Source organism: Schistocerca serialis, chromosome 2 (assembly GCF_023864345.2).
Source record: "Schistocerca serialis cubense isolate TAMUIC-IGC-003099 chromosome 2, iqSchSeri2.2, whole genome shotgun sequence".
Classification (NCBI taxonomy): domain Eukaryota; kingdom Metazoa; phylum Arthropoda; class Insecta; order Orthoptera; family Acrididae; genus Schistocerca; species Schistocerca serialis.
The window spans coordinates 1,078,753,699-1,079,042,056 of NC_064639.1; the positions used below are offsets into that span (position 1 = coordinate 1,078,753,699).

The 288,358-nt window shown below is 42.9% G+C and overlaps 1 protein-coding gene and 1 non-coding gene across 2 annotated transcripts; one reads left to right on the plus strand and one right to left on the minus strand.

Moving 5' to 3' along the window:
- Positions 1 to 16,026: 16,026 nt before the first annotated feature.
- On the minus strand, positions 16,027 to 214,267 carry LOC126456633 (secretin receptor-like). The gene is made up of 11 exons (XM_050092377.1): positions 214,264 to 214,267; positions 212,020 to 212,222; positions 176,797 to 176,928; positions 157,900 to 157,994; positions 141,858 to 142,026; positions 141,432 to 141,588; positions 137,360 to 137,490; positions 104,752 to 104,843; positions 96,509 to 96,647; positions 82,107 to 82,244; positions 16,027 to 16,107 (listed from the first exon to the last, which is right to left on the minus strand). Exons 1-11 carry the CDS (start codon positions 214,265 to 214,267, stop codon positions 16,027 to 16,029), a joined length of 1,341 nt encoding a protein of 446 aa, XP_049948334.1.
- Positions 214,268 to 239,838: 25,571 nt separating this feature from the next.
- Trnat-ugu (transfer RNA threonine (anticodon UGU)) lies at positions 239,839 to 239,913 on the plus strand. The gene has a single exon. It is a non-coding gene; the product is annotated as a tRNA-Thr (tRNA).
- The last annotated feature ends 48,445 nt before the right edge of the window (positions 239,914 to 288,358 follow it).

A 288,358-nucleotide genomic window follows, 5' to 3' on the forward strand; every position in this document is an offset into this window, starting at 1 on the left:
GAGAAGATGATGACTCAAAAGAAAAAATGGGTAACAAAATTTCTTCCTGTTTGAAGAACATAATGCTTTTCAGTTATCACACATCACAAGTAAACAAACCAAAAAAGTCGAAGGGGAAGCTTCGTTTAGTGCATCTTGGGCGTATGTGGAAGCCATCGCCAGTCTGCTGATGACTAGCTAATGCCCAGCAAGTGTTGCAAGAGCTCTTTCAGTTGTTTTGTAATTTATTGGAAGTAGGTACATATGAATGAAGCAGAAACATCATTGCGTCGTATGTGAATAAGTATACTGAAGTGCTTTGGGGTGTACAATATTTTTGGTCCTCCCGTCTTGTGCAAACACAAATAAACTTTTCGGCTTTTCCTATCATGAGAATGCAACATATAGCTGCCAATGTGAAAAGCATGAATTTCCCATATTTAATTTACACATTTTCTAACATTCTGCGTGGTGTTGTTTGTTCTATATCGTGTCTCCCTACCACTTTCGTGCAACGACGCTCTGAGCGTGTTTTTAGGGAATTGACTAGTTTGAACCTGGGACCTGTTGCTGATAAGGAGACGCCAGACCACACATGACATGTAGAGTTCAGAGGAGTTCAGTGAGACTAGCGATGATATAACCAAATACTTAATGATTTCAGTGTCAGCTCCACTGCACTCCCTGTAAAAGAATCTTAATTCTAACTAAATTTAGTGGAAGGGGTTCAAGGCTTTCCCATTTTTAGGTAGCTGGTAAAATAACGTCGAAAAAGCAGTTAAGTTTACCATTGGAAATTTTATTCTACTCACAAAACATTGTTTATAAATTGCACTATTGATAAAAGGAAATGTTTTAATACAGGATGGTAAAAACCAAACGCGTTCAACAAAAATGTGAACGAATATTCCCTGAATGGGTTTCCAAGTTCTACAATGGATCGAAGGATGACCTATGCCATATCACACCTATAATCTAGGTTTAAATTAAGTTTCACAAAAGAGAAAACTATCAAAATGGTCTACAGTGACCCTCAATTATCTTTAATTACTTATGTAACTTGCCATAAATTACAGTGGCTGATGTGGCTTCTCAATAACTATATAACAGAAAAATCATCGCGTTTCAGATTTTTACTTCAAGTGGCAAATGTGAACACCATGAGCTTTAATTGACGATCGACACTAGTATTACGCAAAAAGGGGGTGTAACAGATGAGACTTCTGCAGTTCTGAGTTAAGCTTTATGCGCTGTTATGCGGCATCGCATGCATTCATTACCTTGTCGGTGTTCGTCAGGGGGCGACGGGCAGCACAACTCCGCTCACCTCGCCGTCTCGGAAGCAACTCTCTCCTAACTTCTCCTTACTACAATTTACCGAAGTTGGTTTAAAAAAACTATCTGGCTGTGTTTTCATCTGACCAATCAGGGTCTCAATGTTAACCTTAAGCTCTGCCTACAAAAATTCTGTCTATCCAATGTGAAACGTTATACTTTTCGTGGTGGGGCAATGTTTTTTAAAATTTGCAACGTAACAGAGACGCGAAAAAGTCTCACGCTAAAACTTGCGGCTGGGGTGGCCCTTTTAGTGTTATCGTAAGATCTATACTGTTCTTCTGGAGGGCTCTAGGTTTTAACATGGGGTGGGGGGTGGTCCTAGTGGTTATCTGGCGACGTGGGTGTCCGTCCCTTATCGTAGGGCCTTCTAGCTTAACACGGTTCTGCTCTCGGCTTCTGTTTCTCCCCTCGGAACTGCGTCTGTCTCACGGTGGGAAGGTATGACATGCAATGCATTTAGGCATTCTTGTGTTAGTCTGTGGTATTCCATTTGCTCACTCGTTACTCGTATTACTTTGGTTAATTTAATGTCACGATTTATTCGGAGCTATGTGACATACTATTGGATTTGCTTATCATGTCAGGGTTTTCATGGAAGGTGTTGGATTTGCCTGACACCTTACAATTTGATGCGTCGGACGTTGTGCTCCGTTGATGTCATTGGGAATTCTAGGCGAAGGGGAACTGTGGTTGGTCGAAATGAAGTGGCATGTTGGTGGGAGTGAGGTATAAGTGGAGTGAGCACATCTTCACCGTTTCACTTGCATTCCGAAATGTCCCCTCAGTGATGTTCAGCATACCTTTATTGAAGTTGATCCTGGGTCCACAACACAGTCGAGGTGGATTAATGTTGCGCAAAAAATAAAAAATAAATGGTGCCCCGATTTTGAGTGACAGTGTATGGAAGATCGAACGAATTAAAAAACTCAATTCGATAGTTTAAAATAACGTTGGCATTCACAAAGCCCTCAATCGATTTATAGGAGACAGGCTCTAGGGAAATTTAGTCATGGATGTCGTAGATGATAGCATTTCCGTTGGTAATTTTTGCTGCTAAAATAACCACATTTACAGAGGCATCGATCATTTCGCTAATTTGAGGCAATTTCTAGGAAACTTTCGAAATAAACTCTTCGATCGGCGAAACAAAGTAAATGAAATATATTTTGAGATGGCATCAACTGTTACCAGTGTCCAATAACTGTTTTGAAATTATGGCTATCTGTATACGAGTAATGGTCTCTAGTGTGAGTTCATACACGTGTCGCCAAATGTGTGACGCTTGGAGGCAAGCGTGGAGTTCGACAGCCGGTGTTGGTTTTGGTATAACTAGTACAGTTAGCTAATGAAATGAGATTCGCTAAATGGTTGTGCAGTTATCTCGTAAATCGCGAAGAGTTAGATCAAGCGCCTCAGCGATTTCTTAAGTGCAAATGGTTCAAATGGCTCTGAGCACTATGGGACTTAACTTCTGAGGTCATCAGTCTCCTAGAACTTAGAACTACTTAAACCTAACTAACCTATGGACATCACACACATCCATGCCCGAGGCAGGATTCTAACCTGCGACCGTAGCGGTCGCGCGGATCCAGACTGTAGTGCCTAGAACCGCTCGGCCACCCCGGACGGCTAACAGAAGAACAAAGAAATTCGAATTTGAGAGCCAGCTGATCAGGAACTTTTTTCCGTGCCGCTGGGCACATTGAAAAAAGGGATACGTTTTTTAGATGTTTGTGTGCGAACGCCCGAAAAAAGTGTCTGATATTTGCCGTAGTTCAGTGATATTAGTTATTTATTGTGTTACATACCTTTACATAAGGCTTCATGAGGTAGTTTCAACGAAATAGCATATCGATAGGGTTTTCACCTGGCCAGCAATAAGTTGTATGTCTTGCTTTGAAAGCACCTGAACTGAGAGTTTACTTTAACCGTATGCGACCAATTTTCTCTGTTTTATGTATAACTGCGGCACTATACACAGCCCGATATTTGTAACGAGTGGCTCCCGGCCACGTAATGTAAGTTGTCATGTTGAAATTTATCCGTTTTCCACAGTTTTGAAGAAATTCGCGTTGGTTGAGTGAAACATGGAAAATAAAGTCACATGCCATTTATGTCGTCTCTACAGTTTTAAGAATTGTTCGTTTGTTACGACAAATGCACGCTACGTCATCTCCACTAAACTGTTGTGCTGTCAATGAAACAAGAGCATTGTGCGCGTGCGCAGAAAATTATGATGCAATCACACCAAGTTGAATATGTGCTTGCTGGTGGTTAAGCATATGTCTCCAGTTTCTATGAGAGATAATATATAATATAATGGTGTTAACCGCGCGACCGCTACGGTCGCAGGTTCGAATCCTGCCTCGGGCATGGATGTGTGTGATGTCCTTAGGTTAGTTAGGTTTAACTAGTTCTAAGTTCTAGGGGACTGATGACCTCAGAAGTTAAGTTCCATAGTGCTCAGAGCCATTTGAACCATTTTTGAATGGTGTTATCGTTCCTAACGGAACGAATACAGTGCAAAATATCTTCGTTCAAATCCTCTCTGTATTTTTCCCACAGATCGTTTGGTTTTGATGGCGAACATGTGGTCATAATGATAGCGAACAATGCTCTTATTTATCGCGGATAGCAGCTGACAGAGGCGTCCCAATGCAGTCTCCGGTACAGGAATATGCACAGTGACTGTACGGGTGCAGGATGTAGGTGCATGCTCGACAACATACAGAAGTTTGGGCCTTGCGGTGAGCCGTGCTCGGGTAGCCGAAAGGCAAAGCGACAGCTCGCGATAACCGGGACATCCAGGTTCGAGTCCCAGTCGGGCACAAATTCTCACTGTCGTTATTCCACTATACATCTAATGATTGTCCATATTCGCAAACTGCGAATACGTTTCATCTATTTCAGAACGGCTGTAAGTCGCTGTAGTACCCGTTCCTTCGGAGGAGCATGCATATCCGACGGAACGTTGTATCGTATTTCTGAATAGCAAGGCACTGCAATTTCACATATATACTTGTCCATTCAGATCAGAAATCGCCTTGGCACGTGTTTACAACTCTGCCTCAACATACCACTAATTTTCACGATTTTGCCTGATGCACTGGCCCAGCGGTTCTAGGCGCTACAGTCTGGAACCGCGCGACCGCTACGGTCGCAGGTTCGAATCCTGCCTCAGGCATGGATATGTGTGGTGTCCTTAGGTTAGTTAGGTTTAAGTAGTTCGGATTTCTAGGGGACTGATGACCTCAGCAGTTAAGTCCCATAGTGCTCAGAGCCATTTGAACCATTTTTTCACGATTTTTGTATTGTATAAATAATTACGAGCCATCTCTGTAACAATAAAGTAATTAAATCTTAAACAGAAAATTTGGCTTCACATCTTAAGAATACAGTTTAACACACACAATGTATTCTTATCGCCTTGTAACCACCACTAGACGTCGAGAGTGGATAGTTTTTATTTTGCTATTGTACTACATAAAATGTAGCAGAATACTTTTACGTCAGTGACAATAAACGGACTTCCTGCACAGCGACCTGGCTTTTGATTCATTATTTTATTACATTAAATGCGTTTTACATGTGACACTTCATACTAATATAGAAGTGTTATAATTTGTCATTTGAGAATGTCATTTTAGGCTGTCGAAACCGGATAGCTGTGATGATAACTGTGCTTGTGTCGTACAATAGTAAAACGTCTTTTTAAGGTGCCTTTGTTCCCTATGTAAACACAGCTCGATATGTAATAGTTCCTGGCAAATCCCGTCACAATAATAGTATGCGATTCCGAAGAATAACTTGATTTCTGTATAATTTAATTAGGTTAGAAGACACTGCTGTTTTTCTCTCGCTTGCTCAATGTAGTAGCAAACTTGCTCTCTACCATATCATCGTCGCGTGCCACAACTGGCTACCATAAAAGTAGTCAGACGTTAACAGGTACAGAGAATCGGCTACTGTGAGCCAGAACACTAACAAGAAACTTGTCTTGTATTATAACACAGACGAGAAAACTTTGAAACAAAATTATCGTCCGTTGAATGAGCGAGGGTCCTCAGGGAAAGAATTTCTCCAATTACTCTCCTCGTACAGAGAGAATGTCGAGGGGAAGCAACAGTTTTTCTTTTTTTTTATATCCTTATTCTTCTTCTTCCCCTTTGGGGCACCCCGGTGTCTGGGATGCAGTAATTACAAAAGTTTGATTCAAGAGGAGAGCACACAGGACACCAGGATCAGAAACCTCTTAGTTTGCTGCGCGCTAACATAGAATATTCATGCAAAGCCTGCCCATCTCTTGGCAACACTCTCTTATAACATTCAATACGTTCGAGAACTTTTGTATAGATTTTACAAATACTAATTACCGAAGATGTCACGTGGCAGAGTTTGCAAGCCCACGGATTGGCCTCAGCACATTTTATATATATCTCAATCTCAATTTTAGAAGTTGCCTTGAAGCTTGAGTAGCATGGATATATATATACGCTACAAAATAATTGCATCCTACATTGCTAAAGCTAGAAAATTAACAAACAAAAACCAACGCTATTGTGTTTGAGGTGAGATAAACCAAATTTACAAAGTAGTTTAGCTTTCTTTCTCTTTAATGCAAGTTACGAAGAAACAAAATAACTTTTGATATCTTCGAAAGGCGAAATTATGCGCCATTATGTCAAAAAATAATTTTGGTCATTACTTGTACTCTGTTCTTGTAGGGAAACGGAGTCGTAAAATGATCTGAGGCGATTAATAATTTTAGCCTCTGTAATTTCAACATTTTCCTCTCATATCAACTTGTGTTCTCCAAAGTTCATAATTTTTCCCTTTTGAAAATTATTTATCTGTTCTTTTGAACTGTCCTACACGAAATAAAAATGTCTTTTCATTAGCTGTTGAAGCTACGAGAAACGTTGCAGCATATTATTACACACCTGTTGGTGGGAAAAAAAATTGGTCCAGTAACGCGTGTTGTTGTAATTTTACATTACAGTCAACCTTTAGCATCATGTAGAGACAGGTGATGTTACTGTTGGGGACTTTCAGAACTCCAGCATGGACTATTATGCCATGTTACGTGTCCGATAAACGTAGCCATGTCTCACCAGAAAAAAGAACAGTTGCAGATCGACCTCACTATCATGTACAGATTGCTGTCCTGCGCCGACAAACGTTATCTCTTTTGATCAGTCGACGTACTGCTTTTACTTCGTAAGATTCTAGTGTGTGTACATCTCAGTGAACAGAATCTGCTGATATAACAGTCTGGTGGGCTACATGTCGCTTCGATTTCCTTCTGAAGATCCCCATGAGGCCCCTATCACACCTCCCTCGTAGCTGTCTGTACGACACTGAATGCTCGGCCGTGGTATCAGAAGTCCAGACGACACATGACAGCCGTGGGGCTTACAGATATTCCCAGAGCAGTTGGCAGCTGCCATTCCGCTAGCTCAGTGGCATGTAACGCAATGGGGGCTCGGTAAACATTGGCGCTCTCAAATCCTTCAGGCTGGGCACGGTAGTGCCTGGCAGTCTTCGAAGCAACAACAGCGAGAACATCAGTTCGTTAGCTCTAACGTTAATTGCCTTCCTCTTTTTTCTGTAGTTCTGCACGTTGTCTGAGAAGCAGTCCATAACCGTGGAGACTTCAGTGTTGATTTTCTACAGGAATCTCATAGGGAATATGTTCTGGAAACCTTATTTCTATCCTAAAATTTGATCTCCGTAATTAACTTTCCAATAGGGGTGGATAAAGACAGTAGGACCATAAGTGATAATGTTTCCTTTGGTGGAGCTCAAAGCAAAAAAATTTCTGTACATCCAATAACAAATACCCTCTTTCATCATGATCCATAATTACTTAGGATAAATACGATAATGCCTTATGATATCGTTACTCCTCAGCTGAAATCAATGATTATCTAGATACTCTATAACAAACGTTTTTAAGAATAGTTTACAAGACATGACCTGGGCTGAAATTTATAATAAACCACCTGCTGAAATAAAATTTAATTTGATCCATGATAAATTCTTACAATTAACTGAAAACAGCTTTCTGCATAGTCTAATCAAAAAGGACATTAAACAGCCACGTGAAAACGAAAGCTCACTAGAGGGATTAAAGTATCTTCTTGAAGGGAAAGGGAAATGTATCTGTCAGGCAACAACAAATGGAGATCCTACAGTAGATTCACATTACAAAAACTACTTGATATTAGTAAGAAAATTTACAAAAAAAAGAATAATTAAGGAAAATGGACGTTATGTCAAAAATCTATGATTCAGACAACAAGCTTGACTTTATCGGGAATGCAATGACATGGGAGACAGAACAACCATCCATAGAACAGGGAAACACCACTATTGAACTGAAAGGAGGGGCTATAAATGATGAGTCACAGGTAATAAAATATTTAATAATCATTTACTGAATGCAGTAGGAAGTACAGGGACAAAAAGTTCAAGAAGAAAATCGGAGTATCATGTGGAAAAACCAGCCCTTATAAAATTCAGTCATATGAATATTTCACCAACTTTTCCTTCTGAAATTAAGAAAAATAGAGATTCTCTCAAAAATAAAAGATTACCTGGATTAGATGATGTTGCCGAAAGAGAACTGAGGATTTATTCCCATATAATACGTCCTTTCTTATTTGAAATAAGCAATACATTACCAACGCAAAGTGTTTTTCCAGAGAGACTCACATCTGTTTTTGTTAAACCTCTCTTTAAGAAAGGTGATAGGGAAGATGTAAATAGCTACCAATCTGTTTCACTCCTGAGATCATTATCCAAAATTTTTGAGAAGGTAATGTATTCTAGGATAGTATCTCCCCTGAGCAACAATAATATCGTCAGTAAATCACAGTTTGGATTTCAGAAGAGGTACTCTATTGAGAATGCCGTTTACATGTTTACTCACGTAATTCTACGAACGTTAAATAACAAGATAGCAGCGGTTGGTATTTTCTGCGACCTATCAAAAGCGGCCGACTGTGAATTCTCATAGGTCACCTGAGGGTTTACAGAATTGATGGTACAGCCAAACAATGAATAATGTCACCACGAACCAAAACAATACAGAAAACTGTACTTAGTAACTCAACCCCTCTAGCTTGGCGACATTATTCTGACTAGGGAGAAATCACATAGGGGGTTCTCCAAGGTTCAATCATAGGTCTGCTATTGTTCCTCATATACTGCTTGTAAACGATGTTGTGTCTAATACAGATTAATCAGAATTAGTTGTTTCTGTGAGTGACACTAGTATTGTAATCAATCCAAGAATACACACAGCAACAGATAAATGATAAACAATGTTCTTAAAAGTATCGTTGACTGATTTTCTGCGAATAGTGTTTCTGCACCGAGAGTCACCCTTACTTTTTTAAGAGACGGCATGTTCATTTCCGCACATATATGGGTACTTCAACAATGATAAATGTTACACATGCTGAGTAAATAATAAAGAATGTGGAAATTTCAAAATTCTTAGGTGACCATACTGATGAGAGCTTAAACTGAAAAAAGCACGTTTTGTAACTCCTAAAACAAATTAGTTCAGCCACATTTGAATCATTTCAAATCTCGGAGAGAGGTAAATCAATAAGTTGACGTATTTTGCATTTTTTCATTCAATAACGTGATATGGAACGTTGTTCTGGGGTAACTAATCTTCAGAAAAGAAGTGTTCATTGCTCAGAAACGTCCTGTAAGAATAATATGTGATAATCGTCCACGACCATTTTGTAGACGCCTGTTTAACGAGATAGGCAGTTTGACTACTGCTTCACAGTACATCTGAAGTTCGTTATATTTAATTACAATATCAGAAGAAAAAATGAAGTTCCTTACTCCTTATTAAGATTGTCTTTAGTACAAGATGGTGTGCCAGGTGCAGCAGCCAAGCTTTTGTTGACTTATCCAGTGGTATAAAATATCGGAGACACAAAATAAAATTTTAAATTAAGGGTGTAGGACGTCAAATGGGCCGACTTGAAACAGGACAGACACCACAGGACATTTTAATTAACATTGTCTATACTTTTGCAAACAAATGCACTAAACTTTGTCAGAATGACTATGGATTATCACGCTGTGCGCTGGGGCAGTGCGATGGAATGCTATTTATTTAACGAACGCTCTGGAGAACGGTACCTGCTATCAGATGTAGGAGGTTTTGTTACGGTATGGCTGTGTTTTTCATGGATATAGTACGGATGCCTTATTGTACTAAAGAAAACGCTAAATGCGGACGACTGTGGACTGCGTACAGAAGCAGAAGGCTGGCGATGACTGCACCCTATAATAAATGTTGGCAATTGTTTCTTGACAGCAACGTTCCTGAAATGGACAGGCCTGCCCCGAGCCCCGACGTGAACCTCATGAAACACCTTTGGGTTAAGTCAGAAAGTCTATTTCGCTGCAGACCTCAACGTCTAACATCCCTATATTCTCAGGTTTTGGCTCTTGAGGAACAGCAGGTTGCCTTTCATCCACAGTCATTCAGGCACCTCACTGACAGTTTTACCAGAAGCGTTGCAGCCTTCTTGAAGGCGAAGAGTATACACACCCACACTGATGTCCACTAACGCAAGTCGTTTACGAGGTATCTTATTTTGACAACTTCCTACACCGCTACTTGTACAATACTTGCGGTAGAACACACTAAAGAACTTCACAAGTCCATTCAGTCGTTACGTGGATTCTGTTAGTAACGAGACAATTGGCCATCACATGTTGTGTTCTAAATGACCACCGAAAGCGGCAATACACTCTCCGAATCTTTTTCGGAACGACTGCTGCAAACGTGCTAGCATTTTAGCGGAGATATCCGAGCAGCTTACAATGATTACTCTTTCAGCATTTTGTTATATTTCGAGAAAAATTGTACATTGCTCATCTTGTTTGTTTTCCTTGAGTAGATGCTTTGAAATGGGATCACCTTTAATGTTAGAGACTCTTTAAGTTATTTGCCATACATAAAACAAATCTTTGATGTTACATGAATTCACATTCACTGCCACCGTATCGAGTCCCGCCATCACCTACAGTGAAAATGTACTTAATTCATTAAATAACAAGTTACAAGCAGCAGGTGATTTGTCAAAGGCATTCGATTGTGTGAACCACGACATACTTTTAAATAAATTAGAATTCTATGGTGTCACAGGCAGTGCTGCAAAATGGTTCAAGTCACACCTCGCTAACAGGAAACAAAGGGTGTCAATGCAAGGGACTAGTGAATTAAGTCATCATTCATCATCAGAATGGGAAGAAATTACATGTGGTATCCCACAAGGATCCATCTTAGCGCCATTGCATTTTCTTGTGTACATTAATGATCTCTCATCAGTTGCACTACCAGAAGCAGAGTTCGTTTTGTTTGCAGACGCCACAAGTATTGCAATAAATAGTATGTCGAGGGAAGTTCTAGAAAGATCTGCTAATGATATTTTCATGGATATTAATAAATGGTATAAAGCCAACTCACGGACATCAAACTTTGAATAGACTCACTATATGCAATTCAGAACCTGTAAGAGGTTTCTACCCAGCATATGCATAAAGTATGAAGAAGAGCAGATAGAAGAGGATGACAGTCTCAAATTCCTGGGATTACAACTTGATAATAAATTCAGTTGGGAGGAGCACACCACAGAACTGCAGAAACGCCTTAACAAATCTGTATTTGCCATTCGAGTTTTAGCAGACATAGGCGACATAAAAATGAAAAAGCTTGCATACTTTGCCTACTTTCATTCCATAACGTCATATGGTATAATATTTTGGGGTAAATCTTCAAGTCAAACAAAAGTTTTCAGAGTCCAAAAGCGTGTAATACGTATTATTTGTGGAGTAAATTCACGGACGTCCTGTAGAAACCTCTTCAAAGAACTGGGTATACTAACTACTGCCTCTCAGTATATTTACTCCTTAATGAAATTTGTCCTAAATAATGTATCTCTTTTTCCAACAAACAGCTCAGTTCATACATAGAATAGTGGGAACGAAAATGATCTGCACAAGGACTTAAAAGCACTTACTTTAGTTCAAAAAGGGGTCCACTACTCAGGAAGACTCATCTTCAATAATTTTCCAGAAAACATAAAAAAATTTAGTTACAAATAAAGATCAGTTTAAAAGGAGCCTGGAAGACTAGTGGCCAACTACTTCTACTCCATTGACGAATTTTGTAATAGTAACAAATGATGTATTGTATATATTTATACTATTAGTATTGTCATTTCGGCTAAAAAAATTGACATGTTCCACATCCACGAGGATCTCATCAGCACGGATCTATGGAACGAAAAACTAATCTAATCTAATCATGTTAGAGTATAGCCGAAATGTATCAGTGAAACACAAAACTTCATTAAGTGCAAACTGTTGAGGAAATACCATTTGTGCATGTTTACATTTATTATGGAGGTAAAATTTTATTTTTGACTGACATCTTAGGGCTATATTTTAACATACCTCTGCGATAACATGTAATTCAGTCGTCTACATTTCATTCAGAAGAAGTTTTGATGTTCGTTGAAACCGGGTAAAGGGGTTTTAATAAAACTACAAATCTACAATTGATTGGCTGTTTATCATTTCTACAAGGAGGTTTGACTTACTCTTGCCACTGAGCTATTACGCGGTTATTAACTATGCCTGAGTAAATGAGTTGTGCTATTTGGGCAGCAAATTGATTGATGACGACCAGTAGAAACTGTATGAAACGTAGACTTGTAAGGGCAAGAAACGTGTTTCAGGATAACAAAAATCTGTTAACATCGAGTGCAGATTAAAGTGTCAGGAGGTCTTTTCTGAAAGTAGATGTTTGGAGTGTAGCCATGTATGGAAGTGAAACATGAACGTTACACAGTTTAAACGAGAAGGGAATAGAAGCTTTTAAATGTAGCATTATAGAAGAATTCTGAAGATTGTATGGGTAAATCACATGAATAATTAAGAGATACTGAGTAGAACTGCAGAGATCAGAAACTTGTGACTTGACTGGAAGAAGGAATCAATTGACAGGACACATCCTGAGACATTAAGGTATCACCAGATTAGTATTGGAGGGAAGTGATGAGGGTAAAAATCGTAAAGGGAGGCCAAGAGAAGAGTACAGTAAGCAGATTCAGAAGGATGTAGATTACGGTAGTTTAATATACTGAATAGCCAAAGAACCTTGTACACCTGCCTATTGCAATTTTGTCATACGATGACATGATGGAGACCGTGGCTGTTATTTGAAGACAAATGTTGATGGTGTTAGGACAGCAACCAGCCACAAATTTACTTTCAGTTTCTTTATTCAAAGGGTACCGTTACCGGTTTCGAATCGTTGTGATTCGTCCTCAGTCGGTTTACACGCTTTCCTTATGACATGTGGTGTGTTTTTTACAGATTAATTGTCCTAAAATATAAAAAATATATAATTATAAGAACGCCATACACAGATGGTTGTGTTACAGATTTTCGTTGCATGTGACTTACGTGAAATGTCGGTTTGAAGTGTTTGTTTTCATAACATTCGTCCAACATACGTGAATACAGTCCCAATGCGCTCCTTTCGTTGCACACGTAAAGTTTTCTCACTGAACACTTTAGATTTAACACCGAGAAGATTTCTACCACGCACCACATGTTTTGATACATACAAAGAGCTTACAAACACATGAGTATCAAAGATGCTATGATATATCGTAACATTTGAAGATGTCCTATGTTTGGAAAGGATCATATATTCACTTACTCTACTGAAATGCCTTTTACACTAGTACAGAGATACTGATTTCTTGAGTTGATACTGTTACATTAATTATATTTTTTTTTAGTACTGTATAGGTAAAATAGTACATTATTTAATTACATTTAGCGTCATGAAAATTATAGTATCATATAAATTTGCTACCTGATCTGCAGATAGGCGTACTAATATTACTTGTTTTGGAGGTTGGAAAATAATTTTTGGAAATTTTTCAGGAAAGGGGTGTTAGCTAACTCTGTTTGTTCATTAAGGATATAGTCTGGGGTGCTGTTTTTGTGTGTGTGTTTTTCTATTTCTTCTCATGTATTCATAGTGGCTCCTTTTTCTGCTAGATGTAAAATTTTTAAGTTGTCTCGTAGGGCCCCCGCGAGCACGCAGAAGTGCCGCAACACGACGGGGCACGGACTCGATCAATGTCTGAAGTAGTGCTGGAGGGAACTGACACCATGAACCCTGCAGGGCTGTCCATAAATCGGTAAGAGTAGGAGGGGGTGGACATCTCTTCTGAACAGCACGTCGCAAAACAATGATTATATTAGTAACATAATCGCGAAGCTAAGCACCAAAATTAAAAGAAAAAGGGAAACCGAAAACACAGAACTACAGACACGAACACAACAGAACCAAACACAATCATAAGTACTCAGTACCCTAACAACCACATAGAAGAGAAAACACAAGACGTTACACAATGACATATCAAGACAAACTCACACATAAAAGTAAAAATATCTTCAAAAGTCAGGGCGTAAAAGTAGCATATACCTCAGAGAGCTCTATCCAAACATACACCGTAAAACTAAAAAAGACGTAGGCAGGTACCAGACAGAAAGTATCAATCCAATACAGTGTAACACTTGTGATGGCAGATACGCAGGACAAACAAGAAGGCTATTTAATGTGAGATACAAAGAAGACATGAAAGCTTGGAAGTATAGGAAAAACCCCTCCACATTTGCAGAACACCTAAAAGAACATAATCAAAAACCAACATCTAGAGAAAAAGACGTAAAAATAATTATAATCAACAGAAAATCACCTCCAAACCCTGCAAGAAAATTACCGCATACAAAACATCAAAGTAGAAGAAAAACATGTTCGATGAACAAGCACACATGACAACAATTCACTGTTTACATTGACAGATAAAATAATAGAATAAACTTCAGCAGAGGATTATTATCGTAGCAATACCAACTAACCCGTTTCTAACCACTCGCCCATGTAACCCTACACAAAACCCTGAAACCAAAACTGAAAACAGCTGAACGCCAAAATTTTCAACCACTCTCTGAGAGCTGTTACATTCATATTCACCTTTCTACAACCCGCCGCAATAACCATCGAAACACACGAAAAAATATACATGTTCACTCTTTCTTTCCCTCATTCTCTTACACACACACACACACACACACACACACACACACACATGTATAAAGAGAACAGAAATAACAGACATTAGTTCTGAGCGTGTGATTCGTTTGGTTGGAAACATGTATATAAAAGATCCAAACAAGAAAGACATAAAATGAACGCACGGTAGTCACAATTTTTGGTACATTATCTACAGCTGAAGATAGAAGACAAATAATGCTCCACAGAAATTAGGGCAAAGAACACGAAAATTGTGAAGAAAAAAGATCGTTATATGAAAATATGTTTATATTTCATAAATGAAGTTATACTGCGACCTCCAGCACGTGAAGAGACGAGAGGAAACGCTGATGCCAGACAAAAGCGAGAACAGCTGTAACTAATTATGACCTTAATTGTTTTATAATCTACAAATATTGCATATACAAAAAAATTATATCATTGTAGACTCCACTGGAGATGCTTTAAGGTAAAAGGTGAAATGCATGTGGAAAAAATTAAATACATTGCAGCAAGAGAAAGGTGGTTTTTATCTACAAAACAAGTGTTTCAGTAGTCATTCGGATATGAAGAGGATTGCACAGGATAGAGTAATACGGACAGCTGCATCAAACCACTCTTCAGACTGAAGACCACAAAAACAACAACAACATCAACTGTGCCTGCAGATACTAATAGTCCCATGTAGACAAAACACCATAATTTTGTACGCTCTCTCTTATTCTTGTGGTTACTTTTACCATGTATCTGATGGCTAATTACTTTTGTATCAGTAACTTCTCATATTAGCTTTCCATTAAGAATTTTTTGGTGATATTAGCCGTGTGTCAACTTTTTCGGCCGTGATCTATAGATTGTGCCTGTATTGTGGCTGGTATTGTAACAAGTGATTGGAAAAGTTATAAATGTGCACGTACACTTCTCACACAATGATACAACAAAATTGCTCGTAAAGACACCTCTCTCATTCTAAATCTGTCTATTTACTGCCATGCTTTGTGGTTACATAATGTCAGTCACACCAGTTTACCTTGTAATTAAGTGTTTGTAATAACAGTGCATTACGATAAATTTGTATTTTACCATGTACTACTAATGTTGCGAAAACCACGTCATGTTTTTAAATTCAGCTTCGCCGCCAGGCGACAGTTCCTGCGAGCTTCTTTCTGTGAAACTCTTTGCTGAACACTGTATTCTGTACACACTGTTCCATATAATCTTCTTTTATCATATATCTAGTTTTATAGTTCAATTTTTCTTTATTATTTTTATTTTCAAAGTAATGTTGTTCATTATAATAATAAAGCGCCACTGTTCTTATGCAGGGTAACCCAAAAGAAGGTTAACGTTTAAAAATTAAGTACTTCCCAGAATAAAGTAGCTTGTGAGTTAAACATTGACACAGATGCTTGAAATGACATTGGGTGTTACTCAAACAAAGAAAAGTGTACAAAATAAGCAACTAATTATGCTTCATATGATAAAAACAATAATTAGTATTCAGATATTTGGCGAGCGGTGCCTGGACAGCAGGTGCTCGTTTCGGCCGGCACTCAGCGTTCGTCCTCAGAGCCGGACAGCGTCCGCAGCCGGGATATGACGGTGAGAGCCGAGCCGCGCCGCGAGCCGAAGATCTGCAGACAGAGAGCCCTCCATCACAGGCTGTTTTCTTTATGAATGTACAAATGAAAGTAGGAAACAAGCACAGAAAAAAATCAGCAACAGTTTAACAAGTGAGACCGTTCAAAACAGTCAAGGTATGTCAATTGTCATAACCAGTTCTTTATTATTATGAACTAATGAGCGCTATCGACAACTGATTCCATATTTCTAATTTCGAGAAGGACTTTGCTACTTTTCCTCACAAGTCTCTTCTAACGAAACTGCGTGTCTCAGTTGAACGGCTGGACTCGTGATTTCCTGTCAGAAAGGTCACAACTCGTAGGAACCGACGGAGAGTTTTCGAAAAAACCAGAAGCGCCTGGTTTTAACCAAGGAAGTTCTATAAGTTCTCATATGTTAATAATCTATGTAAATGAATTAAGAGACAATTTGAGTACCCATCGTCGATTTTTGCATATGATGCTGTCCTTTACCGTCTAGTAAAGTCATCATAAAATCAAAATCAATTACAATGTGGTTTATATAGAATACCTGTATGGTGCGAAAAGAGGCAATTGACACTATATAATGAAAAGCGTGAGGTCATCCCCATGAGTACTTAAGGGAATCTGTTAAATCTTGATTACGTGATAAACCATAGTAATCAACGACTGTCAGTTCAACTAAATATCTGAGGATAACAAATACGAACATTTTAAATTCGAACGAGAATGTGGATTGTGTTGCGGAGAAAGCGAACCAAAGACTGTGCTTTATTCGCAGTACACTTAGAACGTGCAACAAATCCACTAAAGAGACTCCCTTTACTATGCTTGACCTTCTTCCAGAAGATTACTGCTGCGCCGTATGGGATCCTTATCAGACAGGACTGGCGGAGAACATAGAAAAAGTTCACAGAGGGCAGCACGTTTTTTATTATCGTGAAAAAACAGGGGACAGCGTCGCAGGTACGATACATGAGATGGGCTGACAGTCATAACAACATGGACGTTTTTCGTTGTGATGAGGTCTTTTCACAAAATCTCAATCACCAACTTTATCTTCTGAATGCAAAAATATTTTGCTGGCGCAAACCTATATAGAGAGAAATGAACATCGTAATAAAACAAGAGAAATAAGAGTTCCGCGGAAATATTTAAGTGTTCGTGTTTCCCGCACTGAGTTCGAGAGTGGAACGGAAGAGAAATAATATGAAAGTGGTTCGACGAAGCCTCTTGCAGGCCCTTAAGTGTAAAATGGACAGAGGTCATGTACAAGTGGCATATTACAAACTTGCACTGCGTAACCGGGATATGTTTAAAGTCCGCTTATGACTCTGCGGTTTCCTGAGATCCCTACGTACAATCACTCATTGCAGGGTAGGGGGAGCGTGCACCCTGCAAAGACACGCATGTCTTTGGTTGTGCTGAGGGATCACCGCGCGCTTGAGAAAGGATCTCGCCAACGCTGACAGGTTCAACAACAGTAGGCCTGGCCTCAGTTCTGTTCCTTTGAAGACTTTAATTACCGCGTCTCACGGTTAAAAGATTCAATTTGTTAGCACCCATTCAAAGTTGCCTTTGAATTAGCACTTCGTCCGAGTGGTGTACCGAGAAATAAATATTCAAAATGTTCAAATCTGTGTGAAATCTTAAGGGACTTAACTGCTAAGGTCATCAGTCCCTAACCTTACACACTACTTAACCTAAATTATCCTAAGGACAAACACACACACCCATGCCCGAGGGAGGACTCGAACCTCCGTCAGGACCAGCCTTACAGTCCATCACTGCAGCGGCTGGAAATAAATGTAATTTGAGTAGTTTTACCACGTATTTCCTTCTTTGAGGCTGGTCAGTTCCGCGAATTGTAGAGACGGAGCGAAATGGAATGACTGTCTACATTTCCTAGCAAAGAATAACAACATGCAAATAATAAAGGCAAATCTGAACAATGTAGTTCTCGTTCATACTCCCGGCGTCTACGCGTAGAAAAACAGGAGCGATTCTGGGGCCTTAGATGAGCTGCAGCCGACCTGGTCCCAGCAAGAGGGGCTTTGATTCGTGTATATTTTGCTTCATCGAGAACCAGTTTCAGAGCACTGAAACAGTGCTTATTGTGAGGATATAAGTTTTTATAAAGGACTTAACAGTGGTCAAAAAGGATAGATAAATATTGTTGTTAGTGGCGTGTTTATTGCTACAAAAAGTAGTTTACCTTGTAGTGAAATTGAAGTAGATAGTTCCTGGGAGCTACCATGGGTAGAGGCTATGCTTGATAACCGGAAGAAGTTTGTAACTGGTTCCTTTCACCGAACCCCGACTCAGATGTTACACCTATTGCACAGTTCAAATAAAATGTTAGTCTCATTTTAAATAGAAACTGCTCTCATACTGTTATAGTTGGTGGTGACTTCAATCTACCCTTGTTGGTGGCGAAAATACATCTTTGAATTCGGTGGTATGCATAAAACGTCGTCCGAAATAGGTACCGGATGCTTTCTCGGAAAATTATTTTGAACAGTTAGTTCAGGAGCTCACTCGAAGTGTAAACGGTTTAGAAAACATGCTTGACCTCTAAGCAACAAGTAATCCTGAGCAAATCGTGAGCACAATAACAGATACAGGGATTCGTGTCCACAGTTTTTCCATAGATAGACTGAAAACCATAACATTCAAACCCACCAAGTATAAACGCCAGTTACATCTATTTCAAAATGCGGATAAAAATCCGTTTGAGGCCTTTGTAAGAGAGTCTCCGCTCCTTCCAATCTGAATACAAGTGGAGACCAGATGCGGTTTGAATTCCAAGAAATAGCATCGACAGCAGTTGAGAATTGTATAAAAAAGACATTATTAACAGATGGTACTGATCCCATTCCCTTGGTACCCAAAACAGGTCAGAATAATGTTGCTGCAGCAACGTAAAAAGCTTGTCAAATGTAAAAGAATGCAAAACGGACAAGATTTGCGAAGTTTTACAGGTGACCGAAATTTATCGGTAACTTCAATGCCAGCTGCTTTTAATACTTTCCACAAAGAAATTCTGCCTTTAAATACGGAAGAAAACCGAACTATGTATTGGTTGTATGTAAAGTACACCAGAGGCAAGGCGCAATCTATACCTTCACGATGCTGATATTATTGATGACAGTTTCACTAAAGCAAAGTTGTTAAATATGGCTTTCAAAATTTTTCACCAAAGACGACTAAGTAAAATTCCAGTATTCGAACCAGGGGTTTAGGTGTTGTTTAGGACAGCTGTTCTGCTGCTTCCGGCATTTTAAGTTAAGCCAACTTTTGCCCAGGGCGGCCTGACGTCACTGCCCGTTTGGTAAACATTCATCGTGTTTCATGCATATTTAAAAAATATATAGGTTTTTTATACTTGGGAATTAATTGTATTAAATATGTAAATTGTTGTGCTGCTAGTGTTATTTGGGTTCTTAACGCACTGTTGTGCGTTTCATAAATCACTTTCATACTGTAAATTATTGCTCTTTAAATAAATTATATGTGCGACATTTCTTTAAATCACTTTCTGATTGTCATTTATTGTTCCTTTAAGCATTGAAATCTCTGTGGCTCATCTCTTTACGTCTGTTTTCGTAAATCTCTGTGGCTCATCTCTTTAAGTCAGTTTTCGTAATAGTAATTTTCTGCCTTGCTTTAGAAGCAAGCTATCTGTGCTCTTTTGGTATTGACTTAAAGATGGGCAAGTGTTGATTGTCTCTTAGCTGTTTTATAAATATTGTCTTTGAATAAATTGTTAATTTATTGATTTGGTAGTTGTGTTTAAGGAGTGACATTATAGGGGCTTTGACCTTCCATGTTACGTGTACCCTTCATCCCGAAGTCCTCAGTCACAAACTGGTAAACCCTACGTTTGTACTCGCGAGGGAACAGAGCCCCTTTGTGGACTGCTTGATTCCGGAAGTTCGGTGTCCTTGATTGACCATAATGGTATTTGGAGTATCGTCGATTGAATAGGTCATCTGCTGTGAGGCCTACCTGGCAGAATTGTCGCGCTGCGAATGGGGAAGTATTGCCCGTGGTGGGGGAAGTGCAGGGTAGCCTATCAATTGTGAGTTTACATGTCCAATTACCTTGTTGCTAGATAAGGGTTTAGCCGTAACCTGGCTCCTGGGCTGCGGTTTTATTCAGCACACCGGATTGGTATTAGAGTACGCTAGTCGCACTTTAAGCTTTAAGTTCAGACCGCAGGAAAAGATAGAGCTGTGTGCCTGTGATCGTTCTAACTTGGTCAGAATGGTAATCAATAAAGCCAACAGGTTTTAGGTTAGTCACCTTCCTGACGATCGCGCAGCTCGGTTAATAGAATTGTTAGATGAGTTTCCTGACGTGCTTTCTGAGAAACTTGGTGTAACTAGCCTTATTGAATATCACATTCATTTGTATGATGACCTACCGGTTCGGCAGTCGCCTTATAAACTTTCCCCTCCCATAATGAGAATCCTAAAGCAAAAACTGGACACTAAGTTGCAGAATGGCGATATCAGACCGTCAACCTCGTTTTACGCTTCACCAATATTTCTTGTTCATATAGCCGGCGGTAAGGATCATAGACCTGTAGTTGATTACTGGTTATTGAATAAGAAGGTTATGTTGGCGTCCGTTCCCTTATCCAATATTCATAATCGTTTTACGTGCTTTTCGGGGGTAAGATGGTTCACTGTTCTTGGTCTTAATGAAGCTTATCATCAGATTCCCCTTAGTGAGGAAACAAAACCTGTTACCGCATTCTGCACAGACTAGAAACTCTTCAAATGCAACAGAGTTCCGTTGGGTTTGGCTACCGGGGTCTCAGTATTATCGCGCTTGTTGGACAGTGTTTTGGGAGGTTTGAAACTTAAGTGTGTGTACAACTATCTGGATGATGTTGTGGTGTATAGCCGAAACTTCGTTGAACACCTTTCCCATATTGAGCAGGTGTTGCGTAGATTTCGTTCTGCTGGATTGACCGTTGAGTCGGCCAAGAGTAGTCTTGCTAGACACCAAGTTTCCCTTTTAGGCCATCTTGTCTCAGGGAAGGGAGTTAGAATTGATCAAGAGCGGACAAGTGGGATTAAGAAATTTCCGCCCCCAAGGACAAAGAAGCAGGTGGCTCTTTTTATTGGCATGGAGAATTATTTTCCCAGTTTCGTCCCTAATTTCACACAGTTCGCTGCCCCTCTCAATGACTTGAGATATAAAGGCCAAGAGTTTACGTGGGGAGACAGCCAACAAAGTGCTTTCGAGGCGTTTAAGACCGCCATTACGAACCCTCCCGTTTTGGCAGTTCCCGATTTCCAGACACGTTTTGTATTCCAAACCGTTGCTTCCAATGCCGGGATAGCAGCCGTGCTTCGTCAAGAAGCCTTGTCTTTGCTTCAAGGAATCTCACCGCCACTTATTCTCTTTATGAGTGCGACGCTCTTGCGGTGCTCTTCGCCTTGCAGAGATTTCGATTTTATTTAGAACATAGGGTTCAAAATGGCTCTGAGCACTATGGGACTTAACATTTTTGGTCATCAGTCTCCTAGAACTTAGAACTACTTAAACCTAACTAACCTAATGACATCACACACATCCATGCCCGAGGCAGGATACGAACCTGCGACCATTGCGGTCCCGCGGTTCCAGACTGAAGCGCCTAGAACCGCACGGCCACACTGGCCGGCTAGAACATAGGGAGTTCGACCTCGAAACTGACAATCAAGCATGTCTTTGGTCCTAGCTCGACCTCGAAAGACCGGAAGGATTGCCAGGTGGGCGGTTCGTATTTCCGCTTTTCCTTTTAAGGTGCGTCACATTAAAGGCTACTACAATCAAGTAGCTGACGCCCTTAGTAGGAAGTTTAGAGAAGGCCTTGAATTTCAGCCAAGGGTAGAGCATGTAGTCAAGTGGTGAATAGAGTCCTCACAGATATTCCCCAATTATTCATTGACTTTAAAGCCAAGCAGAATGAGGTTCAGTATTTGGGTCCGATCAAGAGGAAGGTCACTCCTGGCGAAGGCGTGCCCGGATACTCCATAAGGGATGGGGTACTCTGAAGAGAGGTTGATAAGCTCAGAGATGTTAAGGTTAGCTTACGACTTGATTTAGTTTCACCTCTCTTTCAGTATTTCCATAATTCTGTACTGGGAAGGCACCTCGGTCTCTATAAAACGTTGGCCAAGGTGCGGGCACAAGTGACGTGGCCTTCTCTGTACCACGATGTGCGGCGGTCCGTCAGTCAGTGCGACGACTGTAGAAGGAGCAAGGCCAGTTCTCACGCCCCTTTGGGTCTACTTCAATAACAAAGAGAGCAGCGACCGATGGATATGTTTATCGACTTTGTAGGAATTATGCCTACGACTAAGGGGGCTACCGTTATAACTTCGTCGCTGTGGATGACTTTTCGTGTTTTGTGTGGTTCCTGCCCAGTACCGTGGTCATTGCGAGTATAACCACATGTCATCTCACCCGTGTTTTTTCAAAGTTTGGGCCCCCGACACAACTCGTTAGCGATAATGCGCCTGCCTCTGTATCAAGAGAGTTTGAACAGTTTTGCTTCCATAGTGGAAACAGGCATATTACGACTACCCCTTACTATCCGCAAGCATCAGTGGCAGAAAGGGTTAACCGTAACCTAAAGGCAGCGCTTATAATTTACCACGCCAAGTCCCCCAGTAGGTGGGCTACTACACTCCTGTGGTTAAATTTCGCATTCAACACCGCCCAGCATGAAACGCCTAGGGCAATTCGGGCTGAGTTAATGTTGGCGTATCCGGTCAATTCGCCTCTCTCCAATCTTTGGCAGATCAATGACTTGTTGCCGTTTCCCATTACTCCGGATACCCTTACGGAAAATTGACAGCGTGCTCGTAACAACATGGAGTTAGCCCATCGTCGGCAAGCCGAACGTTATAACCGAGGCAGAAGCGTTTTTCAGGCTAAGGCTGGAGATAAGGTGTTTATTAAGAACATCGCTGGTCGGAATGCTCGCGGTATGGGAACTCGTAAGTTTGTACAGCGTTACTTGGAACCACTTGTTGTAACCAGTGTCTTAGGTCCTGTTAATATGTTAGTTAAGGAGCTTGCAATGGGCATGGTGTTCAGAGTGCACCTTAGTCAAATGAAGCCTACTAGTTAAGTCTCTCTCCCTTCTTTCAGTGGTGGTAAGACGAAAGAGGGCGCTGGTCAGGTTTGAGTGGGGGAGGTTGAGGCGTGGTGCGTCTTTTCTGGCACCCCAGCTCTTTGGTGCGACACTGTCGATTACCTAGCTGTACTAGGATCTTTGCCGCTGTTGTGATCTCGCAGGTGTTTGGCGTTCGGGGCAGATGGTGTTGGACTCGCTACGAGGCGCAAGGACGTGCTTGCGTGGACGAAAACACCCGTGCTCGGCCAGCAGCGGCACGGCGGGTCTACATCATAAGGCAGTCGCGATTTTGTGGTGGGCCTGCCTGATTTCAAATCCGGGCGCTGTTCGTCGCATTGCTTTGGTGCCTGTTTTCTCGGAGAGACTCATCCCTGGAGACCATCTGGAACAACGCTCTCCATCGAAGGTGTAAGCGATTTTGGTGTCTTCATTTCGTTGAACGATCTGCGTGGCAGCGAGTGTACTCGTTGCTTAGTTGCCGTAATGTACGTGTTGTTGAACTAAGTGCAGCCGGCAGAGTAAGTAACTGCATGGAGACTAGCAGTTACTATTTCTTTTTAAAAAGCCGCTGGTTTGATTACCATTAGGGTGTTGATTAGCCGGCCGCTGTGGACGAGCGGTTCTAGGCGCTTCACTCTTGAATCGGGCGACCATTGCGGTCACAGTTTCTAATCCCGCCTCGGGCATGGATGTGTGTGATGTCCTTAGGTTAGTTAGGTTTAAGTAGTTCTAAGTTCTAGGGCACTGATGACCTCATATGTTAAGTCCCATAGTGCTCAGAGCCATTTGAACCATTTTTTTTATTCTGAAGAAGGCAATCATTTGTACATAAAATTTTATACGCGTGCATTTATTTGAATGCACTCACGCAGTATTAATAAAAGATCAATTGCTTCTTCGTTTATTTTGTTGTTTATTGATCTCTTAATTTATATTAATTGATGTTTGCTTGGTGTTTGCCGTGTCTTCTGCGGTCTGTTTGTGTTCCAGTTTTCTGCGAGTTGTGGTGTGTGCGAGCGGCACCACGTTCCGCTTCGGTGCACAGTAGCTTTGACGCGCCGTCTAATGGGAAGTAACTCCCGTTTGGGCCCCGGTGTTTAGGTGTAGTTTTGGACGGCTGGTCTGCTGCTTCCGGCATTTTAAGTTAAGCCACCTTTTGCCCATGGCAGCCTGGCGTCACTGCCCGTTTGGTAAGCATTTAACGTGTTTCACGTACATTTAAAAAAAATATAGGTTTTTTTATTTGCTTTGGAATGAATTGTATTAAATTGTAACTTGTTGTGCTACTAGTTTTATTTGGGTTCTTAACGAACTGGTGTGCGTTTCATAAACCACCTTCATATTGCAAATTATTGCTCTTTAAATAAATTATCTGTGCCACATTTCTTTAAATCACTTTCTGACTGTAATTTATTGTTCCTTTAAGTACTGAAATCTCTATGGCTCATCTCTTTGTCAGTTTTCGTAATTGTAATTTGCTGCCTTGCTTGAGAAGCAAGCTATCTGTGATGTTTTGGTATTGACTTGAAGACGGCCACGTGTTGATTGTCTCTTAGCTGTTTTATAAATATTGTCTTTGAATAAATTGTTAATTTATTGATTTGGTAGTTGTTGTGTTTAAGGAGTTACATTATAGGGGCCTTGACCTTCCATGCTAAGTGTACCCCTCATCCCGACTTCCTCAGTCACAACAATTACGAATAATTTAAATTGGAGCAATCACGTAGATAATGTTCTGGGAAAAACAAACAAAAGACTGCGGTCTATTGGCAGAACACTTAGAAAACGCTGCAGGTCTAGTAAAGAGAGCTTTGGATACAGCAGATCTAAAGAAGAGACGTCTACTACGCTTGCCGATCTTCTCCGGAGTATTGCTGTGTGCTGTGGGATCCACATCATACGGGGGGGGGGGGGGAGGAGGAGGGGGGGGGGGAAAGGGGACATTGAAAAGGAAGGGCAGCTTGCATACTATTATCGCGAAATAGGGGAGAGACTGCCACCAATGTGATACACGAATTAAGTTGGCAGTCCTTAAAACCGGCGTTTTTCATTGCGGTAGGATCTCCCCATTAAATTTCAGTCCTCTACTTTATTCTCAGAATATGAAAATATTTTGTTGGCGCCCACCTATATAGGGAGAAATGATAATCATAAAAAAGTAAGGGGACGATTTAAGTGTTCGTTTTTCCCGCGCACTGTACGAGAGTGGAACTATAGAAAAATAGCATGGAAGTGGTTCGAAGAACCCTCTGCTAGGCAGTTAGCTGTGAACTGCAAAGTAATCATGTACCCTATAGATGCAGATGTTGATAATTGAAATAGCTGCTTCCACTGTGGCAGGGGTAGTGCATATTTTTGCCGTCCAAGGCACCCAAAAAATACGGCAAGTTCCATCTCACAACATATCGCGCGACATTCAACCGCTCTTCTCTAGAGTTTGGGGGATGCCCGCAAACAAAAAAATCGCTTCATTTTCACGTACTGTCGACAAACAGAACTTTTACGTGGAAAATGCGTAAGTCACAGATCGGGAATTCTCAGGGTCAACAGCCTCGTCACAATTTGTGGCAACACTTTCACCCCGTTAACGCTATAGCGCAACATATTATTATGCAAGCAAGGCGTACTAATGACAACACTTGAAATTAATATCAGTTTATCATTATACACGGTAGCATGGGATATCGACAGCGATCGCGAAATATACAGTAGTAGAAACCAGTGTAAAGGCAGCATTCTTATAAAGGTAGCTGTACAAAGGCTGAAACATACATGTACCTAATTTATTACGAAAGCAGTAGCTATACATAAGACATAAACAATCATAACGTAATTACATTGTTTATTTCTGAACACGAGTAACAGAATAAGGCGTTTGCATCTCCTGGATGGAAATTGGTATAAAGGGAGTCACTATCCTGTTGTGTTGTTGCACGGTTATTGCTTGTCTAGCCTCCCTTCCCTTTAAGCACTTAAAAAAATTATTCGGTGCTGATTTTGTTAGGATATGTACATATTGCAGTGAAAATGGCGGCACTCTTGTCTTGAGTTCACATATGGCCTCAAATTTCCTTTCATTGCGCTAAACTCAACTTGCAAGGATTCCTCGAATGTTTTCCACGTGGTTCATATCCGGGCTACCTGTAGGCCAGGGCAAGACGACGATATCTTTACCCGCAAACTACTTTTTGGTTGCAGCAGAAACATGCGCGAACTTATTATCTAGTTCAAACACTAGACTCTCGTCCCCTCTGTCGTCGTCCATTCAAATCGATTCTGTCTCTACCATCACGGGGTAAATGTTAGAGTTCAATCTAGCGTTCAACCAAGCAATGTGTGATTCACTTTTAGCGCAGAAGGCTGCACAAATCACAACACCTCCACTATCAAAATTTCTGCTCATTCTTACTTGCTGCTCGGTTCTCAGATCATGCCAACAATACTGAAATCCATCAAGCCCATCTAAATTAAACTTCTTCTCATCACTGAAGTTCACTTTATCCCACTTTGAAGTCCATGACATATTTTTCAGCAAACTCCAATCTAGGCTGTTTATGTTGGATGTTGGAGCAGTTTTCTGCAGTCGTTTCTTGAATGCAAGGTGTTTGTCATGTGATTTGTCGTACACGTTGGCATTTACTGGCAGCTATAAATCAACAACAAATTTGAAGCATAACGATTGGTGGCCCTTGCTCTGCGTAAAAGTGATCGTTTCGATGCCTCACAAAATTTTCTACTTTTCCCGTATTTTCCATTCGGTCCGTATCGTGCACCGAACCTAAAGAATTACCAGTACTGTACCTGAGCGGTTCAACGTCTTGGCGATTTGATAATTAGAGAATCCCATTTTCTTGTAATCACCAAATATTATTTGTTCATCAAATGATAAGTTTTCGGCGTGGCATTGTCATCATTTTGGTTCATGTACACAGCACTCACTGTAACTAATGGTGTCTTCTTCCAATCTGCAGTGAAGGGAAGTGTGTGTACACACACAAACACACACGCACACACACACACACACACACACACACACACACACACACACACACACGCACGCAACACTACAACACCAATGCCGCACAGAGACGACTGACTGCCTTTATACCGAGTTCCACCCTCTAACACCTGAATCGTTGATGTCTTGACATACACAGTGCTACTAACATCAAATACAGTACCATTTGAGTGCATTTGTCGGTGTACGGGAACACATACTACTGCATATACACCGTGCACAACTATTCCAGCCGACAATGTAAACTTTCCTAAAAATACGCATGCCTTTATAATGATTTCCACTACTGTATAGTGATTTGATCGGCAGTGCTAGAGGCGGTCCGGAGGACGTAGTAGCGTCACTGTACTGGTGGCTCAGAGTCAAACGGCCTGGTTGTCATTCGTTAAACCAGTATCCGTATCCGACATCTGGCCAATATTTTTTTATGACTCCGTCGTGGTAGGTGCCAACGGCCTTTCTGTGGTAGCTTCTCTTGTTTCATGAGTATTTCAAAGGTGAATATTACTTTTAGTCTTTAAGAGTCCTGTTGAAGTACGATCTAAAAAAAATTGTACCCCAAAACCTTTAAAATTCTAAGAAAAATTTTTCCAAATTCTTTTAAGGGCATTCGTTTCATAGGAGTGAGAGAATATTATCACGTCAAGGATTGCTATGTTGATTTAGTTCAATCTGACTTCCAGCAACATTTTATGTTTTATGAAGCTCGTCTTACAAATGCACGACAGAGTAACTAATGCCCGCATCTCGTGGTCGTGCGGTAGCGTTCTCGCTTCCCACGCCCAGGTTCCCGGGTTCGATTCCCAGCGGGGTCAGGGATTTTCTCTGCCTCGTCGTGATGACTGGGTGTTGTGTGCTGTCCTCAGGTTAGTTAGGTTTAAGTAGTTCTAAGTTCTAGGGGACTGCCATTTGAAGCTAACTGCTGAACAATTCTATTGCATATACATTTCGCGTAAGGACCAGGAAGATAAGATACGAAAAATTAGGGCTCTTGCGGAGGCTTATAGACGATCGTTTTTCTATCACTGAGTTTGCGTGTGGAACAGGGAAGGAAATGACTAGTGCTGGTGGTGGGTACCCTCCTCCACGCACCGTACTTTGGCTTGCAGAGTATGTATGTAGATGCACATGTAGATTACCGTTACATGGGAAGAGTCACGTTTTCCAGAGGCCGTTTATAGCTTCTTCACTGTTACTGGTTTCAAGCAGGACTTCCTCTTTGGCGGCTTAACTGCGACCTGATTGTTTTTGGAACTGATAGTGATACTGAATTTTAACGTTACAAGGATTGTTGTTTAGCATGGTGCTTAAATTTGGGTATGTAATCTTATAAAACGAATAACATGGCCAGTTTCTTTCGTGCCGAAGTATTGAATAATTATAGATAGATGTTGAGTCCCATAGTGCTCAGAGCCATTTTTAAATAATTCAATAATTATTCAATACTTCGGCACGAAAGAAACTGGCCATGTTATTCGTTTTATAAGATTACATACCCAAATTTAAGCACCATGCTAAACAACAATCCTTGTAACGTTAAAATTCAGTATCACTCTCAGTTCCAAAAACAATCAGGTCGCAGTTAAGCCGCCAAAGAGGAAGTCCTGCTTGAAACCAGTAACAGTGAAGAAGCTATAAACGGCCTCTGGAAAACGTGACTCTTCCCATGTAACGGTAATCTACATGTGCATCTACATACATACTCCGCAAGCCAAAGTACGGTGCGTGGAGGAGGGTACCCACCACCAGCACTAGTCATTTCCTTCCCTGTTCCACACGCAAACTCAGTGATAGAAAAACGATCGTCTATAAGCCTCCGCAAGAGCCCTAGTTTTTCGTATCTTATCTTCCTGGTCCTTACGCAATTCTATGCAATAGAATTGTTCAGCAATTAGCTTCAAATGGCAGTTCTCTAACTTTCGTCAGTACTGTTCCTCGAAAAGAACTTCGCCTTTCCTCCAAGGGCTCCCATTTAAGTTCCCGATGAACGCTGAAGAGCCAAAGAAACTGGCACGCCTGCCAAATATCGAGTAGGGCCCCCGCGAGCACGCGTAAGTGCCGCAACACGACGTGGCATGAACTCGACTAATGTCTGAAATAGTGTTGGAGGGAATTGACACCATGACTCCTGCAGGGCTGTACATGAATCCGTAAGAGTACCAGGGGCTGGAGATCTCTTCTGAACAGCACGTTGCAGGCCCAATAATGTTCATGTCTGGGGAGTTTCGTGGCCATCGGAAGTTTTTAAACTCAGGAGAGTGTTCCTGGGGCCACTCTGTAGAAATTCTGGTCGTGTGTCCTGCTGGAATTGCCCAAGTCCGCCGAAAAGCATAAAGGACATGAATGGATGCAGATGATCAGTGAGGATGCTTACATACGTGTCACCTGTCACAGTCGTATCTAGACGTATCAGGGATCTCATATCACTCCAGCTGCATACGCCCCACACTATTACAGAGCCTCCAAAAGCTTGAACAGTCCCCTACAGACATGCAGGGTCCATGGGTTCATGAGGTTGTCTCCATGTCCGTACATGTTCATCCGCTCGATAGAACTTGAAAAGAGACTCGTCCGACCAGGCATCATGCTTCCAGTCATCAACAGTCCAATGTCGGTGTTGACGGCCCAGGCGAGGCGTAAAGCTTCGCCTCGTGCAGTCATCAAGGGCACACTAGTGGGCCTTCGCTGTTGATCCTCGTTGGCGACCCAGCATTGAAACCTGCAGCAATTTCCGGAAGGCTTGCACTTATATCAAACGATTCTCTTCAGTCGTCGTTGTTCCCGTTCTTGCAGGATCTTTTTCAGGCAGCAACGATGTCGGAGATTTGAATTTTACCTTACTGGAATGCAATGATTTGTTTCACTGAGGCATACAATATGTCATCTTCATGTGAGTTCGTAGATCTTTTTTTTTTCTGCAACTCTTTGTATCTCGCTTTACAGCAGTCTAATCTCTTGGTAGGCAGCACGTTTTCATTAGTGACCATGTTTCCGGTTCCTTGTTATCTTATACGCTACTTTTATACTTAGGACAATCAAGTGCTTTACTGCTTCCGTATGGTGAGAATTGGTTTTTCCTATTGTCAGCTACCACCTTTTAGCCAGTTGCATTTCTGCACCCAAATAACACATTCACTAGTTCACTCGTGTCAATTCGGTTCGTCTTGACCGGATCTTATTAGTATGATTAGGACCCGGATAGGTTATCAGCATGTCAGCGCTGTCCTCATTTTTCCATACAGTTTAGGGGGATGTTATGATGTTCTTAATGGAGATTCGTTTTGGTGTTCATGGAGTTTGATGATGTTACTCACTTTGTGGGCTTCAACTGAAGATACAGTGGTCTTCGCTCACTTATTTACCCTTTAAATTGTCTCCATACCAACGCTACCTATCGCGACACAATTTGCTATATCTTATTCTTCAGATCGGTTCGTCATCTATAGATAGGTCTTTAGGGTATTGCTTTATACTCCCAGGGAAAAAATGTTACGTTGTCGGTTTAGAACTTGGAAGACTCCCCTTGCTTAAGTTGGATTTGAGATCCTTGTTGGTTTTTCACTGTGGTAATGCCGACCTATTAAGTGATATAAAGGAAACCAAATCATATCTTTTTATTTTGATATGCTGTATAACCTAGGCCCACAAGGCATTTGTGAATATTCTTAGCGTGCTATTTGCATGCCGTTTTCCTATTAACATGTTCACTGCCGTTGGATTTTGCGTCAAGTTGTTTTTTGATGCTGTGACAACTAATTATATCACCACTTATGATAGTACCTAGGCCATAAATATGCATACTATTGAACTTCATAGATTACTGTGGGACGTTTTACTTTAAATGAAGATAGGTCCTCATATATACTGGGGGAATTTTGTAGGATTTTATATTAAAAAAGACAAGCTATGTTTCAACGGAGCTACTGATTGTATGCTCTCCAGTTCTGTATGCTGTCCAGTTCTGATCTTTTTAATGATTTTGCATGTTCCCTTGTAAATCTATGATGTTAAATAGGCTTATGACTAACAAATATGTACATATTCTTAAGTCTATTGTGTTGGATGTACATAGAAATTTGGTTTAACGCCACTAACTAATAAGTGCACATGCTTCAGTTCATTGTGCTGGATGTACACAGAGATTTGTTCTTAGGCCACTACTTTCATTTTTAAGCTTTAAGCGCTCTTTTGATTACGCGTCACTTTCTGTAAGCTTGCTTCTTACACCCTGATATACACTATACGTATACTCTTTTATTATGCCGGGACCTGAAGATGGCATAATGAAATACTGAAACCGGTAGCCTTCAAAATAAAATAACATCTTAAGTTCCACGGCTATTGGTGAATTTCATTGACACTGACAAAATCGCAGTCTATAGTCGGAAAGTTAAAGCCGTCCGTAACTGGTATTGCACGATCTGGGTATTTAATGGTACTGACCGTACACTGTTTTTGAGTAACTCTAGAACTTTCACCAAGGAATCGGATGGCCGGTAACAACATCCAACAATAAATTTGGTTTCAGCTAGACCTGTTATACGCGATGACATAACTTCACTGTCACACTTTACTACGACCTCAATAGAGACAATATTTTTGTCAACGGCAATGAAAACTCCCCCTGATATAGCGTCTAAGCTATCTTTCCTACATTCGTTCCATGATTCGCTAAATGTGACTTTCCACTTCAGGTTTTAATCATCTCTATTTCTCAATAATAATTTGATTGCGAGTACTTTATTGGAGGACAGTAAATTCAGGAATTTTGTTACGAATACGTACTGATAAAATTTTGACAGTCGAAGTGTCTGTACTCTGAACGCAGTCTGACATCCCTTTCTTTTTATCGACTGGCTAGTGTTCGACAGAGGATATCAAACGACCGTAGCCTGAAAATCCTCATGAATACCCGAGTAGGTACTTCCTTTGTGCAGTGTACCACTGACCTATCAGTGGGTGTCCTACAAATCGCCATTCGATAACGCAGGTCTAGAAATCGGCAGCCAAGACTGTCACAGAGTCGACGAAGCATTTTTTTGAGATTTTCCACTCAGCTCCAAAGCAAAGGAACTTTGGGAGCAATGCTGCAAATTGCGAGCTCTGATCCACCCCGCACACGAAGACAGCAGCCTTCACCATCTCCGCCAGCCGCCTGTATGAACTGAGGATGGCCTCAGAACCCATGCGATAGGTGTCGTTGGTATTACGTGCGCCGCAAGGTGCATACGACTTCACATGCAACTTCAATGCTGTTTTCGTAAGGATCTCTATAGCGCGCCTAACATTGGAGCTCACAATAGCCAGCAAACCTCTACCATGTGTGCTTGCTCGGACCCCGCTGGAGGAGCGGCCACCTGTTGGCTCTTCGAGCGAATAGGCGACGCCAGACAGACAGCCTTCACATCGGCCCTTCGTCTCTAGCGATGTGAACGCTTAACCACCTCCACTCCCCTTGTGCGGGTAGATCCACCGCTTTCGGTATACTACGAGATACCTGGACAGCAGAGCCCTTGGGTCAAACAAGCGGCACCTTAGGTGTTCCATGCAACGCGCCAGATTCGTCGCCATCACTACAATCGGAGGTATTAGCATGAAGGCGGCTTACCGTTGCCAAAAGCGCATTCACCTCTTAGCGAACTGCGACCAGCTCCTCCTGCGGCCACACACAGCATGCACACATCCTAGCCATGCTAGCAGGACTGTCTCATATTAGGATATCACTTACATTTCTATTCAAATTGCATTGGTTGTGCATTATGCAAATTTACATCTATGAAGTGTTAACACAATGCAGTAAAGGAAATTTAAAGTACAATGAATACGTTTCTCCACTCCATTCTCGGCCTGGCTCAGCAACAACAATCCAATTTTCAAATAAACATACAATCTATGTTCCAGGCATTTATTTTGAAATTGGCGTAAATCGCGAAGGCGCAGCTCCAGAATTTCTTTAAATTAACAGTAACGTGTATATTACATAGTATTCTGACCACGAGCCTATCCAATCCATGCTTAGTCACTATTGACTTAAGTAACTTATAAAAGAACTTGCCTTAAACAGCGTGAACCGCACTAGCCAAAAAGAAAACACTGAATAGAATAGAGTCGCGATTGTCAAATATAAAACCAGAAACCTGGAAAGGGAAATACATTTTATAAAAATTCCTTCTAAAACAGACAACTACAAGGACTTTTCCATTAAAAACAAGGAAACCCTTATGGCCGATCTTCAAGTTAGAACATTCCCACTATCAACCACCGTAGGTTCTCTAGATGAAAAAACTCTATACGAATAAATCAGTGGAGTAAGCTATTAAAATTACTGTCGATAACTTAGCTAAGAAAAGTTATCTTATACAAGATGAAATTCGTGAGCTAATAACTCTCCTTAGGATCCCAACGTACTGTTACAAATTTTCCTCTAACAAATGCGTATACATCTATTTCAAAAAGACGGGTTAGCCATGGGGAATTATTTAGCGATGTACCTAGAGAAAGTATTCGTCAGCAGTCTCTAATGCAATTATTTTAAGAGGAATTCCCCTCTTGCACAAAAATATTGTACTATTGTAGATATGTCGATGATATTTTTATCATTTTAACGGTTCGAATGAAGATGTAATTACATTTTATGGCGTGCATCCTATACTCTTTTGCGCACTAACTAATAATGCCAAGTCAACCATTTAATTATTTGGATTTAAGCCTTCAGTTCGTACAAGGGCGCATAAGTGTGATTTTTATCGCAAACCCACAAGTGATGCTGTCAACCTTGCATCCTCGTGTCACCCTGTAGCTCATAAACACAGTTTCTCCTTGTCTATGAATGGCCGAGCGACTAAGCACTCCACTAAGTTACGAACCTTTAACACTTGACATGGGTAATTTGAAATATATCCAGTACTCTAATGGCCGTAAACCCCGTCTCAGAGATCGGATGCACCGCTCGAAATTCACCAATATGAATAATATCGTCCACAGTTGTCATGACACGTCTGAGTGTATTTAGGTCATTTTACCATTTCTGAGTAACATTACCATACAGCTTGTAGGTCTGCTTAAGGAGGATGGTGTTAGGGTCTCTTATTCGTATCGGAATCGGATGCAGTACCAGCTTATCCACAACGAACTACGTAATAGAGATCACCTTGCCATTTCTGAGGTCTACAAAGAAACAGGCGTCCAGTGACTTATTCCGTCGAGCGGACAGAGGGGACGTGAAGTTAGAACATGTTTTCGTGAGCACTTGCTTGTTGGAAGTGGACTGTTGAAAGGAATTCTTCGTTTGCGGAGCATCTAAAGATCAGCGGGCACGCTGAACCACCGATAGCTTCTTTACAAATCCTTCCCGTGGGAAATAAGGAAGTGAACTGTACTAGAACAATTAGAATTAACAATAGTTTTTAAGTGGTCGGAAGATCTGAGTCTCAATGACCAACTTTTTGCTAAGAACATTCTTTTTTGACATTGTAATGATAACTATACAAAAATTTCACTAGCCGAATCGTCTATGGCTAAGTAATCACCAGCAGGATTGCCATTTGTCACCCACCACATGGGCACGTGTTTAGTCTTTTGATTTTCAACTGTTTACTTCTGGCACTTTCTCCTACCATTGTTTGTAATTAGCTTTCATTACGTAAATGTGGCCACATACCAGGCACAACTTGCGGCATTACCAGGCGCTTGCAAGCAGCTGTTCATTCGCATTAGACCAGTAAGCGGCTCGCTCTAGCAGCCAATACAATGCATACCGCAGTTATTGTTTACTATTGTGCGATATGTCTGTTCACCTCAAGCCTATACACACACCGGTTTTCTCCATGATTTGGTGAGTGTGACCGTCTAATAACCCTCGGTTAAATTCGTCGTCCCCATAATGCGGAAAGTCCGTTCTAATAATTATCTGTTTTAGAAGGAATTTTTATACTTCTTACCTATTTAGGATTACGATACCACACTTCACAGGTGCGATTACGGTTCAAACAGTGATTACTTTTTGGCTAGTGCGGTTTACGCTAAGTTAAATTCTTTTGTGAGTTAATCCGGTCAACAGTTACTTAGCAGGGGTTGGATTGGTCCTTAGTCACGAATTTATGTAATACATACGTTATTGTTAATTTACAGAAGTTCTCAAGATGCACCATGAGCGGGAAACGCGTCAGTTTCAAAATAAATACCTGCAACAGGGTCTGCCTTTTTAAATGAAAATTAAAGTACAATGATTTCACCCATATTTCCAGTTAACAAACATGTAACAGCATGAGAGGTTGCAATATAAAATGGAAGTAATGTATGAGGAGGAAGGCTCGTAAGCGGTGCGCCTATCACTGGCACTTATTACCTGCCACATTAGACAAGGCATGGAGGCGGTTAACGTCTGAAAACACGCCTCATCGTCCTCGAAACTCTCCTTTGTATTCAACACTAGGACACACAGTCTACAGCTGACTGAACAGACATGGTTTATTCGCCCGGAGATGTGCAAGGTGCATTCCACTGATCCCTGGTCACAGGAGAGCCGGTAAAGCCTGGTGTCAAGAAGACAGTGTATGGTCAGTCGAACAGTGGTCCCAGGTTATGTTAAAGGACGAGTCCAGGTATAGTCTGAACAGTAATTCCCGCTGGGTTTTCATTTGGCGTGAACCAGGAACCAGATTCCAACCCCTTTACGTCCTATATGGAGGTCGTGGTTTGATGGTGTGGGGTGGGATTACGATTGGTCCACGTACACCCCTACGTGTCTTTGACAGAGTAACTGTAACAGGTCAGGTGTATCGGAACATCATTTTGCACCAGTATGTCCTCCTTTTCAGGGGTGCAGTGGGTCCCACCTTCCTCCTGATGGATGATAACGCACGGCCCCACCAAGCTGCCATCGTGGAGGGGCACCTTGAAGCAGAAGATATTAGGCGAATGGAGTGGCCTGCCTGTTATCTAAACCTAAACACCATCGAGCACGTCTGGGATGCTCTCGGTCGACGTATCGCTGCACGTCTTCAAACCCCTAGGACACTTCGGGAGCTCCGACAGGCACTGGTGCAAGAATGGGAGGCTATACCCCAGCTGCTCGAACACCTGATCCAGAGTATGCTAACCCGTTGTGCGGCCTGTGTACGTGTGCATGGTGATCATATCCCATATTGATGTCGGGGTACATGCGCAGGAAACACTGGAGTTTTGTAGCACATGTGTTTCGGGACGGTTTTCACAACTTCTCGCCAATACCGTGGACAGATCTGTGTCCTGTGTGTTCCCTATGCGCTCATGCTATTAGCGCCAGTTTTGTGTAGGGCCACATTGTGTGGCACCACATTCTGCAATTATTGTTAATTTATGAGCATGAGTGTAGATCACTTTAGTGGGATACGTCACTGAAACCGTCATACTGGGCGAGTGTCAGCACACTATATCCCGTGGCCCGCGAGGTATCCTAACAGTAAATGACTGTTTCTGATACGTTCGCCTGTAGCCTAGTGCGTTATCATATACGGTATCCCTTGGCTATGCTAGTGTTACGCTTGCATCACACAAACAAACAACACAACGGAAAAAAATTGTAGTATCGAGAGGATAACAACCTTCCTTCCGTGGGTAGGCTACCATGTAAGCCGGCCGGAGTCGCCGAGCGGTTAAAGGCGCTACAGTCTGGAACCGCACGACCGCTACGGTCGCAGGTTCGAATCCTGCCTCGGGCATGGGTGTGCGTGATGTCCTTAGGTTAGTTAGGTTTAAGTAGTTCTAAGTTCTAGGGGACTTACGACCATAGCAGTTGAGTCCCATAGTGCTCAGAGCCATTTGAACCATTTTTAGGCTACCACGTAACTATTACAGATCTGCTCTTATTTGAACGAGAATCCTCAACACAGAGGTATCTCGAAGTATCGAAAAGATAAATCCTGTATACACAAAACAATATGGAGTAATTATAACCTCTCATATAAAATTAAAAATGTCTATAAGCTCTGCAGGTAAATAAGGAGGGAACATAGACATTGCTAAAAGTGTGTTACATATGTCACTGACACCGTTGTTGTAGTATGTTGCATTCCCACGTGTGTGTTAAACACAACCGGAGGTATCCGGGCTTATTAATAGACGTGAACAGTTTTGTTTTGTCGACTGTACCAGAACAATACTGCATGTTCAGAATTAAACACATATTCGCATTCGTGTTAATGGCCACCATGAAATAAGTTCAAATGGCTCTGAGCACTATGCGACTTAATTTCTGAGGTCATCAGTCGCCTAGAACTTAGAACTAATTAAATCTAACTAACTTAAGGACATCACACACATCCATGCCCGAGGCAGGATTCGAACCTGCGACCGTAGCGGTCGCTCGGCTCCAGACTGTAGCGCCTAGAACCGCACGGCCACTCCGACCGGGATGAAATAAGTATTTCGTTTTCCACAGAGAGAAAGATTATGTTATTTTCAACCTAGCTCGTTGTAGTATTTCAGGTATTTTACCATACCCTTTGAAATTTCTGGGATGAAGTTAAATATCGATGCAGCAGATACCTTTAAGCTTCAAACTGAAATAATCTACTCGATAGAAATCTTAGGAGCTAACCTGTCGCTACTGTAAGGAGCAGTCATATGAAAACGATACAAATAGAAAAAAGTAAGTGAACTGCTTATTACCTCAAAAGTAATCGCCATAACTATTAATACGTTTATCCATTGTGAGAGAAGACAGTGAACGCCTTCAAGGAAAAATGTTTCCGGTTGCCTACGGTAACATGATTGTACCCACACGAACACCTCTTCGCCCGACGTAAGTCGACGACCACGAATGTCTATCTTTAGGACTCCAAACGCGGAAATCGCATAAAGAGAGATCGGGACTGTATAAAGGATGTGTAAGGGCTCTCCAGTGAAACTTTTGCAGCGTAGTCGAAATAATCTTGGTAACATGTAGTACAACATGGTCCCGTAGGTAACCGCAAACATACTTCCAGTCTTGTTTCATGTTAGAGTAAATGTATTAACAGTTATGACGATTACTTTTGAAATAGTAAACAGTTTGCTTACTTTGATACAAGTTGGTATACTTTTACGTCTAGTGTTATTTTGAATAAAATGGCTTCCAAGCACGCTCTGGCTTAAACCTGTGGGTGGAGTGCTTTTGGGCCCTTACATATTGATGGACAAGCTGAATGCACTCCTGTATCGTAGGTTTCTTTGAGACACTTTGCCTGGCGCATCAGAAAACGTTACACTTGGTGTTCGGTGGCAGCTATCGTTTCACCTTCACACTTTGTCCTCAGCTCAGAGTCTAGTGGCTAGCATTGCTGCCTCTGGATCACGGGGTCCCGGGTTCGATTCCCGGCCGGGTTGGGGATTTTCTCTGCCAGGGGACTGGGTGTTTGTGTTGCCCTCATCATTTCATCATTATTCGTGACAGTGACTAGATTGGGCTTTGTAAAAAATTGGACTGAGTAAAAATTTGGAATTTGTACGGACGCTGACGACCGCGCAGTTGTGCGCCCAAAAAAGCAAACATCATCATCATGACCTTTAGACTTTGGGAAGAAACGCTTACAGAGATGTGGTATGGTCATGAAGGTTCTATGTTCTGGCCTCCACATTTTATTTGTTGGGAAGCTTAAAGAAACAAGCTTATAGTACTTCACCCATGGATGTACACGACCTAACAGCTCGTGTGCATGCTGTTCGGCAATGGTAGACACAGGTGTGTTGCGTAGGGTCCAGCGAAGTATGATCCAGTGAGTGGCGAAGTGTTTGCAAATGCAAGATGTTCGCTCTGATCATCTCTAAGGTGAACGTTGCTCGTCGTGTACGTACTGGCGCTGTGAATATAAGCCTGGGCATCAAACGTACAGAACGGAATTATTATGCACAGCACAATATGTAATCTAGAGGAGCCTACCCATTTTATTTTATGTACCTCATGGGATACGATGTTACTATATATACTATTATTTTCTCTAGGATTTGTTTGTGTCATGCACGAAACAAAGAGGTCGTTTATGCCTGTAAGAGGTTCTCATTGTGTTTTAATGTTTAACTAAAAGTAACAAAAAGAAATATGTAAATTATTGCATTGTGGAGATATAAAATGGATACAATTTGATACTTTAACTGAAAGAAAAAAACATCTTTGGCACACCAAAGATGTTTTCGTACATGTACGAGTCTGGACATCTATTTCCGACAGCATTGCCTCGTCTCGCTGAGCTAATGGCACAGCTCCAGCACAGTGCAGAGTTCATGCTCCCTGTTCTTGGCCGTGCTGCACACTGTTACAGTGTTGGTATAGACTCGTTTTGTTAAACTGTGATTCTAATAAACCAACTGGCGGAACCACGTTTCGCCAGAGATTCTTTTGTTTGAGCTGAGGTGAGAAATCGCATGCCAACTGTCAAGTGCAGCATTATTTCTTTATCCTTTATGCATAAAGTATGTGTATGTGTGTGTGGCTGGTTTCTCCTCCCAAACCCCTCGATCGATTTGACCAAATGTGTCACAGAAACAGCAGGCCTGACGAACAATGGTACTGTGCGATTTATAATCTCCGAGCTGTAATAGGGGTATAGATTTGGGAAGAAACGTGTTTTTTTCCCAACTCCTGGCATGTAGGCTGCTCTGTACGACAGGCGTCTTGCATGGAAGCTACACATGCCACTGAGGATGGCTGAAGACAAACTGAGATGGATAGAGGATGGACAGAGCGAGATGGAGGAGAAAGTGGAGAGAGAGTGGGGGGGGGGGGGGGCAAATGAATGGGGGAAGTAAACGTGTAGAGGGGTAGTGGGCAGGTGAAAAAGGAAGAGGGAGGGAAAAAGGAGGGATGTGGTCAGAGGGAGGGGAGGAAGATATGGTCTGAAAGAGGGTGTGAAGGAAATAGGCAGAGAGGAGGAGGAGGAGGACATGAAGAGAGAGAGAGTGGGAGGAGGAACTAGATAGAGATGGGAGAACGAGGTAGACAGACAGAGGGAGAAAGATGTGGACAGAGAGAGGGGCAGGTGGGTTCGATATATGTACTGAAAGCATACACAGGCGAGGCTACAACTAGTATCACAAAAAATGTTCAATAACAGCACCGCTAACTTCTATTGAGCTTCGGTATCTACGTAGCAGAGTGACATGAGTTCGATGGAAAGTGTGTCACTTGCTCTGTATGTGTTAGGACACTGCAAGGTTTATTGCAACTAATTTCTCCTCTGAGTCCACAGAGGTTCAACATACTTCAGCTTTCATGTAACCTGTAGAAAGAAGTCTAGTGGGGTGAGATCCTGGGGTTTTGTTGACCAATATTCATCGGTTACCGAAAGTAAGGGCTACCCATAATAGTTGTACGAAGTGCGCTGGGAACACATGATCCTTGAAGAACAGCATCCCTCTAACATAGATTCAGTAGGCAAGAACAGTCTGTACATTGATTAAGTCATGGAGGCAACATGAATGGTCCAAGTTAGTAGTTGCCCACGATACCGGCACACTAGTTTACCGCAAAGTGTGTCTGATGATCTGACATATCTGTTCCACTAGTTTTCATCCACCCATACTTGCAAGCTATGACAATCGCACGCGGTTCGGAGCATGCTTAGCGCTCTCAATAGGCATTTCCGAGAGCTCGCTGCTTGCAATAATTAATTTCTTGTTGACTCCGTTATAATATCTGTCATTCTGGACAGTGAATTTTTCAACATCCTATACATACCAACTGAATGGAGGTAAAAAAAATCGGTGTAACGCTGACAGAACTTGAAGTACAGAATAAAAATAGTCGGTTACAAGGAAGCCTCTCAACGTGGATTTGAAAATGTAGGACACATTTCTCACACATTTTAGTCCTTCTGAATGTCACAGAAGTACACATTTTTCTTCGGAATGATTAAGAAAGTGTTATCACGAGCAACCCGTTATTGTGTCTCATTCTACAGGGGGGAGAGATTTTCAATTCCAAGACACTTGGTCGATGGATAAATGAGTGGGAATTTTCACAGCAGGTCGTTCTGACTGCCTTTTTGTTGGTTAGAAAAACCCTTTGTGTTTGGCGGTTTGTGGGAAATGTGTCACCGCACAGCATTGCAAAGTGATCAAATCAACAATATGTATGAGGCCATTACTAACACAAATCATGGAGTTTGTACTGATTTCGGCAATCTTTGACTACAGCACCAGATCCTGAATGCGATACTTCCAGGAAAATCTTTCACACAGCATCAGTGCCAAAAATTCAGTATTCGGCGTAACTGATTATTTGATCACCTTACGATAAAGCCACTTTAAAGAGAGTCATCTGTCATACTATGCTCATAAGCCCATAAGCCATGTACACTATTTTGTACAGTTGTGAGAAAATACACTCGCAGTTGGCATTGTATTTATGCTAACCAGTACACTGTTTCTAATACTGTGAACATGTAACTTTTCACTTTTACCAATGATTCTCACATCACATTCTAAAAACCATTTAATTATTAGCAAATTATTAATGTTGTGGTTGTTACTGCGGCCTTCAGACTGGTTTCGCGCAGCTCATAACGTTAAGAAGCTCTTTCTTTGTATGACTGCTATAAGTTACATTTAGCTTCTCCTTCTGATTGTAGTCAAAACCTTCTTCGCCTTCTTCAGTATGTGTCTTCCACACGTCCACCAAATTCACTATTCCTTGACACCTCAGGACTTGTCCCATCCACATAACGTTGTGCCATAAATATCTTTTCCAGCCTATTCGATATAGCCTCTTTATTATTCTATTTACCAATCTAATTTTGAGCATTCTTTTGTAGCACACGGCAACGGCCGTGCCGCAGTGGATACACCGGTTCCCGTGAGATCACCGAAGTTAAGCGTTGTCAGGCGTGGTCGGCACTTGGATGGGTGACCATCCAGCCGCCATGCGCTGTTGCAATTTTTCGGGGTGCACTCAGCCTCGTGATGCCATGCCAATTGAGGAGCTACTCGACCGGGAGAGCGGTGTGCTGACCACACGCCCCTCCTATCCGCATCCTCATCTGAGGATGGTACGGCGGTCGGATGGTCCCGGTGGGCCACTTGTGGCCTGAAGACGGAGTGCTTTTTTGTAGCACCCAACTAAAAAAGATTCTGCTCTTTCCTTTTTTATGGTTTCTCGTCCACGTTACACTTCTGCACAAGGCTCCACTTCAAACACAGTGAGAAAAAGGATTAAAGGGATCTCCATCGCAGACATACCAAGAGAAGGGATGAGATGTGGCTAAGAGAGGGTGCCACGGTACAGCGTGTGGGAGGTCCATGGTGGCGATGGACAAAGTTGTGACGAAATTTCGTGCCAATGTGACATGATTAACCCATATTACGCCTTACATGAACTTATGAACTTCGTCCTGTTTTCTGAATGTGTCGACACTCTAACCACCCTACCACAACAAAGGTCAAAATTTAATAATGATTGTGGTGTTGCTCACACTGCTAAATACAGCATTTTCGGGCAACAACAAAGTTATTATGTGGCAGGTGTCATTGGAGCACAGTTAATAAAGTCATTTCATGTAATAATGAATAAACTAGGCACTCATCTTTTCCTGTTTCCCATGCTGGTCTCGTAAAATCATGGCTCAATCTTCGAAAATCTAGATGGTGATGATTCTAAGCTCGGATGCAAAGAGGCCTAGGTTTTATTCTGCGATATTCAAAAGTTTTATAGATGTGTTTCACAAACCATTCTTGAAGATTAAACCTTTGAAAGTTAGCACAATGGTGATGTAAAAAAATAATCAGCACTCCAAATTTAAGTTACACTTCTTTTTATTACTTCTGTTGCAGTATCACGTAACACACAAAACATCACTTCACAGTACAAAACATACTTGAAAACATCTTCCTCACTCTTAAAGTTCACATTTTATAAGCTGACTACAATATGCGTCTTTCCAACATGACGTCCAAGACTTGACCTTACAGTCTCTAACTCTCTAACTAACTAACTGCTTACGCGCCCAAAAATCAAGAAGTTACAAGTACGTCAAAGATCATAGTGACAAAAGAAAGAATATACATAAGAATAATATCATTGCAATACAAACATATCGATGTATCAAACTACCTCTACATTAACGAAATCAAATCTGAATGTTGTCTCAGAAATATGTCAACTACTTTACAGAAACACAGTAGAATATTGCTGGTATCGAGAGGTTGAGTTGAGGTGAGGTAATGGTTACGTAATTCAAGTACCATTACAACACCTTGCTGTTTGAAACGTCGCCGAACCCGAGGTGACGTCGCAGGGCACCGCATTTTCTCACCATTACAGATGTAGGTTGTAGGCAGTTTTGAGTCAAATTTCGTTGTTCTAAATTTCATTCGTCTACGTCAAAATTGAGTTTTGGAAAATGACCTTTTAATTCATTTGCACAGTGTTTTTTGGAAAAGGAGCCCGTAAAACTTAAATTTACAGTACATGTTACCAATTTATATTTCAGGAACATGTTTCTGAATTTTACCGCAATGCATTTTAAATTCTCCCCACTTCGATAATTGTCAGTTATTTTACTGTACAAGTAGTAAATCTCATCTATTATATTAAGTGTCTCATTTCCTAATCTAATAGTCTCAGCACCACCTGATTTTATTCGAATTCACATCATTACTTTTTATTGCTGTTGGCATCCACCTGACAAGTCTTTTTCAAGACAATATCCACTGCGTTCAACCGATTTTCCAAATGCTTTGAGGGTCTCTGACAGAATTACGTTGTTGCTGGTAATTCTCAGAGTTTTCTATTTCTTCTTGCTGAAATGTTATTGCTTTCAAGATTTCTCCTAAATTTTATTTTCTTCTTCCGCAAGGCACAGAGTGGTGGATAGGTTACAACTCCTTCTCACTTCCTTCTCAACTGTTGCTTCTCATACATGTCCTTCGACTCTTATAACTGCAGTATAGTTTATGTTCGAGTTGTAGATAGGTAATATTCCAAACTGTCACCATGTTCCTTCTTTGAAGTTTGATTATTACATTTTCCTGGACGTCTGAGGGTATTTCGGCTTTCATAACATGGAATAATTTCGTCATAGTTGACTATACTATCTCAATTAACCTGAGGTTATGTTGTCTACTACAGATACCTTGCTTTGACTCAGTCCTTCCAGTACTCTGTCAAAATTCTTCTCCCAGTTTCATTCTGACCATCACACTGTAATCTAGTTTTCCTTTCCTTTCCGCATTATTGTCTTGTTTCCTTTCATACAGCCAGCCCTCGAAATATAGCTAAGCATTCCAGCTAGCCACATCTCATCCATGTTGGCAGTGATGGAACGGATTAATACATTGATCACAAACGCGCCAGTTGCTCTTGGAATTTTAAGAAGGGATAAGGCGGTGAGTGATTTCAGTGACAGTACTAACTCTCTGTACTCTTACATTCTGCAGTTGCGAGATAAATGACAATGAATAGGCGTACGTAAAGTGTGATATCCACTGACGTGAGAACCTTGCCAATTATTAGTTACCGTTACTAGCCTGAATATCTATGTACTACATGATGCGCAGCTATTTATAATGGATATTTGTTCCCACGATACGAAAAATGTCGAATAAATTGTAACTGTATGTACGGACTGTTTTCATTTTCGTAGTTAATGAAATCCCTGTCCATAAGGAGGAGTCATAGAAAGTTAATTGGGACCCCCTCAGGATACATCGCTCAAGGTGCCATAACTGATCAGGTTTTATCAAATTTCGTTGTGAAACTTAATTATTGAATACTTGCTGCTAAAAAAAAATCGCGGCTTTTCGCACCCCTCCAGACGTATCTTCCATATTTCAGTCTCTCTTTCTTTGCTTATTAATGGTTTGTAACCGAGCTCTTAATTTTCTCTTCCCCACAGTTAGTTTCCTTTTTGTGTTACCGAGCGAGGTGGCGCAGTGGTTAGCACACTCAACAGGAGGACGAAGGTTCAAACGCGCGTCCGGCCATTCTAATTAGGTTTTCCGTGATTTCCCTAAATCACTTCAGGCAATTTCCGGGATGCTTTCTTTGAAAGGGCACTGCCGACTTCCTTTCCATCTTTCCCGAATTCGATGGGTTCGATGGCTTTGCTGTTTAATTGCCTCCCCCGAATCAACCAACTAACCCTTTTCTATACGCAATTTATCGCTTTCCCACAGTTACAAACATCCGATTTGGATTTCCGAGAAGAAATGAATGTGTTACAATACTTTTATTCACTACCGGATTCGCTCATGGACCACTTCACAGTGGAGATATATGTATCGTAACAACTTCACATGGCATACGTGCTACTTAACCAGGGAAGTCTACGGCTCCAAGCTCTATGGGACTTAATATCTGAAGTCATCAGTCCCTTAGTCTTAGAACTACTTAAACCTAACTAACCCAAGGACATCACAAGCATCCATGCCCGAGGCAGGATTCCAAACTGCGACCGTTGCAGCAGCACGGTTCGAGACTGAAACGCCTCGAACCGCTAAGCCACAGCGACCGGCTGAAACTACATCTACATCTACATCCATACTCCGCAAGCCACCTGACTGTGTGTGGCGGAGGGTACCTTGAGTACCTCTATCGGTTCTCCCTTCTATTCCAGTCTCATATTGTTCGTGGAAAGAAAGATTGTCGGTATTCCTCTGTGTGGGCTCTAATCTCTCTGATTTTATCCTCATGGTCTCTTCGCGAGATATACGTTGGAGGGAGCAATATATTGCTTGACTCCTCGGTGAAGGTATGTTCTCGAAACTTCAACAAGAGCCCGTACCGAGCTACTGAGCGTCTCTCCTGCAGTCTTCCACTGGAGTTTATCTATCATCTCCGTAACGCTTTCGCGATTACTAAATGATCCTGTAACGAAGCGCGCTGCTCTCCGTTGGATGTTCTCTATCTCTTCTATCAACCCTATCTGGTACGGAACCCACAATGTTGAGCAATACTCAAGCAGTGGGGGAACAGGTGTACTGTAACCTGCTTCCTTTGTATTCTGTTGCATTTCCTTAGGATTCTTCCAATGAATCTCAGTCTGGCATCTGCTTTACCGACGATCAACTTTATATGGTCATTCCATTTTAAATCACTCCTAATGCGCATTCCCAGAAAATTTATTGAATTTGCTTCCAGTTGCCGACCTATACGCATTGCTGACTTGAAGACTAAAATAGTTGATACTTAACGCCTTCATACAGGCTTAACCAAGAAGAAAACAATGCCGAAAACATGGAAAGCTGTTGGCACAGCTCGTTTTCATGTTTTCAACGGTTGTTTTTTCTGCTTTATTAAGCCGGTATGATGGCGTAGTTATCTATCAATCTCCTAAAGTTTTTAAGACGACAAAGGCGTATACTTTCCCGCTGAAGTAGCTAGTATGCCATGTGAATGTATTACAACAGACATTTTTTCACTTTGAATATGGTCCATGATCGAAACCGATAGTGAATAAATCTCTTGTGAGACAGTACAGTGTGTATCTTCAATTTCTCCAAGTATATTGATGTTGTTAACAGTTGTCTCAAAAAGTTTTCGATCTGTATTGGTGACCGACCGTCTTCATTTATCCTGCCGCATAATATTATTATTGCCTTAGGGACGTCGGTTCAGATCCTGTTATTGGATACCACCCCCTTTTTAAGATAAAGAAATGTTAGGAAACGAATTGAAGTCCGATTGCTTTTTTTTTTTTTTCATCAGTCTACTGACTGGTTTGATGCGGCCCGCCACGAATTCCTTTCCTGTGCTAACCTCTTCATCTCAGAGTAGCACTTGCAACCTATGTCCTCAATTATTTGCTTAACGTATTACAATCTCTGTCTTCCTCTATCAGTTTTTGCCCTCTACAGCTCCGTCTAGCACCATGGAAGTCATTCCCTCATGTCTTAGCAGATGTCCTGTCATCCTGTCCCTTCTCCTTATCAGTGTTTTCCACATATTCCTTTCCTCTCCGATTCTGCATAGAACATCCTCATTCCTTACCTTATCAGTCCACCTAATTTTCAACATTCGTCTATAGCACTACATCTCAAATGCTTCGATTCTCTTCTGTTCCGGTATTCCCACAGTCCATCACAGTCCATGTTTCACTACCATACAATGCTGTACTCCAGACGTACATCCTCAGAAATTTCTTCCTCAAATTAAGGCCGGTATTTGATATTAGTAGACTTCTCTTGGCCAGAAATGCCTTTTTTGCCATAGCGAGTCTGCTTTTGATGTCCTCCTTGCTCCGTCCGTCATTGGTTATTTTACTGCCTAGGTAGCAGAATTCCTTAACTTCATTGACTTCGTGACCGTCAATCCTGATGTAAAGTTTCTCGCTGTTCTCATTTCTACTACTTCTCATCACCTTCGTCTTTCTCCGATTTACTCTCAAACCATACTGTGTACTCATTAGACTGTTCATTCCGTTCAGCAGATCATTTAATGCTTCTTCACTTTCACTCAGGATAGCAATGTCATCAGCGAATCGTATCATTGATATCCTTTCACCTTGTATTTTAATTCCACTCCTGAACCTTTCTTTTATTTCCATCATTACTTCCTCGATGTACAGATTGAAGAGTAGGGGCGACAGGCTACAGCCTTGTCTTACACCCTTCTTAATACGAGCACTTCGTCCTTGATCGTCCACTCTTATTATTCCCTCTTGGTTGTTGTACATATTGTATATGACCCGTCTCTCCCTATAGCTTACCCCTACTTTTTTCAGAATCTCGAACAGCTTGCACCATTTTATATTGTCGAACGCTTTTTCCAGGTCGACAAATCCTATGAAAGTGTCTTGATTTTTCTTTAGCCTTGCTTCCATTATTATCCGTAACGTCAGAATTGCCTCTCTCGTCCCTTTACTTTTCCTAAAGCCAAACTGATCGTCACCTAGCGCATTCTCAATTTTCTTTTCCATTCTTCTGTATATTATTCTTGTAAGCAGCTTCGATGCATGAGCTGTTAAGCTGATTGTGCGATAATTCTCGCACTTGTCAGCTCTTGCCGTTTTCGGAATTGTGTGGATGATGCTTTTCCGAAAGTCAGATGGTATATCGCCAGACTCATATATTCTACACACCAACGTGAATAGTCGTTTTGTTGCCACTTCCCCCAATGATTTTAGAAAGTCTGGTGGAATGTTATCTATCCCTTCTGCCTTATTTGACCGTAAGTCCTCCAAAGCACTTTTAAATTCCGATTCTAATACTGGATCCCCTATCTCTTCTAAATCGACTCCTGTTTCTTCTTCTATCACATCAGACAAATCTTCACCCTCATAGAGGCTTTCAATGTATTCTTTCCACCTATCTGCTCTCTCCTCTGCATTTAACAGTGGAATTCCCGTTGCACTCTTAATGTTAACACCGTTGCTTTTAATGTCACCAAAGGGTGTTTTGACTTTCCTGTATGCTGAGTCTGTCCTTCCGACAATCATATCTTTTTCGATGTCTTCAAATTTTTCCTGCAGCCATTTCGTCTTAGCTTCCCTTATCCTTCCTATTTATTTCATTCCTCAGCGACTTGTATTTCTGTATTCCTGATTTTCCCGGAACATGTTTGTATTTCCTCCTTTCATCAATCAACTAAAGTATTTCTTCTGTTACCCATGTTTTCTTCGCAGCTACCTTCTTTGTACCTATGTTTTCCTTCCCAACTTCTGTGATGGCCCTTTTTAGAGATGTCCATTCCTCTTCAACTGTACTGCCTACTGCGCTATTCCTTATTGCTGTATCTATAGCGTTACAGAACTTCAAACGTATTTCGCCATTCCTTAGTACTTCCGTATCCCACTTCTTTGCGTATTGATTCCTCCTGACTAATGTCTTGAACTTCAGCCTACTCTCCATCACTACTATATTGTGATCTGAGTCTATATCTGCTCCTGGGTACGCCTTACAATCCAGTATCTGATTTCGGAATCTCTGTCGGACCATGATGTAATCTAATTGAAATCTTCCCGTATCTCCCAGCCTTTTCCAAGTATACCTCCTCCTCTTGTGATTCTTGAACGGGGTATTCGCTATTACTAGCTGAAACTTGTTACAGAACTCAATTAGTCTTTCTCCTCTTTCATTCCTTGTCCCAAGCCCATATTCTCCTGTAACCTTTTCTTCTACTCCTTCCCCTACAACTGTATTCCAGTCGCCCATGACTATTAGATTTTCGTCCCCCTTTACATACTGCATTACCCTTTCAATAGCCTCATACACTTTCTCTATCTGTTCATCTTCAGCTTGCGACGTCGGCATGTATACCTGAACTATCGTTGTCGGTGCTGGTCTGCTGTCGATTCTGATTGCTTAACGGGCATTAAATAATCCTGTAAAAATTGGAAATTTGTGGTAAGTTCTATAGGACCAGACTGCTAAGGTCTTTGGTCCCTAGGTTTACACACTACATAGTCTAACTTAAACTAAACTACGCTAACAACACATGCCCGAGAGAAGAATAGAACCTCCGACGGGACGTGTGGGATGGGGGTGGGGGGGTTAACGGGTTGGGGGGGGGGGCGCCGCGCGAACCGTGGCAGGGCGCAAGAGACCGCGTGGCTACCCGACGCGGTAATCCTGTAAAAGGGATAGCAGTTAGCTTACAGTAACTTAATCCACTGCGTTATGCATACCTTTACCGCGACGAAAACTGATAAAGTATGTTACAGGGAGTATTACAATTCCTATTTGTTGATATGCTGATAAAGCTGTACTCACTGATCAGTCTTCTTTTCTTCTTGCTTTTCACCTCTATTCAGTTATTTCCACTATATCTAACCGTGACCTACTAATTTTTCTTTTAAGGTTATCCAAACTACCGATTCCATTAAGTGTTCTGACGTATCACATTCCAGCTTCTAGAACGTGAGATTAAATTTTTTCCGATCTCTTTCTTCTCTTGAGTAGACCCCGCTCTGAGATATAAATGGAGTATGTTGTATCTCCGGAAATTTTACCATCCGTCCTGCTGCCTTCAGCCGTTCACAGCTTCAGTATATGAGGCCAGACATGTTGCCCACACTGCTGCTACTGCAGCAACTGTCAAGGTTACTTCTCCTTCTAAGAAATCGTACACTTATCTGGCTTCGCCACGTATAAGACTCGATGTAATTGCGTCTACAGTGGGTCACTCTGTATCGATGAGAAAATCAACGCATCTCTCCGTGGCTAGGTCCACGATTGGTGGGGGAGGAGTTTTCTGGAACAGCACACTCCAGTTTGCACAGTTCTAGAAAGATTAATCGGAAGTTCATAGTGAATAGGCAGCTGTAATACGTTTTAAGAGCTCCAATGATACAGTGTTGTCAACGGATGTCCGTGTTCGTGTTACATTTCAATACATATTTCTATTTCGCTAGCAAGAAACGCGATGAGAATAGTATATCATTTGCACAGCGCTGTCACAGCATTCCCTGTTCGAGCAGAATACTCGGTTCAAATATTCGCTGCGATCTTCATGGTGGATAACAAATTACGAGCGTGGGGGCTGGTACTGTAATGAACTGAGTCAACACGAACGTTGAAGATAGGCCTCACCACGGTGCCCTGCAAACCGCTACCCCCGAAGGCAGCACGTAAAAAGTTAATTGCTTCTTGAAAGTAGGCAGGCTTTTCACTATGACAGATTGCTTCCACAATTACCCTACTGTGCATTATCGTGCACGAAATAATTGTGAATCCAGATTACGGAAAAGCTCGCGCTCATAACAATGCAAGCGTGTTCGTAGAATAAAAGAACAAATTTTCAAAGTTTTAATTCTACGCATTAACATTTTCAGACACACAGAAATGAAGAAGATAACATTTTAATTATCTTATGGAAAGCCTCTCTAGAACAACGTATCGAACACAAGATTTTAAATGTGAAGAGCCGGCCGTTGTGGCCGTGGGGTTCTAGGCGCTTCAGTCTGGAACCGCGTGACCGCTACGGTCGCAGGTTCGAATCCTGCCTCGGGCATGGATGTGTGTGATGTCCTTAGATTGGTTAGGTTTAAGTAGTTCTAAGTTCTAGGGGACTGATGGCCTCAGATGATAGTGCTCAGAGCCATTTGAACCATTTTGTTGGTAGCATTGACACAACAGTGGGTGTGGATTTTCGTCATCTCATACGTGACTACACCTAGTGTTGAACATGCCCTCGCTTGCAAAAGTGGCCTCGCCTGTAAAAAAAACGAAAGCACAAAAATTTTCTGTTCATTGCTGTAAGAATCAATGTGCATTCACCACTTTAGATGATAAGTCCGCACATTCTGTGTTTGGCACGATTGCAGTTGTCATTGATTGAAGAATCTCTAAACAGTTGACTAGGCCCTTCACATACCCTCAGAAGAGTAAATCCACCAGCGTCATTTCTGTTGACCGAACTGACCATAGAACCGCGACGAATTCATTGTCGTCCTAACTATGCTAAAAAAAAAAAAAAATCGTTCAAGTGGCTCTGAGCACTATGGGACTTAACAGCTGAGGTCACCAGTCCCCTAGAACTTAGAACTACTTAAACCTAACTAACCTAAGGACATCACATACATCCATATCCGAGGCAAGATTAGAACCTGCGACCGTAGCAGTCGCGCGGTTCCGCACTGAAGCGCCTAGAACCGCTCGGCCACCGCGGCCGGCAAAACTACGCTCCAAAGGCTTCCAAACATCGAGTGCTGCGTGCCAGCGGTCCGTCATATTGAAACTACTTTAGCTGGCGAATTCTCAGAGCCACACCTTCTAGGAACTGTGGGAGGCAAACGTCTGTTGATTGGATCGACACACCATTGCGTGTGGAATTTTTCCATGCCATACATGCCTATTCCTACTGTTCAACATGCCCCCTGATGTAAACGTTTGTAGTAGAACGAAAGGAGGAAAATTAAAAGTCCGATGGCTGCAACAACTGCACTTTCTGTGGATAGTACGGATGCAATTCTTGTTAACTGAAGACTCTTGAAACAGACTGGCTTGTGTTCAGTGGTCCAGCAACGCGCCGACTCCCATAGGCAGGATTGTCGCAAAAGCGTGTGTTACAAATTGTCTTCAGTATCCGGTGACATACCTCGCATAGCCAGTATCTTCCATTCTAATACGGAAGGATCAATTCTCTCGAAGGCGCTAACGTACAGACAGACATGTGAACAGCTCAACATCTCAGCTTACAAGCGTTGGGCGCTCTTCCATTGCAGTCAGTGAACCCATGAGCGAGGTGCACATCGGCCAGCTCTTCAACACTAAACCTGTCCACAGTATTGCTGTGTATCTCTGTTAACGCACAACACTGTGGTAAAACTAAACCACAGACAGAGCCGAACAATACTAGATGCAAACAAGAGGAAAATGAGTAAGGAGAGCATTGCGGTTGTCAACACCAAGTACCTACATCGAATTGAAACAAGACACACCGCGCATACCATCCACATTTGCAGTCAAGTGCACTGTTATCAGTGCAATACAGATACAGACCTAACTGGGACAAGAAACCAAACTAAATAGATAATTATTTAACGAACCGCCGGAATCCATGGGTCTCTGATAAGAAAATTCTCAGACAGTTTCCCTGAACAACATCTGAAAGTTTGTCGGTGGTGTTTCGGTTCAGCCTCTATAACGATATATTAAGATACGTCAAGAAGTAGCTTCCTGTCAGATGGGCATGGATTAAGACATGAAGTAGTAGCAGATTTGTGAACGGAGATAACAGGTCGAGAAAAAAACTTTCTGGAGACGATAAAGCTTGGTAGGTTCGAAAGTATAAAGTGTAATGCAATTGGCGCAACATTTAAAGATGAGGTCAGTAGTGCCACGTCGATCGATACATTGAATATTTCGAAACTGTTATCAAACAAGTGATGAATTCTGTATGACGCTGTCAGAGTAAACCATTAAAAGAAAATGACGAAAAAAACAGTGTCCCAAAATAATTTATGCATTCTTTGAAACTGAATATCTCTTTAATTAAAGGAGATAGAAATATAAGTTTTATGGGTAATAATGCAAAAGGTGATCGAAAATATAACAACTCTTTCTTTTGTTTCAGGGTGATAAGCAAAGATGGCGTTTGGTTGGATCAACAGAAATGGATGCTCAAAATGTTACTGGAAAACGATGAATGTGAGTGCGACCACATTGGAGAGTTGAATATGGAACACCACCACCAACAAGTGTAACAATAACAAAAATCGAAGGTAAGTCTGGAGTCAGAGGAACGATGCATGACATGAAGAAAAGAAGGGACGTTGAGGAAGAAAGAGATGTTCAATAGACAATGAAAGTTTCGATGGCATAACAGAGGAAAGGCATGTTAATCTACCAGGAGCATCAGTCTGGTGTGGTCTGTCCTCCAGAGAGTTCATAGGGCCGTATTTGTTTGAAAAAACTGTCACAGGAGACTCTTATTTGAATATGCTGTATGTGATAACTCCTGGTCTTAACGAAATTTTTTGAAAATGAAGATTATTACTTTCAACAGAATGAGACGCCGCCTCACTTACACGTTGATGTGAGGGCATTTCTGAATCGTACATTTACTGCCAGATGGATAAGATGAAGAGGCATTGTGGAGTTTCTTGCTCGGTCTCCTGATATAACTTCTCTGAATTTCTGTTTGTGGGGTACTGTCGAGAACACAGTTTATACTGCAAGACCAGAAACAACGCAGGATCTTAAAGAGCGAATTGAGCAAGCCTGTGACGCTGTTTCACTAGGATCAATAAAGATGGCATGTCCCTCTGTTGTATGTCGTTGTCGCCGGTGCACTGCGGCGGAAGGAGGCGATTTTGAACATTTACCAGCTTTAACTGAACGTAAAAGTACTCCACAAACATTGTACTGTATTTCTGACTCCTTTAATAAAAGAGGTACGCAGTTTCAAACAGTATATACATTATTTTGGGACACCCAGTGTATGAACGGACTGCATCTTTTGATTCGAAAACTGTTGTACTTCGGTCGTGATGCTCAAATTTAGAGGGAAATTGGTTATCGTGTCAAAACACTTAACAATCTCAATAAGTTTCCTAGAGGCAGCTCCTTCGCCCTGTAGACGCAATTTAGAAATCTGGATGGGTAATTATGAGGCACGACGCCTCGTTATAATCTGAACACACAAAGAAAAGTGTGGAATGGCGTTATACTGCAATGAAGTATTTGGAGTTGGGGAGGGCTGAAGGAGAGCCCGAAAAATGACTTACTGACAAGATAGTCAGCAGAGTAATCACAAAAGGCATTTTAAATGTATCACTTTTAACTTTAGTAAAAGGTATTGGGAATCAACGGTCTCACCTATTTGATCTTCCTCTTCAAGAAATATCAAGAGACTGAACACCTGAAAGTCGAAAGAGGTGTCAGACACGTCGTGTAGTGTGTACATTAATTGCCTGTTCAGAAGCACACTGTAATGACAGTGCAGATTTGATCCAACTGAAATAAGCCTTTGAGTTTTCTTAGCTCCTTCTGAAGCACAAATGAGTCATTCCAGTACAGACAGAATGAATGTCGCCAGGCAGGATAACAGAATCAGATTTTTTTCTGAAATCACATAGAGAACGAAACAGAATAATTCTAAATTAATGTGGATGGTGTTGTACTGTAATTAAGTATTTGGGGTGGGAGAGGGCTGAGGGAGACCCCGAAAAATGACCTACTGGCGAGATAGTCAGCAGACTGTAAGCGTAGGCTTCCGCGGCCGTTGTCTTCTTCAATAAAATTCTTCAGGGTATCAGACCGCATCGTCATAATTTTAAATTGCGCCAACGTTTCGGCCAGCGTTGCAGCTAGCCTTCATCAGGGCCTTACGTTAACTGCTAAATGAACACACTTGGATTCCTTAAATAGCTGCACGAGAAAACCGTGTCGTAACTTGATTGGCTGTACTAGGAGGAGGAGGAGGGGTGAAAGGTATGCTTTATTGGTGTTTCCTTTATTATCTGTTATTGGCTGAAATAGCTGTTTTCTATAGGTCTTTATATTAATCCACCCCATTGGAGGAGACGGACGAATAGCGAACAGGTGATGGCTGTGACGTCACACTGTTTCCATGCTGCCCAGAAGCCGGCTGCGGCGTGCCATTGCTTTGTGTGCTCGCGACCACTACTGTGGCTCTCCGCGTGTCCGCATGGGCCGCCACGGCACTGCCGCCGCTCCGTAGCCCTGCTATTGCAGGCAGCCAAGACCTCGGAAGCTTGTACCCGTCCTCTCTATTCATGTTGGCGGGTCTTTTGGCTATTTCTATCGCCTCTCTAATCTTTCTTTTGAAAGTGAGAGGCTGTTTCGCCAGGACGCGGGCTTCTTGAAAAAATATTGGTTTCCCGCACTCGTCCCGGTGTTCCGCCACTGCTGACTTAGTGTGTTGTTTCAGGCGGATATATCTTTCATGTTCCGAGAGCCTAGTGCTGATCGGACGTCCCGTCTCACCTATGTAAACTAATCCACACGCACAACCAATTTCATACACGCCAGCTGTGTGTAGTTTGTCAACTGCATCCTTGGTAGAACCGAGCATGTCTGATATTTTGTTTCTGCTTCGGAAAATTGGTTTGATGTCGGCTTTTCGTAGAATTTTGCCAATACGTTCGGTGACCCCTTGTACATATGGTAACACAGCAATGCTCTGTGCCTCCTTCTCCTCTTCCCTATTAGTCTTCTCCCTTGTCGACATGGTGCTGTCTATCATCTGCTTCCCATAGCCATTAGTTCCGAAGATGGACCTGAGGTGTTCAAGTTCTGTCTTCAGATGTTCTTCGTCGCTTATCCTGTACGCTCTCTTCGTTAGCGTGTGCAGGGCGGACTTCTTCTGCGTGGGGTGATGGTGGGAGGAGGCGTGAAGGTACCTGTCCGTATTGGTTGGTTTCCTGTACACTTTGTGGCCAAGTTTACCATCAGGTTTTAGATAAACTTCCACGTCGAGAAAAGGCAGCACCCCATTCTTCTCTGTTTCCATTGTAAACTGGATCTTTCTATGCTGTTGGTTAAGGTGCTTGTGGAAGTTCTGTAACTCCTCTTCTCCGTGGGGCCAGATGACGAAAGTATCATCGACATAGCGAAGCCAACAATTTGGACGTAATGGTGCGGACTGGAGGGCTGTTTCCTCAAATGCCTCCATGAAAATTTCTGCTGCGATAGGCGATAGGGGTGAGCCCATAGCTACACCGTCAGTTTGTTCATAAAATTGACCTCTCCACCTGAAATAGGTGGTCGTCAGACAGTGGCGCACAAGCTCACATACATCAGGTGCCACGCGTTCTTCTAGGATGTTCACAGTATCTGACACTGGGACATTCGTGAATAGGGATTTGACGTCGAAGCTAACCATCAGATCTTGGTCCGTAACACGCATTTCCTTTAGGAGAGACACCATTACGTCCAAATTGTTGGCTTCGCTATGTCGATGATACTTTCGTCATCTGGCCCCACGGAGAAGAGGAGTTACAGAACTTCCACAAGCACCTTAACCAACAGCATAGAAAGATCCAGTTTACAATGGAAACAGAGAAGAATGGGGTGCTGCCTTTTCTCGACGTGGAAGTTTATCTAAAACCTGATGGTAAACTTGGCCACAAAGTGTACAGGAAACCAACCAATACGGACAGGTACCTTCACGCCTCCTCCCACCATCACCCCACGCAGAAGAAGTCCGCCCTGCACACGCTAACGAAGAGAGCGTACAGGATAAGCGACGAAGAACATCTGAAGACAGAACTTGAACACCTCAGGTCCATCTTCGGAACTAATGGCTATGGGAAGCAGATGATAGACAGCACCATGTCGACAAGGGAGAAGACTAATAGGGAAGAGGAGAAGGAGGCACAGAGCATTGCTGTGTTACCATATGTACAAGGGGTCACCGAACGTATTGGCAAAATTCTACGAAAAGCCGACATCAAACCAATTTTCCGAAGCAGAAACAAAATATCAGACATGCTCGGTTCTACCAAGGATGCAGTTGACAAACTACACACAGCTGGCGTGTATGAAATTGGTTGTGCGTGTGGATTAGTTTACATAGGTGAGACGGGACGTCCGATCAGCACTAGGCTCTCGGAACATGAAAGATATATCCGCCTGAAACAACACACTAAGTCAGCAGTGGCGGAACACCGGGACGAGTGCGGGAAACCAATATTTTTTCAAGAAGCCCGCGTCCTGGCGAAACAGCCTCTCACTTTCAAAAGAAAGATTAGAGAGGCGATAGAAATAGCCAAAAGACCCGCCAACATGAATAGAGAGGACGGGTACAAGCTTCCGAGGTCTTGGCTGCCTGCAATAGCAGGGCTACGGAGCGGCGGCAGTGCCGTGGCGGCCCATGCGGACACGCGGAGAGCCACAGTAGTGGTCGCGAGCACACAAAGCAATGGCACGCCGCAGCCGGCTTCTGGGCAGCATGGAAACAGTGTGACGTCACAGCCATCACCTGTTCGCTATTCGTCCGTCTCCTCCAATGGGGTGGATTAATATAAAGACCTATAGAAAACAGCTATTTCAGCCAATAACAGATAATAAAGGAAACACCAATAAAGCATACCTTTCACCCCTCCTCCTCCTCCTAGTACAGCCAATCAAGTTACGACACGGTTTTCTCGTGCAGCTATTTAAGGAATCCAAGTGTGTTCATTTAGCAGTTAACGTAAGGCCCTGATGAAGGCTAGCTGCAACGCTGGCCGAAACGTTGGCGCAATTTAAAATTATGACGATGCGGTCTGATACCCTGAAGAATTTTATTGAAGAAGTCAGCAGACTATTCATCATTATTGTGTTTGTGCCAATAGAACATTGTATATTCAAAAAGCTTACCTCTCTTTGTGAAAAACTGAAATAAAATGATCGTGTGCCATTGTTCGCCGGGATATCCAGTCTGGAGTTATTCGATTTTCTGGTACAAGTCTTTTTATTTGACGCTACTTCGGCAGCTTGTGTGTCAAAGATGATGAAATGATGATAAGGACAACACAACACCCAGTCCACGAGCGGTGAAAACATTAATGCCGTGACAGAAACGTTACCGTTTGTTTTGAAGAGGCTGTTGTAAACAGAGACATAAAGTTCGGTGTTTGGACTATCCTACTCAAATAACTAGAAGTTGGCAGTCTCGCTGCAACCAATGACAATCATTTGTGTCGAAGCTGTACATTATATCCCCTTCAAGAGATGTGGATCTGATATCAGTCAATCTGTGGTGACATCCGTTGTCGCCCAGTACAGTTCTTTCTCTTCAATAAATGTTCGCGAACACACACACACACAAATGCTCGCGCGCATGTACACAAGCAGTACCGTTGCATTATTTTAGTTTATAACCAAATGGAATCGTTTTAACAAAATTTTGAACCAGTTCACAAAAACCGACCCCATTCTACATATCAGACAACACATCTACATCGTTCATTCATGAACGAAACATGGAGAGATGCGCAAAACTTAAGGACGAAGGTAGTTTTAGTATGACGTGTCGCTAACTAGTAACGTAGTACCATGAAACTTGGGGCGTACACAGAAATAATTGTTGCAGTACAGCTCCGCAAGCCACCTGACGGTGTGTGGCGGAGGGTACCCTGAGTACCTCTATCGGTCCAACCTTCTATTCCAGTCTCGTATTGTTCGTGGAAATAAAGATTGTCATTATGCCTCTGTGTGGGCTCTGATCTCTCTGATTTTATACTCATGGTCTTTTCGCGAGATGCACGTAGGAGGGTGCAATATACTGCTTGATTCCTCGGTGAAGGTATGTTCTCGAAACTTCAACAAAAGCCCGTACCGAGCTATTGAGCGTCTCTCTTGCAGTCTTCCGCTGGAGTTTATCTATCATCTCCGTAACGCTTTCGCGATTACTAAATGATCCTGTAACGAAGCGCGCTGCTCTCCGTTGGATCTTCTCTATCTCTTCTATCAACCCTATCTGGTAAGGATGCCACACTGATGAGCAGTATTCAAGCAGTGGCTGAATAAGTGTACTGTAACCTACTTCCTTTGTTTCCGGATTGCATTTCCTTAGGATTCTTCAGTCTGACATCTGCTTTACCGGCGATTAATTTTATATGGTCATTCTATTTTAAATCACTCCTAGTGCCTACTCCCAGATAATTTATGGAAGTAACTGATTCCTGTTGCTGACCTGCTATTTTGTAGTTAAATGATAAAGGATCTTTCTTTCTATATATTCGCAGCACATTACACTTGTCTACATTGAGATTCAATTGCCATTCCCTGCACCATGCGTCAAATCGTTACAGATCCTCCTGCATTTCAATCCAATTTTCCATTATTACAACCTCTCGATATACCACAGCATCATCCGCAAAAAGCCTCCATGAACTTCCTATGTTATCCACAAGGTCATTTATATACACTCCTGGAAATTGAAAGAAGAACACCGTGAATTCATTGTCCCAGGAAGGGGAAACTTTATTGACACATTCCTGGGGTCAGATACATCACATGATCACACTGACAGAACCACAGGCACATAGACACAGGCAACAGAGCATGCACAATGTCGGCACTAGTACAGTGTATATCCACCTTTCGCAGCAATGCAGGCTGCTATTCTCCCATGGAGACGATCGTAGAGATGCTGGATGTAGTCCTGTGGAACGGCTTGCCATGCCATTTCCACCTGGCGCCTCAGTTGGACCAGCGTTCGTGCTGGACGTGCAGACCGCGTGAGACGTCGCTTCATCCAGTCCCAAACATGCTCAATGGGGGACAGATCCGGAGATCTTGCTGGCCAGGGTAGTTGACTTACACCTTCTAGAGCACGTTGGGTGGCACGGGATACATGCGGATGTGCATTGTCCTGTTGGAACAGCAAGTTCCCTTGCCGGTCTAGGAATGGTAGAACGATGGGTTCGATGACGGTTTGGATGTACCGTGCACTATTCAGTGTCCCCTCGACGATCACCAGTGGTGTACGGCCAGTGTAGGAGATCGCTCCCCACACCATGATGCCGGGTGTTGGCCCTGTGTGCCTCGGTCGTATGCAGTCCTGATTGTGGCGCTCACCTGCACGGCGCCAAACACGCATACGACCATCATTGGCACCAAGGCAGAAGCGACTCTCATCGCTGAAGACGACACGTCTCCATTCGTCCCTCCATTCACGCCTGTCGCGACACCACTGGAGGCGGGCTGCACGATGTTGGGGCGTGAGCGGAAGACGGCCTAACGGTGTGCGGAACCGCAGCCCAGCTTCATGGAGACGGTTGCGAATGGTCCTCGCCGATACCCCAGGAGCAACAGTGTCCCTAATTTGCAGGGAAGTGGCGGTGCGGTCCCCTACGGCACTGACCAGGATCCTACGGTCTTGGCGTGCATCCGTGCGTCGCTGCGGTCCGGTCCCAGGTCGACGGGCACGTGCACCTTCCGCCGACCACTGGCGACAACATCGATGTACTGTGGAGACCTCACGCCCCACGTGTTGAGCAATTCGGCGGTACGTCCACCCGGCCTCCCGCATGCCCACTATACGCCCTCGCTCAAAGTCCGTCAACTGCACATACGGTTCACGTCCACGCTGTCGCGGCATGCTACCAGTGTCAAAGACTGCGATGGAGCTCCGTATGCCACGGCAAACTGGCTGACACTGACGGCGGCGGTGCACAAATGCTGCGCAGCTAGCGCCATTCGACGGCCAACACCGCGGTTCCTGGTGTGTCCGCTGTGCCGTGCGTGTGATCATTGCTTGTACAGCCCTCTCGCAGTGTCCGGAGCAAGTATGGTGGGTCTGACACACCGGTGTCAATGTGTTCTTTTTTCCATTTCCAGGAGTGTATATAGTGAATAGCAACGGTCCTACGACACTCCCCTGCGGCACACCTGAAATCACTCTTACTTCGGAAGACTTCTCTCCATTGAGAATGACATGCTGCGTTCTGTTATCTATGAGCACTTCAATCCAATCACACAATTGGTCTGATAGTCAATATGTTCTTACTTTGTTCATTAAACGACTGTGGGGAACTGTATCGACCGCCTTGCGGAAGTCAAGAAACACGGCATCTACCTGGGAACCCGTGTCTATGGTCCTTGTGTCTCGTGGACGAATAGCGCGAGCTGGGTTTCACACGATCGTCTTTTTCGAAGCCCATGCTGATTGCTAGAGAGTTGATTTCTAGTCTCCAAAAAAGTCATTATACTCGAACATAATACGTGTTCCAAGATTCTACAACTGGTCGACGTTAGAGGTATAGGCCTATGGTTCTGCACATCTGTTCGACGTCACTTCTTGAAAACGGAGATGACCTGTGCCCTTTTTCAATGTTTTGGAACGCTAAGCTGTTCTAGAGGCCTACGGTACACTGCTGCAAGAAGGGGGGCAAGTTCCTTCGAGTACTCTGTGTGAAACCGAACTGGTATCCCATCAGGTCCAGCGGCCTTTCCTCTTTTGAGCGATTTTAATTGTTTTCCTATGCTTCTCTCACCTATTTCGATATCTACCATTTTGTCGTCTGTGCGACAATCTAGAGAAGGAACTACAGTACAGTCTTCTTCTGTGAAACAGCTTTCGAAAAAGACATTTAATATTTCGGTCTTTAGTCTGTCATCCTCTGTTTCAGTACCATTTTGGTCACAGAGTGTCTGGACATTTTGTTTTGATCCCCCTACCGCTTTGACATAAGACCAAAATTTCTTAGGATTTTCTGCCAAGTCAGTACATAGAACTTTACTTTCGAATTCATTGAACGCCAGTCGCATAGCCCTCCTCACACTACATTTCGCTTCGTGTAATTTTTGCATGTCTGCAAGGCTTTGGCTATGTTTGTTTTCTGTGAAGTTCCATTTGCTTCCGTAGCAATTTTGTTGTACCACGGTGGCTCTTTTCCATCTCTTACGATCTCGTTTCGCACATACTCATCTAATGCATATTGTACGATGGTTTTGAACTTTGTCCACTGATCCTCAACACTGTCTGTATAGAGTAGATTTCTAGTCTCCATAAAAGTCACTATACTCGAACATAATAACTGAAAGAATTACATGTGAAACGATCAGACATGACACTTTAATTCAAAGACAACAACTACACCGATGTTCCCGCGGTTTATGATGGTCCACTGGACATTGAAAACGGCGGGACGTGCTTCTCAGCAGGACGTGTGATCATCGCGGATAGCAATGCACTCTGAGCAAAGTGTTCCCATACTGGCCACAAGCTCAGTAATTATTTCTTGTGGTAGGGCACTCCATTCCTCCACCAGCGCGGTTGACCATTACTGGATGGTCGTCCGTGTATGTGAACATGCAGCAGTACGTTTCCCCAAAGATCCCGCAAGTCTTCTACGGAATTTAAGTCGAGCTAAGGGGCAGGCCGTTTCATTCGCCGAATATCCTCACGTTCCAAGCGCTTCTCGATCTGTGCAGTCCGGTACGGCGTGCATTGTCATCCACAAATATGGAGTTAGGGCCGAATATATTTCTGATGAGACTCGTATGTCCCAATAACGTTGACCGGTGAGTGCAGCGTCATCAAAGATTTAGAGGTCAGAATGCCATGTAACATTACGCCAACGCACACCCTAACACCTGGACCACCAACTCATCACGTTCGACGTTGTTCCGTCTGCATTACTTGTTACCACCTCTCGATATACGACGGTACCTAAGGCAACCCAGGATCATTGCCGAATAACATCGTTTACATGGCCCAGGAGTCATGCTGCGGGGAGGTATAATGTTGACCTCGAAATCTTTGAACGTGGTACACTCACCGGTCTTCGTCTTTGTGACATTGTACACCTTTGCCATGTGCTTACGTTTTTGTGACGCTGTACACCTTAGATATGTGCTTACGTTTTTGTGACACTGTACACCTTAGACAAGTGCTTACGTTTTTTGACACTGTACACCTTTGCCAGATGCTTTCTGTTCTGACGTCGTTGTTTACGAAAGACGATGCGCGACAGTATAGAACTGCACAGCCGGGGGAGCTCTTGGAACGAGAGGATATTCGGCGAATGGACTAACCTGCCGTTCCTCCGACTGACATTCCATCGAGCACTTGCGGTATTCGTTGGGGATACGCACTGCAGCACCTTACAACAGCACTTTTAATTGAGAACAATATTATCAGGCTTATTCTCGTATAGCGGAGAGGTGATCGATAATATCGGTAATAATTAATAGGATTGAAAAAGTTTTGATTAAAATTATCGATATATAATGTCTCATCAGGATAACGCCCGCAGCAAAGTGGGGCCTCAGGGAAATCAAAGAGGGCTTAAAGCGGCTATTTTTGTTTCTAAATTCTACTATATAAACCATGCGCGGATATTGCTAACTCTCTTGTCTTGTTTTCTGCTCTCTGAATAAGTCTACGTTGCTGCGGCGTGCGATGTAGCTGGCATTTCCGTGTGATATTCCACGGAACGGATCAGGACACTTTTGTTAAACGGCAAGAAAATTGAGTATAGCTAATTTATAAGCGACAGACTTTTGCCGTAAGGTCACGCACAAAGAATATCTGAGGAATTGTGTCCGCGAGAAGAAGTACCGTTCCGTATTACATGCCGAATAGCCGACAATAGGATCTGTGGACTAAACGATTGGACGTTAAATTCAGAACTTTTAACGTTGCAGCGCGTCAGCAATCGTGAATAATTTAATGATTATAAAGAATCCGCCTCGATTGCAAATGGAAACCGGATGTTGAAGTAGGTTTCGGCGCGGATAACCACGTCATCTTCGGAACACACTAAAACTACAAACTGCCCATAGAGGCATGGTCCAACATTAATACAGAACGCCCTGAAGGGCAAAAGACTCGCATAAAATATAAAATAAACGGTACGTACAGCTACTGACATGGTACACACGTACAGTTTATTTTATATTTTATGCAAGTCTTTTGCCCCTCAGGGCGTTCTGTTGGACCATGCCTCTTTAGGCAGTTTGTAGTTTTAGTGTGTTCCGAAGATGACGTGGTTATCCGCGCCGACACCTAGGTCAACATCCGGTTTCTATTTGTAATCGAGGCGGATTCTTTATAATCTTCATGTTAAATTGAATATAAGAACTGAATTGGACACTTAGTGAACGTAAAAGCATACGAAGTTTGAATGACTGTATCGAAGGACAGTAATGGAACACAGTTCTTGCTGTAATACATTTGGGTGATGAACTATAAAAATCACGGACATTCTATTTGCCGTAATTGCTGAGAGTAATTGTAGGAACAACCTTCCTTTTCTCTATATCCGAAATTCAGTTATTCATGATTTGATTATGAAATGTTGTTGATAAAAAACCTAAAGTGATTCCCCCAATAGCGTGTCTATTAGTAAAACCGAGTAATAACTAACATTCAAAGACGTTATTAAGTATCTTGTCTTCGGTAACGCAGCAACAAGTAAAGAGTGATCGACTGAGCAAAAAGTTAACATCCATTATTATGAAAACCCGAAATATAGTCGCCGTTACAGTGAAAATATTTGTGAGTACTTCATCTGATGTGAGATATAACGAAAAGTCCGACATATACAGTAGATAACAACATCAGTATCTTACGTCACAGAAGCCGACGACTGCAGATTGACGGAGGGCGGTTGCAACGTCCATATGCGCCATTGTCCACCCACCACTTATCAACCTCGCTGGTGGAGGGACGGTACGCTCTACCACAAAAACTCCTTACCAACCTTGGGCCAGCGTGGGAGCACACTGCAGTACATTCATTTTCGTCCGTAGTGATGATGCAAGGATTGAAAATCATGCCCCATCTTTTGTTATGTTTAACGAACCACCGCAAATCGCGGGGATTGTAATTACTGTTTCTGAATAAAAGTTTCATTTCTATCTGTCTCACTGAGTATTTCTTTCAGTTACCTTCTGTGCTGTGCTATACTATACTACACCATTGCTTTCAGTGTAAGGTCAAAGTTTTATCGAGCTTTGTCACTTGGCAGCGACACGTCATGCAGACCGTTGTAGCTTTATAACTATAGCGACAGGAAATTTTCCTAGCACTGTGCAGCGATTTACAAAAACGTAATATTTGATCGCACGAGGGCGATATTCAGGTCACGCATACTATGTCGTTTATTGCTCAAATGAATAAAGCTTTCTCTCTTGATTCAAATTTCATACATATTTCATTTCATTAGATAGTTATTTCATGTTATGAAAATTTACTCTATAAATATTGCAGTTATGAATTAATTTTTCGTCGTCGTTAGAATGTGGTAATTTTTCACAATTTTTTTTTTTTTCAAAAGTTGAAATCAGTCCTCACTCACTGAGTGATGGGGACCAGACGCGGGGACTCCTCACAGCCACCATGGGCAAAGTCTTAGAAGAGGTGGTTTACCGTTGCCTTGTTCCGATCTGTTATGACTTTATTTTCTCCGAACCTGAGTGATTGCTGCATTTCCGCTACAGTGAACTGATGATTATCCTCTCCAGTTGCTGAAACGTTTTGTGTTTTACTCCACGTATTGATTCCTCTCTAGCACTGACGTCACTTTCACTGACATTATAAATACAAACAAAAAAGCACATCATGATACAATGAACATCTGAAATTTTCCCTAACAATTATGTAGGAATTTCGACATCGGAAACGTTACGTTTACCCATGTACAGTACGCTGTTAGTAAAACGCACAGTAATACTAGGTTTTCAGTTGAACACCAGCGGTATAACAGAACTAATTTTTTTAAAGCTTACTCTTGCCAAGAATCAATACAGACTTGTTTTGGTATTTACCATGAACGTACGTCTTTCAAAGTTACTACGCCCGTCTAATCATGACATACTGCTCAATATAAAAATACCTTTTTTCGATCTACAGTAAACAGACTTCTTAAACTACCACTACATGCAGATAAAGCAGAAAGGAATTTGCTTGGTAGCGAAATATAGCAGAGAACAGCGGCTGTCACAGCATGGCAGTCACCGACAAAACGACGAACTGAATAAACAGTTTGCATCGATTCATTTCTAACGCCAGGTTTCATATAAACTCAGATATTTTTAACGCACAGTAATAATACAACACAAGACTTACACAAAAACTGTTGCTTATACAAAGTGTACTGTTCTGGATGAAAACTTAACTACTTGGAATGAATTTTGGAATACGACATTAGGAACACACAAAATTTTATAAGAAAAAGATAGGAAGTAGTTACAACTTCCCAGTTCACCTCATACAAAATAGCCACACGATATAGAAAATAACCTGGTAATTTATGGACGTATAAGAAGAAATAAAAATTTATGCCAACCTGACCACGGGAAAAGACGCTCGATAAACAGTGCACGTCGAAAGAAGCAGTTCGTGGTTATATGCTGCTCCGTTCCTCATAGATTTCTGCCAAGGAAGTCCGCAATTTCATAACTGCGATCAAATGTTAGTAAACATATTCACATTTCGTAAGCAGTCCATGTTGTATCCATGAAACACCAAACTCCTCTGCAGTTCCCTCTAACTTTTGACCGCTCATGCAACAGAACGTAAGTTTACGTGTGACGTAAACGCACGCTTCCCCTGCGGTTACTTTAAAATTTCATGAAATGTAAACAACGACCCTCAGAATTTTTATATACAGACAAACAGATAGAGAAGTCACCGTAAGGTACAAAGAACATCTGTTGCGAAACCAAGGTGCTAATCTATAGAATTACACATTCTCAGAACATTGCTGATTATTCCCCTCGAAAGTTAGAGGATACCGTAATTCTATCCAATGAGAAAAAAGGCTGTAGATTAGATTTATGGGAAGAACTTGAAATTTTCAAACACTTAGCGAACAAGGACAGCAAAGCTTTAAACAACCAGTTCAGGCTTGCAAGTAGACATTTTCTTGAAGGCTTTAAGCAGCTACTTCTGACCGCGTAGCCAAGTTCACTGGTCGCCGTCGGCAGCTGAGTGATATTTGTTTTCCTTAGTAACCTATTTACATTTATGAATCCTACTTTCAGTTTTGCAGTTTCTGTAGAACACTTTGTCAATCACAATTACTTTCTTTGTTTCATTATTATTTCACATACACTGAAGACAAAAAATCGCAATACCAAAAGCTAGTTAATGTAGAGTAATGAAATTTCGGGAATACATTTATCTAAGTAACTTACTTAAGTGATTTACATTTCCAGATCACAGATTAATGTAAGAGCGAGAAAAGCCATTGCAAATGTTAAATGAAGCAGATTAATAACCGGTGTACTGGCCAGACTGTTGCTAACAATCATGCTTTGTCTTAGGTGACGGACACCAGTTTTTGGAATGGACTTCTGTTGCACTTTGTCGGTAAATACAGAAGACGAGTGCCTAACCAATATGCTGCCGATATTGTTGCACTGTCGGTCGGAGGATGGCATTCACATGTCGTACAGCCGTTACGGCGCCTTCCATGACCACCAGCGGCGTACGTCGGCCCCACATAATGCCACTCCAAAACAGCAGGGAACCTTCTCCTTGCTACACTCACTGGACAATGTGTCTAAGGCTCTTAGACTGACCGTGTTACTTCCAAACACGTCTCCGACGATTGTGTGGTTGAAGGCATACGAGATCGTGATGCCAATCCTGTGCGGTCCATTCGGCTTGTTGTTGGGCCCATCTGTACCGCGCTGCTTGGTGTCGTGGTTGCAAAGACGGACTTTGCAATGGACGTTAGGAAGAAGTTGTGCATCATGCAGCTTACTGCGCTCAGTTTGCATCGTAACACGACTCCCTGTGGCTGCAAGGAAAGCATTATTCAACATGGTGGCGTTGTCTTCAGGGTTCCTCCGAGGCATAATCCGTAGGGAGCGGTCGTCCACTGCATTAGTAGCTCTTGGGCGGCCTGAGAGAGGCATGTCATCGGACCCCCTCCGTCTAATAGGCGTTGCTCATGCATGACTGGCTAAAAATGGCTCTGAGCACTATGGGACCCAACTACTGTGGTCATCAGTCCCCTAGAACTTAGAACTACTTAAACCTAACTAACCTAAGGACATCACACACATCCATGCCCGAGGCAGGATTCGAACCTGCGACCGTAGCAGTCGCGCGGTTCCGGACTGCGCGCCTAGAACCATGCATGACTGTTTACATCTTTAGGCGGGTTTAGTGACATCTCTGAACTGTCAAAGGGACTGTGTCTGTGATGCAATATCCACAGTTAACGTCCATCTTCAGGACCTCTGGGAACTGGTGTGATGCAAAACTTTTTTTGATGTGTGTAGAAATACGAGGGGCGTTCAGAAAGTAAGGTCCGATCGGTCGCGAAATGGAAACGACTATGAAAATCCGATAAAGCTTTGCACAGATGAGTTGGGTAGTGCCTCTAGTATAACCCCAGTTAGCATCACGTCCCTCTTCTCATTTCTGAGCTCGCAGTGAGTGCGTAAAGATGTCTAGAAAATAGTGTCTGCCGCCAAGTACGAAGGCCTGGTGAGAAATTTCGCCTGAAGCTATGCAGCTAACATTACGTAACTGTCGTGCTGTTTCTTCTTCAAGACAAGTCTCAGCCGCATTCTGCAGGGGCAATGAAGATGCTCCTGCATCGTTTTCAAATGGAAATGTGAGATTACCCACAATACAGTCCGCAATTGTCACCCCCTGAGTTTCATCTCTGGTCACATGAACCGCTGTCTTTGAAGACAACATTTTGATACAGACAACGAGGTGTAGGCCAGCGTGGAGAATTGGCGGAAAGCACTGGCGGCTGCCTTCTATGATGAGGCTATTGAAAAGTTGGTACAACGCTATGACAAAAGTCTAAGTCAGAACGGCGACTACGTAGAGAACTAGCTGAAAGGTGTAGCTAATTGTTACAAGTAAAACATTTCTGATGTTCACTGTGGTTTCAATTTGGCAATCAATCGGAGCTTACGTTCTGAACAGGCCTCGTATGTGTCACTTAGGAATGAAATAAGTAAAAAGTGCAGGGAAGCTAAGACTTAGTGGCTACATGAAAAATTTAAGGAAATCGAAAGGGAAATGGTCATCAGAGGGACTGACCGAAATGAAATTAAAATTAATGGTGCTAAAATTAAGAGTACAACGGGAATCCACTGTTAAATGCAGAGGAGAGAGCGGATGGTTGGAAAGAGCACGTTGAAGGCCTCTATCACGGGGAAGATTTCTCTCATGTGACAGTAGAAAAAGCAGGTGTCAATAGGAAAGAGATAGTGAATCCAGTATTCGAATCAGAATTTAAACTATCTTTGTGGGACTTAAGATCAAATAAGGCAGAATGGATAGATAACATTAAACCAGAATTTCTGAAATAATTGGGAGAAGTGGCGAAAAACAACTATTTACGATGGTGTGTAGAATGTACGAGGCTGGCGACCTATCATCTGACTTTAGGCCCATCCAAGTTGCTGACAAGAATAATATATAAAAGAATGGAAAAGTAATTGAGGATGTGTTACATGACGATCAGTTTGGCTTTAGGAAAGGTAAAGTCACCAGAGAGGCAATTCTGTCGCTGCGTTTGATATTGGAAGCAAGACTAAAAGAAAAATCAGAACATGTCCGTAGGATTTGTCGAACTGGAAAAATCGTTTGACAATCTAAAATGTTCAAAGTGTTCGAAATTATGAGAAAAATAGGGGAAATCTATAGGGAGAGACGGGTAACATGTACAAGAGCCAAGAGGAAGTAATAAGAATGGCAGACCTAGAAAGAAGTGCTTGGACTAAAAAGCGTGTAAAATAGGCCTGTAGTCTTTCGCGTCTACTGTTCGATCTGTACATTGAAGAAGCAATGATGGAAATAAAAGGAAGGTTCAGGAGTGAAATTAAAATTCGAGGTGAAAGGATACCATTGATAAGATTCGCTGATGACAGTGCCATCCTGAGAGAAAGAAAAGAAGAATTACATGATCTGCTGAATGGAATGAACAGTCCAATGAGTACGTAGTACAGATTAAGAGTAAATCGACGAAAGACGAAGGTAATGAGAAGTATCGGGAATGAGAAGTGCGAGAAACTTAACATCAGGATTGATGGTCACGAAGTAGATGAAGTTAAGAATTCTGCTAGCTAGACGCAAGGAGGACATGAGAAACAGTCGCAAAAAGGCATTCCCGGCCAAGAGAGAAGTCTACTAGTGTCAAACATAGGCCTTAGGAGAAATTTCTAAGAATGTACGTTTGGGGTACAGCGTTGTAAGGTAGTGAAACATGGACTGTGGGAGAAGTGGAACAGAAGAGAATCGAAGCATTTCAGACGTGGTGCTACAGACAGATGTTGAAAATTAGATGGACTGATAAGGTAAGGATGAGGAAGTTCACCGCAGAATCGGAGATGAAAGGACTATTTGGAAAACACTGACAAGAAGAAGGGATAGGATGATAGGACATTTGATATACATCATGAGAGGGAGCTGTAGAGGGCAAAAAATGTAGAGGACGACAGAGATTGGAATACATCCAGCAAATAATTGAGTACGAAGGTTGCAAGTGCTACTCTCACATGAAGAGCTTAGCTCAGCAAACAGAGCTTGTGGTGGAGCATGCTATGGCATCATATCGACACTCTGTAGCGCATGTCGGGTTACAAGAGCAGTATGTAGGCGAGCGTTACCCTGTCAGATATCACTCCCACGAATGCTGTTCATGAATGGCAACACAACAGGTCGAATAATCAAACTGATGTACGATTTTGCAGTAATGGTGCGTGGTATAGCCACGAGAGTACTCCTGCTGTCATACAAAATTGCAGTCAAGACCATAACTCCACGTTTAGGATCAGTGTGTTCATCACACGTACATGTTCGCTGGAGGCCCTCAGTTGGCCACTATCTAACCAACACAGGGCTATCACTGACACCGAAGCAGAACCAGCCCCTACATCTGCATCTACATCCATACTCCGCAAGCCAACTGACGGTGTGTGGTGGAGGGTACCTTAAGTACGCCTATCGGTTCTCCCTTATATTCCAGTCTCGTATTGTTCGTGGAAAAAAAGATTGTCGTTATGCCACTGTGTGGGCTCTAATCTCACTGATTTTATCCTCATGGTCTCTTCACGAAATATACGTAGGAGGGAGCAATATACCGCTTGACCCCTTGGTGAAGGTATGTTCTCGAAACTTCAACAAAAGCCCGTACCGAGCTAATGAGCGTCTCTCTTGCAGAGTCTTCCACTGGAGTTTATCTGTCATGTACGTAACGCTTTCGCGATTGCTAAATGGTCCTGTGACGAAGCGCGCTGCTCTCCGTTGGATCTTCTCTATCTCTTCTCTCAACCCTATCTGGTACGGATCCCACACCGGTGAGCAGTATTCAAGCAGTGGGCGAACAAGTGTACTGTAACCTATTTACTTTGGTTTCGGACTGCATTTCCTTAGGATTCTTCCGATGAATCTCAGTCTGGCATCTGCTTTACCGACGATTAATTTTATAAGGTCATTCCATTTTAGATCACTCCTAATGCCTACTCCCAGATAATTTATGGAATTAATTGTTCCATTTTTTGCCGGTTATATTGTATCTAAATGATAAAGTATCTTTGTTTCTATGTATTCGCTGCACATTACACTTGTCTACATTGAGATCCAACTGCCATTCCTGCACCATGCGTCAATTCGTTGCAGATCCTCCTGCATTTCAGTACAATTTTCCATTGTTATAACCTCTCGATATACCACAGCATCATCCGCAAAAAGTTTCAGTGAACTTCCGATGTCATCCACAAGGTCATTTATGTATATTGTGAATAGCAACGGTCCTACGACACTCCCCTGCGGCACACCTGAAATCACTCTTACTTCAGAAGACTGCTCTCTATTGAGAGTGACATGCTGTCCTCTGTTGTCTAGGAGCTCTTTAGTCCAATCACACAATTGGTCTGCTACTCCATATTCTCTTACTTTGTTCATTAAACGACTGTAGGGAACTGTATCAAACGCCTTGCGGCAGTCAAGAAACAGGGCATCTACCTGGGAACCTCTGTCTATGGCCCTCTGAGTCTCGTGGTCGAATAGCGCGAGCTGGGTCTCCAGAAAAGTCATTAAAATCGAACATAATAGGTGTTCCAAAATTCTACAACCGATCGACATCATAAAACACAACAGACCTTTGACCTGTCCTCCAATGGCTTCTCGCTTGTCACCACTGGAGTCGCAAAAGGGCAGTGGATTAGGTACAGGGAGCTGTAGGCGTCTGCCTCGGAGCTGTCCTTGAGGTAACCGATTTCTAACTGTTCCCTGTCACTGTGGTTCCAAATGCTGCTGAAATTGCTGCTGTGGATGCAGTGCGATGCGACAGAGCCACACGCCGATGGTCTTCAGTCTCGGCTGTGCGACTTGATCGTCAGGAGCACGGTCTTCTTGCGACCGCGGTTGGCAGCAGTCATTTACAGTGTCTACAATCCTGTCAAGTCTTTCTGCAGTACCACGTAAGGAACATTTAGCTTCCCGTAGCCCTGTTACTCGTACTCGTTCCAACTTAGCGAGGTATTGATAATGGCGTCTTTGTCCCCTTAAAGGCTTTCTTGTCTAACATCTACTCACCACGCACAGTGTCAAAGTCAACTAACACTCACGACCACTACAGCGTGTATGCAAAGCAAATCTGATTTGCATCCTTATAGTGGCGCACCGAGTGCCACTCGTATAGGACTGGTGGCGAATCTGAATAGATATCATCGTTCAGGCGCATAAACATGCCTAACAACTTTCGTTTATCTCGCACAACTCCTTCTTCGTTTTGTGGATTTTTTTTCCACCAGCGTATAGTGTCCAGAACTGCATTTTTTTCCTTCAGTGTATAATATACCCTCTTGTTTCCGGCCCATTTACCACACCCCCTGTTTTATCGTATTTTAATTTGGTTATATCTTTTTTTTAAGTATCTTCTTCTTCCACGTTATGTAGCTACTGCTCAGTATGCTACTTCAGTCCACTTGTAATTAGTGTACGTAATATGTTTTATGACCCGCGGTTACTTACTGGTATGTTACTTCATAGGTAATAACTATCCCCATCCACCCTGTTCTCTTCGCTTGTATTTTAATCTGTTACATTCCTTCTTGTACGTATATTTTCTTTCATATTAGTTACTTGCTAATTAAGACGGCTATAAGTATTTATACCTTGTTGTACATTATGTTAGCATTTTACGAAGTACATTTGATTTATATACCGTTACGTGGTACATTTCCGTGTTTATTTACAAGTTATCTCATGCTGCTTTACGCACATATATGCAAACAATTAGCACATTTTACTGAGCCTGCTTCCTCTTTCCATACTGTGGTGTCACCGCCAGACACCACACTTGCTAGGTGGTAGCTTAAATCGGCCGCGGTCCATTTAGTACATGTCGGACCCGCGTGTCGCCACTGTGTAATCGCAGACCTAGCGCCACCACCAAGGCAGGTCTCGTGATACGAGAGAGCACTCGCCCCAGTTGTACGAGAACCTAGCTACCGACCAGATGTACGAAGCCTTTTCTCTCTCATTAGCCGAGAGACAGAATAGCCATCAGCTAAGTTAATGGCTACGAACTAGCAAGGCGCCATTAGCCATACAGTGATTGTAATTAAAGTCTCCTGTGTATCGTCAAGATCGATGTACCACAATGATATTAAAGATAAGTATTAATACAGCTACGTACTTTTCTTAATAACATTAATTACGTAGCCTGTTCCAGTACTTCACGCCCGTCTGCGTTAGTCTAGCGTGCATTTTCAGCCATCTCAACTTCACGGTGTCGGCCCAGCTACCGACACAACACATACCATATGATTTTAAGGCCTCTCTTCCTAGCCCCCTCTCTCCTTTTTTCTATTTTCATTAGTTTTATTCTGTTTTAATTCTGTAAACCATTTTATTTGCTGAATTAGGCCTTGGCTGCTCAGTGCGGCTGTGCGCGTACACGTTCACAGTAAGCGCCACTTACCACCGTTTACCTAACACCAGTAGTCAGTCGGCTTACGTTACTAGCCTTGTATGTGCCATACTAAATGTCTGCTGGATCCGGTGTCAAGTGATTTTTTTTTTTTAATTTTAAAAGTGTTTACTACAAAGCCCTACAGTATTTTGCTACTATCTTCAATTATGCATTTTAACTGTTGATATTTGTGGTTAACATGCACAGTGTGCTAGACAAGAGACTTTTGGCTCGAACATCCATTTTCGTCAATATCTGATTCTATGAATGAGTAAGCTCTTCTCAACAAATTTGTTGTTTCGAATTGGTTCTTTCTCTGTTTGACATTTGTATCTATTTTATAATAACTTTAGAATATGTTCAGTATACTTCTGAAGAAGACATTTCTCGAAACAATGGTGAAAGGCTAATACACTGAGTTACAAAAGTCATGGGATATCTCTTAGTATCGTGTCTGACCTCCTTTTGACCGGCGTAGTGCAGTATCTTGACCTGGCATGGACTCAGCAAGCTGTTGGAAGTCCCCTCCAAAAACATTGAGCCATGCTGCCTCTATAACCGTCCATAATTGCGAAAGTGTTGTAGGTCCAGGATTTTGTGCACGAATTGAGACCTCGATTATGTCCCATAAATGTTGGATGCGATTCATGTCGGGCGATCTGGGTGGCTAAGTCATTGGCTCGGAATGTCCACAATGTTCTCCAAACCAACAGCGACCAACTGTTGGAGGGTGACATCGCGCCTTGTCAACCATAACAATTCCATCGTTTTTAGGAACATGAAGTCCATGAATGGCTCCAAATGGTCTCCAAGTAGCCGAACGTAACCAAGGACGTATTCCGTTCCATGTAAACACAGCCCACACCATTCTGGAGCCACACCAGCTTCCCTTGTTGACAATCTGGGTCCATGGCTTCGTGACATCTGCGCCACTCTCGAACCCTACCTTTTGCAATCGTCGGACACCGTCACGAGCCCTTAAGAACCGCTGCAGGCGATGTTAGCAAAGGCACTCGCATCGGACGTCTGATACGATAGCCCATTAACATAAAATTTCGCGATACTGTCTTAACTGATACGTATGTCTAACGTCCCACATTGAGTTTTGAGGTTATTTCACTCAGTGTTACTTGTCTGTCATCACCGACAAATCTGGGCAAATACCGCTGCTTTTGGTCGTTAAACAAATTCCATCGGTCACCTTAGTGAGAAGTAACGGCTGAAGTTAGACTTTCTTGGTTCACTCTTGACACCGTGGGTCTCGAATAACGAATTCCCTAATGTTTTCCGAATTGGAATGTCCCCTGTCTCCAATTACCATTCAGCGCTCAAGGTCCGTTATTTCCCGCCGTGTGGCCATAATCATGACGTAAACCTAGGTGCAAACAACAGCGGCGCCAATGCACAGCCCTTTTATACCTTGTGCACGCGATACTACCGCCATCTATGTATGTGCATATCGCCTGAAGTGTAAACCTTTAACCCTATAACAGTTTGTCTGTTGCTTTCCAATCCTACAAAAACTACCTTAAGCTTTATTTGGTAAATCATACAATTTAAGATATCTGACATGTCAAAAAGGATTTATTTTAATGCTAAAGCAGGCCAATACCTTAACTGTATCACAGGGTTGTAGCCTGTCCCCGATGTTATTCAATCTGTATATTGAACAAGCAGTAAAGGAAACAAAAGAAAAATTCGGAGTAGGTATTAACGTCCATGGAGAAGAAATAAAAACGTTGAGGTTCGCCAATGACATTGTAATTCTGTCAGAGACAGCAAAGGACTTGGAAGATCTGTTGAACGGAATGGGCACTGTCTTGAAAGGAGGATATAATATGAACATCAACAAAAGCAAAACGAGGATAATGGAATGTTGTCGAATTAAGTCGGGTGATGCTGAGGGAAATAGATTAGGAAATGAAACGCTTAAAGTAGTAAAGGAGTTTCGCTATTTGGGGAGCAAAGTAACTGATAATGGTCGAAGTAGAGAGGATATAAAATGTAGACTGGCAATGGCAAGGAAAGCGTTTCTGAAGAAGAGAAATTGTTTACATCGAGTATAGATTTAAGTGTCAGGAAGTTGTTTCTGAAAGTATTTTTATGGAGTGTAGCCATGTATGGAAGTGAAACATGGACGATTAATTGTTTGGACAAGAAGAGAATAGAAGCTTTCGAAATGTGGTGCTACAGAAGAATGCTAAAGATTAGATGGGTAGATCACATAACTAATGAGGAGGTACTGAACAGAATTGGGAAGAAGAGGAGTTGTGGCACAACTTGACAAGAAGAAGGGACCGGTTGGTAGGACATGTTCTGAGGCATCAAGGGATCACAAATTTAGCACTGGAGGGCAGCGTGGAGGGTAAAAATCGTAGAGGGAGACCGAGAGATGACTACACTAAGCAGATTCAGAAGGATGTAGGTTGCAGTAAATACTGGGAGATGAAGAAGCTTGCACAGGATAGAGTAGCATGGAGGGCTGCATGAAACCAGTCTCAGGACTGATGACAACAACAACAACAACACTGACAAACACATTTTTCCTGCGGTATTATTTGGCAATACACTTTTAAATCAAACCAGTTTTTTAAATTGAAGACATAAAGTCTGTAAATGAGTTCGCAATCATTTTTTGACACTTTATTTTCACAAGTCCGCCTTGATCACACTGAGTTTTTACACTTTATTACCGGTTTCGGCATACTGCCATCCTCAGATCTGCTACAAATATCTGTGGATGGTAGTGTGGTGTCACCGCCAGACACCACACTTGCTAGGTGGTAGCCTTTAAATCGGCCGCGGTCCATTAGTATAAGCCGGACCCGCGTGTCGCCACTGTCAGTGATAGCAGACCGTGCGCCACCACACGGCAGGTCTAGAGAGACGTCCTGGCACTCGTCCCAGTTGTACAGCCGACGTTGCTAGCCATGGTTTACTGAGAATTACGCTCTCAATTGCCGAGACGATAGTTAGCATAGCCTTCAGCTAAGTCAATTGCTACGACCTAGCAAGGCGCTATTTATCCTTTGCTATGTATCTAATGAAGCATGTACAGTAACAAGAACAATGTTCACCAATTGTGGATTAAAGTTAAGTATTCCAGCAGCTAGGTACTTTTCTTTATTGCATTCATTACGTATCCTGTTTCAGACCTCACGCCAGCCTGCGTGAGTTTAAGAGCGTGCGTTTCGGTTACCCGTCACTGTGGACTGGCTGTCTTGTCAGTCCACAACAGGTAGTATGCCGAATCCGGTAATAAAGTGTAAGAAATCCTTGTGATCAAGACGGACTTGTGAAAATAAAACGCCCCAGCTTTTATACGTGTAATCATCTGAATTTGCTTCACAACAGTACATAGTAAGCTATACTTTTCTTCCTTCAGCACTTGTACTTTGCGTGTATAAGCTTTTCCAGTCCGGAACTCCTACACACCTACTATGTAAAGTTCTAAACAATTATTACCTCATTACGTACAACGCTTTGTTGTATTTACAGTGTCAGATTCCGACAGTAGTTGTTCTTATATATGTATGAAGTCTCAAGTGTGCGTCTGTGTCACGTGGCTGTGATGAGTGCTTGTACAGTGTAATGTTGTGTTTGCGTTGTTACAGATGATGGGAAGATACAATGTGGAGCTTGGCTCCCGAATATAGCCTATTCTCGAACAGCACTAACGAGGAGAACACGGTAAAGGCATTAATCGGGTTTCGCAGAAACTTCTCTCAGTGGAAGAGGGCCCAAAATAAGCGAACACGTGTCCCGATTTATCCGTAGATATTCGACCGTTTGTGTATTGGCGGTCAAACTTCTCTAGGTAATTTATGCTTCTTTCACCGAGGAAGTAAATTAAGCGAAGCGATGGCGCAGAGGTTAGCGTCACGGCTTTACGATTTTTCGCCCCATCTTAGAAACCTGTTTTTTTTTAATTTCTCTTCTTTCCCTTATCTACCCACGCCCATAGGAGATTACTGCACGAATGTTTTCGAATGTATACTGAAATAATGTCGTCCTTATTCATATGCTAATTTTATAGGGAATGAATTAAGAAGACGAAAATACGGTAAATGAATGAAAAAATTAATTAAAATTATTTTCGTTGAAACTATTGATAGATAATCAATTACAAGTTCCAGTTTTCGGAAAATCCGTTATACGTAGTTTGTTCCGAAATTACTGCCAACGTGTGAAACCTATAGCAATATAAACAACGTTTCTCTACCGAGTGGGCTTCATACGAAGAAACGTGGGAGTGACAAACCTTCGAGCAATGCTCGTATTGTTCGGGATTTCTATGTTTCGGATGTTTCTGCGATCGAAACCACGGAAATGCACCAAATCTCCATCAAGAATGGACATGAGAATAAAATATAAGAATTAAGAACTGATATGAGTATGAAGAAGAGGAATATGAGAATTTAGAAAGATTATGGCACCTAAAAATACCGTAAAGTACGACACTTATTGTGAAACCGAGCTGTAATATATTAGTTATTATAACGCCATTGTTGTGTTACCTAACCTGATAAGAAACATAGTTTAGGAACATTCTACGGAGATTGATAGATAAATGGAAAAAATAAGTAAAATAAAGTAACTAAAATGAGTAATCGGGCACCGTTGAACTTAGAAACGCTCGAGTATCTTCGAATAAGCGGAGACACGTGTTCACGTATTTCGACCCCTCTTCCACTGTTCGTAGATTGTGGATAATCAGGTTATGGCTCTTGCTGTGTTCTTCTCCCAAAGGGAATTCCAAGGTTAACGTTAACATCTGACGCACGGATCGATATCAACATGCCATGAGACACTAAGGAGGTATTTTGAATTTAAACGAGGACAGTGGCTTAAAGTCTTGTTATTAGGAACTGTATTCCACCAGTTCAAACAAATTTCGGGTTTGCAGCCGGTCGTCGTTCAATACTTCTCACGTTATTTCTACTAGGCACCTGCCAGGCATCTTCATGTGAGACGTCGCAGACTGGCTACAACGTCCTCCGTTCCGCAACATATAGCGCGCTGTAACTATTATGCGCACTCCATCCTCACCCAACGCATTCACCAGCATCTCCACCAGCACCGCCTCCTTCCCGCTCCCTGTCCTTCTCTGCCGATGACCTTCTCCTTCAACTCACTCACCTCCTCACTGAACAGCTCAACTCCCGTCGCTCCGCCATCTTCCTCTCCCTTGACCTTCAACGAGCCTACACCGTGTTTGGCACTCCGATCTCCTCTTCAAGCTCCAAACCTTCACCCTTCCTATTAGCTACTTCCGTCTGATCACCTCCTTTCTTCCCCACCATCCTTCCTATGTCACCATCCACAACACGGATTCCAACACCTTCTACCCCTTCGCCGGTGTGCCCCAATGTTCCGTCCTTCGCCCCCTTCTCTATCTTCTTCACATCCCTTACACCTTCTCCAGTACGCCAATAACACCGCCTTCCTTGCCCTCGCCCCCACCCTGAAACGCTCCCAACACCTTCTCCAATCCCATGTTGATCGGTTCACCTCTTGGTATAGCCAGTGACTACTCAAGGTCAGTCCTTCCAAGACCCAGGCGATTATTGTAGGCAAAACCACCCCTTCCTTACGTCTCCTCGATTTCTATCTATCTACGGCAGCCCAATCAACCTCACCCCGACCTTCAAGTACCTTGGTGTCACCCATGACCGTCGTCTCTCCTGGACGCCCCATCTCCAGATGATCCAAGCCAAGGCACGCTCCTGACTCCGCCTCCTCAAGCTCCTTTCTGGCTGCACATGGGGTCTGGACCTCCCCATCGTCCTCCACACCTAAAATCCTCACCTGCCCTATCCTCTGCTATGCCCATCCTGCCGGGATTGCCACCCTTCCTACGTTCTACAAATCCCTTCAAATCCTGGAACGCTATGTGCTCCGCCTCGCCTATCGCAACCACCTTCCCTCCTCTACATGGATCCTCTATGATTTAATTCCGTTCCCACACCTCCTACTTTTCCTCAAACGGATACCAATCCTTTACACCTTCCGCAAACATGATCCTCCTCACCCATTTGTCTCTCCCATCCTTTCCCACCCCATCTGCTGCCACACCTCTACTCCCCACCTGCTGTCCATCTCTCCACACTCAGTACCCTTGCCCAAGGTGGCTTCCGCCAACTCCACCTCCCTGATGATGCCCTCATCCCCTCCATCTACCCCTCCTACCAAATTTGATCCTCCCCTTCCTCCTCCCCCTGTATTTTTCCTCCAGGGCACCCTCTTCTCTCCCTCCACTCTTCCTCCCACCCTCCCGTCCCCCCAGGCTTCCACAACCCCACACCCCTCCCCCTCCCTTCTCCTCTCCCACTGTCCTCTCCTCTCCCCCCTACCTGCACCTCTTCCCTTTGGCAGGTCCCCAGCTTTGTGTGTGAACAGTGCATCTTCGTGTGCTGGAGGTCATCGCCAGTACTCGTGTGTGTCTTCGTGTCAGTGCTACAGTGTCTCTCCATTTGTGCTCCTCTGTTCACGTGAGTAAACTCGTTCTTCACCACTGTGTTTAGTGATGAACGTTTTTTATTCAAACAGTGCGCCTGTGAACCGTTTCATTTATTTTACTTTCTCTGTCTCCCGTTTTTGTCCACCATGTTTGTTTGTTTTTCTGTCTTTCTATTCCCTCTATGTGTTCACTGTGGCCGAAAAGCGGCATACATAGGTCGCTGGCGGCCTACCTTTGTTGTAAAGGTATTAAAATAGCAATAAAGAAAAAAATTCCGTGCATGCGTCGAAAACTTGATAGATGAACCACACTGACCACAGGCAGCGCCCTCCCTTGTGGAATAGCGGAACTCAGACGCCCTCTGCGAGGCTGTTTGCCGCGGCCGTCGGCGCACTCTGTCGTCTTCGATTTGAGCAAATTGTGGAGATGATAGGATTTCATGCACTGTCCAGCCGGTAGCCGCTGTCACGGTTCAACAGTCGTATTTCTACGGATTCTTTAATAATGGAGTCCCAGAAAGATGTTGCTGTGGACAAAACCATTGTTTTCTCATACTCCATTGAATGTCCAGTACAAATACAATGTTCAGCAATAGCGGACTTGCTTGGCTTCAAAAGCCGGGTGTAACGTTGATGTTCAGTGCAGCGTTCTTTCACGGTGCGTGTAGTTTGATCTATATAAGCCATACCACATGGGCACGGTATCCTGTAAACTCCGGGCTTTCGTAGTAACAGATCGTCCTTTACTAATCCCAGAAGGTCCTCAATCTTCGATGGTGGGCGGAAAACCACTTTCACCTGAAATTATCGGATTCTTGCTATTTTAAACGACGTGTTGCTAACGAAAGGAAAAAAGCTAAAGATTGTTCCGGCATGTTCTCGTCTTTATCCACTTCCTGCTTCTGAGATTTAACTGTCAATCCCCTGTTAATCTGCCGGCTAGAATACCCATTTTCGCTGAATACTGTCTTTAGATGGGCGAGTTCTTGAGGTAAGCTATCTAGATTTGAGACAGTATGAGCTCTATGAACAAGTGTTTTAAGCACACTCATCGCTTGCGACGGGTGATGGCAACTAGATGCTTGCTACTACAAATCAGTATGACTGGGCTTCCGATAAACTGAATGCCCTAGAGAACCATCATTCTTCCTTCGAACCAGGACATCCAAGAAAGACAAAACTGCTTAGCTTAGGCACGCTCTCTCCTCAACTTATTTCACGTTTAATCAAGAATATTTTGAAAAGCTGACGGTGTCACCACGTGTAGCCCCCTGTCTCCCTTGGTGGCTAACCTTTTTATGGAGGATTTTGAGGAGAGAACACTTCAATCAGCTGCTTTGAAACCAACAGGATTTTGGAGGTATGTGGATGATACTTTCGCAGTGTGGCCTCATGGAGAAGAAAAATTAATGGAGTTTCTACATCACCTCGACTCCATTCATAGCAACATCCGGTTTACCATGGAAATAGAGGAAGTCAGTTCTCCTGGAAAATTTTAAAATGTATTCCACCATTTTCCCTCGCCTTTTCGTCCATGAAAATTCATTGCACTACTAAGATTCGGACAGGCTATCTTCCAGACCAGCAGCACTATACAGGAAACTCCTCTACGGGAAATCAGTACAGACAGATCTGTCGACCAAGGCAGAGAACGGCTGTGGTGTTGCGTTACCTTGAAGGGCTCGTGGGCGGCGGCCGCAGCCAGCTGAGCCCGTGTGAGGCGCTGCTGTCGCCACGACATCCAGCTGCGGGACACCTCAGCGCGAACCTCGCCGTTCAGCAGGCAGTACAGGACCGCCACCAGCAGGCCCTGCAACACACACAGGCGTATCTGTCGCAGTTACACTCACTTACGCACTCCTACTGACAGCGTAGCCATTTCTAGAACAACTCTGTTGTTGTTGTTTTTGGGGAAGGACACCAGACAGCGAGGTCATCGGTCTCATAGAATTAGAGGAAGGAAGTCGGCCGTGGCCTTTCAGAGGAACCATCCCGGCATTTGCCTGGAGTGATTTAGGGAAATCACGGAAAACCTAAATCAGGATGGCCGGACTCGGGATTGAACCGTCGTCCTCCCGAATGCGAGCCCATTGTCTAACCACTGCGCCACCTCGCTCGGTGGAACAACTCTGTGTTGATATCGACTTAGTGAGGAAGTAATATAGCACACAAGAAGGTTGTGGGACATACACGTCTGTATAGTTATCGTTATGTGAGGCTATGCTGCAGACAGGAAAAAACAATTTGGGAAAACTCTCGGCGGACGCCGTATGTTCCAGAATGTAGTATGGAAGGATGAAGTTCTACGAGTCATGGCTTCGAATGCCAGAAGTTTGAACGTGGTACGGATGACAGAAAATGTGGAAAGGGCAATGGTACGGCTGAATCTAGATATAGTGGGTGTCAGTGAAGTGAAATGGAAAGAAGACAAGGATTTCTTGTCAGATGAGAACAGGATAATATCAACACCAGGAGAAAATGATACACTACTGGCCATCAAAATTGCTACACTACGAAGATGACGTGCTACGGACGCAAAATTTAACCGACAGAAAGAAGGTGCTTTGATATGCAAATGATTAGCTTTACACAGCATTCACACAAGGTTGGCGACGGTGGCGACACCTACAACGTGCTGACATGAGGAAAGCTTCCAACCGATTTCTCAACGACAAACAGCAGCTGACCGGCGTTGCCTGGTGAAACGTTGTTGTGATGCCTCGTGTAACGAGGAGAAATGCGTACTATTACGTTTCCGACTTTGACAAAGGTCGGATTGTAGCCTATCGCGGTTTACCGTATCGCGACATTGCTGCTCGCGTTGGTCGAGATCCAATGACGGGGGTTCAGGAGGGTAATACGGAATGCCGCGCTGGATCCCAACGGCCTCGTATCACTAGCAGTCGAGATGACAGGCCTCTTATCCTTATGGCTGTAACGGATCGTGCAGCCACGTCTCGATCCCTGAGTCAACAGATCGGGACGTTTGCAAGACAACAACCATCTGCATGAACAGTTCGACGACGTTTGCAGCAGCATGGACTATCAGCTCGGAGACCATGGCTGCGGTTACCCTTGACGCTGCATCACAGACAGGAGCGCCTGCGATGGTGTACCCAACGACGAACCTGGGTGCACGTATGGCAAAACGTCATTTTTTCGGATGAATCCTGGTTATGTTTACAGCATCATGATGGTCGCATCCGTGTTTGGTGACATCGCGGTGAACACACATTGGAAGCGTGTATTCGTCATCGCCATACTGGCGTATCACCCAGCTTGATGGTATGGGGTACCATTGGTCACACGTCTCGGTCACCTCTTGTTCGCGTTGACGGCACTTTTAACAGTGGACATTTTATTTCAGATGTGTTACGACCCGTGGCCCTACCCTTCATTCTATCCCTGCGAAACCCTACAATTTAGTAGGATAATGCACGACCGCATGTTGCAGGTCCTATACTGGCCATTCTCGATACAGAAAATGTTCGACTCCTGCCCTGGACAGGACATTATCCAGATCTCTCACGAATTGAAAACGCCTGGTGAATGGTGGCCGAGCATTTGGCTCGTCACAATACGCCAGTCACTACTCGTGATGAACTGTGGTACCGTGTTGAAGCTGCATGGTCAGCTGTAGCTGTACAAGGCATCCAAGCTCAATGCGCAGGCTTATCAAGGCCGTTTTACGGCCAGAGGTGGTTGTACTGGGTACTGATTTCTCAGGATCTATGCACCCAAATTGTATGAAAATGTAATCACATGTCAGTTCTAGTATAATATATTTGTCCTATGAATATCCGTTTATCGTCTGCATTTCTTCTTGATGTAGCAATTTTAATGGCCAGTAGTGTATAATTGGATTAGGATTCGATATAAATAGTAAGGTATGACAGAGAGAGAGTTGTTCTCATCAGAATAGACTGCAAACTAATACCGACAACAATAGTTCAGGTATGCACGCCGACGTCGCAAGCTGAAGATGAAAAGATAGAGAAAACATATGAGGTATTGAACAGGTAATTCAGTTCGTAAAGGGATATGTAAACCTAACGGTCATGGGGGACTGGAATGCAGTTGTAGGGGAAGGAGTAGAGGAAAGGGTTACGGGAGAATATGGTCTTGGTACTAGGAGTGAGAGAAGGGAAAGACCAACTGAGTTCTGCAAAACTTTTCAGCTAGTAATAGCGAATACTCTGTTCAAGAATGACAAGAGGGGAAGGTATGCCTGGAAAACACCGGGAGACATGGGAGGTTTCAGTTAGATCACATCACGGTCATGCAGAGATTCCGAAATCAGATACTGGATTGTAAGGCGTACCATGGAGCAGATATAGACTCACATCAGTATTTAGTTGTGATGAACAGTGGGCTGAAGTTTAAGAGACATGTTTGGAAGAATCAGTGCCGAAAAAAGTGGAACATGGAAGTACTACAGATTAAAGAGATACGACTGAAGTTCTCTGACGCTATCAATAATGCAATAAGGAATTGCTGCGTAGGCAGTTTAGGTGCCAAGGAAAGAACATCTCTAAAAAGGGCAATCGCAGAAGTTGGAAAAAAAACATAGTTACAAAGAAACTATGGGTAACTGAGGAAATACTTCAGTTGATCGATGTAAGAGGAACATCAAAAAAGTTCAGGGAAATTCAGGAATACAGAAATAAAAGTCATTTTGGAATGAAAATAGGACGTACAGGTAGCTAAGGCGGAATAGGTGCAGAAAAACATCATCCACACAATTCCGAAGATAGAAAAAGCCGACAACTGCGACAATTATCGTACAATCAGCTTAACAGTTCATGCATCCAAGTTGGTGACAAGAATGATATACAGAAGAACGGATAAGAAGACCGAGGAGGTATTATATAACGATCAGTTTGGCTTTACGAAAGATAAAGGCGCTAGACAGTTCTGACATTGCGGTTGATAATGGAAGCAAAACTAATGAAAAATCAAGGCACATCCATAAAATTTGTCGACCTGGAGAAAGCGTTCGACCACGCAAAATGGTGCACGATGATCAAAACACTGAGATATTATGGGGTCATTTATAGGGAAATACGGGTAATACACAATACGTTCAAGAGCCATAAGGAACAATAGGAGTGGAAGACAAAGAACGAAATGCTCGGATTAAAATTGGTGTAAGACATGGATGTAGCATTTCGTCCCTACTGTTCAATCTATACTACAAAGAAGCAATGACAAAAATAAAAGAAAGGCTCAAGAATGGAATTAGGATTCAAAGTGAAAGTAAGATTCGCTGATAATAAAGTAAAGAAGAAATACAGCATCTGCTGAATGGAGAGAACCGTGTAATGAGCACAGATTGTGGATTGAGAGCAAATTGAATAAAGAAAGAATGAGAAGCATTAGAAATAAGAACAGCGATAAACTTAGCATCATAATTGGTGATCACGAAGTAGATGATGCTAAAGAATTCTGATACCTAGGTTGCAAAATTACCAGTGACGGACGGAGCAAGTAGGACATAAAACATAAAAAGCACAGACGCACTGGCAAAAATGGCATTCCTGCCCAAGAGAAATCTACTAGTCTTAACAACTTAATTTGAGGAAGCAATTTCTGACACTGTATGTTTGGAGCACAGCAATGTATTGCTGTGAGACATGAGCTGCGCAAAAACTTGAAGAAAAAAAAAGAGAGAGAGAGAGAATCGAAGAATTGGAGATATGGGGCAACAGATGAATGCTGAAAATTTTGTTGACTTATAAGGCAAGGTATGAGGGTATTTTCCGCAGAAACAGTGAGAAAAGGAATATGTACAAAACACTGACGAGAAGTCCGCCCCCGGTAGCTGAGTGGTCAGCGCGACAGACTGTCAATCCTAAGGGCCAGGGTTCGATTCCCGGCTGGGTCGGAGATTTTCTCTGCTCAGGGACTGGGTGTTGTGTTGTCCTACTCATTATTATTTCATCCCCATCGACACGCAAGTCGCCGAAGTGGCGTCAAATCTAAAGACTTGCACCAGACGAGCGGTCTACCCGACGGGAGGCCCTCGTCACAAGACTAACGAGAAGAAGAAACAGGACTATAGGATCGACCGTGCGTTCGACAGGATAAACCATGACTTCTTGGCGTCAGTCATGAGCCGAATGGAGATTCCACCTGTTTTCTTCTCCATCATTATGAGGCTAATACGAGGGGCTACATCGAAGGTGATTGTAAACGGCCGGGAAGCGGGCTCGGTTCCTATTAACAGCTCCGTCCGACAAGGGTGCCCACTCTCCATGATGCTGTTTGCGATAGCGCTTGAGCCGCTGATGTGTGTTATGAGGCGCTCACTTACTGGGATAGCGCTTAATGAGAACTCTTTCGTTTGTCGCGCATATGCGGACGACCTGATCCTTCTTGTCAGATCAGGTCATGAAGTGCATCAGGCTGTTGAATATCTAGACTCTTACGGGACGGCAGCAGGCAGTGTCATTAACATTACGAAATCCAAATTTATGCACATTGGACGGGGTCTGGAAGACATACCGGGACCGTTTCAGACGGTGGAAGCGCTGAGATGTCTGGGGATCACATTTACCCGCTCACTACGGCGGTCAGCGGCGGCGAGTTCTCGGCGGCTTCTGCAAAATGTTCGTCTGGCGATACGTAACAACTCACTGAGAGCCTTTGACATGATCCAGCGTGTGGCATACACTAACGTTCACATAGCGTCACGTCTGCCCCATTTAGCGCAGATCCTACCAATACCGAAGGGTATTGCAGACCGCCTCATGGCTGCCTTTGGTTACTATGTTAGTACTGGGATGTTGTTTAAGATCACATATGACACGTTAACGCTGCACTTCCGGAACGGTGGCCTCAACCTCACAAACGTGCGAAACAAAGCTCTGGCGCTTTACATGCGAGCGATGATACGAAATTGGCAACAACGAAAGCACACCATAACGTCAGCTCTGATAGAAGCACTTGTTCCGCCTTCGTACGAACCCCCTATTGCGGTGGGCAATATTTCGCCTTCTCTTGCACACATTGCCTCATTTCTGGTTGATTACAGTTATGTTCGTCTGAAAATACCTTCGACGAGACTACCCATGACTCGGGAGATCTATAGGTGCTTGATGGATCACCATGCCCGCAACGTAATGGAATTCAAATACCCGTCGAGAACGTGGAACCACATTTGGTGTGCAGTGCATACTCCATTACTGTCAACAGCAGCAAGATCGATGTGGTACATTCTTATAAACCGTAAACTTGTGACCAGGAGTCGATTACATACAATTCATATGGTCGATTCTCCTCTTTGCACAAACTGTGGCCTGTTAGCAACGGAAGAACATGGTTTAGTGTGTGGCGCAGCGAGGGACGTCTGGATGCTGACGCGTCGAATATTGGCCCTCCTTCGGCGCACTAACTACACAGAAATCACATCGGATGTACTTTTTCTACCGGACAAGACCTTTTTTCCCAAACAAAAGACGTATGCGGTCAATTGGATCGCTGGACATGCGACGAAATATTTGTATTCGTACGATATTAAGTCCGTGATGGATTATTGGATGTATTTACAAGAACAACACGAGCTCATACGGAGTCATACGAAATACAGGACTTACTTTTCCAATTTTGTAGGAAGTGTTTTTCACAATCCGCCCGACAGCTGGGGTGTCCCAGAACTGAGAAGACTCCTACAGCAGAACGACTAGAGACAATACTGCGCGGTTCAGTTATATTGGCATACAGCACACTGAGAAGACAACGGGCCCCTACATGGTCGACGCCGGTGAAATACATGAATATATGCCGCCCACAAAGGCAGAAATGGTCAAGATTATATGGCTGTCTGCCAGATTTATGATGCGACACTGCGTGCTGCAGGGATTGTGATGCAGATGATAACTTCATTTTCGCTCCCGCCCGTGACTAGGATTGTCATTTACTTTCTTCATGTTACACAAAAAAAAGGGCGGCCTTTACGTTGATTTTCTGGTTTCCAAATTGTTTTTGCTTTGTTTTTGCTGTCTCGATCCTTTTCTTATCCCTAAGATAGTACAATTGTACGAATAAAGATTGTTTGTTTATCCTGCCTTCCTGCTCCCAAAAAAAAAAAAAAAAAAAAAAAAAAAAGATAAAAACATCCGATTGGAATACGGATTTTTATTTTTTATTTTCACTTTCATTTAAGTTGTATGTAAATCTTATTTATGTATTTGTATAGATGTATGACATTTCAGTAATTAAAAAAAAAAAGGGGTAGCGTATTTGATAAAAAAAAAATAGGACATCTGTTAGAACATCAGGGAATAACTTTCATTCTATCAAATGGGGCTGTGAAGGGTTAACACTGTAGAGAACGACAGAGATTAGATACGTCCAGCAGATAATCGAGGACGTAGCTTGCAAGTGCTACTCTGAGATGAAGAGATTGCACAGGAGAAGACAGGCCACATCAAACTAGCTAGAAGACACGACTCAAAGAAAAAGAAGTCAGTTTTTTTCCTAGTACGAGTTCGATATACCTCTCGAGCTGATAGGTGCGAAATTATCGGTTCTTGAAAACAAAAAACGGCTGTGGTATAAAAGCAGAAATGGGATACTTGGAGTGTCTCGTTTCGGTCTTTATTTGTTTCATTCAATCGTTTATTTCGAATACCTACGTCATTTCAATATATAATTCATCACGTATATGCTAATTAACATATCTGATTGTCACTTTGATGAAAAAGGCATGTGGTCTTATTTCTGAATATATAGTACACACAAAAATCCAGTTTTCACTGCAAACAAGCATTCTTAACTGCCGATCTTTCATAAGAGATTGTTGATCAAGATTGTGCGATTAAAAAATTACAAATTATATTTATCTATATTCTCGTGTTTTACACTTCACGCAAATGCTCGTGAAACTTGCAACTTTGTTTTAAAATTTTAATCCCCATCGAATCGATGGGGGTTTAGCACGCAATCAATCTACCACAGCGTCACACTGCTCCTCGAAAAAATGTTTACCTTATTCTAGAATACTTAATGCGCTCAGAAAAAGTAGGACACGATTTTCTCGGCAATTTTTGAGAGTTCCAATGCACCAATAAACATAAAAAATTACAAAAATTCTATTGTCGTAAGGACCCGTTGTCACAGAGAAACAGATAATATGGTCACATGCAAAGGTGCAGTTTAATTCTACACCTGATAAGTTTGATTCATAAATTAATAAACTCTCTGGGTTCATCATACGTATAGGGTACGGTATACGATACCTTCTGCCTATTTCAGTACATCGAAACGCGCCGCCATGTTCATAACGTACACTTATAAAACACTGGTCAGCTCAAGAAAACCAGCCGTCAGTCGCAATCAGATTTAATTATCGCCAACGCCCTTGTTAACTTTGATTGAGGTTGATGCACCAAAATTTTGCGATGAACTGCGTTAAATGCCGAGTTTACCGCGGTTAACTTATATTCGAGGTTAGTGAACTTAGCCGTAAGCTCAACTCACCTCAGCCAAGAGGTAATACAGCAGGGACACCAGCAGGTCGTGGAAGATACACGCTGTGCAGCACAGTTACCCTCACATGCGCTGCGGCACTCAGAAAGATCTATTGTGCTGCAGCTCTGTGCGAACGTCGCCTCATTTACCTGTTATCCTTATGTGACGCATTCCCACTGTCAGGATAGACAGCCATGGAACACCTCTGTGCGCACGTCGTTCTTTCAGCGAACTGTAGAGCTGTGATCGCAGCACGTCGCGCAATATGTGCTTTCACGTCTCTCGCAGTTATTCCGCTTGATGAACCACATCAGTCAAGAAAGGTACCAGCTGGTCAACTCTCTGCGAACGTCGAATCGTTCAGGAAGAGGCACAGCTGTTACACTTGCTTGATTCAGTTGTAAACTGTCCCATAGCTACAGTAATAACCGAAAGATGCTCCGCGTACAAGTTTTGTATCTTCGTCAGCTTTCTTTTTTCCTATCACTCCATATCAGCTTTCTTCTTTCTCTCGCTTCGTTATGAAAGATATAAAACTAAATCTATTACTGAGGGAAGACGGTTTTGTCTTTGGAGGTAAATAAGTATACAGATAGATGTATGTTTTATGATTGACACTGGTATATCATATATTTAAGTTGCATTACACCAATAAATCACTTATTTGTAAGTGCCATTATTTCATTGACACGATTCATTTAGAATAAATAGATAGTTTTTTTCTCTTTTTCATAGCTGACTTGGCAAGTTTTAGTGTGGCGTAACTGTCATGTATCTATCTGATGATAAAGCCAATTAAGACGTTGAATTCGGATTCGTTGTTTAATTCATTTAATTGTGTTTATGAACTTGCATGTTCGTGAGAGTTTTCCAAAGAGTATTGTAATATTAACTTTCAACGTGACCATTTATGCTTCACCTTAATCATTCGTCAGTTAGTACAGACAAGTTTTTACCCTAAAATAGATAATGCTACTACTTCTTTAAAGTCGACTAAAATATAATTTTGAAAAGACTAAAATATAATAAGACTAAAATTACAGTGCTTATATAACAATATATAAAAGAAGGTAAAACAATTAAAACGAATTCTTAATACCACGGAATAAGTTTTTATTTATTTGCGGTAGCTGAAAGAACGACTGGATGGACAGGAGGAAAAAAACGACACAGTAACGTTAACTGAGCTTTTTTTCATAAAATAAACAGAAAATATGATTCCTATAAGTCTGAATCTGAATATGGTTTATGTATGCATGCTATAAGATTTTTGTCTTATTACTGTGAGAAATGGACTTCTTAAATGTAAAAACCGTTCGAAAACTGAGAGTCAGTGACACTGGAAAGATGCGTGTTACAAATTGCTGGCATAGAGCGTGTAGTAATGAAGTTGATCAGTGAACACACTGGCATGGAAGACTTGCTTAATATGGGGGCTCTTAGTTCGCGAATGGGTGTTGATGAAAAGGAGTCGACGATCAGATGGAAGTCAGGTGACATCAGTAGTGACACACAGGTGTGATACGGAGGCGTATAGCTGACGGCTGCAACGCATGGAGAAGTCCGGAAGAGGCTTTTACCTGGTAGTAACATTAAATGGCTAATGTTGACTCACATGTATGTAACAGAGCACAAACTGTCGCCTCAGAGAAAGAAAGGAATTTCACTGTAGCCATAGTGGGTAGCGTAGGAAAAAGCTAGACTATTAAATGAATGGAGAGCTTAACAATAAAATCTCTCTACTATCTTTTTTATAGCGTATTTGCTTCACCATGATACATTTCGATCATCAACAGGGGGTGGAACTGGCTGTTGAAGGATCTTCACTGTGATGTTAATAAGTCAGGAACGTCTAACTGTGGGAGATCGCAGTTAATCCTGAATAGAAATTTGCGAAATTGAGTGTAAATTACACAGAAATACCAAACAGTATATGCATATTTTTGGTAAAACCTATAGTATACCTCACAATGAAATAATTTCCACATGTTATTTGCGCTATTATCTGAACATACACAATTTTCAGCAATGACATTCCAAACTAGAAAGAAGGCAGATTCCATGGATATTTCAGTGGTAAAAAGATATTAAATGATTGTCGTGTTAAACGAAAAGCCTTACACTTTAAACTAATCATTTACCTAGATATTTTATGGGCAAGGTAATAAATTCACGCATGCTGAAAATCAGCGTTACAAGCCTAAAAATATAAAAGAAAGAATTAACAGTCGTGTGATTTCATACAGGATTAAATAATGCCACATTTTGTAGGTATACAAAGTACAAAAGACTTTAATGTTAATAAACGCTTATTACATATGGTATAAACGGCGTTGCTTCTACTATATCTGCTCAGTGTGTTATTATTTCCTCCGTCTGAAATCACATCTTTGTTAAATAATTCATACATGTTTCACATTTAGTAACAGTTGTTCCCTGGTTTAACTTCAACAATTGACAAGAATTAACGGTAGAATATTTAGGTAGAAGTTTCCTTACCGATAAAGTTATTCCATGTAAGATGTATGTTGTATATTACTTTTGTACTACTGGAATATCAATGGAGTTTTCCAAGTTATTTAATGGTTGTAGTAATTCATAATTTTTGATAAAATGTATGTTCATATAATAGTGTAAACAATAAATGGAAGCAACATAGCTGCAATGGTAGATGCACCATAAATCACAAGTATGCTATATGTTTTAAGAAAAACCTACATAAATTCTAAGAAACAGTCTTACATTTTCTAATTATTTACTAAATTTTATTATATGATTGCGTGGTTTTTGTTCTTTCGGACACGTCAGAGAGATCAGACGCAACATGCCACCCGCAGCTGTGATACATTATTTGTAAACTGAAGGGGGGGGGGGGGGGGGGGAAGGGCAGAATGGCATAAAAGATAACGGGTTACTGACGTCAGCTGCATCGGGACACCATGCGGAATCAGCAGCGACGAGCAATATGTGTACCAGATCAGGATTCGAACCTGGGACCTGCTGCTTACTAGGCAGGTGTCTTAACCTTTGCGCCACAGTACTACCGCACCCGCGAGGCCTATCCCGGCACGCCTCACAGCCGACCCACATCCCCACTGAGGGTCATCTGCCGTCAGTCCCTGTCCATTCCCTCCGTGTTCGCTCATCTGAGATTTCCGCAGGAGGTCCGATGTACTTCTATGTTCAGACTGAGAAAGGTGGATCCGTTGCCCATCAAGTAGGATCAGTTATATGAATTCTTGATGTCTGTTGTTTCAGAGATCTCTAGTAACCAGGAGACTCAGGTTCGAATTCTGGTGTGGTACACATTTTCGCCCGTCGCCGAGTAATATCCCGATGGAGCTGACTTCAGTAATCCTTTCGCTTTCCCTTCTCCCTCATCCACCTTCAGTTTACTTATAATGTATCACAGCTGTGGATTCCGCGTTTTGCCTGTTCTTTCGCATTCAGACATCATGCCTAGATGGGCGATGGAGCTTCTTCATTGCGGATGCAGTGGTACGTCCGACCTGTGTAGGAACCTCAGAGGAGCGAGCATGGAGGAAATGGGAAAGACTGCACAGACATTGCGCTCGGTGGGGATGTGGATCGGCCGTGAGGCGCGTCTAGATGGACTGCACAGTTGCATTGAGACTGTGTATCGGACGGAGCAGTGGTTAACATACCTGCCTAGCAAGCAGCAGATCCCGGGTTTGAATCCCGGTATGGTTCACATATCGCTCGTCGCTGCTGATTCCGCATAATGCCCCGATGCAGCTGACAACAGTTCTCCCCGCCCTTTCCTTTCTCCTCCCCTCCACCTTCAATTTACATATTAGTAATTTTAAGCCATTATAATCTCAGCCGGCCGCTGTGGCCGAGCGGCTCTAGGCGCTACAGTCCGGAACCGCGCTGCTGCTGCGGTCGCTGGTTCGAATCCTGCCTTGGCCATTGATGTGTGTGATGTCCTAAAGTTAGTTAGGTTTAAGTAGTTTTACGTCTAGGGTACTGATGACCTCAGATGTTAAGTCTCATAGTGCTTAGAACCATTTTGAATTATTTTAAGTATATGTGAAACATATTTGGTACGTGCGTGTGGGCAAAGCCACGGGTATAAAGCTCATCATAAGCCCCAAGAACAGTTTCGGTCAAATTTGGAAGACATTCAAGTCGTAGTCTGGAAAGAAATGCTGTAGAGGTAAGAACCACCAAGCTCCTGCTGGGGTGAGTGTGATAACATTATGAAACGTTGTAAGAGGTCCGAGGAGATGTAATTTTATGTAAGAGGTCCGAGCAGATGTATTTTTATGTAAGAGGTCCGAGCAGATGTAATTTTATGTAAGAGGTCCGAGCAGATGTAATTTCGATGTATTGCTCATGCGCTGCCTGCGATATGCAAGGTATAAGAGAATCGCTGACCAGAGAGCAGCAGTGTTGACTGAGTAGAAACTTTGTAGCTGTAGCAGTAAGTTGTTGCTACTCGCTAGTCTACGCTTGTCTGGAGTCTGCTCTGGTCTGGTATAGTGTATCATCTTGGCTGGCCGGTCGCGGTGCAGCGATGCCGGAGCCTTCGTATTATTGTATAAGGTAAAAAGCAGCCTCGCGCATATCTAGTAATGTATCTGAACTCCCATGTAAATCTTTTAAAAATGTCCTAATAATAATCTTTGTCATATAAAGTAATTTTTTTACAAGCATTCATTTCAATTTAAAGAATTTACTAATTTCTCCAATCCATGATCATTCCGATTTTTGCAAAAGAAAAATCAGTTGCTTCCTTTCATAAATGACAAATCTATCGGCCAGTACTGCACAGAGCTGTACCGGAAAATGTTACTGTAAGAGCAGATAGTTGGCGACTTTATTGAGTTAAGAATTTTTGCCTTTTATTCAGAATAATCTTACAGGGCCATGACGCAGCACTGCTGTCGTCCAAAATTTACCAGGTTACTGAATTTATTTTTTATTACGAGGTTTAGGAATTTTTCTGTTTCGAGCTTACATTAAATGAGAAAAGGATTTTGTGGGTACATTAAATGGGAAACAAATTTTGTGTGGAGGTTAAATGTGAATGAATTTCTGTAGGGAGGTTACAAATGGGAACCAATTTTGTTCTGAGGTTACACAAAAATTAGAATCATATTATTATTATTAGATTAATAATTAATTAGATTAATAAAATTTTTTATTGAATTACTGTGCTGATAAACCTCTTACAGTATTTGATTTTCAAACAGCTGAGCAGATCTGAATATACTCAGACATTTCGCTCTTTACCTATTCTGATCAACACTAAACTGACACAATATTTTTTAGCGCAGCGCAATCTGACTTTCAATAATCCCTACAAGAGAATGACCCTGACTGAATTAACCTATACGTTTCACAAATCACTTACATCACAAAAATTTTGTTTACTCAAACTACTGCAATACAGCGAGCGCCACTACTGCCAGCTAAATAAAAGGTTCAAGTTACTGATGGCACTAAATACTGATGGGCATAGTTAGCAAATGAAAGATTTTGATAGAGAACAAACAATGTATTTACCTTAACAGTGATCAAAAGTCACAATATATATAGCAATTCCTGACATCCATTCTTACAAATGTACTGTTTCTGATGGACACACGTCCAGATCATCCGCTCTCAAAAATCCGCCATCTCACTTTCCCACATCCACCACTGCTGGCGGCTCACCTCCAACTGCGCAACGCTACGCGCTATTAACAGCCAACTGTTCAACAGTACAATGGCAGACAACAATGCAAACTAGCCACAGACTGCACACAGCACAGCCTGTGATTTTCATACCGAGCGCTACGTGGCGTTACCAGTAAGAAAATCTAAGCAGCCTACTTACAACGTGGAAAGACAAGGAGGTAGGAGGGAGGGATAGACAGCTAAGGGGAAGGAGGAGATGGACACAGAGTGAGGGAGGGGGGGGGGAGGGAATTGACAAAGAGAGTAGGAGGAGGAGATGGAGAGAGGAGGAAGAAGCAGATGGACAGAGAGGTGATTAGCAGATTGACAGACCGAAGGGGGGGAGGGGGGAGGATTAGATGGACAGATATACGAGGAGCAGAAAATGGACAGAGTGTAGGGGATGGAGGAGGTGGATAGAGAGAGGGGTGGGAGAGATGAACAGAGACAGAGGAGGAAGGGGTTGAACTAACAGAAGATTGGAATGTTCACCATCATCATCACCATCTTCATCATCGTGAAACCCTGATGAGGATGATGTGCTTTGAAATTTATGTTGGCGAATAACTGAAATGACAGCACATTTATTTTATTGTTAAATAAAGTTCGCTAACACTGTCAAGCAGAAGGTATGCGGTCGAACCATCCCTTCCTTTCGAAGATTTAATGATTATTTTTCATTTATATTAGGAATTGAAAACCCACCTGATCTTGACTTCATGGGTTTTGAATCTCTAACATAAATAAAAAATAATCATTAAATCTTCGAAAGGAAGGGATGGTTCGAAGAAATTCCTTCCATTCGACCGAAGAAATGTCGGAAAAATCACATTATTTAGATGAAGTGATTTATGGAGTCCACGGCAACCGCGTGGTGGTAACTTGGTCGCACGCAATCAGTCAGCGCCCTCTGGACATTACCTGGAAGGAGGCGAAGAGCTGGTCGGCGAAGAGCCACGTTATTTCCACGCGTCGGTCTTCGCTGTACGAAAGCCCCAGCAGCAAGGCGTAGTGCGCCCCGAACAGGGGCACCAGCACCAGCGTCGAGCGCGCCAGACGCCTGAGAAATGGAGAAAACAGATTTCAGCACATGACACGTGCGGTCTTACCTCCTCTGATTGGGCCTCAATATCGCAGTGACTGTAGCTGTAATGTTTATGTCTGTCAAGGGGGCCACAGAGGAAGTATTCAAACCATGTAATCACGAGGAACGAAGTAAATTCATTAAATCTCGGAACGATGATGCACATTTACAAGGCAACGTCGTAGGGATTGTTTCTGAATCAAACAGTTTGTCGAAGTTCACCAGGAAGGGAGTAAATTCATTAAATCTCGAAACGGTGATGCACCTTTACAAGACAACGTCACGGATATTGTTTCAGAACCAAACAGTTTGTCGAAGTTCATTTAATCAGTCGTGTTGCTGAAAGACAACAGCAGTTTGCCAATTCCAAATAAATAGTTCAAATGGCTCTGAGCACTATTGGACTTAACAGCTGAGGTCATCAGTCCCCTAGAACTTAGAACTACTTAAACCTAACTAACCTAAGGACATCACACAACACCCAGGCATCACGAGGCAGAGAAAATCCCTGACACCGTCGGGATTGGTCTTGTGCGGGTACCAGTGTAAAATAAATTGCGAAATTTCCGTACTGTTGTCCATGGGACGGGCAATTCTTGTGACACCGCACGAGCACTAGCACCACCCGGGTTACGTGCTGCAGGCTCAGTTACAGCAACAGCGATCTCGTTAATAGCTTCCACAGGGATAGGACGCCTTCCTCTTCCAAATGCCACACCACGCGCAACCTTGTGTCCGAATTTCTTTATCAACCTCTTTAAACCATTTAATGACTTCCGACTTCTCCTCAGACCTTTCAGTCTACGATACTTTCCCTATGGAGCAATGTAATTACTGTCGCTCACACAGAACATTTTCTCTAACAGCCCACGATCTCGTTTCTGAGCAGCCATACTGTTCACTCACATAATATGACAGAGTGAATGTCAGACAGTTATAGAAACAGTGTACAGCTCCAGGCTTTTACCTGGTGCCCAAACTAGAAAAAAATTGTTTTCCAACGTAAATCGGCTTCACATTAACGCGTTAGCGTATCTAACAAGTTCCGCTGTCATTCGATAATTACAGCCTACACCGGACGTCTCTGGAATGCACTTTAATTAAAATCATCCGGCTAACGTCGGAAGTTTCATGACGCTGTTCGCGAGTGAAGTTTTTGTATTTAGAGAAGTCACAAAGCTAGAAAGTAGTGGCGATATGAGACCTGCAGAGGGTCGAGAAGTGGTACAGGTTTATCTTTTGAACCTCAGTACAAGCAAACGTAACGCACTGCGCATTAATAGGGGAATAGATCTATAAAGTATGATTATATGGTATATGAACAAGCACTGGGCTAAACAAAGCCATTGTATGTCTGACAGTATGTGTATGGGTCGGTTTATAGTGGAAAGTCCATTTATAACAACAGGAAAGGCAGGTGTCACACTGAAATTCTTTAGAAGGATCTTGAGGAAGTGTGGTCCATGTATTTACATAGTTTCATAATTATCACTAGGCTGACACTTTAGTATTACTCGTCTGAGACAATTACCAAATAGGATTGATGGAGGTAATGCAGAAGGTGCAAAGAAGAACAGGGCGTGTCGTCACAAGTTGATTTAACGAGCATATAAGAGTCACAGAGACAGTGGTGAAATACGCGAGAGAAGCGTTGTGAGCCACGGTGCGGTCCACTAATAAACTTTCGAGGATGTACGCTCCTAGAAGATTCAACCGATATTGAAGTGTCGTAAGCACAGCAGGCACAACCAGATGTCACCACAGGAGCCGATAGGTCGACAACCCACTCCAGAGACAGCGTACAGCTCAGCTATTGCTGCATCAAGAAGTTCCAGCGGTGGCGCCGCCAGAGGATATGCGCCGGCGCCACAGCAGAGCGGGCAGTTCCAGGTCAGCTCGACTACCGAGAAGACAGCCTTCTACTTGTGTACTTCGCAACCCACTGTCTGCTTCTAGCGAGTCCACACCAGCCCGTCTTCAGTCAACATCCTAGTGGGACAAGAACTGTTTACTATCCGGCTGTAAAGGATGAGCCAGACAATAAGGGATTTTACTTTATTATATTAGCCTCCAAACGGTAGCTCCATTTTTCCATTACGGCCAAGCCACGGCCGGCAGTGTTAGCTGCCTGTAAATTCTTTCCTCCCACGGTCTAGTAACAGGAAGTCAGCACCGAGGAAGGGCACCTTGTTCACGCGCCTCTCTCATGTGCTGACGAGGTAACGCCACCCCAGGCGTCGCTTAGCAGGCGGCCCTCTGGAAAATTCCATGCCGCCGGCACGGTTTGCTCAGTCCTGACCAATCAGGGTGGAGAAAGCCGCGTGGTGTGTCGAACATACCCGGCCGCCCGTCGCGGAACCCGCTCTCTTGTATTCTTGCTCACCCGCGAGTCGGATGCGCGCCCCGTAGCATTGAACATCTCCTGCTTCTCCCGGTGCTGCGGCACTGTGGACTTAGTTTTGGCAGCCAACTTTCGGTAGCTTCGCCAACTATGTCTCGCCCAATTCTACGTTCTGGCTCACCCTCACCTCCCTAGGCCTATGTAACCCCTGTCGACATGCTTTCGCCAATAAATGGCCTTTATCTAAAAATTACCCTTTTCATTCCATAACGCCCACCGCCTGCCCATACACCCATCCTGTATACTGCCTTACCTTCTGGAATGAAAGTTCAGGATCCGCTGCCTGAGTCGATTCGTATGAAGTTGAGTATTCGCTAATGAATGTGTGCATTCTTGTTACTTATCATCATCAGTGTTTCAGTGTTCTACTCCTTCTAATCTCATAGTGTTTTCCTCAGTACCCTATCAACAGTTGAAGGTTGTTGTATCAAATGCACGATACAACAGATGTATTGCTTACTCCTATAGTCAAGTATATTTATTTATTTATTTATTTATTTATTTATTTAACCTGGCAAGATTAGGGCCATCAGGCCCTCTCTTACATCTAACCAGGCATTCTACTTATTTTACATTCATATGTTTTAGTAGGCATGTTAAACTACATCTAGTACAAAAAGTGAAATAAACAATTTGAAAGGTACACCTGGAAAAATACATACATATAGAGTTTATATTCGTAGGTCACAAGTACTGTTATAATTAGACATTATTGAAGAGACAGATTTTAGATAGGAGTGCCGGCAGCAGGGAGTATGAGGGAGACTCATGGTGAAGGGAGGAGAAGAATAGAGACATGATGAAACATAATTAAGGAAATATAAAGGAAAAGAAGATTGCGTGGCTAATAGAGAAAGATGAAGAGGAAGGCATCTCAGGAGCAAGATAGGAGACGCTAGCTTTGCTATTTGACAGATGAGGGGATTGTCCTTGTACATTAATTTTGTGGAGAACTTTGTGAGGATGATAGTAGGAAATACTTCAACTTCTTCTTAAAAGCAGCAGGAGATCGAATTTTGCGCAAGGTAAGGGGCAGTTTGTTCCAGAGGCGGACAGCGGCAACTGAGAAGGAGTTTGCAAAAGTTTTTGTTTTGTGAGTGGGCACAGTTAGGATACCAAATAAGAGTGACCTCGTGTTTCGATTATGATGACATGACAGGTTTTTAATCTCTGAAGCAAGGTACTGGGGTGCTTGCGCGATGAGGAGTCGGTGGAGTAGACATAGAGTGTGGTAGTCACGCAATTTGTCCGGCCGCAGCCACCCTAGCTCGGAGTATGAAGCACTAACATGATCATATCGGCGAATGTTGCAGGTGTAACGCACACAGGCATTCATGGTTAGCTCTAGTCGTCTTTTGTTTTCACTACTCATGCCTTGTTGAATCACATCACAATAGTGGAGGTTCGGTAGAACGAGTGCTTGCACGAGCTGGCGTTTCAAGTCTTGTGGAAATATGTTCCGAAACTTTTTGAGAGCATAGAGACAAGCAGACGTCTTTCGGCACACTGCGACTGTATTCTCCGCCCAGTTGAGATGCTCATCCAAAGTTACACCCAAGTTCTTCACTGTTTTCTGATATGGTATTGGAGTACCGTCGAGCAGAATAGGAGGTAGCCGTTCGCGGAAATCTGAACTTATTAATTTCTGATGGGCTATTAAGATTACTTGCGTCTTTTTTGCATTTAGTTTAAGCCCCAGGTTTTTCGCCCAACTCACTACTGAAGACAGATCATCATTCATCTGAGCGATTGCAGTGTTTACATCTTCAGGTCTGACGCTTAGGTAGAGCTGGAGGTCGTCGGCATAGAAATGATATTTACAGGAGGACAGAACCGACGAAATATCGTTGACATATAAAGAAAACAAAAGTGGTCCTAAGACTGATCCTTGTGGCACTCCCGACGAAACATGTTTCCAGGAAGATTTTTCATTTACGCAGACAACACATTGCTGTCTGTCTTTTAAGTAGCTTTCAAACCATCTCATTGCACTGTCAAAGAAATTAAGCTGTTGCATTTTTCTGAGCAATATGTCAAAGTTAACAGTGTCAAAAGCTTTGCTGAAGTCCAGTAGCGTCAATATTGTTGCCTTTCGATTGTCGATGGCATATTTCAGGTCATCAGTTACTTTAATTAGAGCAGTGTTTGTGCTGTGATGTTTACGGAAACCGGATTGAAATTTGTCATATAGGCTGAATTCATGCAAGTGTTCAGTGATTTGGTCATGAACAATATATTCAAGTGCTTTGGAAACAGCAGGCAGTATGCTAATTGGTCGGTAATCACTAGGCAGTTGCGGGTTTTCGATCTTAGGGATGGGTCGAATTAGGCTTCTTTTCCATGCAGTGGGATATATTCCGTTCACGAGGGAAAAATTAAATATGTCAGTTAAGACAGGTACTAAGATATCGGCAACATTCTTAATCATGGTTATACCGATACTGTCGTTGCCTATTGCATCAGAAGAGATTCTCATTATTGCTTTTCTTGCCGTATTTGTTGTTACATGTTTTAGATGGAAGGTATCGTTGTTAGTTATCCTGTTTGGGGATTCTTGTGGACGGTAATTATCAGCTGTGCTGGTATTTAGAGGTGCAGAGAAGAATTCATTTAATTCGTTAGCTGACACATGAAAAGTAGTTTCCGATTTTGCCTTTCCGACCCCCAAGCTACGGAGATTCTTCCATAGAGTCGTGGGCGTCAGATCGCTGCATACAAGGGAGCGAGCGTGCCTGATTTTAGCATTGCGAATGCATTGTTTCACTCTGTTCCGTAGCTTTCTATATTCTTCGAAACGCTCGGGTTTCGGATCTGCCTTGAAACGCCTGTGGGCAGCATCCCTATTAGTCATCATTTGACGTAATTCAGCTGTCAGCCAGGGAGCAGGAGATTTTCTTACACGGATTGTGCGCACAGGTGCATGTTTGTCATAGAGGGCAGTGAGTTTATCACCAAGTTCATTAATTTTGCCGTCGATTGTGGGTTTTCTGATTATTTGATGCCATGAGATTTCTGAGCAATCGGCTGTTAGAGCGTCAAGGTCAATACGTTTCATGTTCCTACAAGTTATGTAACGCGATTTGATCCTTGGGGGCTGCACAGAGTAGGCCAGGAATATTACATCATGTGCTGAGAGGCCAGGGGCCGATGTTTGACCAACATCTCTTACTTTGTCAGTCTGTTTCGTTGCGATTACGTCTATAAGAGTATGGCTGTGCGCCGTATGGTGTGTAGGTTGTAATGGAAGAATGTTCATGCTATTGCAACTAAACAGTCTTCTTAGGTTTATTGCGGAGGGAGTGTCTCTTAGCAGGTCTATGTTCAAGTCACCCATTACGATGACATGTTCGTATTGACACTGAAGTGAATGTAATTCCGACTGGAAGGAACTCATTGAGCTTATTTTTGGCGGCTTGTAAACGACGCCAGTCAAGAATTTCCGACTTTGTATATTTATTTCAATGAACATGAATTCAGCCTCTTTTTCTTCAGCAGGATTTGACGTACATAAGACTTTCGCTTTGAGATCTGTTCGTATATACGCGCCGACCCCGCCACCTCGCTTTTTTGATCTGTCTGCCCTAAGAAATGTGTACCCTGGGAGATGAAAAGATGCAGAGGATATGTGTGGTTTCAACCACGTTTCGGATAAGAGGATTACGTGGTAGTTTAGTTGGTTGAAGAGGAGGCTAAGTTCTTCGTAATGCGCAGGTAAAGACTGGATGTTACAGTGAGCTGTTAAAAGCTCTGACGCGTTCCGCCGAGCTACCTGGAGTAGGGTGGCAGACTGGTTTGTCCCTTTGTTAGGCACTACCTGCCGCGAGGGGCACTGGCCGCTGCTTCCGCCAAGTGACATAACACAGGGGTGTCCGAGATTTTGCACGCCCTGTTTGTGACACCGCGAGTGCCGAAAGAAAGGCGCCTGCTAAAGATTTTCTGAGGTTGCGGGAGTATAGAAAATGGATTAGTGGTATTCTGTGCAAGGAGAATATGACCAAAAATAGTGACGGCTGTGTGTCACTGTGTATCCTCTGTCGTAAGAGGAGAAATGTAATTAGCGTATTTGAAACAGCTTAGAGTGGAAATAAGGGAGAAGGGAGTGATTTAAGAGGCCGATGCTGCCAGCAGAGAGAAGTAAGCTTAGTAATTAATAGATTATCGTAGGAAGCTAGAATTAAATTGAAATTTACTGAAGTGATACTGGTAGTGATTATCGTAGGAAGCTACAATTTGATTGAAATTTGCTATAGTGATACTGATAGTGATTTTTGTTATGAACAATTTAAACCGAAGAGATGGGTGATTAATGAACTAAAGGACAGACTAATAATTGCAATAGAACTATTTCAGAACGGAAGAGAATAAACTGAGAAAATGAAAAAAAGAATTAGCAGTAACTAAAATTAAGTAATGGTTAGAGCTACAGACACAAAAAAATAGTGAAAAGTTAATACAGTTACAAAAACAATTAGTTGAAGGTACAAATATGGGTATAATTAAAAATTTAATAAAATTACAAGACTATATCTGAGTATTGGGGCTGTTACAATTGCAAATGGTGTTAAGTTTGCACTTTTGGCTCGAGTAACTTCACTTAATACTATTCAGTTCTGTCATGTTTGTGACTGTCTTCTTTCCAGCTGCTGTCTTAATGATTACTCTGCCATCCTGAGTCCACACATTCTGAAGACCGAAATGGGATATGGCACTGTTTAAAATCTTTAGCCGTTCGTGTGTCAGATCTTCCCTTATTGTAAGCCCTGTCCTTGCTAACTTCTTCTTCGGGGTAAAGATCTCTGCCCTTTTTCGGTACGAGACTAATTTAATTATTATTGGACGAGGTTTGGTGGCACCTGGTAATTTTCGTCCCACCCGATGGCTCCTGTCAATGTCTGCCTTGGTCACTTCAACGCCTAATTTTTCACGCGCAACCTGTATAAGCAGGTTGTCCGTGTCTTCTTCCTTATTTTCTACTACTCCAAACAGTCGTAGACTATTTCGCCTTTGGTACTGTTCTAGTTCGTCAGTTGCGGCAGATAGTTTGACTTCCAACTCTCGTGCCTTTTTCTCGTATTCAGACACAGACTTTTTTAGTGCTGTAATTTCGGCAGTATTGGCCTCAACAGTTTCACGCATTTTGGCCAATACTGCTGCCGTTACAGTATCTGATATAGTGCCTGCTATCAGATCGAGATTGTTTTTATCGCGGAGCGCAGCGTTTACCTCAGAGCGGACCAGCTCCGCTATACCGGGAGCCGCGGCCGCACCTTCCGCCAAGAGCGGGCCCGCCGCACCTGCTGCTTCCCCGCTGCTGGACGCGCTGCTGTTCACTCTTCTGTTTACCATTTTCTCGAAGATATTGGCGAAGCACAGAAAAAAAATAGCACTACTGCACAGAACACTGTTGTTTTCACGATTTCCACTTGTACTAGACAACACCACCTGCGAGAACACCTTCGAATTCAACTAAATTTCGCGAGCCGAACTTAACACGTGTTACACTGCAGCCGCCATGACACAATATTCCACGAAAAAGCAATTAATGTGAAATTAGAGACATTCGACGTCGTATGGAGGCTTAGCAATAATCATTCTCCCCGAGCAACATTTGCGACAGTAACCCCTTTAGATGCAGACGTAAAAGATAGCGGAATCGGAACAAGACTGCAGTCTACTCACATGTAACGCGCCCTCCGCCGCTGCAGCGTAGCCGAAGCGCGCACTTTGAGCAGCAGCATGCGCACCAGGTTGAGGAACAGCGCGAAGCTCACCTGCAACCGTTAGCACTGAGTAAGCCCAGCCACAGACTCTCACAGACATCTACCACAGTAACCATGAAAACACCATCATTTGTACCCCAGTGTAAATGGCAACTAATCGTTTTGCATAGTAATATAGCTACACTGTACTTTCAGTGCATCTCAGTGCTAGAGGTAGCGTACTAGAAAAATCGCTAAACAATTTTGACCCACTTTTAAATTACAAATGGTCAATCAAGTTACGGAAATGAGGCACGGAGCTTTGTAGACAGCCCCTACAATAAATAATGTGAAAGGTGCTACAAGCATAATCAAAGAGAATCATGAACCTAAACAAAGTTCAATCATTTCTAAAAATTTGAGTTCTCATTTTTCCACTGTTTTGGATGATATACACATATCTCTAGATAACAATTTAGTGTGAATCTTTCGTCGAAAGAGCAACGATTAGTAATTGTTTGCTTCAGGTAGAGAGTAGAGGTGAGTGTGGATGCTTGGAACACTTTTCAGACTTGTGCATGTAGCCAGTCCTTCAATCGAAGTTTAGTTTCTTTGTCATCCCATTTTGAAATGATAGCATTCACTTTTGTGTATTGCACTCTTTTTCTGAAATTACAAGGATTACTTCAGAGAAGTTAAGTTTTTTCAAAATGTGAAAACTGTTTCAATGTATGACACAGTAAGATACTTAGGAGTAAGTACACAATACGAATATAAAATTATTGCAATAAAGAAAATTTTGTCAGTAGTGTATTTAGTGCTCTACGAGTTTCATTATTACTCTAATACAAACCAAAAACAAGTAAATGAAATCAAATTTAGAAGACATATTGTAAAAAACGAGTTACAAGGTAAAACGTTTTGAAACATAAATTATCGGCAGTTAACACATTTTTACATTTTCAATACGGGGAAAAATTAACAGAACTTTCAGTTAATTTTCAAATATCACGTGTTCTATGCAGAAGATCTTCCGTTTCAAACTACAAGGTTGAGCACGACTGACGAAGAGTGGCTTAACTGCCCACACGTTATACAACTGGATTTGAAATCACTAGAACTTTACTCGCCATAAGACACTGTAACTGAAGCGTTAGTAGCTTTATTATGCAACAATTAAATATGTAGAGCTCATAATATTTACAAACGCCGCACAACGCAACATCATGCATCATAAGAGCATAATCAATAGAAAATTCCAGAAACTGCTGATGTCAGTCTCTTCTGTGCGTTCCTTCATGTGTTTCTAAAATCTTTCAGTCGACTGAAACATCGACAAAGGTATTTTGAGCTAGTGGTAGTATAGCTGACGATACCTGATTACTTTTCATAAGAACACACAATTCGATCATTTTTGTGCTTTCCAAGAAACCAGAGCAGCACTTCAACGTCTCGAATACTCGTAAACATTGAGAAAGTCACAGATTCAGTGTGTACTTACTACAAGAGCAAAGCAGTTTTGCATCACCTCTGTTCCGAGAGTTCTGGAACCTGTACAGAAAATTAGAATAGAGATCCACGTAAACATAATTTCCGCCCTTTTTGTTGCTCATGAAAACCACACATTGCATGTTGTACCACCATACAGCGAGACCTTAAGAAATGGTCAACCAGATTGCTTACACACCGGTACCTATAATTCCCAGTAGCATGTCCTCTTGCATTGATGCATGCCTGTATTCGTCGTGGCATACTATCCACAAGTTCATCAAGGCACTGTTGGTTCAGATTGTCCTACTCCTCAACAGCGATTCGGCGTAGATCCTACAGAGTGGTTGGTGGGTCACGTCGTCCATAAACAGCACTTTTCAATCTGTCCCAGGCATGTTCGATAGGGTTTATGTCTGGAGAACTTGCTGGCCACTCTAGACGAGCGATGTCGTTATCCAGGAGGAAGTCATTCACAAGATGTGCACGATGGGGGTGCGAATTGTCGTCCATGAAGACTAATGCCTCACCAATATGCTACTGATGTGGTTGTATTATCGGTTCGAGGACGGAATTTCATGACCACCAGCGGCGTACGCCGGCCCCACATAATATCATCCAAAAACAGCAGGGAACTTCCACATTGTTGCACTCACTGGACAGTGTGTCTAAGGCGTTCAGCCTGACCGGGTTGCCTCCAAACACGTCTCCGACAATTGTCTGGTTGAAGGCGTATGCGACACTCACCGGTGAAGAGAACGTGATGCCAAGCCTGAGCGGTCCATTCGGCATGTTGAAACTTCCTGGCAGATTAAAACTGTGTGCGGACCGAGACTCGAACTCGGGACCTTTGCCTTTCGCGGGCAAGTGCTCTAACAACTGAGCTACCCAAGCATGACTCACGCCCCGTCCTCACAGCATTACTTCTGCCAGTACCTCGTCTCCTACCTTCCAAACTTTACAGAAGCTCTCATGCGAAACTTGCAGAACTAGCACTCCTGAAAGAAAGGATATTCCGGAGACATGGCTTAGCCACAGCCTGGCGGATGTTTCCAGAATGAGACGAGGTACTGGCAGAAGCAATGCTGTGAGGACGGGGCGTGAGTCGTGCTTGGGTAGTTCAGTTGGTAGAGCACTTTCCCGCGAAAGGCAAAGGTCCTGAATTCGAGTCTCGGTCCGACACACAGTTTTAATGTGCCAGGAAGTTTCATATCAGTTCACACTCCGCTGCAGAGTGAAAATCTCACTCGGCATGTTGTGGGGCGCATCTGTACCGCCCCATGGCGTCATGGGCCACGCCATGGACATCGGGAGTGAGGTTGCGCATCATGCAGCCTATTGCGCACAGTTTGAGACGTAACACGACGTCCTGTGGCTGCAAGAAAACCATTATTCAACATGGTGGCGTTGTTGTCAGGGTTCCTCCGAGCTATAATCCGTAGGTATTGAACATCAACTGCAGCAGTAGCCTTGAGCGGCCTGAGCGAGTCATGTCATCGAAAGTTCCTGTCTCTCTGTATCTCCATGTCCGAAAAACATCGCTTTGGTTCACTCCGAGGCGCCTGGGCACTTCTCTTGTTGAGAGTCCTTCCTGGCACAAAGTAACAATGCGGACGCTATCGAACCGCGGTATTGACCGTCTAGGCATGGTTGTGCTACATACAACACGAGCCGTGTACCTCCTTGCTGGTGAAATGAGTGGAACTGATCGGCTGTCAGACCCCCTCCATCTAATAGGCGCTGCTCATGCATGGTTATTTACATCTATGGGCGGTTTTAGTGACATCTCTGAACAGTCAAAAGGACTGTGTGTGTGTGATAAAATATCCACAGTCGACGTCTATCTTTAGGAGTTCTGGGAACCGTGGTGAAGCAAAACCTTTTTTTTTATGTGTGTGGTTTACAGATAGTTAGGAAAGTAACCATCGTTGGATTTGAATCCTTTCCCATGAAAGGAAAATAATGATCCGAACATAGAGATGTCTTCCAGCTTTATTGATTGCAACTTTTTGGAAACCTCTATGAGTCAGTGTCTGTATTAAACGTACATATATTGTTCTATGTGACGCTCCTGTTGCTGACCACATCATGTCAATATCCTCTTATTCATGCATTACATTACGTGAACAGATGCATATTCTTATTTATATTTTCCAATTTTTCAGATACTGTAAATTTTGCCGCAATTACAAGCCATATAGTGTGTAAATATTCAGATCTGTCACACGCAGACCTGAATTAGGATTTTCTCGTTAAACGTCATTATTTCTGACTGGACAGCTGCGTTCACATGGATTGTGCCAAACTAAAGCTAATTTATGGTCATTTCTAAGACCTTCAGTCTTCACTGCTAGTAATTTGTCGCAACAGAAACTTGTCAGTACTCTATGACAGCAGTTAGAGCTCACCGAAATTTTGTTGGTACGAAGATCGAAATCCTTTTGTTTCTATAATGTTTCCAACCACACAAGCCAACTGGTTACAAATTGAGAAGGAAACCTCTGTTTACAAGTTGAGAAGGAAACCCATGGTATCATTTATGCTACATAGTTTCCAGTTTAACATTTATGGCAGTAGATTTTGCGTAATATTGTTCAATAGATAGCATATTATTGACCACTTAGGACATCCAGAAGAAACTTTGCAGAAGTTCCAATTGATATCTCTTTTTATTACCCTTACAAATATTACGCCCATTTTAAATCGATGAGTCAGCAAGCAAACGTGGGATCCTAACGGTATATCTGAGGGCAAGAAATGGTTTCTTTCAGACGGTTGTTGAAGTTGACCAAACCCTGTACAGTAAATCATCAAATTCTCAACAATCTGAATCGCTTCCCTTATTGACGACGTTTTGAAACGGGCATCGTTCCGTTTAAAACAAAGATGCCCCATGGGGTTACTAGCCACGATTAAGGCCACAACATGTAACATTTTGTAACTTTAAATGGTACCGACTCAAGAGGGATTTGCAAAGGTTATTGTTTCAATATACATGCGTACTTAAGTATGTGTTTTTCTGTGACATCTGACAATGGCTATGTGAAAAAAGGAATCGATTCGGAGTAACTTCCTTCTGCAGACTGTAAATAAGCTAAGTATCCAGCTGATTTCAATCGAGAGGCTCGGAATTATCTTTTAAGACATTTATAGCGTAATTTAAGGTAAATTATAACGTGTAGCAATCATAGACTGGAATACCAGATGGCTTTATTCAGTTTCGTACGGTCTATTTTCGGAAATGTGTGCGTACTGTGACCAATGATGGTTGTTCGACTAACAGTTTCTACACAAGTGGCCACGATTGTCTGGTTAGAGTCCATCAAGTACGTGGTCTACCCACGTGGCCTGCACGCGCCTGCAGTGTGCAACCGATTGCGTGGATACGATTCGTGAACGTTGGCGGAAGTTGCCGAAGATTACCGATGCTAATTATAACCGTGTGAGCGGATGTACACCCGGCCACGCGTGTGGCACAGCCGCGTAAGAACTTGTTCACAGCTTTGCGAATTTCATGCGTCTGCAACCACTTCCATGTGGGCTGCGAATCTGCAGTGTGCACATGCGTGATGCCCTTCACTTACTTCTAAACAAGGACGTAGTTTGTGTGAATGACGAATAACGGATATGGATATAAACTATTATTGGTTATTTGTGAATAACAAATATTCATGTGTGGATTAATAATGTTCAGAATCCGATGTCATTTAGTGCTCAAATTCTCTGTCATTTATTATACGAATGTACTTCTTGTTTCTTTTAAATCAGTTTTCAGAACAACTTTTTTTTCAGAACTCTCATCAGAAACTTTCTTTGATTTTCGGAGATTTATCGTTGTGACACTAAAGTAAACATGCTTTACACATGTAAATGTAATACACTTCCGAATTCGTCTTTAGCCGTGATACTGATATATAACTTCCAACTCACAACCTTCTTCAGCAAAAGTTGAGAAATTATCAATTCTACAGTAGCTTTTGGAAAATAATTCGTTGTGATTCCACATTAACTTCGCTTGTCAAATCACATTCCAAATGAAATATTCTTTTTCTGCCATAACATCATTTGAAACTCGTGACCCGTTTTCTTCGACATTTTCTCGGCTATTATGTCTCTGTAGTTTCCTTTTAGCCTCCCTTGTTTGTAGACAGCAATATGGGTGAACTACGGTAATTGTTTTTAAGATATTGCAGTTTATGTAGAAAGGCGAGAGTCATCCAATCGTCTCTCTTGACACTTAAACTCTGCAAAAGTTGCAAGTGTACTGCAATATTATGAGCTCTCTTCAGAAATTTCTGAATCTCAAAGCTCTATGCAACTGCTCTACGTAACTACTCCACATTTTAAGGCCAAGCTTACTCAGAGTTTGTCCTGAAACACTTTGGATGACTTTGGACGTCCAGTAGCAATTCATAAACGCTGTAGGAGATTTATTAAAAGTCTAGTGGTGTTAGTCGATAAGAACGAATTAGTTGTTGCTTGTTTCATTCATTTTGTATCACTACAAGCATAAACGAAATGCGAATTATGTCAAGGAGATAAGGATTCCGATAGTGTTGGAAATCTAAGAAAGGTATTGAAAAGTAAGAGTATTCTCGTCGTTTGCTGCTTACGTAGAGTTCCTGCGCCTGTCAGCGGCAGGAGGGGGAGACGTACTGCCAGGAGCAGAGGCAGTTGAACAGAGCCGATTCTGTACGGATGCGACGCACTCTGCAGTCCGTCTGCGACAGTCAAGCTGCAGTAGCCAATAAAACAATGGCGGTGCACTGCAACCCGCGCACTGGGCAGCTACGGTTTCCTGGATGCAGCGGCCATTAGAACGTGTCGGGCTGCACGGCAGCCAACTAGCTCGGCGCAGCAAGCTGTGAACATTGTGTCTCGCGGAGAACGCAAGTGGCTGCCGTCAGTGCCTGGGCACTTGTCGAAGCAGACAGACGTTGACAGCTTGTAGGGCCTAGAGGAATTTCCAGTGGTGGAGGGACACTTACAGGATGTCTTCAGATTTGTAGCGTTCTCTTTCTGGCACGTAAGTTTGTACAAGACAGCACGCTTTTGTCGTGGTGTAGCGTCGCAAGTTGATCCGCGGGAACGTTTGTTTCAGGATAGCTTGCTGTGTGTAACTTCTAGAGAACCTGTATAGGGAGAGAGTGGCCAACCGGACGATACGGCGGCCATTTTTCTGCCAAACTGCGGGCGGGACTTTTGAATGGCCAGTGGTGGAGTAGGGGCGTACACACTCACCGAATGAAAAGCACAAGACAATATGGCGAAATCATTCGTTAAATGTCTTTGTTTATAAGAATAATGTGTTATAATAATTTTCACTCAGCCAATTTACAGGTCTGTTTTCAAATTTAACTATGTATATTGAAAGTTGTTTTATGTGAAGTAAAAAGCAAACTTCGCATAGATAAGAGTACTTGGTTTGTTTCCACAAGGCTCCTGTTTGGTTTATGTCAGCCCTGTTGACTGCGACTGCCCACTGCTTTCGTCTTTCTTCATCGCGTGGAAATGCTAACATGCGAAACCCACCTTCGCCTCTACTGGAACAACCAAATGCAGCACAACCTAGCATCGTTTATGAACGTCTGCAGAACGAATCACTGATGTCAAAAACAATACTGTACAATTACTAACGTGTTGACTTCAAACATGTAGGCCTACCGATTTCATCACAAAACGCTTCATTATTTCAACTCGTATTTAAGATCGCAAACGCTAATTACGTACTAAAAACGATATACAATTAAATCGAACATGCATGCACAACGCTTAACAAGTCTCTCGATAATTCAAATACCTTTTAATCGTTTCCAAAAGTCCTCTGAACTTCAATTCAACTCAAAAGTACGGCGAACATAGGAAGCGCGAGAGAGGTTTGGCGCCATTTTTCTGGCAAAGCTAATCAACCAATCACAGGCAACTTCACCTATGGCCACTCTCTCTCGCTAGTAACTTCGGGGGCTGACTGACATCTAGCGGTCTACCGGGGGACACATATGCAGCTGTCACTGCCTGCCGTGGGAAAACTGTTCAATATCTCTTACTGAACGCGTACTTTCACCATCTATAATAATCTAAATAAAGGATAGTTGTTTTGTGTAATCGCTTTCGAAATTTGTATACTGCACCTTGTATTTAATAGAAAATCTCAGCTTTCTAGCGGGCATATTTTCGGATATAGAAAAATTTACTTTAAAGTTAGAAAAATTACACATAAGAAAGGAAATTCACCTGGAAACATTTATGACTTGGTTTTCGTTGTCAATTGAAATACTTACCTGAAGTATCATGGTGTAGCATTATTTAACTGTAATTTTAAAATGAAATTACAACGAAATAAACACCCTTAGCTGCTTGCTGGCGTTGACATAAGTCAACGGGGACAGATGAAAATGTGTGCCCCGACCGGGACTAGAACCCGGGATCTCCTGCTTACATAGCAAACGCTCTATCCATCTTTTTTTTGTTTTTTTGTTTTTTTCTTTTTTTTACTTTTTTTCGCGCTGACAACTCAGCTACTCTTTTTTTATTTATTTAAAGGAGGTGGGGGAGGGCGGGGAAGGCAGAGCGATCAGGGGTCGTAACCCGAGGCCTGGTCACAGTGTCCCCCCCTTCCGTCAAGGAATCAGGGATGGGAAGGGGAAATCTTTTGTGGGAATTATTATTTATTTATTTATTTTATTTACTGTTTTTAATACATTCTTAATATGGTTTTACTTCATACCACAACAAAAATAAATGTATCTAGGACCGCATCGTGCTCTGAGAAAAAGAAAACAATATCTCGGCACGTTCCTACACCGAGGTAATGTGTATGGGGAAAACGAAAAGAAAAGTGCTTCATACAGGATGCAGAAGGGTGTGCGCTACTCTCCTTACGCTTCATCATCCAGGTACGTCTTCACGTATATCTTGTTATTTCACCGAGAATCGAACTTAGTCTTGTCAGCTCACTCAATGGGTATCTTCTCGTACCTGTTGATGATGCAGCTGCGTGGAGGGTCGCGTAGGGCACTCCCTAAGTAATTAGAAAAATACTGTCTGTATTTTGGGTTCCGTACGATCTTGCAATGACGTTCTTGCAGGTAGTTCCAAAAGTCGAATACATCCTTAGGTCCATCGTGAAATATGTAACGTACCGCATGTGGTGTCACCGCCAGACACCACACTTGCTAGGTGGTAGCCTTTAAATCGGCCGCGGTCCATTAGTATACGCCGGACCCGCGTGTCGCCACTGTCAGTGACAGCAGACCGAGCGCCACCATACGGCAGGTCTAGAGAGACTTACTAGCACTCGCCCCAGTTGTACAGCCGACGCTCATAGCAATGGTTCACTGACAAATACGCTCTCATTTGTCGAGACGATAGTTAGCATAGCCTTCAGCTACATTTGCTACGACCTAGCAAGGCGCCGTATTCAATTGATAATTAATATTATGAAGCATGTACCGTAACGGGAGATGTTCTACAATTGTGGATTAAAGTTAAGTATTACATCATCTACGTACTTTATTCACAATTCTCAAGATATTGTCCTGTTCCAGACCTCACGCCAGTCAGCGTGTAATTAAACGCGTGCATTTCGGCCTCCTCTAGAAAAACAGTGTTGGCTCTTCTGCCAACACTACACCGCATGCGCACGGATCCACGTGACAGCGTTGGTCTTGGCGCGCGGGAAATACTGTTGATCCGGAAATAGTAGAAACCGAGGTGTAATGTGTTCCAGAGTCACTCGTAGAAAATACGACAAAATTTGTCGCAACCAAGCGCCATACGTCTTCTGCCGCGCCACATGTGAGACGGTGTTCGTCCGTGTCTGGTATCCCGCGGTCTACGCAGAGAGGCGATTCCACCATGTTTACCTTGTGGAGGCGTGATCGGGTGATCTGTTTACCATTGACTGTGATATACCATCTGGATCGGACGGCTGTGTCCAGTGTAACCGCGTGAATCGTCTTCCACACCAACTTCCAATTAACCTGAGGGCTTTTGGTCTCCACAATGTTTGGTGGGCGCCTCTGCTGTAGGACATGATATATATCCCGCGCCGACGCCTGTTTCGTCGGTGGTACTGCTATACGGACATAGCTGTGTTCAATGTTAAAGTTCCCGAAGTAGTAGAAGAGTGGGGGTATGTCTTGCGTCGTAAGTGGGGGCATAAGGGAGGGCGGAGCTAAGGACTCCAACAGCAAACCTGTCAAACTTTCCGTGTGGTGGCGCCACAGCTTGATGTGTGAGCTGACATACAGGGCCACAGCTCTGTCGTGGACATGGACTAGACCAAGACCTCCTCTTTCTGGGGGAATGGTCAGTCACTCATAACTGACTTTGAAGAGCATGCCTGTACTGACGTAGGCTCCGAATGCCGCTAATAGACGTCGAGCCATCAGTAACGGTATTGGAAGAACACGCGGTATGTGTGGAAGGCGCGATGCGAGTTAAACATTGACGAAGTGTGTCCTTTGGAGAATGTCGAGGGTGCGCAGACGAAGGTTGAAGATCTGGACCCGAATTTGTTGTAATAAGCGGCGGTAGTTAAGTGCCGCAGTGCGCCGTATGTCGTCGTGAAACTCTATTCCGAGGCATTTGATAGTGCCACGAAGCTGTAGGGGTTCGACACAGGCTGGGGTCAACCCGTCTCCTATGGCCATGGCGACCGATTTGGCGACTTGAGACAGAATCCGGGTGGCATGTTTCAGTATTCAACTACTGAGCATTCTTGGCGAGATCTTTCTTTTTTTAAAATCCAGAAGAAGGACCGAATCTAATAACTCATGTTAGTGGTGAAATTAATGACTGTGAAAACGTTGGTTAATTTGGGTCGGGTTTGTACAGATTTCTGACTGATGTGCGCGTGAAATGTGTGTATGAATCGTGAACGTGAAGGAAATAGACAATAATTCAAATGTGGACTGAATAGTACTTTTCCTTTGGTTATCAAGGACAAAATAAACATTATTATGTGGAAATTTCGGACATTATTTTTCAGAAGCCAATCCATTTTTTTACTGCCCGATAAAATTGGATGACAGTATTTCTACAGAACTTTCCTTCATAACTAGAGATGCGCGGCCTCAGTAATTGCAGATATTAGGTGGTGTTTTTTATCAAAGCTTCTTTTACATCATCTTGTAAGTATCTACACAGCCGAGTGGAGGGACACTGAGCAGACGCCGTTCTGAGGTAGGTGAATTTTTATTTGCAGCCTGCACAGTGAAAACGACCGATAGAGACACGAGAAAATAAACCGCGACCCGTCGCAATGGCAATTAAAAATGTTTCTCATGTTCCTCATAAGCAAGCATTAAATTTTCAGATAAACCAAATGCCTAGTCCCCTACAATGACGCCCAGCATCGGTACTCCATTGTTTGATGAGAGGATTTTCCCCGATATTCGCAAGTTATTTTTCAGGCAAAATTAAATGCTTAAAACTAGATGAGTCACTATATTTTCCGTATGCTCTAACAACTACTGTATGTCAGTGAACTTACAGTCAGCATGAAATAAAGTAAATGAAAGACGGAAAAATAATTTTTATAATTACAGTAAAGTCGACCTGAATAACGTGGCTTTGCCTTTGTTATGAGGAAACAGGCAGAACGTATTCGTTGTCCATCTGACTCGAGTGATCAGTCACAACTTCTCGTCAGGTGGGTACTCAACATTGCGGCTGCTTTACCAAGGCTGCCTATAGTCTGATTAAACTTACTTGATAGTTGATACTTCTCTTGCTGAAGCTAGTTATCTCCAATCAGAGCGCTCAACTTCACATCCGAACCGTTCGCCGTTGCCAAACTGCCACAGCTCGTCAGCTCGCTCCCAGTTCCTTATCCGGCTTCTTTCTTGGTGTTGGATCCCGAATCTTGGGTTGTTGTTGTTGTGGTCTTCAGTCCTCGGACTGGTTTGACGCAGCTCTCAATGCTATTCTATCCTGTGCAAGTTGCTTCCTCTCCCAGTACGTATTGCGGCCTACATTCTTCTGAATCTGCTTAATGTATTCATCTCTTGGCCTCCTTCTACGATTTTTACCCTTCACGCTGCCCTCCAATACTAAATTGGTGATCCCTTGATGCCTCAGAACATGTACTACCAACCGATCCCTTCTTCTAGTCAAGTTGTGCCACAAACTCCTCCCCAATGCTATTCAATACCTCCTCATTAGGTATGTGATCTACCAAGCTTATCTTCAGCTTTCTTCTGTAGCACCACATTTCGAAAGCTTATATTCCCTTCTTGTCCGAACTATTTATCGTCCATGTTTCAGTTCCACACATGGCTACACTCCATACTAATACTCTCAGAAACGACTTCCTGACACTTAAATCTGTACTCGATGTTAACAAATTTCTCTTCTTCAGAAACGCTTTCCTTGCCATTGCCAGTCTACATTTTATATCCTCTCTACTTCGACCATTATCAGTTATTTTGGTCCCCATATAGCAAAACCCCTTTACTGCTTTAAGTGTCTCATTCCCTAATCTAATTCCCTCAGCATTACACGAGCTAACTCGACTACATTCCATTTTCCTCGTTTTGCTTTTGTTGATGATCATCTTATATCCTCCTTTCAAGACACTGTCCATTCCGTTCAACTGCTCTTCCACGTCCTTTGCTGTCTGACAGAATTACAATGTCATCGGCGAAACTGAAAGTTTTTATATCTTCTCCATGGATTTTAATACCTATTCCGAATTTTTCTTTTGTTTCCTTTACTGCTTGCTCAATATACAGATTCAATAACATCGGGGAGGGGCTACAACCCTGTCTCACTCTCTTCCCAACCACTGCTTCCCTTTCATGCCCCTCGACTCTTATAACTGCCATCTGGTTTGTGTGCAAATTTTAAGTAGCCTTTCGCTCCCTTTATTTTACCCCTGCCACCTTCAGAATTTGAAAGAGAGTATTCCAGTCAACGTTGTCAAAAGCTTTCTCTAAGTCTACAAATACTAGAAACGTAGGTTGACCTTTTCTTAATCTAGCTTCTAAGATAAGTCGTAGGGTCAGTATTGCCTCACTTGTTCAAATATTTCTACGGAATCCAAACTGATCTTCCCCGAAGTCGGCTTCTACCAGTTTTTCCATTCGTCTGTAAAGAATTCGCGTTAGTATTTTGGCACTTTTATTTCATATTTCACCGTACATAATAACAACATAATAAACACACACACACACACACACACACACACACACACATAACGATGCTAATGCAATAGAAACGTTTCACACACAGCACTACCTAAATACTACTGGATAGATTCACACAAGACGCGATTCAGCTTCACATATGCGGTTATCGTAAGCACAGACATCGGTTTATATTAGATAAGCATCACTCGAGATGGTGTGAAACCGATTTTGTGGACACTACAGTTGATCATTGCGAATCTCTTCAAATGCCATAATATTGTTTTCATTTCGAAATCTAATCAAGAGTCTGATTATCATTTTATTCAATTAATTGGTTTAAAAGTAATTCTTTCTTATTTCTGTTTTTTTTTTATTTGCTCTTATTTTTCTGCCTACTTTCTTTTCTCGTCTGCCTTTCTCGTCTATAAGCTGCAATCGAGTGCAAACGAGGACTGCTCGTATCTTGGTAACGCGGCAGCTCGTGTGGCCAGTGAGAGGATACTTTCAGGTAACCAATGACAGCGAGAAATTACAGTTTGCTTTAAGCGCTGAAACTGAACTTTTTCTGTCCTGAATTTGCTCCAATAAATTATCTTTAACAAGTATAAACAAAGCTAAGGCGATTTTAGTTCTACTGCAGATTGTTGAGTACCGCTTTCTCGGATACATTCCACATCACGAGGTTGTGGTTAGCTTAGGGTGCGAGTTTAAATTCAGGGCTACAAAACGCATCTCCTGTTGTAGTTCAGTCACTCCTCATTAAAATCAGCTGTCGAGAAATCATCTCGTATTTCCGACATAGCTCGCGGCGGGCATTTCCAACTTTACTGCGCGTTACACATTGACAGCATCCGTGAAGTGAGATGCCGTGTTTGCGTATTATCTGTAACCGAGTGATAACCGGCGTCGATGTGGCAATACGGTAGCTGCAAGTGACTGACGTCAGCTATCAAGTACGACGTAGCCCTTTAACGCCAAGCATTTATTGTTTGTGCACAGCGGTGCTCCTCTCACATCCTAAGAGACTTATACAGCCAATCTGAGGGGGATCTATATTTCAACACGTAATCCAAAATAAGGTGCAACTTGACTTAGTGTTGAGTGATTGTTGTAGCCGAAAGACCCAGTAAGTAACAGGGGAAATCGTAGAACCAATGGTGGATCGAACCGAATCCTAAAGCTCTAGTTTTGTAGTCTGCAATTTAAGCCACTGAGCCACAAAGGCACATTTCTAGACATACCATTAATAAGTTATTTATCACACACAAACTGTTCTGATCCAAGGGAACAAATATAAATTCTGTAAAGTAAGTAAATAAAGAAAATGCGGTTGCATTATATGTCATTAGTTATTTAAGTTGCAAATAATTTGTTGACGAATAAATTCGTTTGAATGAACTATTAATTCGAATGATTATCCAGATAGGAATTCATTCGAATGATACCCTTCTCTTCCGACCACTATACCATACGTTTCCTTTCTCTTTCGGTTTAAGAGAGAGTCTCCATTCCTTCCAAGCTAATTATGTAAGTGTAGAGCAGATATGGCTCAAATTCAAAGGTACAGTATCGACAGCAATAGGTAGATTCATACCGCATAAGTTAATAAGAAACGGGACTGATTCACCATGCTACACAAAACACGTCAGAACACTGTTGCAGAAGCAACGAAGAAAGCATGCCAAATTCATAAGAACTCAAAATCCCCAACACTCGCGAAGTTTAACGGAAGCTCGAAATTTAGTGCGGACGTCAGAGCGAGATACTTTTAATAGTCTCCACAATTACACATTGTCTGGTCGTATGTAAAGTACACCAGCGGCAAAAAAACAGAAAATACCGTCACTGCGTGACAGCGATGGAAATGTTACCGATGACGGTGCCAATAAAGCGGAGTTACTAAATACAGTTTTCCGCAATTCCTTCACGAAACAAGACGAAGTAAATATTCCAGAATTCGAAACCAGAACAGCTGTTAGCATGAGTGACATAAAAGTAGATGTCTTAGGTGTTACGAAACAACTCAAATCACTTAAGACAGGCAAATCTTTCGTTCCAGATGGTATACCAGTCAGGTTCATTTCAGAGTATGCAGACACAATAGCGCCTTTCTTAGCAATCATATACAACCGCTCACTTGAAAAGGTCTGTTACTAAAGACTGGAAAGTAACACAGGTCACATCAATATTCAAGAAAGGAAGTAGGAGTAACCCATTGAATTACAGATCCTTATCACTGACCTCAATTTGCAGTAGGATTCTGGAGCATATACTGTACTCGAACACTTTGAATCAGCTTGAAGAAAATGAGTTACTGATACAGAACCAACACGGATCAGAAAATATCGTTCTTATTCCCAAGAGATCTCAGATTGATTCCATACTCCTAGATTTCCAGAAAGCTTTTGATAACGTTCCTCACAAGCGACTATTAATAAAATTGCGTGCATATGGAGTATCGTTTCAATTCTGTGACTGGATTCGTGATTTCCTCTCAGAGAAGTCACAGTTCGTAGTGATAGACGGTAAATCATCGAGAAGAACAGAAGTGATACCCAGCATTCCGCAAGGTAGTGTCATAGGCCCTCAGTTGTTTGTGATTTATATAAATGATCTAGGTGATAATCTGAGCAGCCCCCTTAGATTGATTGCATATGACGCTGTAATTTACCGTCTAGTAAAATCATCAGACGATCAATTCCAATTACAAAATGATCTAGAGAGAATTTCTGTATGGTGCGAAAAGTGGCAATTGGCACTAAACAAAGGAAAGTGCGAGGTCATTCACATGGGTACTAAAAGAAATTCGTTAACTTTTGGGTATACGATAAACCGCACAAATGTAAGGGCTGTCAATTAGACTGAATACCTAGGAATTACAATTACGAGCAACTTAAATTGGAACTACCACACAGATAATATTTTAGGGAAGGCGAAACAAACACTGCGCTTTGTTGTCAGAACACTAAAGCGACAGCCTACATCACATTTGTCTGTCCTGTGCTGGAATATTGCTGTGCGGTATGGGATCCTTACCAGGTAGGATTGACGGAGGACATCGAAAAAGTGCAAAGAAGGGCAGCTCGTTTCGTGTTATCGCGCAACAGGGGTGAGAGTGTCAATGATATTATACGCGAGTTGGTGTGCCAGCCACTGAAACAAAGGCGGTTTTCCTTGCGGGGAGATCTATTTACGAAATTGCAATCACCAATTTTCTCTTTCGAATGCGAAAATATTTTGTTGACACCCACCTACGCAGGGAGAAATGATCATCATAATAAAATAAGAGAAATCTGAGCTTTAACGGAAAGATTTAGGTGTTCCTTTTTCCCACGCGCCATTTTGAGTGGAATTGTAGGGAAGTAGTATGAAAATGGTTCGATGAACCCTCTGCCAGACACTTAAGTGTAAATTGCAGAGTAACCAAGTAGATGTAGATGTAGATGTAGATGTAGATGTTGATGTTGATGTTACGAACTATAATGAGTCCTGTTAGTTCATTTGCTCGATTTACTCACGAAAGCCGACAGCGTAACTGGATTAAAGGTTTATTGTTAATTACACACCTGACAGTTATAATCTGTTGACACACCCCTCAACATAAATTTTTAATTTGTTCTCTTCAAAATGCGTCTCAGTGTCAGTGCAGTTTTAGCAGCTGACTGAAAGCGACCATTATTTAATCAGCTATACTTTCAATCAAATATATATTTCCACAGCTAAAATAACGACCTTCAGAAACATTAAGTATGTTCAAAAATTCAAATGGCTCCACGCACTATGGGACTTAATGTCTGAGGTCATCCTAGACTTAGAACTACTTAAACCTAACTAACCTAAGGACGTCACACACATCCATGCCCGAGGCAGAATTCGAACCTGCGACCGTAGGTTCATTTTCGTTATACTGTGTCCACACATGCCCCACACACTTTGTCGATAGAGAACGTGAAAAATCGGCGGTTAAAAATAAATTATAATTCAAATGCATTCGTTTGCTTGCCGGTCCTATTAGTGACACTACGTTGTGAAGAATCTGCGTAGGTAGTGCCTCTGTTTCCTTACACACGTGGCAGGGCCACGCGTCTGTTGCCCATCACTTGGCGAGTGACCACTGCGTGATACCGACTGACTGAACTACCAACCGCGTGACTCCGCGTGTGCGTACATAGCGAGTAACAACAAACGGTACTCACGTGGATTCACCACACGGCTGGAGTGCTCTAATGAAGGTATCTTGCTATTTCTTGCTGCCATAGTTGAACTCCGTCCAAATAAACTAGAAAGGCAACCGTACCGACTGGCCGCCATCTCTTCCTTAGCCAATAGGCGTCCTTGCATGCACGTGGTCAGCACATCACTCTTGCGGTTGTTGTCAGTTTTCATGACCGGAGCCACTATTTCCCAGTCAAGTAGCTCCTCTAACGGCCTCATGAGGGATGAGTGCACCCCCTTTCCAACGCCGCTCTGCAGACCTACACGGTCACCCATACAAGTGCTCGCTAAGCCTGACAGTGCTTAACTTCGGCGATTCGACGGGAACCGATGTTAACACAGCGGCAAGGCGGTTGGCCTTACGTGTTTGTTCTTAATGAGTGCAAGTGTGTTGTGCAAATTTCTCTGTACGAGGGAAAGTAATCACCAGTCCCACATATTGCAGACTCTGTAGTGCTGCATATTTCCAGCTATGGCACGGATTGGCATTAGTAGAAGGAGATATAACAAGCACTAACATGTGAGTATTTGCATAGCAGGTTCCTTTAATGACTTCAGTCAGTAGTCTTGTGTTCTGTCAGAACAAAATCTAAGCAGAATCAGCGTAATGCAATTTATCATTAAATCATTACTCATTATATATATATATATATATATATATATATATATATATATATATATATATATATATATACTCCTGGAAATTGAAATAAGAACACCGTGAATTCATTGTCCCAGGAAGGGGAAACTTTATTGACACATTCCTGGGGTCAGATACATCACATGATCACACTGACAGAACCACAGGCACATAGACACAGGCAACAGAGCATGCACAATGTCGGCACTAGTACAGTGTATCCACCTTTCGCAGCAATGCAGGCTGCTATTCTCCCATGGAGACGATCGTAGAGATGCTGGATGTAGTCCTGTGGAACAGCTTGCCATGCCATTTCCACCTGGCGCCTCAGTTGGACCAGCGTTCGTGCTGGACGTGCAGACCGCGTGAGACGACGCTTCATCCAGTCCCAAACATGCTCAATGGGGGACAGATCCGGAGATCTTGCTGGCCAGGGTAGTTGACGTACACCTTCTAGAGCACGTTGGGTGGCACGGGATACATGCGGACGTGCATTGTCCTGTTGGAACAGCAAGTTCCCTTGCCGGTCTAGGAATGGTAGAACGATGGGTTCGATGACGGTTTGGATGTACCGTGCACTATTCAGTGTCCCCTCAACGATCACCAGTGGTGTACGGCCAGTGTAGGAGATCGCTCCCCACATCATGATGCCGGGTGTTGGCCCTGTGTGCCTCGGTCGTATGCAGTCCTGATTGTGGCGCTCACCTGCACGGCGCCAAACACGCATACGACCATCATTGGCACCAAGGCAGAAGCGACTCTCATCGCTGAAGACGACACGTCTCCATTCGTCCCTCCATTCACGCCTGTCGCGACACCACTGGAGGCGGGCTGCACGATGTTGGGGCGTGAGCGGAAGACGGCCTAACGGTGTGCGGGACCGTAGCTCAGCTTCATGGAGACGGTTGCGAATGGTCCTCGCCGATACCCCAGGAGCAACAGTGTCCCTAATTTGCTGGGAAGTGGCGGTGCGGTCCCCTACGGCACTGCGTAGGATCCTACGGTCTTGGCGTGCATCCGTGCGTCGCTGCGGTCCGGTCCCAGGTCGACGGGCACGTGCACCTTCCGCCGACCACTGGCGACAACATCGATGTACTGTGGAGACCTCACGCCCCACGTGTTGAGCAATTCGGCGGTACGTCCACCCGGCCTCCCGCATGCCCACTATACGCCCTCGCTCAAAGTCCGTCAACTGCACATACGGTTCACGTCCACGCTGTCGCGGCATGCTACCAGTGTTAAAGACTGCGATGGAGCTCCGTATGCCACGGCAAACTGGCTGACACTGACGGCGGCGGTGCACAAATGCTGCGCAGCTAGCGCCATTCGACGGCCAACACCGCGGTTTCTGGTGTGTCCGCTGTGCCGTGCGTGTGATCATTGCTTGTACAGCCTCTCGCAGTGTCCGGAGCAAGTATGGTGGGTCTGACACACCGGTGTCAATGTGTTCTTTTTTCCATTTCCAGGAGTGTATATATATATGTGTGTGTGTGTGTGTGTGTGTGTGTGTGTATATTGTAGGATAATGGTGGAGGTAGAATGCATTTGGCTAGGTAAAATGGTCTGTATTTCTCAGTAACCCTAGTTTATCTGAGGAAAAGGATTGGCACGTGAACACTGTTGTGCCCTGAACGTGAAGCAACGACCATAGACAATAGGACGCGGCTGTAAACATCAGACCTTACAGTCCACAAGACATGTGGAATCATGCTGATCGAAGGGAAATGTGTTATCTAAAGTAAATGTCATACACGCCTCTCTTAGTAGAAAATATGTTTCGATTGAGCGTAGTGTCACCAAATATGACACCTTCCTTTCTAAAAATAATTTGGGTGAGTGGTTTGGAAATAAAAGCTTTCCAATGAGATACAATGTACACTCAGTACACAGTTTGTTAGAGCCATAGGAGAAAGCAGACAGTTCTGCAGTCGAATCCTGGTTAAATATCCTTGACCGAGCGAGGCGGCCCAGTGGTTTGCGCACTGGACTCGCATTCGGGAGGACGACGGTTCAAACCCGCTGCGTCCGGCCGTCCTGATTTAGGTTTTCCGTTATTTCCGTAAATCGTTCCAGGCAAATGCCAGGATTGTTCCCTTAGAAGGACACGGCCGACTTCCTTCCTCATCCTTCCCTAATCTGATTGGACTGATGATCTAGGTGTTTGGTCCCCTCTCCCAAAATCAACAAACCAGCCAAATTTCCTTAGACCTATAGGGTGATATTTCTGTTATAGGTCTGTGGTTGATCATCTTTCTTTGAGTGATGTAGCTTCTAGCTGTTGTGCGAAAAACTGCTGACAAATGACACTTCACCATGTTGCTGAAACAGCTGTAAACAATCTGATAAAAAAAATGCACTGTCATACACATCCTTCTTGTTTATCTTCCATAAAGCTTGAACACTTAAATAAACCAACTTTGAGATCACAAACAGAATACTCATTACTTTATTGTGGATATATTTCTGAGTGTTAACAGTTAAGAAAATCGTGATTCTATGCTTGTTGTTGTGTTCTGAACCTGTAACAGTAATATAATTTAGCTGTGGTTCAAATAAATGATTCAGTTGAAAATAAAAGCAACTGTAAAGCATCTGCCCACAGCCTGTAGATGGAATGCCAGATCCTTTTGCCGCAAAAGGATAACTGGGAATGTTGGAGGCAGTCTTGAGGATGGAATTGAGGTTAAAGGAAAAGTAATCCAAAAACGATACAGAGTATCCGAGTTGTGTAGGGCTAAAACCTGACGATCGGCCAACCATCCCACAGCACATAATAGTCCTATGCTTTCCCAGCACAGACAGTTGGCGAGTCTCTGCAGTGTCGTGACAGACTTGGGTGTGTGCGACGTAATATAATGTCCTGAAAGCTCCATTTGAGTATCACTGCGCAATCTCACGTTTGTGGATAAAAACGTGGCCTAGCGGCTGTTGTTAGAACCTATATTTTCCATGTTCTGTAGTGCCGTTGGAAGACATTTCAGGATATGTGTTTCTATTCTTTTTTTTTTTTTTTTTTTTTGTTCCTTAAGGCACACTCTAAATCTCATTAAAATTTGCCAGTATTGTTTTGTAACTTCCTGTGTACTGAATTGCAACAGTCTGATCGAAAATGCTTTGTTTTTCAGGAAAATGATATTCGTTTCAACATCCTTTGTTTCTCCAAGTGTCCTATCACCTAAATATCACGAAATTGTTTCGTTAACTTCCGGCTGCAGTGAATAAACAAACTAACTATAGTTTGAACTGCTGTTGATAGAAAATGGCTCAAATGGCTCTGAGCACTATGGGATTCAACATCGGAGGTCATCAGTCCCCTAGACTTAGAACTACTTAAACCTAACTAACCTAAGGACATCACACACAGCCATGCCCGAGGCAGGATTCGAACCTGCGACCGTAGCAGCAGCACGGTTCCGAACTGAAGCGCCTAGAACCGCTCGGCTACAACGGCCGGATAGAAAACACTGTATCACTATTTTAGTATCTATTTTTACAAAATGCTTAATTACATTCCACGTTATTAAACCAAAAAAAATTTTCACTTCAAAACCGTGGAAGATTCAGCTACGCACTAACATTGTATAGTTCTTATCTACACTGTGTCTCAAAACTACCACCTAATATAAGAATAAATGACTTTTTCGAGATGTAAAATTAAGTCATCGTCTGTGGAACTACCACTAATATAAAATATTCGTTGACTTTTTTATACGAAATCTTTGAGGAACTATGCTTCCTTGGAAACAAATAATGTGTAATTACTACTCGGAACGCAATCGAGCACTGGGAGCTTCTTATGAGCTAATACAATTTTTTGAAATTATGCAAAAAATTGTGCCTTTAAGCAATCAGTTACCAACTAACAAATTCTCCGAATCGCTTTCCAGTGTTCTATTGGTGCCATTGCCCACCTAAAATGGTGGTAACCTTATACACTCCTGGAAATTGAAATAAGAACACCGTGAATTCATTGTCCCAGGAAGGGGAAACTTTATTGACACATTCCTGGGGTCAGATACATCACATGATCACACTGACAGAACCACAGGCAACAGAGCATGCACAATGTCGGCACTAGTACAGTGTATATCCACCTTTCGCAGCAATGCAGGCTGCTATTCTCCCATGGAGACGATCGTAGAGATGCTGGATGTAGTCCTGTGGAACGGCTTGCCATGCCATTTCCACCTGGCGCCTCAGTTGGACCAGCGTTCGTGCTGGACGTGCAGACCGCGTGAGACGACGCTTCATCCAGTCCCAAACATGCTCAATGGGGGACAGATCCGGAGATCTTGCTGGCCAGGGTAGTTGACTTACACCTTCTAGAGCACGTTGGCTGGCACGGGATACATGCGGACGTGCATTGTCCTGTTGGAACAGCAAGTACCCTTGCCGGTCTAGGAATGGTAGAACGAGGGGTTCGATGACGGTTTGGATGTACCGTGCACTATTCAGTGTCCCCTCGACGATCACCAGTGGTGTACGGCCAGTGTAGGAGATCGCTCCCCACACCATGATGCCGGGTGTTGGCCCTGTGTGCCTCGGTCGTATGCAGTCCTGATTGTGGCGCTCACCAGCACGGCGCCAAACACGCATAGGACCATCATTGGCACCAAGGCAGAAGCGACTCTCATCGCTGAAGACGACACGTCTCCATTCGTCCCTCCATTCACGCCTGTCGCGACACCACTGGAGGCGGGCTGCACGATGTTGGGGCGTGAGCGGAAGACGGCCTAACGGTGCGCCGGACCGTAGCCCAGCTTCATGGAGACGGTTGCGAATGGTCCTCGCCGATACCCCAGGAGCAACAGTGTCTCTAATTTACTGGGAAGTGGCGGTGCGGTCCCCTACGGCACTGCGTAGGATCCTACGGTCTTGGCGTGCATCCGTGCGTCGCTGCGGTCCGGTCCCAGGTCGACGGGCACGTGCACCTTCCGCCGACCACTGGCGACAACATCGATGTACTGTGGAGACCTCACGCCCCACGTGTTGAGCAATTCGGCGGTACGTCCACCCGGCCTCCCGCATGCCCACTATACGCCCTCGCTCAAAGTCCGTCAACTGCACATACGGTTCACGTCCACGCTGTCGCGGCATGCTACCAGTGTTAAAGACTGTGATGGAGCTCCGTATGCCACGGCAAACTGGCTGACACTGACGGCGGCGGTGCACAAATGCTGCGCAGCTAGCGCCATTCGACGGCCAACACCGCGGTTCCTGGTGTGTCCGCTGTGCCGTGCGTGTGATCATTGCTTGTACAGCCCTCTCGCAGTGTCCGGAGCAAGTATGGTGGGTCTGACACACCGGCGTCAATGTGTTCTTTTTTCCATTTCCAGGAGTGTATTTATAATCACCCACTGTATAAAGTCAACGGCGTTCTTTTAGTAAAGTACGAATGGTGTGACGTACATGCCGGAAAGCGATCATGAAACTAAAACCATCATACCAACTTCCAAATCACACGTAGTTCGTAATGCATTCATTATATTACATCAATGACTACTTGATTGAGTTACAGATAATTTAATGTAGTGTACGTAATTACCATGAATTACTGTTCCATTCTCATTTCTCACTGTTGCATGAATTATTAGCAGGGCGATACGGAAGTATTTTCACCAAATTCAACAGCCATCAGCATCTTTAATTGAATTTTTTAATTAACTCGTTGGAATCTTTCAGTTTATTCAACCAAAGCACAGTTAACCACAAAAGAGGCTTTTTTTTTGCACGCAGTAACTGTTGTGACCTACTGCATAGCTGATTCGTAATAAATACTGAATTGTAACCAAAGTAATCTTCTCTGTCTTTGATTGAATAGCAGAAGAGCTGATAATTGTGTTGCTCTGTACAGATTTCTAGGTCAGTTTGCCCAAGCCTTGTTCATTTGTCAGGAGATACAATAAGAGCACTGTGACCCATTGTCTAGCACGACGAAATCTTCATTTAACTGCTGGTATCGAAAAGTTGCATGTAATTTTCTTTCATGATAATTTTTTTGGTACCGTTTTACGTGTATCCCTGGTTACATAAATATTTCGGCCAGAGCTATACATTGTAACAAAAATTTGTGCAAACAGCGTTATCCAGTTCTTCCAAATACGTACTTTACATTTCTATTTGATATTAGTTTTCGTCATTTAAAATGGAGTGCGCCGTGATCCCGTGCTATACAATAAAGTAACTGTTGATCGTAGGCGATCTAGTTAGTCGACAAGTAAATAAAAATATCTTAGGAACTCAAACCGTTAGGTTACAGTCACCTAACAAGAGTTGCTGGTGTTTCAGATGAAACTGTCCGTCGCGAAGACGTCCACTTCAGTGACATTCATTAATACTTCTGTTTTCTCCTAGCAGTAAATAACTTCGATATACTGGAAAGAGAAATTACAGACCGTGATCCATCGCCATTGACCTCTCCAGATCTCTCACGATTTTATGTTCACTTGATAGGTTCTCATGTCTTCATTATTCTTGCGTTATAAACAATAACGCACAGCTAGGTATTTTTTCACCCTGAATGATACGAAAGTCTTTCGTTTTAAATCTAAATGCAGCACTTGTATTTTCCTGGAACTAAATGCATTACTTAAGGCGCAACGTCTCACGCCAGTAGGAGTATAAGAGGCAAAATACACAGGAATGGTGAAGAATACTAGGAGTACGAAGTGATTCATTATCCAATCCTCATCGTACAATCCTCTTATGTTTTTCGTTGGTAACCTGTCTTACTACAGGTGTCTAAGGGACACTCTGTACATTCCCCTTACCTGTGAATCTCACCACTTCTGAAAGTGATAGGGTTTTTTCTTTATCTCTCTCCATTTCTGCACTCTGCCTTTCGATGAATCTTCGCTTCAGGCATTTTGTTCGCAACATACGTCCAATTCAAGATTATTCCCTCATTCTTATCGTTTCCACTACTTTTCTTTTCTCTCCTATTGTTGGAAGTAATCCTTCGTTTCTCATCCTGTCAGCTCATTTCATGCTGAGCGTTTTTCTCCACTAACATTTCAAAATTATTCAAGTATTTCTCTTCTTTTTTTACTGTCTTTGATTCGCTGCCCTATAATACCGAACGGATAGTTTGAAAAATCTCTTTTTACGTGATTCTGAATCATTTTGCGGTCAACAAACCTTTCATCTCTCCAGTTGCCCTTTTGAGATACAAAGCCTATTTCATCGACACAGTTTCCATTCCCTCTCATCAAAGTTCCTGCGTACGCTTATTTGTAACAAGTTCTTTCCCTTAAATGACACTATGGTTTAACCATGATGTTAACGGATTATAATCACCGTGTTCTTTTATTTATGCTATCCTCTTTCACGACTCTCTCTCTCTCTCTCTCTCTCTCTCTCTCTGTCATTAACCATAGTTATTTCTTTCAATTCTATCAACATTGCTTGATAATATACCGACATAATTGTTTTTACAAATTACCCTCATACAGTCATGTATTTTACTTTTCCAGCCTTCAGAGACACTGTGAATAAGTATATGTAATGATACGTTAGGTAAAACCTTCCGAAAATATGTTGAATTAACAAACAGAGTATAGGAGCCATAGTTATGTCGGTAATTTTAAAAGTTTATTTTTTTCCTAAGGAAACAAATATTTTATAGTGCTGCCGTCTGATAACGTAACCCACATTTGAAATGCTCACAAGTATTAATTTTGTAAATGATATCCTGTATAACTAACAACGTAATGGCTTCGTATCTCTTTTGAAGCAATAACACTTTTGTATTTTTAGAAGTCTGCCAGCTTTGTATTTGAAATCGTTTGAGTTGTTGTGTCTTGTGTTTACAAAATGTGTTATAGATCGAAAAGAGTATGTATGTACATAAATGTGTTTACTCACACTGTGCTTACAAAACCATGTATCTACCACTGAAAACAGTGAGTTATCCTTCTATTTGTGTTATTTTTGTAAACTTAAGTTCACAATGTCCCCATTTTTAATATACCATTGTAATGTTACCAGGACTAGAATTAAGCTAAATCTGAAAATTAATCTATGTAGACTGTGAAAGCGGCTGAAGTTAAGCACCCAGGGCTCGAAATGCATTGTGTATTGAAATAAAATCAGGATTATGACTGAAGACGGTTGTTCTTTATTTTGAGAAAGTAATATGTACATTCACGGAAGAAAGACTTGTAGAAACGGATAAAATTAAAATACTGGCATCATTTCATTGTGATGCTGGAAAGAAACATTTTTCACTTAAAGAGTTGGTGTTTCATCTCTTGATTTTCCTACATAAGTATCGAAAAAACTTGGTGGCAAACAACAACCTTGTCCAAAATCTCTTCCATGGCCCATCTAGACTGTTTCCTCACAATCAGTCCTAACTACCGCTGTTTGTCTCGAGCGTAGTTCCTTTATCAGACTTTTGTACTTCCAGTCTGCACCAGCATATTTTAATGTTTTCAGAAAGATACCACAGTCAATTCTTTAATAGGGTACAACGTACGGTTAAAACATATGCAGCCGTTCATCAGTCAGATATCAGGTGTTATGGCAACTGCTGCAGTTCGCAGGGGACATAATATTTACGTACCGTATATATTCCATCTTTCATTAATCAGGGATGTAAAATACAGTATGTGACAGGTTCCTAACCAAATTTAAAATCAAATCTGAAATTATTTTGCCTGCACAGTTTCCTCTTATCTATAAAGGATTATCCAATTAACACTGAAAGCATTTGTTGTGTAATAGGCCGATGTGTTTACTGTTTTGGTTAAATGTTTGTCTCACTTGGCACTTTAGTAGTGACAAATACTAATATTTTGATTTTATTATTAAATCTCAGCCATTGTGCTACTTTGAAACCCGTAAATGGCCGGCATATAACATAAAAATAAAAAATATACACTGAACTAGAAAACTGATTCTTACGACATCGTAAATGTAATCTGTGGTTTCATTGTAATTCTGTCAGAGACAGGCGCGGAGGAGGAGCAGATTACTGTTTAACGTCCCGTCGACAACGAGGTCATTAAAGACTGGCAAGCTCGGATTAGGGAAGGATTGGGAAGGAAATAGGTCGTGCACTTTCAAAGGAAGCATCCTGGCATTTGCCTGAAACGATTTAGGGAAATCACGGGAAACCTAAATCAGGATGGCCGGAGACGGATTTGAACCGTAGTCCTCCAGAATGCGAGTCCAGTGGGCTAACTATTGCGCCACCCCGCTCGGTCAGAGACAACAATGGACTTGGAAAGGCAGTTGAATGGAATGGACAGTGGTTTGAAAGATACGGAATGCACGTCACCACAAAACAAGGTTTTTGGAATGTAGTTATATTAAATCAGGTGACGGTGTGAATTAGATTAGGAAACGAGACATTTAAAGTAGTAATGTAATGTCCAAACGATACAGATTATAACTTTTTTTTACTATTACCTAACTATGTATTTCTTGTATTTTTTGATATTGATAATGGCTAGTTACTAGCTGAAATCTAGATTCCCTTTAATAAGGCTTGGAAGGAAAGGACGACTGACTGCCACGCTCCATCACTTTGAAAGACGTATCACAATCGTTTAGTGCATTCCACAATTCTAATGGAAGGTAACTTGATGGTTTAAAGTAGTAGATGAATTGGCTGTTTGGGCAGCAAAATAGCTGATGATGGTGAAGTGGGATATAAAATGCAGGCTGGTATTAGCAAAAAAAAGCGTTTCTGAAGTAGAGAAATTTTTTAACATCGAATATTGATTTAAGTGTTAGGAAGACTTTTCTGAAAGCATCTGAATATAGTGTAGCCATGTATGGAAGTGAAACATGGACGACGAGCTGATTAGACAAGAAGAGAACCTTCTGAAATGTGGTGCTACAGAAGAATGCTGGAGGTTTGATGGGTTAACATTTAATTTATGAGGAGGTACTGAATATAATTTTGGCAAAAAGAAATTTTTTTCACTAGCTGACTACAAGAGGGATTCGGTTGATAGAACGCACTAGGAGTGGCCTCGCGGTTTGAGGCGCCATGTCACTGACTGCTTGGCACCTCGATGATGAGCCTCGTACAGGATACAGCAAAACAGAGAGCTGCATCAAACCAATCTTCGGACTGAAGACTCCAGCAACAACATGATCTGTGAGGGGCGCAGTCTTGAAGCACTTGCGGCTTGCGTTATGAATCGAAGTATAGAATGATTCAGATTCTGATAGACCTTCTTTTCGGTCTCGTGGAAAGTATCCGAAGCAATTGCCGATTGTTCTTAACTGTACATCATAGGTTCATTGTGACGATATATCTGAAAACACTGGGGAATAACCATTCTTCCAGGCTTATTCTCACAACGCAGCTTTGGTTAACAATTATCTCCTTTTTTCCCCCTTTTTCATTCATCTTTGATTTTTAGCTTTCTCCTGTGTTCTTTGTCTTAATATGCAAGTAAATAATCGTCTTACACTCTCTACGATCATATGGTGTTTTAAGGACACACAGCCATCTTAATAAAAGTAACAAAACAGTACAGAATTGTTGCTTAATAGTTGTCTGGCATCGTATTTTTTTCTGAATAATCATGCCGTTGCGCACTTTTGTACCTACCATCTTATCAGATTGATTTCTGCAGTCATACTAATGTGTGACTTCTTCTGAATAATGATTTTTTACTCCCTTTTTAGCACCTTCATATACAATTCCTTATTCGCTTACCTCCTTAGAATATACATTTCCAAAAACCTCTGGTTTCTTCTTTTCCGTTTTTCTACTTCCCCTGCTTTCACTACAGAGTTTTCATGGTTATCTTATTGTTTATTCGTTATGCCCAGTCATAGAGCGTTCCTTAACTTGTTAACTTGGCTTGACGGCTTCCTTTTCTTCTACGTTTCCCAAAGTCATGAATTTGCTGTGTTTTTCTTGTGCTCCACTGTCCACAGTTTTCCAATGGCTGTTTTAACTTTGTCTGCGAATGTGTGGTTTGCTACTAGGATTCCAAAGGGTTTGCGTTCTCTGTTGGTGTATTCTGAGGTACTGATTTCATGAAAGTCCTCCTTCATTATTTCTAACAGAATGGTTTTTACCTCTTTATTATTATTCATTTTATTAAGTAGCATTTTTTAATCTAGTGACCTCCATTCTCCAGATGTGACCATATAACGTCAAGCGTTTTCTATGTAATGCATCAGTGAACTTGTTTATTGCTTTGTATAGGTTTACATTTTTCCTTTTCATTGATATGTTTGTCGTGTTGGGACTACAAATTAGTTCTCAGGAATATAGTGCTTCAGCCAAGACAGCTGTCTAATAATGCCGAAGTTTCGCATTATGGGATCTCTCTCATTTATTTTAGTGATACTGTGATATGTTACATACTTAATGGAGCTTGGTGGCATTTTCTAAATTCGCTCTAGTGTTGTGTCCCGATTTTAGCACTCCGTCTTCAGGCCACGAGTGGCCTACCGGGACCATCCGACCGCCGTGTCATGCTCAGAGGAGGATGCGGATAGGAGGGGCGTGGGGTCAGCACACCGCTCTCCCGGTCGTTATGATGTTATTCTTGACGGAAGCCGCTACTATTCGGTCGAGTAACTCCTCAATTGGCATCGCGACCCTGAGTGCACGCCGAAAAACGGCAAAAGCGCATGGCGGCCCGGATGGTCACCCATCCAAGTGCCGACCACGCCCGACAGCGCATAACTTCGGTGATCTCACGGGAACCGCCACTGCGGCAAGGCCGTTGCCCCGTTGTGTTCCGATGGTAAAACGATTAAAGAAGACATGTATGAAAGTTTCCAAAATTTCGCTTTTTGGTAGGAATGTTCTGATGTGTTTACCTCAATTTTCCATCTTTTCGTTTGATTTTTGGAAGCCTATCTTTGATGCTATCTCGTGTTCCTTCTGTATGGTGTATTTAGTTTTCTCACTAGATTTAGTGAGGACAGCAAGACCGTCGGTAAAATTTGCGTACGTCACTTTGATTCTCTGTTCTGATGTTCGTAGCCCGAATTTCTTTTCACTATTCTCTGATGACTTCGTCCGACACAGTAGCAGTGAGAGGCCATGTCCTTGTCGAATTCCTGTACGTACTTCAAAAGGAGCAGATTTTTCGCCAAGAAACTTAACTTGAGATGATGCGTTCTGAGCCTTGGCGTCTCACTGCATATCGAACCTCGCCCTCTCCTTTGATCTTCGGAAGTCGGTTGTGACTCGATCGCCAAGTGGCTCTCTAAGGCGGACAGAGAAAGGGGGGTCGCTGGAGCCTAGCAAGTGTTCCGAGCAGTGGTCGTCGATTCGGCGTCGGCAGCACTTGCGGTGTGTTTTGGACTCTCGGGGAGCCTAGGCGCTTTGGGGCCGTGACGGCTGTTCCCGTGTGGACCTGGTTCACTCATCTACCAACTGGAGAATTTATGCTGTCAGACGTGGACTCTTGGAAATGCGTTAAGGTGATTTACCTGCGCTTACGTCACTTTATTTCAATATGCTTCCTGGCCTCTATATCTGTAGGTGTGGTTATCACGAAGTTGGTTTAAGTGCACTTCCCGGTGTTCTCCTAAAATCTGAATTCATGTTCATCATTTATTGCGCAGTTTGATTTCAACATCCGTTAAGTTCAGGGTGTTGCTGAATAGTAATTCAGGTTCTCCGCGCCAGGGTTTGAGTTATTTCACTGATATTGTTATCTTGACAATCTGTGCTCATTGTGGGTATTTGTTATTTAACCCTCTCTCAGTACTGGCATTTAGTCTGTTCCAGGCAGCACTGTGTATTACCGAGCAGAGGTCGTATTCGACAGCCTTGTTATTCCGCCAGTTATTTTCTAGGGAGTTTGGGGTGTAGCCTCTGCTCCGTATAAGCAATGACTGTAAGGCAGATATAAAACTAGATAATTTTTTAAGGAGTTTTATGACAAAATTTAATGTAGTTTCGACCCAACCATTTTGAATTTCCTTGGGTTGTTTGCACAATTTGGCTGTAGCCCCACATGCGTCTATAATATATATTTTGTACACTCTGTCGAAATTGTGTCACTTCATATACAAGATAAGCTATATTTGTTTTGTATTACCCTCAAACTCTTTGACACAGTTTTCGAGTGTTTGCTTTTATAGCTTGTGCTCTCCAAGCGGTCACCAAAGTTCATGTTAAAGAAAAAGGTTCTCATTTTCTATATTACCGTGCCTTCGGTATGTGTATTGAGATCGGTATATATTTTACAGTAGTTGTATTTTTATATTTAAGAAAGAAAGGTTCATATGTTAACGATTTCCTAAAAATGTTGATGGACGTCAAGATTTTCGCCTATGGTATTCACTAAGAGTGCTGCTAATACCAGTTATCCCGCATTGTTCAAAATTACTGTCAATAGCAGGGGTTGTGATCCCCATGATTTTTTGGCTCGAGTTCTTGCCTTTTATTGCCATTAACTTTTAACTTCTATGGGCGAATTATTATCAGCATGTTTGCGCCCCTTGGGTCTTGATATTTTTTGTAAATAAATTTTGGGAATTTTCCTTATTCGTTCGACCGTTTATTAATGGCTAAAACTGTCAGTAATTGGTTCAAGTGAAATGAAGTGTTTACTTACTGATCTCTTCCGCTGCCAATAAGGGTTTTGAAGAAAGGATTGTACCCCTGGATTTGAATCTTCATTCACCACTTATAGCACAGGTATTGTAAGGCTTTCAGATAGAAAAAAAGAACAATAATTTAATTTAAAGGAACTCCAAAATTTGTTTGGATGACCTCAACAGGTTGTTGAATTGTTGTTTTAAAATCGTAGGCTTTGATTGAGTTTAAAAAACCTTTACATTGCCATGCAAAGTTTATTGCTTGTTTTAATTCTGAAATCTTTTACGAATAAATCACATTCTATGCAATAAGTGGTGAATGACAATTCAAATCCAGGGGTCCAGGCCTTTCTTCAAAACCCTTATTGGCAGTTTTGAGGCGCCAAGGCTGCCACGGAACGGTGTCTTCGAAGGTCCAGCAAATTAGTTCTCAAGTCTTCCTCTCTACTCTTAGATGTTCTAAAATGTCCAAAACTGTTTGTCTGTCAACAGGGTCACACGTCTCCCGGAGACACACGTGTTGGTACTTCGACTTATCCATAATATTGCTTCCAGGCACCAAATCTGCATAGTATTCCATATACCTTTCCTGGAGCCTGATCTATTTGTTGTTCAGTTACGTTTAAGAGAGCTTGCATAGAACCTTGAATATGCAATAGATATATAATGGTTTTCTTCCAGTCCTATATAATCGTTTCAGTTTTCCATTTATATGCAGAGAATGCATGAATTATTTTTATGAGAACATATATTTTTAACATGTCTGCAATTATGCCGTCCTTCCCAGGTGCTTTGTTACTTTTTAGTGACTGAATTATGCCTCTGATTTCTTGAATTGCTGGAAGATGAGAATCTCGGTCTGGTATATGTCTTTCAAAATGGTTCAAATGGCTCTGAGCACTATGGGACATAACGTCTGAGGTCATCAGTCCCCTAGAACATAGAACTACTTAAACCTAATTAACCTAAGCACATCAAATACATCCATGTCTGAGGCAGGATTCGAACCTGCGACCGTAGCGGTCGCGCGTTTCGAGACTGAAGTACCTAGAACCCCTCGGCCACAGTGGCCGGCTATATGTCTTTGAAATTCACTTTTTCCACTGGGAAATACAGTTCCCTGCATTTTGTTTTTGTTTTCTGAACCCTTAACGTCTCTTCTCGTTCATCATTCTCACTCGAATTTATGCTTAGACGAGTGTCCATGTTACTTTAAGCACTTTATCTAAAATGATCAAGCTAGTTAATCCAATGGTTAAGACAATGGGAGAGCATTCTTGAGATATGGGGTTCATTCCCCTCTTGATCATCCGTCTACATCAGATTTAAGGTTTCCTAAGACTTCTTATCGCTGATATCGGGATGAGTTCTTTTAAAGTAACAGGGTCATGTTACATCCTGATTTAAAGTACCTGAATGCAGTCAAGATTTGGAACTACACATACGTGAATCAGAAATGATGTTAATACAATTCAGTACTCAAACTACACAGTGGAGTTAATATTCACTTTGCAGTCACACATGATTCTGGATACGATTCTTAACACACATTGTAGCAATACCAGTGAATGAGACTTGGTTACCAGCACGGAGCAGGCCATGGGCAGCTGCAGCAGCAGGAAGACGCGCGACTGCTGGTTGGTGGTCCAGCACAGGGTGTCCTCCAGCTCCAGGCGGGCTACGGCCCACGTCGCCACCACCACCATAGGCGCTCCTGGGAAAAATATCAGCAACAGTCTGTAATAAATCTTCTATACGTCATTCAAACATCGGAACTCCGAGAGAAGTAGAGGGAGGGCAGTGCAGAGATATTTGGACCAATTACACCTATCCTACGATTTGCTTTAACACTCATTGACATTGACTACATCTTCGTTTCCCTAATAGGGACTCATCATTTTGCAGATCAGTCCCAAATAATGAAATTGGCTTAATAATTTCATTATTCTTGGGAGTCACGGTGTTGTATAATCGCTTAACTCTCAGGCTACGAAAATTTTTTTTGTTTCATTGAGTAGCACTTGGGTCATGATGACCCCACGCAATTTTCACAGGATAAATTCGCGCTGTTTTAAGGAACTAAAATTAAAACATACATTACAGCTGTTCGTTGTAACACTTATCATTCAGTTCTTATAGATGTTAAATCCAAGAAACAAAAAAGAAAAACCAAAAAAAATAAACTGGGGCCTACTGACCCACTGATATTCAGTGGAAAGAAAACATAAGTAAATTGTAATTTTTAACAAATATGAAACTGAGCAAAACATGACTGGGTAAATATGACTCAGAGGAAGAAAGTGACATATTTTAAAAATAACAGCTTTGTAAATACGGAAGAAATACGGGGTGTTCAAAAAGTCTCTCCGCAGTGCCGTATGATTGTTAGCCGCGCGTGCCGAATGCCGCAGTGAGTATACCGAAATAAACACAGTGAAATACAAGATATTAATTTATTGAATATTCATTTTTACTTACAAATTTTCACATTCAATGTTGCAAGTGTCCCCCCTGTTGTTGAATACACAATTCAATTAGTCTAATCATGTTTCCAAACACAAGCTGTAACATTTCTTCTGCAACAGAAGCAGTGAAAGAGGATATTGCAGTTTTCTGTTCATCGATGGATTTTGGATGGTTTTTATGGACAGTTGCTTTCGCTGCACCCCAGAAGAAAAAGTCAGGTGATGTTAGGTCAGGCGATCGTGGAGGCCAACGTCCCTGTGAAATTATGCGATCATCAAAAACATCAGCAAGCAGTGACATTGAAACGCGAGCTGTATGCGCGGTTGCACCATCTTGTTAAAAAATAACTGTTCAGTATTTCACTTAACACAACTTCTCCTATGAACGGTACAGAATATCAATGCAGTATCGTTGTGCGTTTATTGTTTCGTTTGAAAAGATGGGACTCACAATCCGACGTCTGGAACTTGTAATCAAAACTCGTATTTTCACAGATTGAAGTGGTTCCTCATGAGAACACAATGGATTTGCGGTACTCCACATACGAGAATTTTGCGAGTTCATGTACCAGGATAAATCAAACCACGCCTCATCAGTGAAAAACGTTTCATTAAGAATACCCCTTCCATTTTGTTGAACGAAATTTTTGAACCATTGACAATAATGCAGTCTCTTCCCATGATCATTATCTTTCAGTTCTTGCGCGACTCTGACATTTTATGGGAAACGTTCTAATTTTTTCCTTACAGCTGTGTGGGCCGTTCCGACACTAACATCGATTTCCTGGGCAAGTTTCCTTACTGATTTGTTCGGACTCATGGACATTTTATCGGAAATATCGAGTAGTTTATCCTCAGACAAAATGCTAGGATGACCACTTCTCGGTGCATCTGTCACTCAACCAGCGGTTCGAAATTTGTTAACCAAATCTCGCACAGTATCGCGATGTGGAGTGTTGTCTCCGTTGTTCGACTAAAAACACGTTCTTCAATGGTTAGCATTTTCACAGTAACAAAAATGAAACAAACGAACAAAGGAACTAAACTTAAACGTTCACGTCAACACGTAATGAGACACACAGACGATACTCCTGACGCTGGCTGAGATAAACGAAAACAGTGGAATGTTGGGAGAGTCCACTTGAAGGGAAGTAACCCAGGCAGGCGAACAATCATACGGCACGCGCGGCTAGCAATCATACGGCATTGCGGAGAGACTTTTTGAACACTCCGTACATTTCCAATGTTCTCATGCAGTCATATAGACCAGTGGTACTAGGCATTTCACTGTCCTTTTATTTTCTTTTGGAAACTATTGCAATTTCGGCTGTAAGTCATTCAGAATTATCCTGTAGTAATGGCATGCAGTCCGACTGATATAGTATGATAACGATTCAGTGAAAAATGGCTGTAGAGTCGAGTTTGCTGTAGTTCCCAAAAGTAAATAAATGAGAAGTGAAATTACGACACATTTATTATTAGGCAGTCAAATTGCCAATTAATGCAACGTTTGTCTCCATATTGTGCTATTACACAGTGGGCTGTCTTGCCTTAAAACAATAGAATGTCGTTATCGTGGTTCATAAGCATAAGTCTGCTTACACGGAACGTTTCCTCCTCGCTCGATTAAGGACGCTTGCTTTTGGAGTTAACACCCTAACAAATACACTACTGGCCATTAAAATTGCTACACCAAGAAGAAATGCAGATCATAAACGGGTATTCATAGGAGAAACATATTATACTAGAACTGACATGTGATTACATTTGCACGCCATTTAGGTGCATAGATCTTGAGAAATCAGTACCCAGAACAACCACCTCTGGGCGTAATAACGGCCTTGATACGCCTGGGCGCTGAGTCAAACAGAGCTTGGATGGCGTGTACAGGTACAGCTGCCCATGCAGCTTCAACACGATACCACACTTCATCAAGAGTAGTGACTGGCGTATTGTGACGAGCCAGTTGCTAGGCCACCATTGACCAGAGGTTTTCATTTGGTCAGAGATCTGGAGAATGTGCTGGCCAGGGCAGCAGTCGAACATTTTCTGTATCCAGAAAGTCCCGTACAGGACTTGCAACATGCGGTCGTGCATTATCCTGAATGTAGGGTTACGGAGGAATCGAATGAAGGGTAGAGCCACGGGTCGTAACACATCTCAAATGTAACGTCCACTGTTCAAAGTGCCATCAATGCGAACAAGAGGTGACCGAGACGTGTAGCCAATGGCACCCCATATCAACAAGCCGGGTGATACGCCAGTATGGCGATGACGAATGCACGCTTCCAATGTGCGTTCACCGCGATGTCGTCAAACACGGATGCGACCATCATGATGTTGTAAACAGAACCTGGATTCATCCGTAAAAACGACGTTTTGCCATTCGTGCTCCTAGGTTCGTTGTTGAGTACACGATGGCAGGAGCTCCTGTATGTAATGCAGCGTCAAGGGTAACCGCAGCCATGGTCTCCGAGCTGATAGTCCATGCTGCTGCAAACGTCGTCGAACTGTTCGTGCAGATGGTTGTTGTCTTGCAAACGTCCGCAGCTGTTAACTTAGGGATCGAGACGTGGCTGCACGAACCGTTACAGCCATGCTGATAAGATGCCTGTCATCTCGACTGCTAGTGATACGAGGCCGTTGGGATCCAGCACGGTGTTCCGTATTACCCTCCTGACCCCACCGCTTCCATATTCTGCTAACAGTCATTGGATCTCGACCATCGCGAGCAGAAATCACGCAATACGATAAACCGCAATCGCGATAGGCTACAATCCGACCTTTATCAAAGTCGGAAACGTGATGGTACGCATTTCTTCTCCTTACACGAGGCATCACAACAACGTTTCACCAGGCAACGCCGGTCAACTGCTTTTGTGTATGAGAAATCGGTTAGAAACTGTCCTCATGTCAGCATGTTGTAGCTGTCACCACCGGCGCCAACCTTGTGTGAATGCTCTGAAAAGCTAATCATTTGCATATCACAGCATCTTCTTCCTGTCGGTTAAATTTCGCGTCTGTAGCACGTCATCTTCGTGGTGTAGCAATTTTAATGGCCAGTAGTGTAGTTATGTAACTGGATCTCTAATTGGCGTAGGATCTTATCAAATTCTTAAGGGCGGAGAGCGTCCGGCTGAAGTTGGTGGCACAATCAGGCTTGTGCAGTGATACGCTGTGCAGCACTTACCCCAGCCCAGAGCGACGTAGCTGGCGACGCGCCCGGCGTGGGCGGGCAGCGCGAACACCACCAGGTTGTGCAGGTAGAGGCCCTGCGCCAGGATCCACGAGAAGTTGGCCGCGATCGACAGCTGCCACAGGCTCGTCACCAGCTTGCAGCGCCAGTGCTGCGGCAGCACAACAACACGCGGCACTGCTCAGCCACAGGTAGCGCTTCACTGACGAGTCGTACACATCACTGGACGGCACGTAAAGTTGTGCTACTCCCTTTTCCTTGCTATGTCCCCTTCCTTTTATTATTGTAAAGTGAAACGTAAAGGGCAAAGTGAGACTGTACTATTATCAGACGTCAGGAAGCAGTTTTAATAGCTCTGTAATACTAACCAGTAGTACTGAGCTGTGCACATAGTGGAAGTAACAGTTAACAAGTACTTACGCTGCTGTTAGTAAGGAAGACAATGTGTCCATCTTCGTTGTAGGCGACGTCTGACGCGAGACCGACGCCATCGACGAAGAGCGCGTCCTTGAGCAGCCCCATCAGGGAGCGGAAGATGAAGGAGGCGAAGAGGTGCATGTACAGCCGGTATCGCGGGCAGCGAAGCCGCCTGAAACCACCGGTACGGGTCATAAACGAGACAGACACTTTGCACTGAGTATTTGCATTTAGCGTTTAAGTGAGCTCGCATTACCTCCTCAGTTTATAACTGCATGTCCCTCGGCTGGCATACAGCGAAATATTGGTCACTGTGGACTGAGTAAAAAAAATCTTAACATAACAAACCCGCCTGCATACCCTTGCGGTCTAATGCGCTGCTGCCCGCGTGGGAAAGTGTGCCAGTACCCGGCACCAATCTGCCCGACGGAATAGCGTCGAGGTCCGGTGTGCTTGCCAGCCTGTGGATGGTTTTTAAGGCGATTTTCCATCTCCCTCGGCGCATGCGAGATGGTTCCCCTTATTCCGCCTCGGTTACACTGTGTCAGCGACTGCGGCGCAAACATCATTTCCACGTACGCGTACACTATAATTACTCTACCACGCAAACATTTGGGGTTACACTCGTGTGGTATGTGAGGTTCCCGGGGAGGGGAGGGGGGGCGCTCCACTGGGGGCCAGTGTGGGGTGGTGGTGGGGTGGGCGACCTGCTGTGGCCCATGGTGGGGTTGTGAACCACTGAGGGCTATGGTGAGACGAAGCCTCTCCGTCGTTTCTAGGGCTCCGGTTTAATACACACAATACACAACGTAAAAAAACTACTCACACGTATGTAGGTGACAATGTCTCTTCTTCCACAGTGAATCACTCGGTACTGGAATGTGCGTTGTTTTGCACATCCTGGTAGAATAAAACTGTGTGTCAGACTGGCAGTCGAACCCTGAACCTTGCCATTTGTGGGCAATGAGCAATCTAAGCATGACCCAATCCGCGGTCTCACAACTTTGCATCTCTCAGTAACTCTCTCCTACTTTCCAAAGGAGCTGTCCTGTACACCATGCGGCACTAGTACTGCTGGAAACAGAGGTATTTCGGAAAAATTGCTTAACTGCAGCCCCTGTACAACCAATACATTCAAAAGAAAATATATTTCAGTTTAAAAGGTTGCTTCTACACTTTCATTTTATTAGATATATCCTTACTGACAATAGTGGCCTGTTCATTATTGTTTATTCAAAATTCTTTTGATAAATTCTGTTGGATTAGTGTTACAAACACACACTGTAATGGGTATAAGTGATGATATTTCTTTTGGTGACTGAGGACGGAGTAATGAGCAACCTTAAACTCGTATTGACGTTATTTACAGAGTAATAATTACAGCTATTACAAGCTTTGTGTTTTTAGGCTGGGTAGTATCTCCAACAATATGTGGCAAGAGCAAATCACTATTGCTTCTCTTCCCCTGGACACCAGGTCAGATGTTAAAGTTTGAAGACATCGACGCAAAATTGTTAGTCTATACTATCCGTCGAACCCAGAAACCAGAACCTTGCCGTTCGTGGACAATGAGCAATCTAAGCACGAATCGCTCACTTTTAGTGGAGCAGTTACGACAGTGCGGGAAGCATCAGCAAGCACAGTTGTGATGTGTTTGTCAGATGACTCTCTGACGGAGAGGAAAAACAACCAACACACTGATGTATGTAAATATTAAGCCACCACATATAAAAATATAGGCACTTATACCCATTACCCTCAGTATATCCTTCAATCGTGTGTGGACTATGGAATGAAGTGAAGAAGAAACTGGTGCAGGTATTCGTATTCAAATAAAGAGATACGTAAAAAGCCAGAATACGACGCTGCCGACTCCAACGCCTATATAAGATAACTGTCTGGCGCAGTTGTTAGATCTGTTGCTGCTGCTACAATGGCTAGATATCAAGACGTATTCAGTTTGAACGAGGTGCTATAGTTGGCGCACGTGCAATGGCACACAGCATCGCCGAGATAGCAATGAAGTGCGGATTTTCCCTTACAATCATTTCATGAGTGTATCGTGAATATCAAGAATCCGGTAAAACATCAAATCTCCAACATCGCTGAGACCGGAAAAAGGTTCAACAAGAATGGAATCAACGACGACAGAAGAGAATCATTCAGCGTGACAGAAGTGCAATCCTTCCTAAATTTGCTGCAGATTTCATTGCTTGGCCATCAACAAGTCTCAGCGTGCCAACCATTCAACGAAACATCATCGATATGGGCTTTCGGAGCCGAAGGCCCACTCGTGTACCCTTCATGTCTGCACGACACAAAGGTTTTCGCCTCGCCTGGTCCGTCAACACTGACACTGGACTGTTGATGACAAGCAACGTTGCCTGGCCGGATGAGTCTCGTTTCAATTTGTGTCGAGCGGATGGTCGTGTACGGGTATGGAGACAACCTTATGAATCCATGGACCTTGTATGTCAACAGGTGACTGTTCAAGCTGGTGGACGCTCTGTAATGGTGTGGGGCCTGCACATTTGGAGTATACGGGACACCTGATACGTCTAGATACGGGTCTGACATGTGACACGTACGTAAGTATCCTGTCTGATCATCTGCATCCATTTATGTCCACTGTGCATTCCGACGGACTTTCGCAATTCCAGCAGGACAATGCGACGTCCCACTCGTCCAGAATTGCTACAGAGTGGCACCAGAAACACTCTTACGAGTTTAAACATTCCGCTGACCACCAAACTCCCCAGACCCGAACATTATTCAGTATATCTGAGATGCCATCTCGGTGTTCAGAAGAGATCTCCACCCCATCGTGTTCTTACGAATTTATGAACAGCCCTGCAGGATTCATGGTGTCAGTTCTTTCCTGCCCTATTTTAGACATTAGTCGCCTCATGCCACGTCGTGTTGCGGTACTTCTCCGTGCTGGTGGTGGCTCTGCACTATATTAGGCAGGTGTACCAGTTTCTTTGGCTCTTCAGTGTATGTTTTCACACGAAGGAATCGGTGAATGATTACTTTCCATTTCTGCATACGTATTATTCACTAACGTTTCGATCAGCATTGTACTAAACCAGCAATGTTTTGAACCATTATGTAATAGAAAGATATTGCATGTGATATTTTTCATTATATCTAAATGCAAAGGTGTTTTACTTATTCCAGTCGTAAATTCCGAAATTTTCCTTTATACTGCTAATAACCTCATCTGTATTGTTGTTGTTGTTGTGGTCTTCAGTCCTGAGACTGGTTTGATGCAGCTCTCCATGCTACTCTATCCTGTGCAAGCTTCTTCATCTCCCAGTACCTACTGCAACCTACATCCTTCTGAATCTGCTTAGTGTATTCATCTCGTGGTCACCCCCTATGATTTTTACCCTCCACACTGCCCTCCAATACTAAATTGGTGATCCCTTGATGCCTCAGAACATGTCCTACCAACCGATCCCTTCTTCTGGTCAAGTTGTGCCACAAACTTCTCTTATCCCCAATCCTATTCAATACTTCCTCATTAGTTATGTGATCTACCCATCTAATCTTCAGCATTCTTCTGTAGCACCACATTTCAAAAGCTTCTATTCTCTTCTTGTCCAAACTATTTACCGTCCATGTTTCACTTCCATACATGGCTACACTCCATACAAATACTTTCAGAAATAACTTCCTGACACTTAAATCTATACTCGATGTTAACAAATTTCTCTTCTTCAGAAACGCTTTCCTTGCCATTGCCAGTCTACATTTTATATCCTCTCTACTTCGTCCATCATCAGTTATTTTGCTCCCCAAATAGCAAAACTCGTTTACTACTTTAAGTGTCTCATTTCCTAATCTAATACCCTCAGCATCACCCGACTTAACTCGACTACATTCCATTATCCTCGTTTTGCTTTTGTTGATGTTCATCTTATATCCTCCCTTCAAGACACCATCCATTCCGTTCAATTGCTCTTCCAAGTCCTTTGCTGTCTCTGACAGAATTACAATGTCATCGGCGAACCTCAAAGTTTTTATTTCTTCTCCATGGATTTTAATACCTACTCCAAATTTTTCTTTTGTTTCCTTTACTGCTTGCTCAATATTCAGATTGAATAACATCGGGGAGAGGCTACAACCCTGTCTTACTCCCTTCCCAACCACTGCTTCCCTTTGATGTCCCTCAACTCTTATAACTGCCATCTGGTTTCTGTACAAGTTGTAAATAACCTTTCGCTCCCTGTATTTTACCCCTGCCACCTTTAGAATTTGAAAGAGAGTATTCCAGTCAACATTGTCAAAAGCTTTCTCTAGGTCTACAAATGCTAGAAACGTAGGTTTGCCTTTCCTTAATCTTTCTTCTAAGATAAGTCGTAAGGTCAGTATTGCCTCACGTGTTCCAGTATTTCTACGGAATCCGAACTGATCTTCCCCGAGGTCGGCTTCTACTAGTTTTTCCATTCGTCTGTAAAGAATTCGTGTTAGTACTTTGCAGCTGTGGCTTATTAAACTGATTGTTCGGTAATTTTCACATCTGTCAACACCTGCTTTCTTTGGGATTGGAATTATTATATTCTTCTTGAAGTCTGAGGGTATTTCGCCTGTTTCATACATCTTGCTCACCAGATGGTAGAGTTTTGTCAGGACTGGCTCTCCCAAGGCCGTCAGTAGTTCCAATGGAATGTTGTCTACTCCGGGGGCCTTGTTTCGACTCAGGTCCTTCAGTGCTCTGTCAAACTCTTCACGCAGTATCGTATCTCCCATTTCATCTTCATCTACATCCTCTTCCATTTCCATAATATTGTCCTCAAGTGCATCGCCCTTGTATAGACTCTCTATATACTCCTTCCACCTTTCTGCTTTCCCTTCTTTGCTTAGAACGGGGTTTCCATCTGAGCTCTTGGTGTTCATACATGTGGTTCTCTTATCTCCAAAGGTCTCTTTAATTTTCCTGTAGGCAGTATCTATCTTACCCCTAGTGAGATAAGCCTCTACATCCTTACATTTGTCCTCTAGCCATCCCTGCTTAGCCATTTTGCACTTCCTGTCGATTTCATTTTTGAGACGTTTGTATTCCTTTTTGCCTGCTTCATTTACTGCATTTTTTTATTTTCTCCTTTCATCAATTAAATTCAATATTTCTTCTGTTACCCAAGGATTTCTACTAACCCTCTTCTTTTTACCTACTTGATCGTCTGCTGCCTTCACTACTTCTTCCCTCAGAGCTACCCATTCTTCTTCTACTGTATTTCTTTCCCCCATTCCTTTCAATTGTTCCCTTATGCTCTCCCTGAAACTCTGTACAACCGCTGGTTCTTTCAGTTTATCCAGGTCCCATCTCCTTAAATTCCCACCTTTTTGCAATTTCTTCAGTTTTAATCTACAGGTCATAACCAATAGATTGTGGTCAGAGTCCACATCTGCCCCTGGAAATGTCTTACAATTTAAAACCTGGTTCCTAAATCTCTGTCTTACCATTATATAATCTATCTGATACCTTTTAGTATCTCCAGGGTTCTTCCATGTATACAACCTTCTATCATGATTCTTAAACCAAGTGTTAGCTATGATTAAGTTGTGCTCTGTGCAAAATTCTATCAGGCGGCTTCCTCTTTCATTTCTTAGCCCCAATCCATATTCACCTACTACGTTTCCCTCTCTCCCTTTTCCTACACTCGAATTCCAGTCACCCACGACTATTAAATTTTCGCCTCCCTTCACTATCTGAATAATTTCTTTTATTTCATCATACATTTCTTCAATTTCTTCGTCATCTGCAGAGCTAGTTGGCATATAAACTTGTACTACTGTAGTAGGTGTGGGCTTCGTATCTATCTTGGCCACAATAATGCGTTCACTATGCTGTTTGTAGTAGCTTACCCGCATTCCTATTTTCCTATTCATTATTAAACCTACTCCTGCATTACCCCTATTTGACTTTGTGTTTATAACCCTGTAGTCACCTGACCAAAAGTCTTGTTCCTCCTGCCACCGAACTTCACTAATTCCCACAATATCTAACTTTAACCTATCCATTTCCCTTTTTAAATTTTCTAGCCTACCTGCCCGATTAATGTATCTGACATTCCACGCTCCGATCCGTAGAACGCCAGTTTTCTTTCTCCTGATAACGACATCCTCTTGAGTAGTCCCCGCCCGGAGATCCGAATGGGGGACTATTTTACCTCCGGAATATTTTACCCACGAGGACGCCATCATCATTTAATCATACAGTAAAGCTGCATGCCCTCGGGAAAAATTACGGCCTTAGTTTCCCCTTGCTTTCAGCCGTTCGCAGTACCAGCACAGCAAGGCCGTTTTGGTTATTGTTACAAGGCCAGATCAGTCATTCATCCAGACTGTTGCCCTTGCAACTACTGAAAAGGCTGCTGCCCCTCTTCAGGAACCACACGTTTGTCTGGCCTCTCAACAGATACCCCTCCGTTGTGGTTGTACCTACGGTACGGCTATCTGTATCGCTTGAGGCACGCAAGCCTCCCCACCAACGGCAAGGTCCGTGGTTCATGGGGGGATCTGTATTAGTAGCATTATAATTTTATTTACTGAATTCCCGTAATATTTTGACACGATTATTTTCCGTATGTGTTTCCGAATTGAAATTATTATAGTACAGACGCTTTAAGTGGCTTAAATTAGCAGCTCAACATACTACGACGTTTGTGTCTGAATTAAATACAGCTTTCGTAATAACACTGGATAAAACGAACGAACCAAGCTCTACCTGGATGTGATTGTAAATCATTTATGAGGTGGGGAAATACTAGCGACACTTGGGCATGAAACTGACTTACTCGAAGATGAATAAGAACACCAGGGTGCTTACTGAATAGTACAAGAAATATTAACGTTTGATTTCGTAATAAAAACAAGCGATATGCCACAGATAATATTCTACAGCAGTGGTAACGAATGTACTAACGTGAAAAGTTACTTCAGTCTAATTCTTCTTTTCACTAGACTTCATCCCGCTTAGTACTGATCCGTTTCTTCAGGGTTTGACAAATTTTATTTCATATTTTACCTATGTGGCAGGAAGCCCTTCATAATGCCACAGTCGTCAAGGTAACCTAAGGGAGGGAAATCGTGTGCGCCATTTCTCTATAGAGTGTTGTACTCTTTTTGTATGTTATTGTAGTTCAACAGTTTGTGTATCGTAAGCTCTTGTAACACCCACGAGATAAATTTTAGCTACAGTGCGGCGAGAGGAAATTATGCCTCTAATAGTTACAAACATTATCTACCCGACATATGAAATAGAGTGAAATAAATATTAATTATTTATATAATATTTTATGATGTAATTTGACATATCGATGTGTATCATACAAAGACAATGATAATTGTAAATTCCTTTTATGATTTGCGTTCGTCTTCCTTTGTTTTTACCTTTTGTTGGTTGGCTTTTGTAGGTTCAGGACGCAAGACGCATATCAAACTGAGGTCTGTTAAGAAATTGTAATAATTTGTTAATTATTACTTGAGAATAGAGTTCATTATTATTATAAATATGAGTGAATAATTATTTGTAACTTAAATTCTTCTCTCAGTAAGCATTATCTGTGTTAATTATTTCTTTCCGCTGCAAGGAGCGCAGCCATTGATGATAACGATTTGTATCGCGTTTTTTTGTCTGTGTTTTCCTTAGAAAAAAATCAAATGTTTGCTTGATGAAGTCTAAATAGTGCACAATACGAAAGTAAAGTTTAATAAGCATTTCAAATGCTTATCCTATTTGCTCTAACAATAGAAAGTCTCTATCAATTGTCTGCCGCCATCTTAACAATTGTCTCTGCGGCAAATTCAAATTACTCAACTCTGCAGACATAAATGCCGAAGGTAATACAAATGTGTAAAAATAAATGTGCACCGGTGGTCCCAAACTCATTTTAATGAAAATAATTCGAATCAGATTGGTTCTTTAAAAACAGTGCTCATAGCACGATCCTCATAACAAACTTTTCTAGCTGATGTATGGAGCCGAAATTAATTAAGCACGAGTTACGAGGAATATTGTTTCAGGTAACATACGTCAGTGTTGTGCGCGGCTCATATTCGGTGGTTTTAATGATCATTTTGCTGAAGATAACTGTTTCCATCATAATCAATAGTTGTATAGAATCTGTTGTATGAACTGTGATTTAGTGACACTTACACAACTTACAGACCGCACTTTAACACAACGTTAACTTGGAGTTCTTTAGCAACTTCACCAAATCTTTAGACGTGAGAAAAATTATTTACTAATTACTCACTGTAATAAAATAAGATTATCATTTTCATTTACAAATTAGTTACATACCAAACCACTGAATAACACCGCGAACGCCACACTCTGATGAGGAATTTGGGGATCAGTAGAGCATTTGCCTAAACGAACGCGGAAAACCGTCTAAAAATTACACTCTGACAGCCCATGTACCAGCTCACGGTCGGTAATAGGCCAGTACAATTTACTCAGTGTCTGGCTCATCTCCCGCTTTCACAAGCTAGCACACTGCTTCTTATGCTATACGATTAGTCTACCTACTTCGCACTAATGAGGGGGTATAAGCGATACATGATAATTTCTACATTGGCAAAAGATTCCAGCATAGCTCGCCATTCGAATCTCCGGGAGGGGACTGCCAATGTGGATGTGACCATGAGAAAAGGATTGAATAACTAACGAAAGCCGAACCGTGGAATGTCAGAGAATTCAATGTGGCACGGAAGCTAGAAAATCTGAAAACTGAAATCCAAAGGCTCAATTTAGGTATAGTAGGGGTCAGTGAAGTGACATGGAAAAAAGACAAGGCTTTCCGGTCAGATAAATATAGGGTGATATCAAGGGCAACAGAAAAGTTTATAACGGGAGTAGGATTCGTTATGAATAGGAGGGTAGGGCAGATTGTTTGTTACCGTGAACAGTTCAGTGATAGGGTTGGTCTTACCAGAATAGACAGCAAACCAACGGCGGCAATTGTATTTCAGGTATACATGCCAACGTCGCATGAAGATGAGTAGATAGAGGAAGTTTATGAGGATGCTGAGAGGGTAACACAGTATATAAAGGGAACTGAAAACCTAAGTCATGGGGAACTGGAATGCAGTAGTAGGAGAAGGAGTATAAGGAAAGATTACAGGAGAATATGGGCTTCAGACAAAGAACGAGAGAGGAGAGAGACTAATTGAGTTCTGTAATTAATTTCAGCAAGTAATAGCGAAAACTCTGTTCAAGAATCACAAGAGGAGGAGGTATACTTGGAGAAGGCCGGGTGATACGATAAAATTTCAGCTAGATTACATCATGGTCAGACAGAGATTCCGAAATCAGATAATGGATTGTAAGACATACTCAAGAGCATATATAGACACAGATCATAATATAGTAGTAATAAAGAGTAGGCTGAAGTTTAAGACATTAGCCAGAAAGAATCAGTACCTAAAGAAGTGGGATAGGGAAATACTAAGGAATGAGGAGATACACTTGAAGTTCTCTAAGGCTACAGATACAGCAATGAGGGATAGCTGAGTAGGCAGTACAGTTGAAGAGGAATGGACATCTATAAAAAGAGCAATCACAGAAACTGGAAATTAAAACATAGGTACGAAGAAGGTAACTGCGAAGAAACAATGGGTAATAGAAAAACTACTGAAGAGATCGACGGAAGGAGTAAGTACAAAAAAGTTCCGGGAAACTTAGGAATACAAAAATACAAGCCGCAGAGGAAGGAAATAAATAGCAAGTGCGAGAAGCTAAGACAAAATGGCTGCATGAAAAATCTGAAGAAATCGAAAAAGAAATGATTGTCGGAAAGACTGTCTTAGCATATAAGAAACAGCTGGTAGGGGGAAAGAGTACATTGAAGGCCTCTGTGTGGGGAAAGATTTGTCTGGTGTGATAGAGGAAGAAACAGCGTACTATTTAGAACAGATAGGGGATCCAGTATTAGAATCAGAATTTAAAAAGAAATTTGGAGGACTTAAAATCAAATAAGACGGAAGGAGTAGATAACATTCCATTAGAATTTCTAAAATCATTGAGGGACGTGGCAACAAAACGACTTTTCACGTTGGTGTTTGGAATGTATGAGTCTGGTGACATACCATCTGACTTTCCGAAAAACATCAACAACAGAATTCCGAAGAGGGCAAGAGCTGACAAGTGCGGGAATTATCGCACAATCGGCTTAACAGCTCATGCATCGAAGCTACTGACAAGAATGGAAAAGAAAATTGTGGATGTGTTAGATGACGATCAGTTTGGCTTTAGGAAAGGTAAAGGCACCAGAGACGAAATTCTGACATTGCTGTTGATAATGGAAACAAGACTAAAGAAAAATCAAGACATGTTCACAAGATTTGTCCACCTGGAAAAACCGTAGACATTGTAAAATGGTACAAGACGTTCGACATTAAGAGAAAAGTAGGGGTAAGCTATAGGAAGGAACGGGTAATATACTATAAGTACAAAAGCCAAGAGGGATTAATAAGAATGAATGTCGACGAAGGACGAAGTGCTCGGATAAAAATGGTAGAGACAGGGATATAGTCTTTCGCCCATCTGTTCAGTCTGTACATAGAAGAAGCAATGATGGAAATAGATGAAAGATTCCGAGCGGGATTGAAATTCAAGGTGAAACTATATCAATGATACGATTCGATGATGACATAGCTATCCTGAGTGAAAGTGAAGAGCCGCGCGGGATTAGCCGAGCGGTCTCAGGCGCTGCAGTCATGGATGTGCGGCTGGTCCCGGCGGATGTTGGAGTCCTCCCTCGGGCAGTGGTGTGTGTGTTTGTCCTTAGGATAGTTTAGATTAAGTAGTATGTAAGCTTAGGGATTGATGACCTTAGCAGTTAAGTCCCATAAGATTTCACTCACATTTGAACATCATTATCTGAAACTGAAGAAGAATTACGTGATCGGCTGAATGGAATGAACACTCTATTGAGTACAGAATATGGAATAAGAGTAAATCGCTGAAAGACGAATGTAATGAGAAGTAGCAGAAATGAGAACAGCTAGAGATTTAATATCAACACTGATGGTCACGAAGTAGATGAAGTTAAAGAATTCTACTATCTAGGCAGCAAAACAACCAATGACGGACGGATCAGCGAGGGGGGGGGGGGGGTGACATCAAAAGCAGACTAGCACTGGTAAGAAGGGAATTCCTGGCAAAGAGAAGTCCACTTAATGTGAGGAACAAATTGAAGAACAACATTGTATGGAAGTGAAACATGGACTGGGGGAAAACAGGAACAGAAGAGAATCGAAGCATTTGAGATGCGGTGCTACAGGTGAATGTTAAAAATTAGGTGGACTGATAAAGGTAAGGAATGAGGAGGTTCTGTGCAGAAACGGAGAGAAAAGGAGAATGCGGAAAACAGTGATAAGGAGAAGGGACAGGATGGCAGGACATCTGTTAAGACATCATGGAATAACTCACATGCTACTAGAGGGAGCTGTAGCGGGCAAAAACTGTAGAGAAAGACAGAGATTGGAATGCATCCAGAAAGTAATTGAGGACGTAGGTTGCAAATGGTACTCTGAGATTAAGAGGTTGGCACAGGAGAGGAATTCGGAGCGCAACAAACCACTCAGAAGACTGATGATCGAAAAAAAAGAAGAAAAAGTCATTCATGTGTGACAGACATCAGGAAACATTCAGAGAGATTATCATAGTAGTCAATACTTTTCTAATAACACTGATACAATCGAAATTACTCTGAGCAGTACATTAACCTAGATCGATTCGCAATATTGTTGACATTGTGTCTTGATTCCATTACGTGTAAATACACTTTATTTTGTAAGATCCCATTTTATTAAAATGGTCTTAAATCGGAATTAAATTATTCGTACAAACTATTTCCATCATGCTTACTAACACTGAAGACAGGTATTGAGCAAATTAAACCGGAAGCGACTGTGTAATTTTAAGTTACGTAAGGACATGGATATCTCTAAAAAGGATAATCACAGAAGTTGGAAAGAAAAACACAGGTACATCGAAGGTGACTGAAGTGAAACCATGTGTAACAAAAAAAATGCTTCAGTTGATGAAAGAAGGAAATACAAAAATGTTCAGAAAATGTCATCAATATCCCGCAACACTAGTCACAGAAATGAAATAAATAGGATGTGCAGGGACATAAGGCGAAATGGCAGCGGGCAAAATGTGAAGAAATAGAACAATAAATGATTGTTGGAAACACTGACTCAGCATTTGCAAAAATCAAAATCGCCTTCGTTCAAATTAAAAGAAAGGCGGTAACATTAAGAGTGCAACGGGAATTCCACAGTTAAATGCAGAAGACCGGACCGATAGGTGGAAAGAGTACATCTAAGGCCTCTACGAGGAAGAGGAATTGTCTCATATCGTGGTACGAGAAGAAAAAGGAGTCGATTTTGAAGAGATAGTGCAGAAGGGGTAGATAACATACCATCAACATTTCTAAAATCACAGGGGGAAGTGGCAACAAAACGACTATTCACATTGGTATGTAGAACGTATTTCACTGGCTACATACTGTCAGACTTTCGGAGAAACACCATCCAGACAATTCCAAAGACTGTAAGAGCGAACAAGTGCGAGAATTTTCGCACAATCAGCTTAAGGGCTCAAGCATCCACGTTGCTGACAAGAATATTGCACAGAAGAACGGAAAAGAGAATTCAGGATTTGTTAGATGACGACTAGTTTGGTTTTAGGAAAGATAAGGCACCAGAAAGGCAATTCTGACGTTGCGTTTGATGATGAAAGCAGGAGTGAAGACAAATCTAGTCACATTCATAGGATTTGTCTACACGGAAAAAGTTTTCGACAGTGTAATATTTTCGCAATATGTTCGAAATATTGACGAAAAAATACGGATAAGAATAGGAAAAGGTGGGTAACATAGAATACGTACAAGAAGCAAGAGAGAACAATAAGAGTGAGAAAGCAGGAACGAAGTGTTCTGATTGAAAAAATTGTAAGACATAGATGTAATCTTTCACTCTTAGTGTTCCATCTGTACATGAAGAAACGATGGCGGAAGTTAAAGAAAGGTTCAAAATTGGGATTAATATTCAAGGTGAAAGTATATCAATGATAAGCTTCGCTGATAACATTGCTATCACCATTGAAAGTGATGAAGATTTACGCGAACTTTTGACTGGAATGCAAAATTTAATGAGTAGAGAATACGGATGGAAAGTAAATAGAAGAAAGGCGAAAGTAGTGAGAAGTAGCAGTAATGAGAACAGCAAGAAACTTAACATGGTAACAGGTGATCACGAAGTAATTGAAGTTAAGGATTTCTGCTACCTTAGCAGCAAAATAACCTAAGACGTACGGAACAAGTACGATATAAATAGCAACCAAGCACAGGTTAAGAGAAATCCACTGGTATGAAATACAGGCCTCAATTCGAGGAAGAAATTTCTGAGAATGTATGTTTGGGCCACGGCATTGTGTGGTAGTGAAACATGTACTGTGTGGAAGGCCGTACAGAACGGAATCGAAGCATTTGCGATGTGGCGCTACAAGAGAATATTGAAAATAGATGGACTGATCAGTAAGGAATGAGGAGTTTCTCCTCAGAACCATCTAGAAAAGGAATATACACAGCAACCTCAGGTATCTAAATACCACGAAAAGAGAAACTGTTCGCAACAATTAGTGATTACAAAAGCGATCATAATGTACTGATTATCATTCTTGACCTCGAGTTCACATAGCACAGACTACGTAATGCAGTGAAGCACATTGCAAGACTGAAATGGCATGTGATGTTCAGTCATGAGGATGCCATTTTAATTAAATAAGAGGTGCACAGCGGTTGGAAAACTGAAGACAACACTTGTTCATCGGCGTATAACATTACAAAAATCACAACCTCTTGGATATACACTATGAATGTTTGGATACCTGTTTGATTTAAATGTACAGTAATTGTTATTGCTATGAAGACTCTGTGATAACATTTACTTTGCTTTAAAAAAAACTAGATATGCTACACATTTATAGTAGCTATTCAAGAAGTAATTTTTGTCATGTAATGATTTGAGAATATGGTATGTTGAGTCTTCCTGAACGTTCTATTTTACACTGAATATCACATGGTACATCGGTTTTGCCACGTTCTTCACCTCAATACCTCTGTGTGCTGTAGGTATTCTAGGATTTTGTAATTACTAACTCTGCCCCGTTTCCGTCTTTCTCATGGTGTACAGATACGTTACTGGCCATTAAAATTGCTTCACCAAGAAGAAATACAGATGATAAACGGGTATTCATTGGACAAATATATTTTCACGCAATTTGGATGGATAGGTCCTGAGAAATCAGTATCCAGAACAACCACCTCTGGCCGTAATAACGGCGTTGATACGCCTGGGCATTGAGTCAAACAGAGCTTGGATGGCGTGTACAGGTACAGCTGCCCATCCAGCTTCAACACGATACCACAGTTCATGAAGAGTAGTGACTGGCGTATTGTGACGAGCCAGTTGCGCGGCCACCATTGACAAGACGTTTTCAATTGGTGAGAGATCTGGAGAATATGCTGGCCAGGGCAGCAGTCGAACATTTTCTGTATCCAAAAAGGCCCGTACAGGACCTGCAACATGCGGTCGTGCATTAACCTGCTGAAATGTATGGTTTCGCAGGGATCGAATGAAGGATAGAGCCACGGGTCGTGAAACATCTGAAACGTAACGTCCACCGTTCAAAGTTCCCTGAATGCGAACAAGAGGTGACCGAGACGTGTAACCAATGGCACGGCGGGTAATAGGCCAGTATGGCGATGACAAATTCACGCTTGCAATGTGCGTTCACCGCGATGTAGCCAAACACGGATGCGACCATCATGATGCTGTAAAAAGAACCTGGATTCATCCGAAAAAACGACGTTTTGCCATTCGTGCACCCTGGTTCGTCGCTGAGTACACCATCGCAGGCGATCCTGTCTGTGATGCATCGTCAAGGGTAACCGCAGCCATCGCCTCCAAGCTGATAGTCCATGCTGCTGCAAACGTCTTCGAACTGTTCGTGCAGATGGTTGTTGTCTTGCAAACGTCCCCATCTGTTGACTCAGGGATCTAGACGTGGCTGCACGATCCGTTACAGCCATGCGGATAAGATGCCTGTCATCTCGACTGCTAGTGATACGAGGCCGTTGGGATCCAGCACGGCGTCGCGTATTACCGTCCTGAAACCACCGGTTCCATATTGTGCTAACAGTCATTGGATCTCAACTAACGCGAGCAGCAGTGTCGCGATACGATAAACCGCAATCGCGATAGGCTACAATCCGACCTTTATCAAAGTCGGAAACGTGATGGTACGCATTCCTCCTCCTTACACGAGGCATCACAACAACGGTTCACCAGGCAGCGCCGGTCAACTGCCGTTTGTGTATGAGAAATCGGTTGGAAAGTTTCCTCATGTCAGCACGTTGTAGGTGTCGCCACCGGCGCCAACCTTGTGTGAATGCTCTGAAAAGCTAATCATTTGCACATCACAGCATCTTCTTCCTGTCGCTTAAATTTCGCGTCTGTAGCACGTCATCTTCGTTGTGTAGCAATTTTAATGGCCAGTAGTGTAGGAACCTAAAACTCCGCCATAACCGTCGTTGAAGGCCCAACTGTACCGATCGGCTGCCGTGTAATCTTCAGACCACAGCCATCACTGGAGAGGCATGTGGTCACCACACCGCTCTCTCCGCCGTTCCTCAGTTTACCAGACCCAATGGTATATAGACACCTGAGTATATTCCGTCTGTGACTGAAACTGGTTATTTACTAAGGTAACAATACGAATGCTGCAAAGTATGATTTTTCAAAAACTCCAAGAAGCTGTAAAACTTTCTCTCCTCGAAATAATACACATATTTTTGTTTTTAATGATAAAATGTTGTTACTGGATTTCAGCCCAGTTGCACTTTGTCCATGACCGGTTACGGCGTTTAGAGCATTTTGAAGTGTTCACGGGTGAACAACAGAATCTGTGCGCCAGTTGGAGTACGCGCGCCACGCCGGACCCCTGCCCTCACTCCCCCTGGCTCACCTGGTGGCGGACAGCGCCCCCACGGCAAAGAGCAGCGCGACCAGCGAGACGGCGTACCCCACTTGAGAGGCCGCCTTCACCAGGGGCAGCCAGCGCTGCAACACACAACACACCACACAGAACGGTTCATCAGGCTATCTGAGACAGGTCATCAGCTCCATTATCACACCGCGTAGGACACTTCTGCAAAAGTAGAAAGTGCTATTTATTTTGCTAAGCCTTTTATTTTGTTAGTTAATTGTTTAGCCTTCCATAGATAATTTATAAAAAAAAAGGTTCAAATGGCTCTGAGCACTATGGGACTTAACTTCTAAGGTCATCAGTCTCCTAGAACTTAGAACTACTTAAACCTAACTAACCTAAGGACATCACACACATCCATGCCCGAGGCAGGATTCGAACCTGCGACCGTAGCGGCCGCGCGGTTCCAGACTGTAGTGCCTTTAACCGCTTGGCCACCACGGCCGGCAGATAATTTATCACATGTCAGACAAATCACAGTAAATGAAAAAGTTTTCTTTTTTTAAATATTTTTAATGTACTGGTTTAACATGCAGTACGATAATTTTAACAAAACTACACATAAACACACAGTATACCTCGATGCACTGCGCACACAGACACACACACACACACACACACACACACACACACACACACACACACACACAGACACGTGTGCGCGCACTCCCATACACTCTCTGTTATCCCATTAGTCACGGCTTGATACCGGTGTCATTGATAGCTCAGTGTTAACACTACGTCATTGCTACGAAGAATTGGGTCATAAAGCCATTGTCAAAAATTTTTGGCTTCCAGACTTCGGATGCCAAGAGATGTTTTATTTGGTACAAGAGTATGATGCACACCTGGTAAAATTAACAAAACCATTCACTGACATCCTGAAGTCTCCTGTCACATCATTACCCTATGAATTCACCGAAATTTATTCAGTTTTATTACACAAATATGAATACCTCTATGTACAGTAGCATATAATGTGGTCAAAAGCATCCGAACACCCCAGAAACAGACGTTTTGCATATTGGGTGCATTGGGCTGCCACCGACTGCCAGGTACTTCATATCAGCAATCTCAGTAGTCATTAGACATCGTGATAGAGCGCAATGGGGCATTCAGTAGATTTCACGGACTTCTAATGTGGTCAGGTGATTGGGAGTCACTTGAGTCATACGTCTGTAGGCGAGATTTACACACTCCTAAACATCCCTAGGTCCACCGTTACAAATCTGATAGTGAAGTGGAATCGTGAAGGGACACGTACAGCACAAAAGCGTACAAGCCGCCCTCCTCCGTTGACTGACAGAGACCGCCGACAATTGAAGAGGGTCGTAATCTGTAATAGGCAGACATCTATCCAGACCATCACACAGGAATTCCAAACTGCATCAGCATCCATTGCAAGTACTATGACAGTTAGGTGGGAGGTCAGAAAACTTTGATTTCATGGTCGAGCGGCTGCGCATAAGCCACACATCACGCCGGTAAATCCCAAACGACGCCTCGCTTGGTGAAAGGAGCGTAAACATTGGACGATTGAACAGTGGAAAAACCTTGTGTGGAGTGACGAATCACGGTACACAATGCCGCTACCCAATGGCAGGGTGTGGGTATGGCGAATGCCCGGTGAATGTCAAAAAAATGGTTCAAATGGCTCTGAGCACTATGGGACTTAACTTCTGTGGTCATCAGTTCCCTAGAACTTAGAACTACTTATACCTAACTAACCTAAGGACGTCACACACATCCACGCCCGAAGCAGGATTCGATCCTGCGACCGTAGCAGTCGCGCGGTTCCGGACTGAGCGCCTTAACCGCTAGACCACCGGGGCCGGTGGTGAATGTCATCTGACGGCCTGTGTAGTGACAGCAGTAAAATTCGGAGGCGGTGGGGTATGGTGTGGTCGTGTGTTTCATGGAGGGGGCACGCACCCCTTCTTGTTTTGCGTGACACTATCGCAGTACAGGCCTACATCGATGTTTTAAGCACCTTCTTGCTTGCCACTGTTGAAGAGCAATTCTGGAATGGCGATTACATCTTTCGGCACCACGATGCATCTGTTCATAAAGCAAGGCCTGTGGTGGCGTGGTTACACAACAATAACATCCCTGTAATGAAATGACCTGCACAGAGTCCTGACCTGAAACCTATAGGACACCGTTGGGATGTTTTGGAACACCGACTTGGTGCCAGGCCTCATCGACCGACATGGATACCTCTCCTCAGTGCAGCAATGTGTGTAGAATGAGCTGCCATTCTCCAAGAAACCTTCCAGCACGAGACTGAACATATGCCTGGAGTGGAAGCTGCCATCAAGGCTATGGGTGGGCTAACACCATATTGAATTCCAGCATTACCGACGGAGGGCGCCATAAACTTGTATGTCATTTTCAGCCGGGTGTCCGGATACTTTTGATCACTTGGTATATTGTTCTAGGTGCAAGACCGTGTCTGGCATGTCTGCTGTCTATGGCCTCCCATGTTTATGTGTGCTTTTAATTGCTTCAGCTCAGCAGGACCTGATTTCTTTCTTACTCAGAACCAGGAACAACCGACACTTGCTTATATGTAGATGTAGTGTGTATGTGTCGCTACTACCTCAAGTTACTTCCATTCATCACCTAGACAGAAGGAAAATGTTATCTTATCAGGTAGTATCGCGTGACTCACCAGGCTGCTGTAGATGACACCATCACTTTCGTCGTTATTTTCTTATACGTTACTTGAGTTCCAGAAAATGCATGTATATATTTCCGTTCCATAATGGAGAGAGAAAAATATAAACTCACGAAATATCGGATTACGTTGTCACTAGATTCGTTATTTTCGGATAGATAAAACACATGAATTTGTTCTTAACAGAATGAATCATTAAATGTGGCACTAACTTCGGGAATATCTCTAAGCTGTGTTAGGATATTATACATTCCAGGCGAGACCAGGGCAAGTTATTATACAGGGCAGCTTTTTACATGCGGATACTAATTGAACAGTGCTAGCAATGCAAATTCCTTCCAGTCGATGGTAGCATCTGATAGTACATTTCTCCTGCTGATCGCTGGAGTATTAGAGGGACGTTTCTCCACTTGTTTGTAATTTTCCCTTCTCCAAGTGATTTTTAGCAGCAAAGTAGCCTTCTGTGTTTAAGTGGAAGTGTTGTATCATATGGAAGTCTTAACTTCAGGTGGATGATAAAATGTTTAAAATACCCCAGCTATTGAAAGTTGATACTTATCTGTAACAGAATATGGAAATGGTAATTATGTTGCAGTTTGTTACAGTTTGATTGGGTTGGTTCAAATGGCTCTGAGCACTGCCCCATGTTATGTGAAGTTTCTTATCATGTATTTCCGTGTCAAGACAAGTTGAGAAATTAGGAACTGAAGGCAAACAGAGAAACATGTAGTTGATCAGCAGCAAATGGCTAAGCCAGTTTACCAGTAATCTGTAACAGAATAGGCTTTTCTGTAATATTGGTAATATATTAAATGAAAGAAGGATAAAAATGGGTAACACCAAACTGCAGCACTTTTGATCAACGATTAACAGGTTTTACTGTATGTAACATATTACCCTACCTACTGAGCGGCTAGTGGCACGGAAAAGCATTAGATACAAGAAATGCTAGCAAATTTACGTATGTTAGAGGGATCCGATGGCTCTCTCTCTTTTTACTTTCAAAAACATCAAAAGGACGCATTACACAACTGTTTCTCAGTTAACTGCCTCCCATTCAGCAATTTTAAACATCCCGGTGGCAGCTATCATGTACCTATTCAAAAGAGATGGTGGGGACGTAATGTAGCCACTTAACAGTCGGTCTCACAAAATTCAGCTGATGCAGAAGATATGCCTCACAGTGTAGGATGCTTCCATCAGTAACCCAACTGTGCTCTTTTGCCCTTATATCAAATATCCAACATGTCTTCTGCGAGATTAGTTCCATAAAATTATTTCTTTTCAAAGTCCTCCTCTTATCACCTCTCTGCAAATTCTCCATAAAGCCTTACTCAACTGTAAGTGCTCGCCCTTCAGTTATCCATCTACAGCCTTCTGCCTGAAACTTCTGTATTAATTCTCTAAAACATCTCTTTCCACACACTTATCCCGCTTTAAATTCTGTCAGTTTACGGCCCAGTTTATGTCACCGACCATGAGGATTATCCCTCCATGCATCAATTTCCATTCTTGGGGAATATCACTGAAAAGATACTAAACTTAAAGTAGCCCGAATTCAACGAGAATCAGCTCACAAACATGTTCTCAGTTTACTTACAAACCTATTCTCTACGAATCCGACACACTTATTACAACTCTTTTCTATCACAATGTTACAATACTGCCAGAGCTTAGTGAAACTCTAGTCTTGCTTTTGCATTTCGCTGCTCCTCCTTGCTTATACACTAAAGCTTCAGAATTTTACCTGCATCACGCCTGGTGTCTACCCTCCCTTCTGAACCATAGGGCAACTAAAAACTACCAGTCAACAATCTGAGTCAGAACAGCCAGCGACCTCTTCTTCTTTCTCTTCTGCTAATAAAAAATCTTGTATTTTTTCAAATCTTTTTTATAGTGATTCGAGCAGCCATTCATTATTTACCGGGTCCACATATCTCTATTCACTTGCCAGAGGTTACTGCATTGGTCGTGTTCTGCACGTTAGTCTGTGGGCTGAGTATCCACATTTCTATGATTTCTACAGGACCGACATGATTCTAAGAACTGTCATAAGTTGTGCCTATTATTGTAATTATTTCTTGAAGCTCTCTACTTGGGACTTCAGTTCCACCTGCCATTGCTTCGAATTGGTTACTAATGTGACTGCCATCCTCTCGAATCCTCTGACCTGCGATTTGAAGGGAGGTATGTTTCTTGGTTGTTGCATCTGTGCTCTCATCTCACTTTCCCTGTCGTAAGTTAGCACTTGGAGAAGAAACTGGAATTCTCATATGTCTTTCCTAGGTCGTCCGGCTGTGACGATTTTACATTATAATCTATATGGCAACTTGGTTAGCCATATCCTCACCAATTTTGCCTGCCTGAGATACTGATTCCTCCTCATCATTTCTATGAAAAACTACACTCCTGGAAATTGAAATAAGAACAGCGTGAATTCATTGTCCCAGGAAGGGGAAACTTTATTGACACATTCCTGGGGTCAGATACATCACATGATCACACTGACAGAACCACAGGCACATAGACACAGGCAACAGAGCATGCACAATGTCGGCACTAGTACAGTGTATATCCACCTTTCGTAGCAATGCAGGCTGCTATTCTCCCATGGAGACGATCGTAGAGATGCTGGATGTAGTCCTGTGGAACGGCTTGCCATGCCATTTCCACCTGGCGCCTCAGTTGGACCATCGTTCGTGCTGGACGTGCAGACCGCGTGAGACGACGCTTCATCCAGTCCCAATCATGCTCAATGGGGGACAGATCCGGAGATCTTGCTGGCCAGGGTAGTTGACTTACACCTTCTAGAGCACGTTGGGTGGCACGGGATACATGCGGACGTGCATTGTCCTGTTGGAACAGCAAGTTCCCTTGCCGGTCTAGGAATGGTAGAACGATGGGTTCGATGACGGTTTGGATGTACCGTGCACTATTCAGTGTCCCCTCGACGATCACCAGTGGTGTACGGCCAGTGTAGGAGATCGCTCCCCACACCATGATGCCTGGTGTTGGCCCTGTGTGCCTCGGTCGTATGCAGTCCTGATTGTGGCGCTCACCTGCACGGCGCCAAACACGCATACGACCATCATTGGCACCAAGGCAGAAGCGACTCTCATCGCTGAAGACGACACGTCTCCATTCGTCCCTCCATTCACGCCTGTCGCGACACCACTGGAGGCGGGCTGCACGATGTTGGGGCGTGAGCGGAAGACGGCCTAACGGTGTGCGGGACCGTAGCCCAGCTTCATGGAGACGGTTGCGAATGGTCCTCGCCGATACCCCAAGAGCAACAGTGTCCCTAATTTGCTGGGAAGTGGCGGTGCGGTCCCCTACGGCACTGCGTAGGATCCTACGGTCTTGGCGTGCATCCGTGCGTCGCTGCGGTCCGGTCCCAGGTCGACGGGGCACGTGCACCTTCCGCCGACCACTGGCGACAACATCGATGTACTGTGGAGACCTCACGCCCCACGTGTTGAGCAATTCGGCGGTACGTCCACCCGGCCTCCCGCATGCCCACTATACGCCCTCGCTCAAAGTCCGTCAACTGCACAGACGGTTCACGTCCACGCTGTCGCGGCATGCTACCAGTGTTAAAGACTGCGATGGAGCTCCGTATGCCACGGCAAACTGGCTGACACTGTCGGCGGCGGTGCACAAATGCTGCGCAGCTAGCGCCATTCGACGGCCAACACCGCGGTTCCTGGTGTGTCCGCTGTGCCGTGCGTGTGATCATTGCTTGTACAGCCCTCTCGCAGTGTCCGGAGCAAGTATGGTGGGTCTGACACACCGGTGTCAATGTGTTCTTTTTTCCATTTCCAGGAGTGTATTTCGGATTTCCATAATCTGAGTAATTGTATTTTTCCGTCATTCATATTCTCTGTTTCGTTTGGTCCTCGGTGCTCTTCAAACATAATTCGTCCAAAATTGCCTGCTTTAACTCATGGTACCTTCTACAACCACGCATCAACCACTTTCTTGCAAAGCTTCCTCCCGCAAGAGTCCGGAGAAAGATTTCGGTTTTTGTATCAGATTCCACGACTTGGATAAAGTTCCCTCAGATGGTTCAAGTCCCAACTGTGACTGAGGATTATTTGTGGGGTCAGGAAAAAGCGCCCACTATTGTTCTCAAATGAAGTGTCATCTCGTCTCGTCCTCATCATAGTCAGTCAACTTTTTTGGCTTGCTTTGTTTTGGATACGTTGATGTGTCACGAATACAGCACAGCCTTTCCTCAAAATCGCGAAATTCTCCTCATACACAACGCAAGTGTTTATTTTCAGTAGTGCTACCATCAGTCATACCTGTTCTAAGCACTGATCTATTGTGACTCACAAGGTACTGAAATTCAGATAACACTTCTCTGTTTCTTTTATTTCTTTTAGTTTGAAGCTCCCTGATGCGTAATAGTGACTTCTAAATTTAAGCGGTGGCAGGTTTCTGGTTGTTCGTTATGGTTAGATGTATTTCGTCGTAGCGGGCGTCACATGACATCTGGGGTGTGCGTACTGTAAGACCTTCGGTACACACACCATCAGATTATGTGACTTGTCGCTCTAACGAAGTAGGCGAGTGTCAGCAATATGTCTCATGGTCTTATCGTCTCGTGTTTATCCTCTGCTGTTAGGTCAGACGATAGAAATGCCACTTGCATGCTTAGAGTAGCAGATTGACAGTGACCAACTTTAAACAGAACTTGATTAATTTTCACACACATTTATTAAAATAATAACAAGCATAAACATTACTTAACTTGATTCTGGATACTATTTACAATTGACAATCTGAAGTTCCTTTGGTCTTGGTACGTTAATCTTGTTCTCACATATCTCTGATACTTGACAAGTGTCTATATATTTATCTTCATGGCTATGTACAGGAATATGGTAATCTTATTAGGTGCAGACTGAAACTTGACTATAGACTGGTACAGACAAATGCAGACTGTTACAGACAGGTGCAGATAAATGCAGACAAATGCAGACTGACTAATCGAAGGTCTTTAGACTCATTATAATACCTCACGCGTTCATGTATCACTGCACGAGTGTGATCTGCAAGGAGAAAAGGTTCTATGTTAGCAGCAATCTCATTGGCTGCGTTACATATTAATACACAGATCGGCGGAAGCAGAATTTGGTCTGTCTCTAAGGCAGCACCATCTCGTAGTGCGGAGACGGACGAGCGCTACGCCTACGCTGTTGTGCTTAGCGGGGCGCGCTCTAGTGGGAAAGTTGTGTACACGCTGACAATGCGGAACTATGTACACAAAATCCGTTGAAGTTCGTTGTTGACCTTTTCACTCAGTTTTTTATTACAGAGACAAGTCAACTCTCTAACCGAGCACGCTGAGCTACCGTGCCGACAAACTATATCCACTGCACCAAGTACACAGCACATAGACCACGGGTACATAATTGGAATCTATATCCTCTAGTAACATAGATATGAAAGATGCAACGCATTTCTGCAGTTTTAACACATCATGATAGTATACAGTTATCGTCAAGACCATTGTGAACAGACAATATTCATTGCAAAAGCACAAAAACCAAAGCCTTTTCCCCCAGTCAGGAAAATGTGTGAAGGCTGTCTGCGGGTGCCCTCACGCAGCAGTGAATTTCAGCAGGTGCTGGTAAACATCACGCTATCCAGCACGGGCGGCAGCAGAGTTGTTTTAGCGACGAGATAACGCAATTTGCGCCGCTGATTTCGGTATAATGCGCTGCGTTTGAGACAATTAGCCACAGGCAACGGCTGCGGCCGGCGCTCGCTACAGACTTAGCACAATCCGCTGAAGCGCGCGACTGTGCGGCTTTCTGACCGAGCGTCGGAGACAAGGCAGCAGCATCAAAACTGTGGGAACTCGTGCACTAACAGCAGATCAACCTGAGCGACGGCCACACATACCAGGGGGTGAACGAATTCGAAAACTGAATAGCAAAGAAATGTCCCTATCATAGTTCTGATTTTCCCAACAAATAAACTACTGGTCATTAAAATTGCTACACCACGAAGATGACGTGCTACAGACGCGAAATTTAACCGACAGGAAGAAGATGCTGTGATATGCAAATGATTAGCTTTTCAGAGCATTCGGACGAGGTTGACGCCGGTGGCGACACCTACAACATCCAACCCATTCCTCATACACAAACAGCAGTTGACCGGCGTTGCCTGGTGCAACGTTGTTGTGATGCCTCGTGTGAGGAGGAGAAATTCGTGCCATCACGTTTCCGCTTTGATAAAGGTCGGATTGTAGCCTATCGCGATTGCAGTTTATTGTATGGCGACATTAGTGCTCGCGTTGGTCGAGATCCAATTACTGCTAGCAGAATATGGAATCGCTGGGTTCAGGAGGGTAATACGGAACGCCGTGCTGGATCCATATGGCCTCGTATCACTAGCAGTCGAGATGACAGGCATCTTATCCACATGGCAGTAACGGATCGTGCAGCCACATCTAGATCCCTGAGTCAACAGATGGGGACGTTTGCTAGACAACAACCATCTGCACGAACAGTTCGACGACGTTTGCAGCAGCATGGACTATCAGCTCGGAGACCATGGCTGCGGTTACCCTTAATGCTGCATCATAGACAGGAGCGCCTGCGATGGTGTACTCAACGACGAACCTGGGTGCACGAATGACAAAACGTCATTTTTTCGGATGAATCCAGGTTCTGTTTACAGCATCATGATGGTTGCATCCGTGTTTGGCGACATCGTGGTGAGCGCACATTGGGAGCGTGTATTCCTCATCGCCATACTGGCGTATCACCCGGCGTGATGGTATGGGGTGCCATTGGTTACACCTCTTGGTCACCTCTTGTTCACACTGACGGCACTTTGAACAGTGGACGTTACATTTCAGATGTGTTACAAGCCGTGGCTCCACCCTTAATTCGATCCCTGCGAAACCTACATTTCAGCAGGATAATGCACGACCGCATGTTGCAGGTCCTGTACGGGCCTTTCTGGATACAGAAAATGTTCGACTGCTGCCCTGGCCAGCACATTCTCCAGATCTCTCACCAATTGAAAACGTCTGGTCAATGGTGGTCGAGCAACTGGCTCGTCACAATACGCCAGTCACTATTCTTGATGAACTGTGGAATCTTGTTGAAGCTGCATGGGCAGCTGTACCTGTACACGCCATCCAAGCTCTGTTTTACTCAATGCCCAGGCGCATCAAGGACGTTATTACGGCCAGAGGTGGTTGTTCTGGGTATTGATTTCTCAGGATCTATACATTCAAATTCCGTGAAAATGTAATCACATATCACTTCTAGTATAATTTATTTGTCCAATGAATACCCGTTTATCATCTGCATTTCTTGTTGGTGTAACAATTTTAATGGCCAATAGTGCACTTTTAAAGCAACGGATGTTGCACAGCGCTTCTGTTCCAAGTTTCCGAGCACTCACGAGATGCAAAATTTCTTTCGCAACAATTTAGATTAATCTACAACATATAATTCTTGAACCACTTTTTTGGATACTAGCCACATTATATGCAGGTCAGTAACAAATAGGATAAACATTTGTATATGTTATTTGTCGAACCGAAAAGACATAAATAATAAAGCAAACAAATACTGAATGTTTTATTTGATGGAATGACATATTTCAGTAGACATATTGAAGTTCTGCTCACCATTATCAATTTGATGCGTGCATGTTGTAAAGGAAGATAAATTTAGCAAAAAGAGATATTCACTCCCTAACGCTTATTTCCACCATTACCTCATTAGCAAATCCGAAGTTTTTCATAAACAGAGGAAGCGTTAGTGGTCACAAGCTTTTGACGCATCCCTTAATAGGGTTTTAGGCACATGTTGATTACGGTTTCAAATAAATACAAACCAGTCTGGTTGCAGTATTCCACTGCGTTGCATTTATACCCTCAAAAGTCATTCATCCGCAGAAATCACGAAGGACATCTGTTTGCGATCTACGAGGTACACACCACTCATACATTGAATTGTGTACTCTGGCTACCACGGAATAACGGGATAAAATAGGTGTATTCAATGCATTGGGAGCCTTAACCTGTCAGGTTGGAGAAGGCTTTCGGTGCCTTTCACACCAAAAAGCAAAAGATGAAGGGTGCGACCGGCATCGCATCCATATTCATAACTGTACCGAAATGGGGATTAGATTTCCTGGCACTAAAAATGTTATTAAAAAATGAGAAACAGCAGATACCAATTAATTTCTCTGTGACCAAAACTAAAGCTGTGAATAACTAAACGGATAAAAGGCATAGATGGAAGATGTAATGCAGCAGGATGCTGAAGTTACAGCAAATATCTACACTCAATCGTGAAAACCATAGCCTCGAGATGATTGGGTGTTGTGTGATGTCCTTAGGTTAGTTAGGTTTAAGTAGTTCTAAGTCCCATAGTGCTCAGAACCATTTGAACCATTTGAAAACCATAATAATTAAAGAAGTAAGATAGCTTCTTGGGGAAAACAGAATCCCCTGATTGACCAGTTCCTACAGCCTTTCTCAGGAAACTGAGGATAGATTCAAGCGGCAGTAGCGATCACTTGGCTAGCTGATGAGGTAGGAGAACAACGTGTTTGAGACGGAGGAGGTAAGTGAATAGTATAGGGTCTCATTTAGTTAATTTAGGTTTTGTAACGAAACCATTCTCTCATGCGAGTATTGAAAACTGAGTAATCAGAATGCCAAACAGCGATGCAGTTTCGCTCCCACACGCAGCGAGGATACATGGCGCTTCTCCTGGTGGTGAACAGCAAACAGTGCACGATGAATACCATCTCAAAAAATCAGAAATCAAAGATAATTTGTATAGCACAACAACATTTAAAATTGAAGTTCATAAAAGGGATATAGTCGCTGAGAGACAAGACCGACTAACAGTACTTGGTTCACACTACTGGATTTGAGAAGCTCATTTCCAAAAGGTACCAAAGCTATAAAATCTAATTTAACAGGAGAGACAAAAAAACATTTTACAACCAGTGTAGCATCAGAATACGTTTCATAGCTCTGTTACTGAGACGCATTACGCCAAGTATCGCTGTTAGTTTTTTATTTGTTTAGTTGTTATTGCGTAAAAACAAATGTATCTGGTATCTTTTGGCAGAAAACTGGGTTAAATTTGGTAACTGTTATTTTGGAGTTAAATTATACCACTATAAGCACAAAATGTAGTTACGTGTTTCATCTGCAGTGTTTTGTACGGCAGTTTACACTCTTCCTGACCTATTTTGAACTATTAATAACTGAAAGATTTAGAAATATAACAGAGAAAATTAATGAGAACAATTTTATTTCATTAAATATGTTACTCATTATTATCATTTTCACACAACCTGAACAATGAACTAAATGGCATTCCCCGAAACTTTCTGCAGTACTGTTATCGCCATCCACAACAATATTAAAGACCTACTGTACAACAAAGCCTACATGTCACAAGGAGGTAAAATACGAACAGCTATCATTCGTAAAGAGACTGACACGATCACAGTATCCTCTTCCTGGATGTGTGGTGCATGACTTCGTTCCTACGTAAATTAAAGAGCATCCTTTCGCTACAGATTTGTCACTAACCTCACTGGAAGATTCTGTACTGTTATATTCACCAGTGCTTTTTTTATAAAAGGACACATCTTCTGCTGAATATCCCGGGTCCACATATCTTTATTGCAGGCTGTACATGGCTGTTTAGAATTAAGTTTCGAATCCTTGCCATAATATTCTCATATTTTACTGTTTTTCTTTGAGTTTTTTCGCAATGAGGTAATTTCTCATAGAACGGTTAACGGTTGTAAACCAACGAGATGTGTTCGAGCCTGGAAACTAATCCTCTTCACTTCCATTTTCTTTATGTGTTTTGAAGACGGCGTACGGACTTTAGACAGATCTTGCCAGTTGACCCAGTTAAAATCAGCACCTAACACATGCAATTTTTGAGTACCTTTGAAAAGGATGTTGTACACTTCTGGCAAAAGGATACAACTTTTTTACCTTTTACAACCAGCCCAAAAGACCTGTCTGGAGGCATCTAGGAATTTTCTCTAACGGGAAAGAACCACTCTACTTGCAAATTGCCTTGATGTGCAGTTACTGAGAACACGAAAAGTTTAAGTTATATTTTGTTCTGCGATGAAAAGCTGTCACAAAACACTCTGACTGCATCATTTTGCTCCTTATTGTAAATAGGAAAGAATATTAACAAGTAAAAGTCACGCAAACAAGAACATATTTCATTAAGTCCCCTATCTCCCTCTTTCTCCAGCTAGAAGTGTGGTGTATTCTCATCAACAGATTTATCTTTTCCCACTTCCCTCTTTCTCCAGCTAGATGTGTGGTGTATTCTCATCAACAGATTTATCTTTTCCCACAATCGCAATACCGGGAATGTAGTACCACAGATGCCCTTATTAATGGGCCTGCCCAATTGTAGTTATAGGCAGAGGTTGATTTTGCATCAGATCAAAATTCACAGTCAACGAATTTTCAGGCAGCTGATTGAGGTTCTGGAAAAATGCCTTCGCCCTGAATGTACGAATCATGCGTTGAACAACTATCTCCCTCTTCCCTTCTGTAGATGCAGCTGATTCAAATTGCGTACTGTATATCAGGCATTAGCTGCAACTGTCCCGTTTCGTACTTTCAAACCCTAAGTTGAATTTGGTAACAAATATCCATAAAAGAAAATAAACTGTTATGACGATTAAATATTTACATATGAACTAAATTATTTAAATGTTGCAATGAATCATAAGAACTGCCAGTACAGAAATACGAGTGCATGGTTATGAATATGAGAGTATGCTTTCTTGTAAAGTTCATTACAAGATTGTTTTTCAGTTCTCAACCGAAATATATGACATGAACAATAATCAACAATGTAGTAAAGTTTAAGTAATATTAAATGAGAGAAGATAGCAAATTGCCCTGTAATACAAGATACCTCAGAAGTTACACGTTGTTCACAGTTTTAGAATATTCAGGTCTACAGGAAGATATTATCTCCCTGCTGCTGCACCTCCGCCTAATGCTTTTCTCTGTATTTGAATAACTGAATGTGGGAAGAACTCACTTCTTGAAGTCTAATCAATTCAACTGTCAATCTTAACCCACCTCTCTTCTCTGGACCATTGACACATGTCTCATGTTTTGCGTTTGCAACATTTTCAACCATTCTCTACCTATGTTGAATACACTTAGAAATGTATCTCAACATAGATTTACCACCCCAGTCTGAGAACTTGTTTATATTTTACAGACATTGTCTTCTTGGCACCTTTACCACTTCCCTGATTGAGTCCGCAAGTCTCCGGTGAAATTACATCAGTGTATGCCGAAATGAACTCCTTCTGTGAAATAGAATCTTCATTCTCATAGAAACTGTTACGGAACTCCTGAAATTCAGTTGCTAATAAACGTGCAGTACTGCAGAAGCCGCTGTCATTCACGGTTAATTTGAGGCCTAACACTAGCATTTTTGCTTGCTTAGTTTGTTTCGCGACACTTTTCTTCCAGCGTTTCCAGTCTACAAACCCTTGTCCATGTATTTTCAGTTTTTATTGGCGATTCACAGTATTCATCCATCAGGCTCCATAATTTAATTAAAAGTCACATTGAAAGAAAAAGTTACACACGTCCTTACAACGTACAACGTCATTTAAATAAATGTCGGCCATGTTTGTGATGTCATTATCAAGAAGGGCAGCGATTGGCTTCCAAGATTTGGTACTTCTTGGAAACAAAATAAGACTCGATTTCGTACTCTTCGCCATGAACCACAAGTCTTAAGGGGAAATATATAACGGATTGGTACGTTTCGGAGTACATAATAGATCTTATAATATAGGTAACGGATCTAAGCAATGCTGCAACTTCTTATCTCATTTTTCAATTTTTAGGATTTGCACCTAAATGTGCTGACCCATGAGCACAACTGCCGACTGGGAATAAGACAAAACAACTGTCTGGGGAGGACACCAATACCCCAGAGACGTCGTTGATACCAATAAGAAACACTCAAAACTCAAACGGTGCCGACTCTGTGCAATTTATTCAAATTCTTTGGTAGACATAGCCTCTGCAGCTTGTAAGTATCGGCTTAGGTCCATTCAATTATCTACATACGGTAGTTCCGTACTCAAAGCGATTGGTACTAGCACCGTTTAAAGTACTGAATTTTCCGACCACATGGGCCCTTACAAAAATTAAATAAAATAACAGCTCAAAAAATATAATATCTTTTACTAAGACCAGTTACAAACAATAGTAAGTCACAGTTCCCCCATAAAATTATAATAAAATGATAGACTGAGATTTAAGCTTGAATTCGACTCGGTGGCCGATTAAATAGGAAAATGCAAAAATCGTTTAAAAGGTAACAGCAATGTACAAACTTTTAAAAAAGATACGACACCATGGGCCGCTAAACATTTACCCAAAAACTGATTTAGGTTTAAAACTAATCTAGCAATAATGGCGCATTCTACGTGATTTCAAGGTCATAAATGTTTATCCAAGTGGTCTTTCTTTTTCTTTTTTTTTTTTTTTCGCGGAACGAGACAGTTAGAGAAATCACAAATCCTGACGAAAGGTTGGCTATAGACCTTAAATGACAATATTACAGAGGGTACAGCACAGTGGCCGATTAAATTTCAAAAGAGAGACCAAGCTTTATAGCTGCTGTCGGTACTGGGCCCGTTGGGTTGAATAGAAAATTACAGCAAGACCAAATGGAAACAATTATTACTTTTAGTCGGGGGTCGACTAACAGAATCTAGCCAGAAGCAAGTAGAGTCTCGTAAAGACTCAGGGAATACCTCACTTAAATTACAATTAGAGCAACAGTTCTAATATTTGGGTTAAATCAGCGCAGTGGCCGTTCAGTCGTTTAGTTAAGAAGCCAGGCTCTACTAATAAGTCAACACTTCTAAAACATTTGACCTTGTCACACTTAAATTATAAGCAGAGCAACACTTCTAATTTTTGGATTAAATCTGCGTGCTGGTCGTTTACTTGAGGCAGCCAGGCTCTGCCACCTGACTTGTTAACCATTGCATCACCACTGTATTGACTTCGAATCGTCTTGAAGACGCTGACCGCCCAGGTGTTTCTGCAAGTGCAGGAATAGATGGCAGTCACTGGGCGCCAGATCAGGGCTGTACGCTGGATGATCTAGTTTCCCATCGAAAAGATGTGATGAGATCTTTGGTCTAATTCGCCACATGCGGACGGGCATTGTCTTGCAGCAAAACGATGCCCTTGCTCAACTTACATGGACTGTTGCTTTGATTCTGGTGTGACGTACGCCACCCATGTTTCATCGCCTGTAACAATTTGGCTTAAGAAGTCATCACCTTCCTTGTGGTACCGCTCAAGGAAAGTCAATGCACTGTCTAAACGTTTGGTTTTGTGCACATTCGTCAACATTTTCGGTACCCAACGTGCGCACAATTTTCGGTAATTCAAGTGCTCGGTCACAATGCCATACAAAACACTACGAGAAACATTAGGAAAGTCATCCCGTAAGGAGGAAATCGTAAAGCGTCTGTTTTCTCTCACCTTATTGTCCACTTCCTGCACAAACTTTCATTAACGACCGAAGGACGCCCACTCCGTTGTTCATCATGCACATTTGTGCGGCCATCTTTAAATGCTCTCACCCACTTTCTTACCATTCCATCACTCATGTTTTCTCCGTAAACTGCACAGATCTCACGATGAATATCGATCGCTTTTAGGCCTTTACCACTAAGAAATCTTATAACAGCCCGTACTTCACAGTCGGTGGGACTCACGATTATCGAAGCATCTTAAACACTCAGTACACAACGAAAACAAACAATAATCAGACTGTAATTGCGTCAGTGCGTAGATTACGGTACAGGCTTTCATATAAAAATAAAATTATTGAGATATCTTAACACGTCTTTTTTTAAATTTAAAAACGATACTTACTTAAGAAAAATACGCCTCGTATATCGAGCTTCAGCTTCACAATGGTTACATTTTCATAATGTAGATGGACAGTTAAGGAGTCCCAGAATATGGCAAGTTACCCACGTTACGAGTCCGACGCGACTGGTAAGCTGTCGTAATAAAATGATGATTGTCAGAACTTCTGACCATTTTATTGCATATAGTTCAATAATTGTCACCCTGTAAGTGATTAACATTGTAGGATCATAGGTTAATGTAAGCGCTCGATAAGCCATTGCAAATGTGAAATGCTGGCACCGTCAGAATGTTGCATGCAATCGTGCAAACGTGCATGCGTTGTGTTGTACAGGTGCCGGTGTCAGTTTGTCGGATAGCGTTGCATGCCTGTTGCACTTGGTCGGTGAAAACAGGGACGGTTAAGGCTGGTCGTGGAATACACTGGAATTGTAGTCGGATGATGTCTTCTATGTGTTCGATTGGAGATAGACCTGCTGATCGATAATATGTATAGCATGGTGGGTTAAAACAGCGGCATGTGGACGAGCGTTGATCGATTGGAAAACACCCCCTGGAAATCGCAACCCAGACCATAGGTTGCAATACTTCTGCATAGAAGATGGATGAAGCTTGCACAGGATGGACTATGTTGGAGAATTATATCAAAGTTCGTACTGAAAACGCCAACTACTCTAATGAGAACTCTATTTTCATAACAAATTTAGAGCACCGTTTCGACTACCTTTGTCGGCTGTTTGAAATCTCCTTCAGGAAGATTCTGATGTGGGTGTAAACCTAATTATTTTAATAAAATATAGAATGTAAGCATCAAACATTTCTAATCCATCAACATGTAACTCATCTCATTTTCTTAGAACTTCGACTCTCCGTATTGTAGATGCATGTGGAATGCAAACAGACGAAGGAGTTCAAATTATTTATTCCTATATCACATTTCTCGCTATTTGTCAATGCATTCAAATATCCTGCGGTATGCATCCACACCCATTTACACTGATCAGCCTATAAGTGGACGTTGCAGAACATTCAACGGCCAGTTGTAATTACATTCACTAAGTTGGCATCAATCCTATCTGTATAGTGACAGTTTTCTACATAGAACCACCACACACTATGGCATTAAAAGTATCTGGACACCTCGCTGAAAATGACTTACAAGTTTGTGGCGCCCTTCATCGGTAATTCAATATGGTGTTGGCCCACCCTTAAACTTGATGACAGCTTCAACTCTGGCAGCCACACGTTCAATCAGGTGCTGGAAGGTTTCTTGCGGAATGGCTGACCATTCTCCATGGAGTGCTGCACTGAGGAGAGGTATCGATGTCGGTGGCTGAGGCCTGGCACGAAGTCGGCGTTCCAAAACATCCCAAAGGTGTTCTATAGGATTTAGGTCAAGACTGTGTAGGCCAGTCCATTACAGGGATGCTATTGTCGAGCCGCCACAGGCTGTGCATTATGAGCAGGTGCTCGATCATCTTGAAAGATGCAATCGGCATCCACGAATTGCTCTTCAACAGTGGGAAGCAAGAGGGTGCTTAAAACATCAATGTAGGCTTACGCTGTCATAGTGCCGCGCAAAACAATAAGTGTAGCAAGCCACCTCCATGAAAAACACGGCCACACCTCAACACGACCGCCTCCGAATTTTACTGTTGGCAGATAACATTCCCCGGGCATTCGCCATATCCACGACCTGCTGTCGGATCGCCACATTGTATACCGTGATTGTCACTCCACACAACGTTTTTGATGCAGTTTGGAATTCCTGTGTGAAGGTCTGGATTGATGTCTGCCTGTTACACATTAGACCCTCTTCAACTGTCGGCGGCCTCTGTCAGTCAACAGACGTTTCCACTTCTCTATCACATCGGAAGCAGTGGACCTAGGGATGTTTAGGTGTGTGGAAATCTCGTGTACAGACGTATGACACAAGTGACACGCAATCACCTGACCACATTTGAAGTCCGTGTGTTCTGCGGAGCACCCCATTCTGCTCTCTCACGATGTCTAATAACTACTGAGGTCACTGATGTGGAGTACCTGGCAGTAGGTGGCAGCCTAATGCACCTAATACGAAAATCGTACGTTTTTTGGGGGTGTCCGAATACTCTTGATCACATAGTATACGTTTACTCTGCCGCATGCTGTTTAGAAAAAAGGACCACGTGCACAGCTGAACACCATTGTGTGTTTTGTGCTAAACATCTAGGGAGGAGAGAGATCGGGAACTAGGTACCTCGTACAGGGACGCATCCTCTGGCGGCTGGTCGCTGGTGACTGCACCACACAGCGTGTAGTTGGCCCACGTGGCGTTCTGCTCGTTGCGGTACCACGTACCTGACCAGGTACACAGCTTACTGGCGTACTCCTGCGAACAAAGTGTTGATGTGATTTAGCAGTGAAGGATGGTTAATTCGGGGGAGGGGGTCAAACAGCGAGGTCATCGGTCCCATCGGATGAGGCTGGGGGTTGATTTGAGGGAGGAGACCAAACTGCGAGGTCATCGGTCTCATCGGATTAGGGAAGGATGGGGAAGGAAGTCGGCAGTGTCCTTTCAAAGGAATCATCCTGGCATTTGCCTGAAGCGATTTAGGGAAATCACGGAAAACCTGAATCAGGATGGCCTGACGCGGGATTGAACCGTCGTCCTCCCGAATACGAGTCCATTGTGTCAATCACTGCGCCACATCGCTCAGTTTTAGCGGTCAAATTCCAAGTCCACCGTAACGTATTGGATTATATAGACTGCCCGAGATCCATCCTGCATGACATCGCATATGAAAAATACATGCAACACACAGGAACCCGCAAAGCATAGGGGCTTATATTACGTACAACCCAATCGTACCCTCTTCATGAAATGTCTTTTCTAGTTTCTTTTTGTAGCTAGCGGACTATCGGACTAACGTATTTGAGCTTCACGTAGAGATCACACTGCCTCACGACAATAACCTGACCATGTGCCGAAAACGTTTCTGTTATATTTTGTGAGCATTTAAGTTATTTAATCAAAGAATGAAAAATGTAGCTTTAAAATTACGACAGTACAGGTCATATTATCTTGTGTGAGAATTAAAACTTTCCCGGCGTACAGATTGTTCCATAAAATTTTGAGCGAACTGCCGGATGTTTGCAGATTGCTGCCACGATGTTTTGGAGCAGAATCTTCTGGCCACCTTCAGGTGAATACTGACAGGAAAGTGAGTGAGTTCCGCTTTTAAGATCCCACCTGCACATGCGCGGTGTGACCAATAGGCGTTGCGCACCTGCTGTTTGTCTGCAAGTATGGGCGCTGCGTCGCGCGCCCTCGGTGGTGAAAACTGACTTCATCGATACCAGATCGGTTGTCTTTGCATGGCAAAAGACTCCGGCTACTCAGAGGACGAAGTTCTTATATCACGGGATTCCATTAAGAATTTAACTGGAAACCGCGTCTCGACCAGTAAGGGACTACTTATCTACTATACACTGGAAATATTTCAGCCAAAATATGTAGAATATTAAGAATACATAAAGTTAAAGCAGTTTTGCGTCCTCCTCCTAAAATCTCGGCGCTATTGGGATCTGTTAAAGATGACTTAGTGTCGCGCAAGGCATCTGTTTACAGAATTCCGTGTGAATGAGTCAATTACATAGGACAAATGACGCGCACTGTGCAAAGTAGAACATCGGCGGCATACTCGCCTCCTTCGAGCCATAACGTCCGCTAAAGCCGAACATTGTACTTCCACTGGTCACTTGATGAAATACGACCCAACGAAAATTGTGGCCCATACGTCAAACTTTTGGAGATCTATCATCAACGAATCAGTGGAAATAGGACTGCCTGAGTCACGTACTAATCGAGAAGGCTGTTTCCGGTTAAATTCTGCATGGAACCCCGTCATAGAAAAACTTGGCGCTCTGCGTAGTCGGCGTCGTTTGCGATGCAAAGACAATCCATCTCATATTGATGAAGACAGTTTTCACCACGGAGGACGCGCTACGCAGCGCACATACTTGCGGACAAACAGAGCGTGCGCAACGCCAATTGGACACATCATGCATGTGCAGGTGTGGTCTTAAATACATGAGCGCAATGCCTTTCGTGTCAATATTCACCTGAAGATGGCCAGACGAATCTGCGCTGAAATATCGTGGGAGGAAGCATCAGACATCCGGCAGACATATTACTTCGTTTTATTTTTCCTTTTGCACGTAACAGACTTCGCTGACAAAGGCTACGCTCATCGTCCTCTCTAAGAGTTACATTTGTTTCACACTCACACTGAAGCAACCAGTACTACGTTGCGTCTCCTGATTAATTAAGCAGTTAGTCACTGATCATGGAAGCCTTTTCATTTACGCTCTATTTTCACTTACGCCCTCTATTCTCCAGGACAATTACCGATTCGCAAACACAACACTGTATCAAACATAAATTTCTTAATTAATCATTCGTGCCTTCCCGTGTATAACTGTAATACTTTTCTTCTACAAAGCGACGTAAGACTTTGAACTATTAATTCCATTTCCTACCAATGTCTGCACATTATGTATCCACGGCGCGGCGGGGCGCGACCGTTCTGTACGTAAGCTCAACATCGACTGTTCACGCCACGTTAAGGCGGAGATTCATCCCTAGCGCTGGGGCATTGTTGTCACTATACAGAAGCACAATGCTCCCTCAGAAAAAGGAGTGTTTGGCTTTCAGAAATCAGTGATAAGTAATTAGTACCTTATACACAAATCAAATAAAGTTTTGCATCAGCCGGGTTCCCAGAACTACTGAAGATAGATGTTGACTGTGTATATTGTATCTCAGACGCAGTTCCTTAGACTGTTCAGAGATGTCACTAAACCAGCCCAAAGTTGTAAACAACCATGCATGAGCAGCGTCTGTTAGACGGAGGGGGTCCGACACCGATCAGTTCCAGTCATTCCAGCAGGAAGGAGGTACATGGCTCGTGTTGTGTGTAGTTAAAGCATGCGTTTCTATCGCGTCCGTATTGTTACTTTGTGCCAGGGAGAGCTCTCAAAAATGGCAGTGTCCAGGCGTCTCGGAGTCAACCAAAGCGATGCTGTTCGGACATGGAGGAAATACAGATGAACTGTCGATTACATGCCTCGCTCATGCTGCCCAACGGCTATTACTGCAGTGGATGACCGCTACCTATGGATTACGGCTCGGAGGAACCGTAACAGCAACGCCACCATGTTGAATAACGCTTTTCGTGCAGCCAAAGGACGTCGTGTTATGACTCAAACTGTGAGCAATAGGCTGCATGATGCGCAACTTCACTCCCGACGTCCATGGCGAGGTCCATCTTTGCAACCACTACACCATACATCGCGGTACAGATGGGCCCAAGAACATGCCGGATGGACCGCTCAGGATTGGCATCACGTCCTCTTCACCGATGACTGTCGCATTAGTCTTCAACCAGACAATCGTCGTATTTGGAGGCAACCCGGACAGGCTGAACGCCTTAGACACACTGTGCAGCGAGTGCAGCTAGGTGGAGGTTCCCTGCTGTTATGGGGTGGCATTATGTGAGGCCGACGTACGCCACTGGTGGTCGTAGAAGGCGCCGATACGGTCGTGCGATACATGAATGCCATCCTCCGACCGACAGTGCTACCAGATCGACAGCATACTGCGAGGAATTCGTGTTCATGGAGAACAATTTGCTCCCCCATCGTGCACATCTTGTGAATGACTTCCTTCAGGATAACGATATCGCTCGATTGGAGTGGCCAGCATGTTCTCCACACATGAACCGTATCGAACATGCCTGGGATAGATTGAAAAAGGCTGTTTATAGACGACGTATCTGAGGGATCTACAACGAATCGCTGTTGAGAAGTGGGACAATTTGGACCAACAGTGGCTTGATGAATTTGTGGATAGCATGCCACGACGAATACAGGCAATGTTCTATTATCAAGTGTTTCAAGTGTTATACATTGTCTAATGTGACATACTGTCGTATTAAAATACATTATTAGACACATTGTCTAAGAGTCTATATTTCTGGAAGAGCCTACTGCTTTGTTTCATCACTGAGTATACCAACTCGACTCAACATGGTATACTCAAGATGGTATACTCAGTGATGAAACAAAGCAGTAGGCTTTGCCAGAAATATAGACTCTTGGACAATGTGTCTAATAGTGTAATTTAATACGACAGTATGCCATCTTAGGCAATGTATAACACTTAAAACACTTGATAATGGCACTTTGAAGCCAAAATCATGATTGTGTAAGTGTATATTGTAACGCCGGAAATGCATATCCTCCTATTTCCATCTATTGCACTGCAAATTTTTTTCCTTATTTTGTTACCTGAAGATATAACATTTCTGGACCTTTGTATATTGTAATTGTTTTACTGTTTGTATATATACATTTATGCATTTATGTTGGTTTGTTTTGTGAATATTATTTGTATTTATACGCTGGGTCTGGCCTAGGGAAAACTAAGCTATCGAACGAATACATCGATAGGTCGTGTGGAGAACCAAAGTGTTTAGGATCTTTGGTAGTGTTAGCTCTGTCGCGTGGAGCGCGGGCGGAGCAGAGGGAGTCTGGCTGGGGTAGTGCAGTGGAGCAGGTGTGTTGTGTGACGCTCCCGCGAGTTGCCGCGCTTTCGGGGTTGGGCAGCATGTAATTGCGCTCGACTTGCTATGATAGTTTCTGATACGGTGTCGCGGACGGGAAGCATTAGCTGGCGCACATCAAGAGCCCGTTTCGCCTGGTGACCGTGTCGAGAAGAAGCGCGCCAACATCCAGCTTCTGCAACAGCGACGGCCGACAATGAGTGACTGTCGCCACCTCCTCGATCGACGGCTTCAAACCTTCAATTAACTAACAAGGAAGACTGGAAGCACGTAAAGTTTTAGAACTGTATGGCAGACCTCAGCTTTTCAAACTATTCAAATCACAATATTACAGCAACGTAGCATGAACCTTTGTTGCTCATTGTCCCAATTGCATTACCAAGAAGGAATGAACCCGAGTGTCGTTGAAATTCAAACGCCAGCATGATTCGATTTCACTGCTTTAATTTCAAAGTTCAGTTAAGGTATTCATAGCTGGCTACAATATTTAGATTACACAAGCACAAATTAAGAGTGCGAGTTTTGTTACCGTATTTTAGCTTACCTGTGACTGCAGCTCAGCTTGGTACGTACTAAATTTTACTATTGTTAATTGTTCAGAATCATTTAATTCAAGTTCAAAGATAAATCTCTTATTTCTAAATTGCGTAGATTCAAGTAGCTTTTGAAATGATTGTTGAGGTAGTTCAAGACTAACCGTATCTTACTGAATTTCGATGTGCTTCAGAAAGAAAGCTCACTATTAGCTTTAGTCACTAAATTAACTTTCGGTTTTCCGGTTTTATTAATTCTTTTGCTAAATTAAGTCAGAGTGTAGCGAAATTTATTACTTCTGACAAACTTTCAGTTTTCACACTACACGTGTCAACCTTCAGTTGCCACGCTTCTAGTGCTAATTATATGTGTAATAACCTTTCTTTTTCAGTTACTATAGTAATTGTCCTTAGGACTGGCGACCGTAATTTCCCCCAAATCTCAAATATCTAATTAGCGCCAATTAATTGTTAACGTAACGACCGCACATTTACTTTCTTTATTAAATTTACCCCTTTTCATAATTAATTTCCACCAGTTTCATTTGCATTTTTCCTTTCATTTAGATGTAACCCTTTCCTCCCTCTTTACCGACAGATTAACTTCGGTGACGATTGCTTTTCCCAAATTTCATTAGGTACACGCGGTTTAATTTTTCACTGTCATTAAGTTCGATAAGTGAGGGGGAGGTTACAATATGTAACACTGTAAATCAACAGTCTAATGGCGGTACTGACTTTAAAAAAATATATTATGACTGTGGCCCCTCATTATGAAAAAATTATTCGCTAGCGTTATCCCCAGTCCGTGACTGCTCCTCTTACACTCTTTTGCTACCGCGTCACGTGCCCGTAACGCCACCTCTGCCGAATGAGCACAATTCCTCGTGTACGCACGTTTCGTATCACACCACTCATCGTACATTGTTTAACATGGAGCTCTGGAGCAGACCTCCCGTTTATGTTCACTGTTGACCCAACGACATCGTCAATTACGATTGCAATGAGCACGGGACCGCTGGGACTCGACCGTCGATATACGGCTCTTCGGGTGGTCGTCTGCGGAAACGCCGTTCGAAATATGCAGCGCGCCACCGACACAGGCTGCTGGGAGCAGTATTACGCTATGGGAGACATTCTCTTGCGCTTACATGGTACCTGTAGTAGTAATCGAAGTCACGCTGATAGCTGAGAACCACCTGTAACCTTTCATGCTTGATGTCTTCCCTGACGGCCATGTCACCCTTCAACAGTAAAATTGTCCTTTTCTCTGAGGTAGAACTGTACTAGAGTCGTTGGAGGAGCATTGCAGTGAACTCACGTTGATGTGTCGGTAAAATTCGCTTGATGTAAATCCTGTGGAATACATGCGGGTCGTTATCGGGAGCCATCACCGTGTATGCAAATCGGCGGCCCGTTATTTACACGAGTTGCATGACTTGTGCGTAGAATGTAATGTCACGCACCCCCACAAAAGTACCAACAAACTGTCGGATCCCTGATACGCAGAATCTGTGATGTATTTCGTTCCAAAGATGCAGAAACAAACTATTAAGCAGGTGGTCATAATTTTTCGGCTCATCATTGTATTTGTTTGATTGTATTTTAATTTTCTATCATCTTGTTGTATGATATTTTCTGCTAGTTTTTAATTCGCTGTTGTATTGTTCTTCCTGACTGCACGTACAATGGTGAATTTAATGGTGTCTCTCCCGTGTTTCATTGTATTGTTTTCGTGTGTTCCAGTTGTAATCTGGGGATGATTTGTCTATAGTTTATGTGTGGACCCAGAATTGCTGTCGTGAATTTTAAGTGCCTTTAAAAATGCGAGAGCATGTGGTTCGTTACATGGGCATGTTATATTATTATCCAAGTGGTCTGTTATGGGTGTCTCCTTAGTTACTTAGTTGAACTCGAGTACTACTGAAGGAACAACATACGAGTGTTTGTTGCTGTCGTCGTCCACTTATCTCAGTGGCGGTCCTTACGTTTGCTTTGTAACGTCCTACGTCATAAATGGTTCTCACTTAGTGGTGATCGAGTACCCTAAGGCGCAGTAAGATGGAAATGCAGTCCTCTATAAAAGACTTAACAGATCGTTGTCAGGAAGTTGGACTTAAAATAAATCACTCCAAAACAAAGCTTATGCATGAAAAGTGGGTAGCTGCAGGACAAGTAACACTGAACAGCAACATCCTAAACAATGTTACAGAATACGTCTATCTGGGGCAATTAATTGACACAAAAGGGGATCTGAAACCTGAAATTTTTCGTCGAATTAAACTGGGTTGGAGGGCTTACGGAAGAAATGCAACAGTTTTCAAATATAACATGCCAGTCTACTTACAGAAGACAGTTTTTGATCAGTGTGTACTACCGGTTTTAACGTACAGGTGTGAAACTAGGACTTTAAATGAATTTTTCAAAAGGAAACTTAGAACTGCTCAGAGAGCTATGGAAAGGTCAATGTTGGGTCTCACTAAGAAAGATCGACAGAAAAGTGAAGACATTCGAGTAATAACAGAAGTAAAAGATATTATAGAACGCGTTAAGGCTCTAAATCGGCAGTGGGCAGGACATATTGCACGAACGAAGGATGGAAGATGGACAAAATCAGTTTTAGAGTGGAGTCCCAGAGAAAAACTAAGACCACCAGGGAGACCACCTGATCGCTGGGATTAGGAACTCTGGAAGGTTGCGGGCTTCAACTGGCAGAAGACAGCAGAGGATAGAGATGCATGGAAACACCTCTTAAAACTGTATTTAATAACGTAAAGAGGCTACATCTTTTATAGACTGAATTAGCTGAACAATAAATAAAAAGGCGCAGGTTAGTATTATAGGACGTCTAATTTTAAGTTATGGCTAATGCCAGTTTAGTTTTAAATGGGTCCCCAACTTGAACTGAAGCCAAATTTAAGCTACGGCTAACGCCTCTAACTGCAGTCATAGTTTGTTATAAGGGATTATTGTCCTCCTCGATAGCTGAGTGGTCAGCGCGACGGATTGCCGTCCTACGGGCCCGGATTCGATTCCAGGCTGGGTCGGGGATTTTCTCCAATCAGGGACCGGGTGATGTGCTGCATTCATCATCATTTAATCCCCATCCGGTGCGCAGGTCGACCAATGTGGCGTCGAATGTAACAAGACCAGCACCAAGGCGGCCGGACCTGCTCCGCAAAGGGCCTCCCGGCCAATGACGCCAAACGCTCATTTCCATTTCCATAAGGGATTATTGACAGAGTACTAAGTGGCACAAAGCTAATTAAGGTAGAAACTGTGATTTCAGTCCTTTGAATAACCTTCAGTGTGACTTAGAGCCCCTGCTGTTTGTTGATGTGTGCTAATTTGGACTACTAGCTTGCGACATAGAGAAATGTTACAATTTAACAGCGAGTGCCCGATTGTGTCCATTATGTATGTTGGTTCTTTAACGTTCAAAATTTACTGTGACCTGATTTTCATTAATGTATTTCCGGTTTACTTTTATGGCTCTGCGTAACGGACTGCTCCATAACACACTACTGGCCATTAAAATTGCTTCACCAACAAAAAATGCAGATGATAAACGACTGTAATAACGGCCTTGATACGCCTGGGTGTTGAGTCAAACAGAGCTTGGATGGCGTGTACAGGTACAGCTACTCATGCAGCTTCCACACGATACCACAGTTCATCAAGAGAAGTGACTGGCGTATTGTGACGAGCCAGTTGCTCGGCTACCATTGACCAGACGTTTTCAATTGGTGAGAGATCTGGAGAATGTGCTGTCCACGGCAGTAGTCGAACATTTTCTGTATCCTGAAAGGCCCGTAGAGGACCTGCAACATACGGTCGTACATTATCCTGCTGAAATGTAGGGTTTCGCAGGGATCGAATGAAGGGCAGAGCCACGGGTCGTAACACTTCTGAAATGTAACGTCCTCTGTTCAAAGTGCTGTCAATGCGAAAAAGAGGTGGCCGAGACGTGTAACCAATGGCAACCCATACCATCACGCCGGGTGATACGTCAGCATGGCGATGACGAATACACGCTTGCAATGTGCGTTCACCGCGATGTCGCCAAACACGGATGCGACCATCATGATGCTGTCAACAGAACCTGGATTCATCCGAAAAAATGACGTTTTATCATTCGTGCACCCAGGTTCGTCGTTGAGTACACCATCGCAGGCGTTACTGTCGGTGATGCAGCGTCAAGGGTAACCGCAGCCGTGGTCTCCGAGCTGATAGTCCATGCTGCTGCAAACGTCGTCGAACTGATCGTGCAGATGGTTGTTGTCTTGCAAACGTCCCCATCTGTCGACTCAGGGATCGAGACGTGGTTGCACGAGCCGTTACAGCCATGAAGATAAGATGCCTGTCATCTCGACTGCTAGTGATACGAGGCCGTTGGGATCCAGCACGCCGCTCCATATTACGCTCCTGAATCCACCGATTCCATATTCTGCTAACAGTCATTGGATTTCGACCAACGCGAGCAGTAATGTTACGATACAATAAACCACAATCGCGATAGGCTACAATCCGACCTTTATCAAAGTCGGAAACGTGATGGTACGCATTTCTCCTCCTTACACGAGGCATCACAACAACGTTTCACCAGGCAACGCCGGTCAACTGCTGTTTGTGTATGAGAAAACGGTTGGAAACTTTCCTCATAGCACGTTGTAGGTGTCGCCACCGGCGCCCTTCTTTGTGTGAATGCTCTGAAAAGCTAATCATTTGCATATCACAGCATCTTCTTCCTGTCGGCTAAATTTCGCGTCTGTAGCACGTCATCTTCGTGGTGTAGCAATTTTAATGGCCAGTAGAGTATATATGAAACCTTGTTAAGGTTCTGCGATTAAATCTTATGGCAATGCTTAAGAAATGTATTGCTCTTTGGCTTTTTTTAAATTTTTTATTTTTTTAACGTTATAGGACAGTGTTGCTGTGCCTTGCAGCGTGACACAGTCACTTATGGAGTTCTCTTCGACAAAGCAAGAGTGTCCCACTTATCTGCGTCTTTCTCTTTTGACAGCTGATTTGGTGAATGACATCGATGTCAGCCATGCCGAGCCGATACTGCCGGTACGGGTCCTCGCTTCCAGCACTTGGGCTACTGAAGGGATATCGCCTCCACATCCAGCAGACCACTGATGCGCTTTTAGAAATAAACAAAAAAGGACAAATATTTTAAAATAAAAATTTGTGTCAGCCAGGAACATCGTCACAAAGAAAACACGGCAGTTGCATAGGCAAACACTTGTCTTGGCTTGTCCGTAGATATTCGACGTTTCTGAGAAAACGACGGTCATAATTTTCGAGGTAAGTTACATGCCTTTTAGCGAGTAACTACTTCAGGCGGAATAGTGTTACAGAGGCTAGCGTTGCGGCTTCGCAGTTTTGCGTCCCATGTTCGAAATATGATTATTGTTGTTAAATTTTTTTATTTATCTTGGAATATGCGTAGAAGATTATTATATATACGTTTCCCATTGTACGCTGAATGTAACTGTCTCCTTATTAGTCAACTAATTGTATGTCTGATGAATGAATCAAAAAGAAAAAAGGGGCCAGGTGCGAGGAGGGCTGGGGCACAGAGGATTTCGTACAAACCGTAATATGTGAATGGCAGTTCATCCATTCCTGAAATCAAGGATTTCGACGAATTTTGCCTGTTTTCGACATTGATAATGACAAGATTTCAGTCCCAGGAATCTAAGACTTTCGAAAATGTTTTAATTTCAAGTTTTAAGTCGCATTACATCCGACAAAAGAAAAAAAAATTCGATTGATATAATTAAAAATTAGTAATTTTCTGATTTTTCATTTTGTTTTAGTGTGAAACCATTCATCTTGATAAATTTCATGATTCTAGGTCAACAGGAAGTGCCCTGTAGGTTTTGATGAGTGAGTTTGCGAGTATCTAAATACGTGGCATAAATGCCCATATAGACACACCAACAAACGTTTTGCATCATCCCGGTTCACAGAACTCCTGAAGATAGACGTTGACTCTGGATACTGTATCACAGACAAAGTCCCTTTGACTGTTCACAGATTTCACTAAACCCGCCCAGAGATCTAAACAATCATGCGGGAACAGCGCCTATTAGATGGAGGGGGTCCGGCAACCGATCAGTTCCAGTCAAGCCACCAGGAATGAGATACTCCTCTCGTGTTATCTGTAGTTCATCCACGCCAACACTGTCAATACCGCGGTTCGATAGCGTCCGCATTGTTACTGTGTGCAAGGAAGGGCTCTCAAAAAGGGAAGTGTCCAGGCGTCTCGGAGTGAGCCAAAATGATGTTGTTCGGACATGGAGGAGATACGGAGAGATAGGAACTGTCGATGACATGCCTCGCTCAGGCCGCTACCTACGGATTATGGCTCCGCGGAACCTTGACAGTAACGCCACCATGTTGAATAATGCTTTTCGCGTAGCCACAAGACCTGCGCAGTAGGCTTCAGGACGCGCAACTTCACTCCCGACGTCCATGTCGAGGTCCATCTTTGCAACCACGACACCACGCAGCGCGGTACAGATGGGCCCAACAACATGCCAGATGGACCGCTCAGGATTGGCATCATGTTCTCTTCCCTGATGACTGTCTCATATGCCTTCAACCACACAGTCGTCGGAGACGTGTTTGGAGGCAACCAGGACAGGCTGAACACTTAATACACACTGTACAGCGAGTGCAGCAAGGTGGAGGACCATGCTGTTTTCAAGTAGCATTATGTGACGCCGACGTACGCCACTGGTGGTCATGGAAGGCGCCCTAACGGCTGTACGATACGTGAATGCCATCCTCCGACCGCTAGTGCAACCATATCGGCAGCATATTGGCGAGGCATTCGTCTTCATGGACAACAATTCGAGCCCCCATCGTACACATCTTGTGAACTACTTCCTTCAGGATAACAACATCGCTCGACTAGAGTGGTCAGCATGTTCTCCGCATATAAACCATATCGAACATGAATGAGATTTTCACTCTGCAGCGGAGTGTGCGCTGATATGATACTTCCTGGCAGATTAAAACTGTGTGCCGGACCGAGACTCTAACTCGGGACCTTTGCCTTTCGCGAGCAAGTGCTCTACCAACTGAGCTTCCCAAGCACGACTCACGCCCCGTCCTCACAGCCTTACTTCCGCCAGTACCTCGTCTCCTACCTTCCAAAATTTACAGAAGCTCTCCTGCGAACCATACAGAACTAGCACTCCTGAAAGAAAGGATATTGCGGAGACACGGCTTAGCCACAGCCTGGTGGATGTTTCCAGGAAGTTTCATATCAGCGCACACTCCACTGCAGAGTGAAAATCCCATTCTGGAAACATCCCCCAGGCTGTGGCTAAGCCATGTCTCCGCAATATCCTTTCTTTCAGGAGTGCTAGTTCTGTATGGTTCGCAGGAGAGCTTCTGTAAAGTTTGGAAGGTAGGAGACGAGGTACTGGCGGAAGTAAGGCTGTGAGGACGGGGCGTGAGTCGTGCTTAGGTAGCTCAGTTGGTAGAGCACTTGCCCGCGAAAGGCAAAGCTCCCGAGTTCGAGCCTCGGTCCGGCACACAGTTTTAATCTGCCAGGAAGTTTCATATCGAACATGCTGAGATAGATTGAAAAGAGCTGTTTATGGACGACGTGCCCCACGAACCACTCTGAGAGATCTACGCTGAATCGCCGTTGGGGAGTGGGACAATCTGGACCAACAGTGCCTTGGTGAACTTGTGGATAGTATGCCACGACGAATACAGGCATTCATCAATGCAAGAGGACGTGCTACTGCGAATTAGAGGTCCTGGTGTGTACAATAATCTGGTCGACCACTTCTGAAGGTCTCACTGTGTGGTGGTACAACATGCAATGGGTGATTTTCATGAGCAATAAAAGGGGCGGAAATGATGTTTATGTTGATCTCTATTCCAATTTTCTGTACGGGTTCCGGAACTCACGGAACCGAGGTGTTGCAAAACTTTTTTTGATGTTTATACTATGACTGCATTAACTTAGAAGCTAACATATATTATACCGCAAAGGGACTATAGACATGATAGGTGTACCCCTTCTTGACAAGACAGTTTCGAACAGTCGGAAAGACAGACGGTCAGACAGCCAATAATGTTATCCTATAAGGGCCCTTTTTTTTACTGATTAAGGTACGGCACCCTAAAGAAAATAAGTGTATAAGAAACTATCACAAATGTTCTTTGTTGAAATTCCTGTAGTGTATCTTGGTTGATAATCAATTGTAAGCGCCACTTTTCGAAAAATTGATCCGTTATACGTGGTTATAGTGCCAACGAGTGAAATCTTCAGCATTGTCTTTAAGAAGTTTCTTTTCCAAGTGAATTCATGGGAAGAAATGTCGCTGTGACAAAGCTGCATTCGCGCGATGCTCATGGTGGCAGGAATTTCTGTTTCTAATGTTTCTACGATCGATATCACACAAGGGAATGGAACAAATGTTCTTGAAGAATAAAAATATAAATAAAATATAAGAATAAAGAATATGCTCGTTTAAAAAAGTGTAACCCGCTGAAAATACCACGCACACACAAAAGACACACACACAAAACACACACACACACACACAATATATACATATATATATATATATATATATATATATATATATATATATATACATATATATATATCTGTGTGTGTGTGTGTATGAAAATGCGTGGCACTTGTTGTGAAACACGCTCTTGTATCCCCTAACTTGATAAGAACATTCGTCTAGTAAATGAAAGAAAAATTGAAACGGTAATTGAGTATCGAACACGGGACGAAAAACTGGGATATCGTGATGCTAATCGTTGTACAACCAGCAGGGCTGAGCTTAATGCTCGCTAAAAGGCATTTAAAGTACACCGAAAACTTTGATAGTCGCTTTCTCGGAAACGGTCGAGTATCTACGGATAAGCCGAAACACTGTTCGCTTATTTTGGCCCCTCTTCTACTGAATGAAGTTCCAGGATAATCACTTTATGGCATTTACTATGTCGTCATCGTCATCGCAAACACCCAGCTCTTCATCCCTCCCCCACCAACGCACTCTGCACGTTCGGCCTGGATCCTGAAGCACAAAGTACAAATTAATTGTGATACATAATGTTTACAAATTTAAATGGAAGAAGGAGAAGCTGTGGCAGGTTTTAAAGAAATGATAATAAATAATGGAGAGGAAACAAACGTGGTCCAAAGTAGGCCCATTCGAAACAAGAAGAAGAAGAATGGATATGAAAAAGGAGTGCTGTTGCTGAAATTATTGTCCAAAAATTCGGAAAATGAAGAAGTTGATGAGCTGCAAATGAATAAGTGTAATAGGGGAGGAGAAGTTTGACAAATAATCAGAACTCTTGCAAGAATAACTGAAGAGAGACTTACATAACGTTGCCAGCAGAAATACAAAAGTATTTTCTAAGAATCAAGGGCAAGTAATGAAATGAGGTAGAAAACTCAGTGTCAGACCACAAGAACCATTTAGTGTTAAGCTCTACCATAGTCCTATTGTTAAGACAGAGGCTATAGCTAAAAAGTTAGAAAATATAGAGAAATAATATGCAAGGAAACGAAGTTTAAGCAAGTTTAATAATTTATTGGTGACAGAAGTCTTTGGCTGGTAACTAATGCTGGGACTCTACATATCACTGTACACTAAAAGAATATTAGGCCACAGAATATCTATATGATTATACAGAAATTTGAAGTCACAAAATATATGAATCACTTAATGTGACAACCACGCATTGGTAAATACCATTGGGCAAAGGTGACAGAAAATGTAAAGCATTCATTTTTGGGGGAAAATGCTATCAATTCAAAGTAGTACGTTTTCTGTTAAATTTATCATTATTTGAGTTTATTAAGGCATTAGATCAAGTTATAGGTAGAGAGCTGAGCTCTATAATTCTACTAGATGTGGATAATATACTGCCTGTGACAGAAATAAAGAAATGAACACAGAGTTCTTGGTGTTTTGAGCATTAATGAGAAGGGGCCTGATTTTCAAATTAAAGAAGTTAGAATTTGTGGAGAAATAATTACTTTTCAAGAGATGGAATTTATTAGAGGGGATTTGGAGACACCTGGAGAAAATACTAGTAATTCAAAAATGTCCAGCAGCTCAGAATAAAAGAACAATTAAAGGTAATGTAGGCCCCACCAGACTCTGTTGACGAACTGTTTCAGATCAAGAGTTCAAGGAGCTGTCTTTTTCAAAACTTTTGAAACTGATTGTTACACTTATTTTTACTGGAAGTTGTCAAACTGTAAAGACGAACGCTCCAAAAATAAATTGTATCATTCTGCTTTGAGCTTACCATTTAGTATGAGAGTGGAGTGTAGTAGATGTGACACCACTGTCGAACTCTCCCAGTTAGTGGAAGCTGAGGAAAGAGAGCAACACAGCAACACAGGATGTATTCGAGAGAGAGAGAGGGAGAGAGAGAGAGAGGATGAGTCACCGTCTGGCTCAACGTGAAGGGGACTTTGTACCTTGGTTCAGAGGGCCCATGTCATCTCAGACTAAGAGTTTGTCAGTTGAGTTAGCCGACCTCGAAGTCACCTTTCATCCAAATGGTTATGGTGAAAGACATTACACGTACGTTGCGCTAACAACAAACTGTGCACCAGGTGTGTGATGATAACACCAAGGTGGCACCAAACTCTACGGCCTTTAGGCCCTACACAGGGACCATTTCGAACAGGATTGGTCTGTTTTGGGGAAATATGATGTGAAGTGTGTTTTTCAACCACTACCCAAAATCATTGTCCTTTTGGGTTCCATAAAGAATGATCTAGGTTTGTGTAAGGCGGGTATCTATCGTATTCCTTGCAGTTGTGGCATGTCATATATTGGTCAAACTATCAGGACTGTGGAGGACAGGTGTACTAAGCGTAAGAAGCACACGCACTTACTACAGCCAAGCAAATCCTCCAATGCAGAACATTGTCTTGACACAAGTCATCAATGGAATATAACATCACGGAGATTCTGGCATACAGTTCCAGCTATTGGGGTAGTGTTATTAAGGAACCTGTTGAAATTAAATTAGCAAGTAACGTTATAAATAGGGAATGTGGTTTTTGTTGTAATTCAGTACAGAATCGTGCTCCATCACTTGTCAAAAAACAGAGGGACAGAGTTTCTGCTACCTCATCCGTTGATTATTAATTTCACTATCGATAATTTATGCTGTTGGTCATCTTTAATATGTGATGGCGATAGTGTTTACAGTATTCGTGTCAATGTGTCTGTATGTGTGTGTGTGTGAGTTATGTTTACAGAGTTTCTGTGGAAACCGAGGTTTTAAATTCGCTTGACTAGCGCTTACTTGATACAGTTTAGCCATGAAAATGGCAGGCTGTCCCGTCGATAACCAGCGGTTGTCGACGACGGTTGTCGACGACGTTACTTGGCTGCATACCCGTAAGTTATCTGAACGTTGTTTACACCAGGAGAAACAAAGGAGGAAAGTATGGTGTTCACCAATCATAAGGTGCTGACATTTTTGAGAGGGTATTGACTATTGCATACCTGGTAGACATGGTGGTTATTATTTCTGCAATAATATCAGGAAATAGTGGAGTACATTCCTGTGAAAGAAAGTCAAGTACCGTATGTTCTGACAAGATTGCTCCTGGGAATGGAAGGGAACTAGTGAGTGTAGGAACAGGTGTCTAAAATTCTTTTATGTGAAGGGAGTGGTTGAGAGAAAAAGGTAGAAGAAGCTTGTAAAAACCTCAGATGAAAAAAAAGGTGACGTGTGGAAGTTCATACAAAATGATTCTGTAAGAAAAACGAGATGATCGTAAGGAAACGTCTATAGAATTCACAGTGAGTTTTGTTTTCGAGAAGGCCAGTAGGATCTGAACACTGGTTAGTATCGTGTCCTAGGACGTACATCGAAGATTTAATAAATGAAATACATTTTAAGTTAGCGGCAGGTTGGGCCAAAAAAGCGTGTAGGCAAATTACATGAGGGTGTGCTTTTTGAGAACACAAATAAACTTCTCCGTAATCTCAAAAAATGTGTGACATATGCCAGTGGTCAAATTGAGCATTATCAGATGGTTGTCTTTCCAAAGAATAAGACCATTGGTGTTAATGGAGATCCTAGCAGCGGATCTACATGCACACTTACTCAAATCTAAGGGTGGGCATTGCCACACTTTTGTGGTGCTGGAAGTTTATCAAACAGTTTCCACCCTAGAGGGCGAAAACTTAGTGATATTCAATAAATTCAAGAAGGGATATTTCAGTGATTATGGGAAACTGTAGTGTGTGTATGACCGCAGTTCATTCTGGCAGCATGAATCATTGAAGCAGTATACAGGGTGAGACATAAATGAGGAAAAATATGTCGTGCAAATTGTCACACACTGAGCTACAAACATAAATTCGTTTTCCTCATGTTCCTATGTCAATAAATGAAAATGCAACTGAATGATAAAAGTGAAAATATGAAGTGGACTTCTGGATGTCCCTGTGCGCCGACATGGGCCAAGGGGACAGATCGGCAACGGGGCACTACACACGAGTGTTGTAGGTAGTCTAGCCGCTCACGAGAAGGCGAGGCATGCGGCGTCAAGCGACGGTCTGCGACACTGCGAACAATGACAGCACCCACATCTGTCTCGTACAGGTTACGCTGGCCGGTATTGTGTATCGTGGCCAGTTGGCATAGGGAAAGGAACGTGAGGAGGGACTGCACTACTGTACATGCATGTTTTATAATTTCGTTTTTATGCCCAAGACTTAGTTTTAAGAATCGAGTACATAGATACAGAATACAAAATACAACTACACAGGAATGTGGCAGTTAATACAAACGAATACAGTACAGCTGTTCAAATCGAAACTAACATAGAAACACATGACCAGAAGCTGCAGTGGCGGTTTATAAGTACTGTTCGAAATGGCGGCCACAATCTTCACAGGAAGGATTGCTGAGCAGGATCCAACATGTCTGTATCACTTTGCGTAATGCCACAGGCATGTTGTATTCTGCATGGAAGGGTGTTGACATCAACAACCTCCCCTTCATAAATCACAGATTTCAGATGGCCCCAGAAAAGGAAATCAATTGGATTCTGTTCTGGCGATCTTGCTGCTCATTCTACAGGGCCTCCACGACCGATCCATTTCGAAGGGACGGCACTGTCCAGGTGGGGCCGCACTGTGCTGCTGAAATGAGCAGAGGCACCATCATGCATGTGCCACAGGTTCATACGAGAGGCCAGACTAGCATCTTCCAACAATTCCGGTAATGTAGCATCCAGGAAACGCGGATACCGCTCTCCTGTAAGCTTTTGTGGTAGTACATGTGGCTTTATGAAATGGTGATCAATAATACCACACCAGATATTGACACCGCATCGTTGTTGCTACCCTCGTATCACTGTGCTGTGAGGGTTTTCTTCCACCCACTGGTGCCACTTATGCGATTTCACTATACCCTCCTTGAAACAGGCTTCGTCGGTGAACAGTATTGTTCGTGAAAAATGCTGGGCGTGGGTATGACGCCGTAGGATAAAGGTGCAGAAGTCCAGCCTCTTCTGGTAGTCTTCCAGCAATAATGGCTCTGAGCACTATGGGACTCAACTGCTGAGGTCATTAGTCCCCTAGAACTTAGAACTAGTTAAACCTAACTAACCTAAGGACATCACAAACATCCATGCCCGAGGCAGGATTCGAACCTGCGACCGTAGCGGTCTTGCGGTTCCAGACTGCAGCGCCTTTAACCGCACGGCCACTTCGGCCGGCAGCAATAATGCCTGGACCTTCTGCATGCGAAAGGGATGGTAATGGTTTCTATGGAGTACTCGTGTAACAGTAGATTGTGACATTCCGACCGCAGTGGTGAGAGACCTGGTGCTTATTGTTCGGACCTCCGCAACAGTTTGTAACACTTTTTCTTCGTCATCCGCACTGTACGTCGACGGTCAGCCACGACCACTAACCCCTGAAGCGCCTGTCTACAGAGTAAAACGTTTTTGCGGATGGATGGCGCCGGCTAAGAAGCCTCTCGTGATACAGTTGCCTTGCAGCGTCAGCTCTTCCATCTGCAAGCCCATAGGTGAAGTGGATGTCGGCGTATTACTCGTTTCTGAAACTTGCCATGGGGAGTATCGGGCAGAGTGAGCAAAAAAAAAAAAAAAAAGTCTCTGAGCACTATGGGACTTAACATGTGAGGTCATCAGTCCCCTAGAACTTAGAACTACTTAAACCTAACTAACCAAAGGATATCACCCACACCCATGCCCGAGGCAGGATTCGAACCTGCGACGGTAGTGGCGGCGCGGTTCCTGACTGAAGCGCCGAGAACCGCTCGGCCACACCGGCCGGCCCAGAGTGAGCAGCGCAGAGGTGTTGTAAACACGTCATGCACACCACGGTTTTACTTTCGCCATTGACCACTCTTTCCGCTCACAGGACACACATTCCCTTACATGGGATTGTACACTCCGTTACCGCCGGCAACGTGTGATTCGCACGTTCTGATACAATTTTATATACATTACGATGCGATTTGTTCTTTCCCGTATCTATCAATCGCTGGCAGGTACACATCAGCTCACTGGTGTGTCATGTGTTGTATCTATGGGTGAATGACATGTCGTGCTCGCGAGGCTCGTCGGTATCTCGTTCAATGGTCAACAGGTGTTTTTGTTTTACGTACAAAGTACACCGAGGAGAACGAAATTAACAACCGTGCGTCACGTGTTATGCATAACAGCATGCGGTCCTCGTCATATTTTTCCTCATTTATGACTCACCCTGTATATATTGCCTTAGCATACTGCTTCCAGCCACGTGGGGTAGCCGCGCGGTCAGGGGCGCATTACAAGGGTTCGTGCGGATTTCCCCCGTCGGAGGTTCAAGTCCTACCTACGGCATGAGTGCGTGTGTTGTCCTTAGCTTAAGTTAGTTTAAGTTAGATTAAGTGGTGTGCAAGACTAGGGACCGATGTCCTCAGCAGTTTGTTACCATAGGAACTTAACACAAATTTTCAATTACCATCCTGCTTCTAAAGCTGCAGATGCTGTATAAGAGAGATGGGGTGTTTCCTGTAGTTTCAGATATAGCACTTGGGTAACATTTATGTTGTAAATAGAAGATGTATTGAACAAAGCTGTATATGAGAGCACTAATTTTACACTCCCAAGGGACTATGATTGGAGCTATAATTCCTAATGCAGCCGGCCGGAGTAGCTGTGCGGTTCTAGGCGCTACAGTCTGGAACCGCGAGACCGCTACGGTCGCAGGTTCAAATCCTGCCTCGGGCATGGATGTGTGTAATATCCTTAGGTCTGATGACCTCAGAATTTGGGTCCCATAGTGCTCAGAGCCATTTGAACGCTCCTAATTCAACAGAAGAAGTAGTGAGCTGAATATAGAAGAGTAAATTAGTGACGAATAGCGAGGAAAAGGTAAGAATATATAAACAGTGATATGATAAGTGAGTTAATGGGGTCAGAGGACTTGTTTCTGGTATAGACAGATGAAACACTTAAAATGATCAATTTGGAGATATCAAAATCCTTTAACATCTACCGACAGCTGCAGAAGATCGCAAGAATTCCGCACTTAAATGTTTGGTTTGTTAAAGATAAAAAAGCGGAATATCGTAGATTTCAAATAATGTAATGTAAAGATCAATAAATAAGATGAACATATAGAAACTGGATAGAAAGGACAGCCTCTGCTCAAACGTGAGAACTGGGGCAAAATAGATAATAGAAACTGACATTGGTCCTAAGAAAGTACTGACTGGTTCGATACGTGGAAAAGAGAGTCTTGAATAACTACCCCTAGCAGATATGGAGTAATTAGAATAGGCAGTTGAGACTTAATCTTATAGCTGTCGTGATAGTCAGATCACTGACTGATGGACTACAATGCCTCCACATTTTTCCACTATGGGTTCGTAATCATGAATCAAGGAGACAATATTAATATTTCCTGTTGGATTACAATCGTTGGCAAGAGCAAATAACTAATTTATATGCTTGTAGAAATGAAGGTGTAGGCTTCACTTCAGTTGTAACTGAGAATAAAGAATAAATGCATATGGTCAAGCAGCCCAGCAGCATGAGAGGTTATGTTATGTTATGTAGGTCAATGACTGCGGAAGTAACTTTCCCACTCTGAAGATTGTAAATATGTAGAAAGTGTCAGTGACGTTGACAGTTTAATAATACCGTTGTGTATGTAGGTAACGGTCTGGACGTATAGAAAACTGTGGAATCCAGATTGTTGTACGTTTATGTTGTGAGTCACTCCAGATCAAGAGGAGAAAGTTTTTTTTTCATTTTTTGTACTTGATACTTGTAATTGTTGAGCATAATTAATGCCAATAGTCACTTTTGCATTTTAGTCATGATCATATTTCTTGCATTTTTTGGGGCGATTTAATATTCTGTGATCAATCCACGCCCAAATTTACCTTCATTTTGTGGGTGCAATTAATACCCAAATGTGTTTTCTGAGCTCAATTAACGCTCAGTTACAGTTTCCTTCTTGAATTTAATTAACTCATTGATTTCAATAATTTTTTCGTAAAAGAAACTAACTATGTAAATATTTCTAGTATTCAAAAAGTTAGTAATTTTGAAAGGTGCATTGTCGGGAGAATCGTGTTGAGCAAAGCTAACTACTGAGCTTGAAAACGTTTCTTCTCGCCATTCTTTCATAATAATATGAAGGAATTTGGGAGCAGTATAGCGGCGTGGCTAGGAAAAATTTTCTTAAAATTTACTAAAGGAGTGCAATACAGAATCAAGAGGCTGAAGATGGACGCCGTAGTAGCTTTGCATCGTGAACCATGGCAGCGACATGTGAAAGTCCGTGGCAACAAGTAATAAGCCTTTTATTTGTGGAGAGGTAGGAAGACAAATTTAATTTTTACGTTTTTGTAGCATGTAATACCTGCTTATGAGGTGAGATTTAGGACGGAAGTCTAGGGAAATGGTATCTATTTACAAAAGATTCTAAGCTCTAAATGTGCAGGGCCCCAGGGATAGGTTAAAATAAGAAATGGATCCATTTCTTGGCGAGGAAGGCGTGGAGGAAGCAGTGCTACGGTTGTCATTAGTAATGGAAAGATGAAGGGAGATAGAGGCGAATGGATCACTGTGGTGGTGGCATGATATGAGGCAAGAGACTGGTGCGGAGCGGATTCTTCAGTAGGCTGCCACTATTCATCCCGGCTTTCGACCACGTAGGCCAGCATGCTGTCTCCAGGTGACATCGTGGGCAAGATTTCAACTGGTGGGTTATGAGACTACAGTCAGAATCACGAGATCAATCTGCTCGTGACGTCCAGGATGCATACGAAAGAATCTTACCTGTAAAATGTCGCCACTTTAATGCCAGTGTATTGGGAAGCGGACAGTAAGTGCTTAAGCTTGCTGGATCATCGTCTAATAGTGTCCATTAACGGTGTATCACCATGGTAGAGAACCATTTCTGTTAACTTAAGGGACTCTAGTGTTCAGAATTGGTTTATTGAACAAATGATTTTATTTATCAGAGTTTTAAATCATCCAAAAGGTAGGCTTTCCTGCTTTCATGGCAGTGGGGCACAAGACAAGAGCAAGGAGAGCCTGGTCTGAGATCACCGCCTGAAGAACTGCATCCTCAAGATAAGTACGAGCTCAGTATTGATATCTGTCACTGTAATCATAGTTGTTCATTCAGACATTTACAATTGTGACGTGGCTTGTTGCTGGAGACCGGCCTGCTTATCAGCATTACCCCTAATGGTAAATTCAGTAAAAGCTATTATTAATTTTACTATTTATTATAGAAGCGTGGGATTGACTTATTCTGAAGAGTTAAGATTTGTCTTTCGTAGCTACCGTGCACAGAGTGTGGATCGGAAGTTAGAAGTGTCTGCACGTAAAATGGTACATAGCGAGTAGTAGCCGTGGCTGAGGGGCGCGGCGTGTTGCCATTGTGGAAAAGTGAGATTTCGCTTGCCTGACCGTCTTGTAGCGCTAAGGGGGATTTACGTTTTACGGCCCTAGGCGGAGCTTCAGGGGCAGCCGTTCGACTTTTTAGAGCACTTCTACGGGGATTCGCAATACTGGCAGGGAACGCGCAAGTGAAGAAATTATGATTGCCCGAGACAGAGATGAATGCGTTATTTGATAGCATGATAATCAATGCAGCCAACACAAAAGGAAATATGACTGTTTGTAGCCAGTAACATTTAGTGCAATAGAAGGAGCGTGGAAGTAAGGGTTCAAATGGCTCTGAGCACTATGGGACTTAACAGCTGTGGTCATCAGTCCCCTAGAACTTAGAACTACTTAAACCTAACTAACCTAAAGACATCACACACATCCATGCCCGAGGCAGGATTCGAACCTGCGACCGTAGCAGTCACGCGGTTCCGGACTGCGCGCCTAGAACCGCGAGACCACCGCGGCCGGCGTGGAAGTAAGGTCAAGAGCTAGGCAATGTAACGAACACAGTCACTTGAATGCATCAAACGGTGTGAATAATTAAATTCTTGTTCGTACACCAACAAGGCTGCAACAGAAATTGAAAAAAAAATTAAAGAATCGCTGGATAGAGTGATAGTCTCATAGCAACAGATAAGCGGGGACCATCGCATCATATATATGTTTTATGTGCTATTTCCTACTAAAATAGATACATTGTATGCTTGTCATAAATAGGTATGTTGTTCTGCATACTCCCCCAAGACGGCGTGCCGTACTCTGTTGTCGAATGCCAAGATGAGTTGTGGGAGCTTGCTCCGCACCACGTCACTTTCCTGGTACCATGCCACCGTCATAGCCTTCCACCTTCATCTCCTTTCATCTCTTCATTACTAATAACAACCATAGCATCAGTGCACCTCACACAATTACGTTTATTACACTTTACTATTTACACAATGGCTTTTGACAAAGGGAACTCAAAATTGCTACAGTGTTCACAGCTAAAGAACTTCTTCAGACAGTTTCGGAACTCATGATGCTTCACGTCATCCCAAAGGAGTAGGCCTATGGATTCAAGCCAGGAACTGTAGAATGTCAAGTAAGAGATCATACTCTTCCAACCCACTGCGTAGCACAAGGCCTTTTGGCAAACTGGGTAGCAGCATCCCTATGTAGAAAGCACAACTTTCAAAATTTTACTGTCGATGGACGGCTAAATACAGTCAGGTTTGCACTTCATGCAACAGAGTGAGACAGGCACCGACATTAGCTACCCATGCATTTATTTGGGGCCGGCCGGAGTGGCCGAGCGCGAGCGGTTCTAGGCGCTACAGTCTGGAAGCGCGCGACCGCTACGGTGGCAGGTTCGAATCCTGCCTCGGGCATGGATGTGTGTGATGTCCTTAGGTTAATTAGGTTGAAGTAGTTCTAAGTTCTAGCCCATAGTGCTCAGAGCCATTTGAACCATTTATTTGGGAGCGTGACTGATAACAACATTGGTAGCATGATTCAGTTCTAGATTCGCTCTGGGGTCTCTCCATAATGTGGCGAAATAACCTCCCAGTCACCAACTTGTAAGTTTAATACCACAAGATGTTATATGTAAACCTACTTTAGTTGGAATATATTCTGTTCTTCCTCTTGGACAATATTCCATACTAGTCGTTAATCGACTTTTATCGCATGTGTTACTGCACATAACGGAATGTTTCTCCTGTAAAAGTTAGAGATGCCACGATGTACACTGGGGAGACAAAAGTCACGTGATCCTCCTAATACTGTATCGGAACTCCTTTTGCGCGGTGTAGTGAAGCAACTCGATGTAGCATGGACTCAACAATTCGCTGAAAGTCCCCTCCAGAAATATTGAATCACGCGGCATCTAAAGCCGTCCGAAACTGCGAAAGATGCAGGATGTTATGCACGAATTTAAATCTCGATTATGTGTCTTAAACGTTCGATGTGTGACCAAATTATTCGCTAGAATTGTCTAGTATATTCTTCAAACCAGTCGTGAACGATTGCGCCCTGGTGACGTAGCGCATTGGTAATTATAAAAATACCCTCTTTGCCAGGGAACATGAAGTCCATGATTCTCCGCAAATGGTCTCCACGCAACAGAACATAACCATTTCCCGTCAATGATCGGTTCAGCCAGCAGCTTCACAGAACCACCACCAGCTAGCACGCACAGTTCCTTGAGGACAACTTGGGTTTATGGATTGGAACCTGCGCTACACTCGAACCATGCCATCACCTCTTACCAACTGAATTGAGATCCATCTGACCAGGCCATCGTTTTCCGGTCGTCTAGGGTCCAACCGGTATGGTCATAAGCCCAAGAGAGGCGTTGCAGGCGATAAAATGCTCTACATCTAAGTGCCTGGCACAGGGTTCATCAAACCACCTTAACAATTCTCTAGTATTCCAATCTCGCATATCGCGAGGAAAGAATGAACACCTACATCTTTCCGTACGAGCTCTGATTTCCCTTATTTTGTCGTGGTGATCGTTCCTCCCTATGTACGTCGGTGTCAACAAAATATTTTCGCGTTCGGAGGAGAAAGTTGGTGATTGGAATTTCGTGGGAAGATTCCGTCGCAACGAAAAACGCGTTTCTTTTAATGATTTCCAGCACAAATCCTGCATAGTTTCTGTAACACTCTCTCCCATATGTCGCGATAATAAAAAACGTGTTGCCTTTCTTTGAACTTTTTCTATGTACTCCGTCAGTCGTACTTGGTTAGGATCCCACACCCCGCAGCAGTATTCTAAAAGAGGACGGAGAAGCGTAGTGTAGGCAGTCTCCTTAGTAGGTCTGTTACATTTTGTAAGTGTCCTGCCAATAAAACGCAGTCTTTGGTTCGCCTTCCCCCACAGCATTTTCTATGTGTTCCTTCCAATTTAAGTTGTTCGTTGTTGTAATACCTAGGTATTTAGCTGAATTTACGGCTTTTAAACTAGACTGATTTATCGCGTAACCGAAATTTAACGAATTCCTTTTAGCACTCATGTGGATGACCTCACACTTGTCGTTATTTAAGGTCAACTGTCACTTTTCGCACCATTCAGATATTTTTTCTAAATCGCTTTGCAGTTTGTTTTGATTTTCTGATGACTTTTGTGGTGTCACCGCCAGACACCACACTTGCTAGGTGGTAGCTTAAATCGGCCGCGGTCCATTTAGTACATGTCGGACCCGCGTGTCGCCACTGTGTAATCGCAGACCTAGCGCCACCACCAAGGCAGGTCTCGTGATACGAGAGAGCACTCGCCCCAGTTGTACGAGAACCTAGCTACCGACCAGATGTACGAAGCCGTTCTCTCTCTTATTAGCCGAGAGACAGAATAGCCATCAGCTAAGTTAATGGCTACGAACTAGCAAGGCGCCATTTGTATCAGTGCCTATAGCTTACGAGTATTCAAGAGAGATGTATTCCAGGGACTAATAAAAAGATAAGTAATAAGCATCTACATACTTTTCTTCTTATTCATTTATAAGTTCTCATGTTCCAGACTTCACGCCCGTCTGCGTTAGCCTTGCGTGCCCTATCGGCTACAGCGTTAGTCTAGCGTGCATTTTCAGCCATCTCAACTTCACGGTGTCGGCCCAGCTACCGACACAACATTGGCGACGAATTAAAGTTTTCTTTCTGATTGCTTACATTTAATTGTGTCATGGCTTCGCCACATTCTCCAGATGTACTGTCCGAATTTTATCGCTTGCAGACTCAGCAGACGCAGGCGTTACTGGATGCCCTTGGACAGCTCGTCCAGGGTCAACGTACCATTCAAACCGATGCGGCCGCCGCCGCTTCTTCGCTACCGCTGCCACTAAACGCTGTTGCACCTCCCTTTCGACCATACGTGGCAGCCGATGAGACCTGGCACGAGTGGTCTCGCCAGTTCAACTTTCATCCAGCTGCCTACAGAATTCAAGGTAAAGAGCGGCAGCCGTTTTTGCTTTCTTGTGTCGGTGTGTCCACCTACCGTGTGATAGTGAAATTGTTTCCCCGACGAGACGTAGCAACTCTGTCCTACGAGGAAATTTTGTCTGCATTAGATGCCTATTTCAAAGAAACAGTTAATGTGGTTGCGAAACGCTATACGTTCTTTCGTACAAAACGTACGGCCGGTCAAACTAATAGGGAGTGGGTAGCAACATTGCAAGGACTTACTAGGGACTGTGCCTTTGAATGTGACTGTGGTCTTTCTTATTCAGATACAATGGTGCGTGATGCAATAGCACAGAACGTTTCTGCTGTTCGCATACGGGAGCAAATTTTGAAACTAGTTAATCCCTCCCTTCAACAAGTAATAGACATATTGGATAGACAGGACACACTTGACTGTGCTCAGGAATCTTTTGACACTTCGCCAGCCGTGTGTAACATTAACCGGCCCGCTGGACGCGCTGCGCGGCCCGGTCACCGGGCCTCGCGCACGTCCGCACAACTGCCATCGCACAAACAAACGCAGCTGCCGCCGCGCGCTACGCCACGTGTGCCGCGCCAGCACACAAATGCAGTGAAATCATGCCCGCGGTGTGCTACTAGACATTCGCGTGAACATTGCCCGTCACGCCAAGCTATTTGCTTTTTCTGCAATAAGAAAGGACATGTTCAAAGTGTTTGCCAGAAAAAGCTCAGATCAGACAATCACAATCATTCCAGGCCCTTTGCTTCGCGCCGGAATCGAACCAAGGACACTCAGGCTCGTGGACCTTCGCCTATGGACATTCATGTCGTTAATTCCGCTTCGTCCAGTGACACTTTCTCTAACAGTGACTGTGATCGTCCCACAAAAACTGTGCGTCGACGTCGCCGGAAATCACGTCAATTAGCAAGTGATTCTGTACCAGTGTCTATTCAAATTGCACAAAACAGTCGCTCTTGTCGTCAGCAGAACAATAAACTTTTTGTGGACTTAGACTTTGAAGGCAAAGTGATACCATTCCAGCTCGATACCGGAGCTGCAGTTTCCTTGCTCAATCACGACACGTACAAACAACTGGGCAAACCTCCGTTGCGTTCCGCAAATGTTAAGCTAACTACATATTCCGGACAGAAAATTCCTGTGTTAGGACAGTGCAGCCTTCTTGCAACATACAAGGGACAAACAAAACTTGTGTCATTTTACGTTCTTCGTTCTTCTTCTGCAGTGAACTTGTTTGGTCTAGATTTATTTAAGTTGTTTAACATGTCTATTGTAAATCAGGTCCTATCAGTGAATCAGACTGTGCCTACAGACAGTGTTTCTCGGCTGTGTGACGAATTTGCAGACATTTTTGCACCGGGCTTAGGTTGCGCTAAAAACTATGAAGCACATTTAGAACTGAAGGTAAACGCGCAACCGAAATTTTTCAGGGCGCGCAATGTTCCCCACGCATTGCGTGATGAGGTCGCCAGAACGTTACACGATCTCGAATCACAGGGTGTAATTGAACATGTGCAAGCTTCTCTCTGGGCCTCACCCTTAGTAATTTTGCCAAAACCTTCCGGAAAATTGAGACTTTGCGTGGACTTCAAGGCCACAGTGAATCCACAGCTAGTGACTGCTACTTTTCCTTTGCCCCGCCCGGAAGATCTTTTTGCTAAACTGTGCCCGGGAAAATATTTTTCAAAGTTGGACCTAGCCGATGCGTACTTGCAAATGCCGGCGGACGACGAATCCCAGCGCGTATTGGTGGTTAACACGCATCTTGGATTGTACCGCTTCAAAAGACTGCCATTCGGGTGTGCATCCGCCCCTGCCTTGTTTCAGCAAAATTTACAAACTATTTGTGCGTCGGTCCCTACTGCAGCAAACTATCTGGACGATACAGTGATCTCCGGACAGACAGAAGAAGATCATCTTGCGAACTTACGAACATTATTTCAGGTCTTGCGGCAAAATGGTCTTCGCTTGAGGAAGGACAAATGTGTGTTTTTTGCTCGTGACTTACCATACCTGGGACATGTCATTAATGCCCAAGGCATACATCCGAGTCCAGAGCACCTCCGTGCCATACAAAAATTGCCTTCCCCTCAAAATGTGAAACAGCTACAGAGTGTGTTGGGTAAAATTAATTATTACAATAAATATGTGCGCAATGCCTCTTCCATTTCAGCTCCGCTTCATCGCTTACGCCGTAAAGGTGTTCCGTTTCTCTGGACGACGGAATGCGAACGCGCCTTTCGCCAGTTGAAATCGGCGTTGCTTTCTAATACTTGCCTTACGCCATTCGATCCCCAGAAACCCCTTTTGTTGATGGTAGATGCATCGGATTTCGGGATCGGTGCTGTGCTTGCGCACAAAGTTGGCTCCCATGATCGCCCTATTGCCTTTGCGTCCAAATTGCTCTCGTCTGCGCAAAGAAATTATTCACAGATAGAGAAAGAAGCTTTGGCTCTCGTGTTTGGTGTTACTAAGTTCCATGATTTCTTGTATGGTCGTCACTTTACCATCATCACAGACCACAAACCTTTGACATCGCTTTTTCATCCGACCAAGCCTGTACCTCCACGTACAGCGCAGAAATTCATTCGCTGGTCTATTTTCCTCTCGCAGTACCGCTACGATATCTTGTATCGGTCCACTGCTAAGCACGGAAACGCCGATGCGTTGTCCCGTTTGCCTGTTGCTGAGAATAAAGCATTCGATTCTTCCGAACTTGCTTGCATGTTCATTGATTCGGAAACCGATGAAGTGGTCGAATCGTTTCCGATTGATTTTCGTCGTATCGCTACAGCCACAGCTGCTGACCCTGTCCTTGCTACTGTTTTACGTTTTGTTGCTACGCAATGGCCTTTGTCAAAGTCTCGGATCGAGGATCCGTTGGTTCGCCGATTTTTTTCTCACAAGGCGAGACTTTTTGTTCGACGTGGTGTTTTGTTGTTGCGTTCTGATAATGATCAGTCCAGAGTCGTGGTCCCACGTTCGTTACAGTCCTCTGTTTTACGGCTTCTTCACCAAGGACATTGGGGTATAGTGCGAACGAAACAACTTGCTCGTCAGCACTGTACTTGGTTCGGAATCGATGCTGCGATTACGAATATGTGTTCTTCGTGCCCGGCGTGTGCCGAACAACAGTCCGCACCGCCGCGGAAAGTCTTTGCGTGGCCAAAAGCCACTTCCCCTTGGCAACGCTTGCACATTGATTTTGCTGGTCCATTCTGGAATGCTCGATGGTTGGTTCTGGTCGATGCCTTCAGTAATTTTCCTTTTGTTGTCCGGATGTCTTCCACGACGTCCTCCGCCACCATCCAGGCGTTGTCTGCTATCTTTTGCATTGAAGGTCTTCCGCAGTCTATTGTTTCCGACAATGGCCCACAATTCATGTCCGCAGAATTTCAGTCATTCTGCCAGGCCAATGGTATTCAACATCTGACATCCGCGCCGTTTTCGCCTCAGTCAAACGGTGCCGCTGAACGATTGGTCCGGACTTTCAAGTCACAGAGGTTGAAGTTGAAAGAGTCGCATTCTCGGGAGGACGCATTGTTGCTCTTTTTGTCTTCGTATCGCTCTCAGCCCCGAGATGGTCGCTCGCCGGCTGAGTTGCTCCACGGTCGTCCTCATCGCACCTTGATGTCTTTGCTGCATCCGCCGCATCAGGTTCCTGTGCAGCGGCAGACTCCTGCTTTTGCTCCAGGCGACGTTGTATTTTATCGCAACTATCGAGGTTCACGGCGTTGGCTCGCAGGGCGCATTCTTCGCTGCCTCGGCCGCGCGATGTATTTGGTTTTGGGGGCCTCTGGTGCGGTGCGTCGGCATCTCAATCAGCTGCGCCTCTGTCGTCGCTCGGGTTCTGCCGCTCCCCGTCTGCTTTCAGCGACGGTGCCGTCCGGTCAGCGCCCTGGGGACCCATCTACTGGCTCGCCTCATCCCCAGGTGTTACCGACGATGCCTTCCATTTTGCCCCATGGCGACGCGCCGCCGCCGCCGCAGCAGCAGCAGCCGCCGCCGCCGCCGCCGCTTGTTCTCCCGCCGGCGCCGCCCGCATTCGACGCTTCGTTGCAGCCGCCAAGCGCCTCCCAGGGTCACGCGCCGCCGATCGCTTCCCGTGACCAGCTGTCCTCCGCCATGGAACTCCCGCCCGCTCCGGACCACATGACGTCATCGCGCGTCGGCTACCCCGACGCAATGGAGGTTGATCCTTCGGTCCCTCCTGTCTCTTTACGGGCGCATACACCGCATGTTGACGTGCACCCTGGACTAGTTTTTCAGGCGTTTCCTAGCTCCCCTCGGACCGAATGGCCGGGTGCGGGTGGCACAGCCTCGCCTGTTGTTAGGCTCCCCACCTCATCGCATACGTCAACATGTGGTCCTCCCCACGGCGGGCGGAAGCCTTATCACACGACCGTTCGCCGATTTGCGGGGGAGGAATGTGGTGTCACCGCCAGACACCACACTTGCTAGGTGGTAGCTTAAATCGGCCGCGGTCCATTTAGTACATGTCGGACCCGCGTGTCGCCACTGTGTAATCGCAGACCTAGCGCCACCACCAAGGCAGGTCTCGTGATACGAGAGAGCACTCGCCCCAGTTGTACGAGAACCTAGCTACCGACCAGATGTACGAAGCCGTTCTCTCTCTTATTAGCCGAGAGACAGAATAGCCATCAGCTAAGTTAATGGCTACGAACTAGCAAGGCGGCATTTGTATCAGTGCCTATAGCTTACGAGTATTCAAGAGAGATGTATTCCAAGGACTAATAAAAAGATAAGTAATAAGCATCTACATACTTTTCTTCTTATTCATTTATAAGTTCTCATGTTCCAGACTTCACGCCCGTCTGCGTTAGCCTTGCGTGCCCTATCGGCTACAGCGTTAGTCCAGCGTGCATTTTCAGCCATCTCAACTTCACGGTGTCGGCCCAGCTACCGACACAACAACTTTATTAGTCGATACACGATAGCGTTATCTGCAAACAACCGAAGACGGCTGGTCAGATTGCCTCCCAAATCGTTTATATAGATAAGGAACAGCCAAGGGCCTATAACACTACCTTGGGGAATGCCAGAAATCACTTCTGTTTTACTCGATGACTTCCCGTCAGTTACTACGAACTGTGACCTCTCTGACAGGAAATCGCATATCCAGTCACATAACAGACGATATTCCATAAGCACGCAATTTCACTACGAGCCGCTTGTGTGGTACAGTGCTGTTAGCAAAGGCATGTCGGGTGCCAGCTGCCGTAATCCATTAACGCCAAATTTCACCCCACTGTCCTACGGATACGTTCGTTGTGCTTCCCACATTGTTTTCAGCTGTTATTTCATGCAGTGTTGCTTGCCTGTTATCACTGACAACTGTACGCTTATGCTGCTGCTCTCGGCCATTAAGTGAAGTGTCCGTGATGAGAGATAATGCCTGAACCATGGTAAGCTCGGCACACTCTTGACACGGTAGTCGCTCATGGCATTTTAACAGGAACCATCCCAGCATTTTCTTGCACAACTAAATTAGTGACATCGCACAAAACATAAATCAGGATAACCGGATGGATTTTATAGCCTTCTGCCTCCATAGTAAAAGGCTAGTTTGTCTGAAAGAGTGCAAGCACATTTGATAGAAAAATACAGTCTTATCTCACAAAGAACGTATTTCTGAAAGTGAAGAAATAGTCCTACATGGTTGATCTCTCAACACCAATTTCTGGACACGCTATGGTAAGGCATTACCTGTTGGCAACTGGAACGCACCAATCATGTTTGATTTCGAACTCATTTATCAACAACTTTACATTTGCTTGCTTGAAAAACTGAACCAGCATCGGTTCATAGTGAGTGCTGAGAAAGAGGATATGACATTGTAGGACGTGTATATTTCTATTGTCTATTGTCAAACCACAATTTATGAAATATGTTTATATTTTATTAATACGATTAAGTAGGAGTAATTAATATTTGGCTTGTTGGAAATAATTGTGGTAGCAGGGAATGTATGCACCAAAGTATTGTTGGCAAGGGAGAACGCAAATTGATATAATTTTAAAAAGGACAGGAGAGTCCGCGTATGGATACATTTTAAGAAAAGAGCGGGAAAGACAACGCATTGATACGTTTTGTAATGGTAGCAGGGATTGTCTGCACCAGAAAGCATTGTTGGCAGCAGAGACCGCACTTTAGCGTTCGTAGGAAGTCAGTAGTAAACGAGAAGTGAAGCGAGTCGGTAGCAGGCGAGAGGTTGAAAGGAGCGGTGTGCCTGCCAGCCAGCTATGATTTACAAGAGATTATAAACGGATGTACAGAGACATCAGCTAACTATTATCATAAGAGGAACTAATATTATTGAATTATTTTCTTTGCGAAACTCAAGACTACCGAAGGTATGTTTGCGCAATGCTAGTTTTAAGATTATTGTAAAAAGTAAGTCCCATTTGAACGTTTGTAAAATCATTTCATCACCAGCAGTAAATATTTGAAGAAACGTTTTGAGAATGTAATTAATTTTTGCCAGCAATGTTGCATTACTGATTATAATCCATCCCAAAAACCATCAACGCGAAATTTTGCAATATTTTATTGTTGTCAAGAAAAAGTTTAACTATGAATTACATACCGTCAGTCAAATTAATTAAAGAATAACGGCAGATTTGCTATTAAAGAATAACGTCAGCTTTGGTAATAAATACAACCATTTATTATGACAGCCCACCAGCAACTAATAGAGTATAGTAAAACAGAGTAGGTATATTCATGTCGCATTTCGATGTAGCAGTCATATGGCGATCCAGTAACAGTAAAAAAGGTAAGGAACAGTTTTGGATTATTGCAGGTAACGACTGAGAGCCACGACGACGACACATTCTATGTTTCGTCGAAATAATCAGAAAATACCTTTTAATAAGCAGCATTTCAATTTGTATGCGAAGATTGAGAAAGAGAATTAATTTCGAAGGGAAGATTTCATTTGTTATTATTAAGTAAGAGATAGAAATCCTAAGGAAATGTTTCATAGATTATTGTAGAACCGAATGTTGCGTAACAACCAAAGAGATATAGAGGAGACGAGAAGGTTTCAACGTTAGCATTATCAATTATAGAACTTAGTACAAGGTTTATGAGATGATTTTACATGCTAGGTATGTTACTTTACAGACGAATGGAAAAACTGATAGAAGCCGACATCGGGGAAGATCAGTTTGGATTCCGTAGAAATGTTGAAACACGTGAGGCAATACTGACCCTACGACTTATCTTAGAAGAAACATTTAAGGAAAAGTAAACCTACGTTCCTAGCATTTGTAGACTTAGAGAAAGCTTTTGACAATGTTGATTGGAATACTCTCTTTCAAATTCTGAAGGTGGCAGGGGTCAAATACAGGGATCGAAGGGCTATTTGCAATTTGTACAGAAAGCAGATGGCAGTTATAAGAGTCGAGGGGTATGAAAGGGAAGCAGTGGTTGGGAAGGGAGTGGGTCAGGGTTGTAGCCTATCCCCGATGTTATTCAATCTGTATATTGAGCAAGCAATAAAGGAAACAAAAGAAAAGTAGGTATTAAAATCCATTGAGAAGAAATAAAAACTTTGAGGTTCGCCGATGACATTGTAATTCTGTCAGAGACAGTAAAGGACTTGGAAGAGCAGTTGAACGGAATGGACAGTGTCTTGAAAGGTGGGTATAAGATGAACATCAACAAAAGCAAAACGAGGATAATGGAATGTAGTCGAATTAAGTCGGGTGATACTGAGGGAATTAGATTAGGAAATGAGACACTTAAGGTAGTAAAGGAGTTTTCCTATTTGGGGAGCAAAATAACTGATGATGGTCGAAGTAGAAAGGATATAAAAGGTAAACTGGCAATGGCAAGGAAAGCGTTTCTGAAGAAGAAAAATTTGTTAACATCGAGTATAGATTTAAATGTCAGGAAGTCGTTTCTGAAAGTATTTGTATGGAGTGTAGCCATGTATGGAAGTGAAACGTGGACGATAAATAGCTTAGACAAGAAGAGAATAGAAGCTTTCGAAATGTGGTGCTACAGAAGAATGCTGAAGATTAGATGGGTAGATCACATAACTAATGAGGAGATGTTGAATAGAATTGGGGAGAAGAGGAGCTTGTGGCACAACTTGACTAGGAGAAGGGATCGGTTGGTAGGACATGTTCTGAGACATCGAGGGATCACCAATTTAGTACTGGAGGGCAGCGTGGAGGGTAAAAATCGTAGAGGGAGACCAAGAGATGAATACACTAAGCAGATTCAGAAGGATGTAGGCTGCAGTTGGTACTAGGAGATGAAGAAGCTTGCACATGATAGAGTAGCATGAAGAGCTGCATCAAACCAGTCTTTGGACTGAAAATCACAACAACAACAACAACAGGTATGTTACTGGGAACTGCCGCTGATACCTGAAAGACGCTCTTTTACAAGAAACTTCTGTTGTAAAAGGCTACCTCGAAGCATGCAGTTACACAAATATTGTTCGCGTCTGTGTTGTGCAGCAGGTAGTCCCTCACCTGGGCGCGGAAGCCGACCACGTAGGAGGGGCAGGGCTGCCTCGCCAGCGCCCCCGCCTTCGCCGGGCCCCAGCAGGCGATGCCGTCCCACTCCACCCCACACCGGCCGGCGGATGCCTCTCCTGCTGTTGCTGCTGCTCCTGCCGACACAAGCTGCACGGTTATTACCGTAGAGGCTGCATCCGCTGTGAACGCAACGCAGTAAAAATGGTTCAAACGGCTCTGAGCACTATGGCACTTAACATCTAAGGTCATCAGTCCCCTAGAACTTAGAACTATTTAAGCCTAACCAACCTAAGGACATCACACACATCCATGCCCGAGGCAGGATTCGAACCTGCGACCAGAGCGGTTGCGCGGTTGCAGACTGTAGTGCCTAGAACCGCTCGGCCACCCCGGCCAGCGCAACGCAGTAGACAAACAGGTAATTTTGGTATTTTCTTTCCACATGTTACCTCCTAATGCGCCATCTTTGCTTAGTCCATTATATAGTATTCGATGTAAATGCGACTGGAAAAGGAACCTGTGACCACTGATAGGTCTCTATATTTACATAACTGACTCTGAAAACAGTTCCGTTCGAAGGCTTTGGAGTCCAATCAAGCAAAATCGCCGTGACCAATGGGGCAACCATCCCACCGGCGCACCAGGTTGAGGATACCGGTTTGGTACAACACCGGGCCCTGCGGCGTGAACTGCCTGCTGCACATCCTCGTCCGACAGAAATCGTCAACACTTAAAGGCCTTTTTTAATGGATCAGAGTCATGAAAATATCATGGGGAGAGGAATGGACTACAGATGCTTGAGACCTTCCCACTTGTATTGGCGTAACTTCTGCGGGGCTGGCCTGCCAGATTGACAAGCGCCTTGTGTCGAATCACGACCAGCACTGAACTTGGCGCACTACTTCACGACGGTGCCTTCCGACAGACATGCTGTCCCATACACATTCTTTATTCTTTCTCCGATGGATGTCTATCGGTGGTTGTTCTCTATCCTTGTGAGGTGACAGGTTTTGGGGGGCGGATGTGAAGACCGTGTAAGCGTATTGTCATATCGCTAGCTTAGCTGTGGAGTATCTTTGCGGGCAGCCGCGTCTGCAGAGTCGAGCGCGGGACACGGAACTGTTGTGTTGTGCAGTGTGTAGCTCTGCGTGTGAGAGGCATTGTTAGCATGGAAGTTGAAGTGTTGCTACAAGTGCTACTACAGTAAAGTGATAAAATAAGTAAATAATTCAGAGGAAAGTGGGTCAAGAAGTAATTTAAAAATCAGCAGTGCTGCTGATAACGTATTTGTGTATCCTCTCCTTGCGTGTCGTACCGTACTGCATCAATCATCCGCGCCGTGTTCGGTCTCCCAGAATGAACTGATGTGCATCAGTAGAAATTAGTCACCATAAAAGGGTGCAGTCAAGTGCCAGTGTCTTGTAGCGAGCGTTGAGGACGTGCGTTCGATCGTCGTGTTTCCACATTATCAACAATCAGCCGCGCAAGACGGTTATGCGCACGCCCGTACAATTGAGAACTGACAACTGAAAAATTAACTTTACGAACAGTGTTATATCATTACTAGTGTCAAGAAGGACTATTACCAGATATCTGTATGTGTGACGAGCGTAAGAAAAAAATGTTCAAATGTGTCTGAAATCTTATGGGACTTAACTGTCAAGGTCCTCAGGCCCCAAACTTACACACTACTTAACCCAAATTATCCTAAGGACAAACACACACACCCATGCCCGAGGGAGGACTCGAAACTCCGCAGGGACCGGCCGCGACGAGCGTAAGAACTTTCGTGCGATCATTCGGCTTCCGCATCATCAACAATCACCCGCGTCGTGTCTGTTACGCGTACGCTCGTCTGAGTGATATTGTGGACAGATAATCATCAAGATTGTTAATTGGGATAAACATTTATGAATTAGAATGTAAACAGTGCAACGTGCGATTTCCTTTAATCGCCTCAGAATGTAGTTGTTCAAACCAGACGTAGAACAGTGTTGTGTTCTGCCGATGAGTGGCTCCCCTAACTCGCTTGCACATTTCGATGGATAATTTCAGACAAGCCAGCGGCAGTGTGGAGAAGAACAGTACGACCGCCGCGGGATTATCAGGTACGTTGCGTGGACGGGGCGCACGGTCTAGAAAAGCAGAAGCACAACCAGTTTAAGGGTCCCCTACCCATTTGTACTCCCGGGCGTGTTACAACCGCAGTTTCTGTAGTAAAAATGGCGGCAAAGTGGCAGTCGAGAATCTGGCGTGCTTACATCTAACAGGGGAACCTCCCCATCGCACTCCCCTCAGATTTAGTTATAAGTTGGCACAGTGGATAGGCCTTGAAAACTGAACACAGATCAATCGAGAAAACAGGAAGAAGTTATGTGGAACTATGAAAAAAATAAGCAAAATATACAAACTGAGTAGTCCATGCGCAAGATAGGCAACATGAAGGATTGTACGATCTCAGGAGCGCCGTGGTCCCGTGGTTAGCGTGAGCAACTGCGAAATGAGAGGTCTTTGGTTCAAATCTTCCCTCGAGTGAAAAGTTTAATTTTTTATTTTCAGAAAATTATTTTGAGAAGCTGCGCAGGTACACAGAGCAGCATTGATTACGTGATCGTGTGTCAATTGTCAAAGTTCAGGCACTCACACATAATCAACTTCGCTCTCCAAAATTCCAGGACATGTTCAGATTTGCTTGGACATATGCAGGATTTGACGGTCTACATACGGAAAAATTTGAAAACGTTAAGAACATATGTTTTGACAGAGCACAGGGAAAACTGTGCGACTGTGAAACTGTTGCATTCATTTGTTGCAGTTTATGTGATAAACTCTTATGTTTTCATCACTTTTTTGGGAGTGATTATCACATCCACAAGGAAACCTAAATCGGGCAAGGTAGAATAATCTTTTTACCCATTCACCAAGTGTACAAGTTAGGTGGGTCGACAACATATTCCTGTCATGTGACGCACATGCCGTCACCAGTGTCGTATAGAATATATCAGACGGGTTTCCCTGTCGAGGAATCGGTTGACATATGACCTTGCGATCAAATGTTCTCGGTTCCCATTGGAGAGGCACGTCCTTTCGTCTACTAATCGCACGGTTTTGCGGTGCGGTCGCAAAACACAGACACTAAAGTTATTACGCTGAACAGATACGTCAGTGAACGAACGGACAGATCATAACTTTGCGAAAATATAGGAAGTAAACTTTTCACTCGAGGGAAGATTGGAACCAAGGACCTCTCGTTCCTCAGTAGCTCACGCTAACCACGGGACCACGGTGCTCCTGAGCTCGCACTCTCCTTGATGTTGCCTATCTTGCGCATGGACTACTCAGTTTGTATATTTTGCTTATTTTTTCATAGTTCCACAAAACTTCTTCCTATTTTCTCGATTGATCTGTGTTCAGTTTTTCAAGGCCTATCCACTGTGCCAGCTTATAACTAAATCTGAGGGGGGTGCGATGGGGAGGTTACCTTGTAAGATGAGTGTCTGTCAGCCGTCTTGACAGCAGCCGAATCGTCCTAGTTTCGGCACTGACCGACAGATGGCGGTACTTTAAAATGAGTACGGTCAGTTTGGCGTTCAGACACATGACGCTGAAACTCAACAGCCGGCACGCTGGCTCATGGCGGGCTTTCTCTGGGCCGCTTTTGGCATAGAGGTAAAGTGAATGTACGATGTAGAAATAAATAAGAACTGATCCCAATGTAGCACAAAGGAACTTGCAGGCTCATTTTAAAACAGAAAATTAACCGGTTGTGCTCTTATAAAGGCGCCTCCAGTCGCCCTGGTAGTTTTTGAATTATAATAAAATGAATATTTTAATAAATAAGTCATGGAGACGCTTTGACAAAATTTTACGAACGAGGTGTCAAATGAAAGATCTGAATGAGTAGTATTAAGATATCTATGTAACTTTTTTTACATGTTTTAAAAATTTAATGAGGAAGCGGAATGCTGTTTTCGTGATTAAAAATGCAGGATTTTGATAAATAAAAGATGGGAACTATAAAGATAGCGGCAGGACGGCAAAGTAGACATAAGGAAATAGGTAATACAACAATAATATCAGTTATCTATGCGATGAACGTATTTTAAATAATGAAAAGTTCTATACGAAGAACGCATAAATTTTAATAATATGAGAATAAGATCCCGTACAGAAATTCTGATGATGAAACTGAATTGAGCGGAAAATTTCCGTTTGAACAGAAGTGTTACAGGCATTTATTAGTATCTATATTAAGTGTAAAAGTGAATTTTATGGGCAAACAAACTTGAATTGACTTCAGTGTGTTTAAACCGAGGGCTTTTAAGGGCGGCCATTTCCTGTGGTAGGAGCAGTCATTCAGTTGAGTTGAAAGGGGTAGCACGTGTGACCGGCAAAAGTCCGTGCACGAATTGGATTTAGTATATTTTCGGACCTCGAAGTCGCGTGGAACTTGTGATCTTCAGCAGTTGCGTGCTGCTGGACTTTGAAGAATTCTCTGTGGTGCTTTTGTGAGACTTGTGAAAATTTCGCACACGAGTTGAACTTAGAATATTTTCGTACCGCGAAGTCGTGTCGAACTTTGAACAACCGCTGTGGGACACTGTGATTTCAGCTTGCGGTTGGACTTCGGATTGTGTTTGGTTTATTATTGTTTTTCGAGAAATATTCTCCACTGGGAACTTTTTTCATCTTGGGCTTCCAGCTATTGTAAAAGAAACATTAAGTGAATAATTGCTGAATGATTGTGATTAATATTTGAGTGGCGCTGTTGAAATAACTCGGTAAATATCTGAGGTCCAACCAAGAACACTTAACAGTATTTCAGTCAAATATGTCCAGAACAAGTTAAAATAAACTCCAGTTAGTTAAAACTGTGTTGTGTTCACTAAAAATTATTCCTGCGTGCTAACATTTGTTCTTATAAACTTGACATCAATTTAAAATTACTGGGGATAGTGCAGCGGATGTGGTTGGCACCCCTCAGACCTAACGTAACCAATTTAGTTAATAAGTCAAACCACATTTTACGGAACCCCATGAGGATGCATACTATGTAGGTTCTTGGGTGATAATTTTTTTGTGTCTTTTCTTGTTTTTTCGTGCAAGAGCACGTGGGGGCTCGAGCCATCTAGTTTTACTAGATAACTGACTTTGCACTAAAATTATTGTGATTACCCAGTGCAAACAGTGTGTTGCTCCCTATCTCGCGCAAACAGAGAAACCGTAGCAAGTCGCAAATGGTTTTCTCCACCCAGCGAAGCTCGCAAATGGGTATTTCTCGTCCGTAGTAGCTCGCATCCTTTGCCGAAAAAAAAAAAAAATTAGAAAAGCACGAATGTGCCAGGCAAATCCCTTGCCTATTAGTCGGCTCTTACGTACCTGCATCGAGGTCGTGCTACACTGCATATAATCTGCTAAACTTTTTGGTCACCCCTTTTATTACTGTTCATTTTGCAGCCCTCCCACAACGTTCAGTACAAGGTGTAATAATCCAAGATTACATGCACCTATCTGAAAAAGCATCGTTTCCGAAGGTAGTTTACCAAAACGATGTGAAATAATCTACAACTGATCACCCATATGGGAAGTGAGTGCTGTGCTTTAATACAAACTGAGTGCGAAGATGGATAATTACAAACATCAGTTTTGAATGGTTAGACGAATTAGCAGTTAATTGATATTACAATCATGGAATAATGTAATACGATCGTCAGTTCTAACGCGAACAGTTTATTTCTGAAGCCAATTGGTTGTAATCCGACGAAATTCACATAGCAATATTCAAGACGTTGGTCTTTATTAGCCTAGGAGAAAATTTTCATTCTTAGCGCATCGCAAAAGTTTTAATTAATTCAAAATAATTACTCAATAGCTTTCAGTTTTTTAAAATAATGGTAAATATAGTGAGAACTGCAGGGATCGTAGTAGTACGCGATGCAGTAATAATGTCGTAGTCTGACCTCAGTATAATAATTACTTTTATGAATTTTGTAGTCTTAATTTATTGATTTAAACGTTAATGATCTCAAAGTGCCAGTGAAATACCATAGAAAGTCTGGAATACAACAGCCAACCCATCGATACATAAAACTACCAAAAGCATAGAAAGTTAATTAGTATAGTTACGTAAGAAGCCAAATTTCCTATGATTTGCAAGATTCACTAGATTCAACATATCTGTTCAATACCGATTTGAAAACTTCTTCGTTATTGATGCAGCTCAAAGGGTTTTTGTTGACTTCAATCGTTAACAAGAGTATGAACTTTCTGTTTAGGGAAAATTTAGTTTTACTTTCTGGCAATGTTATCATCCCTTACAGTGATAAAATTTTACATTCATAATCGAAGATACCGAACTTAGAAGAAGAGCGCATATATCCTCTTCAAGTTAATTATGATTTAGAATAATGACGACTGAGAAATTAAAAGTCAAGTTCACATAAAGTATATATTGATCGTATCACTTAAAACTCCGGCAAGCCTTTTACAAAGTTGAAGTCTAAAGTGGTGTCCCCAGACGCGAAAATTCTTTATATTTGTTGTGACCAAACAATAGTCTTCCTTTTATTCATCTTGACGCTCCGAAATAATTAGTGAGCCATGGAACATATATCGAAAACACAGCTACACCCCGACGGAGGAGACGTGTTCGTTGCAGTCAACAAGAATATTGGGTCTATCGAGGTCAAAAATGATCCTGTGAAGTTACCTGCACGCGAGTAAAAGGCCTAAGAGAAATGCAGTTAATCATCTGCTGTTTTTACCGGCTGCCAGATTCCCTCGTATCAGTTTTAGAGTCATTCATAGTGGGTCTGCGCACAGTAGCGAAAAATTCGACAAGAAAAAGTCGCCAGAAATTCATGCACCTGTTGAAAGATCGATATGCGAGACATACCACTCCCACTCATACCTTAGCGAAAGAGCTTGCTGAGACCCGAGAAAATTTTTCTCCCACGAAAACGGAAAGAAAACAATTTGCAGTGTAAATGAACTCGAAAGCCTGTGCTTTAGAAGCTAAATCATGTCTAATCTTGCTGCCACTAACTTGTATGTTTATATTGTTTACACTGTCAACTATAGCTTAACTATTGTATTATCAAACTGTTCGTTTCTCTACATAACTATTTTTTTTGTCTCTAATAATTTTTTCTCGTGTAGTTTGTTATTATTTGTATTATCAACTTTTCGTTTCTCCACATAACTGTTTTCATCTTTAATCATTTTTCTCATGTAGTTTTGTTAATTACTACATAAGGTGGTCTCATTTCCATCCTTAATTGGCAACCCACCATCATACTTTGGTTGTTATCCTCATAAGTGCAATTAGTATCACGCTCTGCCGTTCCGTGCAGATTACTCCCGTTGTGTTTAACGAAATTCCTTCCCCTGCCAGCCCACGGCTACTTCCAGAACCGTTGCAGACCTCGCTGACCTTGGCCGCAGATCCCGTTGCCTCCCTGGGGACCCACCCCCTCCCGGCCACTTTCACTGCACAAAACTGGGAGGACACTCCCTCACCCTCCCCCCCCCCCCCCCCTCCCTTCACACGCCTTCCGCATTCCTCTTGTCACCGCTAACCACGATCCGCAAACATCGGTCGGCAGCCTCCTCGGGCAATCAACACCCGAACGCACCAAGCTGCATATTGCACATGCAAATGTCCAGTCTCTGCCAACTCACTTCGACGAGTTCAAATATATATTTCAGACTGCTGATATACAGGTAATACTTTTGTCAGAGACTTGGCTCAAACCAAGTATTCCTACAACTTCCATAAACCTAGATGGCTACATCTTTCTCAGGCACGACAGATGCAACAGACGAGGGGGCGGAGTAGGGGCGTACATACGCTCTGATTTGTCACCTACAGTACTACACACATCCGACAACAATGTAGATAAACAAGAGGAATATATGTTCATAGAGATCAAATCCCTTAACATAAAGTGCTTAATATGTGTCCTTTACAAACCTCCTAAAGTAGGCGGGTTCGCCTGCTTCGAAACTGCCCTCTCTAATTTCAAATATTCATATGAACATGTAATTATAGCAGGTGACACTAACATTAATTTTCTGCGCAATAGTCCTTCCACTGGGAAATTCAAGAGAATGCTTTCTTCCTCAAATATGACGCTACTTTAGCTGGCACCCACTCATCACACGGCTACCAGCCACACTTTCATAGATATATTCGTAACGAAATCTCCAAACAGAACAATCCGCACCTCTCAAATATCTGCGCCCGGCATGTCTGCCCATGACATCATTTTCATGACGTATTCACTAGAATGTCCTAGAAAGAAACAAAAGCTGTCTACATACCGAGACCTCAAACGCATAAATTTGCCTGAACTCGAAAGTGAGGCACAAGAAATAGTTTGGACGATGACCTCCACTCCCCTCATGGACATAAACGACAAACTCCAGTATTTCACTAACAAAATTACTCAACTATATGACAAATATGCTCCAGTAAAGACCAGAAAAGTAAAAAGGCAACCTGCACCTTGGCTGACTGATGAACTAAAAGAGCTCATGAATCTCAGAGACGCTGCACATCGAGCATACAAGATACACCCTACACCTGAAAATCATACTGTTTACAAGCAGAAACGAAACAAAGTCAGTCAAGCGGTGAGAAACGCTAAGCGCAGGCATGCCCGTACATTAGCTGACAATAGATGTAGACCAGCTATCCTGTGGAAAAATCTCCGCAGTCTCAGTTTAGGCAAAATAAAAGCTGCAGAAAATCCCATGGTCCCAGTTGAAGAACTAAACAGTTTCTTCACATTACCTGGAACTACAATTGAACCGCAAAAGAAACCAGAGAATCATTGATTACTTCATGGGGATGAATGACTGTAGCAAAGAAAAATTCTATCTACAGCACGTCACTTGCAGTACTGTCAAGAGAGCCATAATGCGGATTAGATCAGCATCTACTGGAGATGATGGCATCACTATCCAGATGGTAAAACTTATTATTGACCAACTACTGCCCTCTATAACAGACATTTTCAACGATTCATTAATCACAAGTGTTTTCCCTGAGGCCTGGAAACCGGGACAAATTAAGCCACTGCCTAAAAAGGACATCGCCACAGCACCCTCTGACTACCGCCCCATCTGCCTTCTTCCTGCACTATCAAAGGCCTTAGAATATATAGTTCATGACCAGCTCATCAACTACCTAACTACTAACAACCTACTAGACGAATACCAATCTGGTTTCCGTAAACATCGAAACACAACATCCGCACTGATAAAGCTGACAGATGACGTGAAAATTGCCATGGACAGACAAGAAGCGACTATCATTTGTTTCTTAGATTTCAGCAAAGCATTTGATACTGTCGACTTCGACATCTTACTAGCCAAACTTAACGGTCTAAATTTCTCACCAAGTGCAGTGCAATGGTTTCGCTCATACATGACGTCTCGTCGGCAACGCGTCCTGTCTGGGAATATAAAATCACAATGGCGGCAGGTAGTGTCAGGCGTTCCCCAAGGCTCAGTATTTGGTCCTATACTCTTCTCTCTGTATGTCAATGATGTGTCATCGGTTCTGACCTATTCCAATTATCATATGTATGCTGATGACCTTCAGTTGTATCTAAGTGCGAAACCAAGCAATCTCAGGAAAGCTGTTGAAAATTTCAGTACTGACCTCGATGTACTGTCAAAATGGGCACAGGACATAGGTCTAAAACTAAACCCATCTAAAACCCAAGCGGTACTTGTTGGTCACTCTAAGCTCATTAGCCCAAAACATCGGGAATCCGTACCATCTCTTATCCTAAATGGAACAAATATTAACTGCTCTCCCTCAGCAAAGAGTTTGGGAGTTATAATAGATGAAAATCTAAATTGGACAGAGCACGTAACTGCAGTGTGCAAAAAAGCATCAGCATCCCTTCATGTCCTACAAAAATATAAAAAACTCTTCCCTTTCGATCTGAAAAAGAAATTAGTACAAACGCTTATACTCCCAATCATTGACTACAGTGATATTATCCTACAAGGCCTCTCTCAGGAAAATTCACGACGTCTAGAACTGGCCATGAATGCCTGCGTCCGATATATCTGTGACGTTCGACTTTTTGATCACATTTCACCAGCATATGCAAAATTGTCCTGGCTGCGTGCAGACAAACGCAGATTTCCATACACTCTGTGTCATCTACTGCCTTATAAATGTACACTGTCCCTCATATCTCTCCTCGTCCCTAACGCTCATGTCGGAACAACATGACAGAAACACACGTTCCCATTATAATAAAATCCTCTCTGTTCCACTGCATCGCTCAGTCACCTTCTCCAAGTCCTTTACAGTAGCAGGAACCCGACTATGGAATAACCTCCCTCGTTACGTTAGAGAACTTAAAAACATGTGCGGCTTCAAAAAACAGTTAATGACGTATCTACTTAAGCAACAGTAATGCCTTCCTCTGTACATGAATGCACTTCACCTCATTACTTCCCTCTTTCCCCCTCCCTAAATCTCCCTTCCCCAAAACTCGCTACACTAGTAAACATCTACTTTACACACCAAGATATTAATGTACATCTACACAAATCTTCATTATTATTGCCAATTTTTCTCATGTTTATCATTATTATTTGATTTTTTACTGTTATTATTATTGCTTTTATCATAATCTGTATGTATAGCACCTGTTGTAAAAATACTGCCGCATTTACTTTATTAGATCGTAGTCACTACTCTTTATTCATATTGTCACTAGAGTAATCTAATTTTCTCATTTAAACTGTTGTCATGAGGTAACTCTGATGTGTGAAATACTGCATGTGTGGAACACTGGTCCCATGTAAGAGAGGGCCTGATGGTCCTAATCTGATCAGGTTAAATAAATAAATAAATAAAATTGCTAAAGGGGTCGAAGGCTTCTACTTACTCACTCTTTGATCAGTCCGGTGTGGCAACAGAAGACAGCAAAAGAAATTTCTCACTTAATAAATCGTTCACCAGTAGAACCGTACAAAAAAACCGTCGTTTGGTCATCGCATGGACTTCCGTACGGATAACGTAATACTCTAACAGGCAATCCCTGAAAGCGTTCAAAACAAATTCGTCGCAAAGCGCGGAAGAAACCTCAGTTCGGTCCTACAGAAAGTGCTCTACGGCGTTGGCCGCTTACTTAGTTAGCATTTATCACGAAATTCTCGACGAGCTCGAAGTCTCAAGTGACTTGAGGAAAAGCGCAGGTGTCTCTTGTGTACAAAAGAAATTAGCAAGATGCAAGTAGAAACCGAGTTCTGATGGTTCCAAACATAATAATGTATATAGACAGTTTATTCACCCCTGAAATCGACGATCGCGACCGATTTTGCCTGTTGCTGACGTTGATGCTGGCAAGATATCGGTTCCGAAAATTCCACGATCTTCGATTATGTTTTAACCTTACGTGTTGAATGAAAACTCTCCGGCTCATGCTGTTAAAGTACTTTTATTAAAAGGTCACGGGCAAGGCCCACCGCTCGTCGTCAAAGTAGTAATGACAAGTAACCCGTTATAGGACGATAGTCCAAGTTAAAGTGATTGGGCCGGGAAGTGTTCTGCCAGTTTATCTCACTACAATCAATGAGTTAAAAAATAATGTGATATGTTGATGCGAAACAGGTCGTGACTCTAACAGTATGAGTGGAAGACGTTTTATTCAACACGCAGAATTTCCGTTGCGATGGTCTTCATTTTAAAGCTAAGTATTAATTTTAATTTGAAGTGGTATAACAGAAGACAAAAGAAATATTTTTTCGTGTTACATAATCACAAATTAACAATTTTTGTATTTTTTCCGTACTTGTACAGTACTGTGAAATCTTGCTCCTTGCTAAATCTCATGATTCTACATGAACGGGAAGTACCCTATATGTTTTGATGGGTGAGTTTGTGGTTATCAAAATACGTGACATAAAGGGCCGTATCATTCGATTTCATCGACTTAGAAGCTTCAATTTATTACAGTGCCAAAGAAATATAGACTTCAGTAAACCACATTAACTTTAGCTTGACATGTGTGCCCTGAGAAAAATGGGTCTCAGCAGCCGGATGGACAGACAGACATTCGGATAACAAATGAAATTTTTTTTTTCGTGTGATATAATTACAGATTAACAATTTTTGATTTTTTTCCTTTACTTGTCCATTGAAACCTTATTTCATGCAAAATTTCATGATTCTAGCACATAGGATAGACCCTACAAGTTTCGATGAGTGAGTTTGCGATCAAAATATGTTGTATATATTGCCTTTCTGTTGATTTCATTGACATAGAAACTTATAGTTTTTACGCTGCCAAGGAAATATGTACCTTAGTATGTGACATTTGGATTTCCGGAAAGTGTTTGACATGATGCCTAACTGCAGATGGTTAACGAAAAACCGAGCGTACGGATTACGTTCCCAGGTATGTGAGACCTTAAAGATATGATGAATGACAGCGTGCTCTAAATGTAGAAATATGTAAGTTGATGCAGATGGGTAAGAGCAACGTTCCTGTAATGTTAGAATACAGTCCAGTGGAAATATAAGGGACTCAGTGTTATATCGAAGCACTGGAAGTATATGAACTGGTAAAGAAAATGTTTGGAGAGAGAACAGGCAGACCCTAAAGAGTAGTGGATTAGCTACTAGTGAAATAGAAAGCAAGTGGATACGTGTGCAGTAATTTCATGTGGTTCCGAGTTACAACGCAAGTTCCAAGGGCCACTTTACTCTGTCAACATGTAACTTTCTACATGTACACCTACATCTACACACAAATTTTGCAAGCCTCCGTAAGGTGTCCCACGGAGGGTACATTATACAACTACTAGTCATTTCCTTTCCTGTACCACTCAAAAAACAGAGCGACGGAAAAACGTTTGTCTGTGTGCCACATAGGGGCATTAATTTCTCCTAAGTTATCTCAATGGTCGTTACACGAATCGTTCGTCGGCAACAGTAGAATCGTTCTGCGGTCAGTTCCAAATGCCGGTTACCTAAATTTTCTCGGTACTGTTTTGCTAAAAGAACGTTATCTTCCCACCGAGGAGTCTCATTTGAGTTCTCGAAGCGTCCCCTTAATACTTACGAGTTGATCGAACTTACCGGTAAGAAATACAGAAGAACGCCTCTGAACTGCTTCGATATCCTCCTTTAATCTGAACTCGTGGGATACCAAACACTGAGCAGTATTCAAGACTGGGTCGCTCTAATGTTCTATGCACTGTCTCCCTTGAAGATGAGTGCCCAATAAACTGAAATCGACCATTCGCCCTAACTACTACTTCCTTACGTACCCTGTAACGTTACGCCTAGATAATTAAGCGGTGTGATAACACTAAGCCCCTGACATTTCCACTGGACTGTACTAATTCCGCAATTTCTTTGTTTTAGTTGACATTCCGGTTGATACAAATTAATTTTCCAATTTTCCTTTATAACGTTTACCCAATACAGAAACTGATCATACAGGAAAAAAACCTCACATTCCTGCAAAAAAATAAAATTTAATATTTCTGTAGTAAATCTGTTACGTACTGTGATAAAGTGTCACAAACTATAAAGTAAAAACATGTACATTGCTTTGAGCGAAACGCTAAGTGGAAAGTAGAGTATAAAAATATGATTGGTTATAAGAATTTTTTCATTGCACGTCTCTTGAAAGTTACTGAATCAATATAGCAGTAATCATTAATTTTACCAATAAGCCTTTAAAGAAACAATATTTCACTTCAATCTTGCTAACAGGTTAATATTGTTTCACTTCAATGCACATTCCACTACTGAATGTATGTACGTATGTGTGTGTGTGTGTATGTGTGTGTGTGTGTGTGTGTGTGTGTGTGTGTGTGTGCGTGAGAGAGAGAGAGAGAGAGAGAGAGAGAGAGATAGTGAATGAGTGAATGTACGAAAATGTCTAAATGCTTCTATCTAACTTCTCTTAAGATATCAATGTCATCCTTTGCCACAATTTGGACACATCGTCTTGATTAAACAGACAGTTACTGACATCGCACATAAACAATGGAGATAGACAGGTAAATGGATAAAAAGTTAAAAACATATGACTGTAAATGCTCAGATATCACTATTGAAATTCATATTGTGGTAAATCGCATAAAATCGAATCCACGCTTGACACTAGAATGTGGTGAATGGCTACTCTTAGAGGGGATCTAGGGAAAAGTTAGTTGATTTCATGCTTGCTGGAACCAAGGTCTGAGCATCATTAATTAGACGAAGAGACAACTCTTCACCAGAATTGTGCGGAACATTGGATGCCTGAGAGGTGAACACAGATAGTATTACAAAAGTAATTTATTGAAATAACAAAGATGACAAGGAACATAACTATATACAGGGCGATGAGAAATTCGTGCACTCGGACTTCGCAGTGCGATTCCTCACATACTACCAATAAAAAAATGTGTGTGACAAAGTTTCGTCCTGCGTATATATCCGGCAGTAAACGGACGTTAAAGATTGGCAATCTGACAACACTGTAATCACGTACACAGTAACTACCTCTGCCAGCAGGTAGAAGTAGAGCTTTGAAGTTGGTGAAGTACGTAGATTCTTGGGTTAGCATGCAGGAGGTCCCAATATAGAACCACCAGATACAAGTCTTGATGCATTTGGCATTTACAAAATTACCTGTAGCCCATGTAAGAAATATTATATCGGCCAAACAGGCAGAAATTTCAGAACCTGATTCAAAGAACATATAGACTGCTACAGGCTTGATAAATGTAACAAATCAGTAGTAGCAACTCACATGAAAGACACAGGCCACTCTTTGAAAATGGAAGACAACCTCGAAATTTTACACAAAATAGGGAAAACTAAAAGGATGGATATCATGGAAGAAATGGAAATTTTCATACATAACAAAAAGCATGGAGATAACATTCTTAATGAAATAACCGTATTCAAAAACTCAAAATTCTTCAACAGCCTTAAGCCAGTTCCAAATCAATATAATCAAGAAATGTCAATGTAAATAATTGACTAGAACCAAGAATATCGATACAAAACCTCGATAATCGATACAGACTTACATGCTACAGTCCGCCATCTTGTATTGTGTGTATAAAATCGAAGCAATTTGTGCAATGGCAATCAGTGACAAAATATAATGTGCAATAGGGTAATGTCAATCAACAGCTCCGCCATTACACCAGTGATGCAAGTGAAGCAGCAAGATGATGTAACTGTATGTGATCAACTGTCATATAAAAGCGTTTCACACTATTTTCGTAACGCAGAACTGATGCAAATCTATCTGCATCCGATACAGGCTGTGATATACATAGTCAACAACAAAGAAGAAAACCAGCAGAAGACATCACTGACTTCGATTTCTAGATATACACTGCCCCCTCCTTCCCCCCAAATGCCACACCAGCAGCTACAGTAAAAAACAAAGTGTTCTAGATTAAACTAGTTTAAGACTGTTTATTTTTAAGTAAGATTTCTCGATGTATGTATGTATGTATGTATGTATGTATGTACAAACGCTTGAAGATGAACAAAACATGTTCGAAAAGCGTTGCATTATGATAGATAATCATAAAATAAAAAGTGACTGGTAGCAGAAACTTGAAATAAATAATTAGAGAAAACATGTTTTAGCTTGGATTGAAAAAGTTAACTCTTCCAGTCTCTGAGAGGTATTCTTATGTTCTAATTGACAAGACAGAAACAGTTTGCAAAGTTTAAGATGTGACAAACCAAAGTAATGCTCTTTTTAATACACTTCTTGGATGAAAAACATTAACACAGCATTTATTTTCAAAGCCTTACAAACTTATGATGGTCTTTCTATAAGGGGCCGTCACTCTATAAACATCGAGATAATGGACATGGTTGTTAAGAAGGCCTTGGTGTCATCATAATTTGCCCTTTAAATTAAAACAGAAGCCTCTGTGCGTTATCAGCATCAAGTCACCGGGAGAAAGATTACAAAACTCATTTTGGCTGTGGATGTTGAAGCACCAGTTATTCCATGAAGTCGTTCACGGAAAATGCTGTACTATATGGGAGATTAGTAACACCGCAAAACGATGGAAAAGTCAATTTTAGGATGTACCGTCCTCGGCCATGAATTACGCTCCTCCCGAATGTTACCACCGTGCCACCACCCTCTCCCTCTCGTCGAAACGCCATAAAACTGCACCGAAGTGCAGACAGATCTGCAGGCGATCGACATCAAGTACAAGGACAGGTAATTTATTCCCGACGTATATAAAAGCAAGGACCTGAACATACACAGAAGAAAAGATCCATTTCTCTTCGGTTACACTACTGGCGATGAAGCACTGGGAACAGTAACTGTGACAAACAGCTGTGAGTAACACACAGGACAGATCATAAATAAGCAGTTGTAGGATAAGACGCTAGACTGATGTTCATTGGTAGACCCCTAAGAAAATGTAGGTCATTCAAGAACGGAGTGGCTTATAATGCAGTCATTCGAGACATTCTTCAGTAAAGTAAATTTTTCAATTGTATTTTTCAGCTTTGGATCACTCAAATAATGTCTTAGCTAGTTTCGACTCCTTAGCAAACTAATCCAATCATGAACTTGGTACAAGAGTATTAAAGCAAGTAGCTAGGAATAATGGTTGTAAAACAAAGGCTGTACAACAGTAGCTAAGAACAGTACAACTAGTATAGATGATACATGGACGTGTTGGTTTTCCACTCCATTCGTCAAAACTGGACTTTTCTTATGATAGTTGTGTTGCCACAGAGCACTTGTTAGTGGCATATGAGATGTGAAAGTTTGTGAGTGAAGTAGTACAAAAGTTATTTCGCTTTCACCAGTAAAGTTATCGATCAAATCAGCTAAGTAAACCGTTACGTTTCAGTAAAGTGAATAATGATGGAAGTCCGTTCAGCGGACTTATCATTGTGTAGAGTTTATTGAAGAGGTGTGTTTCAACAGATATCACAAAACTTCCTTCCAGCACTCCACAATGGCTGCCGGTAGACCTCGCGCACCATAAGTCTCACCAATGGCTCCACGAAATTTCAGGGCTGCTATAAATGATTCAGTCATTTTCAGAGTTCTCTATTTTGTAAAATTTTACTAGTACAATTATGATTAGTGTACGAAAAGAACCGTAACTTCACCGACTCTGCACTGCGCCTACTAGCTAGCGGTACGAGCGCTGTGCCTCAACAAAATGGCGTCACTGCTAGATGAGAGCTTTCATGTGTGTTTAAATATGTGAAATATTTATCTTTATAATGGTGCATTAAGAACTGTAAAGGAAAACAATCTCCGCGCAAACGCAGCATTGTGCGTTGGTATCGAAGATTTAGGGACACTGTCTCTGAAAACCGGGGAAGTACCGGTCGACCAATGACACGTACAGAAGTTGTGCGCAGTCTAAAAAAAATAATAATAATAATAAATAAATAAAAATAAAAACCAGAAAATTTTATTTTTAGCTACGAAACAACCTGCCATTTATCTCGCCACAGTGTGAGAGTGTAGGGCATTGGAAGCCCTTATGAAATTGGAGTGCATGAATATTCGCTGAAGACGTTCTGATAAATCTTATTTTGCTTAATCCATAAAGTACATGTCATCCAATAAGTATCGGAAGAATGTGCGGGCGAAAGATGCAATACAAAAACGGCCGCGCCAAAAACAGATATGTACGAAAAGAGACATGAACATATACCTGCATTCTGGTGTTTTCTTAAGCCGATATTAAATTTTTCACTGTTCAACCACAAATTGGCTCTGAGCACTATGGGACTTAACATCTATGGTCATCAGTCCCCTAGAACTTCGAACCTGCGACCGTAGCAGTCGCGCGGCTCCGGACTGAGCGCCTAGAACCGCTAGACCACCGCGGCCGGCGTTCGACCATGAAATCCAAGTATTCTCACCTTCCGCATAACTGTCATAGTACTTGCAACGGATGCTGATGCAGCTTGGAATTCCTGTGTGATGGTCTGGGTAGATGTCTGCATATTACGCATTATAACACTCTTCAACTGTTGGCGGTCTCTGTCAGACAACAGACGAGGCCGGCCTGTACATTTTTGTGCTGTACGCGGCCCTTCACCTTTTTACTTCACTACTACATCGGAAACGGTGGACCTATGGATGTTTAGGAGTGTGGAAAACTCCCGTATAGACGTATGATACAAGTGAAACACAATCACGTGACCGCGTTCAAAGTCCGTGAGTTCCGCGAAGCGCCCCATTCTGCTCTCTCACGAAGTCTAAGGACTACTGAGGTCGCTGATGCGGAGTACCTGGCAGTAAGTGACAGCATAATGAACCTAATACGAAAAACGTATGTTTTTGGGCGTGTCCGGATACTTTCGATGACATTGTGTATATGTATCTTCCCGTCCGTGATTCTGGGTGGACGTATTGCGTGTATTGAGACAACAGTTTGTGTATTTGTGTAAGAGTTTTTACAATATATCTTCTGGAAAGGGAGGCAGTTTCTTTCAATTCTAAATTGCTTCATCCTAAAAATGGTACCTGAATACACCGTAATCTGCAAACGGGGGAATACACAGCGCCGTTATTTATGATTCTATTCCACTGCATTCTTCAGCACGGAGCTGGCCACTACAACTTCTTCTTCAAGAAAGAAGAGATAAATATCCCTCTGTTCAAAGGAGAGTTAATATATCAATTAATTTAGACTGTTACAAGGGTAATCGTAACGAGAGACTGTAGAGCTGCGAATTGCTGCTAGTGAAACTATCCTCCAGCCCCACGCCTCGAAATAATCCACATTATTCGCATCTCCTTACGGTGCCAGTACCTGAATATCAGTATAGTGTGGAGTGTCATAGAAGACGTATGGTCATTTTTTCCTCTGTCAGAAGACTGTGACGGGTAGGCCTACTTCTTACCATGAAATATTGCACTTATTATTGTTTTCCAACTGACTGCTGATTCCGAGAATTTAATTTTACAGCAAAACGGGGCATCCTCTCATTAGTGCATCGACTTTCGTTACTATTTAAAGGACGGACTTTCGCATAGCTGGGTTGGGTGTAGTGCTGAGAATCATGTGGCTCCTCCCTTGGCCCCGTAGATCGCCTGCTCTCAAAGCTTGTGAAATTTTCCGCTATGAACACATAAGGACCGTTTTACGTACCACCCCCCCTCCCCCCCCCCCTCCCCAATGTTAAGAACACTGTAACAGCTCAAAGAACGTATCAATGCTGCTTGCTGCGAAGATAGTTAACAGGACTTTGCTACATAAGGTGTGGAACGACTCGATTACCTCTTGGACGTGAGTCGTTCGACCAGACGGGCATTCATAGAACATTTGTAGAGAGTAAAATACAAACTACGTGAGTTTATTGTTCTATTCGTGCATCAGTCATATTTGTGCATGTAATACTCTGGAAAATATAGAGCACTGAAAACGAATGAATCATTTATAGTAATACTGTATTTTAAGAATCAGACCTTCCGATCAATCAGCATCGGAAACAGAATTCAACATATCCGTGCTTGTTTCCATTAGCCACTAATAGCACGTAGCAAATAGCTGCTTTCTGCCAAGGCTATTCAAAGTATATCTTCAACATATACTGCAAAACGCAGGCCATCCTGGGGAATTGCTATCCCCTAAAAACAGCACAGTCGGCTGAGACCACCAGCCATCTAACGGTTTTAAGGCAAAACCTGTCAGGACAGAACCTTCCTTCCCTGGAAACTGGAAACCGACCCTGGCTCAGGCAATGTCTGCCGGACCAGGAGACAGGCACAGCCAGAACACGATACGTTACAATCATTTCGAATGTACTTCGACGAGCTACTATGAATCATATTATGATGCTTCTTTTGTACACTCCTGGAAATGGAAAAAAGAACACATTGTCACTGGTGTGTCAGACCCACCATACTTGCTCCGGACACTGCGAGAAGGCTGTACAAGCAATGATCACACGCACGGCACAGCGGACACACCAGGAACCGCGGTGTTGGCCGTCGAATGGCGCTAGCTGCGCAGCATTTGTGCACCGCCGCCGTCAGTGTCAGCCAGTTTGCCGTAGCATACGGAGCTCCATCGCAGTCTTTAACACTGGTAGCATGCCGCGACAGCGTGGACGTGAACCGTATGTGCAGTTGACGGACTTTAAGCGAGGGCGTATAGTGGGCATGCGTGAGGCCGGGTGGACGTACCGCCGAATTGCTCAACACGTGGGGCGTGAGGTCTCCACAGTACATCGATGTTGTCGCCAGTGGTCGGCGGAAGGTGCACGTGCCCGTCGACCTGGGACCGGACCGCAGCGACGCACGGATGCACGCCAAGACCGTAGGATCCTACGCAGTGCCGTAGGGGACCGCACCGCCACTTCCCAGCAAATTAGGGACACTGTTGCTCCTGGGGTATCGGCGAGGACCATTCGCAACCGTCTCCATGAAGCTGGGCTACGGTCCCGCACACCGTTAGGCCGTCTTCCGCTCACGCCCCAACATCGTGCAGCCCGCCTCCAGTGGTGTCGCGACAGGCGTGAATGGAGGGACGAATGGAGACGTGTCGTCTTCAGCGATGAGAGTCGCTTCTGCCTTGGTGCCAATGATGGTCGTATGCGTGTTTGGCGCCGTGCAGGTGAGCGCCACAATCAGGACTGCATACGACCGAGGCACACAGGGCCAACACCCGGCATCATGGTGTGGGGAGCGATCTCCTACACTGGCCGTACACCACTGGTGATCGTCGAGGGGACACTGAATAGTGCACGGTACATCCAAACCGTCATCGAACCCATCGTTCTACCATTCCTAGACCGACAAGGGAACTTGCTGTTCCAACAGGACAATGCACGTCCGCATGTATCCCGTGCCACCCAACGTGCTCTAGAAGGTGTAAGTCAACTACCCTGGCCAGCAAGATCTCCGGATCTGTCCCCCATTGAGCATGTTTGGGACTGGATGAAGCGTCGTCTCACGCGGTCTGCACGTCCAGCACGAACGCTGGTCCAACTGAGGCGCCAGGTGGAAATGGCATGGCAAGCCGTTCCACAGGACTACATCCAGCATCTCTACGATCGTCTCCATGGGAGAATAGCAGCCTGCATTGCTGCGAAAGGTGGATATACACTGTACTAGTGCCGACATTGTGCATGCTCTGTTGCCTGTGTCTATGTGCCTGTGGTTCTGTCAGTGTGATCATGTGATGTATCTGACCCCAGGAATGTGTCAATAAAGTTTCCCCTTCCTGGGACAATGAATTCACGGTGTTCTTATTTCAATTTCCAGGAGTGTATATTTACGTTAGTCTCGTCTTGTAATTTAGTTTCTAGTATATTACAATCTCCATTTTCATTTCTTTTTAGACAGATCACCTAATGACTTGCTAATTAAGTCGAAACTGTTTATTTGTGTGACCAGAGGCTGAAAGGTTATTTAATTGAATTTTATGCACAAGAACGTCAGAGATATTCCCCTCAGGCTCTACGAAAGATCATTGAGTACTAATAGGCTTAGCAGATGAAACAGAGAAGATCCAAAGAAAAGCGACGAAGGTTTCTTCCAACAAACGAAATGCTCATCAATGTCCACTGGCAGACGCTACTAGAGAGGTGTTGTCCATTATGGAGGGGATTGCTTTTAAATATCTAAGAAGGTACATTCCAACAAGAGTTAATCATCACGTTAATTCGTCCCGCATAAATAAATATGGATGTTCAAGAATTTCGAATGAAACTGACAGTGAATACTCGAATTTCGCGGAACAGTATCGCATGGTGCGTACAGAACCATGGATCTGTGAGAGATGGTCATCCAATAAGCAGCAAGAGTGGAATAGTCTCATCTGGTTTTTTACATGGAAATATAGTACCACGTTACAAAATGCTACTGGGTAGCTGGATATTTTATGTTAAAGAAAGTTATTTTATTTTCCTGAAGTCCATCTTATTGTTATGGAAAATCGAGATACTGATTTTATAAACTGATCTTGAATCTCTCCGACAGGGCAAACAGAATTACATTGTTTCTTTTATCAAGGTTCTCTTCTCTAGAGGACCACCGTTGCAAGAACATTTCCGATTAACGCAATTACAAGGAACTAATAGGTTTGTTAATCAGCTTTTAAGATTTTTCTTACTACCACAGGCATTACTTTAGTTTTTCCGTATTAATAGCCCTGGTCTGCTATGCCCGCGTCAGTCTGCTAATTTACTTAGTGGTAGCTGCCATTAATGACAATTGAAAGGAGGTAATTTTGTTGAATGAGTGTAAATAGAACTTTAAATATCAACGAAAAGTTAAACTGATCATACTAGAAACGAAACAGAGACTCATTGATTACTTCATGGGAGTAAATGGCTAGCCACGAAAAAATTTATCTAAAGTGCGTTACTTGCAATACCGTCAAAAGTCATTATGAGTACCAGATCAGCATCTACTAGATATGATTGCCTCAATGTCCAGATGATGAAGCTTGTCATTGACCCACTACTGGCCACTATAAATCTTCAACCACATCTTAAACACAAGTGTTTTCCCTGGGTCCTGGAAAGCGGGACTTGTTAAGCCACTACTTAAAATGGACGTTGCCACAGTATTATCTCATTAACGACCTATTTGCATTCTTCTTGCACTGTCCAAGGACTTAGAATATACATATAGTCCACGAACACCTAACAAACTGCCTGGCTACAAACAATCTGCTATACGAATACAAATCAGATTTCCGTAAACATCACAGGATTTTTTGTCCCTTAGTAAATGTAGCAGATGACATGAAACTTGCCGTGGATAGGTGAGTTTCTTAGACTTCAGCAAACCCTTTGACACTGTCGACTTCTACATTTTACTTGCGAATCTTAGCAGCCTAAATATCTCACCAAGTGCGGTGCAATGATTTTGGTCATACCTCATATCTTGCCAGCAATGCGTCATTTCAGGCACCATAAAGTCACAATGGAGAGCAGGTAGTACCAGGGGTCCCACAGGATTCGGTATTAGGTACTTTCTCTTTTCATTGTACGTAAATAATGTGTGAGCAGTTTTGTTCTATTGCAAATACGACATGTGCGCTGATGCCCTCCAGCTCTACCTAACTGCAAAACAAATAAACCTAGAGACAGTTGTCGAAACCCTCAGTACCAACTTGCGTTCACTATCAAAATGGGCTCAGGAAACAGGGTTAAAGCTCATCCCATCCAAAACTAAAGTGGTACTGGTTGGTCATTCTACGCTCATTAGCCCGTAATATCGGAAATCCCTAACATCCTTAACCCTAAATGGTGCCAATATTAATTTCTCTGGTTCAGCAAAGGGCCTAGCAGTAATAACAGATAAAAACAAACTGAACTCAGCACTTAAATGGGATGTGCAGGAACGCGTCAGCACCAGTCCATGTCCTACAGAAATATAAAAAGCTATTTCCGCTTGACCTGAAAAAGAATCTTGTACAAAAACTTATACTTCTAGTTATTAATCACATCGATTTTATCCTGCAAGGCCTTTCTCAAAAAAAGTTTACGGCACCTGATCATAGCTCACCATCATATGCACAGGTATCCTGGATGTGTTCAGACAAGTGCAGATGTTTACATACTCATTGTTTTCTCTACTTTCTTGTCAACTAACACTGTCCCTCATATCTTTCTCCGATCTTAACTGTTTTATCCTAACAAAATGGCAGAAACACCCGTTTCCGTAAGAGAAAAATACCCTCTGTCCAATTCCATAGTTCAGCTACTTTCTGGAAGTCCTTCTCAATAGCAAGGTCTAATAACCTCTCACATTATATTATTGAACTAAATAACTTCTCCAGCTTCAGAAGACTATTAATGGGATATATACTACAGCAACAATAAGGATTACCAATGTTTCTGCACGTACCCGTTACCCTTATACACCCTCCTTCCCAAACAAATCATCCTCTTCTTCTAGGATTTTTTGCTAGTGTAAACTCCCCAGAACGCGCTGTATCAGAAAACACCTATTAATTTCTTCTGAATCTACCATTATCATTATTGTTATTATTGCTATTATTACTATTATTATTATTATTATTATTATTATCATCAATGTTAGTGGCAGCAGCACAAATATGTCAGTATTAACTTTACTAATCTGCATTCAGTATTCAGAATGAGATTTTCACTATGCAGCGGAGTGTGCGCTGATATGAAACTTCCTGACAGATAAAAACTGTGTGCCGGACTGAGACTAGAACTCGGGACCTTTGCCTTTAGCGGGCAAGTGCTCTACCAACTGAGCTACCCAAGCACGACTCACGCCCCGTCCTCACAGCTTTACATCTGCCGCTACCTCGTCTCCTACCTTCCAAACTTTACAGAAGCTCTCCTGCAGGAGTTCGAGTCTCGGTCCGGCACACAGTTTTAATCTGTCAGAAAGTTTGCATTCAGTATTATTTACTCACATTGCCACTTCAGACACTCAATCATTCTAATACTGTTTCTCATATTAAAATTATTATATGTTAGGAAACAGTCATACAACAAAGGTACTGTATATGTGAAATCCTGGCCCGATGTAAGAAATGACTTGATGGACATAATCAGATCAGGCTGAAGAAATAAACAAATAAATATGTCACAAGTTCAAATGAATAATTCTTTTATGCTTATACTGACAAACGATAAGCATTGCGGATGGATTCCGTAATGCATGGGAAATTTAATTATGAGAAAGCGCTTGTACGGCACTTTGAGTTGCGTGGCTGGTGTTTGTTTTGCTGATAACAAATGGTGTCGTGAGTGCCCGTGCATTACGGTACTGAAGTTAAGCACGCAATCTGACCATGATCGTGGGTTTAACGTTTCGGAAAAAGAAGTATTAAAGTTTTATATCCCATCGACATCAGTCAGCGGTGGAGCACTATCTTGGTTAGACCAGGATGTGTGAGAATACCAGCCATGGATTGGCTGAACTAACCATGCTTGAATTCTCCTGATGTGGTTTACAGAAATGTTGTAATTATGCGTTCTCAAGTCCCGAACACGTATCCAGTGGCAAGAAAAATGCCACAACTCAGTAACATTATCCGGATTACAGTGGCAACTTTGTACTGTATACGAAAAGGACATAATCCAATTAAAGTCTTACAATAACTATGCAATATATCTAGGCACACTACCAAATACTTCACATTATGGTTAAGTGACCATGGTAAGTGATAATAGAGACGCGTTCTGAAAATTAAGTGGACTGACAATAAGTAATGAGATTCTGAGAACCGATGAGCAATGTAATCTGTGGATAAACACAGACTAGAAGAAGGGACAGGCTAATAGGACACGAATTAAGAGCTGCAGAGAGCAAAACCTGTAGGGAAAGTGAGAATTTGGTACATATTGTAAGAATGTTGCGGCATCTGGACTGGTAGTGGTTGGGACGAACTGTCCTTATCTTCTGGCCGGCCGTGGTGACCATGCGGTTCTAGGCGTTTCAGTCCGGAACCGCGTGAGTGCTACGGTCGCAGGTTCGAATCCTGCCTCGGACATGGATGTGTATGATGTCCTTAGGTTAGTTAGGTTTAAGTAGTTCTAAGTTCTAGGGGACTGATGACCTTAGTCCCATAGTGCTCAGAACCATTTGAACCATTTGTCCTTATCTTTTATTTAGCCGCACAGTGTATTAGATACAGACAAAACAGAACTATATTTGCAACTCTGTTACGTCATTTAAGCAGAACGAATAGTAATAATTACTTAAGTAAAAAAGCTTTTTAATATGAAAAGTTTGTAAAACGGACGAAAAGGTATGAAATAGTGTCTCCCAGCCCCATACAACTTCCTAACCCCACACAGAAACTCCTGAAAATTCGTGATTGTGAGTCTTCAATGGCTCTGATAATACTTGAAAAATTTAAAACGAAAAACGTGAGGAGCATGCTATAGATAACTGATAATGAATAGTTCACCTAATCAGTAACAGTGTTACTGCATTGCAAATGATAAGAACTATTATGTGATTTTGTTCAAAAACAGCTACTCTCTACATTCCGTATCATTATCTTTTCCATGGCCCCCCACATCACTCTTTTTAAATCTTACAAGTAGTTCCACTGATGTTAAGAATTTACAGTTCCAGATGTTCAGTGCTATGTGTATGCAGTTAGTTGAAATTAGTTCCTTCTTTTTCGTTCGTTTCAAAGCGTTGTATTACAAATTATAAATTTCACGTTTATTTCAGTTTCTCTTCATCTGAGGCAACCACTATATTGCTTCCTCCCACGTATATCTCGCGAAAAGATCGTGATGGTAAATTTAGAGAGATTAAACTCGGTGGCGTTTCAGCAATTGTTCCTACCTCGAAATATTCGCGACTGTAACAGGAAAAAGGGGAATAGCTGTAACATGCAAAGACCCTCCGCTAAACGCCAGACAAAATAAAACGAATTAATATGGCAATGTCATCGGGTTTCGAGTTACTTGAAAGGTTAGACGCTCTAGCTCACCGAGAAGTTAGTTTAAAATCGCTTGTAAAATTTGTACCGAGCGGAGAAACAGTCAAACAAAGAACACCCGCCACACACCAGACAAGAAACAGAGTCAGCACTACATTGTCACCTATATCTGATCTACGGCGGATGTTTCAAGTCTCTATCTCATCGGCGGGTCAGTTTAAAATTAACTGCAAAATTTCAAGCGGACAGAAAAACAGGCAAGAAAGCACCTGAATAAAATCGTGTCAATAAAAAAAACAACAGTAAGCAATTTTCCGAACGTTTACATGAGACTAAGTTAAATTTCTTCACCAGACATGTGATTTCAATTGGTACATACACTACAAGACAAAAATACGCACCACGAAGGAATTATAAGAACGACACGGAAATCGATACATATGACGCACATGTACAGGCAAACAAATGACTAAAATTTTTAAAAAAATTGTGTGGTTTCTTCAAGAAAAAGAATCTATGAAGCGTTGGCACTCCTCTGGCCCTTATGCAAGCATTAATTAATAGAGTTTGTGGACGTCTTAAGTCATTCTAAAAACTGTCATCAAACATTGAAATGGCGTAAACGTAATAATAAACGTATGAAAACAGATAATTGTATCTATATATGACGGTAGTATCTGTTCCCGAAAGAACAGTTACCGTGGATGACCATGCAGCTTTGCTAGAAATGAAATGATAATTAAATGGACACCCTACCTGCAAACAGGCGTTGATGTGCTTCGTTGGGGACATGTTGAAAATGTGTGCCCCGACCGGGACTAGAACCCGGGATCTCCTGCTTACATAGCAGACGCTCTATCCATCTGAGCCACCACGGGCACAGAGGATAGTGCGTCTGCAGGGACTCATCCCTTGCACGCTCCCCGTGAGATCCACATTCCCAACATGTCCACACCACTACATTCGTAGTGCGCCTAATAGATGTTTGCCCATCATACACATTTTCAACATGTCCCCAATGAAGTACATCAACGCCTGTTTGCAGCTAGGGTGTCCATTTAATTATCATTTCATTTTTAGCAAAGCTGCTTGGTCATCCACGGTAACTGTTCTTTCGGGAACAGATACTACCGTCATATATAGTTAAAATATGGCTTCCCGGCCATTGACCTTCTTGTGCGAACGCACACGCTGTGCCCGAACTCGTACGGGACTTGGTAGATTAATCTGCCACGAGTAATGAGTATTATGGGCAAACATCTATTAGGCGCACTACGAATGTAGTGGTGTGGACATGTTGGGAATGTGGATCTCTCGGGGAGCGTGCAAGGGATGAGTCCCTGCAGACGCACTATCCTCTGGGCCCGCGGTGGCTCAGATGGATAGAGCGTCTGCCATGTAAGCAGAAGATCCCGGGTTCAAGTCCCGGTCAGGGCACACATTTTCAACTTGTCCCCAATGAAGTACATCACCCCCTGTTTGCAGCTAGGGTGTCCATTTAGATAATTGTATGTTACACATAAAGCATGTAAAAATAAAAACAATAAAAACTTTCATACTTCTGAATAAATATTTATGACAATCTGATGATATTAAATAAAAGAACTATTAACGTGTGAAAACAACAAGCCGCAGTTTATGCCAGTACCAAAACAGAAATAGAATAATACATAACCGACTGTGTATGTACGCGGATACACATACATATCCACTGAAGCGCCTAAGAAACTGGTACAGGCATGCGTATTCAAATAAAGAGATATGTAAACGGGTCGAATACGGCGCTGCGGCCGGCAACGCCTATGTAAGACAACAAGTGTATGGAGCAGTTGTTAGATCGGTTACTATGCCAGGTTATCAAGGTTTATGTGAGTTTGAACGCTGTGTTATAATCGGTGTACGAGCGATGGGACACAGCATCTCCGAGGTAGCGATGAAGTGGAGATTTTCCCGTACGATCGTTTCACAAGTGTACCGTTGATATCAGGGATCAGGCGAACCATCAAATCTCCGACATCGCTGAGACCGGAAAAAGATACTGCAAGAACGGGACCAACGACGACTGAAGAGAATTATTCAAAATGACAGAAGTAAAACCCTTCTGCCAGTTGCTGCAGATTTCAGAGCTGCGCTATCAATAAGTGTCCATGTGCAAATCATTTAACGAAACGTGATCGATATGGGCTATCGGAGCCGAAGGCCCACTCGTGTACCCTTGATGATCGTACGACATAATGCTAAACTCCTCGCCTCGACCCGTCAACACCGACACTGGTCTGGTGATGACTAGAAACATGTTGCCTGGTCGGACGAGTCTCGTTTCAAATTGTATCTAGCGGAGGGACGTGTACAGGTATGGAAACAACCTCATGAATCCATGGACCCTGCAAGCTGTTGGAGGCTATGTAATGCTGTGGGGCGTGTGCATTTGGAATGATATGGGACGCCTGATACATCTAGATACTACTCTGACAGGTGATACGTACGTCGGCATCCTGTCTGATCACCTGCGTCCATTAATGTCCACTGTGCCTTCCGACGGTAGGTAGTTTGTGCTAGGTTCCTACGAGACCAAACTGCTGAGGTCGCGGTTTCTAGGCTTACACAGTACTTAATCTACTTTAAACTAACTTACGCCAAGGACAACACACACAGCCACGCCCAAGGGATGGCTCGGACCTCCTACGGGGAGAGTCGCTCGAACCGTGGTAAGGCGCCCAAGACCGCGTGGCTACCCCGCGCAGCTTCCGATGGACTTGGGCAATTCCAGCTGGACAAGGTGACAAAAGGCCCCCTAGAATTATTGCAGAGTGGCTCCAGGAACACTTTTCTGAGTTTAAACACTTCCGCTGGCCACCAAACTCCCCAGACATGAGCTTATCTGGAATGCCTTGCAACATACTGTTCAGAAGAGCTCCCCCCCCACCCACCCGTATTCTTACGGATTTATGGACAGCCCTGCAGGATTCATGATTCATGGTGTCAGTCCCTTTCAGCACTATCTCAGACATTAGTCGAATCCATGCCACTCGTGGCACTTCTAATTGCTCGTGGGGGTCCTACAAGATTTTAGTTAGGTGTACCAGTTTCTTTGGTTTTTCAGTGTATAAAAACATTCCTTAAAGCCCTCAGAGTGATTGACAATGTCATTAACACTCTGACAGTGGAGCTACGATCATTACAACTGAAAACACATCCAGCGCTAGGCCGCACTTGCACGAACACAACTAGAACCAGACCGCACTTGCACGACTCTCAAGGAGTAAATAAGGCTTGGCAAGCTAAGTGATGTTAGCCAGAGTTCGTTTGGCCACTACCATGCATGATAATATTCAAATCACTCTGTCGTGGTGGACTGGAAAGCTAAAGTGTTTTCTGTTTTCTTTTTATGACTCTCACCGGATAAATTTTCTGTGGTGCTCGGCTGGCGGTGCCGCATACGAAACAGACAGCTGCTAGCTTCTTATTCACGGCTGCCCTCGGTCCGCAACTAGCGTTCTTCTCAGCTTCTGTTACCAAGCGCGTCTCCTTCAATGGACTTGAAAGTGTAAGCATCTAACCCAGGTATGGTTGCTAAGAGTATTGCGCTAGTTTGACTTTTAAGTTACTAAGCCACACTGAGCAGAGGCTGCTCAGGCAGAGGTCTATAATAGGGAAAGTGCAGCATGTCACACACTCTAGCAGGACGCTATAGTATACACTTCTGTATTACAACGCTCAGAGAAACAATAGGGAGAAGACTTCTGTTCGTAGCAGATTTACAGCAACAACCATTTTGACTTTACTGCTTTGAAACGAGCTTCGAAATTTCGAAGATTTGAGCTTTTGTTGGTAGGGAGGACTCAGTATGTCTTCTTGGACGCAGGGTTACTCCGATGGAAGAAAATCGCAATACCTAAAAATAACTAAGGTAGAGTAATGAAATTTCTGGAATACTTCTCTCAAAGTCACATAGATATGTATTAACAATGCAAGGTCACAGGTTAACGTAGGCGCAAAATAACATATTGTAAATGTGAAAGGCTGGTGCATTAATAATAATCGGTGTAACCGCCACAATGTTGAATGCAAGAATACAAATGTGAATACATTGTGCTGAACAGGTGCTGGATGTCAGTCTGTCGGACAGAGTTCCAGGCCTGTTGCACTTGGTCGGTCATTAAAGGTGCAGTTAATGTCAGTTGTGGATGAAGCAGGAAATGTCGTCCAGTGATGCCCACAAGTGCTCAATTGGACAGAGATCTGGTGGCGGAGAAGGCTATGGCAATATGTCGACACTCTGTAGAGCATGTCGGGTTACAACAGGAGGTATGTGGGCGAACGTTACCCTGTTGGAAAATGCCCCCTGGAATGTTATTCATGAACGGCAGCGTAACAGGTCGAATCGCCAGACTGACGTACACATTAGCAGTCAGTGTGTTTCGCATAATCAAGAGAGTGCTCCCGCTGTCATACGAAATCGCATCTCAAACTCTAGGTGTAGGTCCAACGTGTGTAGCACACAGACAGGTTATCTGCAGGCCTGCTTGTAACCAATACAGGGGCATCACCGGCAGAGAGGCGGAGCCAGCTTTCATCAGAAGACGCAAGACCCTGCCCTCAAATGAATTCTCACTTGACATCATTGAAGTCACAGATGGCGGTGGTTTAGGATCAGTGAAATGCACGATACAGGGCGGCTGGCTCGGAGCTGTCCTTGATGTAATCGATTTCTAACAACTCGTTGTGTCACCGTGGTGCCAACTGCTGCTCAAATTGCTGCTCCAGATGCAGTAAGATGCGCCAGAACCACACTCCGAAAACGATGAGCTTTCTTCTAGGTAGCGGTACTTGGTCGTCCGGAGCCCGGTGTCCTTGCGATCGTACATTCTCGTGACAACTGCTGCTAACAATAATCTACAGTGGCACAGTGCACTATCGCAGAAGGTACGTCCAACGCATCGTAGTTCCTTTGCACTCACTACCTCGTTCAAACTCAGTGACGTACTGATAATGGTGTCCTTGTCGCCTTAAAGGTATTCTTGACTAACATGAACTCACAAAGTCCAGTCTCAAAGGTAACTAACTCTCACAAGCGTTACAGTATATATTTAAAGCAAACTTGATTTGCATCCCCATAGTGGTGCTACTAGGGCCACTCATAAGCGACTGCACGAAATTTGAATGGGCATCATCTTCGAGACCTAGAAACATGCCTACCAAATTTCAATTATGTTGCACAACTCCTTTTTGGTTTTGCTGTTTTTTTCCGTCAGTGCATTTGAAAATAACTTTGAACATGGCTGACGTTTCCAGCAACCGTATATAGAAATTTGAAAAATATGTAAAAATCAGCCAACCGGTTGCACAGGTTTTCTATTTACCTTGATCAGGTTTCTTCACCTCTAAGGGTGACTTCATCAGAAGGTAAGGTAATTACATGAAGAACATATAGTCAAAGATGTACAGTGATTTAAGAGCTGAGTTCCTCAAGTCATACATTAAAATATTAAACATAATGTTCTTCACACCCCACGGGTGTTACTTATGTTTTAATGTTTGACCTTTTCAAGAAAATTATGTTTTATATTTTAATGTATGACTTGAGCAACTCAGCTCTTAAATCACTGTACATCTTTGACGATATGTTCTTCATGTAATTACCTTGCCTTCTGATGAAGTCACCCTTAGAGGTGACGAAACCTGGTCAAGGTAAATAGAAAACCTATGCAACTGGTTGGCTGATTTTTACATATTTTTCGCATTTGAAAATGTTGAAGTAATTTCAGACATCCATAGCGTAAGTGTATTGGGAGCATTGCTGTCCATATCGTATATAATGGACCTCGCAGACAATATTAACGTAATGTCTGAATTCTAGCAGCTGTTCAAGTTAACTATAGTGACGTACTGCTAGAAAATAGATACGCTGGTATTCACTCAGCTGTATATAACATTTCAAAGTGGACCAAAAATCAACAACTTGCTTTAAATGTTCAGAAATTCAAAGTTTTTCATTTCTCAAAACGTAGAAATGTAGAGTTTTGCGACTAAACTATGAAGAAATCACAACTGAAATTCAACTCATACTAATAGCTGTGTGCATCAGTTTCTGGGGATACGATGTAGAATGATCATGTAGGATGAGTCGTAGGTAAAACAGGTGGTAGATCTCGGTTCATTGGCAGAATACTGAGAAAATATAGCTGGAGTAGGAAGGAGATATCTTATGAAACATTCATGTGACACATACTAGAATAGTGTTCAAGTACACCGAAACCATACAAACGGTGGGTGTTGAACGTAGAGAAAGAAGGGCATCACAAATGTCAGACATGTTTGATGCCCGAGATAGTGTCTCTGAGAAACTGAAGAAACGGAATTGGTAGATACTTGGAGAAGCCAATAAAATTGCGAAAACCTACTTACAGTGTTTCAAGAAACGGTACTGAACAGTCTATGAATGTACTACAACTCTCTAAGCATCGCCATGAACACAAGACAGAATGTTAACCACCACAGCTTTATCGACTCACCTTATGTCACGGTCGGTTCTTCCAAAAGAAGATTAGCTTACGCTTTCAAAACAGCGTTTCTGCATAAGAAATCCTCATTGTGCTAATATTATCACTCGATGAGGATTTATAATCAGGACTGTTGACAGTGTAGCCTGATGATGTTCTTTTGAAAGAAACCGATAGTGAAAAAGTGAATGTGTATCAATGCAGGTATGATGATTCTCCTTAATATTTACAGTAATCAGCTGTATAGCTCAAGCTAATGAAGATTAAACTGTTTCTTGGCCTGCAGTAAAAGTAATAAATAAAAAGAGAAGCGAATAAAAGTAAACAGCAAGAAGACAGAAATAAAACATTTGATGATTATCGTAATAACACTATTTTTTAAGATGATTATGTTTAAGGTTTACTTGAAGCGGTTCAAGAATTGGAAACAAAACTAAATAAACGTTCGAGGTAAGATAAAGAGCTCGGAGAAGGAACTTCTGGATATAATCGTTATCCTCATAAAAAAGCTAATATAACAGAAAATAAAATGGAAGTGAATGATACTGAAAATAAGACAACAGCTGGTGAACGAAGAGGTGCTAAGCGTTTTAGTAGTGGAAGTTCTGGTGGTACTTTAAGTCATCAAGATAAATTTTTACGTGAAAGTCTGTCAGTCAAATTAAAATTGTGATATACATTTTATAAAATTCATTTATTTCAAATATGTGGTTCTCTTTATGGTTGAGATGATGTCAAAATGACAAATATAAGTGTTGTTGGTCCAAAAAGATGAAGTACATGTGGTGCTCAGTGGTATTCTAATCATTTAGCACAAGTTTTATCCCCTGGTCACTCTGAAGGTTGACATACGTATTGTTACGTGAAAAACATTGAATTAAATGTTATTCCTATCAGACTTGAAGCTTCATTTAGTACAACAATTACTTTGGCTGGATCTGCAGGTATTGCGTGGTTCTCTTTTTAATACATAAAATTGGTGGTAATTTAGTTGTAGTTCATGAAGATGTGTCACATAATTCATCTGCAGATAGTCCAACGAAAATAACTGATGTTGCAAAAAGAACTGATATAACAAATATTGCATTGGGTGATGCAAATAATGATACTTATTCCTCTTCTTTGCCTGTTCCTAGAAACTGACCAAATTATGATTGTTAGTTGATTCCAATTGTTGAAAGTGATAATACTGGTAATATGTGATCTGGTGGTTACAACTATGATCATCCTTTTTTAGGTAGTACATATGAAGGACCTGCTAGTAGAACTGCTGATAACCGTGAATGCTTTAGTTGATCATAGACTGTAAAGGTGGGACCAATAATCCCGAGTAGTGGAGCTATGGATTTGGTACTTATTTTACAAAAAAAATGTTTATTATTAAAAACATTCTTGATCACAATTTATTTATTATGGTGATCGGTTTCCAGCACTACTAGTGATTCTCCAGGAGAAGGAGGTTCTTACTCATTGGACTGTAGATGACCACAGTAGTGGTCGAAACCGGTCACCATAATAAATAAATTGTGATCAAGACTGTTTCTAACAGTAAATATTTGTAACACATTGATCACTGTCACTCCCACAATGTATTCAAAAATAAAATAAAAACGTTTCAATTGGCTCTGAGCACTATGGGACTTAACTTCTGAGGTCATCTATCTCCTAGAACTTAGAACCACTTAAACCTAACTAACCTAAGGACATCACACACATCCATGCCCAAGGCAGGATTCGAACCTGCGACCGTAGCGGTCGCGCGGTTCCAGACTGAAGCGCCTAGAACCGCTCGGCCACTCGGGCCGGCCTTATTTTACAACCTCATGCTCAGAATCATTTAAGCAATAATTCTTTCCAAGTTCTATATGCTTATAGAATAGAAGAAATCTGTATACGCTGAACAGTGAGTGCTACGGCCATGCATTCCAGTGCTCTACAGCTGTACACAGCATATTGCACGAAACTGTGTAGCGGTAATGCTGTTCTGATGAGGCTGCATTCCCAGTTGTTTGTTCTATTATGTTCTACATAAATATGAAATGACATTATTTTCAGTAACTCTTTGAGGTATCAAAATGACACACAATGATAGTATATGTCACCTCTCTGCCGCCAGTAGTAAAATGGCGCAGCCTATTGATAAACTATATCATGCGATAGTTCGTTTTCGGCATTTCAAAGGAAGCAACTCTGAAAAAATCCTTGATGTTTGTGGGAGTGTATGGCAACAGTCTATCATCACATAAAAAGTGGGTAGCAGATGAAGACGCTTCCAGTGTCCTTGGTGAAATGCACACACCGTGCCGTCTTAAAATACATTTATGAGCTACCTGTTTCGGTCATGGACCATCTTCACAATGGAAACATATCTGTTATGACAACAAGTATGCCATGTGAAGTTGTCACAATAGGTATTTTTCAACTGTTGAAATGGTCCAGGACCGCAACTGATAGTGCAAAAATATATTGTAAGACAACACAGTGTGCATCATACAATTCTCCAAGAATCTCGATGCTGTTGGCATGTGTTTGAAATAAATTTTGGTTCTCGTGTAGTCAGACAAGTTTGGATGACTACATCTCTGTGAAAAACCGGCGCTACAGTCTGGAACCACGCGACCGCTACGGTCACAGGTTCGAATCCTGCCTCGGGCATGGATGTGTGTAATGTCCTTAGGTTAGTTAGGTTTAAGTAGTTCTTAAGTTCTAGGGGACTGATGACCAAAGAAGTTAAGTCCCATAGTGCTCAGATCCATTTTGAAAAATCGGCAAGTGGAGAAAATGGCGTTCTAAGAACGACGTATCACAATCAAGGTATCACAATCAAGGTGAGTGGACGAAATGTAAATCAGTCACGAATGAGTTTCCAACATCATCTCAAAAGCAACAAATGTCAGCGGCTGCTGGCTCAGCGCCTTCTCATACCCATTCAAAAAACACCCCCTAAAGGTGTCAGGAACAGGAATTTTGCAGCTATCTCGGGTCAATACAGATAACCTCTTTGGTCGCCTAAGCCGGCCGCTGAGGCCGAGTGGTTCTAGGCGCTTCAGTCTGACACCGCGCGACCGCTACGGTCGCAGGTTCAAATCCTGCCTCGAGCATGGATGTGAGTGATGTCCTTAGATTAGTTAGGTTTAAGTAGTTCTAAGTTCTAGGGGACTGATGACCTTAGATGTAAAGTCCCATAGTGCTCAAAGCCATTTGGTCGCCTAATCGCCATAAACAAGTGCTGGGCGTATCGCTATGAACCCGAGGCGCCCAAGGAACAAAATAGTTAATCAATACGTGTGGATTCACCACCGCCGAAAGAGACGAAGGTACTACCTTGAACAAGTAAAGCTATATTCACTTTTGTTATTTGGGACTGCCATGGCTTGGTGCTAATTGTACTAAATGATTACGTTTGTAATGCGTAATTCTTCACAGGAGCAGTGTACTGAAATCTCCTGACGTGGTTATGAAACGTTGTCACGTGGAAGTTTTGTGGGGAGCTGTCCACTAATAAGTCCCAGATCATTCCATCAAAAGCGGTGGCAGCGCGTGCTGACAGAGAAGCACACACGTGCCGCCCACACGTGTCGTGCACCCCATATCCTTCTCCCGCAGGGTCACACGCTGCAGAGGCTGCAGGTTTTTATGAAGGAATTTACGGCGAGCCAAATGACACAGGGTATCAAATGTTGCTTCAATTCTATATCCTGACAAGGTCCTAATGACTTATTCCACTTCTGTAGCCTGAACAAAACATTGCATAGAAGGCATATCCATAATGGGGACAGGTTGTTCGAGATGTAAGGTGTCCTGAACAGCCAAAATGCAGACATATACAACCAATGTTTCCACTAAGTCATCTGACGCTTGGATAAATGTGTCGCATTGAGTACTGAATAGTTAAAGAACTTCTAATATCCTGTTACGTTGCAGTCAGAATATTTCATGACAATAATTAAAACTCTGCCGGCCTTTCCTGCCTTTTCTGACGTCAGTGCTTTTAAGCAGCCGGCAAATTAACGAGTAAAAACAATTCTTTTGTAATGGTCATTCCTTTTAACAGGTCACCGTATCATGATTTAAAGCAAATTTAATGAAATATTACATCTGTGGAAAGAAATCTGTATTCTAGAATGTCATTGGAACCCCGATTTCTGCCTTCATTGGCAATGCGCTAGCAATTATCCCATAAAATTGTCACGTGCAATTTTCGCAGAAAATATTCTGTTTACAGAAAAGGACTTAATTATGTATGTATGCAGACTGAAAAAAATTTGTATCAAGACCAGGATTCGAACCCGAGTGGGCTGATTCGGATTGAGGAGGGAGACATGCTAGGGTAGTCCGTGCATGCGTGTATAGCCACTGTGACGTAGTGGTGCCGGGCACGGTAGCTCAGCGTGTTCGGTCAGAGGGTTATCTGCCCTCAGTAAAAAAAAAAAAAAAAAAAAAAAAAACTGAGTGAATGGATCAATAATGAACTTCAATGGGCGTCAAGAGACGTCCGCCACGAACAATTGCAACGAACTATAACGAACACAATGAGATTTAAAAAAATAGTGGTTAGCTCATCTGCCTCGTGAGTGGGAGATCCGGGTTCGAATCCCTACCTTGGTAAAAATTTTCGTTCGTCACTTCAGTCTGCATATAAATACCATAGATGTTTGAGACTTGAAAAGGTTTCTGGAACGATATAGTTTCATTTCAAAATAATTAATGCTCTGCAACCGCCAATAGGTTGTTGATGAGGAAACCTCCGCGCTACATTTATTATGTTTGGAATGGTGGCGTTGTAATATCGTAAAATAGCCTCCGCGAGTTTTGGAAGGAAGGAGGAAGTGGAAGTGACAAGTTGAACCTGTGAGTCAGTCCAGGAATGCATTTATGGCATATCGGTAGAATACTGCTCGCGTTCGTCAAAGACCCTGTGTTTCCACTTGTCACATAATAACTGTCGCTACTAATACTCTTCTTAAAGTGAGGAAATGATTACAGTTTCCACTAGCATATTCAGCTATGAAGAAATGGATCAGAGGTGTATGGTGCAAACGCCCAGGTTCGTGATATGGTTAGAAATGGTTGTAGCAGCAGGAGCACAGGTTACCTCCCGCCTCATACTGGGCAGCTCTTGCGTGGCAGGCCTTCTCCTGCTCGGCCAAAGCCTCCAGCTGCGCCCTCAGGTACGTGGCAGACCTGCAACAGTGGCAAAGGACACTGGCATTACTGAAGGTTGTAGCAATCAGAGCAAATCAAGGAGCCCCAGAGAACCTCGTACCAGAGTCATCTAAACCGAATGAAAATGGGTTTTTATATAGATGCAGTTCCAAGTGAAGTTGCTTAATGCCCTTGTAGGCGCACTGTACTGTTCCCTATTATACTTACCCTGTAAACATTGCGGTCCATTTGGGAGGAATACAGATGATTAGTTCATCTGGTAGAATCTGATATGAAGGAACATGCGCTAAGGTGACATGTGCTCCATAATTACTTGTTCCTGAGCTAAGATACTGGATTTACCATGTTTCTCCCTCCTGTAATTATAGTTTGCATCCGTTTTTAATTTAGTTGCTTATATACAATTATTATGGCGGTGTATGAGGATACCGTGACAAAAGTAAAATAGTCAGTGGTCTGCATTAGGTCAAAACATGTGTTCCTATCGCTAAACTTTATTTCCTTTATGCTCAGCATTAGTGTAACAGCCAACATTCGAATAACTAATTCGTCAGCCCAAGATGATTAGAGTGATGAAGAAGCCGAACTGCAGGTCAACGGACAATTGGAGGTGCTATGGGGCCATTTTCGGATAATGCTGTTTTCAGTGGGAAATTTGCAACGCTAGAAGACTATAGCGAAATGTACGGTGACCTGCAGAGGAGTAAAGAGTGACATTGGAACTGGCAGTTCAGCCTGGATGTAAATAGATGAAATATGTTACGTCTAAATAGGCGAAGATATCTGCTACCATTCGATTAGTACCTATAAATAACCATGTGCAGGGACCTACATTACACCTATATGACGCCTCTGCAGTTCACAAATAAGTCCCTGGCAGAGGGTGCATCGAATCACCTCGAAGTTTTCTCTACCATTCCACTCTCGAACAGCGTACGGGAAAAAAGTACACTTAAATCTTTCTGTGTGGGCTCTTATGTCTCTTATTTCCTTATGATGATCATATCTCCCTACGTAGATGGGCACCAACAAAATATTTTTACAATCTGAGGGCATAGATGGTGACCTAAATTTCATAATAAGATCCTACTGCAACGAAAAAAGCCTTTTGTTTGAATGATTGGTACCCGAATTTGCGAATCATAACCGTGGCACACTCTCCTCCATTTCGCAGTGTACTAAACGACCTGCCAATCTTTGAACTTTTTGTATGTCCCGCGCAGCTGTACTCCAGAAGAAGGCGCACAAGCGTAGTGAAGCTGTCTTTTCAGTAGGTCTGTTGCATTTTCTGAGTGTTCAGACAATAAATCGTTTTCTTCGAGTTAATTCACACTGTTCGGACGCAGTATATGTTCGAAAATCCTACTGTAAATGGAAGTTAGTGATATTGGTCTGTGATTCAGCGGAATACTCCTTTCCCCATTGTTGATGCAGCTTTCCTGTCTTTAGCTACAGTTCTTCCGACGAGCGAGCGGTTGTATATGTCTGCCAAGTATGGATCTACTGTATCACCATATTCTAAAAGGAACCTAACTGGTTTATAAATTGGACGGGAGGCGTTGTCTCCATTAAGTTGTAAGTAGGCTGTTTAGGTTTTTATGTTGGTAACGCTCTATATTAAAATAGCTCACTGTACTATGTAAAGTCTGTGGCTGGTTGGCATTGTCGGAATATTTGCTATTGTAGTGTTGGGCAGTTGGATGTGAACAGCGCGTAGCGTTGCGCAGTTGCTAAGGGGACGTTTCACAGTCATTTAACGTCTTTCGCAACATCGACGATGCCAACTTTTAAGTAGTTGTCTTCGATTCGAATTCTGGACTATTTAGTTCGTCTTCTTTAGTGAAGAAATTTCGGACAACCTAAACAGATAGAAGGAAAAGCAGATGCCACTCTGAGATTCATTGGGAGAACCATAACGAAACGTAATACGTATGTATGAATGCATTCAGTCACCTACGAAGACGGGTGGTTTGCGAATTTATGCTAGTCTGAAACTAGTCACCATCAATAAATAAAGCAACATACGACGATATTCCACCACTTCTTTCCTAAAGATGAAGCAGCGGAGCCACATCACCCCAGCCATGCTAGAGACCTGTAAAGAAATGTAAATCATTCTCGAAAGAAGTGCCTTATAAAAGATTTTTTCGACCGATTCTTGAGCACCCTTCTTTAGTATGGGACCCAAGACGTGTTAAAACAACAAAGACTAGGTAGAACCCAACGAAGAGCCACACGCTCGACATGGGATCCTTTAGTCGCCGCCGGAGCGTTTTAGAGATGCTCAAGAAACTACAGTGGCAGACGCTACAAGAGAGGTGTTGCACGTTACTGTGTGGTTTGTTGCTGGAATTTCGAGAGCGCCTCTTTCCCTAGAGTCGGGCAATATATTCATTTCTCCCACTTACATCCCGTGAAAGAAACTCGACAAGGCATCTGAAAAATTACAGCTCATAGAGATGGTCTTCAAGTTTCGTTTTTTCGATATAACAACCTTTAAATGAACTGGTAAGGGGGACGGAGGAGCAGATGGTCCTACAGGAAGTAGCCTCTGCCACACATCGTAAGGTAGCCTGGGTGTAAATGAGTCCCAAAGTTCAAAGGCGATCTCATCGGATTGCTCGAAACAGATCATCACAACACCATACGGATCGTGTGATTCACAAGGTCTGACCATTTGAGACCTGGAGTGACCTGACGAAGCCGTTGACCTGTCCTAACCAAAGTGGGCAGGTTATATCCAAATGGCGATATTATCACACCTAAAGCGTTGAGTCCTGCGTTTATCAGATGTTTAACAGCGGACATCTGTCGAACTTCCTTATATTTGAACTGTTTTCTGGTATTGGGGGGAGGGGGGGGGGGAGAGGGAAAGGGGAAAGGGGCGAGGTGGCGTTACTGACGGAAGTAAAGATTTCTGGCTACACCTAGGAATTTCAGCTGTGGTACCTCAAACCATTTTCATATTTGAATGGTTGTAAACGACTTGCCATTCAACAAAAACAGTAAACAAACCTGTGAATTTATTGTAGCTTTCTTCGGTGTCATCATCTTTTGCAGGAATATTTTTCTTGTTTCACAGACGCGACTCCTTCAAGACACTTTTCCTTTACCCTGTCTTTGTGATTCTCTAGTAAATGTTTGGTTTTTGCCCTGTAAGGTTTTCTCATGGAAGACGTGTATTTAGAACGTTTTTACTGTATAAAAATTTTAAAAGAGACAAGTATGTACAATTGGACCTCAAGGGATCAGGTATGCGGAAGAGTTATTCTGAATATTCGCTTTATCTGATGGAAAATAAATATTTGTAGCCATCGCAAACAAACTGCAAAGTCAGAGATATTTCGTTAACAGATTTTCATACTTAATTTTCACTTTTTAGTACAGCATAACACTGCAAAAGGCCCATTCATCACCTGCGTTGATTTAAAATTGAGTATGGTACCTTTCATCTTGATTAAATTCTTAAAATATTCCTGGTTCCATGCCTCCAGTAATGCCCTTGGAGTTAAGCCTGCTTATTAGCGTGAGATGGTCATACACCCCTACCGGGGATCTTCTGGTTCATACGATACCTTGTTTGACGTTTAAAGACCTAAAAGCACATTTGCTGTCTCCAGATAGCCCTCCTAGTCCATTTAAAGTCGCACAAAGAAAGGAGTGTATTCAGTAATATTCTTATGCTTCTGTTTGCCAATAGATGTAACAACAGTATTGTAATTATTGCTGCATAAATGCTTTGACATTTGGTGAAATGCAATATTGTTTGCCAAAAATAAAAATGAAAATAACGAAATAAGGTAGAAAGAAAAATATGTGGATGATGAAAAATAAGTGCGTATCAATCATTCCATATCTATTGAAAAACTGTAGATGAAATTTTACTTAGGAAATATTGAAATTTTTAATGTTTTTTGCTTAAACAACTATCTGAATGAGTGATTGAAGTTGGTGATTGCGTTTGTAATTTAATAATGTACACGTGGATTTCATTATAAATTTTTGAATTTCGAACAGGCACCTTTGTAGAATCTTTTCCCTCTGACTTGTCGCAAAATTTATGCGCATTTTTCTCACTTTACTTGCACCTAAAAATTCTAGGTCTATCTATGGCACGTTAACCCTTCCATATTATCTGTAGCGAACATACGTATTGAAGCATAAAGATGAACTATTTTATACATAATGTTTTACAAAGCACTGCATTTACGATAACGTATTTACCTATTACGAAATGTCTTGAGGAAGATTTGAAACCATACCAGTGAGGACGGATGCTTTGCCCCGTATCACAACTGACTCTAAAACTATCCTGGCTGTAATTAAGCGCTAAAAATAGGCTACCGTTCTCCGAAAAACCTTCATGATTGTAAGCGCTATTGTACGTGAGAGAGTGGTGACTGTGACAGAAGGAGAGCTCAGTCGCGACTTCGTGTATCATCTCTCCGATCTGTTTACAGGTTACAGGCTAAAATCCACTGCAGTGTTGTAATCTCCTCCTCACTTATCGACCTTAATGACAGTGAAAAATTAAACAGCGTGTACCTAATGGAAATTTGGGAAAAGCAATCGTCACGGAAATTAATCTGTTGGTAAAGAGGGAGGAAAGGGTTACATCTAAATGAAAGGAAAAATGCAAATGAAATTGGTGGAAATTAATTTTGAGAAAAGGGTAAAATTAACAAAGGAAGTAAATGTGTGGCCGTTACGTTAACAATTAACTAGCGTTAATTAGATATTTGAGATTTGGGGGAAATTACGGTCGCCAGTCCAGTGGACAATTACTATAATAACTGAAAAAGAAAGGTTATTACACATATAACTAGCACTAGAAGCGTGGCAACTGAAGGTTGACACGTGTAGTGTGAAAACTGAAAGGTTGTCAGAAGTAATAAATTTCGCTACACTCTGACTTAATTTAGCAAAAGAATTAATAAAACCAGAAAATTGAAAGTTAATTTAGTGACTGAAATTAATAGTGAGCTTAGTTTCTGAAGCACATCGAAATTCAGTAAAATACGGTTAGTCTCGGGCTACCTGAACAATCATTTCAAAAGCTACTTGAATCTACGCAATTTAGAAATAAGAGATTTAACTTTGAACTTGAATTAATTGATTCTGAACAATTAACAATAGTAAAATTTAGTACGTACCAAGCTGAGCTGCAGTCACAGGTAAGCTAAAATACGGTAACAAAACTCGCACTCTTAATTTGCGCTTGTGTAATGTAAATATTGTAGCCAGCTATGAATACCTTAACTGAACTTTGAAATTAAAGCAGTGAAATCGAATGATGCTGGTGTTTGAATTTCAACGACACTCGGGTACATTCCGGAAAAGGAAGGGACCCTGCTTGGTAATGCAATTGGGACAATGAGCAACAAAGGTTCATGCTACGTTGCTGTAATTTAGCGAGAAAAATTTAACAGTTTGAAAAGCTGAGGTCTGCCATACAGTTCTAAAACTTTACGTGCTACCAGTCTTCCTTGTTGGTTGATTGAAGGTATGAAGTCGTCGATCGAGGAAGTGGCGACAGTCACTCATTGTCGGCCGTCGCTGTTGCTTAAGCTGGATGTTGGCGCGTCTTCTTCTCGACACGGTCTCCAGCCGAATCGGGCTCTTGATGTGTGCCAGCTAACGCTTCCCGTCCGCGACACCATGTCCGAAACTATTATAGCAAGTCCAGCGCAATTACATGGAATCACATGCTGCCAAACCCCGAAAGCGCGGCAACTCGCGGGAGCGTTACACAACACACCTGCTCCACTGCACTACCCCAGCCAGACCCTCTCTGCCCGCGCTCCACGCGGCCGAGTTCACACTCTCAAAGATCGTAAACACTTTGGTTCTCCACACGACCTATCGATGTAATCGTTCGATAGCATAGTTTTCCCTAGGCAAGACCCAGCGTAAAAATACAAATAACAACCAATTATACATCGAATTAAGTGCATAAATATATATGTATATATATATATATATATATATATATATATATATATATATATATATATATATATATGTATACAAATAGTAAAACAATTACAATATATAAAGACACAGAAATGTTATATCTTCAGGTAACAAAATAAGGGAAAAAAATTTGCAGTGCAATAGACGGAAATAAGTGGATATGCATTTCCGGCGTTACAGTGTCTGAACGCAGAAGAGACCTGACACCTCAGGAATAACTCTGACACTTTAATCAGTATAGGTGAACATTCGTTTTTAAGAACGTCTGTACGAATAAGTCGTTATTGACTGTTTCACGAGGGTAAATCAGAAAGGCTTTGCTCCTATTTTTCTACCCTTATTACGGCTGTAAATGCGAAATCAACACCTGCATTCCCGGAGTTGGACCTTATTGGGCGCGTGCCGACCTTATCTGCGGGTAGTTCCACCGCACGGCGCTGCTGTCAGCCGTTAAAGATGGTGGCTGTGCTACATACGTCCAAGGCGTTAGAGCAACGTGCAGGAAATGGTGAAAGCAGATCGGCGTGTGTACATCACGGTCATTTCCGGGAGCTTGGTATATCGTACGGGAGTGCTTACGAGACAATGGGTCGTTTGGGTACCGGAAGTAAACAGTTGGATGACGTGATGAAAGGCAAGTAAATGATGTCTTCACTAAATCGTCTTGAACGGTACTCCAAGGAGGGTGAAGGTTTCCTGGACCGCATTCTTACTGGCGATGAAACGTGGATACTGCGTTTCATGCCGGAATCTGCAGAGCATAGTGTGGAAACAGCTGGGTTTCACTTCCATCACGGCTACGTTCCATACAAATCCTTCCAGAAAACTTTCTAACACTTCAATCTAAATTAGATAGACAGTTACAGTGAATAGTCTCTAATAACCTCCCGGCAGATAGTTATAACGTCACAGCTTTAGTACGAAAAACTAACTGACGTGGAGAGTGGGGTATCAGTTTGTGGTGTAGTTGTGACAACAGTGATCTCCACAGTGCAAATGATTACAAAAAATAAGCAGGAGAGTCTCTATATGCTCAAACTGATAATGCAGAAGCTATTTCTTTTCTTAGTCAAGAGCTATAATGATTTAATTTTTTGGCGTGGGATTGAGCATTTAGAGGAACTGTGCCTCAAACTTGATCGAAGACTAGCTCACTCTGGAAAAATATGTACGAAACAGAATAATTAACTGTAAAAACTAGGTTCCAAAATATTGGTGTTAAGCTTCGAGAAGGAGTGCCTCATATAGAATAGTTAAACAGGGTAAATGACAAATCATCAGACAGGCTGATGTTAACTGAAACACGCTTGGATCAATTACGTAGCTATTATTGTACGACTTGTGTGGAAATTCCAATAAACTTACATCATTGGTAAAGCGTGGTCGAGGCACAAACAGGAGTTCCCAAACGGTTGTTGGCATAAAAGGAACTAACATCGGTAATAACAATAGGAATAAAAGAAACTGTGAACTATGTCCAGAAGTGGAATCACAAATACCAAGGAATATTGCCATCATTCATTTGCCTTACCGCTCAAAGATGAGTGATGGTAATACGCACTAAAGGTGTATAAATGTAGCTTTAATCGCTAAAATGCTGTCACAAGATCGCATTGTTGCTCTGTCAAGTTTACACAGAGTCTGCGGTTGAATTAAGAACACATTCGACCATTAATCTACCGCATATTCTTTCTACAGAGTACAGGCCAAGACCAAAAAACGTGCAGCACGAAGTACTTGCCCGAATAGAACGTAAATCGGTAGATGTGATGTAGGTATACAGGCCAACAAATGAGTTCAATTTCCGAAAAACTGAATCATTTATTCCAGAGGAAGAGCTTCACAAATTAAGCCCTTATAGCCCTTATGCAAGCAGTTATTCGGCTTCTCGTCGATTGCTAGAGATGTTGAATGTCTTCCTGGGTGACATCGTGCCGAATTCTGTCCTACTGGCGCCTTAGATCGTCAAAATCTCGAGCTGATCGGACGCCCCTGCCTTCAGTGCTGCAAACGTTCTCTAATGGGGAGAGATCCCGCAACTTTGCTGGCCAAGGTAGGGTTTGGCAAGCACGAATACAGGCAGTAGAAACCCTCGCCGTGTGCTTGCGGGCGTTATCTTGCTGAAATAAGCCCAGTATGGCTTGCTATGAAGGGCAACAAAACTCGGTGTAGACTATCGACGTACCGCTGTGCTGTAATGGGGCGCGGGTGACAACCAAGGGACAACAATGGGAAACCAACCTGACTGTCGCCCCTCATACGTCCCGGCAGTCAGGGATGATGGTCTAGCGTGCTCTGTTGTGGTGTCTTTTCATAGCACGACCCTTCTGGTTGTCATTTGTGTCAGCCTTACAGAACAGAGGCGAGTCGAACATTTTCTAGGCCCCGTCTTGTTGACACCATGGTCGCCGGATCTCTCTCCAGCTGAGAACATTTGGAGCATTATGGGCAGAGCCCTTCAGCTTGTGATTTTGTCGATCTAACGTGCCAGGTGGATAGAGTTTGGTACGATATCCCTCAGGAGGACATCCAAGAACTCTACCAACCAATGCCAAGCCGAATAATTGCTTGCAAATAGAACCAGTAAAGGACAGACACGTTATTGACAAGCTCAGTTTGTGAGGCTCTTTCTCTTCAAGAAATCATCAGACTTTTCTGAAATTGAAAGCATTTGTTTGCCAGTGCATGTACGCCTAACGATTTCCGTCCTAATCGAATAATTGTTTCGTGGCGCGTGTTCTCTCCCTCTCTCTCTTTTCAGTGTATTCTGCCCAACGACGGCAGAAGATCACAGATAAGACCCATCTAAAAATGTGGGAAAGGTAGTTATCCACAAATCTGATGCCCTGCGCTTCTCACGTATATTTTTTTCAGAGATTTTTTGACATCTTTCTTGAACGTCAGCGATTTTACTTAATACAAAGTTTCACTCCAAGCCGAATTCATTTCAGTTTTATTGTTGGTTACCGGTTTCTGTTATACAACAACCATCGTCAGAGAGAGTGAGTTATTAACAAGTGGTTCCATGCTAAACGAGGTAACTACCAATAAAACTGAAAAATTACTTTATTAATTACTTTATATTTGTATCGCATGTAAAACGTACGGCGAGTTCAAACATAATGACCCGCCAAGAGCTGTACAGACTTATCCATGCAAGCAAGCAAAGCTTCCCAAAACATCCATCATGATAAGCCCTACACCATACGCGGCGATGTAAGTGTCATGGATTGTGGTAACAAGTTGGATTCGTTGTTTCTAAACTCTCTAACGACTTTTTATATAGCGTCATATAGGCGTCTATTAAACTTAATACGTTCGTAAGAGGTAGGTCGCAAGTTTTGCGACTTTATTAAAAATTTCGTGACTGTTATAACGCAGCATAACGGACTAATGCAATCATCTTTGGATAAAGAAGACACGCTGTGTAACTCAGGACATTGTACTAAAATAATTAATACCTTGACAAAAATGTTGGCTGTAGTCATAGCTTCTTCAAAGATGAACAAGTTGTCTATGAGAAAGAGTTATCCTATACAAATTGTAATAACAAAAGTAATAATATTCTATCACATCTCGATAAATACCAGTCTCTTGCAAAGTCTTGCAAATAGACCTTAACGTAGATAAATGTAAAGTTGAGGACTTACGGAAACGTAACAAAAACCCTTAAAGGACGATGAAAAGATTCAGATATGTAATACAGGGCGGTAGGAGTACAGGTACTGATATTAAGACATTGGTACCTTAGTGTGTACCCACCTCAGCGTTTTAGTTGTTTTTTTCTGATCGTCTGACAGCCCTCCCGCAAACACATCACTTAATTAACTGCCTGATGTTTTCCGTACCGTAAACTGGACTGCACTGCAAACTGGACTACGCCTGTCACGATAGACTATCTTTTTCCTCCACGCATCCACACTTGAATACCTAACCTCCTGCCAAGGAGAAAATGATCTTTAATATCTTGCTTCTGCCACGCTTACTAACCAACCAGAATTACGTGATACCACTCGCAACAACTACAATTATCAGTCTGCAAGTGAAGTAAATATTGATGTAACGTTTTTCAGCACAATGTCCGTATTCATCACTACAAATACCGGCATTTAAACCTCTAAAACCCCGTGTAAATACTTTTAACTATATGTAGACACATGACTCTGAAAGGACAGTTGCTGATAAATTAAGTGGCACAAATTCTACTGAACGATAGAGTTATCTACACAATAGACAACATTTAGCACACTTTTACGTTCCATAATCGCATATTACTCACGTGACAGAACTCATACTAGATGCGATTAATAAGGGAAATATAACATACACAAAGAAGGGTGGCTGGAGACACAGCGGACTTCTCTGACTAATGGAAGAGTACAACAAAACGCAAAAAATTCATGGCTGTCCAACACGTGGAAGAAGACGCTCTGGATTTCAGAAAAACCTGTTTGGAATAATTTAACAATTAGACTGATTATGTAAATTACCACGGTACTTCACAAATCTATGTATCGATAGTTCAGCGCACAGTAAATGTCTTATCTGTCTACACTTGTAGTTACGCGCAGCGTAAAATAAAGATGTAGAGGTAGATTCAGGTGTTTCATGTTTCTGCGAATCAGTTATAAGGCCTCAATCAAGAAATGACCTGTTCCTCTGCAGTTAAACTCCCGCCTACTGCTGTGTCTCTACTGACGTTGACGTTAACGAGAGCAAAAATGCTGAATATTTTCTCTTTCTTCCTTTTCCTTTTATGTACCTGGTGAAGAACTGTTTGTCTGTCTCACCTGGCTTTGCTTTCAGTGCCTTATTTGCGTCTGTCCCTTCTTCCCACCACACTCTGCAATATTTTTGATCTTCACCTTCAATATTAACGCCGGCCATCTCATTTAGTTGAAAGCTTCATTTCAACTTACAGTCATTTTTATTTAGTTTTCTCAAGTATCCCTTGCCCAAGTTTCTCTCGTCAGTATTACCTATTAGTTTTGGAATTACCTTAATTTTTCACCTTTACTTCTGGACTTACAAATGTTACTTGTTCCCAGCATGTTCTCCTTCTCCACGCACAGTTCGTATACGCCTTTAGCATTTGCTTGATCGAGTGGTCATCACTGAGAATTCAATGTATTATTGTCATTTTTTAGCCTGACAAGGATCGGCTGTGCTCTCTTTTTATACCTTCTTTTAAACATACATTAATTAGGTCTCCCATGTTTACATATCCATTGTATGAGGACTGTCGGGATCGTTCATTGGACAAAACAAAAGCCAATTTTCTGAGCTATCTTTGTCCAGAACGAGATTGTGCTTCGTCTTTAACAAGCGCCGTTGTCTATGGAGATTTAAATCTTAAGTTTTCTTCTTGTGTTAGTGTCTTTAAAACGATACGGGCATACAGAAAGAGGTGCAGCAGTGGCTGACATTAACCTCACTATCAGGAGTATCAGCACTGAAAGCCCTGCATTGCAAACTTGTTTTAAGGTTGACCTAGTTTATGAACGTATCTTGAGGTCAGTGCTGGGATTGGTTTTTTCAATTCCTTCCATTCTTACCTTTCCACAGTAGCAAAAGCTACGTTTCTCGTAAATTAGTTTTTGGCACGAAAGAGTCCTTTAACATTCACTTGCTCCTAGAGACAAACGTTAAGTATTAATGTGCAATTGAACTTTTTATTCCTTGGCGAAAGAATCCTTGTAGCTTCGAACTCTGATTATATCCGTAACAGCTTTTAACGTTTCTGGAACCTGTCTGAAAACATTCATGTGAGCTGTAAGGTGGATTAATGATGTCATATTGGCTCCAAATTCCACCACAATTCTGCCCAAGATCCTGGATGTATCACACGATGGAAGGTCGTCATGGCTCTTACCCATATTTAGCCGCTTATTTCGACGCCCATGTTGAGGTGGTCAGAACCACGACACCCATCCTTGAAATCATACGGTTTTCTTATGGGTGGCCGAGGAAAAAGTTTCAGACACACCGCCGCACAAAATAGACGCAAAAAGGCCTCAGGAGATGGCAGAAAGGGCGTAAATGAAACCATCTTTTCTCTTGGGGCGTTGATTCAGACATATTTCGAGGTTGAAAACGACGCTTCGCAATGCGACCAGAAACAGGGTGACGTTATCGATAACGATCGACACTGCCACAGAAACTTCGACACTAATTCAGCGTCGTGGCTGCTGAAAGTAGACAAATGCCATGTCGGGATGTTGGAGGGGTTGCCCAACCCTCAGGAGTCAGAGCAACAGCGAGGCTGAATTTGTATCGGAAGTTTCCGACACGCACATTTTAAAAATATTCATCAGAGGTGGGTGAGTGGCATGGAGGGTATCGCTGAAGCGAGGGGGTGGGGTATTCACAGCGACTATGTATCGTTTTATTGCCGCACTTGCTAATGTTGCACAGCCCATGATCACGAAATAGTAGTGCACGAAACAGAAGTGCTGAAAAGAAAAAACACCCTTTGCCGCCTCGGGTCGTGTTCATATTTCGTCGAATGGTTTTGAACTATGCCTTGTGACTCCAGCCCGTATACCAGAAAAATAATTGCGGTCGCGCTACACACCAAAGGTATCTGATTACGTTTAATGGGGCCGCAACACCCCGATGTCCTTAGTTTATCGTCTGAATACTCAGCGGATGGCAGCGGTGTATGACGATGACAAGAACGTCGTCCTGTTAGTCATCGCACTACGAAATGTCGTTCTTGACCGCGAAATGTGTGGCAATCATCGCCCCAAGGGTAGAGGTTGTTCCATTGACACCCGTTCCGCCACACCTTGAGTCCTTTTCGTGTCGATTGTGAGCGGCGATGTGTCTGAAATTTTATTCTCGGGCACCAATAAGGAAATAGTATCACTTCAACGATGAGTGTCGCGATTCTTACTTCATGCTGCGGAGGCGTCATAACAGTTGGTGAAATGTGGGTGAGAGAGGGTATGACAACCTTCCCATCGTTTGACACGGGCTCGGTGATTTTAGGCAGAATTGTGAAATCTGGTGCCAACGTGACATCATTAAGCCACCTTACAGCTCACTCGAATTTCTGAGCTGTGGCCTCTATTTTCCTATGTGCCGACGATCCCAAGCGTGAGTTGCAGAGCACCACGCATTTGCACCATTACAGAGGAAGGCTGTAAGCAAATTTGAGCCAAGTGTCAAACTTGTGTGTCGCAAAGTGGGTGCCGAAAAGATGATTCTTCCCTTGTATTGCCCCATGCAGTTAGTTCACTGCCATATTAGGTGGTAAATCTTATTGAATGTATTACCTGTGACCGACCATCTGTAAACTGAATAAAAATATGAAATAAAAGCAGCAATTTCATTATTTGGCCCGTAGGTATTCTCCTACAAAGGCAGATGGGCTAGTGCTTGTGCTATTTCATTAATTTTGATTTACAGTGTGTGGAAAAAATGGATGTACTTTAGTTTTTAAATTCTTTCCTACTTTCCTATACAGTAACCCGCCCCCCCCCCTCCTTACATACCACCTTATGGCATTTGTAGTGCGACAACGTGCCGTCTAGTGAATGCCAGGCATAGTCAAGGCGCAATGGTAGAGAAAGTGGACGCTTATGCCCTCTGTGGGCCAGAATTGAAGGTAAAACGTAATCGCTTCCGTCTGGTGGCAGCTAAATTAAATATGTGGGAGACAGTGTCTGGCTTGTGCTGCACTCTGACAGCGAAATAACAAAAGAATTAAACTAAATAATATTGTTACGTGTAGTAAAAATATAAATGTTATATTGCTTTAATGTATGAAAATGGCCGTAATTGAATATTGTAATACTGTGGTATGTTTAATTGTAAATAGATAACTTGGCTTAATGTAAAGTAATGTTTAGGTGTGGGGGGAATCCCCGAGAATGACAACAGTGTACAGGTTGGCGGGTAATATTGGCGGTAGAAGTAAGTTGGCGTAGCTCTGAGGCAGAACAAGTGTTAAGTGGTGTAAAAGTGACTGCCGGTGCGTGCTACAGTAACATTGCTAACAGACCATTTAGAAGTGAGCTGAAAAGAGTTATGGACTTCGTTTATCGTATGGCTACAAGATAAATGGACACTAAGGCTTGTAAAACGCAGTATTTCGACGGAGATGGGCTGTGAGCGGCAAAATAGTACGGTTTCCCGCTCAGAGGTACATGGCACTGCATAGTGCAATGCTGTGTTAATTGCGACGAGATGCTTGTGCCAACGGCGAGGTGTGAAGGGAACAGTAGCCGCTTCCAACGGCGTATTGTGATCTCAATAACTGATGAGGTCCATTGGTGAGCTCACTTCGGTAGCAACGAACTAGAAGTTATCTTACAAGAGTATTATTATGAACACTGGTTGCTATACCGACGCCGTTACCAGTACATTTATATTTTGTGAATCAGTTTGTGTAATAGTCAAACCAAGTTCTCTACAGTGTGCAAAGTTTGGAGGCAATAATAATTTTGTGTTTTAAATTGCATTCCCCGAGTGTAATCAATTATTTAAAGGAAATAGCTCATTATTACCCCATATCCAGTGATTTTTATGTGCTGCAACATCAGTGAAAAGTTATGGTGCGTGATTATCGGTGTAGCTATATTGCAAGAGAAAAGAGTCGGAATTAACGCCGAAATTGCGAGCAGACGCCGCTTCATGCAACGGATGGAAGATGCAAGGTACTGTGTGTGCCACCTTAATTACTATCCAGCTCGATATGGTGGCTCTTCAGTACATTGCCATAGTCAAAAATTACTCGGTTCCGTCCGAGCAACGTAATTCTCAATTAGTGTTTTCAGTAACTATATTGACAAGCAGATCTATATTGTTCTTCAATTAAGCGTTCAGGGAAATTGCTGCCACCACAGTACACATTGTGCCTTCAGCACAATGCAAGTTCAATAACATTAAATTCAGTAATTACAATTTGTGTAGTTTACATTAACCTAAAACAAGTTCAAGTGTTTATCATGTGTGTTTATGTATTGTGAAACGATTTCAGGCTGTGGTATTGTTTTAAATGAGTAATGTCCTCCTGCTAGGCAATATCAAACATACAGAATTAAGTGCTCCCTGTTCAGTCACTTCAAAGGGATTATCAGTGCTACTAATAATAGGCGTAAAAGTAAGTTTGTTACGCACCATTATCATTATTTATTCCAAAAATTCCTTGTAGTAGTTGGATCACCATACGGAGTCTATTCAAACCTATTACACGCGAGAGCCACTTTCCGGAAGTCCGATGCCGCATGGTCTAACAACAATACAGTAAATTCTGGTAGTGACATCGCATATTCAAACAGATTTATTTCTTAGAAACACAGAGCACATGTGAATGCGAGTTGTCTTTTACTTTTTCTACTTAAAATACGCAGAAATAGCCTTTCGCAGTCACAATAATATTGCAGCGCGGACCAGGTGTCTCCGTCTACTCACATGTATTCCTTGGCCCGGTGTCTTAGACGCCCTGAAGTCGACTACCGCCTTCGGCGCCTCAGGGTTGTTCCCCAGGCATGTTTAGGCAGCTAGTGTCCCGTAAGTGATTGCCTGCAAGCAGGGATCATATGTCCGCCGATCGCGTGACCGAATTGATCAGCAACATCCCGCTACCCAAGCAGCAAGCTATGCTAGGAAACGATGGATGAGGCTTTAGCCAGCAGCAATATCTTTCCCAGTAGTTTTCCCAAAATGATTTTTTCTACGGTGTAATATTTTTAGATGAGAGATTAGACCTCCAGAGGAGTTTTAGTTGGACTAGTGCGCAGAAACAAAAACAGACCTTAATTTTAGATAATAATTTAAAGTTTTATTAATACCTGCATGAGTCACAAATGCAGAATGATATGTTCTCGTAATTAATTTTCTTATGGTTTTATTAAACGTCTAAATAGGCGAAGATATCTGCTACCATTCGATTAGTACCTATAAATAACCATGTGTAGGGACCTACATTAGACCTATATGACGCCTCTGCAGTTCACAAATAAGTCCCTGGCAGAGGGTGCATCGAATCACCTCGAAGTTTTCTCTACCATTCCACTCTCGAACAGTGCGCGGGAAAAAAAAAGTACACTCAGATCTTTCTGTGTGGGCTCTTAAGTCTATTATTTCCTTATGATGGTGACCTAAATTTCATAAGAAGATCCTACTGCAACGAAAAAAGCCTTTTGTTTGAATGATTGGTAACCGAATTTGCGAATCATAACCGTGGCACTATCTCCTCCATTTCGCGGTGTACTAAACGACCTGCCAATCTTTGAACTTTTTGTATGTCCCCCGTTCTCACCATCTGATGCGGATCGCGTACCGCGCAGCTGTACTCCAGAAGAAGGCGGACAAGCGTAGTGAAGCTGTCGTTTCAGTAGGTCTGTTGCATTTTCTAAGTGTTTAGACAATAAATACAGTGTAGGTATCCGGAAATTTTAATAAATGACGCTGAAGCGTAACTCATAGTTTTTCGTATGTGCTTCACTGAAGCTTGTCGATCGGAAATTGACAAGTGCTGCACATAATTTTATTCACTAACAAGTACGCCAGATCGGCCTGCGGCCAGATGTCCATCTTCAGCAGCATACAATAATATGTTGAATGTTTCTTCATGGAAAGTACAGTGAGTATATCATGATTTGTACAATGACCTGCGGTGTATGATACCCAAAATGACCTGTGTATGAAATCGTAGAGAATCTTTGGTCTTAAGTAGGTGCTCCTACAGTATGTACATGCTGTACTAGCTTTTAGGAGGAAATGAATGATTGAATTAGCTGTCCTGCCTGTTACCGTCTCTCCTGCAACTTGATAAAAGAATTGCCATCTGCAAATCTTCCGTCCACCGATAGAGGCTTCAGAGCTGTTCTCTTACTGAAGGTGTTTCGATTGCCAGAGCTAATTATATAAAGAATGAAGTACAGGGGGGAAAGCTACAGACACGTAACAAACAGTAATTTTGCAAAAATCAAATCAGTGTATTGTTCGTGTGAAACAGAATAAATGCGTGGTAGTCTTGTTACAGAGAGGAAAAAAAGCATAGAAAAACCATGAAAAACAAACGATAAGTCGTCCATCCCCTAGAGAGCGGTATGTGAAGAAACGAGATAAGCTCCTTGAGATGGCCATGATAAGTAACGGGTACGACAGCGGAAACGAGGCCATTGCAGCAAAGCTTACACGTTAGCTCTGATATAATTATCATGGTGCTGGAGGCTCGCGATGCAAGCGGCTTAATAGCGTAATATAGATCACAGAAGTACCCACGAACATGCTATCACGAAGCACCTTCACTGAAACTGGACTGAGTCTACACAACGCTGCTTTAAAGGAGATAAAAGCCAGCTGATACTGGATAAGGTGAAGAACAACTACAAAGTATTAATACAAGGTAATAAAAAACAATCATTCTGATCGTTTATGAATAATACTTACGCAAGCTGCTGACTCATCGAGCACTGCTGACACACTATGACCGTTTCTTTGGTGGATGGCAATGGAAGTACTTAGAAATTGTTCCTTCTCGATCACCTCTCTCTTGCTCGCACTATAGTGGAACAGGTGACAAATGCAGGTGGAAAACAGCATCAGTGCTGTGGTGTCACCGCCAGGCACCACACTTGCTAGGTGGTAGATCAAATCGGCCGCGGTCCATTTAGTACATGTCGGACCCGCGTGTCGCCACTGTGTGATCGCAGACCTAGCGCCACCACAAGGCAGGTCTCATGATACGAACAAGCACTCGTCCCAGTTGCACGGAAGACATTGCTAGCGACCATACGGACGAAGCCTTCCTCTCATTTGCCGAGAGACAGTTAGAATAGCCTTCTGCTAAGTCCATGGCTACGACCTAGCAAGGCGCCATTAGCCTTACCTACTTTGAGAGTTATAGTATAAATGTCTCAAGAAGAACGCTGTATTCATCACATAATAAAAGTTAAGTATAAAGCAGCTACGTACTTTTCTTGCTACCATTCAATAGTTATCCTGTTCCGGAATTCACGCCCGTCTGCGTTAGTCTAGCGTGCATTTTCAGCCATCTCGAACTACAAGGTGTTGGCCCAGCTGCCGACACATCACATGGCGACGAGTCTACAAAGGATCTTGTGTTTTACTTTGCCCTAATTTATTTGTGTCATGGCTTCGCCACATTCTCCAGATGTACTGTCCGAATTTTATCGCTTGCAGAATCAGCAGACGCAGGCGTTATTGGATGCCCTTGGACAGCTCGTCCAGGGTCAACGTGCCATTCAAACCGATGCGGCCGCCGCTGCTTCACCGGCACCGCAGCCACAACCTGCCGTTGCACCACCATTTCGAAGTTTTGATGAAACCCACGAGATTTGGCGGGAATGGTCCCTCCAGTTTGCCTTCCACCTCGCCGCCTACAGAATTCAAGGTAATGAGCGGCAGCCGTTTTTGCTTTCTTGTGTCGGTGTGTCCACATACCGTGTGATGGTGAAATTGTTTCCCCGACACGACGTAGCAACTCTGTCCTACGAGGAAATTTTGTCTGCTTTAGATGCCTATTTCAATGAAACAGTTAATGTGGTTGCAAAGCGGTATACGTTTTTTCGTACAAAACGTACGGCCGCTCAAACTAATAGGGAGTGGGTAGCAACATTGCAAGGACTTACTAGGGACTGTGCCTTTGAATGTGACTGTGGTCTTTCTTATTCAGATACAATGGTGCGTGATGCAATTGCACAGAACGTTTCTGATGTTCGCATACGGGAGCAAATTTTGAAACTAGTAAATCCCTCCCTTCAACAAGTGATAGACATATTGGATAGACAAGACACACTTGACTGTGCTCAGGAATCTTTTGAAACTTCGCCAGCAGTGTGTAACATTAACCGGCCCGCCGGGCGAGCTGCGCGGCCCGGTCAACTGCCCTCGCGCAAACAAACGCAGCTGCCGCCGCGCGCTAAGCCACGTGTGCCGCGCCAGCCCACAAATGCAGTGAAATCATGCCTGCGGTGTGCTACTAGACATTCGTGTGAACATTGCCCGTCACGCCAAGCTATTTGCTTTTTCTGCAATAGGAAAGGACATGTTCAAAGTGTTTGCCAGCAAAAGCTCAGATCAGACAATCACAACCATTCCAGGCCCTTTGCTTCGCGCCAGAATCGAACCACGGACACTCAGGCTCGTGGACCTTCGCCCATGGACATTCATGTCGTTAATTCCGCTTCGTCCAGTGCCTCTTTCTCACATAGTGACTGTGTTCGTCCCACGAAAACTGTGCGTCGACGTCGCCGGAAATCACGTCCATTAGCAAGTGATTCTGTACCAGTGTCTATTCAAATTGCACAAAACAGTCGCTCTTGTCGTCAGCAGGACAATAAACTTTTTGTGGACTTAGACTTTGAAGGCAAAGTGATACCATTCCAGCTCGATACCGGAGCTGCAGTTTCATTGCTCAATCACGACACGTACAAACAACTGGGCAAACCTCCGTTGCGTTCCGCAACTGTTAAGCTAACCACATATTCAGGACAGAAAATTCCTGTGTTAGGACAGTGCAGCCTTATTGCAACATACAAGGGACAAACAAAACTTGTGTCATTTTACGTTCTTCGTTCTTCTTCTGCAGTGAACTTGTTTGGTTTAGATTTATTTCAGTTGTTTAACATGTCTATTGTAAATCAGGTCCTATCAGTGAATCAGACTGTGCCTTCAGACAGTGTTTCTCGCTTATGTGATGAATTTGCAGACATTATTGCACCGGGCTTAGGTTGCGCTAAAAACTATGAAGCACATTTGGAACTGAAGGTCAACGCGCAACCGCAATTTTTCAGAGCGCGCCATGTTCCTCACGCATTGCGTCAGGAGGTCGCAAGAACATTGAACAATGTAGAATCACAAGGTGTGAGTGAATGTGCGCAATGCCTCTTCCATTTCAGCTCCGCTTCATCGCTTACGCCGTAAAGGTGTTCCGTTCGTCTGGACGACGGAATGCGAACGCGCCTTTCGCCAGTTGAAATCGGCGTTGCTTTCTAATACTTGCCTCACGCCGTTCGATCCCCACAAACCCCTTTTGTTGATGGTAGATGCATCGGATTTCGGGATCGGTGCTGTGCTTGCGCACAAAGTTGGCTCGCATGATCGCCCTATTGCCGTTGCGTCCAAATTGCTCTCGTCTGCGCAAAGAAATTATTCCCAGATAGAGAAAGAAGCTTTGGCTCTCGTGTTTGGTGTTCCTAAGTTCCATGATTTCTTGTATGGTCGTCACTTTACCATCATCACAGACCACAAACCTTTGACATCGCTTTTTCATCCGACCAAAAATTCAAAGAGTCGCATTCTCGGGAGGACGCATTGTTGCTCTTTTTGTCTTCGTATCGCTCTCAGCCCCGAGATGGTCGTTCGCTGGCTGAGTTGCTCCACGGTCGTCCTCATCGCACCTTGATGTCTTTGCTGCATCCGCCGCTTCAGGTTCCTGTGCAGCGGCAGACTCCTGCTTTTGCTCCAGGCGACGTTGTATTTTATCGCAACTATCGAGGTTCACGGCGTTGGCTCGCAGGGCGCATTCTTCGCTGCCTCGGCCGCGCGATGTATTTGGTTTTGGGGGCATCTGGTGAGGTGCGTCGGCATCTCAATCAGCTGCGCCTCTGTCGTCGCACGGGTTCTGCCGCTCCCCGTCTGCTTTCAGCGACGGTGCCGTCCGGTCAGCGCCCTGGGGACCCATCTACTGGCTCGCCTCATCCCCAGGTGTTACCGACGATGCCTTCCATTTTGCCCCATGGCGACGCGCCGCCGCAGCAGCCGCCGCCGCCGCCGCCGCCTGTTCTCCCGCCGGCGCCGCCCGCATTCGACGCTTCGCTGCAGCCGCCAAGCGCCTCCCTGGGTCACGCGCCGCCGATCGCTTCCCGTGACCAGCTGTCCTCCGCCATGGAACTCCCGCCCGCTCCGGACCACATGACGTCATCGCGCGTCGGCTACCCCGACGCAATGGAGGTCGACCCCTCGGCCCCTCCTGTTTCTTTACGGGCGCATACACCGCATGTTGACGTGCACCCTGGACTAGGTTTTCAGGCGTTTCCTAGCTCCCCTCGGACCGAATGGCCGGGTGCGGGTGGCACAGCCTCGCCTGTTGTTAGGTTCCCCACCTCATCGCATACGTCAACATGGGGTCCTCCCCACGGCGGGCGGAAGCCTTATCTCACGACCGTTCGCCGATTTGCGGGGGAGGAATGTGGTGTCACCGCCAGACACCACACTTGCTAGGTGGTAGATTAAATCGGCCGCGGTCCATTTAGTACATGTCGGACCCGCGTGTCGCCACTGTGTGATCGCAGACCTAGTGCCACCACAAAGCAGGTCTCGTGATACGAACAAGCACTCGTCCCAGTTGCACGGAAGACATTGCTAGCGACCATACGGACGAAGCCTTCCTCTCATTTGCCGAGAGACAGTTAGAATAGCCTTCTGCTAAGTCCATGGCTACGACCTAGCAAGGCGCCATTAGCCTTACCTACTTTGAGAGTTATAGTATAAATGTCTCAAGAAGAACGCTGTATTCATCACATAATATAAGTTAAGTATAAAGCAGCTACGTACTTTTCTTGCTACCATTCAATAGTTATCCTGTTCCAGAATTCACGCCCATCGGCGTGTGTGTACGCGTGCCTTTCTAGCGGCTACCTCAAGTGGCGTAACAGTCTTGTTACGTTACTACAAGTGCACTGAACACCTACTGAAATTGTCCACAGTATTGTTCTGCAACTATTTGTGTTATAGTGTTGAGACGGGCAACTGACGGGTTTACATATCGACAGAAAATAAACCGCTAACGATTCCACATTTTTACAGAAAACAAAGAAGTATTATTATAGTCTGATTCCGCGTGCAGAGAGCAACATTAATGGACAGACAGATTCCCACAGCTCAGAGGTGAGAAACATGATGATTCTAATACTTAACCTGTCGTATTCCTGTGACGATGACAGCTATAACTATTCAAAGTCTTTGTATTTCGATTTTTTTGGAGATGGTTCTGGGACTCGACTATTCGACAGAGGATGTCAAATTAAGCACCTTTCACCCGTCAAATTTCCAACCTTATGTTATTTGAGAACGAGTTTCAGCGTTTTATTACGCCATCTTCAGGCCCCTGACCGACCATCTTCAGGCCCCTGACCGACTTGTAGGATCGTGATCGAAACAGGGTCCAGCAATCCTAGTATTAGTAGATTTTTGCTACAGTGATCACTTCAGCCATCACCTGCAGAGTAGTAATTCTATAATCATAGCCGGCTGCTGTGACCGAGCGGTTCTAGGCGCTACAGTGTAGAATCGCGCTGCTGCTATGGTCGCAGGTTCGAAGCCTACCTCGGGTATGGATGTATGTGATGTCCTTAGGTTAGTTAGGTTTAAGTAGTTCTAAGTCTAGGGGCCTGATGACCTCAGATGTTAAGTCCCATAGTGCTTAGAGCCATTTGAACCATTTGAACTATAATAATATCACGTCACATCATGTAAACCATCGCTCGGAATAATAATTGTGTTATCAAGACTTTTCTTTCCTATTCTGTACTCTAGGGGGCTCAAAAAAAAGAAGAACCGTTCCTTTTGCCTTATGATACATGTTTACTGAACGTTAGCCTACTGGAGGGAAAGTAAAGTTACTCTGCGGAACTACAAGCCAGGAACAACCATGATTGTAAACTCTCACTCTAGGACCCTGATCATTACTGAAGTAGCGCTAAGAATGGTTGTTATTAGAATAGTCATGCATTAAATTGTTCATAAATGCCACATGACAGCTAAAGTAGGTGGCCAACCTATCTGCATGAAACTCTGATGCTGGTTACCATATACACCTGCTATATCCTACACAACATACAATTTTATATGTGACTTTTCTGAGACGTCTATGTGGAGAAGCCTGAGAAGCTGTGCACTCCAGTTCATAAAAAAAAATTAAGTTAAATTACTTAGGTAATAATAATGTTTCCGATCGCAGGCTCATTCAGTATCCGATATTACTATTACTATTCTAACGATGATATTCACAGGCCTCTTGCTTAATTAATTCACAAGCCGGTAAAATTAATTCACCGATTTATTCATTAATATACGTTTTTCCTAGTCATCGGAAATTACCGACGTGATGTCAAGATAAAAGACCATGGAATGTTGGGAGTGGATTACTTTTCATTTCCATGGATCAGTTAAATATGAAAAAGATCGCAAGATGCCGATAATCATTAAATTTCGGGGCTGTTAAGTTCAAATTTCGGCTGCAGACATGTCGTTGCGTTGGGTACTGGTTGCTCCCTTGCTCGTTGATGTAATGCCACAACAGGTTACCTATTCGGAACGCTATAATGTCGTGCCGCGCCATGGCCGGAAGACATACGAACCATCTTCACTGCCACCCCGCGGTAAAGTTGGCGGTAGGATTGTATTTATTCGGAGGAGACCATGGTAATGAGCTGCGTCCGAGTCTACGTAACCACCGAGAGACGGTCTACGATCCCCTTTCGCTTTCGATCTTAGAAGATACCATTATATTATCGGTCGTAGTGCGAAAGTTGCCGCTTTTTTTATCCGCTGTTAGCTGGCTTTTATCTTCTTTAAAGCAGTGTGGTTAGACTGAGTCCAGTTTCAGTAAAGATGCTTCGCGATAATACGTTCGTGGCTACTTCTCTGGTCTATATTACGCTTTAAGCCGCTTGCATCGCGATCCTCTAGTACCATGATTATGTCAGTGCTAACGTGTAAGCTTTGCTGCAATGGCCTCGTTTCCGGTATCGTATCCGTAACTCATCATGGCCATCTCAAGGAACTTATCACGTTTGTCCACAGACCGCATTTTGCCAGCAGAATGAATCGGGATTCGTTTGAGCAGAGAATTAGTAAATTATTAATTTAATAGGACTGGAAGTGTAAACCTCAAAGTTCATTAAATGATTTCTGATTCGTCAAAAACATTCAAATCGATACCGCCCTGATGCCAGCTACAGGAAGTGCGGCGACGCGTATTTCTAATGAGACTAACGACTTAACAAAATGCAGCACGATATCGGGGATGTCTCGACGTTCACAGGCACACATACGTCATCAGCTGAGTCCTACAGAAGTACGATACGATTAATAATCTCGGGTTACGTACTGGTAGTATCTAGCGATCTTATGGTTGTATGAGATGTCGTATTTACCTTAAACAGCTGCCATCTGAGAAAAATCATAGCAATTACCAGTTACATCGTAACTAAATACGAGTCTTACACAGTGGTTGATAACTAGACCCAGTCAAATATAAAGTTGTGCACATCATAAGATATAAAATATCGTAACATATAAATACGCGATTAATGACTCACTATTGGAGTTAACCGAGTCATACAAATAGAACGAGATAATATTTTTATACATGAGATGGGACGATCAGATTGGCTCAGTCGGTCAGTCTAATTACGCAGATTTTCGCCGAAAGCGATTGCTTTAAAGATATATCTAGTAACTGTAGTGGAGTAAGGATCAAACATTATGTCAGATCAGCTTGAAGAAAGATAGGCAGTTTGAATTTACTGGAGGAAAAGTGCAAAGAAGATTTTGTACAATATGACACCTTACAAAACATATCTAAGAACCTGTGCAAATTCTACCAAATTCTTCCAAAAAAAAAGTAAATAAATAAAAAAATAATCAGCGTAAAATCCGGAAATTATCTTAGGAGCCCAACATACCGCTCCTTTAGGAAACGAAATGGTTACTTACTAGAAGTTGCTGTAAAAATTAGGGGTGTGAAAGCCTTATAGTGATATGAATGCTGTTGTACAACGGGGAAAGGCAAAGAAGATCGTTTGAAAAAGTGGATTAGAATCAGGTAATGAAGGCTGCAGATTTTCGCCACAAAAATAAACTTATGATTGCGAATATTTTTTCAACATCATGCATCGAGAAGATAAGTGCACAATTGAATAACTTCTTACAATCAGATTACAGATATTAAAGCCTATCCACTCCAATGTTTTGAAAGAGGCATTTGTTCGCAGTGATGAAAAGCGAGCTAGAGCTCAAGAAAGTCACGAAGGCAAAAGCAAACAAACGGATTGTAATAATATTTTTTTCTATAAATGCTCGGCATCTGGGTAGATTTACAACAGAGGAGACCCAAATGTAGGAGAATGACATGAGACAAAAACTTTGGGGGGTTATAAGAAATGATAGTTTAGAAGTATCTACAGAAACAGAAGGTCGGCAGAAGGAAAAGAAACGGAAAAATAAATTTTACCACCGAATATTATAGGTATAGAGGAGGCTGACAACATCATCAATTTAGTGACATACTGACAGTTTCGGAAGAAATTCACACTTTAATCAGCCATCCTCTCTGGAAAGCTACGAGTAAAACATAGCAGTTTCCAGTTCCAGGGAAACGTGTGGTTAAGAGTAATGTTCAGTTCGACGGACGAGCAGGAAAAGAAAACGAAACTGCTTGTAATTCTTTCGAACAGCAAAATATTCATTAAGTACGTCATAAAATTAATTGAAGGCGACACAGAGTATCTGGATGCATAATCTGAGCTTAGCAGGTATGCTGCTCGGTTACGTGGCTCCTAATTCCGTTTAATTCTGCGCCGTGACAGAATATTGGATTCCTGGTATTGCCGGCTAATGTAATTATATCACCTTCACTTGTCATCGGCGGTAGCGTCTTTGAGAAGAGGCGGCAAGGCAAACGGGAGCCAAATTGCAATTTTGGAAGCGGTGTGAGGTAATGATTTTCGATTAGACTGGTGAGCCCGGAAAGAGAGTTAGCTGCTATGTCTCGCTCGCCCTGCCACCTACCCACAACGCCTCTCCCCTCGCCCCCCCCCCTCCCCCCCAATCACCAAGAAATAAATAACAGTGCGGCAGAGCGCAGCGCTCGTTCACAATAATCACCATTCCAGGGCACAAAACACAGTAATTATTGCTCTCAGCGTAATTGCTCCGACGACGACCTCCGGTTCGTCCTTTCGCGTCTGCGCGCCGGGTGCTCTGCCGAATAACGAACAAGTCGCGAGCAGCTGTTAGCAACAGACACGCGGCACCTGGCAGCGTGCCCCTAGGAGGTGACTAACCCGCGACACACTGTTACCAGACAAGCTAACACCACAGTTCCGCAATCTGATCGACAGAACGAATGCTGGGTATCCGAGAAGACACAGCCCAGTTGTTGAAAAGTGCCACCGGTATGAAATACCACGTCAGTTCTCGTCTCCTAAGAAATAACTTTTAATTTTGAAACAGAACAGAATGCCGAAAACCGACCGAAGTGGCGCAGTGGTTAGCGTACTGGACTCGCATTCGGGAGGACGACGGTTCAATCCCGCGTCCGGCCATCCTGATTTAGGTTTTCCGTGATTTCCCAAAATCGCTCCAGGTAAATGCCGGGATGGTCCCTTTGAAAGGGCACGGCCGACTTCCTTCCCCGTCCTTCCCTAAAACCGAGCGAGGTGGCGCAGTGGTTAGCACACTGGACTCGCATTCGGGAGGACGACGGTTCAATCCCGTCTCCGGCCATCCTGATTTAGGTTTTCCGTGATTTCCCTAAATCGCTTCAGGCAAATGCCGGGATGGTTCCTTTGAAAGGGCACGGCCGATTTCCTTCCCCATCCTTCCCTAACCCGAGCTTGCGCTCCGACTCTAATGACCTCGTTGTCGACGGGACGTTAAACACTAATCTCCTTCTCCTGCCCTAAACCGATGAGACCGATGACCTCACAGTTTGGTATCTTCCTTCAAAACAGCCCAGCCCAGAATGCCGAAAGCACTAACGGACAAAGAGAATGGGATAGGAGAGATGTGAGACCTATGAGGTATGCACGAAATGTAACACTAAAAGAAAATTTTGGCTCTATTTCTTGGATACCATACCCGACGAGTCTATTTTCTAGCAAGGTGACACGCAGCTTCTGTCATGTCTTAATGCCGACCGGAGTGGCCGAGCGGCTCTAGGCGCTACAGTCTTGAGCCGCGCGACCGGTACGGTCGCAGGTTCGAATCCTGCCTCAGGCATGGGTGTGTGTGTTGTCCTTAGGTTAGTTAGGTTTAAGTAGTTCTAAGTTCTAGGGGATTGATGACCTCAGAAGTTAAGTCCCATAGTGCTCAGAGCCATTTGAAACTTTTTTTTTTTTTGTCGTAATGCACTGTCCCTCTCTGACAATGTTTTGCTAACTCTCCACAGACCGAAGTATGGAATAATAGGGCGTTCTGTATTATTTCTCATACTTACCGAAGCTTATCGCTGAAGGTGCGGTGTTGTGCTGCTTTTTGTCATTTACTATGCGGTGTCTGTCTCGTGGCTCAGTGACCTGTTGCGCCCTTCAAATTGTGTACTATAATGACTCTTCAAATGTTTTTTATTCCAATCTTTAATCACAATATCAATTTTTTTACGATGACCGGTTTCAGACAGTAATGACCATCCTCAGATCTATAATATAAAAATATATACACTTAGTGAGCAGTGTGTCTTTCAACACAATACCGCAACACGTATCACAATACGTAATGCTGTATTGTGTTGAAAGACACACTGCTCAGTAGGTGTATATACTTTTATATTGTAGATCTGAGGATGGTCGTTACTGACTGAAACCGCTCGTCATCAAAAGAACTGATATTATGATCGAAGACTGGAATAAAAAACATTTGAGAGTATTGGATCACTGTTCATATAGGCGACTATGTCGCAGCTGGTGAAAGAAGAATGACTCTGGTTGCATAAGCAGGTATTCTACCATACTTAGTATTTAACACTTCCGTTTATTATCACACTTTCATTCAGTCTTGCTTACAGCAATGAACGCACATAGTGAGTAGTTGGTATCTGACCTGTTCATTTAATGATTCTGTAAAAGTTTAATTAAAATGAGAAATACTCAATTATTTAACTGTTCTATAATTAAGACCATGAAGCAAATTGTTTCTATATGGTCTGAGATGCTTCTTAGTTTAATATTTATTACCACGAAAAGAAAGATGGAAGCCATTAGACCAAGACACCCAAGCTCTGGCACTTGTTCCGTTTGGTGAACGCCTCTCCTACAACAGAAGAGGCGCCGTAGACAGACACGGTAGACAGCGTGAGACAGCAGTAACAGGTGGCTCTGTCGCGTTCCGTTGTGGGGAGCACCTTTTATATGGAAAAAATTTACCACAGACAGACAGATCAGTGGAGAACGGCCAGTCAACAATGACAATGAGAAGCCGGAGAACGACGCATTGACTCGGCTGTCAACCCGAGAATATTTTACCATCAGTGAGAGGTCCTGTTTGTGTGCTCCACAACGTATTACTATTTTCTGCTAACATATGCATATATTGTTGGAAAAACACGTTTATTAATGCTTCTGCGTGAAGTCGTCGTCTCTAGTAACTAATGGCAGTGGTTACAAGACTTACCAAGCTAAATTATGGTGTTAAAGCAATTGAACCACAACGCCATTGGCCCATAATTTTAATCAGTGAGGTGTAGAATTTGCGGAAGTGTTTCTGATACATCCTCTACTGCACTACGTAATATAAGGTAGACTACTTATTTCTTGCGCAGGCCGGTGTGGCCGTGCGGTTCTAGGCGCTTCAGTCTGGAAAGGCGTGACCGCTACGGTCGCAGGTTCGAATCCTGCCTCGGGCATGGATGTGTGTGATGTCCTTAGGTTAGGTAGGTTTAAGTAGTTCTACGTTCTAGGGGACTGATGACCAAAGATGTTAAGTCCAATAGTGCTCAGAGCCATTTGAACCATTTATGTCTTTTTCATATAGAAGGAGACCCGGACGTAATTCAACACGTACTGTGAGCAAGTGTATTTGTTGGCTTTTGTGGCGGCATTTATATTTAAATTTCGTTGCTGTTTAGTTTTAGCTACCTGTTTCATTTTACGTAACAGCATGTACAATGATTTAATTCAGTTTCCGTTTGAAGTTACAAGAGTCAACTGTCTTCATTTAAAAGATGACTATTGCCTTTCACGGTTCCTTGAAAAATTAAAGTAACGGCAGGAGGTCGATAAACATTTTGTCAGTTTCATTATGGTTATAAAAAGAAAATTTTAATTTTATTAAAATATAATTCATATAACTGTTCCAAGTTGATTTGACCAGATTTACTTTCTAAATATTCGTTCCCTCCGAGCGCGACGACCGGAATAGGAATCAGTCTTTCAGGAAAAAGTTCTGAAGGTGAGGTCAACTACAGATATTGTTGTAGTGATGAATGCAGCCACTGGAGAACGTGAAGCATCAGAACGATAATTCTAGGTAAGCAGTGAAGTGCAATGAATACCTTGTTGATATGTACAATGGTCCAATAGTCTGTCTGCTAAATACTTCAGAAGGCGTTCGATAGCAAATTAAAATTAACGTGGTCGACTATTAGTCAAAAATCACAGGATGAATTTACATGGTGTTCAATGTGCTAATATTGCTGCTTGAGTTCTTGAGTCCGAAATTAGACACTACGGTAGACAGGCAAAATCGTAGAAAGGTCACGCTACTTCGCAGACGCGACCAGACTCTCAAGAACACGGAAATAAAGATAACACTCTATTTGAGAGTAAGAAGGAGGATTATAGGGTAGTTACAAGTTCAGTACTGATGGGAATTCAAAAAAGGTCTAGAATCGACATCATTATATCACAATAACAGTGCTCATTTTCTTTCACATAATTTTACTCTTCAGTAAATTACAGACTGAAGTGTCTAAAGTTGAACGATTTAATTAACTCTTTCACAACATGTGAAGTCCCCACCAATACCAACTTGTATAAGTTATCATTTCACCAACTTGTATCCTATGTCAAATACCTCTGGAGACCACTTTTTCACTTGGAGACCACAGCCCCACTGACTCGAGACTCACGTCAATAAAAGTTTGAACCGAACTATATGTTTTTTCATAAACTCTTGTAATTGTGAAACTTCCTGGCAGATTAAAACTCTTTCCGGGACCAAGACTCAAAGTCAAGACGTTTTCTTTCGCCGGGAAGTGCCCTACAGACTTTTTTTAAATTTCTATTGTGCTCTATCACCTTTTATTTCTTAGCCTTTTTCCCCCCTTCCTGCATGTAATGATGAGGAAGCAAAAAAAAAAAAAAAAAAAAAAAAAAACAAACTCTGAACTCTGTTGTTCGAAAATAAAGTGCGACGTTCTTTAATTTCTTGAAATCGTAAAAAGTATACTTTCTCAACATCATCAACATCACTTGTTTTTAGGGAAGCGCGTGAGACAGAAAACAAATAGGGTGCAGATACAGAGCCAACCGTAAACAAACATGTGTAAGGAGAAAAAAATAGAGGATGACGAGAAAAGAGAAGTGAAAGGAATGAGGAAGACCTGCTGCACCATGCTCCACATCGTTACGCCGTCAAAACAACGTCCATTCCATCACTGATCAACAGAAGGGGATCGTGGGATTGTCCAGTCATGGATGGCATGTTTCGTCCAGATTCCGGCTCCGAGGCTGGCGAAATTATTCTGTAAAATAGTTTGGGAAAGTGTGCCGATAGGTCGATGTCGGTGAAGGATGTGGTGCTGTGATGGCATGTGATGGCATGCCACGTAGACGATGGAAAGTAGGTCGTGCCAGGTTGTATCAGCATGGAGGGAGAGACGTGATGTGGGGATATTCGGAGGTAGAAAGCCACAATGTTCTGTACGAGGGTGTAGACAGCTGCTGTTGCAACACACTCAAAACGGTGTAAATCTGTATCTTCGACGTCGCACTTGAGACACAAGGGTGAGTCGACCAGTGCGAACCGATACAGTTTCTGTCTTGTAGTATTTTTGCCGTTGACGAGAAAGTATCACGTCGCGGTGGTGTCAGTAATGTGGTATGGCTGGTGGATCGTTTTCCAAACTTCAGGCCATGAAAGCTGCGGGTGACGTGCTTCGATGGGGTTTCGAGGTGGGGACTTTGGGGGAAGGCGGTTGATGTGGGTGGTCGTCTTCCTGGTTCTGGGGATTTCGGTAAATATGTAGTTGTATTCTAAAAAGAAAGGGCCGATGTGCGACATCGGAGGTGAAATGTGTGCCAAAGAGGTAGGTGGGCGTTTCGAAACAGGTGCGAACTCGGTGGTCAACATTCCAGTAAGACTAACATTTTTGCTTTTCTATAACCGGAGCATAGTGCTGGTGCTCTCACCTTAACTAGATCGAGGCCACCATCCCACTTCGGTAAGGCGAGGGCATCATACTGACTTTGAAGATGTTTCCTGAACGTATAAAATACCAGAAAACCGCCTGTAGTCTGACCGCCATTGTCGCTGTTGGGTAGAATCTGAGTGATGTGGGGTATCAGGGCTGCCAGATGGGTATTGACGAAGTTGACTCTCTGGCACATATTCAGAGGGAGTAGTAGATGATTCTGTATGTTTGCCCGGATGCGTTGCAGTAGCGCCCGAAAACTGATCGCCGAGGTGCGGCGAATATCTCGCGTGTACACCGAGCCGGGACAGCGAAGGGTGTCCACTAGTTGAAGGGCGGCTGCGCTGTATGTGGGAAGGCCACGGCCGATCTTCCTGGCGCATGACTTTGCGACGTTCATAGCGCTCCCTGCCCCTGCAATGTAACGGGTGATCTATTGCATCGCATTTTGTACGTCGGCAGCTGAACGTACGACGAGTGTCAAGTCGTTCGCGTAGGCTCGCCAGCGGAACTCATGATCCCCCCGTGGAATACCTGCCAAGCGTCGCCGTAATCCGCAGATGATTGGTTCCATCGCAATGGCATAAAGCACCGCTGACAATGGGAAACGCTGTCGTACTGAGCGTTCGATCCGTATGGGTTCTGTAAGTCTGACGTTGACGAGAAGCCTGGACGTTGCCCTGCAAGGGAGCCGCATCATCACCTTCCCGAACGTCGGGACAATCCGGTCCATCACTCCGTTCAGGAATGCATGCTTGAGACGGTCAAACCCTTGATTGAAGTCGTTGGAGATTGAAGCGCCTGACAGTCGCTAGTGTGTTGCCAGAGCGACCTCATCTCCATATTCACTGAGGGCAGTCTATATGTTATTATCGCCACCTAAAAATGTTTGTTCATGGGAAACAGTTAACGTAATAAATTTTTGAGTCGCGCAGCTAGAAGGCGTGTGAGAATCTTGAAGTCGGAATTGAGTAACGTGTTCCTTATTTCCTCCTACAGGTTTCTGGACTGATATGAGTAAGCCATCAATGAACGTGGGTGCCGGAAGTGCCGGGCTGGACAAAAGTTCCCAGTACATGTCTCTCCATCGTGGCAATATCAAATCTTGGAAGGTTCTGTAAAATTCGAGCTGTAAAAAATCCGGGCCTGGAGACCGATTCAGTGATCCTTTGGCCACAGCGATAAGGACGTCGTTAGTGGTCATTTCCGCAGTCAGGTGGGTTGGTGCCGCGACGTTTAGCGTACAGTGGATCTCCTTGTGCAACCTCAGCAATGGTCTCTGCACCGGCAGGTACTTCTTGATAGAGAAGTCTGTAGTGCGTTGTGAAGGCATTGGTAATGGAAGCATGTAAAGTCAGCCGTCGTCCATCAAGTAGGTCTAAAGTTGTCATCGTGGCCTGTCGGCGTCGGCGAACATTGAACAATATGATGCGTAGAAGATTCTTAACCGTTAATCCTATCTTTTCCACGTACAATGGCTCCCTCTAGATCGCACCTGCTCAAGGTTAAAACCTTTGCCTTGATTCGTTGAGCGTCTTTTGGATGGTCCCAGGGGATGGTGTGTGAGCTCGCATAGAGTGCTATAATAGAAATATGTTTTGTAGTGATTCCACCTGGCTTTGGTTCTGCCAAAGGTGCGTCGGATGGCCAGTAAGGCGCACAGTAACCACCATTGTAGTGTGGTCTCGTAACATATGATGCGGTGAACACAAGGGTGCCACGTGTCGATCTGTGGTCGACATGCAGGGTCCCACAGTAGGGAGACGCGTTGAGTTTCCGAGGCCCTGCACAGCGCCATATGGATTGTCTACGTAGGTGGATGGTACAGATGTATATGTCGTGATCCGAAAAGGCAGACGGCCAACGTTCCGCGTCGAGAAGGTGGCTCGTGAGGTGTGTATGCCTTGGGCGGTCTCCGTGTACCACTCTCCAAGTGATCGAGGAGACGAAGACGGCGGACGAGGAAGCAAAGTTCCGGACATGTGGTGAAATGGGAGTATTGGTCTGTAGACTCAAGAACACTGCTCAGATCTCCACCTATGATGAGGTGATCGTGTCTGCCAAGGAATAAAGGTCTGATACTTTCTGGGTAGAACTGGGAGCGATCCCTCCGTTTACCTGCGCCCGATGGGGCGTAGAGGTTGATTATGTTGATTCTCTCTACTGTTATGGACACCCCTCGCACCGTTGGGAGGTATACGACATCGAAAACTGCATTCCCTTCTCGGAGGAGGATGGCTGCGCCTGTGTGTAAGAAAGCCGACGGGGCGGCGTACGTCTCTTATCCGTAACACCCGGACCAAGTTGCTGTACTCAGTTCTTGTAGCAGGACGATGTCGAAATCCGCTGCTCTTAGTGCGTCGCGGAGCAGTTGAAGTTTAATATGCGAGCCGATATTATTGGTGTTGATGGTAGCTATTCGGTATGCCTGGTGGGGGATCGGTGCTGTCGGTAAGTTCGTAGCTGTTGAAGGTTACTGTGGTTGATGGTGGAAGTCCATAGTAGAAGCAGGACTCGTCGTAGAAACATCCCCCACATTAGTAGTGGTTTAACAGAGAGACAGATCTCCTTTCCTCATCAGGTGGAGGCGGTAAATCCCCGTCATCCACCCATGAAAATGACACTCAGTTTCAACATTGGTGAGAGGTGGCAGTCCTGGCCGAGTCGGCTCAATTGCTTCGGTGACGACGGGCGTGTTGTGTCCCATGGCTTCTGGGCGCGGGCGTTGCTCACTGTCTCTGTTAGACGTTCCACCGTCTACTGGATGACGCGTTTCCGTTTCAGAGGAAAACGAGTTACCGTGTACGCCGTCAGATTCATGCGCCGCCTCCTCGTCCTGCGGAGGTGGTTCAGTGGCCAATTCTGATGTCTTGCGGAGTTTTTTATGTGTCGTTTGGGCAACTTTTGCTTCCAGCAATGTGTATAGTGTCTGAGGAAGGAAGAGATTCGCGTCGTATCAGTACAGAAACCGCGGGTTCTATGATGCGGACTTCAGTCTCCATAGAACTCTCGCTGGTATCCTTGTGAACTTCTAGCGTGGGTGTGTCCGGCTGTAAGTCATGTTCGCGGGCGGCACTGCCGGTGGCAAGGTACTGGGACGCCTCCGGGTGTATCGGTCCAGAGAGACGCTCATGAACAGTGTCTTGTGAGGTCTGGACTTGCAAGTGTCGTCACGTAGGTGACTGGAAGGGCGGTTGTACTTCGGTCGGTGGTCGTATCGTCGTGCCTTAGTTGTGTGAAGCGGCGTTGCAGGTATTAATTACGGACGTGACTTTCTTTGCCACAACCGGAACATGTTCGAGATAGTTCGTAGTGAATGACCAACCCACGGCAGCCGTTTATAGAAATGTGCAATGGGACTTCAACTTTGAGCTCTATTCGGACTTGTCTTACACCATTAAGCACCGGATACGTCGTAAACTGTGCCCATGTCTACGTGACTCTGGACTTTTCCGTACGAGCTTGACGCCGCAATGACGACATCTTCATTCACCTCGAAAGGCAGTTAGAATATACGGATCGTTCGAAGGCCAAGTCCTGCGTTGTCCACATCTACAGGAGCAACGTTGCCGTCGCAGTGTCGAAATTTTAGTCCATGTCGCGTCCGTTGAATAATCTCTTACAGGCAACGTCGGAAGTGATCTTAACATTAACGACCGTGCTAATGATCGACAGGTGTTTGCCGATGAGGTCGTCACGGTAGATCTTCACATCTTCACATAGGAAGCGTTCGACAGCCAGTACTTTGGGTCGTGCGTATTCATTTGAAAAGGTGAATTTAAGAGTGTTCTTCTTGTAAGAGTTGGCCATTATAGCTTGTTCGACAGAGAAGCGCGGTGACGTGGAAGTAAACACACACTCCGCGCTCGCAGTGGTATGGACGGACAAGCGCGGTCCGCACTGCAGCCTTGCCAAAGGGAAACTGGTAACTGAGCTACCCGAGCACAACTCACGACCCGTACTCACAGCTTTACTTCCGTCAATACCTCGCCTCCTGCTTTTCAAACTTCACTGAAACACTCCTGCGAACCTTGCAAGACTCTTGGAAGAAAAGTTTGCAAGGGGATTCTGTGAAGTTTGGAAGGTAGGAGACGAGGTACTGGCGGAAGTAGAGTTGTGAGGACGGATCGTGAGTAGTGCTTGGGTAGCTCAATCGGTAGAACACTTGCCGCTGAAAGGCAAAGGTACTGAGTTCGAGTCTCTGTCCAGCACACAGTTTCAAACTGCCAGGAAGTTCCATATCAGCGCACACTTCGCTGCAGAGTAAAAATTCCGCCCTCTTAATTGTACTTGCTGTTGATTTAACAACTTTGTGGAGTCTTTTTATGATTACTCAGACGTTCCCTGAGTTTTTGGGGTCCCAATTGCTAACGTTTATTAATACGATTCCGAGGTTGAGGTTACGATAGAACGCATACATTACGATCAGTGATTGCTTCTCTCAACAGACATTACCACGTAGCGCGTCTGTCACCGCCTGCGACACTGACATCAGTAGCTCGTTGTGTGTGCTACTTTTTAAGTCGCTTGCTTGCCTGCGCTGTAGGCGACATGACTCATTGCAGTAACTTAACAAAAACACCTACAAAAGAACGTGTCTTGTCTGACGGAAACATCACAGAATAATCTCCCACAATGGAGATCACGCAAGGTTTGATTCAGCTCTGTAGTGGCTACGTCGGCGTATTTGTCAGACTCGTAGAGTTCAAATAGTTCAAATGGCTCTGAGCACTATGGGACTTAACTTCTGAGGTCATCAGTCCCATAGAACTTAGAACTAATTAAAGCTAACTAACCTAAAGACATCACATACATCCATGCCCGAGGCTGGATTCGAACCTGCGACCGTAGCGGTAGCGTGGTTTCAGACTGTAGCGCCTAGAACCGCTCGGCCACTCCGGCCAGCAGACGTAGAGTGTCACTTCTAAGTGAATGGCGTTGGAGAATATTTGACTGACAGAACAAGTAGATTACCTTTCTACTCGGGCCTTCATCAGAGAGATAATAGTCCATGACAAGGGCAAAAGGGCACTCAATGTTCATACCCACTGGTTATTAAGGAGGGCTTTGTTTGTTAGTGTCTATATTCTTGTAGGAAGAAAACATGGCCGGCCAGTGTGGCCATGTGGTTAAAGGCGCTTCAGTCTGGAACCGCGCGACCGCTATGGTCGCAGGTTCGAATCCTGCTTCGGGCATGGATGTGTGTGATGTCCTTAGGTTAGTTAGGTTTAAGTAGTTCTAAGTTCTAGGGGACTGATGACCCAAGATGTTAAGTCCCATAGTGCTCAGAGCCATTTGAACCATTTTTGAAGAAAACATGACTGAATTTGTTATTTGTGGTACACAGCATTCGATATTTAGCACCTCAGACACCAACAGCGGCTGAAACCTGGGAGAGCATCGACTCGATCAGAACTTTAATGAAAGAGTCGGGTAAGTCATTCCAAGCTAATTGAGCTCTGTACCAGAGTTCATCAATCGCAGTGGCTAGCCAGTGATAGAGTGCCAGTCCCTCGGCATCCCATTGCTAGATGTTGTTAGCGGGTGATTACGTTGTAGAAAGGTAGCGTCATAGATATCACAAAGATAGGGGCACCGCCACTTGCTGTGACATGTTAGACATGTAACGGCTGCTATCCAAATTAACAGCTGCGTCCATATGAAGGTGGTGAATGTAGTGTGGTAATGTTCACGCTCTCCGAAGCTTTTACAAATGGATATTTTCATACTAATGCTGCATGCGGGACTGGCATCTGTCTGAAAACTACTACACTACCACGACCAGTAAATACGTCGGGCACTTCGCTATCGACGCAGCTCTCTCTGCTGCCATGTCACGAGAAGCTGCAACTATGTTCCCCATGCTGGCAGACAACAGCTTGAGACGCGCTGTCACACCAGCGTTGCAAACAGTTTCCTTGAACTAAAATAAATGATTAGCCGTACGATCCATATGTCTTCTGCGCTAGTCGTGCGAGAATGCTGAGATACAGCATGGCATTGAGTCGGTCCTCCTGAATCCATCAATACTATATTTTTGTATGGTAACCAGTGCTAGAAAGAATATCGTGGGTTGACAAACTGCAGTCACTATAGGCCAGATTCCTGCTACTATTGAATTTCCACACATGCTATTAGACATGTATGCCACTTACATTTTGCATAACAAGGTGGTCTCACAAACAAACAACATTCAAGTAAGATTTATGATTGAGAAACCTGATGTGTACTCTTTCCTTACGTATAGAATGTAGATGGCAGATAGACAGTGAGGTATTATTAATTCAAACTAACAGTAGCTTACTTGCCACAAATGCCTGATTAACAAACAAAGCATGTCATCCTGCTAAAGCAGAGACGACCACGGAGAGCCAAACTTCACGTGGGTCAAATGTATGGGCCATGGGCGGGCCAAGACTCCGTCTGTATCCCCTTTTCTCGTTCCTTCCCGCAAGTACAGAGTGAAATTTTATTTAATATTAGTATCTTCAGTTCGAAAGACTCGTGCTGTCAGCGCTGTTTACCGTTGCTAGTTGTTCGTGGTACGTACAGTCGCAGGTCCAAATGGTTCAAATGGCTCTGAGCACTATGGGACTTAACATCTGAGGTCATCAGTCCCCTAGAACTTAGAACTACTTAAACCTAACTAACCTAAGGACATCACACACATCTATGCCCGAGGCAGGATTCGAACCTGCGACCGCAGCGGTCGCGTGGTTCCAGACTGAAGGGCCTAGAACCGCTCGGCCATCACGGACGGCCAGACTTAGGTCCAGTGGATGTTTGCACAAAAAGAGGCAGTTCAGCTATCTGTTATCATACACTTTTAAAAATGAATGGAAATGGCAGAAGAGAGGGATGAGACTTCTCAGTTGATGTGCAGTCACATAGGCGATGGGTACTGTAAATTTGCTGCGGAACTATATTACAATACCATGCAGTAAGAATTTAATGATTTAATTGACAGTGAGAGAGCAAAGAATTACAACGATCGAAAGACGAGATTCATTGTTCAGTACATCAAGAAGCACTTTGTGAGAAATTTGCAGCCGCGCAACACGTGAAGGTATTCGTGGTATGAACAGACGTCGCACGCATTATTGCACTGTCATTTGCAACTGTTTTCGAT

Coding starts and splice junctions, on each gene's coding strand:
- LOC126456633 (XM_050092377.1), bottom strand. Junction 157,995..176,796: donor AGGATGCGTCCCTGTACGAG/GTACCTAGTTCC, acceptor TGTGTGTTGCAG/CGCTGGCTGCCCCTGGTGAA. Junction 141,589..141,857: donor TCTTCCTTACTAACAGCAGC/GTAAGTACTTGT, acceptor GTGCTGCCGCAG/CACTGGCGCTGCAAGCTGGT.